We start from the raw sequence: 272,847 nt of genomic DNA, 5'->3' as shown, positions 1-272,847 counted from the left end.
GGCTAACCTCTTACATTCCAAATGATCAGCATAATATACTGTCTTGTGGGGATGTGGAAGCACAAAACCCATTAGCTGCAATAAGCATGCACCATGCTGAATGTGTAATCTGATGGTGTAGCATGGCATTTCAAAATATTTAAACACAAGAGGTGGTTGTTCCATGACAAAGTTGATGTCTAGTGTGAGATAGTGAGGGGACATTTGCATTGCTACCACCTGAATTATACAGAGGCTGAATGTTCTGGTAGTCAGAGCAAAGACGTTTGTGTTCTGCGTGCAGAGGTCCATAACCATGAACCTGAGTCCAGAATGCATTAAAACACAATGATATTTATGCTGCACAGGCAAGAGATATACAGCATCATCTGTTTGCCATACTGGCCCAGAGCACACTATGGTCTGGGGATGATGAGAGGGCTGCTACATAGGAAGCAGCCAACCCTCTCCCTCTGCTGTGGGCATAATTTCCTGGAGACGCAGAGATGTTCTGGGATGGCATCAAGACACCAGTATGATATCATGTGATGTGATGTTGCACTGCAGATCCTATAATGGTCAGATTTCAGCTCAGCAAACTGGAATGGGGCTTATTGGGACAGTTTCTGATTTTCTTCTGAATTCTTCACTCCATGCTTGCTGTCAGGAATGCCCAGCAATGTTCTCCGGTTATCAAAGCTGGCAGTAACCTCTCTTCAGATTCACACTTGGGCATGTGCTGTGAATTTCTCCGTGTGTTCACAGAGGATATACACATACAAACTGTTGCACTATAGAGCAACAACATTGTGCTTCTCTTGAGAGCTCCCTGTTGGAGAGGGTTCAGCTGACACAAACCATGCAAGGGCTGGCAGCCGAGTAGAAAATTTTCTTCATTTTCCATTTTGAGGTCAGGGCAGAGAGAGACCATTAACATATTTTAAGGTGACCTAATTCCTTTACATATGTTACATACGCAATAGCTCATAGCTCAGCATGTTCTTCATAGTACTTGTTGGCAGCCTGTTTTAGTGCAGTTGTCACAAATCTAGCATGTTTGTGCTAACAATCCTCAGGGAATTTTCAAAGGAAATGGGGTGAAATGGAAAGGAGGAGAAGTTGCACCCAAACGTTAAATAGATTTAAAAAAGCCAAAAAAAACAAACACATTTCTACTTCCCAATCAACTAGTATCAGGAGTCATATGAGCAACCAGGAACGGAGACATATCAATTTAAAAGAGAGACAGTGCCACTCTGATTTACCTTTTCAAAGAGTTGTGAAGGATTTGAGGGTATGTGAGTTTAATATGAGTCCCACAGCTAAAACTCTACAGAAAGCCTTGGTAATCCTTTATGAGTCGCATCTAGCTCCCCTTAAAGTAAATAGTTTTGCTATTGATCTTGCTGGGAGCCAGCCTGGCCTTTATGTTACTAAAGGGCATCTATTCTATAGAAGTCAGGTTCTTAGTTTGTACCGATCACCCTGGTATCAGAACACCTTCAAACTCCGTTCATACTTACCCGCCTGTCTCCTATTTTCAAATTTGTTTTCTTCACTAAACAAAATTTCTTCACTAAACAAACATGCTCTTTAGTATGTTTTAATGGAAAAACTGGTTCCTAATTAAATTTCATCTTTCCTCACTACTATGTAGCCATTTTATACAAACAATCCTGCTCCCGTTTAAATCAAAACTAAATTGCTAAGGATTGTTTTTTGCATTTTCCCTTGTTTCATTTCTTCTTTCTGTACAATAACAGCATGGCAGATTCATAGAATTTATGGCCAGAATGGAGCATTAGATCCTGTAGTGATATCCTGTATATCACAGGTCATTACATTTCACCCTTTGTATTGAGGCCAATAATTTGTGTTTGGCTAAGGCATATCTTCCAGAGAGGCATCCAGTCTTGATTTGAAGACAAGATGGAGAATTTGCCACTTGTTCCAGTGGTTAGTCACCCTCACTGCTTAAAAACTCTTATTTCTAATTTGAATTTGTCTGGCTTCAGCTTCCAGCCACTGGTTCCTGTTCTGCCTTTCTCTGCTAGATTAAAGAGCTCTGTAGTACCTGGTATTGTCTCTCCATGAAAGTACTTATACACTGTAATGACATGACCTCTCAGTCTTCTTTTTGATAACTAAACAGCTCGAGTTCTTTCAGTTTCTCAGTGTAAGGTATTTTCTCCAACCCTTGAATCACTTTTGTGGCTTTTTTTCTGCACCTTGTCCAATTTTTCAACATCCTTTTAAGAATGTGGACACCAGAACAGCAGGCAGTATTTCAGTATCAGCCTCAGCAATAACGTATACAGAGGTAAATTCCCCCTCCCTAACCCTACTTACCTGTTTTTATATGCAAAGATTGCATTAGCCCTTTTTGCTGCAGCATTATACTGGGAACTAATACTAAGTTGCTTTTTACAGGCCCCAAGTCCTTTTCAGAATCACTGCTTTCCAGGATATAGTCTTCCCTTCTGTAGGTCTGGCCTGTATTCCTTGTTCCTAGATGTATACCTTTGCATTTGACTGTATTAAACCATAATTTTGTTTGAATGGGCCCATCTTACCAAGCGATTCAGATAGCTCTGTATAACTGCCTTGTCCTCAACATTATTTACCATTATGACAATCTTTGCATCATCTACAAATTTAATCAGCAGTGATTTTATATTTTCTTCCAGATTATTGATGAAAACGTTGAATAGCATCAGATCAAGTACCAATCTCTGCAGAACACCGCTAGAAAAAAGCCCATTATATGATGATTTCCCATTGGCATCTACTTTTTGAGGTGTCAGTTAGCCAATTATTAACTGTGCTTTATTCATATTATACGTTAATTTTTTAATCAGCATGTCATTCGGTACTCAGTGAAATGGAGTTACCTTTATCAATCAAACTTGTACTGTCATCACAGAATGAACTCAGGTTTGTTTGACAAGATCTATTTTCCATAAAACAATGTTGACCAGGCATTACTTATACTTCTACCCTTTAATTCTTTATTAACTGACTCCTGTATCAGCTTTTCCATTATTTTGCCCAGGATTGATGCTAGGCTAACCAGCCTATAATTAGCCAGGTCCTTTCACTTGCCCTTTTTTGAATATTGGCACAACATTATCACTTTCCATGACTTCTGGAATTTCCCTGATATTCCAAGATTTATTAAAAATTAAAATCAGCGTGCCAGAGATCTCCTCAGCTAACTCTTTTGGGATCATGTCATCCACGCCTGCTCATTTAAAAATGTTTATCCATAGTTGATACTGTTTTACATCTCCCTTAATTTACTTTCCAGTCCATCAGAAACTATCTTCATGTCGTAGGAGTTCATTATCCTGCTTATTTCCAAATATAGAACAGAAATATTTATTCAGCACTTTTTCCTTTTCTGTATCATTAACAACTTTACCATCTCCATCTACCAGTGGGTCTGTACCATAGCTATGATCTCTTTTCTTCCTAATATATTTAAAAAAAACTCTTCTTAAAGAGCTCCTCATTTTTATTCAAATTCTTTATCTAAATTCCTTCCCCAATCAATTTCACTCATAATTTTCCTCAATTATGGGAAATTAGCCCTGCTGACGCATCAGGTACATATATTTTGGTTAGGACGGTCTGCCGTTTGCCCATATTGAATGTAATCAGGTCATGATCATTGGTCCGTAGGTAACCACCAACTTATAATCTAGTGCCTAATTCTTTATCCATCATACTGAAGTCCAAAATAGAGTTGGGTGTAATACTTTTTTTTTGTTAGAAAATCTACAATTTTTAGAAATTCTAATGATATTTTACTTCTGGCTGCATGAAACCTCCAGCATACATCTTCCAAATTGAAGTCCCCCACAACACCAGCATTTTTCATTCCACACATTACAGGCATGCTGAATCTCAGGTCCTCTTTCACATGTAGTCTTTTAGATTTAGATACCCACCTACTTAAATCTCCCTAAAAGAATTAGGATTAAAATAGACAAATACTAGCTGATGCTCAGGTGCCTTGGACTGGAACCAACATTATACCTTTCCTCAATGGACTCTCTCACCTGCTTATTTGATGCACAGATGTAGCTTGCCGATAGCCTGCTCTCTGATAGGCAATGTGGGCGACTTCCAGCTTTAAAGCAACCTTTTGTTTCCTCTTCTCTTCCTGTGAGATTTCTGTAGAGTTTATTCTCATTTCTACAGGTCTTTGTAGTCCTACAGTTCTCACAGAGAAACTACTGCTCTCTCATTATTGCTATGTTTGTTTCTTCTTTAAACACTGAGAAACAAAGAATTAAAGCTTGATGAATAAACCCATGCACAAAGTCAATTGGGGAAACGTGTGTCTGGCTATTCTTGAGTTATTCTAGTCCAGTGAGATAACACGGAGATCCGATTGCCAAAGCATGGAGCTAATTTTTGTGGTAGCCATCCCCAGTGAGTGCATTATTGACAGAGACAGCTGTATTTATGACTTGGAATTCTGACTACTGGCACTGAGGAGTGAAGGACTATCAGGAATGAGAATTTTCCTTATGAATCATCTAAGGAAACAGCTATACTAATAGCTTTGCCCTTATCCATTGTGACAAGCCTTAACATGCTCCATAACTTTCAGAAGCTATTTTCTGCCTGTTGTGCAAGTGGTGCAGTAATGGCACATTGCATCACACTACAAAACAGTGAAAAACCTGTTCAACCACAGGAAACATTTTCTTCTACTTTATGCAAAATAATGGCTGCTGCTTTGTGACCAGTAATATCTTTACTGCATAAGATGTCAGGAGGGAGGAAAATGAGGAGTTGCCTTATCTTTTGAGCCTGCTGCAGGAGACGCAGATGGAATCTAGGAGTGTGTCCCCACCTTTCTATCCCCCCTCGTAGAAGCTGAAAATTGAGCATGTGATATAAAGTCTTCAAATAGCAATGAGTCAACCTCCACTAGCTTTGCTTGTGTTCAAGATTAACCTTGCATATATCACTCAGCTTTTTTTTAAAACCATATAATGAACAGCACTTGGGTTTTATACAGTGTTTTTCATCCAGAGCTTCTGAAGACTTTTACAAAGGTCAATATACACTGCTAACCCCATATTTCAGGTAGGGTAATTAAGCAAGAGAGGTTAAGTGACTTACCTGCAATCACACAGCAATCACTTGTAAAGCTGAGACTTGGCTTGCTGACTCTTAGCCTTGTGCTCATTCAAAATACACAGTATAAACTGGGGTTAGTTTTAAGAAGTTCAGGTTATATTTTTCACATTATTATGGCTTTTTTTTTTTTTTTTTTTTTTTTTTTAAAAGAAGCAAACATCCCTTTTCACTGTTTTAAAAAATACTTTCTTTGGACTGTGTCAAATATTGACTCACTGCAGAACCCAGTTTTTCTGGGGACGAATTCCCAATGACCATACAAGTGCTATAAGGCCTTCTGTTTCCTTCTGCAAACAATTCACAACTCTGTAAAAATGGCAACGTTTAGGTATTTTTCCTGATCTCTTTCATACAAATCTATTACATTTTGGTTTCAACCCCAGAAACATTCTGCTGCAGTTTCAGCAGAAAAGGCAGATTTTTAAATAGTGTTTGAATCGTCTGTGCTCTGTAGGTTTAGTGGGGAAGGAAACATACTTACGGCTACCGTGTTCAATCATTGGAAAAAAAGTATAAGATTACAATGAAATGTATGAGATACGCATGAAAGGGTTAAAATGTAAAAGCAACTTCTGTATTTCCCAAGAAACAGTGACCTGCCCTGAGGGCAAGTTCTTCCAATGAGTGTTCCAAAATTGCAATGGCTCTATGCTAAGTATCTCTGGCTGACAGTGTCAGTAGCTGATATCTTGTTGGGAGACTAGTGTATGTGGAATATTTTAGGAAATAGTCTGAACTGGAATTACCTCTTCACGTTCAATAATGCCCAGATGATTTACTCTCTTTAAAAGAGGCAGTATTATTTGGCTACCTCAGCTGAGGACCCTGAAGTACTGTCACTCTAAGCCAAAGTAATTACCTGAACAATAGTCAAAATAAGAAGCAGAGCAAGGCTAGCCTAGGACTGTAAACTAGAACTTTGAGTTTATATAGCCTAATAAACACATATTTATACACAAAGTCTCAAAAATATTTCCAGTTGAAAGATGATGTACTATCCTAAGAGTGCAGGCATCCTTGTACTTCAAAGTGTTGGATTTGCAAAATTTTGCAACAACTGAATGAACAGATTAACAATGGAGATGACTGAAAGTACAATAAGAAAAACCGGGAGGAAGAAAAGGACATCTGCAGTTCCATTGATCTAGCACAATGCAAAGGTAACTGGTGCACTGACAGAGCAAATCTGCATTTATTTAGGAAAAGAACAAGGACTGAAAAATAGTATAGCCCAGGGACCAAGAAGGACTAGTCAAAAAAAGTGGTAACATCAGAATCTTTATATCAGAATTAAAAAGGGATTTTGGCCTATTGTGCTTGCTGCAGCAGCCCTAGCAGCAACAATGTCCTTCGAAGTATGAGTCTTACTTTCAGCAAACTGTAGTCCATACTGGTTAGGCCTTTCTGGGTGCAGGACGAACAGAAAGGTCACTGTACCAGATAGCCACCTGAAAAAATACACATGCAATCCAAGATACTCCGCTCCAAGAGCAATAGCCTCCTTCTACTTAGCTGTCACTAGGAGTAGCGCTTTTCTCTTCTGTGGCTCTGCCATTAAAGGCCAATGGTTTATACACACAGATACCAACACATTACTGAGATCCTACCCTCTTTTCTGACTTAAAATCCAGCCAAACGGTAATAAAACTAAACAAACAAACAAAAAAATCAGCGTAGATCTCATTCTGTTGGCTCCCTTGTTCAGCAAGATTCTTGTTTTCTCTTTTCCCAGTGACTTTTGACCAGTCTGCCCTCCTGGGACAAGTATTTTTGGTTGTTGTATGTAATATTATAAAGAATCTGGAAAAACACTCAGATATATCAGACTCCTGCCTTCCCAGCTGCTTAATTTTATATTTGACAGTCATTGAGTGTGCAGCTTTCTACACTTTCCAAAGTATTCAATAGGATCCAAAATTCAAGCCACCTCTTAATTCAGAGATAGTAAAGCTTTGGATTTTGTTACTTTTCTCAAAAATAGTCCCAGGCATTTCTCTGATGAAATATGTGACTTGAGGAGACTCAAGCATTTTCCTTGTTAGGTGGTGAGACTGCTCCCAGAAGACACACTAAGGAGTCACACAATGGCTGATGGGGGAAGTGGTGCCTTTAGAGATGCAGGTGGCAGAATTATGCAACAGATAAACCATATAAATGGTGTAAGTAACATCAAGTCTGTATATAAATGCCCTCCCCCCCCAAAATGATTTATATGCAAATACCTTGCTCATGGAATGATGCTGGAGTGGCAACCGTGCCGGCCCAGCCTGAAGTCCTCTGTTCATTCACAGAACAAATACAGCACAGGCAGCAACTATGCAAACACCCCAAAGCTGGCCTAATTCTTAACATTTGCGCAAAGTGGATGTCAAACACTAACATGGGAGTGGAGAATTCTGATTTGGTAGTATCACCTTTGAACATGTATAAATCCCCACAAGGCAGCCAGGATCAGGCCCACTGTGTTTTATCTGACATTCAGGGAGTATGGGAAGAAGGATTGTCTTGTGGTTAAGACACAGCACCTGCAACTCAAGAAGTCAGATTTTATTCCCAGCTCTGCCATAGACTTCCTGTGTGGCCTTGGGCAAATCTCCTAATCTTACTCTCTGCCTCGCTTTCTGTAAAACGGGGTGATAATACTTGTGTCACAAGGGTGTTTTAACACTAAATTAACTGGTGCTCGTAGTAGTGTCCCGCCTAATGTTGTGCAAAATTAAGCACTCGGGACTTTTTCAAGGGGAAAAGGCAGTATGCTGCATTTATTGACAAAAACTAAAGTAATAACTAACTTAAACCTACACACACACACACACACACACACACACACACACACACACACGCGCCCACACACCAGAAAGCGTTCTATAGTTATATATATAGCTACCAGTCCTGATTGTGGCTTGAGATCGTAGCTAGGGTTCGTTGCTGGAGTTCGTGGCTCGTGGCAGCTACCTGGCCAGGGAAGCTGGGCACGAGGAGAGCAGGGTCCTTGTCGGGCGCGCACCGACGCTCTTCTTTAGATGATGTGTAGAACGCTGTTTTTCCCCCAAAGCCTTGAAATCTCACCCAGTCTTTTATAGGTTTTTCAGTTCTGCTGTGTCACGTCGCTTCTCTGTGATCCTTGATTGCTGGTACAATAGCAGACGTGACTTTCAGCTTGTTCTTTGATGTCTTGATTAAGTTTGATTAAGTTTTTCTGGGGTGGATCCTTCTTTGCTTTTTGGGGCTATGTTCACACTCTTCAGCCTAGGATGGACTTCACACTTCATCAGGACAACTTCATCAGGACAAGCTGGCAGTTTGGGTCTGACTCACACACATACACCCTCCATTCATACCTTGTTCAGATAACTATCTTATTCATCTAAAGGTTTAGAAAGGGTTTGACACAAGATGGAGTACATAGGGTCAAAATGGGGTTTTTACACAAGATGGAGTACATAGGTCAAAATGGGGTTTTAGATTCACAATATGGAGTATGACTGAGAGAAGTTCAAATGTTACATGATATCAATAATAGCCATATAGAGGCTGACACAAATAAGGGTATGAATTAAAAGATATGAATTAATCTACAGGGTTACAATTACAATTAAAAGCTATGAATTAAGCTACAGGGTTACAATTATAATTTTATTCCTACACTAATACAGACATGAAAGGATTCAGGTGTAGCAAACACAAAAGGGACTATTTATTTACTCACGATGCTGGACACGCACAGACACTCATAGCATTCCTTGGTCCTCTAGCTAGCAGGCTGAGGAACATAGCCTGTGCTGCAATGCCACTACACAGTCTGTCTAAATCCTGGTCCAGATTAACCGATCAGAGAATGGACTGATTTACAGATTATAAAGCACCATTGTGATCACCTAGTCTGAACTTCTGTATAACAACGACTATAGGATGCCCCTGAATTAATTCCTGTTTGAAGTAGAGCAGACCTTTTAGAAAACATTTGATTTTAACATTTCCACTACAGTCTTTGGTAAATTGTTCTAATGGTTAATTATCCTAACTGTTAAAAATGTACATAGAAATAAGACACACATTTGGCTAGCTTCAATTTCCAATCATTGTTATACCTTTGTCTGCTAGATTGCAGAGTCCTTTTTATCTAAATTATGTGCCCCATGTAGGTACATACAGACTGTGACCAAGTCACCCCTTAACCTTCTCATTTGGTGTCAGGGTGGGACACAAGGGCGAGGAAGTGAAGGGTGTGGAGCATGAGCGTGTAGAGATGGTTCCTCGACACAGTTCGAAAGAGGACTGGCTGCAGGTCGTGCAGCTGGCTAGGTGCGTGGGGAGAGGGCAGCCGGGAGGCTCGCGGGGCTGGGGCCCGATGGAAAGCGCCGGAGGGCTGGGACTGAGGGTGGGGGCAGGGAGCGCCCTCTCGCAAGACCCACTCGAGATAGACCCGAGTAGCGGGGGGCAAGGCTGCCTTCATCTCCTGGAGTACGTGCTGGGGGTGTTCGAAGGGTGGAGAGCCCCTGTGCCAAGCCTGAGCCTGGTGATCCACCCAGTCCCCCTGGTTGTAGTCCAGGAGATCTCCGATCTTGGTGACTCCTGCCAGGACCAACCTGCATCGCACCAAGGGGGACTCCACCACCTGCACATGGAGTTGGGGGTTGTGTGTCAGGGGCTCTGTAAGGAGAGCCTCCCCCTCGGTGACCGCAAGGGGTCTGGAGGCTGAAACCAACCTCCAGGTCCGGAGGTGGTCCTGGTAGAAGACCAGCAGCTCATAAAGGTCTTGAGGAAGACCTCTCGGATGGAGATAAAATAGCTGCTGGTCGTATTGGAGCCCTTGGAGGCGGTGGAGGAAGGTGTGCTCCGAGTGGCTCCATGCTGGACTACCTGCACTATAAAGGAGTCTCTGCAGGGCCTGGAGGTGGAAAGTGTGGACCTGGCTGTGGATACAGCACAGGCCCTGCCCTCCCTCCTCCAGGGGAAGACTCAGGATCGCAACAGAGATCCAGTGCAGTCCTGGCCAAACGAACTCCAGAACTGTCTTCTGGACGTGGGCCAGGAAGCTTGGGGTTGGGACCAGGGTGTTGGGCTGGTGCCAGAGCATGGACAGGACTAGCTGGTTGAGCACCCAGTGCCCTCCCCTGAAGGAAGAGGCACCGGGGCAGTCCCATCCATCTCTGCAGCTGCGCAGACATCCTGCCCTCCAAATCTTGCCCGTTCTCTGCCGGGGAGGGATAGGTGGCAGAAAGGTAAATGCCCAGATAGAGCAGCGGACCTGCGCTCCACCGGATGGCTTGAAGTGTGGGTGGGATGGAGCTCGCCCGCCACCCGGCCCCTACCATCAGGCCAGAGCTCTTGACCCAGTTGACCTGGGTGGAGGAGGCTGCCGAGTAGATGGCCAGGCAAGCCTCCAGCCACGCTGGGTTGCCCGGGTCCTGGACCACGAGGAGCACTTCATCGGCGTATGCTGACAGGACCAGCCTCAGCTCTGGCTCACGGAGCACCAACCCTGTCAGCCTCCGGGGGAGGAGACAAAGGAAAGGCTCAATGGCCAGGGCGTACAGCTGGCCCGACAGCAGACAGCCTTGACGCACTCCACGCCTGAAGCTGAGCAGTTCGGTCAGGGTCCAGTTGAGCTTGACTAGGCACTCCGCAGAGGCGTACAGCACCCAGAGAAAACCCACAAAGCAGGGCCCGAAGCCGAACACCTGCAGGGTGCCCAGGAGATACCTGTGGTCCATCCTGTCGAATGCCTTCTCCTGGTCCAGGAGGCCAAATGACAGACCATCCCTACACCCAAGCTCCAGGAGGTCCCGGACCAGATAGAGATTATCGAAGATAGTGCGGCCCGGGACAGTGTAGGTCTGGTCGGGATGGGCCACATCCTGCAGCACAGACCCCAGCCTCAGCGAGATGGTCTTGGCCACGATTTTATAGTCCATACCGAGGGACAACAGTTCCGAAGGTTGCGGAGGTCCCCCTTCTTGAGCAGCAGGGAGAGCACAGCTCGCCTGCACGAGAGGGGGAGCACTCTGCTGCCCTTGGACTCAGCTCAGATGGTGGCGAGGTCCAGGCCAAGGACGTCCCAGAATGCACAGTAGAACTCCGTGGTCAGCCTGTCCATGTCCGGGGATTTGTTTGTGGGAACAAGGCGGAGGGCTTCCAAGAACTCAGCCAGAGTGAGAGGTGGTTCCAGCCGGTCCCAGTCGCCCACGCTGACTATGGGAAGTTCGTTCCAGAGCACCCTGGGGGTGGCAGCTTCCATCGGATCCAGGGAGAAGAGGCTAGCATAGAAGGCCTGGCCCCTTCCATGCATCTCCGCTGGATCCATTGGGGGGAGGGGGGGGTGCCATCCTCCACCAGAAGGCAGGTGACGTACTTCCGGGCCCCCCTCCTTTTCTCCAGGGTGTAGAAGAAGCGGGAGCTGCGATCCATCTCCCGAAGGAGACGGATGTGGGAATCGAACAAAGGCACCCCAAGCCCGAAGGTCTTCGAGGGCTGGAGCTCCTCCCAGCACACTCTGCAGAGGGATGGATCCTCAGGGCTGGCAGCTAGATGCCTCTCCAGCTCTAAGACTTCCCGCTCCAGCTGCTCTATCCCCACATCCCTCTACTGGCTGGCCCCCCAAGTGTAGTCACGGCAGAAGAGCCGGGTGCGCACCTTCCCCACGTCCCACCAGCACCGCGCCTAAGGAAAGGCGCGCCTCTGCTCCCGCTAGGCCAGCCAGAACTCCCAGAAGGACGCCACGAAGCCCACATCCTCTAGCAGGCTGTTGTTAAAGTGCCAGTGGGCCAGCCCTGGCCTCTCCGCAGTGAGAGAGGCTGTCACGGTCACTACGTGATGATCTGAGAATGGGGCTGGCCGTACCCCAGAGGAGTGGGCCCAAGAGAAAATATGATGGGAGAGGTAGATGCTGTCCAACTGGGAGTGGCTCAACTGGTCTTCCCCCACCTTCAAAGTGAAGGTGACGATGTCGTCCAGGTGGCGGTCGCGTCAGACGTCCACCAAGGAGTGATGGTCTACTATCTCCCGGAGGACGTCTGCGGTGGCCTGGCAGTGCTCGGTCCCCATGTGGTCTCGTTCCTTGAGGGTGGTATTAAAGTCCCCGCCCAGGACCAGGCATTCGCGAGGATCCAAGGTGCCAAGGAAGGCGGACAGCTGCTGGAAAACCTGCACCCGCTCTGGGCCCACATTCGGGGCATAGACGTTAACAAGATTCAACACCAGCCCCTCCATGCAGACTGGGAGGTGCAGCAGGCAGCCCGGCACAACCTTGGTGACTCCCCAGCACCTGGGGCTTCAGGTCAGGGGAGAACAGGGTGGCCACTCTGCCCACGCAGGCGGAGAGGTGACTAAGGAATGCCCCATCCGCCCACTCCAGCCGCCAGCTGGCCTCGGTGGCTGGATCCGTATGGGTCTCCTGCAGGAACACCACAGAGTACCCCCCTTCCGAAAGGAAGGAGAGCACCTGGCTCCTGTGGAGAGCCCCTGGTGTTTAAGGTTGCAAAGGTGACCGGCATTATGAGGAGGGCTGGGGGGGATTCTCGTGGGCAGGAGTGCTAACAGTACCCGTTGGGCTCCGCAGCAACCCATGGCTGGTCCCGAATGCCATCAGGGCATCACGGAAGCCACGAACCTGCTGGTAGGCCGCAGCATCCTGCCACCCGGTCCCTTTCCCCTCCTTCACTGTGGCCCTCACAGTACAGAGGACGCGGTGGAAGTGCCCCCGGTGCTGCAGGGTGAGCTGCACCAGGTTCCGGGCACCCCACTCATCGTGCAGCACCTCGGGGGGCAGGGGGGGGAGGTCGTCCTCCTGCTTGGCCCCTGCGGTGGGCCCACGGCCAGTTAGGACGGGCAATAGGGGTGGCGGTGGAGGGAAGGTAGCAGTCCCGAGCAGGGTGGGAGAAGTGAAGGCAAAGGCTGCTCCCTGGCAGCACGCAAGAGGAAAGGAGACGACTCCAGGGGTGGCAGAGGGACAGGTGGCAGGGGGAGGAGGGGAAGGGTCAGGGGTGGGGGTGGGACCCAGAGAGGGATTGGGAGCAGGGAGGGAGGTGGGAGCTGGGGCAGGGGAAGGGTCAGGATCGGGGGTGGGATCAGCAGCCCCAGCAACCGGGCCAGCGGGGTGCAGTGCCTCTTGATCGGGGCCAGGAGCTAGAGAGGCAGGCAAGGTGGGGGTGTCCACCATGGGGCCTGGCTTGAGAGTGGAGGAGGGACTCCAGGAGGGAGGGACTCCAGCAGGGAGATGGTGCAGCCCACATCTGCCACTGCAGCTTCCTCAGCCGGTGTCACCCGTTGGGCTCTGGTAGGGGGCGCGGCAGAAGGCCTGGCTCCAGCAGCCCCCTTCATGGTCTTGCAGGGGTTCTCTCCCCGCTCGGTGACAAGGGGGAGGGGGTGCCGGGCTCCGGCCTTGCACTTGCCACGCTTGCCCTGCATGAGCACCCAGCCCTCCGAGGCAGAGGGCTGGGCAGCAGGGCAGGACCAGGGGGCAAGAGCACAGTGGACGGGGTTTGGGAAAGCAGGGCCGGGGCAGCGGGGGAAAGAGAGGCCTCCCCTGGGGCGAGCCTCCAACCATGGCAGCCCTGGCTCCCTCTCCTCCGCTGGACTGTGCTGGGGCCCGCCCGCTCGCCCCAGCATCCTAGGGAAGGCACCCCCCAGGGTCTGAGCCAAGGTGACATCCCGCGACAGAGGAGGAGGGGTGGCCACAGGGACCGGACAGATAGAGTCACCACTGCTGGCCTGGCTGGCGCCCTCCTGGGTCTCAGGGGTCCCGGGCCTCCCTCCTTGCCGGGCCAGGGGGTAGTCGCTCCGGACGTGCCCCGTCGCCTGGCAGAGGTAGCACCAGGCCTCCCCTGTCGAGTAGTGGACCTGGTACTGGGCCCCTGGATAGGGCACCAGAAACGACCCCTTGAGTGCCTCTCAGTCACGGGCCGCTGGCGGCAGCTGAAGCTGCACCTGCCGGCAGAAGGAGAAGACGTGGCGGAGTCTTTATAGCCGAAAGGAAGCGGGCTGATGGTGGAGAGGGGCTTCCCCAGGGTGCAGAAGAGAGGCAGAAGGGTGGCATTGGGGAGGAAGGGCGGAACAGAGGTGAGGACCACCCGTACGCCCAGGTCCTCCAGGGGCTCCACAGGGACGTGGATGCCTTCCACTGCCAGGCCCATCTCCATCGCCCCCTGGGTGGCGGCCTCAGATACCAGGAAGAAGACCGCCTTCCCATACATCGTCGAGGCCGCCACCATGGCCGTGGGACCCACCACCCGCGCCATCGCCCGCACATAGGTTTCCACATGGGTCGAGGCAGGCACCAGGAAGCAACGGACCCCATGCTTCCTGATGAGGGTGGGAAAGGGGCCCCAGCCCTCACAGATGGTGCTGGAGATGGCAGTCGGGGCAGGTGATGAGGCAGCGCACGGGGGGGGGGGGGGCCCCGCAACCACCTGGTGCTGCCCCCAGAGCTGGTGGAAGGACAGCGGAGAAGGGTAGAGGGGGAGGGAGCCCCGCTGCGGGAGGCGTCACCTTTGGGACAAGGCCCTTGCCCTTATTTCCCCCCTCGGCTCCTCGTGCCAGCTAAGGGCGCGCCCCCCAGAGCAGGGGGGGCAGGAGCCATGGCAGCAGTAGAGTCCCTGGAGCCCCTGCTCAAGTCATCCACCGCCGGTGCCCCGGGTTTGATGCCTGGTGGCCCAGCAGCAGTAGAGAGGCCAGGCACCATGGGCAGGCACGGATTGTCGGGGTGAGAGGGAGGGGCGGGGGCATCCAGGGAGGGGGTCCCAGCCCCAGGCACACCTGCCATCCTGGGAGGGGGTAGGAGTAGGTTTGGTGTGTGTGTGTGTGTGGGGGGGGGGGGGTAGGAGATGGGGAAGGAAGGGGAAGGGGAGCGGAGAGGGAAGGGAGGAGGATGAGGGATGGGGTTGGGAGGGGGAGGAGGGGGCAACCGCTCCTCCCCGCTAGGCTGAGAGCAGGGGAGGAGGGCACCAGCACAGGAGAAGATGGGGAGGCCAAACCAGGTGCGGGTACTAGGGTGATGCACTCACCAGCCCCAGATGGAAACCCAGCTACACTGGGGGGGGAGATGGGGAGGAAGCAGTGTGCAGAGGGGGCAACAAAAACAGGTGGGGGGGTTGATTAAAGGAGGGCCATGAGCACTGCTGGGGCAGGAGCACGGTGGCCAGGGCAGTGGGGAAGCAGCGGCGGGCAGGGGAAGGGGGAGGCGTGGGGCTGAAGCAGGACTAGGAAGGCTCAGGGGCAAAACTGCTGAAGCAGGGCGGGGCAGGGAACAAACCAACACAGGGGCTGGGGCAGGGCAAACAAACTGACCAGAAGGAAGGCCAAAGCAAGGAGGACAGGGCAAATTAACAGACAAGCAGACAAACAAATCAAGTAACAAACCACGGGGAAGGGGGGCAGCAAAGGGGGGGTGGGAAGGGGCCAGTTGGCAGGAGCAGCTATGGGGAAGCAGGGGCAGAGAAGGGGAAAGGCAGAGGTGCTCCCAAGCAGGGGGGAAAGGAGAGGTCAGCAGCAGGGAAGGGGCACTCACAGCAGCTGGCAAGGAAAGGCCCTTCTGCAGGTGGTGGTGGTAGCAGCAGAGGTGGTGGAGGGGCTACTCACTCCCTCTCCCTCTCTCTTCTGGCCAGGGTGGAAGCAGGCAGGCAGACAGACAGGCAGGCAGGCAGGCCCCCCAAGCACCAGCAGGGCCCTGAACACTGGTAACAGTGGCAGGGTCCCCAGGAAGCACCTCCAGTAGCCCTCCAAAAGGGGAGACTAAGGCAGGTATGTGAGCTACTAAAGGCCCTTTTTCCTACAGGCAGAGGTGAGGTTACCGCAGGGCAATTAGAGACACCTGGATCCAATTAAGGGCTACACCAGGCCTACTTAAACCCTGCCTCCCCTGGGGGACAAAGGAGCTGCTAGAAGGTTTTGGCAGCTGAAGGAGAAAATGTCCTGGACTAGAAGATAGTGCATCTCTGCAGCCAGAGGGCTAGAGAAGGAAAGATCCTGGCCCCAGCCTGCAGGAAGGATGGACATATCTCTGACTCTCCAGGGCTTTACCACCACCTCTACAGCCCTGAGAAGAAGCCACAGCAAGTACCTCCCTGGCCTGGGGTCATATACACTGACTGGGCCGACCTGTCCCTCCCCTGGGGGGCTGAAAGACACTCCACAGGCCTGGAATAAGGCCTGCGCCAACCCCTCCACAAGAGAGGTGCTGAGGGGAAGAGACACAAGGCTTGTCCAGGTTGGGGCAGAGTTACCTCGGGCCCCACTGACAAAAGAACCTGCTGCCAATAGGTGAGACCAAGGGGGGGTTGTGATACCACATGTTGTTACATTGCTAGGATTCCTTTTGTTCCTTGTTGGTGGTCCATCTCCGGGGGAGGCCACAGCGGCTTCCTATACATGGGGAAATAGCTCACACTGGGCGAGTGAGCAGTCTAGTGCTCTACCCTCAGGCAGGGTGAGCGCACAGTCCATCGCTCCAGGCCCTCAGTCGGGGTGAGCGAGCAAGGGCAACGGCTCCAGGAGCGGTCACGAGAGAGAGACTCTCCTCGGGGTGGCTAGGAAAAGGGGGGAGTGGAGGACGACGCAGGCCCACCTGTCTCCACTGCATCCCAGCCTAGGGCCCTAGTAGCAGCTGCCACTGTCAGCGGGGCTCCCGCCGCAACACACCGACTATACCGCAGATTCAGCCACAGGTCATGGCTGCCCCGGGATACTTCCTCCCCGCTGGCCCCAGTACCTGCCTTGTCCGTGCTGCGAGGGTAGTTTGCTTGAGGTAGGCCCATCAGTCCCACCTCATCCACAGGTGGTAGGGCAGGGAGCTCCTCTTCAAGGGGCAGCTCCTCTAGGTTGTTGCACGCTGGGAGGGGCTCAGCTTCTGGCAGCTCCTCCAGATCCTGTCCGGCCTCAGGGGGTACCTGCCACTCGGGTTGCTCTGGGGTCTCGGCCCAGTCCCGGAGTCCCGGTGTCCGGGATCAGTCTTGAGGTCAGGGTACCTCAGCCCAGTCTTTCTGGCCGGGTTGCCCGGTCCAGCTCCGCGAAGGCCCTACCCAGTCTCCAGGGCTGGCTAGCAGCTCAGCTCCAGCCTAGGCCTCTGCTGGCAGGGCAGCATGTCTGTCTCCAGCAGCAGTCTCTCCCTGACTGAGCTCAGGGGCCGGGCTTTTATATTTCCCCTTCCTGTCGGGGCGCTGCCACTGATTGGGCTGACTGGGCAGTCCTATCACAGCCTGGGTCCTTTGTTGCTGGGCAGACTAAGTGGCTGGGCCTGGTGTTGCCCAGTCGAGGTGCTCGTGCCCTCCCTCGGGCTCTGTCTCCGGGGGAGGCCACAGCAGCTTCCTACATTCCTAATATATGGAAAAAAATCTCTTTACTGCCTGCATTTGATGATTATACTACATTTGTAAAGCACAATGAGAAGGTCTATGGAGGTGTTATATAAAGTATTTTACTGATGAATAAATTGCGGTACAAATATTAGATGACATGACAAAGGCCACACAATGAATCAGTAGCAGAAAGGGGAATATCCCATAAGTATTAACACCTACCTTCTATGTTTTAATTATTAGACAACACTCCCGTCTGTACATCTAATAATTTATAAATCTGTATTAAGAGGCCTGTATTTTGTCAGTTCCAAAACAGAGAATGGCACAGAGGATGAAATTAATTACTTTTATTGCACCAGATTAGTTTATAAAAGTGTTCTTAACAGTAGTGACCTTATATACAATTACACACACAAAACTACACTGGTTATTAAGGTTGCAAAGTCAAGCACTCAGAAGTTAAGAAATGCCAGAACTAAGGTTGCACATGGAATAGTCTAATGTGGGTTTGCCTCTACTGGAGTTGTTCCACTTTAATTAAACAACTGAATAATTAAATATTAATTGACCAGTGAAAGAGTTAAAATGACTCTACAAACTAGTGCCTAGGGTGTTCACCTAAGAAATAGCAGGTCCCTGTTCAAATCCCTTCAGCAGGAAGGCCGGGAGATGGCAGGGGAGTTGAATAGGGGGACTACCATGTCCTGGGTGAGTAACCTATCCTGTAGTATAAACATTATAAGGGAGGGCTTGCTCCCACCCTGTCTATTTTGTTTCGGGCCCTGCATGTAATTTAGGCATTTGACTTTCCCTGGTTCATGGATCACAAGCAGAGTTAGGCACCTCCCTGCAGCCCAGACTTGGGCACCTATTTCTGAGATGGGGTGGAGCTTAGCACACATCCCTGTGGTCAGCATGTCTCATTGGCTAACTTAAGTGGCTCCCCACCTAGCTTTCTGGTTTTGTGGTTCATAGCATGGGGTGCCTGGCTCTCACCATTCATGGATAGCGAGCCTAGGCACCTAACACAGACTTTGTGGCTCACAAGTTGTTCATGGGATTTTTCTAGGTGCTGTGATGCTCGGTGTTGTGACCCTTGTGGATTGGGGTCAGAGAAATTAATGTAAAAAACATCCACTAATTTTGGTTGCCTCGTTTGAAATACATAGGACCTGAATTTTCAGAATACCTAGCATGATGTAGCATGCTATATGTTCAAACCACACTTCCCATTAACTTCAACTGCAGTTGCAGGCGCTCAGCACTTCTTTAAATCAGACTCCAGGGTCTCATGCTGGGTATCCAGAAAGCAGGGAACACACAATTAGTGACCACCTGTGAAAAATTTGGTTTAAGTGATTTGTCTAGAATCACACAGGAACTCTGTGGCAGAGGCAGGATAGAATCCAGTTCTCCCAGGGCAGTATTAAACTGTTTTAACTAGGAGACCTCCTCCTTTCTCTTCCTGCAGTTCCCTGCATCAATCACTACACACCTTCCAACTTCTGCAACAAATGAGGCGGGGTCCCACAAACAGCCTCCTTCACTGCACATCCATACTTCATCCTCAGAGTTGGTCCATCCTGTGCACTGAATGAGGCAGGGGGCCTGTGTGAAAAACATGTGATCATGTAAATAAAGACTACTATAAGCAAATGCACAAGGGGACTAAATTAAGGTTGCACTGGCAACCTTTACTCTGGCATTTCCTAAAACATAACATAAGAATAGCCATACTAGGTCAGACCAATGGGCCATCCAACCCACTATCATGTCCTCTGACAGTGGCCAGTGCCAGATGTTCCAGAGGGAACGGACAGAACAGGGAAATTACTGAGTGATTTATCCCATCATGTATGCCCAGTCAGAAGTTTAGGGACACTCAGAACATGTGGTTGTATCCCTGATCACCTTGGCTAACAGCCATTGATGGACTTATCCTCTAGGAACTTATCTAATTCTTTTTTTAACCCAGTTCACAACATTCCCTGGTAATGAGGTCCACAGGCTGACTGCTTTGGATGAAATACTTCCTTATGTTTGTTTTAAACTTGCTGACTAATAATTTCATTGGGTGATCCCTGATTCTTGTGTTATATGAAGGGGGAAATAACACTTCCCTATTTACTTTTTCTCCACACCATTAATGATTTTATTGTTTGCAATCATATCGTCCCCCCTTGGTCATCTATTTTCTAAGCTCAACAATCTGTCTTTTTAGTCTCTCCTCATAAGGAAGCTGTTCCATATCCTTAATCATTTTTTGTTGTCCTTCTCTATACCTTTTCCAATTCTAATATCTTTTTGGAGCTGGGGCAACCAGGACCCATATTACAAGCGGTAGGCATACCATGGGTTTATATGGTGGTATTATGATATTTTCTGTCTCATCTATCCTTTTCCTAATGGTTCCTAACATTGTTGGGTTTTTTTGACTGCTGCTTACATACCACAGTTAGTAATTCTGCAATTTCATATTTGAGATCCTTCAGCACTTTTGGGTGAATACCATTTGGTCTTGGTGACTTATTACTGTTTATCAGTTTGTTCCAAAACTTCCTCCACTGACACAGCAGTTTGGGCCAGTTCTTCCTATCTGTCACCTAAAGAGAATGTCTCAGGTATGGGGATCTCCCTTACATCCTCTGCAGTTAATAATGATGCAAAGAATTCATTTATCTTCTCTCCAAGGATCTTGTCTTCCTTGAATGCTCCTTAAGCACCTCAGTTGTCTGGGGCCCCACATTGTTTGGCAGGCTTCCTGCTTCTTATGTACTTGAAACTTTTTGTTTTTGTGTATTTTGCATGTTCCTCTTCAGGTTCTTTTTTGACTTGCCTACCTACACTTTTACACTTGACTTGCCATAGTTTATTTTCCTTTCTATTTTCCTCAGTAGGATTTGAATTCCAATTTTTGCCTTTTTGTTTCTAACTACTTCTTTCTCTGCTGTTTAGCCATTGGGGGGGGGGGGGGGGGGTGTGTGTGTGTGTGTGTGTGTGTGTGTGTGTGTGTGTGTGTGTGTGTGTGTGTTAATTTAAACAGTACACATTTAGGTTGAGGCTCTATTATGGAATTTTAAAATATTTTCCATGCAGGCATTTCACTGTTCTGACTGTTCCTTTTAATTTCTTTTTAAATTAGATTCCCCCCCCCCTTTTTGAAGTTAAATGCCATTGTGATGGGTTTCCTTGGTATTCCCCCCCCCCCCCCCCCCCCCACCACCACCACCACCAAGGATGTTAAATTTAATTACATTAGGATTGCTGTTACTGACCAGGTCAGCTATATTCATCTCTTGAACCAGATCTTATGATCCACTTCAAACTAAATGAAGAATTGCTTCTTCTCTTGGGGGTTCCAGGACTAGCTGTGCCAACAAGCGGTCATTACTGGTGTCTACCTCTGTCCTATCCTCAGATAACATGTACTCAATCAATACGGGGTGTGGCAGAGTGCCTTTCCTGCCTCAACTGGTCCAGCACTTCCCACTAGCAGCAGGCCAGGGTATATCTTCATCCCTCAGAATTTCCCCCCCTAGAGGTGGGTGAGGGTAAAACTGTGTTTTTCAAACTGGCCATTCCCCTCTGGTCTCCTTTCCCGACTCTCAGCCTGCTAGGCCTTCGCCAATTCGCTGGGGCTTTGGCCGCTCTGGCGAATGGCCTGGTTATGGGGCCCAGTCCCCACCCTCTACTCTGGGCCCCAACTCAGGGATCCTACAAGTAGCAGCCTCGTGCTGCTGATTTCAAGAGTGCCACTAGCTTCCCTACCCACGGCCTCTTGGCTCACTGTCCACTCCCTGCTTGATTGGGGCCTCTTCAAGCCTCTTTGCCTGGGGAATGTCTCAGTCTCAGATTGCCTGGCACTGCCATGCCCAGAGGGGCTAACACACAATTCTGTCACCCCTCTGGCAGGGTCTTTTTCCTGAAGCCTCCATGTCTGAAGTCCCTCAGCTCCTGCTTGGGTGGGGTCTCTCCCCCAGTGTAGCACTCCTCCTTTTGTACCCTCCTGGTCCTTGCCAGCACCTGCTCTACTCCTGTCACCCACACCTGTATGGCTAAAGGAGAGGCTTTTAACAGGCTCCAGGCAGGTCCTTGATTGGCCCCAGGTCCCCTAATTAACAGGAAGTAATCCCTTTTCAGCTACCAAGGGAAAAGGGACCTGCTGATCCTGATGGACCTACCTTCCACTGCTCTCTTACAGGTGTGGAGGTGCTGGGACTACAGTGCCTTCCTGCCTCACATCCCTGTGTTTGCTACAGCTCTCCATCTGAGCCAGATGCCTCCCCATCCCTGCTTGCTATCTTGCTGGCTAGTGATCTCTCTGGATGCTGCTGCTGTTTTGGGGCCACTGCTGACCTGCCTTCTGGAGGGAAGTGAGTGACCCCTCTGCCATTGTTGGGATCTCTCCTGGCTGGCTGGCTGCTGCTGTTGTCTTTGAGGAGGACGAGGAGGCGAACTACTGTCGGGAGACGCACGCAGGACTGCTGCAGGACACTGTGGAGGAGATTTGTTGATGAACTGGGACTTTTTCCATCCCTGCTCCTGTGGTGTTAGTTACTGTTGTGGGGAGAGGGGGGAGCCGCATTGAGCCCTCCCCCTAGTCCATCTACTCCACCTCCCATCACCACCGTCGCCCCTGCCTGCACCACCCTGAACTACCATCTGCACCTACTCTTTGCCCCTCAACTTGGCCACTCGTTTCACTTTTCACCTGGAACTGTTGCAGCAGCAAACAGGGACTCTGCTACACAGGTGCACACACTTTCTCCTCTCCCTCAGACTTGCCATTCCTTCCCCTGCTGCTTTTGCTTGATGGGCTCTCCCCACCCTCTGCTTTGCCCCACTGGCCTCCCTGCAGCAGATTGCCTCCTTTCCCCTCACTGCCTGCCCTGCCCGCCCCTTGCTGCCCACCTTGTTTTTCACCCTGGTCCCATAGGCATTACTGTTGGCTTGCATGCCCCACCCCAACCCTTGGGAGTTTCTGTTAGGCCTTGTCTCGACTCGAAAAATAAGTCGACTTAGCATAGGTCAACTTGCCTCCACTGCAGTAATTATTATGGAGTCTGACACCCACTTTACCCTCCTTAGGTCAATGGGGTATGTCCTCATCAGGGGAGCCTCCACTGACCTAAGAGGGGCCCTGTGTGGAGCTGAGAGAAGGGGCTCTCAGCTCCCTGTCAGGAGCCCCAAAGGTTCCTGTGCTCCCAGTGGGCTCCCTGCCCCCGCTCCCTGTTCCCCCCACCTTTAAAGAGCAGTGGGTGCTGTCCTGGGTTCTCGGCTCGGTGTCCCCTTCAGGTTTCATACGTTTGACCTTCATTCATGCCTGTTCCTGTGTGTTGTCCCCTGTACTTAGTTGAGTCCTGGGCTCACTAGCTCCTCCTCTTAGGCTGGGGAGGAGCCTTCAGCTGCCCACCCACTTCCCAGAACCCAATAGGTCCACTCTCCTGCAGCCACCTGGCCTGACCCTGTCACAGGAGATATTTGAAATCCCCCATTATTATTGGGTTTTCTCTTTTTGTAGCTTCCCTAATTTCCTGAGCAATTCAGTCACCATCACAATCTGGTCAGATGGTGTGTACTATATTCCTACTGCTATCCTCTGTTCATTCAAGCATGGGATTTCTATATAGAGATTCTATGGTGCAATTTGATTCATTGAAGATTTTTACTATATTTGACTCTGCTTTCATACAGTGCCACTCCCTCATCAGCACAACTTACTGTGTCATTTCTATATATTTTGGGTCCTAGTATTACTTTGTCCCATTCATGGTCTTTGTTCCAGCAAATTTCTGTGATGCCTATTATCTCAATATCCTCATTTAATACCAGGCACTCACGTTCACCCCTTAGTATTTAGATTTCTTGCATTTGTTTATAATCACTTATAAAATGTGTCAATATTTAGTTATCTGCCTTCATGCGATGTAACTGAAGGGAACTCTTTCAGGTGACTGTTTCTCTCAGTTCTTACCTATACTTTATCAACTTCTATCCTCTTCTCTTTACTAGCACATCGAGTATTCCCTTTAATAAAATCCTCCCCAAAGGATGCATCTGTCCATACCATATGCGCCTCTGCATCTGTTAGCTTTCCTCCAGCCCTTAGTTTAAAAACTCCTCTTCAACTTTTTTAATTGAACAGAACCAGATTGCTGGCATGTATTGGTTTAGGTGGAGCCCATCTTTCCTGTATAGGCTCCTCCTTTCCCCAAAGGTCCCTCGTTCCTAATAAACCTATATGCTGCCTCTGAACAGGACCATCTCATCCATGCATTGAGACCTTGCAGTCCTGCCTGTCTGTCTGTCCCCAGGTGTGGAACTGGAAGCATTTCTGGAAGAATGCTACCATGGAGGTCCTGGCCTTTAAACTTTGGCCTCTCTGCTACTCTTTCCCGTCACTGGCACCTACATGTACCACAACCACTGGCTCCTCCCCAGCACTGCACATCTGTCTAGATGTCTCAAGAGATCTGCACCCTTTGCATCCAGCAAGCAATTGACCATGCAGTTCTTCTGGTCATCACAAACCCAACTACCTAACATTGGAATGCTTGAATTTGCATGCTTAAAAATGTTCTTTAATGTACCTTTTTTGTTTAATTTCCTAGTTTAAAAAAAACCAAATGAACAGGAAAAACCGAATTCCATGATGTGGCATCATAGTGACACCCACAAGGTTCATCGACAGCTTTAGAGCCACCACACTGACCCCTGCCAGTTGTTGGGCACCTACTAGCAATAGCAATAGCAGGTTGTCATCCTCTATGTGGACTGGCATTAGAGGGGATGAGACCTAAATTTACATTTTGCCAGTGAGTTTCACAGATGTTTATGGACAATTGAGGGATAGTGAGACTTAAGAGACTTGGGTTCTAGTCTAGGCTCTGGAGAAGTATATTCTAGTGGGCATAGGGTCTTCCACCAATTTCTCCCAAGCTTGACATCTTCTGCTTTGTCTGTTCCTTCAGGTCGCAGTCCTCTCTCTCTTCCCACCTCTGGCTCTTTGTCCCAGTCCCATTCTCATTCTCCACTCCACAGGCTTCTCATCCCAATCCCAGTCTCCTTGCTCAGCCAATCATAGTTTCTCTGCAGGCCCAGTCTCAGCAGATTCCTTGTCCCAATCTGCTCCTTATCTCTCTCCTGCTCTGGTTTTTCTCCCCTCTGCATTCAAATGAGACAGCTTCCCTTTCCATGCTGCCTCGGCATCAGCACAGGGGCTCGTTGACGTTATAGGAGTGGCAGGATCACGGCTTTCAGTTCTGGTGCATAATCTCATCTCCGCATGGAGCAGATAGCAGCAGCCATTACAGAAAAAATCATTTGGAATCTCCATAGCCTGGGCTGGAGCATACTCAGTCCCGCTGCGGGGATGGCACACAGACAAACTGGGCTGTACTGGACTTGTGAGAGGCTCAAGCATACTTAGTGAGGATGGAATTGTCAGAAATATTAGCTGCTAAGCAAGCGCATGTGTGAAGGCCCAAATGTTTCCAGTTTAGTAAAGTTATAAGCAACAGAAAACAGGGTCTTAAAATCAGAAGTGTTGGGTCGCCTCAGAGACAGTGTTACCAGCCCCCTATAATAATAATAATTAATTAATTAATACTTGGATGTTCTACAGCTCCTACTACCCAAGGAGATCAAAGCACTTTAAGGTACAGATATTAATAAGTCTCATCACATGCATCTCCATGGCAGTTTTAATTTCTTTTGTACTGTTATGTGATGCCTATAGTCTGGGATTTCCCTCCCCCATCTCATTTATTCCAGAGAGTGTAGTACAGCCAAACACAAAACCATTCACATTCAGCTCATTATGCCAGTGGTCACTGAAATACAGAACAGCTAAAAGAATGAAGACACATTCAGTCTCATGGTTTCATATAATAGCCTTAACTGTGAAAAGTGTAAATTATTTTCTCCATCAGGTCAGCTCACCAGTACGTAGTGAAATTTAGCAAGACCTGGAGGAAGTGTCGTGTGCAGAAGAGAGGAAAATTGGGGAGATAGAATGCCTGGGTTAAGCCACTAGTAATCTGTAATTATATTGAGTTAATATAATTTCATGGCATATTGCCAAGGAGATTCAGAGTTCTTTAGAACAAGACTGTATCACCTCCCCTTTGTCATAAGTTAGTCTGCAATTTAGGGCTGAAATGGAAATAGAAAGATTTCTTTAGTTCCATAAACAGATTTTATTTTGTTTTTCCAAGTATTAAAAAAGGACTTCAAGCAAATCTTCTGAGAACATTTAGATTAAGGACCAGATTCTGGTATCCTTACTCAGCAGTACCTACAGGTGACATTACAAGATGAGTAAGGATGGCAGAATCTGACCATAAGTGTTATAAGGGTACAGATTATGATTCTCTACTTTCACTGAGTAGTACTTCACTCTGTGATTATCCCTATTGATTTCAAGGATATGGTTATCAGAATCTGGTTCAAGATAATTTAGTGGCTGCAAGAACTTTGCATTCATAAATGCATAAACTGAATGCAAGCCTCAAATTAGAATGCCAAACCCCCGTGAGTGCAAAAGTTGAGTAGACTATGAATGAGATACATCCAAAAGTTCCTCCTATCTTGGCTCTTGGGTTACTGGATAGCTTTTGTTTACAGCCATATTGGACACTGTTAAAGCCACTAATTTGGGTACTGAACTAACATTTTTGTAGGCCTACCATTAGTTAGTTTTTCATGGAGAAAATAGGTGAAAGCCACTGACAGGACAATGATCATTAAAGCTTTACACTAAAATCTGTTTGTTATTGTGACTGACTTGAATTTCAATGGCAATAGCCCCTTTAAATTTCCACCAAGGTGATTTAGTTAAATAGGCTCAGTACAATGGCATCTAGCTTTCAAATAGCTCATCTGTAAGCAGGAGAAGACCAACGTGTTTTAACTGTGTAGATGCTGAAGGACTTGCAGGACTAATTGTGGTCTCTGCTTTTGTAGGAAAACTAGCAAGCTGAAAGAATTGTGTATGTATAGGTGTTAGTGCAACATGAGAGAGAACATTTTCTAGGTCTATGCAGAATGTTGTAGCCATGTCAGTCCCAGGGGGTTAGAGATACAAAGTGAGTGAGGTAATATCTCTTACTGGACCAACTTCTGTTGGTACGACAGACGAGCTTTAAGCTGACACAGCTCTTCTTTCAGTCCGTGAGACTTATGCAGAGCATCACACCTAAATACAAGATGGAACAGATTGTTTAGCATCCATTGTTAACACATTTCAAGCCTAAGGAACTATTCTAGGTGAAGTGGCCCATTAACAGTCATACGGAGAAAGGAAGGGGGAGGAGGGAGAAGCTGGGAGGAATTGTTAGTGGAGTATGGACAGTTGTAATAAATAAGACAAACCTAGTGTCTCCATTCAGTCCATGACTTTTTAGTATCTAGCAAAGTTACGAATTTAAGCTCCCCGGCTCTTCTTTTGAAAGTGTTGTGCAAGTTTTCTTCAAGAACTGGTGGAAGCAACAGAACACTCGGCTTCAGGAACAGCAGCTGCTCCTCCGGCAATTGGGTCAAAGCGCAGAGCCTGGGTCCTGCGACACAAGCCCACCACTTTGAAGGTGGTGCTCAGGCTGATGCAGGACTTCTGGGTTGCTGGAGGCCCCGGTTGTGGTGACAACCAGCATGGACTCCTACAGCATCAGGGCCCAACAAGGACTTGCTCATTCAGTGAAGTCTACACCAGAGAGGGCCGTGCCTGTCCATGACCGACCACGAAAGTGACAATCCCCATATACCTCGAGAGGAGGTCCCTGCAAGCCCTAGTGGACTCTGGGTGCAGACAAACCATGATACAAGGGCAACTGGTCTCAACAGGCAACCAACTCCTAGGGCAAGTTCGCCTCTGGTGTGTATATGGAGACATGAAAACTTACCCCGTGGTCCAGGTCTCCCTAATGATCAATGGTGTGATCTGGATGATAGTTGTGGGCATGATCCCAGACTTGCTATATCCTGTGATCCTCGGATTGGACTGGCCAGAATTCCTGCAGCTGCTAAGAAAGGTGGGCCTTAAGGACTCCTTGATATGGCTGGCCCTGGAAGGAGAGCCTCTCAATGGTTCCAAAGCAAAGCAGGGGGAACCAGGCTCAACTAACCTTTCAGCTCAGAGAGTGGTCCCAAACACCCAGTAGGAGGACAAACTAACTCGGGAATAGAGAGATGGATCTAGCCTAGACCCAGCCACTGACTTTGGCCATGACCAGAGGGAGGACCCCACGCTGAGCCGAGCATATGAACAACTGGCCTATGTGAATGATATGATGGCCGACCCCCAGCAGCCCACGCACTGGCCTCAGTTTGAGCTTAGGCAAGATAGGCTGTATCAGGTTGACCAGGATGCCCGAACCCGTGAACCCTGGTCCCAACTGGTGGTCACCCGGTGTCATTGCTGGGCCATGTTATGCCTTGCCCATGATGTTCCCGCTGCTGGCCAACTAGGGTATGAGAAGTCCCTGGCCCAGGTCCTAACCTGATTTTATTTTATTTTATTTTTATTTATTTATTTATTTTTGGCCAGGTATCTACCGCAATGTATGGGCCTATTCCTGCTTCCTGGCCCGACTGCTAGCTGGTGGTCATGGCTGAAATGACGAAGGCTCTGCTGGTTCCTTTCCCCATGGTCGGGACCCCTGGAAAGGAGCACCACGGGATTCTGTTACATATTGGTAGTTATGGATTACACCACACGTTTCCCTGAGGCAATCCCCCTAAAGAATGCCACTGCTTTTACCATCATGGAGGAGCTTTTAAAGAGCTTCACCTGATTGGGTCTAGCCGGAGAGCTCCTCCCCAATCAAAGGATCAGTTTCACATCCCGTCTCCTGTCTAAGGTGTGTAGGCTCTTAGGACTCAAGAAGCTCTGAACCTCCGTATACCACTCCTGATAGACAGGCTGCTGGAGCAATTTAATAGGACCCTAAAGGGGATGCGGAGGAAATTTTTCCCAGCAAAATTACGTCAGTGGGACCATTGCTCCCGCTTCTGCTACTTATCATCATAGAATCATAGAATATTAGAGTTGGAAGGGACCTCAGGAGGTCATCTAGTCCAACCCCCTGCTCAAAGCAGGACTAACCTCAGCTATATCATCCCAACCAGGGCTTTGTCAAGCCTCAGCTTAAAAACCTCTAAGGATGGAGATTCCACCACCTCCCTAGGTAACCCATTCCAGTGCTTCACCACCCTCCTAGTAAAAAACTTTTTCCTAATGTCCAACCAAGACCTCCCGCCCTGCAACTTGAGACCGTTGCTCCTTGTTATGTCATCTGCCACCACCGAGAACAGCCTAGCCCCCTCCTCCCTGGAACCCCCTTTCAGGTAGTTAAAGGCCGCTATCAAATCCCCCCTCACTCTTCTCTTTTGCAGACTAAACAAGCCCAGTTCCCTCAGCCTTTCCTCATCAGTCCTGTGCTCCAGCCCCCTAATCATTTTGGTTGCCCTCCGCTGCACTCCCTCCAACTTGTCCACATCCTTTTTGTAGTGGGGGGCCCAAAACTGGACACAATATTCTAAATGCGGCCTCACCAATGCCGAATAGAGGGGAATAATCACTTCCCATGACCTGCTGGCAATGCCCCTCCTAATGCAGCCCAATATGCCATTAGCCTTCTTGACAGCCAGGGCACACTGCTGACTCATATCCAGCTTTTTATCCACCGTTACCCCCAGATCCTTTTCTGCAGAGCTGCTGCCCAGCTCGTCGGTCCCCAGTCTATAGCTGTGCATGGGATTCTTCCTTCCTAAGTGGAGGACTCTGCACTTGTCCTTGTTGAACCTCATTAGATTTCTTTTGGCCCAATCCTCCAGTTTGTTTAGGTCACTCTGTATCCTATCCCTACCCTCCAGGGTATCTACCACACCCCCCAGCTTAGTGTCGTCCGCAAACTTGCTGAGGGTGCAATCTACCCCATCCTCCAGATCATTAATAAAGATGTTGAACAAAACCGGCCCCAGGACTGACCCCTGGGGAACTCCGCTTGTGACCGGTTGCCAGCTAGACATGGAGCCATTGATCACTACTCGTTGAGCCCTATGCTCTAGCCAGTTCTCTATCCATTTTATAGTCCATTCATCCAACCCATACTTCTTTAACTTGCTGATGAGAATACTGTGTGAGACAGTATCAAAAGCTTTGCTAAAGTCAAGGTATATCACATCCACCGCCTTCCCTACATCCACAGAGCCAGTCACCTCATCATAGAAAGCAATCAGGTTGGTCAGGCATGACTTTCCCTTGGTGAATCCGTGTTGACTGTTCCTGATCACCTTCCTCTCTTCCAAGTGCCTTAAAATGGATTCCTTAAGGACCTGCTCCATGATTTTTCCAGGGATTGAGGTGAGGCTGACCAGTCTGTAGTTCCCTGGATCCTCTTTCCTCCCTTTTTTGAAGCTGGGCACTATATTTGCTTTTTTCCAGTCCTCAGGGACCTCCCCCTGTTCCCACGAGCTTTCAAAGATAATAGCCAATGGCTCTGAAATCACCTCAGCCAACTCCCTCAGCACCCTTGGGTGCATTGCATCCGGCCCCATGGACTTGTGAATGTCCAATCCTTCTAAATAGTCTTGGACCCGTTCCTTCAGCACTGCGGGATGTTCGCCTCCTTCCCATTCTGTGCCACCCAGTGCAGCAGTCTGAGAGCTGATCTTGTCTGTGAAGACAGAGGCAAAAAAGGCATTGAGTACCTCAGCTTTCTCCACATCCTCCGTCACTAGGTCGCCCCCTCATTCTCTAAGGGGCCCACACTTTCTCTAATCTTCCTCTTGTTGGCAACATGCCTGTAGAAACCCTTCTTGTTCCCCTTCACGTCCCTTGCTAGCTGCAACTCCAATTGCGCTTTGGCCTTCCTGATTTCATTCCTGCACATTCGAGCAGTGTTTATATAATCCTCCCTAGTCATCTGACCAAGCTTCCGCTTCTTTTTTGTGTTTAAGTTTGCCAAGGACATCTTTGTTAAGCCAAGCTGGACGCCTACCATATTTGCTATTCTTTCTGCACATCGGGATGGTTTGCTCTTGTACCCTCAATAAGGTCTCTTTAAAAAACAGCCAGCTCTCTTGGGTTCCTTTCCTCCTCATATTAGCCTCCCAGGGAATCCTGCCCATCAGTTCCCTGAGGGAGTCAAAGTCCGCTTTTCTGAAGTCCATGGTCTGTATCCTGCTGCTCTCCTTCCTTCCTTTCGTCAGGATCCTGAACTCGACCATCTCATGGTCACTGCTGCCTAGGTTGCCACCCACTTGTACTTCCCCTACCAAATCTTCCCTGTTTGTGAGCAGCAGGTCAAGAAAAGCACGGCCCCAGTTGGTTGCTCCAGCACTTGCACCAGGAAATTGTCTGCAACACTCTCCAAAAACTTCCTGGATTGTTTGTGCTCTGCTATATTGCTCTTCCAGCAGATGTCAGGGTGATTGAAGTCTCCCATGAGAATCAGCCCTTTGAACTGGAAACTTTCCCTAGTTCAGTAAAGAAAGCCTCATCCACCTCATCCTCCTGGTCTGGTGGTCTGTAACAGACACCCACCAGGACATCACTCTTATTGTTCTTGCTTCTAAGCTTAACCCAGAGACACTCAACTGACTTATCTCCAGTTTCATACTGGAGCTCAGAGCAGTCATAGTGCTCTCTTACATACAGTGCAACTCCTCCCCCCTTTCACCCGCCTGTCCTTCCTGAACAGTTTATACCCATCCATGACATCAGGGATGTCCCGCAGGCCTCCACCAATTTTCACTCTTCAAACTGCTTTATGGGCGCCAACCTCGAGGGGTGCTGGACTTGCTGCAAGAGACATGGGAGCAGACATCGTCCCAAACTCAGGGGCTTCTGCAGTACATACTGCAGTTGCAGGAATGGCTGGCCCAGGTTGTGACCATCACAAAAGAGAACCTCCAGACTGCCGAAGCCACCCAGGCCCGAGTTTACAACTGGGCATGCGCATTTGGACCTTTGAGCCGGGGGAGCATGTCCTTGACCTGCTCCGCTCAGAAGAATTCAAATTTCTAGAATGGGTCTGTATGAGGTACTCTGCCAAGTGGGCCCAGTCACCCATGAGACTCGCCAGCCCAATCGCCAGCCCAACATCAACCTCCTAAAGCCATGGCATGTGAGGGACAGGCTCCTAATTACACCCTATCCCCCGGAGCCTAAGCTGGGACCACAGTTCCCTGGGGAGACTGAACCGGACAATCCAGTTCTTGGGGACAGTCTCACTGAAGCACAGAGGAAGCCGGCCAAGCACCTCCTCAAGGCATTCCCGATGACCTTTACATCTGTATCTGGACAAACCACCCTGGTCCAGCACACCATCCAGACCACACCCGGAGAGGTGGTGTGGGAGGTGACCTGCCCCCTCCTGCACTGCATGCAGGAGGTTGAGGAGAAGGAGGTTCGAGCCATGCTGGACCTTGGGGTTATAGAGCCCTCCACAAGTGACTGGCGCAGTCCCATTGTGCTGGTCCCCAAGCCAGACAGGACCCACAGGTGCTGCATAGATTTCTGGAGGGTCAACACGATCTCAAAGTTTGATGCGTACCCAATGTCCCAGGTAGACGAACTGCTGGACCATCTGTGGGACGCACCGATTCATCACGACACTCAATCTGACCAAGGGCTATTGGCAGATCTCTCTTGAGCTGGAATCAAAGGAAAAGACCACCTTTGCCACCCCCAGTGGACTCCATCAATTCACGAGGATGCCCTTCAGCCTCTCTGGGGCCCCCACAACGTTTCAGTGGTTGATGAACCAACTTCTACACACCCATGTCGAGTACACTGTGGCCTATCTAGACAACATGGTCACGTATATTTGCTGCTGGAAAAACCACCTGAACTGGGTGGCAGCAGTCCTCTGGACCCTCAGGGGAGCCAACTTAACTGTGAACCACAGGAAATGCTGAATCAGATGGCCACTTATCTGGGGTACAGCCTGGGTGAGGGATGGTACGACCCCGGTCAGGAAAGTGCAAACCATCCAGAAGTACCCAGCCCCAGCCACTAAGAAACAGAGAATTCCTAGAACTGGTTGGCTGCTATTAGCGTTTTATTCCAGACTTCACTACAATTGCAGCCCCGCAACCAGGTTGCTCACGAAGGACCAACTGCAACGGGTGCTCTGGTCCCCTGAATGTGAGAGGGCATTTCACACCCTAAAGGACCAGATATGCCATGAACCAGTTCTGTACTGTCCCAATTTCACCCACAGCTTCGTCGTGCAAATTGACACCTCAGCTGTGGGACTTGGTGTGGTCCTCCCACAGAACATCGATGGGGAGGAGCACCCGATTCTATACATCAGTTGGAAGCTGTTCTCCCAAGAGTGCAATTACAGCATTATTGAGAAGGAAGCCTTAGCCGTGAAATGAGCAGTGGAGGCCCTCTGCTGCTACCTCCTGGGAGCCCCTTTTGTGGTGGTCACAGACCACCCACCCCTGAAATGGCTGCAACAGATGCACAACACCAATGCCCGGCTGATGCGTTGGTATCTGGCTCTCCAACTGTTCACGTGCTCAGTCCAACACTGAGCCGGTAAGGAGAATGTGAATACTAATTTATCATGGCTGGGGGGGACCGAGCCAGCTAGCCCTGAGGAACAGGAGCTGTGTGTGGGTGGGTGGCGTGGGCACAGGGGAGGAGGAAGTAGCCCAGGAGTAGTTAATCTCAGTCTGGCTGCGCTCAAGCCTGAGCACCACTCAGCAAGTTTTGGCCCGCTGACCCAGTGGTGGGACTCCCACCACTGCTAGGGCTCTGGGCTGGGACACAATGGAGTTGGGTGGCCGTGCATTCCCCTTCCCCCCGGCCACCCACACCCTGGGGTTACCACCCCATGGCCTGTGAAGCCTCAATAGGTAGTTGCCGGCTCACTTTGCTTACCCTGCCTAGCTGAGGGCTATTCACCTTTTGCTTTGCCTGCCCCTCCCTGCTTGAAGGGCTCAGGCTATAGACTGCTGACTTAGCCTGCCTGAAGGCCAGGGATGTAGAGACTGCTTACCCACCCCCCGCACTGCTTGCGGGTTACAGATGGGGAACTAATTCCCCTGAATTAAGTGTATCCACACAAGTGCAGCAGTGAGGGGGTGTGGCATCCCTCCGAGACTGACAGGGAGGGACAGGCCCTTCCTCTACACTCACCCACCTAGTCTTTCTAATTTTCTAGACCAGTTTCTCAGGATTCCGGGACTACATCAGCCCTGTATTCTTGCAGAGGCATTAGAAGGAGAGTATTGTTCTGCCAACAGACCACTGTATTGATGGACTATTTGGTCTGTCTGAGCTTTAGTTCGCAATCACAGTACAGTGGCTCTTAAAGGCCATTGTCCTCTGTGCCATTCTTATATGTAACCATGATATACAGAGGTCCTGTAACGGATGAAGAAAAAATGGAGTTGACTAGAATGTCAATAGTATAATTATTATTTGTATTGTCGTTGCAGTGGTAAGCTCCATTCAGAGATTGGGGGCCCGATTTTGCTAGGCAACATACACACGAGAGGATGATCCCTGCCACAAATTGCTCATAGCCTAAGTAAACTGATTACACCATAGAGAATATTGGAAGTTTTAAGCCATGGTTGTGTAGGAAGTAAAGAAAAGCTTTTGTCTTTAAAGTTTAGCACGCTTAATATTTAAAGACCTGTAGTAACTATGCACTCTGTATTCATAGCAGACTGAAAGCAACATTTTGGTTTTGAAGTGCCAGCTATCACTACCATAGACTATAATTAACGATTGTTCCCTAAACTTCCCTACCATATACATTCAGCAAAGATTGCTACTGTTTTTTTTTCCAACTTAACTTAAAAATGACTATGCCCATTTCAATCAGTTTTCAGAAGGACAAAAATAAAAAAGCAACTAGAATGTTTTGTGCTTTTTTTTTAGGAACCATAAAACAGCTTTAATACAATGCACTACATTTTGCAGGACATTAGTCCATAGTGGACTGCTGGTTTTGGGTAATTAGAAAAAAGTAAATGATTGCAGGATATTAATATGAAAAATGTTGTATTTAGGAATAATTATTTAATTTCTGGGAAAATAGGAGCACTAATATTTTTCCAGATGATTGCTTTGTCTTCAAGGGATATGTTGTAGTTTCAAAGGTACTATGTGTTATAGTTTACAGAACTCAGTATCCTTTCACTCTTGCAATGATTTGCAATTTAGAAGAGCTGTAAGTGAACTATTTGATATCTGCATGTTCATGAACATCCTTCAGAGGGATGAAAATTCAATTTGATTTATACGATCAAAGATCGAATATTAAATTTATTCAGAAAGTCTCTTAGCAGCTTACCTGAACTACTACAGGATCAGGCCTGATATGAAAGAGACAATGGAGAAGAAAACACTTCCAAAGTGATAAACAGCCAAGTCAGTGCTGTTTCAGTTATGTCAACTAAGAAAAGTTGGCATGCCAAGTAAGTAAGACTGTCTAAGTGTTTCTTGAGGGCATAAAGTATGAGAAATCCCATAAAAAAGCTTAAAGTTGTATTTAGAAGGCACTATATAAATAAAACATATTGTGAATTAAGATGTGAGTTAGGTGCAGCTGTCTGATTGCATAATGTGGTTCCACTGTGACAATTAAGGTAAATTGGCTCCTATTCTGGAATTGTCACATGCTTTCTTTTTAACAGTAAAAACAATAATTAAAGGATAGTGGATACAAATATGCAATCATATTTAGATAGAATAATGGAATATATTTAATAGTGCTTGTTTTCATATATTTTAGAATTAGGAATATAAAATGTCTCTGACTTAATGTCTATGACATTTTTTGGTCATGAAACATTTGCTTATTCAGATGTCATATTCTGTAGCTACTTTAAATTAAAAGGTTCCAGTATGGTGTGTTGAATGGATACAGATTCAAAAATATTGAATACATTTCCATTATTATGATGTGAGTAATGCAGTTAATGTCAGTCTTAGACAGAAATAGCGATTGTAGGGATGGAATAATCAGCCTGATAGAATGTTCCCATTAAGTTGTAGTAAAGTAGGAAAATACCTTGTGTTTTCCATGACAGGTTTTTTAAAATGACACTTCTGAAGATTCTAATAGCAGAATAGGGGTCAGATGCTGCAAAGCCTAACTCATGTGAGTAGCCCTGATATGAATTATTTCCACATGTAGGGATCACTCCTCTGAGTAAGTATTAGCAAGACTGAGCCCTAAAATGTTAAATGTGATGACAGAAACATTATAACTAATAAGACAGATAAGTTGGGTTAACCATATTATGGCATTAAAGCAACATTTTTTTACATAGTTTTTCATACTAATACTGTTTGAAAGCAGAATTCTCTTACAGGAAAAAAGGCCTAATTCTGGCTCTCCATTTTCTACTTTTGCTTTTGAAATGGGAACATAAATAACTCTATTAAAAATGAGAGAGAGAATGAGCATGCTGATTCTGATTTCACCTTGATGGCTTTACACAGGTAGAATTCCATTTACTCAAATGTGGGTGTGTCCCATGGTGCTAGATGCAAGTAACTACAGCTGACAGCATCCACACCCACTGGAGCTTTGGGACAAGACATGAAGAGCAGGAGTCAGGCTGCCTGGAATACTCTATTGCCCTCTCCAAAAGTTCAAACACCATGAGTTGTTCCCTTTCCCCCCAACTATATTACTTGAAAACAGTGGCTCCCAAACTTTTCTCTGCCATGGCACACCTTGATACCTTTAATTATTTTGAGGCACACCACCACATAGTCTCCAAATGAACTCATGAATATTCATGAGCCAGTTCAGAACTCTTTAAGTAGTTTTTCAAAAAATTGCGTGGCACACCTGCTCAGGCCTGATGGCACACCAGTGGGCTGCAGCACACTGTTTGGGAAACACTGCTTTAAAAAATGTATTTTTTGGACTGTCTCCTGAGTTTAATTTCCCCTGCTCACCCAAATGGACATGTGACAATTATAGCATTACCAACTCTCTCAAATGCATAGACAGGAAGGCAAATTCAGCCTTTGTTGCAGAAGCCCTCCCTCCCAGGATCCTGTTGTGCTAGGCAATGTACGAACACAAAGTAACCAAGTCCCTGCCCTGAAGAGCTTTCGGTTGAGTGCAAAGTTCAGTGGTGAGTTTTTTTGACATGGGAACTGAAACTCACCAAACTCATCTCTTATAGGGCTTGTGACCGAGGGGGATGTGACTGTATCATATTATCAGCTCTCTCTTGTACAGTGTGTGGAAAGAGTAGCAGTGTGACTTTGCAAACATGACTAAGTAATGCATTCCAGACAACAGCCCGGCCTGGGAAAGATGCTCAACCCTTGACTGATGGAATATAATTGAGAAGCCATCACAACTGCAATTTGGTGCCTTTGACTTTGATTGATTGTATCTCAGATGCTAGCCCCTCCTGCTCCAACAGTGTTTTGGCTACAGGGGGCCCACTGGGGTGGGGGATGAGCATGACTGGGGGCGGGGGCTGGATTGTCGCAGTGGAGCATTTGGGAAGGAGACAGACTCTACTTAAGGAGGGGGTGTTTCTCTGTGCAGAGAGGCCAACTAGTGCTGCATGTAAGCAGGACTTGGAAGAGTGAGAGGGCAGCTTACACTCACCCAGCCTGACACACTGATGAACCTGACTCACCCTGTGGTGAAATCAGACATGGGGAATGTGCATCTGGGGACTTTTATTGTTGTCACAGATCTGTAACTCTCAAATGTTTTATGAGCAAAGAATGTACGCCTTGCTTTCCTACCCTGGTGTCTCAAAGGGGTTAAACTAGCAACCCAGAGTGCATGCAGCTAAGTGGAACTCTCAGGGACTTTATATAGGTGACTGGGGGCCTGGGACATCTCACCCAGGGTAGCTGAACTGCAACGTCCCACATCACAAGGAACAGCTTAGACACAGGGTCGTGAACCTGGGGACTCAAAGCTAGTAATCGTGACTAAATCCATGCATGCCCAATTGACATGGAAGTACATGGAATCCAGCAATTTGGTTCATTCTCCACAGTGGGGTACCAGACCTGTTTGGGGGCTGGAGCACATGACTTCTGAGGAAAGGCTGAGGGAACTAGGCATGTTTAGTCTGCAGAAGAGAAGAATGAGGGGGGATTTGACAGTGGCCTTTAACTACCTGGAAGGGGGTTCCAGGGAGGATGGAGCTAGGCTGTTCTCAATGGTGGTAGATGACAGAACTAGGAGCAATAGTCTCAAATTGCAGTGGAGGAGGTCTATGTTGGATATTAGGAAAATCTTTTTCAATAGGAGGGTGGTGAAGCACTGAATGGGTTACCTAGGGAGGTGGTGGAATCTCCATCTTTAGAGGTTTTTAAGCTACTGCTTGACAAAGCCCTGACTGGGATGATTTAGTTGGGGGTGGTCCTGCTTTGAGCAGGGGCTTGGACTAGATGACCTCCTGAGATCCCATCCAACTCTAATCTTCTATGATTCTATGTAACAGGGATCAAGCATCCACTAAATGGAAATAAGTGATCCCTGCTGAGCTGGACAGGACTCATACTGCTGACCTACAGCTGAAAGACATTACAGCTCATTAGCAATGCCTTAAGGCATCCAGACCCCCCAAGCGCTAATGTTACATGCACACTGAATATCTGGGGCCTGCAGCCAGGCCTGCTGTTCACACACAGTGATGGCAGCTTCCTGACAAGGTACCAGTTCAGTGCAGTAGTGAAAAAAACCTTGTGCTACTGCACCGTCTTGGGGCAGCCACAGCAGTGGTTGCAGAGTGTTCTGCTCCACAGCAGGTGCAGGCAATAGGGCACTGGAAATCAAGGAATTAAAGGACTTGGGTCCACCCTAAGGAAGAGATGGCAGTGAATGGCAAAACGTACCTAATCCAAAGCGCTTGCTTCTTTCAGAAGCTACCTAAAGCATGGCAATGTTTGGATTTGCAGGCACTCTGAAGTGCTTTGGGCCCACAACAGGCTAGCCAGGATGGCAGCTGGATCTCAGCTGGGCTTCTGGGCCAAAGCTGTTCTCATCCAGAAGCAGCATCCGGTGGAATCAACATATGCCATTTCTGCACTCGCTGATAGACAAGGCCTAGGAGCAGACCCAGCCCATTGGGACAAGGCTAGAAAAAAAGTAAATAAGGGGGTCACCAAGATATCCCTGGAGAAAGGCGGTTCACTGATACAGCACAGGGACATCCATTACAAGCAGCCAGAAGTTTTCGGGGATGATATATGTCTGTTACATGGAGGTGCTGACATACATTATGGCATGTGTAGGCATGGACTGGGCAGGTGGTGTGATACCAGGCAGCATGGTTGGGTGGGGAGCTACTAAGCTAGTCACTGGCATCCACGGTGGCTGGGTTCCAGTGTGGTTAAGAGAATAACATGAACAGTTCCCCAAGGTAAAAGATCTGGGATTTTGATGATGGGTCTTGGGCACATGATAGGATGAGACCTTGTATCCTTTGGGGGCCAAGATCAGACCTTGTGGCTGTAGTGGGGAGAGGTCCTCAACCTGCTGCACTCTCTATCCCCCTCACAGGGTAGGGTGCTAGAACTCAGTGAGAGAAAGAGCTGAGTGAAGCCTACCACATTATGGGTTATAGTGTAAGGATCCCTGTAAGCCTGACACCAGTTATGGTTTATATTATAAAGAGCCCTGTAACCTCCACCCTGGAACCAATCAAATGCCTGGTATAGGAGAGTATGGGTGATGGGCAAGTAGAACCCCTCCCTTGCACTGAACTTTACTAAAAGTTGTGGCCTGCTGCTTAATTCCATGCACGTGTCTGTCCTCATTTTGCAGCTGCGGTCACATGAATAAGGCTTGTTCGCTGGGAAGAGAAATCTCAACCACACTGTTTGCCACATGCTATTTTAGGAGGCACAGCTCCCATTAAAGCAAAATGCAACAGTAAAACCAATAGTAGTACCAATATTCTAATTCACAGCTAAAAATAAAGTTTTAAAATATAAAATTATGCAATTATTCCACAGTATTTACATGAACTTTTATACATGTGCATATTTTTTCACTCCCTCATGAATTATCATCAGAATTTGAACCCATAACCTTCAGTTCTACAGCACATAATTCTTCCTCCTCAGCTGCAGTAGTGATGGGGTTGGAATGGGGGGGGGGGGCAGTATGCTACTATCCTCTATGTGGACCAGACCATGTAGGGAGACAACTCACATCACCAATCTGTTACACAAGTATTTGTGAGATAGACAGCAATAGAATGGAGGACATTAGCATTCTTGGTTTCTCTTCCTAGTTCTGGGACTATATTGAAGTCCAGTGGTTACAAACAGTATAGCCAAATGTACCACCACTTCTTTTGGGCTCATCTGAAGGAACTCAACCAGAAACTCTAGATGTTAACATCTGAGCCTCTACCACGTGAGCTAAAGAACCACCCCTCTTTGCATGGAACTAGGAGCAGCATAAGCCTCTATACATAGTGCAGCTGCTAAGGGGTGATAGTGAGTCGCACTCTGCTAGTGTAGATTACAGAAAGACCTAGTTTGTCATGGTCCTTCCAAAAGACCATTAGACAAAGCGGAAGACACTTGGCTCTGTTATCTTAGAAGCATAGGTTTCATTCCCAGCTCTGCATGTAGTGACCTTGTAGAAGCTCTGTTATTGTTTACCTATTTGACAATGGTCAGTAGAAGTACTGGGACTCGAGATCTTGGGTCACAGGTTAGTGCACTTTCTGCTAGGTTACAGGGTATGGGAAGCATCTCTCTCCCTCCACAAAGATGACATCGAGCTGCAGCTTGTCCCATTGTGGTGAGACAGCGTGCAGCAGGGGGCACTCCCCATTAGTCAGGGTAAGTTGGCAACAGTGGCCGGGTCATCAGGCCAGGAGGCTCCTGCCCTACATGCTTTTTGTTGAGTCCCACTGCAAGGCTCCACTGCTCCTCTCTCCTCCAGGTAGGGGAGCCAGATGGTTGTGCCTGCCCTCAAGGAAGGCATCCAAGACATGATCTCTTGCAAAGGGGGGAGCTGCAGGGTTATCCTTCTCTCCCCTCCCCCCACTGAGGCCTGTTGGTTTTTCTTGCTCCACAGGGTGAGGTTTGAAAGAAGGGGTGGTGCTGGCAGTGAGGGGGCTTTGCTCTAGGCTGTGCTGCTCTCAGAACCAAACAGCACGGTACTGAGAACAGCTGCACAGACAGACGCAGCCAAGCACAAATCTGAGCCCCCTTTTCCAGCCAACCATGCAGCACTGATTCACAGATGTTAAGGCCCAAAGGGAGCATAAGCAGTATTTCCAAAGTCAAGAGCTCAGAAGGCATGTCTCAGATCCCAAAACGTGGTGAGATTTTTACAAAGATTATGATGTATTTTTCATCTGTATTGATCTTTGAATTCCCCCTGCCCAGCCCGTGTGTGTGTGAGAGATTTAGTGTTCGCACGCTCCCAAATTTATTGGGTAAGGCAATTTTGGCTCCTGCTGCAGGAGCTCTCACCCCACATCTGTCCATCCCCTGCCCTGTCATTAATTCTGCTCCCACCCAGCCCCCACCTCTATCCGTTCTTCCCACCATAAATTCAGTCCCCCTCAATTCAGCACCTGGATCAGTTTAGAGGTCTGCTTGGGCCTAATTTTTAAGACGAAACTAGACCCAAGACCACCCGACTCAATGCCAGTCTGACACTGATTCCAGGCAAGATAATGAAGCAACTGATACGGAACTCGTTCACTAAAGAATTAAAAGCAGGTAATATAATTAATTTTAATCAACAGGAGTTTATGGAAAACAGATCCTGTCAAACTAACTTCATTTTTTAAAATCAGATTACAGATTTGGTTGATTAAAAGTAATAGTGTTGATATAATACACTTGGACTTGGTACTGCACAACATTTTGATTAAAAGCATAGAACAATATTAACATGTCACACATTAAATGGATTAACAGCTGGATAACTGATAGGTCTCAAGGTGCAACAGTAAACAGGAAATCATCACTGGGTTTGTTTCTAGTGGGATCCCGCAGGGATTGGTTCTTGGACATATGCCATTTAACATTTTTATCAAAGACCTGGAAGAAAACAAAATCCTTACTATTCATGTTTGCAGATGACACAAAGATTGGGGGAATGGTAAATAGTGAGGAGGACAGGTCACTGATACAAAGCCATCTGGGTCACTTAGTAAGCTGGGCACAAGCAAACAATATACATTGCAATATGGTCAAATAAAGTCATACATCTGGAAACCAAGAATGCAGGACATATTTACAGGATGGGAAACTCTCTCCCGAGGACGACAAATTATTTGGAGGTTGAGGTGGGTAATCAGCTGAACCTGAGCTTCCAATGTGATGCTGTTGCCAAAAGGGCTAATGCGAACCTGGGATGAGTTTTGAATAGAAGCAGAGAGGTTATTTTACCTCTGTATTTAGCACTGATGCAATCACTGCTGAAATAGTGTGTCATCACTACTGGAATAGTGTGTCATAGTTCTGATGACCACAAAGATGTTGAAAAACTGAAGAGGGTTCAAAGATAAGCCATGACCATGATTAAAGGATAAGAAAAAATGCTTTATAGTGACAGAAAAGGAGCTCAATCTAGTTTAACAAAGGAAGGTTAAGGGCTGAGTTGATTAGTCGAGAAGTACCTCCAGGGGGAATGTATATTTGATAATGGACTCTTCAGTCTAGCAGCGAAAGGTATAACACAATCCAATGGCTGGAAATTGAAGCTAGACAAATTCAGACTGGAAATAAGGTGTACATTTTAAACCGTGAGATTAATTAACCATTGGAACAACATACCAAGGGTTGTGGGGGATTCTCCATCATTGACATTTTTCAAATCAAGATTGGATGTTTTTCTAACAGATATGCTGTAAGAATTATGCTGAGGAAGTTCCTTGGCTAGTACTATACAGGAGATCAGACTAGATTATCACAATGGTTCCTTCCGGCCTTGGAATCTATGAGCCTGAGAGGGTCAAGCTGTTTTCTGACCTGACTTGACCCTTCCCCTGGAACCTGAATCAGCACTGCAGCTGTCACCTCCTGCCAATGGGAGGCACTGTGACTCATCAGCACATTCACTGTACAGTGAGGCAGTGGTGGCCACCACACTAACTCCACAGGCAAGAGGTCATTAAAAGTGACCTGACAACCCTGACACTTGTAATTGGGTCCTGTTGGATTTGGGTCAGGTTGCAAGGCACTTGTAGTTGGGTCCTGTTGGATTTGGTTCAGGTTGCAAGATCAGTTCAATCTCCACCTTCATCAGTTCAGCCCACCCGCCCAGACTCACCTTTGCTCCTCCTGGAATTCCTCAGTGCCTCTCCCATGTGTAAGGGGTCTGTAGCACAGTCCCCTCTCTCCTTTCCCGGCTGGGGGGGGAGCAAGTCCAGGGCTCTTCATTCCTCTCTGCCCTTACCCAGCTGGATACTGCAGGGTGTTTGGGGAGAGGACTAGAGGGGACATCCTGTTCTCACTGCTTACAGGAGAAGAGAAGGGAAGAGAGCCACCTGGAGCTGCTGGGCTCTTTAGCTCTCTCCTCCTCCCTGTGAGAATGGCTTTGGGTTGCTGAGAGAAGGGGGCCAGGTAGACAACTCTGCCTGCACCAGATCTGATTGATTGTTCAACCTCAGGAGACAAGCAAGTGGGGCAGGCAGTCATCAGAGAGCTCAAATTCGCTAGGGCAGTGGTTCTCAACCAAGGGTATGCAAAGGTCTTCCAGGGGGTACATCAACTCATCTAGATATTTGCCTCGTTTTACAACAGGCTACATAAAAAGCACTAGCGAAGTCAGTACAAACTAAAATTTCATACGACTTGTTTATACTGCTCTATATACTATACATGGAAATATTTATATTCCAATCAATTTATTTTATAATTATATAGTAAAAATGAAAAGTAAGCAATTTTTCAGTAATTCAGTAATTGTGTGCTGTGACATTTTTGTATTTTTATGTCTGATTTTGTAAGCAAGCAGTTTTTAAGTGAGGGGAAATTTGGGGTACAGTAGTCTGAAAAAGCTGCGAACCACTGCGCTAGGGGGATGGAACTTCTCATATCATCACAAGACTAACTCCAGCCCTAGCCAAAATCCTGTCACTCATGAAAAAACACAAGAACTGGAAACACTGCAGATTAGATCATCAAGTCAGACCTGTGTTTCTGGGGCTATTACATTTCACCCAGTTACCCCCATATTTAGCCCAGTGACTTGTGTTTGCCTAAACCATGTCTTCCAGGAAGGCATCCAGTCTTGATTTAAAGACATGAAGAGATGCAGAATCCACCTCTTCCGTTGGTAGTTTGGTTCAGTAGTTAATCACCCTCACTGTTAGAAATTTCTGCCTTATTTCTAATTTTAATTTGTCTGGCCTCAGCTTCCAGCCATTGATTCCCATTGTGCCTTTCTTTGCTAGATTAAAGGGCCATTTAATGCTCGGTATTTTCTCTCCACAAAGAAACTTATCACTATAATCAAGTCACCTCTCAGTCTTTAACGTAGCTGAATAGTGACTTGGGCTTTTCTCATCCCTGATGCCAAGAACAATAGTGATGCAGGTTGCAAAACAGCTTTGCTAGCTGCTGCTACAAGAATCCAAAGCACATGGTTCAGTTATTTGACCTGTGTGCTAGGCCCAGGATTTGACATTTAGGCCATGTCTACATGGACAAAAAGGTGTGTTAGCTCAAGTGAAACTTTTTTTTTGGATTGCACACTCCCCTTTACAGCTTTGCAGCCACAATTTAACACCTTTCAGGTCATTTGAGCTGATCATGTTGTAGTCATGACCACTTCAAACAATCTATAAGGTGTTAGCTACAAAGTAGCCAGCTGATATGATCTAAAGATATAACCAGTCCAAACAATCTAAAAGGTGTTAAACTATGTCCACATGAATGTGAAGGGGGAAGCTGTCAATCAAGTTAAGCTAAATCAATTGAGCTAACGACTGAAAAAAACACATACCTTTTTGCTGTGTAATTAGAGCCTTAAAGAGCAGTTTAATTGCAAGTCAGGGCTGGTCTCCCTTGAAAAATTACATAGGTATAGCTATGTCTCTCAGGAGTGGGAAAAATCCTTGCCCCCTGAGAAACGCAGTTAAATCAACCTAATCCCACAGTGTAGACAATGTTAGGTCAATGGAAAAGATGGCTACTCACCTTGTAACTGTTCTTCAAGATGTGTTGCTCATGTCCATTCCATTCTAGGTGCATGTGTACCCCCGTGCATGGTTACCGGAATTTTCTTCTCTTTAGCAGTATCTGTAGGGCTGGCCCTGGTGCCCCCTGGAGTCCCATGCACATGCCGCGGTATATCAGGTGCTGCTGTTCCTACACCCTCTCAATTCCTTCTTGCCCTCGACTCCGACAGTGGGGACAAGGGGCAGGTCATGGAATGGACAGGAGTAACACATCTTGAAGAACAATAGTTACCAGGTGAGTAATCGTCTTTTCTTCTTCGAGTGCTTGCTCATGGCGATTCCATTCTAGGTGACTCACAAGCAGTATCTTGGATGTGGGTTCGGAGTTTACCGATGAACTGTTCGCAGCACCACTCTGCCGAAGCTGGCGTCATCCCATGCCTGCTGAACGATGGCGTAGTGGGACGCAAAGGTGTGCACCGATGATCATGTAGCAGCTTTGCATATGTCTTGAATGGGCTCTTGTGTTGGGAACGCCGCAGAAGAGGCCTGTGATCTGGTTGAATGGGCTGTGACGCTTCCTGGAAGAGGAACCTTCGCCTGCTCGTAGCAGAACCTAATGCAGGAGGTTATTCAAGAGGAGATCCGCTGAGTAGAGACAGGTAGGCCCTTCATTCTGTCAGCTACCACCACAAAAAGCTGCATGGACTTACGGAACAGCTTTGTCCTTTCAATGTAAAATGCCAGGGCTCTTCGCAAGTCCTGTGTGTGCCATCTCCACTCTTCCTCCAAAGCATGCGCCTTTGGAAAGAAGACTGGCAGGAAGATATCCTGATTGAAATGAAACTGGGACACCACGTTGGGCAAAAAGGCCGGATGGGGCCTCAGCTGGACCTTGTCATTATAAAAGACTGTGTAGGCAGCTCTGAGGTAAGTGCCCTAATTTCAGATACCCTCCTAGCTGAGGTAATGGCAACTAAAAAGGCCACCTTCCATGACAGCAACAAGAGGGGACAAGTTGCCAAGGGCTCAAATGGTGCCCTGTGAGCCCGGAGAGGACCAAATTCAGATCCCAGGGAGGTAACAGATCCCTAACCTGGGGTAGAGTCTCTCTATAACCTTCAGGCATGGGAGAAAACTGACCTCTCTTGAATCGGTATGTGGAAGGCTGAAATAGCTGCTAGATACACCTTCAATGAGGCAGTTGCAAGGCCCTGAAGCTTAAGGTGCAACAGGTAGTCCAAAACCATCTGGATTGATGCCTAATGGAGCACGACTCCCTGGGATGCAGCCCAGCATGTAAACCTCTTCCATTTGGCTAGATATGACGCCCTAGTTGAAGGTTTCCTGCTGCTCATTAGTATCGTCTGCATCTGAGATGAACAAGCCTGCTCCTCTGGGCTCAGTCTCTCAGCCTCCACACCATCAAATGCAGGAGTCATTCCTGGTCCTGGGAAAGGAGTTTGTGCCAATGCAACAACTCTGATGGGGACAACCGACAGCTCCAGTAGCGTTGTGAACCGATGTTGCTGGGGCCATGCGGGTGCTATAAGGATGACATTCGCCTTGTCCCTTTTGATTTTTAACAGGAATCAGCAGAATGGGTGGGAAGACGTACATCAGCTGCCCTGACCACGGAAGTAGAAAAGCCTCTGACAGTGCTCCTTCGTCGAGCCCATGAATGGAGCAAAATTGGCGGCACTTCTTGTTGAACTTGGAGGCAAAGAGGTCCACTTTGGGAAACTCCCTCTTCTGGAAGATCATGTTGGCTACCGATGGAGGGACAGACCATTTGTGGTGGTGTAAGAAGTACCTGCTGACATGGTCTGCTGCGGCGTTCTTGATACCTGGGAGGTGTGAAGCAACGAGGTGAATATTGTGCCCTATTGCTAGATTCCACATACACACTGCCTCTTGACACAGGTCTGGGGAGCGGGTTCCCCCCTGCCTATTGATATAATACATTGTGGCAGTGTTGTCCATCAGGACCTGGACTACCTTGCCTCTCAAGAAAGGAAGGAACATCCTGCATGCCAAATGAATCGCTCTGAGTTCCCTGGTATTTATGTGCAATTCGCGGTCCTCCTTCGACCAGGTTCCTTGGATACTGTGATGAAAGCGGATAAGTGTCCTTCACCCCAGTTCTGAACTGTCCAATATCAGGGTAACCGAGGGGACTAGATTTGCAAAGGAAATCCCTTCCATCACCGACAGGGGGGATGACCACCAACTCAAGGATGCTAGGACTCGGACAGGGCATGGTGACCACCCTATCCAAGAAGTGTCTGTTTGGGGCATATGCAGAGGCCAGCCATAGCTGGAGCGACCTGAGTCTCAGACGTGAATGATACACCATGCTGCCATATGACCCAGAAACTGCAGGTAGGTCCATGCCGTCATAAGGGGACATGTGCGTAGGTTCACAATAAGGTTTGACATGGCCTTGAACCGAGCCTGCAGTAGGAAAGCCCTGGCCCACGTAGAGTCGAGAATGGCCCCAATGAATTCTATTCTCTGTGTCATGCTGGGTAGATTGGGGGGGAGCATTTGTCATATTGGTTGACATCATTATGCCAAAATCATAATAATTAATGTGAGATATGCCATGTCAGGTACTGTTAGAAAGGTTATAATGTGCTAAGTCAGATGACAATACTTATGTTCATGTATTTGTAATGGAAGTTATGGACATATTTGATGTACCTGTGTTTCAAACTATGCCGTGTAAGACACACCTCAAATAGGATGGCTGCAGAACAATGGCCTGCTTAATGGCCCATTAAGACATTCCCAGGTGCAAGGGGCCCTGGGGGAGAAGCCAGCATCACCAATGAGTCACCCGAACCTGCCCATGTGACTCTGGATTCCATTTTAGTTCTGATAACATTCCACAAGGCCGTATTCCCAGGACAGAGGGTATATAAGATCAAACCAGAGAAACCATTTTGCCTTTGTTCCTGTCCAGTTACTGACATATACCTGCCTCTGGATCAATTCACTTGCAACTGAACCGAAGGACTAAGGCCCATCCAGGTGTTGCATGTATACGAGAGGAACTGTACAAGCCTGCAACTCCACATTTCTATTAGAAACCTGATGTATATGGACTTTAAATCATTTGTATGTATCTGATTTGCTTTGACCCTTTAACATTTCTCTTATGGTTTATTTCTTTCTTTTTACAATAAACCTTTAGTTTAGTTACTAAAAGATTGGTTGGCAGCGTGGTATTTTAGGTAAGATTCAAACTTATATTGAACTGGTATTGTGGCTGATCCCTTGGGGTCAGAGAGAACCTTTTTAGTAAAGAGCATAGAGTTTAAACAACTGGTCTCTTTACTGGACCTAGTGCTGATTTGGGAGCCTGGAGCTGAAATGCAGTAAAGGGGGCTGTGTGCATTTGTATACTGGCTTCTGTGGGGATTCAGAAGTGCAGTTTGTGGCTGGTTGGGAAATCTGGCTTTAATGCCACCCACCAGTGCTGAGAGAATCTGCTCTCTTTTTACAGCCTGCCCTGCCCTTGGCATTTTCAGGTGGCTGCCCTGGGCACGGACGGGTAACACTCTGCACTGGTGTTAACATGGACTTTTGTTCGTTTACCAGCAGGCCCAGGTGGTGACAGGTGGCCCGAACCAAGTCGAGACTGGATTGGATGTGAGTCTGAGACCTGCCCCAACCAGCCAGTCATTCAAATACAGGTAAACCTGTACCTCTCGACGCCTGAGATGCAAGGCCACAACTGCCATGCATTTTGTAAATACCCTTGGGGCGGAAGACAGGCCAAAAGGAAGGGCCCTAAACTGGTGGTGGGAACGACCCACCACAAAATGGAGGAAACGCTTGTGGCTGGGGAATATTGCAATATGAAAATATGCATCCTTCAGGGCGAGAGCAGCATAGCAGTCTCCTGGCTCCAGGGAGGGGATAATGGAGGCTGGGGAGACAGTGTGGAACTTCAGTCTTCTGATGTACTTGTTTAGCCCCCGCAGATCCAAAATGGGCCTTAAAGCCCCCTTTCGCCTTGGGAATGAGGAAGTAATGGGAATCGAAACCTCTCCCTCTCATGTCCAGTGGAACTTTCTCCATGGCTCTCACTGTGAGAGGGCTCTCCACCTCCTGCATGAGAAGTTGCTCATGAGAGGGGTCCCTGAAGAGGGACGGGGACTGGGGGTATGTGGAGGGAGGGAAGAAAATTGTAGGGTATAGCCCCCTGCAATGGTACCAAGGACTTAATGATCTGATGTTATATGGGCCCATGCTGGGAGGATGGGGGTGAGGTGGTTTAGGAATCTTGGGGAAGTAGGATCCTGGTGAGAGTCTGGAAGGATGCCCTCAGGCACACCATCAAAACGATTGGCGCTGCCCGCCAGAACACTGGGAAGGAGCTGGCTGCTTGGCCGAGGAGGAAGATGGGGCGGACGCCGCTGCCTAAAAGTTTTGTCTCTGTCCCTTCTTATGTAGGTCCTGAAGCACTGGGCCTGGTACTTAGGCTGCTGTTGCTGCTGCTGGGGGTGGAACTGCTTCCTCAAGGCCTAGGATATGTAAAGGCCCAATGAGCGCAAAGTGGCCCTGGAGTTCTTCAGCCCATGGAGCTTTGTGTCAGTCTGGTCTGAGAAGAGGGCACTTCCGTTGAACAGAAGGTCCTGGCTAGACTGTTGCACCTCCTGGGACAGGCCAGATGATTGGAGCCTCGAGCACCAGCGCCTAGAGATTGCAGAGGCCATAGATCTCGCAGCCGAGTCAGCCGCATCCGAGGCTGCCTACAAAGCGCCCCTGGCCACCATCCTGCCTTCCTCCAAAATGGTGGCAAAGTCCGGTGCCTGCTCCTGGGGCAGAGCCTCCCCAAAGCACTTGAAGGAGTCCCAGAGGTTATAGTTATACCTCCCTACCAGCGTTTGTTGTTTAGCAATTCGGAATTGCAAGCTTGCCACTGAATAAACTTTCCTCCCAAACAAATCCAGTTTTTTATTGCCTTTGCTTCTGGGAGTCGTGCCTGGTTGTCCCTTTCTGTCCTGTTCATTGGTGGCTGCCACCACCAGGGAACCAGGGGGAGGGTGTGTGAACATGTATTCGAACCCCTTTGCGGGAACGTAATACTTCTTCTCCACCCTTTTAGAAATTGATGGCAAGGAGGATGGTGTTTGCCACAGGGCTTTCACCACTTTGAGAACCCCTTCATGGACTGGCAGAGTGATCTGGGCCAGTGACACCAGCTGTCAGCACATCAAAGAGGTTGTCCGATGTCTCCTTAAGTTCCTCTGCTTTCAATCCAATTCAAGGCTACCCTTTTAAGAAGCTCTTGGTGGGCTTGGAAATCATCTAGAGGAGCCGTTGCCCCGTCGTAAACACCTTATCTGGAGAGGAGGAGGACAATTGCCCTGGCACAGGAGGTGGTGGCATCTCCCTTTGCTGCAGGAGGACCGTTGTAGATGTTTCTTCCAGAGGGTCCGATTCCACCTCCAAAGCGGAGCTGTGAATCTCTACTGGGGACACTGGGGCTGTGGATTGTTTCCCCAATGACCTGAAGGAATAAGGTCCTGGGACCACCGGGATTCCAGTATGGCCATTGAGCTGGCCATTGGCCAACCAGGAGTGGCCAGACAGGGATCTTGCTCCTGAACCCCAGGCTGATGGTGTTGACCAAGACAGCCAGCTGAGGTGCTGTCCTCCAAGGAGCAGTACTTGCTTCCCGACGACCAGTGATGGGTTGTGCCTGACCCCTTCCCCACAGGATGGTGCCGTGGAGAGTGGGAGCGGTGTCTGGCTTCTCGAGTCCCCTGGTGATCTGACAAACGCTGTTTTGGTGATGGGAAGTGCGATGTCGGCAACCAGTGGTATCGCTCCCTAGACCGGTGCCACACTGGAAAGGATCTTCGGTGGGAGGAGGAACAGGATTAATGCCACATCACAGGTGAGCGTCTCAATGCTGGGTATTGGTGATGGCACCGATCATCCCTGGGCATCCAGATGTTGGCAAACAGGTTCTGTGCCGTGAATGCACAGGCGAACTCGTTGGTGCCAGGGATCACAATTGGTGCCAACTCCCTCAGGGTGAGTACCTGCTTGACTCGGAGTGGGATCAGTGCCGTCTTGCCGAGTGTGAGGCCTTCGGTGCTGGCGACCAAGAGTTGTGCCGAGCTGACGCCACTGAATGCCTCTGGTATCGGTGCTCTGCCTCTGGTGATCTTCCCGGTGACAGGGAACACATCCTTGGGGATCGGTGCCTCGAGGGAGAAGACCTCTGCAGCGACCTGGCTTGTGGGGAGGTGCATTGGGGCTCCAGAGTGCGGTGCAGCCATTGGGGGGGTCCCATCGGGGGCTTCCCCTTCGATGCCGGTGCCTTCCCTTTTGCTTGCTCCATCTGGAGCATAGGCATTGGGGGCAAGGGCAGGGCCATCAAGTCCCTTGATGCTTGAAATGCCTCCGGCATTGATGGCAGCACAAGCTGCAGAAGCCCTCTTCCGCTCCCTGGAGTCGGAGGTGACTCTCTCAGAGGGCTCAGGGTCCATGGCAGCGAGCCCTGCTCCTGTTGAGACTGCTTAGCCTGCTGGACCTGTGGTGGTCCCACACTTGACCCTGTGTCCTTGGTCTTTGGTGTGGGGAGCAATCCCTCTCTGATCATTGTTTCTTCTGCTTCTTCTTCGACAGCGAAAAAGAAGACTAGTGCTGTGGTGGCTGCGGTACCGGAGGGGTACTCTGCACTGACGTGATGCTCAGCACCAACAGTGAGCAGGATGGCTCCGAGGCTGGTCTTAAGGCAGCCTCCATCAGTAAGGCCTTCAGATGGATTTCTCACTCCTTCTGAGTCAGTGGTCTGAACGCCTTACAGAGTCAGCACTTGTCCTTCCTGTGCGACACTCCCAGACACTTCAGGCAACTATCATGGGGGTCACAAAGCAGGAAGGGTTTGCCACAAGTCTTACAGGGCTTGAAACCTGGAGATCGGGGCATGCCCCACTGCCGGGCGGAGGTCCCTAAGGGGACTAAACCTTAACTCCTAAACTAACAAAACACACTAACTACTCAATTAGCGACTACTTAAGGGAACACTTAAACACTAGAATCTAAGAGGCTAGCAAGCAAAACCCAGTTCCAGTACCCATCAGGGGCAGAAAGAAGGAACTGAGGGGGCGTAGGGCTTGCGGTGTCTAATATACCATGCACGTGCCCAGGACTCCAGGGGGTGCCAGAGCCGGCCCTACAGATACTGTTAAAGGGAAAAAAATTCCAGTAACCATGCACGGAGGGGCGCACGCACCTAGTATGGAATCGACATGAGCAAGCACTCAAAGAAGAATTCTTCTGCAGACTTAGCTACTACCTGTCAGGGTGGTGGATTAACTACAGTGAGGGGAGAACCTTTCCCCTCACTGTAATGAGTATCTACACTGAAGTGCTAGCATGGCACAGCTGTGGCACTGCAGCTGTGCTGTTGTAGCATTTTAAGTGTAGACATAGCCTCAGTGTCATTGGAGTTTTGCACTGTTTTTCATTGCAGCACTTTCAGATGAGTTTATCTCCAGCATCAGAGCAATTTGTTTCAAATATCAAAGTATATTTTTTAATACTGAAAGAACAAATGCTCATCTGGATATTATTAAACATAAGAGACCAAATCATGTTAGCCTGACTCATGTACTTCCTATTGAAGTCAAGAGCTTCAAGGAGACAATGTGTAGTCAGTCAGTCACACAGAATTTGGCCTATAAAGAGATTCCAAAGAATGAGAGATGCATATAGCAGTCTAAGCATGTAAAATGTCAGCATGCTTCTCCTCAGCATCCTTCTACACACAGTCCTTTTTTACAGCCCGATTCTGCATTCGGCCAGTGTTCAAAGGATGTAGGATTAAGCCCCTAGCTACAAGTGCATGCTAGAATATTAGTTGTAACAAATTAACTAGAAGCTTCCCATTCATTCCTAGATAAAAGAAAATCAGAAGTTCACGAGGAGCCAAGCTTAGTTCATGTACATACATTTCAGAACTCATTTACCCCCTAAATTCCTAAATTAAACACACTATGTAAAACACATCATTATTATTTAAATGCCAAAAATTTGCTCAGCACTTTGCAGGACACAAAATGAGGACAGTCCCTGTCCTGGAAAGTGGATCATCTAAAAGATCCAAAATCAGGGTATGTGACTGCAGCACATATAGGCATACCTGAGCTTGCTTTAATCTAATTAGCTCGGGTACCTATGGCAGTGAAGCTTCTGGGATCACACTTCGATTGCAATGTAGACATAACCACCACACCTACCACACCTACCATCAAAAGTGTTCACAAGTGATGCACATTTCATGCTTAGTTCCAATATTCACTTTACTAATATTACATTTAAAGTCAGAAATCAAACAGCTGTTTCATAGAACAATTACAAATGTTTAACTTTATTTAAAAACTGCATCAAAGTATCACAGCATATTGCATCCTAAAGAGACATGCACAATATGCATACATTGGGAGATGATGAAGAAAAAAGCAGTTATTTCTGCATGAGGATCTTCCCTGCTCCTCTCCTGTTCTCCATATCAGAGCCCTTTCTAGTCCTGCTCTCTTTGAATCCTGAAGACCCTTCCTTCACCTATGCCCCAATAATAATACATAATAATAATACTTAGCTCTGTTATAGCACTTTTCTTCCATTGATCTCAAAAGTACTATATAAAGGAGGTAAGTATTATTATCCCAACTTTGCAGATGGGGAAACAGAGACAATGACTTCTTACCAAAGGTTGCAAAACAGGTCAATGGCAGCGCCCAACATAGAACATAGGTTTCCTTAGTTCCAGACTAGTTTATTTCCCATTGAGCCATACTGCCTTCAATTGAGCCTTACCTTTTCTGTTGATCTGGACTGGTGGTGATCCTCTGCATCATGGGGCAGGATGGCTGAGACATCTCATGGCTGCAGAGTTCGAGGGAGAAACAGGCACAGAAAACAGTCTGTGAACTTGCTGTGACTGACTCACCTGGATTACTTTTCCATTTACAGCCACAACAAAAGATCATAGGATAAAGCTCCCTTTTAGTAAACCTTTATTCCACTTTCACTTCTCTCTTTCCCTGTAATCTCTGACTAATACCTGTTTAGGAGAGAAAATATATTTTCAGATCTTACCCTTTTACTTTCACATTTTTCTGTCAGTCTGATTTTCCCTGTAATTGTTTTGCCATTCTTTTGTCTCAGGAGAAGACAATGTTGTTATAAAATGGCATTTTAAGATTGTCCTTTGACAGGTTCTGAGCCAAATACAAGGATGGCAGATTCATGTAGCATGGGTCTGTGTGCACACATCATTTTGTGCACTCACCAGCGCTCTATCTTGAGTTAATCATGGCACCCAATCTTGCAAACTGTTACTCACTGAGTAGACAATGGATTTTGGGTGAATACAGTTTAGTCACATCAAGATTGGCCTTTATTGCTGGACAGCTTTCTACTAACTATTCTGGTAGCTTTCATGAAATTCTGAAAATACTGTATGCAATTTTATTTTTACCTCCCCTTTAAAATAGATTCTTTTTCAGTCTTCTCTGTAATTTCCTTTGAAGTAATAGAAAGTTCTTCCAAAAAAGAAATTAATGATAAATAATGATTTATATTTACACAATGTTTCCCATCTTCGGATCTAAAAATATTTTACATACACATTCATAAAATTAAACTCTCAGCACCTCTGTGAAATAATTACCAATGCATATGATCTCCATCTTACCTATAAAAACTGAGGTCCAGAGAGTTTAACTGACTTGTCTATGGTCATGTAGGAACTTGGGGACATAGCCAGGAATATAATAGAGGTCTCCAGAGTTCCATTTTGTTGCAGTTGATTTCACTCCTCTAAGTACCATCAGGATAATGCATCAGAGTTTCTGTAACGCAGAGTTTCTCAGATGGACAATGATGGACATTCAAACAATAAGTCAGTAGCATCAGAGCCCATCTCTGAAATCTAACAGGTGCTAAAGCTGATATACTTGTTTTTAGCTCAAGAATTTTAACAAGGAGTTTGTAGTCTAATTAATATAAATTTCCTCACAGAATGTCATAGAATTTTGTGATTCCAAATTACTCAGAACCTGTTTTCTATCTGAGTACAGTTTTCCCTTGCTTCATTTGAGGTTCTGGAACTGAAAGCTATTGGCCTTTCACATGTAACTGGCATTTATATGACAACTGAATGTTTATCATGAAACATCAGTGTAACAGCAGATAACAGAGACTTCCTGATTTGCTCAAATCCTTTGTTACATTTTTACAGTGCAAATACAAGTATTCTTCCCCCCCCCACCCCCCCCCACCCCAAATGTCTCAGTGGGTGGGTTTATTAACTATAGACAAATTAGATAGAAATGTTTCCTAATTGTGGAGGTGTCAAAATGCCCATTTTGAAATGGTCTTTAAAAGGGCTATAAATGATCTTTAGTCACAGATTCAATTTTCTCTCCAAGAAATCGTAAGCCTCCTGCACAATTCCTGTTATAATCCAAATAAGTTAATTAAAAGCCAATTTATCTTTCTTCATCATTGTAACATCAATTTTAGGTTTTTCTCAAAGAGGTGTATACTGTTCAGTGAACAGTTTACTCCATTTAAATCTTGCAATATTTGGTATAACGTGATGAAATACAGCCAAAGTGCTAGCTAGCTTATAGCGAAACCTGCTACATAGGAACAATCCTTTATATGTATTAATGGTGAAGAGTCATACTATAATAGATTTAGAGTGTTTCAAAACTTAGATATTCGAACGTAAAACACATAATGCATGGTCTTCACATCTAAATCCTTTTTAAGGGTCATTAAGACAGCAGAACATTGTTTGTAAACCAGTGTATTTACAGTACATTTCTCTTTTACATAAAGTATACACAATGCAGATATGTTATATTTTCTAATGCAAATTTATCTGTAATATTTTTTAAAAACTTACATTAGTGGCTTTTCTGTAACAGAGATGTTAGAAAATCCAACAGTAATATACACTTGGACCTATTGCTAAATCAAGAAAACACTCACAGAACTATTTGCTTTAAAGTAAGTGTTAATGAGATGTATCATTTTAAAATATACAATGAAGATCCAAGAGCAACAAAAATCCAAGAAAACCTGTGGTTTGGTTCTGAAACCAGAACCTTCGCTGTTTCACTGACCTTTGTAGAACCCAGTGAACCACCAAAACAGCTCTCTCTGTACCTGTGTATCTTGTCCTTACTCATTTGTTACTTACACAGCTCAAGTTGAGCTTCTGTATCCAAGCAAAGATTGAAGTCTGCATGACATCTCATAAAAATAATTCAAAACATTATAATCAGGTGTTATTAGAATAACGACAGTAAGTCAGGCTTGTTGACGCATTTTATTGTGAGATGGGGAGCTTGGTAAAAAACTAGAAAATGACCATGATGTAACAAGGAACTTAAAAATGAAGATTCAGATGTGTAACTTACATACATGAATACAGGAACAAATTGGCACAAAAATGTTAAACATTGTTCCCAATACTTTTTATAAGATTATTCTAATTTGGCTTCCTAAGGAAATGAGAGTTTTATGGTTAGACTAGTTTCTTAATAAAACTGCAGAGCATCATGCTATTAGTCACACAGTGAATTTCAAAATGTAAGAGCGTTATATTAAAAACTGGGTAAAGGTAAAATGAATTGATTGCAACTGTAAAATTAATACATTCCCATTTTAATTCTTCTGTTCTACAGTCCAAGGCAAGTATAAATGTTAACATAACACTGTTAAATCAAATCTCAATGCAAGAGAACCAATTGCATCTCTACTTTAAATCTTATCAACTTTCCAAATTTTCATACTAAAATATATTATTGTATTAATACAAACTACAGTATTATACACTACACTGTGTAATAAATAAAGAAATATAAAAATAAGACACATAAATATAAAAGTTTTCTAAAACTAAAAAGGTACATATGTCAGTAAGAAGGGTATTAATACTGCCAGGTTTGAAGACATACAGTACAAAATGTTGCACAGATCTATAAACTAAAAGAAATAAAATAATACTGATAGGTAAAAATCAGCTAACATTGTTAATAAATGGGGTCCATAATAACTAACATTTGGAAACACTTATGAGCCAGATAACATGTCATGTATGTGTCTGAAATTAAAGTAAACCAATAAAGCAGATTAGAAAATTTCCCTTGTAATTATTGTAGAGAAATTCTGCAAATTAGGTATTAACCAAACATAATTCTAAAGAATTAAATAATGAAATGTACCAGTGTTCTTACTTCTTGGATGTTTGAGTGTTCCCCCACCCCATGATTTAGTTTAGAAGTTTGATACAAATTAACAAATGCTAGTTATTGTAGGCCACACATTAGATAAAGGCTGGTCAGAGCCTTTAAAATACTGATAAATGGCACTTACAGCACACAGATCTTGCATAAGGCCAAAGGAGATACAAAGCTTCATATCATATCCTTCATATTGTTACTACATACTCAAAACACAATTACAAACACTGATTTTTGACGACTTTGCTGTCCTTACCAGTATTAACACTGTTAGTCCCTGCAATCAGAACTCAACAACAATTTTTTCAACTACATTTTTAACCACATGAGTAAGAAACTTCAGTTCTTCTATCAGCTGCTTTCTTAAGGCTAACAATACACTTTAAATGATAAAATGCTCAACTACAACATCTAATGTTATAAATTGCTACCTTCTATGTTGAATTTACAAAGGTAGTCAAGCACTGTTTGGAACTGCATTATACTTTTCTGCAAAAGGGAATTCTGTAGTGCAGAAGTTCTCACATTTTTTAAACATAATAAAATACTGAAGCGGATTTAGCAAATGTTTTACCGATAAAAAAAAAAAATCATACAAATCTCTCCCAATTGTACAGCTTAAAATTAATCAGCGTAAGAATGAAAATTAATACTGATAAAACAAATGATGCCAGATGCTTGTCTAATAAATCAGATTTCCTACAACCTGTTAAATCTTTGTTTCCAGAGTCACTGTATTTTTCTAATCTGCTTCATGTTACAAACTTGTTGCTAACTTTGAAAACTGCATGAAAAATTACTAGGTTTGAGGTTCAGGCACACCTGGATTTCTTTTTTTTTTTTTTTTTCCTTTTCTTATTTTCTTATTTTACTATAATTTTTTTATTTTTTTTTACACAGTAGTGAACAGAAATCACAGTATGCAGACTACTGTGTTTCTATGTTAAGCGTGTATAATATAGAACAAACTTCATTACGAATTAGTTGTTTTCCTTATAGGAAAAAACCCCATATCAGTTAAGCTTTGTTTTTTTTTTTCTGACACCGGCTCATCATTCTGTATAGCTTCTTGTTCTGCTTTGCTCACTTGATCTACAGCTTCTTCATTCTTCATGTTACCTTCAATTTTCCTTTCTTCCTCCTCTACTTCTTGTAGTTTTCCACATTCTCTTTCTTCCTGAAGTTCTTCCATCTCTTTGTCTTCCTCTTCCTCTTTTTCACTGTCTTCCTCTTCTTCCCTCGTTAAACTTTCTCTCTCATCTGAGTCGATTTGCGACGGAGATGCCCTGGCACCAACATGCTCATTTAGGACTTCTTGTCCTGTCTCTTCTTGTTCTGTGCTATCACGCTCTTCTGCTTCTCTTTTGCAATAGGAGTAGCGATGATTCATGTGCTGAGAATAAGACCCAGAGTGTGAAAAACGCTTTCCACATTTGTCACATTGATAGGGCTTTTCTCCAGAATGCAATCGCATGTGTTCAATCAAATGGTGTTTGTGTTTAAATGCCTTTTTACAGATTCCACACTCATGAGGTCTTTTACCTAAAAATAATAAGCAAATATTTGCAACATTAGTTTCCACACTTTAATTGTTATTACTGTTTTTTTCTATCATCTATGGTCAGTGAAGACTATTTGTTGAAGAGCAGGAGTTTCATATTTGGAGTTTGATATAACTGTTGGTACCTTTATTTATGGTATTACTCTTAGGATCATTAAGATTGGGATTTTCAAAGGAGCCTAAGAATATAACATAAGAACACCCATACTGGGTTGGACCAATGGTCCATCTAACCCAGTATCCTGTCTTCAGACTGTGGCCAATGCAGGTACTTCAGAGGGAATGAACAGAATAGATAATCATTGAGTGACCCATCCCCTGTTGTTCACTCCCAGCTTCTGTCAAATAAGACTAGGGACGCTCAAGAGCATGGTATTGCATTCCTCATCATCCTGGCTAAAAGCTATTCTCCATGAATGTATCCTGGCTATTCTCCATGAACTTATTTAGTTCTTTTTTTAACCCTATTATAGTTTTTGCCTTCACAACATTCCCTGGTTCCACAGGTTGACTGTGTGTTGTATGAATAAGTACTTCCTTTTGTTTGTTTTAAACCTGCTGCCTATTAATTTTACCCAAATGTGGATTCAAGATGTGGGCATACCATGAATTTATATAGAGGCATTCTGATATTGTCTGTTTCATTATCTTTCCCTTTCCCAAGGGTTCCTAACATTCTGTTAGCTTTTTTGACTGCTGCTGCACATTGGAAAATGTAATCCTAACTATACATACAAAATGATGGGGTCTGAATTAGCTGTAACCACTCAAGAAAGAGATCTTGGACTCATTGTGGACAGTTCTCTGAAAACATCTGCTCAATGTGCATTACTTTGCATTTATCAACATTGAATTTCATCTCCCATTTTTTTGCTCAATCACCTAGTTTAGTGAGATCCCTTTGTAGCTCTTCGCAGTCTGCTTTGGACTTATCCCTTAGGAGTTAAGCACCCATTTCCCATTGAATTTCAGCCTACATGTCGACTTAATGGTGATCTAGGCTGAAAGTAGTATTTAACAAATCAAAATAATAATAGATTTAAATAAACCCATCCAAAGCTCTGAATGAATACAACATATATCACAAGGCGAGAGGTTTATGTACAATGTATTTTCTGCATTCAATGAATGCAGTCTTCCTTTTGTGATGAGACTATCAGGAGACTGTTATGCCCTGCCCATGGGAGGATGAGAATGGAGACAGGTCTGTAGTGACCAACTCTAGACCAGGTGTATAGCTAACTCAGTGGAACGAACCATAAAGATCCACATTATTAACTAAAACCTTAATGCAAAAAAGATTATAAAAGGCATTAGAAAATCGCAACACTTATCAACCCTATTTTTCCATTCTAAAGGACAGACTCAGCACCATCTTCCACTGAATGCTCAGGCCCCAATTTGGCAAAGCACTTCTGCATGTGCTTAACTTCAAGCATGTGCTTGAGATTCATTGATTTAAATGGATTTAAACGTGATGAACTCCTTTGTTGAACTGTATGAATTGAATTTCTTGCATTTCTACATAACTGAATAATTTGAGAACAAGGATAGCTGTCTGGAAAGCCATTTGACAAAGTTGCACAGAATGCAGGCAGGAGATAGACTGGCTCCTGGATGTGACTTTTAGTGAATGAACATTCCAGAATCTGATGGGATAAGAGAAGTAGGGTCCCAGTAAATGATGGTGAATTTCATAACTCACTTAAAATATTTGTTCTCACTAAAGAGCAGCTTTTGCTTTGCATTAAGAAGAGAGAAGAAACATCTTTACTCCCAAAAATAGATTGACACAAGTGTTTATTTTGTACCTACATATTCATTAGAAAAATCTCTCTCCTAACCCCTGCTCTGTCTTTCTGTTTGTTTATACCTCAGTCTTCTCTCTGCTCCACTTTTCAGATTTCTTCTCTTTGTCCCCTCTCTGTTATTTTTTAATGTCTCTTCTGAACGTTACATGAACTGTTGTGATAATTGGGCCTACAAGTTTACTCTAATTGTGAGCTCATCTGTGGAAAAAGTGAGTGAAAGCTCATAAAATGTCAGAATAACCTATAATAATATAACTTGATGAGGAAAGGTGAAAAGAAAAAAAAAAGACTGAATTAGTCTAAACAAAACAGCCTGCTGGTATAAAAAGGAGAGTATCAAGCAAACAAGAACAGTGTGAGATCAGAAATCAATGAACCAAATTTGGTGTGTCTAAAATTAGCCCTATTGGTGGACAAAATACTGAAAGGAGGAACCATTCCACCCTTCAATCCCTTTTGGGGTCCTTAAAATAAAGGAGACTTTGAGAGGAAGCGAAGGGAGATAACTGCTGACTTGAAGGAAGGGAAGAAAAGAGCTTCATCATCATAGCTGCCACCCACAATGTCCCCTGGGATCAACTGTAAAATCATTGTGTCTTGGTCATCCTGATCCCAGGAAATGTCCTGACCAGACCAAGCCATAAGAGGGATCCATCTCCATTCATTGGCTCTGGCTGAATCCCAAACATCACCTGGTATGTGAAACTTTGTCCCCCCTTTCCCGAGTATGTTCTTTTCCTTCCCCACCTTATTTTTTCTCCTTCTGCTTTTTCATTCTATCTAATAAAAATCTGTTTCAGCCAGACAAGAATGTATATTTCACAACACTGCTGTAAGCAAGCCTCTAACCAAAAAGAGACAGCTAAAGACAATGCCTTCTAAACAGCCCAATGCTGGTATGAGTTTGCTAGGTCCTCAGGATGGCTGATAAGAGCATGTGCTGCACCTGTGTTTTTCCAGCAACAAGGATGCAACTAAACGTCAACACCAGAGATAGAAGCTGAGTTTTCTATATCTTTTCTGTTCTTTTCTCTCCCCTCTTGTGTGTGCGCGTCCCATTTTGTCTTTTAGGAAATGGAATTGGATTTTAAACAACAAAAACAGCAACAACTGCTCCATCCATTCCAACTAACTTCTCCTTTTTCAAAAAGGACACCTATCAACATCTTTGATACCATCTAAGAGACTGTCAAGGTTTTTTTTGTTTTTGTTTTTTTTCCTTTTAAAGACTCTTTCCAGCTAAAGGGAAAGGAACAAGGGATGTTGTTAAAATAAGCCTTACTTAATCCTTTACATTTTAAATGATTTAACTGTTTTTCTTCTTTTCCTTAATTTACTAAAAGATTAAAAGGATTTTGAATGGTGTTTGCCACGGGACTAAGCAGGCTGAGGTCTCTGTACCCGAAACCTTCTTTAAAACAATTTAAAATTGGACAATTTCAGAGTCACGTTAACACCTTTGATTCTTTGGGCACATATATTCCATCTAACTTAATACAATAGAATCCAGTAATGTTAGTTTGATTTTAGAGTTCAAAACTCACAATTAAATAGAGTAGAAATTAGACAAAGTAAGTTTGTATAGGCGTAGCCCAGATATGAAAGATACAGATAAATGATAGCTTTCTGATCACAGTACAGAGAAGAGCAATGGCTTCAGAGTCTAGTACTGTCAAACAGGCACTTTTCCTGAGCTCTACACTTCATTAAAAAGTAAAATAAAAGAACTAGTGTGCTCTTAAAAAAAGGAGAAACTAATATGCTAAACTTTTAGTAAAGCAAAGCTGGGAAAAATACATATATTGTTGAGAAACACATTCTGAGAAATTGAATGGGAAAGACTGAAAAGAAAATTAACAGAATTAATTGAAAATACACCATTAAGAAATAAACCTAACACAGAGAGAAAAAAGTAATGCAAATAAGCAGAAAAATAATACAGTTAATAAAAAGAGAAAGGCATATGAAGACATATATCAAACAGGGCTTTAATACATAAGATAGAAAAAACTAAAGTAAAACAATGTAATAAATAACCAAAACATCCAGAACTGGAGTTGAAAGGAGGAATGCAGAGAAATTAAAAATAAAAAGCTTAAGCCTGTAGTACTATTCTTTTTGGGAAAGATTCAAAGCTTTTTGAAGACTCCCATTGATTTCCAAAGGATTTTAGATTAGACTTTTAAATTTTAAAACCCCTGGGGGCAGGGATGTTGTCTTTTAGTTGTTTGTAAAGTGTCCCACACATATAAGATGTTTTATGAGTAAATAATAAATAATAATAATGAAGGCAGCAGTATGAGCTGGAGGTTGGGAAATGAGTCCCTGACCACAAGTGCTGTTAGATGATCATAACCATGATCCAGATAGAGAGAAGTTTTTGCATTAGTCCCTAAAAAATATAACAGCATCCTGAAAAAGCAACAAAAATTGAATAAACGTAAAAAACATAGGTTTACTGAAAAAAGTGTGCACTGAGCCATGATGATGATAAAGGTTATTATTACATGTCCTTTTTGAAGAATGGAACCTAATCAGAATTAAAATAAGGAAACTATTGTAAAAACTATATTTACTACTACATACCTGTGTGTTCATACTTATGTCTCAGTAGTGAACTGCTCTTCTGGAATATTTTGTCACATAAATCACAAGCATACATCCCATTTTCTGTCTTTCTCATCTTCTTCTTGGGTGGTGTTGAATCAGAATCATTTTGATCTTCCACATTTGAGACTCCTTCTGAGCTAGTATCTTGCCTTTCATCCTAAGAAAATTACAGAAACATGTTAAACCTAGTACAAATTCCACGGACAAGTAAGCAAGATTATAAATCATATCCTGAAATTTCATTTGTAATTTCACTTAATTTCAATAAATTGACTAACAATGCTGTTTTATTTAATATTTACATAGACAAGAAAACACTCTTTGTGACACTAACATTTCTCATCTATCACAACCAGAAGGCCTCAAAAACCAGTACTTAATAGAGCCACAGTGTTTGAGTTTCAAGATTTGGTTTCACGCCAAGCTTCAGAGGCGCACTGACACACCAAGTAAGAGCCGGATAAGGGACGGAAACAAGATTATAGAATGAAAAGATACATAAAAGGACATTGGGAATGTAGAAGACTAAGGATGTTTCTAACAGTTTTTTACATCATGTACACCATTTGCACCTAGATGTTTCACCCATTTTATGAAAATTAAAATTATGCTAAGAATGTTCAATTCTGTAAAACTGACTACTTTCCTTCCCATCATTCTTCTATGAATGTAATCTAAAGTAACTAGCCAGGGAATGCTAAAATTCCATGAACAAAACTGTATCTCTAATACCACAATACTGTAATTCTAGCCCCAGATGATTCACCCTCAAAAAGCATAAGCGCATCTTCTAATGGTATCAGCAAGTCACAAAAAAACACAAAAGCTATTAGTTGTATTAGATTAGATCAGTTTTCAAATCCAAATAAAATATGTATTAGCTACCTCAATATGCATGAGTGTAATATACAACATATAAACGCACACACACACACACACTCCTGGTTGCAGTCCAGACCCAGGCCGACCAGTTTCCAACTGTACAGAGAAGAGTTTACATTAAGTTTCATCATCCACTTACAAGGATTCAACCAAGAAAAGTTCTTATCCCTTGCACGTATCATTTTTTCATTCTGCTCTGTTCCTACTTAAGTAATATGTGTATGACTATCAGTGGGATTGATTCTGATCATACACACACACACGGAGGCAGAAACAGAGTAGAGTACATCAGTGACATGTGCAAGGGACAAGCACCTGCCCCATTTTCAACAGAAGTTTCATTTTAATTTTGTTTAAAGTTCCATTATGGTACAGGAAGAGTTCAGTTACCCACCAGATCAAAATAGTACTAGGGAGAGCTGACAGAGAGGGCAGAAAGAGGAGAGGGGTGTCAAGACATCCCACAAAGCCTTTTCATTTTGTTGGCAATAGAGAGCCAGCAAGATATATGAGCGTAGGTCTTACATTCTTTTTTAACCAGGGGTATTGGAAATCTTTAGTAAATAATATATCTACTATTTGGATTTAAAAATTGGTCTTAAAAATCTGACACAACTATTAGTTTCTCTGTGTTGCCCTACTGTGTAAGGGAATAGGTACAAAATTTAACCTGACTATTACAGAATAGACTCTTCAAAAAATCACATTAAGGAACTGAAAGCCACTTTGCAAATGACTGAATATAGGAAGGAACTGAGATACATAACATGCATGTGTGTATATATACATACATGCTTATATGTAAATACCTCTTGTATCAATCTGGACCCACACTTACCAGCCTGGCTTCACAGGAAAAAGTTTACAATAATTTCCATCACCCACTTATTATGGTGCAACCAAAATAAACATCAGCAGCAATTTAAACACTATTTTAGCCAATCTTGGCTTTTTTTTTTTCTTTTAACATTAAAATGGTTCTTAGTTTGGTAAAAATAATGATCTGAATTATGCCACGCTCTACATATAGTATGTACAGGAATAGACACAGGCTTATGTACCTGATTTCCATTAGGTTGGGTCTGTTTTGGCGGTGTTTCTTGAACTGCAGGGCTAACTGTAGTTGAATATGTATAAGCCACCTGAGGAATCAGAATGGTTTGCTTATTGGCAGCTAGAGCTCTTAAGCATGGAACACTGTTCTGGTCAGCAATGGCAACAATTGTTGGTAACTGGGCAGTGACTGTAGGTATAGCAATATTTATGGGGTTGGCACTTGGTGGGATTACATTTACAACAGGATCAGAGTCTGTAACACTGCTGTCCTTTTGTGGTTCTTTTTTTGCACAAGTCAAGTTCAAAGGTTCTTCTTGGACAGAATAAACACTGTTCTGGTAAACACTAGTTATGGTAGATCTTTCCAATAATTCTCCATGTTGCTTTGGTAGTGAAAGGTCAAGAGGTTCTACTTGTGGCTCTTCTGGTACACCCTCTGTTGTGTACACATAACCCTGTGAATTTCTTGATGAAGAGAGGTTTAGTGGTGATGGGGATGGCGTGCTACTTCGTGAACCATTCAGGGTCGATCCCACTGATAAAGTCTGAGACTTAATTATCTTGAGGGAGTTTTGTGAATTACTTGTGCTGTTGTGGGGTTCAATTGGCTTTGTAGGTTCTGATTGATTATCATTATCTGTAGGATTACTTAGCTTGCCCTGTTCAGGAGAAGATGGTCCAGAAGACGTTACAGAAATTTGCCCAGCTTGCATTTTTTCAAACCACTTTTTTACCACATCCAGCGGTAGGTTTACTGAATCTGCAATTTTTGATAGCTCTTCTGCACTTGGTTGTGCATTTAATGCATAATATGCTTTTAGAAGAGATAAAAGGTTTTTCAAAGGTGGCTGACCAGGAGATAAGTTGTTCTCCCCTGTATCTGATGGAACAGGGGATTCAGACTTCTCAGCTTCTGCTTCATTGAGCTGAGGAAGCTGAGTGGGATTTTTTGGATCATAGTGCTTTAATTCTTGAAGTGCATTAAGATCTCCTGGACAGTCATCACAAAGAAGGCAAGTGCTATCGTTGGTCTCTCCTTCAAAGTTCTTATCTTTTTCGGACTTCACTGTAAGATCTTCTGGTAATTTTTCACTTTTGCAACTGTTTGTGGGGACAGAATTTTCTTTTTTCAGATTTTGTGGAACAACCTGAAGTTGACTAGGCTGCTCCAAACTGTAGTTGATGATAATTTTGGTTGTCCCATCTTGATCAACCAAAGGAAGACTGATAGCTGAAATGAGGGAATGACCAGCTTGTTGTATGGATGCAGTGTTGATTGTTTCTTGTTCTTTGGATGCAAGATTAGTATGATTGTTTTCCAATACTTGCCTTATTACATTACCATCTACTGCCACTTTAAGTACATTTTGAATGTCACTTAAATTGATGCTTATGGGAGATACCAGACCTACTGTTGGTAGAACAACAGCTTGCACCACACCCTGAGGAGAACTGGTTGCCTGTAATGGGCTACCACCACTAAAAACCCCATTTTGCAAAGAGGTTGAACAGTTGATTCCTGAAGCAACTACTATGGGCTTGAATTCGTAATCCACAGGTTCAGTTTTAATTTGGTTAATGGGAAGTTGTTCTTGTAAAGGCTTGTTTTCTATCTTTTGCCGTATCTGTGGTCTCGCTGGGCTACCTGGTGATGCGGAAAGGGAAGGAGAGGAGCACTGAGACGTCTTGAGCCCTGACCGTGCTCGACCATTTACAGGCATCAAACCAATACATTTCTTACTGCTTATGTGTGAGCTATATGAACCAGAATGGGAAAAACGCTTCTTGCAGTTTGGGCATTCATATGGCTTCTCTCCTAAACAAAGATAAATGAGAGTCTATTAGGTTACAGTGCATCTCTATCACACTACAATAATGGGAAAACAATACCTCCCCTCTCAAAAAGTCCCAGACATTACTGTGATAACAAACCCTTTAAACTCAATTAAACAATATAGACAATTATGCCATTTATGTGCCTGATCAGGCATTCCTTCCATAAATTTCAGTGCAAGTTATGTGTACACTAGAAATAAAAGATCAGGCCCATATGGCCATGGTAAATTCTGGCATTTACCAAACCTTGGTATAAGTGTCCAAACCAACATATAAATGGCTTTATACTATATTGTAGACTTCATTAAACTCCACCAAAACAAAAACTTTGTTTCCATAATAGCTAATATAAAGTACTTCAGAAAGGGAAAAAGCAGGAGACTAAAACAATGACCAAAAAAAGGGCGGGGGGCATAAACAAAATATATGGTGATGTAAGGTCGTATTTTTTTTATTGCAGTAAGCACACATACACTACCTACATATCTACTCATAATTGTAATCAGTCAAATAGATACACCAAAGTAAAGGGAAATAGGACACACACAGAAGACATGCATATATCTGATGTCAGAGATAAATAGCAGTTGTAGAGCTTCCTTACAAGCTAGTCAACATGATGGTAAAGCCCAGAGGTAGCACTAACTTCTTAACATAGCTCTGCTGCTGAGGAAGAGGAGAAGAGTTGGTAGTTCTGAGTCAGAGCACAATCTCTTCCAACAACAGGCAGAGTTGGCATTGAGAGTGAGGAGATGAGACAAAGATGTTGTTGGGAGATGAAACAAAAGTGAGGCACAGAACATGCAGTGGGAGGATTAAAAACAGAGCTTTCTTAAATGCTACTTCTTTGGTTGGATGGCCAGGGCAGTAGAAAAGGAAAATGTGAAACCTTCATTTCTACTTTTTTTCTGTCTGTCTCCAATGGGTAAAGAAGAGGGGGAGGGGAGAAATTGAGAATTTTTTTAAATGACCAAAATTAACTTTCAGAATTTCATACAAAATGAAACACCAACTGCTGAGATGACAATCTACAACAATCTCAAGTACTATACCCTTCTTCCCTTGGAGCAGTATTTTATTGCTATTACCCTTGTATGGGGGTATACACAGGCACAACATAGTGGGTAGCAGTCATATTTATTAATTTTTATTACTGTAAATTATTTGTTTCCAGTAGGGGCTACAACATGCTAGGTGTTCTAGAAACATTCAGAAATAGGATATAATTGAAAAAGGTAAAGAAGCAAAGAATAGAGGAAAGGTGTACAACAAAGAAAAAGGGAAAGAGGTACAACTTACAAGTAAAGTTGTCAAGGCAAAGGCTGTCCACTTTTTTAAATGAAAAATTATATACATACACATAACATGCACAAAACACCCCCAAATTCCTTCCTGCCACCTTTGCTTTTACACATACCAGAACGCAACTGCTACAGCTGAAGTTTTGCTTAACTGTCTTAGTTAAAAGCCACTTTTGCAAACCCTCCTGAGTTGCAGTGTGAGCTCTTTGGTCACTCTTTTGAGCACTGGGGCCAGAATTCACCATATTTCCAAGAATAACATAAACTTTGTATTTTATATTTTAAACTTATAGTTACAAAATTGTTTTCACACTAAAGTCATACAAAATACACATGATAATATTAATTACAGATAACAAAACATGGAATATTTACCACTGTGAATTCGTAGGTGCTCCTTTAAGTGATGTTTGTATTTGAAAGCTTTTCCACATTCAGTGCACTTGAATTTTCGATTACCACTGGACTGAGTTACATGTCTCTGTAAGAGAAAATCTGAAATTCATTCAGAGTACAAAAGGAGTTCAAATGTAATGAACAACCAGCATAAGGTAAACCTCATATATTTCAAGTTTCAGCACAGAAGATGTAATTCAAAACTGAATACAGTCAATCATCACTTCAAGGCATTGAGGGTCATATGTGTTACTTATAAAAAAAAGAAACAGATTAGTGGTCTGGTTAGAAAACTGAGCCATATAAATCATTGGTGTAAATCTGATACAGTTAAAAAAAAGACATTGCTCTCTATCTTAATTTCAGGTAAGGGGGATACTGTCAGATTCCATGCCTAAGAAATTTAGTATGATATTCCCTTTTCTGTTTGTAAAAATCATCCAACAGATATGGGATACAAGACAAAGAAACATTAAAGCATTTACAGACAGTTTAAAATTTAATCTGTTGACTTGATTTTTCCATTTACATGCTTCCAGCTTTTATTGTTGGCCTTAGATTTTTTATGAAATGGCACCACACGATTGCTGAAGAATAGATGGTTCAGTAACAACAAAGGCACTCTCAGTCAGTTTATTCTCAAAACAAATGCAAAAAAACTATAATAAAATATATAGTATCAAATGTATTCCTCAAACACCTAATATTTAAATTTGTTAACAATTTTGCTGAAGCCATTAAACTAACTTTTTGCTATGTCTTGTCTTGTGAGAACACTTATTGCTAAGTATTTTAATCATTTTAGCCTTATTGCTACATTACAATTATTTTAAAGTAGTAGAGGCCAGGAAAGATAAGTTTAAATAAATACACCTTTATCTATTTTAGTATAAATAGTTTATATGTATACATTTATATATCTAAACACTGACCAAGTATATTTTTTTTGCAAGTACAGTCAGAGCTGCTTAATTCTCCCTATAGAGGCAAGAGAGAAAGGAAATTTTACTGCTAGAGCAAATTAAGTTAGTTTATTATATAAAAACATATTTATTTAAAATTAACTTTGCTGCAAAGACGTCTATGAAAAATTAGACCCATGATGTTCTCCCACCATTTGGATGCAGCTGTATATTTTTGCTAACAACTGTATAAGATATGCTATTTGAGGCTCCAGAAGCCTATTTTATACTTTATTGTTTCTCTCTAGAAATACTGGAAAGTGTTCAAAGGAGAGCCTCAAAAACGATTCAGGGGCTGGAATTAAGATGCTCAACTTCCTCATCTTACTGAAAGGAAGTTTGAGAGGTGATTGAATTATTGTGTATAGTTACTTACAAATGGAAAAGGTTTTTGATAGTGGTGGGCTTTTCAGTCTTGCCAATTAAGGTACAACAAGATCCAATGGCTGAAAATTAATAAAGTTGGATAAATTCAACCTTGAGATAAGATGCAATTTCCTAGAAGTGAGGATGATTAAATATTGGAACAGTGCGCCTGGGGAGGTGTTGGATTGGTCATTGCTTGGAATCTTTAAAATAAGATTAGGTATTTTTCTGCAGCCTGTGCATGTAGTAGGAGGTTTGGAGATTAGGCTGGATGGCTGTGGTAGTCTCATCCGGCCTTGGAATCTGTGAATCTATGACTCCTCCTTTTCAATCCCCTCCTTCATGGGCATTGCACCCGGCAGGCTCATAGCATTTGTAGTTCTGTATCATGATAATGGCTATAACCTATTTTAATTTCATGTTTCAGGGATACAGCTGGTCACCTGCGGGATCAGGAAGGAATTTTTTCACCAATGCACATTTTTATCTTTTTTTTTTTGCCTTCCTTTGAAACATCAGAGGTTGGCCAAGGCTAGTGACAAGAAACTGGCTGGGATGAGCCAGTAGTCTCAGGAGGTATTAGATGCTTTGCTTGGGTGTTTTACTCACATGCTCAGAGTATAATTTACCACCAAATTTGGATTTGGGAAGCAGTTTCCCCCCAGGTCAGATTGGTAGGGACCTTGGAGGTTTTTTTGCCTGCTTCTGTAGCACAGGGTGTGGATTGCCTACTAAGAATATCTGGACATGTCTCACTAATCAGTTCCCTGCCTGTGAAGGCCTTTGGCGTTGGTGGTACTTCAGTCTCTCCTGTTTTCTGCCTGTGGCATACAACAATTTAGTCTTCTGAGGGTTGAAATGCTTTAGTTTAACTGAAGTGATTCAGCTCAAAATAAGGATATATGGGTGAAATGTAATGGCCTGTGATATGCAGGACCGCAGACTAAATAGTCTAAAGGTCCATTCTGGCCTTAAACTCTATGCAACCGGGGAAGTTATTTGACTCTTGCTTCAATTTACAATGATTCTAAGGTAAAATATAGTTGTCATGGATATGAGCTGGCTTGCAATAACCTGATGTGATGCCCAAGCAGTGTGACCTTGCGGTCACTTGTGGACTGAAGACAAGCCTGGAAGCCAGGAGCACCCAATTCCTAATTCCAACTCTATCTCTGGTTCACTTTGTAGTATTCGGTAAATCATTTAATTTTTCTATGCCTGTACATGTAACAATTGTTATTTAGCTGTCAGAGTGTTATGAAGATTAACTAGTTAGCACTTTTATAGTACATTATATATTCAAAGTGTTGTACACACGTTGAGTATCATTGTAGGCATTTTTAAAGCTTCTCATTTGATGGCCCATGCCTCCAAGATGTTCATCTCCGTGTTTGCTGCATCTATAAATTTGTATTTGGTAACCATTCGTCATTTAGGATTTTATTTCGGAGTACGGAAAGAAGTCCATAACTTAGAAGGCATACAGGATTATGTATTGTGGGAAAAAAAGATTGAACAAACAGCAAAATAAGGTTTAATTATGGAAATGCTGTTGTGATTCCAAAGTTAAGACTGAGTGGAGTTGTGCATTAAAAGCAGAGATTAAGCCACTTTGGTAAGCGTGAAGGATACAACCTCGCCTCTCAAAAATTACAGCACTTACTTTCTGAATATGCAATGAATTTTCTGAGCAAATAATTAACTCCAGAGTTAAAATGTAATTTTTAAAATGGATCCTTTAAAAATTTAGCAATTTATGTCAGATTAGATAATATGGGACAAAAATAAAAAGGAATAAAGCAGACTTTTCAAACTTCTCTTATAGTTAAAACTCACTGAAATCTGCATAAACTATATTTGAAGTCTTATTATAAAGAATTAATGGTAATGTTTCCATCATTCTTTCTGAATGAATGTTTCCTCTTCAACAGAGACTGATGAATAATGTTCTGCAGAATATTCTATTTTATGAAGAACTGCCTACTTTCAAAATGACTATCATCTCCCATTATTCTCAGTGGAAGTGAAGCTAAACTTCCCTCAGGGAACATGGTAGCCTGACTGTATGGAGACAGTATCTCTTCCCTTAGGGCAGCTTGACTTCACTCTCTTGGAAAAAATGGGAGGCAGTGGGCATTTTGAAAGGGGTGGTGGAGAACAACTTTTCCCCCCTGAGGGAACCTGAGGCCTCACTCCCATTAAGAACAGCAAAAAAAGAGCAGTTATTCTGAAAGAGGGCAGTTCTTTGGGGAATCCTCTGAAGAAGAAGAAATTGTTACTTACTGTAACTGTGGTTCTTCAAGATGTGATGCAGACATGTATTCCAAGTAATTCTGTGCTCACCCCATGTGCCAGAACCAGAGATTCTTGCCTAGCAGTACCTGTAGAGGCACAGCACTCATGCCTCGTGCCTGTAGCCCCTCCCCTGGGCCATCCTGTAAATATCCAATATGGACATGTCATTGAGGAAAGCCACTGACGTTGCCTGTGTTCTCATCAAATGTGCCTGTACCTGCTGAGGTACCTGCTGACACTATCTCATAAGCAATCTTGATGCAATAAGTTATCCATTTAGAGACAGTCTGGACAGAGACCGCTGGTCCCTTCATATGGTCAGTATACGATACAAACAGGTGAGGCAAAACACAAAACAGTTCCGTTCTGCTCAGGTAGAAGGCTAGACAGCATTTAATGCCTAGTGTATGGAGGTGTAGCTCCTCTAGAAGGAATGCGGCTTGGGGAAAAATACAGGCAAATACACCGCCTGATTCAAATGAAACTGAAAGACACCTTGGATACAAACTTTGGGTGTGGCTGAAGCGTCACCTTGTCCCTAGAGAACTGTGTTTAAGCAGGCCCAGTCATCAGGGCCTGCAACTCTCTCACCCTCCAGGCAAAGGTAATGGCTATCAAGAACGCAGTTTTCTGAGACAGGAGTGGCAGCGGACAAGAAGCCAGGGGCTCAAATGGAGGCCCCTTTAGAGTTGCTAAAACCTTGTTCAGGTCCCCTCTTGGACTGGAGGATGCAAATGGAAGAGTCCTTTCAAAAATCTCATCACCATGGCATAGGAGAAAACAGTTTTCCCTTGGATAGATGTAAGAAATGCCAACATCTCACTCTCAAATGCACTCTCAGAGAACTGAGTGCTAGGCACAAGTCCTGAAGGTGTAACAGGTAGTCAAGATGTTCTGGATGGAAGCCTCCACTGGATGGGTCCCACGGGGAAAACCTCTTCTACTTTGCTAAGTAGGCTGTTCTAATGGAAGGCTTCTCACTATTAAGTAGGACCAGTTGAACAATCTCCAAGTAATGTCCTTCTTGCTCGTTCAGCCATGCAGCAGCCATGCCGTGAGGTGCAGGGAGCTGGTTGCTAGATGCAGGGTTTGGCTGCGGTTCTGTATGAGGAAGTCAGGGAGGAGAGGAAGTGGCATGGCAGGTTGAACTGACAGAGTGAGGCGATCCAAGAACCAGTGCTGTCTTGGCCACGTTGGGGCAATCAGGATGAGTCTGGTTCTATCCGCCTTGAATTTGGTGATGACTTGTGGAAGGACTGGGATAGGAGGGAATGCATACAGTACAGCTGACTTCCAGCTGCAGTGGAAAGCATCAGAGAGGAAGTCAGAGCTGAGCCCCTCCAGAGAGCAGAATAGGAGACACTTCCTGTTTTCCCTTGTTGCAAACAGGTTGATTGTGGGAATGTCCCACACTGCGAACACCATCTGAAGGATGTCTTTAGAGTCCACTTATGGTTTGGAGAGAAAGCCTGCTGAGATGATCCGCAAGATGGTTTTGGACCCCTGGTAAGTGGACAGCTATCAGGGTGATGTCCTCTTTGATACAGAACTGCCACAGGTTAATTGCCTCCAGGCAGAGTGCTCTGGAGTGAGCCCCCCCTTGTTTCTTCACATAGTACATTGTGGTGGTATTGTTCAAGAATATATGAACCACTTAATGCTTATTTGGTCCTGGAAGGCACGTGTAGAATGTGATATGTAGAATGTATATTTTAGGTGTTGGGACATATGAAAAGATGTCTGCTTGTCTGGCAAAGAAAGAGAACAGCCAGATAAAAAGCTGAGCCAGCTATCTGATCAGGTAAAGAGCTGAGTTAGCAAACCAGTCTTACTGCTAGGCAGAAAAAGTGTTTCTACAATATATAATGGATAACATTGTAATGGTGTATTTAAGGCAAGCACCTGAATGTGTGGGCACACTTGCATTTAACTATATGCTATGCCCTCTTTTGTTGGATTGACCACTCCCTGAAGCAGCAAATAAACAACATACTTCTTCAGCTCAACAGTCTGTCTGTGAACCTGTACATTCTGGGTGGCAGGAAAGAACTAGTCAACAGCATGGCATGTATTGTGGATGGCCCAAAACTCCAATATGTTGATATAGAGTAAAGTCTCCTGTTCCAAACACAGATTTTGCACCCACAGCAAGTCTAGATGCGCTCCCCAACCCAGAAGGTAACCACTGACATGGTCAGTGAAGGCTGAACAAAGGGGATGCCTTGGCAGACACTGTATGGGAGCTCCAAGACTGACGGAAGAAGGCAAACCAACATGTCTAGAGAGTGTAAGGCAAGGCACTAAACCATCCTGAGCCAAACTGGAGAGGACAAAGGCAAAACCTGGCAAGATAGACCACCTGGGTACAAGCAGATATTTGTCCCAACAAGCTCAGGCACACATGGACTGTGTGAATGGTTGTGATTGCAAACTGAGGCAAAGCTGTCAAATGGCCTGGAAGCGGCGAGTCGGCAGAAATACTCTTGACTTTGCAGACTCTAACTGGGCCCCAATGAACTATATTTGCTGGGCAGGGGCAAGGTTGCCTTGAAGGTGTTTAGAATGGAGTTCCAAATGGTTGATTAAGCGTAGCATGATGTTGACATAGGTGAGCATGTCCTCTCTGGAGCTGCCCTTCATCAAGGTAGGGGAAGATATGGATTCCCTTCTTCCTGAGATATGCCATGACCACCACCATGCATTTGGTGAAGACCAGAGGAGCAGAAGAGAGGCTAAACAAGAAAACCGCATACTGAAAGTGGTGGTCTCCTACCATGAAGCGAAGATACATTCTGTGATTGGCAGAATGGCCAAATGAAAGTAGGCATCTTGAAGGTCCAGAGCAGCAAAACAGACATTCTAAGAAAAAGCAGGGAGGGTAGCTGATAGAGTGAGCATGTGGAACCTCATGTATTTGATTAACTTGTTGAGTCTACAGAGGTTGAAGATAGGCCTCATCTAGCCGTTGGATTTTGGTATCAGAAATATTGGGAGTAGAACCTTCGACTGCAGTGTTCTTGCAGAACCACCTCCAGCATTTCCAAGAGAGCTGACCTGTTCAAATAGTATCTTATAAAGGGTTCCTGAAGAGGAATTGGAAGGGTTGTGTGTGAAGAGGCATTATAGAGAGGTGTAGCCCCATCTGACAGTGTCTAGGACCAAGCTGTTGGATATTTTCAAGACCCTAGCATTGTAAAAGTGAGCCACCTTGTGTCCAAAGGAAGAGGGGGAAGCCAGGGGAGGAAGAACAACTGGAACAGTGCTCAGGACCAATGAGTCAAAATGGGTGTTTAACAGGCGCAAAAGGAGGTTGTGCAGAGTGGCTGGGTCCCGAGCTTGAGTGACGTCTCTGTGCAGGTGGCATATATACCCCCCCGAGACCTTAAATTAGCCCTTGAATCTTTGAAGGAATACAGAGTTTCTTCAGTCTTGTCTGAAAGCAAGGTTGAGCCATCGAATGACAAGTCTTTAATTGCTTGTTGGCATCCAGCTCAATCCTAGAGTTCTGGAATCAGGAAGCCTTTCTTATAGTAACTGCAAAGGCCACAGTCTGCCACATCAAGAGCAGATTGCAACCATGTTTTTGACACCAAGCTGCCCTCAGTAACAAACAAATGAATTCATCCGTGGAGGCCTTGGGCAAGTGTTCCTCAAACATGGCCATAATCGACCAGTTGAGGAAGTCATATTTGGCCAGCAGGGCTTGCTGGTTTGCAATTCTCATCTGAAGTGATGATGACGTGTATATCCTCCTGCCTAGAACATCTAGGTGCTTCAAGTCTCTGTCTTTGGGGGAGGACTTGAATATACTCTGCTGGGCCCTGTCATTCATTGCTGTGATGAGGGAGTTTGGGGCCAGATGGGAATAAAATCCCTCATATCCCTGTACCAGTACTGTCTCCAGTACTGTATCCATACCAACCCCTGGAAGGGGTGCTTCGTGATGAGGTGCCGAGACTTCAGCAGCATGCTCCAACTGGGGGCCATTGTGGGTGCCAGCCTTGCAAAGTCCTGGGCCAGCAGCAAGGATGGGACTGAAAGGCAGAATAGACCTGCCACAGTCTGGTCCGTTGACGCCACTGACCCTGTCGGTACCGGCATCATTCCTGCTGATACAGAACTCAATAGACGCCCGGAGGCTGGAATGGGAGTTGACAGTATGCAGTGTCTGCCCTCCCTCCTTTGTACCAAGGGAAGGTCAGAAGCACCCGTGCCATCCCGCGAGCCAGAGCTGGCCCTGTTCCGGTCCATGCTTTTCTTAAGGAAGGCAGAGGAGTTGCCCTGGGACCTGGAGCACTCCTGATCAGTCTTATGCAACCTCTTCTTTGGCACAGATTATGGAGAATGATTCCTGTGCCTCTTCATGAGGTAGCAGCACTTTCCAAGCTGGAGGGTGATCTGGAGCCCTAGGAAGGCTTTGGTACCAGATCAGGCCTCTTGGCCTGCTCAAGCAGATGCTACTTAAGGCAAAGGTACCACGCAACCTGAGTCCTCTTATTGAACCATTTACATACTGAACAGCACTCCTCAAGGTGGGTTTCGCCAAGGCATAGCAAGCACCATGTGTGGGGGTCGCTGTGAGGAACTGACACTCTACACGAAGGACAATGCTTGAATCCCAGAAAGTGCATCACTGGGGAGCACTAACACTATACTTTACACTATAATTTTTAACTAACACTACTGCTAACTAACTATGAACTACATATACAACAAAATTAGGCTAAGATATAAATTTGTGAGATTGTGAAGCAACAACCGCACAGATATCCGACTCCAGCTGACAGGCAGTGAGGAGGAACTGAGGGGGGTCCCGGAGGAGCTGCCTCATACAGCCTGGGAAGGGGCTACAGGCACAAGATGCGATCTCCGCCCCTCTGTGGGTGCTGCTAAGCAAGTCTCCAGCTTAGGCACGCAGAACCTACTTAAAATACAGGTCTGCATCTTCTTGAAGAATATTATTTTTAGCCTTTGCTGGTTTAAGACTGCAATTGATAGCAGGAGCGCTGCCTCCTCCCTTCCCCCACAAGCCAGATCCGGGACATGGTAAGAGCTGCCCAGGGAGCCCAGACTACTGGGGGAAGCCCCAGACACTGCACCTGCCTTGGGTGGGGACCTGTGGTGCTCGACTGCAGTCCCCAGCCCATGTCCCCACCTCTGGGGTGCACCACCCAAGACAGGTGGAGGATCTGGGGCTCCCCATAGTGACCTGGTGGCTCTTACCATATCCCAGATCTGGCTTGGCAAGGGGGCGTAGCCTTGGGGGGTTGGATCCTGTGGTGGTGGGGGGGCTAAGCCCCCCCCCACCGGGAAGAGGCTGGCGCTAGAAGCAGGGGCTACACTTTGCGGCAGGGGAGATGATCACATTAACAGCTCCCTCACTGTGAAGCACAGCGCCTACCTGAGGCTACTATACCCATGTTAAAAAATGGGTGGGCATGACCCCCTGGTTCCCGCACCCCTGACTGATAGTCTACGTTGGCATGCAACTATCAAAAGTATAGTTAAGGGCCTGCTGCTGGCCACTACCATGGCCCTTAGGGACCAAAACACCTTTAGAGCTTGGTGGGTTCCCTTATCTCATACTAGGACGTTGAAACTCAGTAGCGAGAATCCTGCAAGATGATATCTGTAGAAAATCAGAATTACAAGTAAATGATTTTCCCATGCACCCAGTCTAGATAAATTCTTTAAGAACTCTTCATGTGCCTTCCCTCTGTTGTGTCCATAGCACTATATAATTACAAAAAATGGCTATCGGTCATTCACAAATCATTAATACAGAGCAAAACTAAAATGTCCTTAAGAAAATGTCACAGTGAACCCCAACATATTTTTTCGTATTCCGGCATTTTTCCACCTTACCTAGTACTTGACATACAAAAACACAATGGCATAACTATATCATCTGTGTTCATTCCTTCTATTTACAGAATTATTACAAATATATTTTCCTGATATGTAAATAGCTAGAACAAAATTATCTAAATGATCAGTATAAAAGTTTAGGCCCTTACAGGAAAAAGAAAAAACTTTAAACTGATCAATTTTTTAGGCAGCAGCTAATTAAGAATCACAGTAAGGTAGTCCATATTTTCACAACAAATTATTCTCCCACTATACAAATTATATAACGTTATTTACAGACAGGAATTTATTTTTGAAAGATATGTCAGTTTCAGGTGCACTTGCACCTTTGATCAGAGATTTTTGGTAGCAGTGCCCATTTCAGCACATGCATATGCCCCATACATCCTTGTGCCATGTGCTTTGGTTATATGAGGCTGCGCGGGTAAGCCGCCTTCAGTTTCTTCACCAACACAAAGGTAGACTCCAAAGCAGAGAGGAAGGAGGGCAAGTTGCGGGGCACTCACAGAGAGACACACATCTCGAAGAACTCCAGTTACTGCACAAGGTAAGTAACTTCTCCTTCTTCTTTGAGTACTGTCCCTGTGACTGCTCCACTTCAGGTGACTCCCAAGCAGAATCCCTATTAAGGAGGTGGTTGGTTCAGAGCAGAGTCCAATACAGAAGAGAGAACTGCACTGGCTACAGCAGCATCTGATGTTGCTGCAGGTATAAAAGTGTAATTATTAGAAAAAATATGAACAGATGACCAAGGTGCTGCTCTACAGATATCTGCAAGTGGTATATCCTTAAGTGAGGTATATAAGTAGATAGTGCTCTTTTGGAATGTTCTATCACTCTCAAAGGGAGTTGAACACAAGTTCTGTCATAACAAATCTTAATATAACCAGAGATCCATTTTGATAATCTCTGTTTCAAAATTATGAAGCCCTTGTTTCTGTCAACAATGGATACAAATAGTCAAGTGGATCTTCTAACTGATTTGGTCCTATCTAGGTGGAAGGTTAATGCCCTCTTGACATCTAGGATAAGGAACATGGCTTTTTGAGTAGTCCAGTGTGGTTTTGGGGAAAAAACTTGGAGATGAATGGTTTGATTAATATGAAATTCTGAGGACATCTTAGGTAAAAATCTTGGATGTGCCTATAGTAACACTTTCTCTCTGGTGAATATTGTAACTAGGCAGTCTGCTGGTTAGGTCCTCAATTCTCCCACCCTTCGAGCAGAATTGATTGCAACTGAGAAGGCTGTCTTCATTGATAAATCTAATAAACAACATGTAGCTAGTGGCTAGTTGTTTCATAAGCCAATTAAGTACTAGGTACAAGTTCCAGCTCAGAGTGGGATATATCATTTGTCAGGAGAAATTTGACTTGCTGTACTTGGGTAAGCAAAGAGTGCAAAACCCCTTATGGCTGTGTCAAAGGCTGTTATTGCTGCTAATGGAATTGATAGAAAGACCCAACATTTTCAGTTCCAGTAGATAATCCAATACCCATGGGAAGAAGAGCGTGAGTTGCTAAAATCTGATGACTATTACACCAAAGAGAATATCATTTCTGGAGATAAGTATTTCTTGTAGATTCTTTTCTACCATTTAGTAAAATGTATGGTACCTCTGACAAACAGGATATCTCTATTCCCAAGAACCATTGAGGAACCATGCTTGGAGTCTCAGAATGCGCAAATTGGGTGAAGTGTTCAACTGGCATCCTGGGTCAGTAGATGAGGACAAATTGGAAGCCTCCATGAAGGGCGAGAGGTGAGTCTGATCAAATAGAGATACCAGACCTGTCTTGGCCACGTGCAAGCAATTTGACTCTAGCTCAATCTTGTTGAGAACCTTAAACAGTAATAATGTCGTGGATATGCATAGAGAAGTCCTTTCATCCATGAGATAAGGAATGCGTCTCCTATGGATCAATACCCTCTCCCTATCCAGATCAATATCTGATGCACCTTGCATTGGCTGCCGGGGCAAACAGAATGAACTTTGGGACCTCCCAGACTAAGAATATTTTGTGGAGGATCTAGAGTTCAGTTCTCATTTGTAATTTAGAAAGAAATATCTGTTGAGGTTGTCTGCCATGGTGTTCTGAATACTGGAGAGGTAAGAAGCTCAGATGACTATGTGGTTAGCTATACACCAATTCCAGAATTTTATCTCTTTGACTCAGAGAGGTGGGGAACTTGTGCCTCCCTTATGGTTGGTAGAATGCATGCCACATAGTCTGTCATTATTTTTACTGAATTTGATTTGACTTGCGGTAGAAAGTGTAGGCAAACATTTTTGATGGCTCTCAATTCCAAAAGATTGATGTGGAGCAGCTTCTGTTGTAGTGACCATTTTTCCTGTATCTTGTGAGGCCCCAGATGTGGCCTCTCCACCCCACAAAAGTGAAGTGTCTGATGTTATTACTAAGGTAAAGGGAAGTCTGCAACAGAACAGAACATCAGTTGAATGATTGTAGAAACCATGGGGGAACTGACAGTAACCTGCCTAGATTGTGTTTGCTTGGTTCGTAAACAGTTCAAAGGCATCCCTTATAGACCTCGGAGGTGTAGTTTGTCATGCTGCACTATAAAGATGTGAGCTGACGTGTGTCCCAGCAGTTGAAGAGAATCTCTTCGAGTACTTGAGGACTCTCCTGAATCTCTCGCTAGTGTGAGAAATCTGTTGGATAATAGGTATGCTCTGCCTGTCATTGCATCCAGGGAAGCTCCTATGAAATCTAGATGTTATAGTGGAGTCAAAACAGACCTTTTGAGGTTGATTTGAAGGCCCAGGCTGTGAAATGGGAAACATGTGACCTTTACTGATATCAACACTTCCTGATGCAATCTGCCCTGATCAACCAATTGGCTAGGCACAGAAAAACATTTATACCCAAAGAACATATGTGAGCAGCAACTACTGCCATAATCTTTTAAAATACCCTTTGTGCAGAAGAGAGCACTCTGTATTGATAGTACTCATTGATTATTAGAAAACGAAGAAACCTCTTCTGTGAAGAGTGACTAGGACATGAAAATATGTGTCTTGTAGGTTGGGAATCGTGAACCTACCTCCTATTTCTAATGAAGGAATTATTGGTGCAAGGGTCACCATCCTATATTTTTGTCTCTACATATTTCTTTAGAGAGCTGAGGTCTAAAATTGGCCTCCATCCTTTTTAGGAATCACCTCTTGCTCTACCAAGTGATTGAGAGAGATGTCCCTGAAGAGGGATGGGGATAGGGAATGCATCCTGAAAATGGACGGGCAGCATCCAAAAGGGAGAGGAGGGGAGAAAGATGTTGCAGCTGTAAGACCTTGTTGATTGGCTGGCTGACTAAGCCATCAACACTGTCACTTGAAGGACATAGAGGCTGTGAAGATGTAGTTGAAGGTTGTTTCTTTTTTTGAGTATCTTGGTCTCTTGGCCAGGGGTTCAGAGGATTTCTGATATACTAAATATGGGGCTGGGTGTGCTCTTTGTGCCATCTGAGACCTACTAAATCTCCTGAGGGGTAGCCATGTTAGTCTGTATACAGCAAAAACAACGAGAGTCCTGTAGCGCCTTAAAGACTAACAAATTTCTGCAGGCATAAACTTTCATGGGCTGCAACCCACTTCATCAGATGCATGAAGTGGAAACCACAGACGGGAGGTATATATATACATCCAAGGGTGAGAAACGTAACAATGGGGAGGGCAAGTGCTAACAAAGTCAGTTCAGTTAGGGTAGATGAGGCCTATTCATAACCGTGGATTAGAAGGTGAGAATGTGTGAACAGTGACAATTATTTCTTGTAATGAGATAACCATTCCAAGTCCCTATTCAGACCCAATCTGAAAGCTTATGCCCGCAGAAATTTGTTAGTCTTTAAGGTGCTACAGGACTCTCGTTGTTTTTACTAAATCTCCTGTTATTTACAGGAGTGTAAATCTCTAGGGATCGCAGTGTGGCTACTCAGTGCTTTAAAGTGTGGAGAGATGTATCTGTCAAGTTTGCAAAGAGCTTGTGACTGTGAAAGGGGAGGTCTTTGACAGTACTCTGATCCTCTCTTGGAAAGTCTGATAACTGTATCCAAGACACTCTTCTCATGTCCACTGCAGTGGAAACAGACCATGCTGCAATATCTGCCATATCCAAAGAGGCCTGGAGTGAAATCTTTGCCAGGAGCCTCTTGTATAATTGACTTAAACTGCTCAATGAAAGAACTAAATTTGTTAGAATTTAGATAGTTGTATTTGGCCATGAGTGTCTGATGGTTTGCTATCCTGAACTGAAGTGTGGCTGAAGTGTAGGATTTACAAACAAAAAGATCAAACCTCTTGTGATCCTTACTGTATGGGGTGGACTTTGAGTTATGTTGTCTGCCTTGTTCATTAATGGCCTCCACAGGAATCTGGAGCTGGATGAGAAAATATCTGGAACATAATTCTTTTTATCCACATTCTTGCAGGTAGGCAATGTGATAGCAGGGGTTTGACAAAGGGTCTTTGAGGGCTTCTTAAGAGTTTCCTTGACTGGAATGGCAATCTTCACAGATATTAAAGTGTGTAAAATATCTAGGAGTTTATGCTGGGACTCCTGAACTTCCTGTAAGGGAATCTGCAGTATGTCAACCATCTGCTTCATCAGATCCTAAAATTGCCTGAAGTCATCTGCCATAGAAGGTGGTGGAGACATGACAACTTCATCAGGAGATTAGGAGGATATATTAGTAAGAGGTGTCACCTCTTTATCAGCCTTACCTCTTTCTCCTCAAACATCTCTTCCTCTGGCATAGGTATTGGTAAAGAGGGTTGAAGAGAATAGGCTCTTCTCTGTTCTCTCTGGTGTTGCAAGCTATAGAATGCCCACGTATCCCAGCAAGGTCTCTAAGGGGGTCCAATAGCATAGGTAGAAGCAGTCATTTCTGTTCCTGCCATGTGGGTATCATTTGAGGTCTACCCTCCTATATCAGAATAGAAGGAGAGCAATGTGTCCTAGAATAGGTATGGGAAGTCTGCTGCCAAGTCTCCACTCTATGCTGGGCTGCCACCCAGACTCCTGGCTAGGGCTGCTGTTCCCAGTACAGAGCCCAGTTGCTCCCTCAGGCTCTCGGTTCCCCACTGGGAGCATGGCAGCTGCCCGGACTCCAGGAGTGAATCTCTCTGCTAAAGGCTCCCTGTGGGGAGCTGTGAGGAGCTGAGAGCCCTGGCTTTCAGACCCCCACACTGCCCCTCTTCAATCACTGGAAGCACTCCTGGTGAAGAGGTGCACCACCAACAGATGGAGTAATTTACTGTGGTGGCTGTAAGTCGACCTAAGCTAGATCAATTTAAGATTGTAGTGTAGACATGCCCAGAGACTGAGACATCCTCCTCTGGTCAGCCATAAATTCAGCCATAGAAGAAAAGTATCCAAAATGTGAAGTCTGTAATAAATGTGGGAAAAAGAATGCAAAAAGCCTTCTGAAATCTCTAGAGATTCCTGAATGCACCTGGTCCAAGGCTGGCACAGATCTGTTTCAAGTGAACGGAACAGTTTGCCTCTTGACAGATTACTGATGAGTTTTTGTTTTTTAGTTTTAAATGAGGTTTGCACAATACATCATATAGTAATGTAATAGTATAGTAAATTGCAGTTTGCTCACTGAGGGATTCCAGATGAGTTAACAACAGGTGAAGGCTCATAATTCATGAATGGCTCATTTGAACAATTCTCTGATTTGAAGCACACCACATCAAGCTCTACCTGTGCACTGGCAAATGGTTAGCAGAAAAGTCAAAATGAAAAAACAAAGAGCTCAATAAAAAAAGTTGGTGAATTCATGGCATTGAGACCCTGTTTTGTTGGAATATCACAAGTCTTCACACTGATTTATTACGATCACTATTCAGAGACTTTTAGAGAAAAGGCCAAAAACTTTAGTACCAACAACTAACAAGCTTCTTGAGCCAAAGATAAATTACTTTGAAGTAGTTACTAAATAGTTACCTAGAAAGCAGAATACAAGAAATAGTATGACAGGATTGCCAAACAGTTATTCCTACTGCAAGTGAAAGAGAATGTTAGATTTCTTGCAAAAAGAACGAGAGTCCTATAGCACTTTAAAGACTAACAAATTTAACTTCTGCAGGCATAAGCTTCTTACAAAGTGGGTTGCAGCCCATGAAAGCTTATGCCTGCAGAAATTAAATGTTAGTCTTTAAAGTGGTACAAGACTCTTGTTGTTTTTGCTGTATACAGACTAACACAGCTACCCCCTCTGGAACTTTAGATTTCTTGGTACAATTGGGAAGTTCCTGAAGACAGGAAAAAAGCTGAAGTTGTGCCAATATTTGAAAAGGGTAAACCAAAGGACCTGGGTAATCATAGGCCAGTTAGCTTGACAGTGATCCCAGGCAAAACTGTATAAAAATTTAAAAGATCGTAGCATAATTAATGCCATTCAACATGGCTTTATGAAAGATAGGTCAACAAATTTTATACTGGTTTTGATGATATTACAAGTTTAGTTAATAAAGATACTATTGACATAATATACTTAGATTTCTGTAAGGCATTTGACTTAGTACTGCATGACATTCTGATAAAGATTAACACTATACAAAAATCAATGTCAGCCATATTAAGTGGATTAAAAACATTTTAACAAATAGTTTTCAAAAAGCAATTGTTAATGGGGAATCTTATGGGAGTGTTTCTAGGGGAGTTCTTCAAGGATCTGCCCTTGACCCAATGCTATTTAATGTCTTTAGCAATGATCTGGAAGAAAACAAAATAATTGCTTGTAAAATTTGCAAATGATACAAAATTTGGTTGAGTGGTAAATAGTGATGGGGACAAGTCACTTATACAAACCAACCTGGATATCTTGGTATGGTGACCTCATTTTAATGTGTGTTTTAATTCAGCAAAATGCAAGGTCATACATCTAGGAACAAAGAACATAGGCCACACTTACAAGATGGGAATGTAATGACACTGAAAAGATCTTAGGGGTAATAGTAGATAACCAACTGAACATGCACTCCCAGCGCAATGCTGTGGCTACTTGGGAACATGATCCTTGGAGGCACAAGCAGGGGAATATCAAATAGGTGTACGGAGGTAATATTATCTCTATGTACAGCATCTGTGAGACCATTACTGGAATACTGTGTCCAGTTCTGGTGTCCACACTTCAAAAATTGGAAAGGATTCAGAAAAGAGCTTTAATTATGATCTGAGAACTGAAAAATATTATAGTGAGAGCCATATAGTGACAGATTTAAACTAAACATATTGAGCTTCTTATTGAAGAGAAGATTAAGAGGTGACTTGATCACAGTTCACATGTACTAACGTGGGGAAGAAATTTCTGATAGCAGACAGCTCTTTAATACAGCAGAAAAGGGTAAATTGAAATCCAGTGGTTATAAACTGAAACTAGACAAATTCAGACTAGAAATAAAGTGCAATGTTTTAACAACGATGATTAATCACTGGAACAATTTATCTAGAGACGTGATGAATTTTTGGTGACTTAGTCTTTAAATTAAGAATGGATATCTTTCTAAAAAATATACTCTTGCTCAAACAGAAGTTGTGGGCTTGATGCAGAAATGAATGGGTGAGGTTCTATGGTCTGTATTATGCAGAAGATCAGACTCAATGATCCTAATGGTCCCTTCTGGCTTTAAAAAAATAATTATGAATCAATGAAATTCAAATGGAAAGTTACTTACAACTTGCTAAAGTAACAGCTACACCAAGATCATACATCATAACCAATCCTGAGGGTCCATACAAGAGGAAAAGAGGAGCTGAGTACCTGCAAGTCCCATTTATCTCAGCAGGCACTGAGAGATCTCAGCACCTTTCAGGATCAGAATCAGCTTGTGAATCATAGAAAAACATGTTTAGAATAATTTTTGGCCCTTTTTGTTGATTCTTCTAGTATTGCATTGTTTTAATTACGTACAAACAATTATTTTAATTACTCAAATGCCCATAAGGAACCTACTTACAACTTATATTTCATAAAGACAATGATACTTTCTGCAGTAAGAAAGAAAAATGCATCTGAAGATTCAAAATTATAAAATTGACTTTGTGAAAGAAAAATGTGATTGGTTGACCACAAAATCTGAGATAACATCTGGCAAAGTCACATGGCTCAGGTATCAATAGCCAACTGGTACAAAAATCAAGAAAACACAATATCTATAAAGGCAATAAAACACTCCAAGAAATGCAATTATTGTACATAACTGCACTTTTTTAGCGGCTGAAGGCACCTCATTTGGGGCCTAATCCCACATTACCTAGAGAAAAGTATGAATTGAATAGCAAGTTTGCCCAAGCAAAGATCATAGGATCAGGACTTCAGCGTGTAGGTAATCTGGTATACCTACACTCTTAGCTCGGCATTATTGCTTATATAACAAATAAGTCTTCATAAGTGTTGTTACATATGATAATCAATATATAATTAATAAAACTATCACTTACTTGATCTCTTCCTGATTTATGTGATGTCATGTGGCGTTCAAGCTGTGTTCTATATGCAAACGTGTAACTGCATAATGAGCAACTAAAGTTATCCTCATTTTTTTCATGGCGATATTTAATGTGTTCCTTAAGAGAGGTAAAGCGTTTGTAACCTCTGTCACAATATGGGCAGGTAAGCAGTTGGGAAAATGCATCTGGTGTTCCTGTAAAGGACAGACAATATACCTTTATTTAGATAAAAATTAAAGATCTAGTACATTAATATGGATAAACATGTTGATGTATTTTCACATCTGTGAGTTCATGTGACTTCCATAATTTACATGGAGGAATAGACCTCAGAATAAGAATTGTTATTTCAGTCTTAGCATGCACTCACTCATTACCTGTGGTAGATGTGCACTGATGGAAACAGATTTGATTCTGATCTCACTTACATCAGACCAAGTTCACTTTGGTGTCATTCTACTGACTTTGATGGAGTTACTTTTGGTTTACACCAGCATTAAGTGAAATCAGAATGAATCTTTCTATGATTAGACAGGACTATGTGTGAGTAGACATGTTTATGGTTTTATATGTAAGTACATATATTCAAGAACTCTTACATAGATATCTATACATAACTATCTTATACAGAAAGTAACTTATATATAACATTGTAAACATCCTGGCTGGTAATCTTCTTACATATTTAACAATAAAAATAAGTACATTGTTTCAAAAGTCTCTTACTTTATTTTCAGATTAATAAAAACTTGCTTTTAAGAATGTAGGATTTGCCATACTGGATCAGACTATTGATCTATAAAGTGAGGTACCTGGCCTCTGGCATCTCCAATCCTTCATGCTTCAGAGGAAATGGAAGGCAATTCCTGCCATAATGAAATTATCCAACTGTGCAGAGCAATTGCAAAGGAGGGGGCAGAATTTCTATCTTAACCCCACTGATTATGATATTATGCCCTGAAGCATAAGGTGTAAATTCCCATGGATCGTTATTTTATCTTGCATAACTAAAATGTTATTCATACTCATAAAATTAGCCAGTACCTTTGAAAGTACTTCTAAATTATTTATCTTGATGACCTCCTGTGGCAGTTAATACCACAGGTTGATTATATGCTCCATAAAGAAGCATTTCCTTTTGTTTGTTTGGAATTTATTGCCTTTCAGTTTTATCGAGTGTTCCGTTGTTCTTGCATAGAGGGACAAGGAAAACAGGAGACTCAGATCAGTTTTCACGATATTCTTTATAGTGTTGTGTCTCTCAAGTAAGTTCCTTCTCAGTCTTTGCATTTTCAGGGGAGGTAAGGCTCATCTTTGCACATTAACTACGTAAAACCTACTGTTTCTGCTGCCCTACTGTGGATACTTGCAATCTCTGGTCTGCCTATCTATAGGTGGGATGAGCAAAACTGAACACGACAATAAGGGTGTGGTCATCAAATCATTATCTTTCTATAATGTCTATTTTCTGTGCCATTTATAATTCATTTTAAGTGATGGAGAGTGATGTGGAAACACATTCCACTCCAGTGTGAATACCACTCAATGTGTATTACAGTATCTTGCATTTGTTTAAGTTACTTGTAGGGTGGAATTTTTAAAAGGGTTTGCTGTGGCCTAACACTGTTTCCAATAAAGTCAAGGGCAAAATGGTAACAGAATTAAACCAAATGCTTTTTAAAATCCCACCCTTAATCTTCCATCATGCTGCCTAATTCCCCAGTTTCACTGCATACTTTTCAGGTATCTCACAAGGTGCTTAGTTTTGTGTCACTGACAAGTCTCTCTGCCTTGCTGTCCATTTTCTCCTCCCAGTTGTTGTTATATTGAACATCAGCATTCAGCATGATGATTTCCAGAATACTTCACTACCAATGACCAGGCTGAAGCCTTTAAATGATTTCACTCATAATTTAAATCATTTGATTTTTTTTAATCATTGATTTAAATCAGGTTGAGGCTTTGTAAAGCTAATTTGAGAGTTTGTGCTTTTGCAGCGTTAGATTATAATTTATGATGAATTACATTTTTTTTTCAAATACCACTATTGGTCAGGTATTTTATTTGAATTTTACAGAACTGCAATAGATAAAACACAAAATATTGAAAATTAAGGCTCTGATCCTGCAAAAACACTTAAGCAAGTGCATAATTTTACTCAGATGAATAGTCCCAGTTATTTCAATGAGCCCACTTGTGCTTAAAATTAAGCATGTGTATCAGTGTATTACTTGCCACTGCTGGAATAAGAGGCATCAGCAGTCGTGCAAGAAACTTTGGCTCTCTAAAGAGGCCTTTGCTATATTAGTGAAAAAGGCAGAAGCATGCAAGCAGGGAGATATCCAAGAATGTAAATGGCTGAGCAGCATTTTCCAGGCCATGGAAAAACATGATCATGAGATCTTTATCAACTCTCTGGCTTATGAAGCAGAGGATAGCATAAAGTACAACAATCTGCATCCTGCCTACAGAGTCAACACACTCCTGACTGAAAGCCATAAGAGCCTTCTAATATCCCCATCACAAAACCAAGCAACTCACTCTGCTCTTCGATGGATAAGTCCTGGACAGAAGGAAAACGTATTATGAAAGCATACTAAACCATGCACATGCTGACAATTGTTCAGAGCCACCAGACCTGGCAAACTACATGGCTGCAGACACTGGGATGAACGCAGATCCTTCATCATGTAAGGAAATGGATATGTTCTGAAATGGATATGCTGCCGGACCTGATGGTATTCCACACAAGCTGCCAATGGTACCTTGGAACCAGTAAGCACTGGTCAGTTCTTAAAAGTGTAGACATCAGGCAAAGTACCAGCAGAATGGAAAGATGGCATCATAGTATCCCTGTACAAGGGCAAAAGATCTTACATAAAGTGTGGCAGCTACAGGACAATCTCATTATTATTGGTCCCTGGAAAGGTCTTCGTTCATGTTCTGTTGGTAGGATGCATCCACTCCTTAATAGACATTGTCCTCCACAGAAATCTGGTTTCACTGTTGGGTAGTTGACCCTAGACACTGTCCTTACCTCTGGCTTCTGGCTGATGTGCACTGAAAATTTAACCACCCCTGCATGTCACATATATCGACATCAAAGCTGCTTCTGAATTGGTTGACAGGTCAGCATTTTTCATTGCACTGAAAGGAGTGGTCTTTCCAGATGTTCAGATAAATCTGGTGTGCAGTCTTCACACTGGTATTGGTGCAAAAGTGTGTAGTGATACATGGCTTTCTCCATGTTTCTGCGTGATCCTAAGTATGTGGGTGGGATGCATTCTCTCCCCAGCATTATTCTGTTATCAACTGGATATTAGAACTTGCTGCTTCACATGTCAATCGAGATTGGTCAAGAAATTTTCACTGACCAAGACTACATCAATGATGCTGCCCTGTTTGTGAGATAATTTCAGCCCTGCCCCCCAAGGTCTCCAAGATTCTGTCTCCACTATGGGGTTGAATGTCTCATCGCATGAACCTTAGAGCTGAGCCACCAGAACTCCCAGTGGTTGAGTATTGTGGTGAGCATTGATGAGTTAATTTACCTAGGCTGCAGGCAGAGTGCAAATGGTCGCAGCAAACTGGATATTCTTTGATGAAAATGTCTCACTGCCTTCCTGCATGAAGTCCTTGTCTCACTTATGGAAGCAAAAATGTCTGTGCTGAGACTCAGGGTATGTCTCTACTAAATACAATATAGTATAGACACTTACTACAGTGATGTAAGGATTTTTCCATCGCTGTAGAAAATCCTCCTCTCCAAGAGGTGGTGGCTAGGTTGACAGATTCTTCCATTGACCTAGTACAGTGTACACTGGGGCTTAGGTCAACTTAACAATGTCTCCCAATGTGTGAACTTTTCACACTCGGAGCGACGTAGCTAGGTTAACCAATGGCCTCCCTCCAGTATAGAGGAGGTTAACTCCCCCGGTGGGTGCAGCTAACCCCCACAGGAAGTGCAGGGGTGGGACAGGAAGTATAAGAGCAGGATCCTACAGCTCCATTGGGGCTGGACTAGGAAGGAGGCAGATGCCCCTCCCAAGGTGCTGAGTCCTCAGTGGATCCTACAACTGGCAGTGGGGAGAAAAGGCAAACCACTGGCCCAGGAGATGGAAGCCCCCAGGGAGAGGCTGGAGGGAGGGCCACCTGACCACGGGACTGAGAGCCAAGTCCCAATGGCGATGGAGCAGCGCCAGCAGGAGCTTGTAGGAAGTAGCCCAGCAAAACAAAACTTTGGTCTGGTTGTACTGTCAGGATGTGAGACAGCAACCATTGACACTGTGGCGGGACAGACCGTCACTTCTGGAACCCTGGGCTGGGACCTGGTGGAGCAGGGTGGGTCTGGGTCTCCCTATCTCCGGTCCTGTACATGGGGCTGGCTATGCATGAACCTTTAGGCCAGAAGGCCAGAATTACAGATTCTTTTTTATTTTCTCAGCCCTCACTTTAGAAGGCCTGAACCATAGGTCTCACCCAGAAAGAAGCCAGGGCCATAGACTGTGTAATTGCTTAAGCCCACATCTAGGGGGCCTGAGCCATAGACTATTGCTGTTCACCCCAGGCAGGAGGCTTGAACTACCGGCTGACTGGTTGTTTACTTAATTCTCCTCTGGAGGTTTGAACTGCTATTGTGTGATTGCGCAACTGCACACCAGACAACCGGACCAAATCTCCAATGGGCATACCAATTCCACCATGCCACCATAGGGGGTGCTCTAGCCCTGCAAGGTAGGACACTTACACTAACTTAGACCAGCCCAAAATTCAGGATCTTTCAAACCTCTGTGCTACCTGTATATATGGAACAGAAATCTGGAACCTCCTTTAGGCAGACTTGGAGCAGCTAGACACACTCCATATGCAATGTTAGTGCCAAATCCTAAGCATAAACTGGTTTGACTTTGTGTGAAATGTCAATCTTGCAGAGATCTGGCCATCCTTCAATTGCTCATGACACTGAAAAGCAGCATTGCATGCTTTCCAAGCATGAAGCCAGGATGGACAAATATACCCTAACACAGCATGCTCTCAATCTTTCCATTGATGTGCAAAGGGGTGTAAGCCCTGACCCTATCTGGCACTGCTCCAAGATATTCATGGATTTGCAGGATTGAGCCAGATCTAAGAATTTCACTACATGAGACACCCTTCAAGTGTAGTCACCCGGTCTGGTGCAACAGTTCTCAGTAAGCTATGCATGTTTGATGATGATAAGTGTTTGCAACATCAGGGGCTAATATTTTATTTTTTATTAAAAAACAAAAACTTCCTTCTGCATGGCATAAAATCTGTATCACTTCAAAACAAAATTGCTTAGGTCTTAACACAATTTATTTAAACTTGTATTAGATTAACAAAGTAACTGAACTTTTTTTTTTTTTAATACAGGCGGGCCATAATTTTCAAAAATAGAATCCTAAACCAATCCTAAACCAAAAAATAGGACCCTAAGCCTACTAAGCCAATACTTAGGTACCTAGGTGCTTTTGAAATTCCCAGCCTTAAGTGTTTTAGGAATACAAGTCCCATTTACTTCAAATGGCTGATGGAGGAGCATCATTTGGTGAAAGCACTTCAGTTTTCTTGATTTGTGGAGGTTCAATACATCAGAAGGTGATGTTGGTTGTAAATAGACCATGGGCTACTTGCTTATCAATGATTGTGTTTGTGTTGTTCTTGAAGTAAGATTTCAATAAGGCCCTGAAATTGTCTTTTCTGTTCAGATCAGTATTTTTCAGTACAGCTCAGCATTTTAAGTAAGAAACTTAATAGAAAAAAAATCTCTGTGTAAAATCTGTAATTTTTAAATTAGGAAACTAATTTTAAAAAATTAGTACAGAACATCCATTTTTGCAATTTAAGGTTATAAAATGGGAAGAAAGAACTAGCAACATGTAAATCAAAAAATTTGATTTCAACTATAAAAATGTATGTTTCAAATTTTAAAAATAAATTTATTTAATTTTTTGTAAATAATAATTTTTATCCAACTTACAATTTATCTCCACTTTGAAAAACAACCATTAATTGTTACTCTTTCTTACTGCTTAACCACTTCTTATTACAGAAGAGGATTTTGTAGGTAAGCCAGTGTTTCCTATTTTTTATTAGTCTTTTGTGAAGGAACTTGCCATAATTTATTTAGATCTTCAAGGAATTTTTATCTAGCACATTTTCTTTACCAGTTATTTTTATTATATTTTTCAAATAAGCAGATGGTTACAGAAACACAAGTTAGTTTTACAGAAATTGTGTTAGTTTGACTTAATCCATTTATATTTATTTTTTTATTATATCCTTATATATAATTATCAAATACAATTCTAGACTGATTTTACACTCTATTTATAGTAGATTAGCACTTATACTTCCATTTAAGCAATTCCCATTACAAATACTCTAAATCCAAATGTTTTAATTATCGCATTATCAATTGTTACTTTCACATAGGACAAGTAAGTGAAATAGAATGTGTAAGAGGGTATAAGTGAAATCTATCATCAAATAAATAGTCAGTGCTAAACCTAAGGCCATTTAAGCTTCAGAAACCTTAAAAGTAATTTTTGCTTGATTATAGCCTCATCACAAAACAATCAGTGGTTTGAACTTCCATTTATTTCAACAGCTGCACAGTCTACAATATATGCCTGCATCCTTATGTTTCTAAAATATAAGGAATTTCTAGCCAAACAGTCAGTTTAATTAATTTCATAAAGTCTACTGATTAGTGAAATATTATTTACCATTTTCATCCTGACCACTAGCTTCTGGTGTGCCTTGTCTCTGGTCCTCCTCAGGTGCTTCAGGATAAATAACAGCTGTATCTTCTTGTTGAAGGAATTCTTCAACATTAGGGTCATGATTTTGTTCATTTTCTGCCTCAGAATCACATTCATCTTCTTTTACTAAAATAAAAAAAATGTTTTATTAATGGAATCTCAACGTCATATGAAAACATTTTAAAAAATACATACATGACAAATAATATATTGCACTTCTATATCATCTTCCAACCAAGAATCTCAATACGCATCACAAATATTAATTAAGTCTTAGGTTAAGCCCTATGAGGTAAGACTTTTATCCCAGTTTTACAAATAGAGAAACTGTGGCATAGTGAAGTTAAAGAGACACCAACTTAAACAAAATCAAAATTTGTTTGTATAATGTGTATTTTACAGCACTATGTGTATAGTCTGTTTCACTGTTATCCTTGCAGGCTCAGTTATTTAGTCAGTCACTGTCCCGTCTGTGTTTGTCTTTCACACAGCAATTGGGGGAAGAAAAAGGAAAATGTGATTGTAAAACCATAAAATTAGCAGGTGGAGTTGGGGACAGTGTTTTTAACAAAATATTTTAAATCTGTTATTGGATACTGACTAGATTTCAAGTTGGCAGTGTCTCTAAGAGATTTTACTCAATATCACACAAAGTCTGTATCAAAACCAGGCATAGCATGTGGATCTCCTGCCGTCCTGTCCTTCACTTAATTCATAAGACTATTTTTCTCCTTCATGAAAGGAAACTCATACTCTTTTTTCAACATGTTTAACACACTAGTAAACTGAAACATGTAAGACATAATTAATTTCTAGTCACAGTCAAAGGAAATCACTCAAAGCCAGCCTATTGGGAACAACAATCAATTCCACCCCACCAGTTGGACCAAGGGTTTTCCAAAGTGTACAGACTGAAAAGGTATAGATTATCAAGACTTTCCTTCAAACCACTAATTATGGCATTGTGTTTTCATTTCCCTTTTTGGATTTCCTTCCTGAATGTTTCCTCCATCTTTAGATTAGTGGAAGATAATACAAAAATAAAATAAATTAGGACAATTAAAAAAAAAGTTCCAACTTTGCCCACGTTAGGCTCCTTTGTTCCACTCATCTTTTCCAAAATTTTGGGATAAAATGATAGATTCTTGATCATGATTCAGTGATCCTATTCTGAATGGCACCTACTATTCATGCAGCTTCTTTGGGTCCTGCAATTGCAAGGCTGAATTTGTTGCCATCAAGACATGATTTTGAATTATATCTAAAGTGTGTTCATTATGGTAAAACTAAAGGACATATTCATGCAGATTTTCACTGAAAAGAACACTTGCTGGCTGAAATGCAGTCAGTTTGAGAAGCTTGTTCAGCAGGGTTGGTTATGGGTATCAAACAGTTTGCTTCAGCTCTAATTAGTACCGTTCCAAATCACCTAAGTTTAAAATTGGCACAATCAATGATTAACTTCATTTGTTTTTCATTAAAACTGTATTTCACTATTAACAAAAACAGTTAAATATTTTACATAATCCATAGCATGACTAATATTTGCTAGCAAGTATTTGCTTGAATACATTATTCATGCAGTTTACACTTACTGCCATGAAATGCATTCCATGAAAGCTTTAACTGTAAATTACTATATACTTCATCCTCAATTATTAATGTGGAATATATTTTAATAAGAAGGTAAAGCTTTACCATTTGTCTCACAGTGTGAAGTCTTATACTGGTCTTTCTGTTTTATAATCCAAGTGCTAGATTCTATTTATGACATGGGACAATTTTCACCGACCCATGTACTGTAAAGTCATTTATAATGTAGCTCTTTGTTTTCTTTGGTACTGACCTTACTGTTAAAATATGTATACCGAGATTTAAAAAACGTGAACATATATTTCTGAATAATCCCACAATTTTGTATAGTGCTTATCACTGTAGTATCTAAGTACTGAGCAATAAGCATATATCTTAATTTATCTGATTATTTAAAAAAAATATTACATAGATTCTGTTAAATTATAAAGAGATTATTATCAGCATTACTGAAGAAATATATACTAAGTAAAAAGGAGCTGTGTATATTATAGCCTAGTATTGAAAATGAAGAGACACATTCTATTTTATCTATTCTGTAATGTTACTATAAACAGAAGAGTTAATAATGAGATATTAACTCTAGTTCAGTTTAGGACCTGTCTAGTGACTCATAGTAGCTCTCTGTACTACCATGCGAAAGACCAGTGATGGATTCCTCATCTTTTCCTTTCTCGTAAAGTCAGGCTAAGCTGCTACAGAGGCACTGCAATCAGCCCCTCGGGGAAAGGGACTGCTTTTGTGTCGTTTGTCAGCAAAACCTCAAGACTGAAGAGACCTAAAGGGAGCCCAGTCTAGTCTTCTTCATGAAGAACAGTGTTTGCAACTTACCCCCTCAAGTCCAGTATGAACTTGTCCAAGGTTACCAACTCACTTTATACAGGCTACTAAACCTCTTTCAATTAGTAACAACTTTTGGCCACTATTGATTTGAGTCAGTAGCTGGCAGTTAACGTGAAAACCTTCATATCCCATTATCTGTCTCTTGTGGAATCCAGTTGTCCAGTTCCCTTGTGTTCTGTGGTAGGCAGTGGCACTTCAGGAATAAGCTGTGTCATACGTGGAATGTCAATAAGGACAACAATGCAATTTAAAAAGAAAGGTGAGGGGGAATCCTAAAAGATTTCACAGGGATACTAAAATTATCCAAGTCCCAAGAACATTCTATGGATAAGGGACACAGACTGCAGAATTTAATCAAATACCTGTACATCCAGCTTCATCAGACTGAGCTTCAGGCCCCAGGATTTCTTTTGTTTCTTTTCCAGCTGAAATATTGCAAAAAAGGAATAATTAATGTTTTAAAATACTGCATCTTTCTTTGCACATTACAAAAGTTCCTTTAATTTCTTAAACAAAAATTTCCATATTTTTCTACTGTTTGGGAAAAATATATTTACATCTCATACACTTGAAAAAATATGGATTCCTCATGATTTCAGCTGTACAGAATCTCTCAAGTCACAAAGATTTTACAAGAAAAAGAAACTGTAATTTTAATAGAAGGCAAACATACAAACCAAAGTAATTATTTGAAGACAAGAAAAAAATAGGGTAAGGATTGCTGTTGCACTACAAAAATACCATATTTGGATATGTAAGTATCTTTCTGGCAAGTACAAAGTGTGCTGCTTAGAATGAAAGGCAAGTAGTTTGTTCTTAGTATCTGATTTACTAGATTATTGCTTTTGGAGGTTAATTAATTGTAAGATTAATACATTTGCTCTGCTATTTCTAACTAGCAGAACCAGCAGATCATCAGTAATTACTCCAAAATTATTTGCAACATGCTATCATGTCATATTGTACAATTACCTGCAGACATTCTTCAGAGCCCATTAAACTTAGTCAAATAAAAATCATTATGTGAGTTTTTGCTAGGTTTGACTATTAAATTGAAAAACAATGAAATATTGGCACTGAATTGAATCATATATTTTAGTTGTGTAAAACTGTTTTTAAGTGTTTTACTAATTGCTTTCCTGTGTATTGTAATCACCACACCACACTTATTAAAAAGTACTATTACTGACACTGTTGAGTATCTCTGGCCAGTTGGATGGATGCTCTTAAAAGATTATGTCATCTGGCAGATTACGGATTGAAGGATTCACATATCTTCTTTACAAAACATGACTGACTTCAAAAACCATGATCTGATATAATTTCTTTATGTGCTAATTTTAAATCAATTTTAAGACTGAGTCTAGGCTTGGCATTAGATATTGTGAAACTGTGCTATGGGTCATGGTGTTCTCCGCACCCTTTCAGAATGGTGACCCTCTATATTGGAAGGTCACTTTCACTACAAACCCCATATTTTCACCAAATATATTTTGACAGTGGCCATCATTTACTGTTTCTTTCTACGGTTTTCTCTCTAGAAACAGTGGCTCCAAAAGGGGGGGGGGGTGGAGTGTTAAGTGAAGTTTTTGCTGGTGAAGAAGCTAGAATAGCAGCCCTATACAAGAGTTCAAAATTGTTTAATTAATTACAAATCTAGCACAGCTCAGACACCTGAGGCTTTCCCCACACACTTCCACCAACATGCCTCAACTCTGTGATTATTAACAAAAAAGCCAATTAGTCCCAAAGGTAATGATGGTTTTAAAATATGGCAATATGTTCAGTATGAACTTGTCTAAGGTTACCAACTCACTTTATATAGGCTACTAAACATCTTTCAGTTAGTAACAACTTTTAGCCACTATTGATTTGAGCCAATAGCTGGCAGTTAACATGAAAACCCTGATATCCCATTATCTGTCTCTTGAGGCATCCAGTTGTCCAGTTCCCTTGTGTTCTGTGGTAGACAGTGGCACTTCAGGAATGAGCTGTGTCGTACGTGGAATGTCAATAAAAGCATGGTAACCTTGTACTTGCCATTGCAATCAATACATGCTCAGCTATGGAATTCCTATTTAGTACAAGTTTTGGTATGAAGTGCGGAGCGTGGATTTGACGTCAGAGTCTATCTAAGCCCATCACAATCTATAGAATTATCCAACCCAAAGATCACAATGAAATTGAAATAATGCCAAAAGGAAAAAACAGCCAAGTAGCTGCTCAAATATTTTTCAGCTGAAGTTTCATTCAAGATTATGCTGTTCTAATTCAGAACTAATCCAAAAATTTTAAAAGAATTTATAGAGTATCTACAATCAGTAGTTCTCTAAAAAGAGAAGAGTGGAATCTACCTTTTAATTCCAGTCACGTGCTTTTTGCATAATGCATAGTTATCCTGTGGAACTCACTGCCACATATATCAAAAGTCCAAGAACTTAGAGGTATTCAGAAAAGACAGCAGATCATTTACATTATATGGATGAGAAAATCCACAGTTACATTAACTAGAACAAAAAAATACAAGTGATATAAACCCTTGTGTTTCAGAGCACACACCAGCTGGTGGGGGTTAAATAGATTATTCCATGATTGTCCATTATGGGAATTCTAGCATGTTCCGCTTTGCTGCTCTGGCACAATGGGATTCTCAACAGTCGGAGTAAAGCTTGTCCATGCAAAGAGACAGAATTTTCTCTGTGATGCTCTGAGACTCTAGAATGAACTCCCCCAGAAAATAAAAACCATCAAAGCCCTCACCACATTCTCCTCCAAGGGCAAGGCACATTTCTTTGACTTTGCCTTTTCTAAATATACACATTGAAATATTTATGTTAATAAATTAAAAAAAGACACTACCAAAACAAGACACTACACTGCACATGCTTCTCCCTCCGGGGAGAAAATGAGAGAACAAACAAGACATGACAGATGCACTATTGGAAGGCACTCAGACACTACAGTGATAAGCATGGTATAAAAGCTATATAGAATAGAAAAGAAAAACATCTAATACTGCCCCCCTTTCAAATACAGGATACTAGACTAGATGAACTACTGATCTGATTTGGAATGACAATTCCTGTGTTCCGATTCTCTTACAGAAATGAACTAAAGTGTCATAATCACACAACAATTGCTAGAAACCATAATTTGCAGTGATTATTAAAAAAACAAGCACAATTCTATTTTTTAAATCAATACAGAATCCAATTTTTGCTTTACACATAAACTGAGGACTTGAAGGACAACTTTAAGGTCCATTCTAAATAGGTCTTTCCAAAAGGAAAAGGACTGCTAATTCTACCTACCCTAATAGTGGAGACAATAGCAATGAAGACTGACAGTAGTCTACAAAACTAATAGCTTAGAAAGTATGCCTGCACTTCCAGATATTTTCACAAACAAGATATAAAATTAAAGGAACATTGGAGTGCTTTAATCTAGCTCTAATTTTGACCATCATCTTGAAAAGTCTTAGTCATTGATAAAGTCCTGTTTTGCTGGTCTGACCCAATCCACCAATGGTAACTGTCATATATGCTTCAAGTCCAAAACCTTTACATGCTGTAAATCCAATAAAACCAAATACTTAGTTTATTTAAAATAGCCCACACTAAACAAAACCGAGCTTTCCCCTATATAAAGGGCTTTTCATTACAACAATGGGATCTGGCGGAGAGGTGGGAATATTAATGTAGTTGACTGACTATTTATAACAATGTAAATAGTCATATTTACAGCAAGCCCCTCTGGCTTCATAACAGGCAAAACTAATATTAGCAAAGGTGATCCTGAGTAATTGAAGATTTCAGTAGCAACAGGATTTAATTTCACAGAAGGTTAAAACAAATTCCCAAATCTACTAGCTTGTAAACTCTTCATAGTAGGGATCACCTACTTGTGGAGCACGTAGCAAATAGGGCTCTGATTCTGATTGGGCCTTTGGATGCTATCGTAAGACAATAAACAAACAGCAATAATTTCATAACCACCTACTGAGCTTTCATCTTTCTTTTTTCTTCATGTAGAAAGGTATTCTGTGTCCTGAAGATACACACATTTATCTCGGTCTCTGCATATAGCCCACAGTGTTAACGTTTACATAGCAGATATTTAATAAACAGAAAATGTATTCTATATTTTCTTAATTATATTATTAGCCTTGCAACACACTTTTGTAAACAAATATACAATCACTTTAATGACTCTGTGGTCATATATGTTCAGCAAGGGATGGCAACATGGGTGAACAGTTTACCTTGCATTCAGGAGCCAAGGACTATGCTGCAAACATAGCCGCTGGGGAGCAGAAAGGAGAAAGAAGATATCCTGTTGTAGGGAGAAGAAAGCGGGACATTCTCTTGTCAAATAGGAGTCAGAGTTCTGCTATCCATTAGTAGTCCGGACTTGGTGCTAAAAGCTCTTTAAATGCTGCTTGCGACTCTTTGACTGAAGGCTTTTTTGGGCATGTTGTGCTCAGCTCATCCTAGATGAAGACACTAGCAGATCAGTCAGATCCTTGGCACTATTCTACCTGCTCTGCACTGTTCCCAGTCAAGTGACAGGACAGGACATGGAACAGAATCATCACTAGAGGTGTTGATGAAAAATCTCTTGCTATCTATAGATAAAAGGATATTTATACTCTTGGATCTCTCTGCAGCATTCAATATGGCTGACCATAGATTACTACTATCCAGCCTAAGAGAAGTAGCAGAGACCCAGACAGAAGATCTAAAACGGTGTTAAATGTTGTTCAAGGGCTACATCCAGTGGGAGTGATGGGCATCTGTGCCTCTGCTGCCAGAGCCCTCATCTGTGGAGTACTATGCAGTTCCCTTCTCTTTCCTATCTCTTCAAAATTTACATACAGCTGCTTGAAGAAATGGAGAGATTTTATGGGCTCAAATGCCAATAATATGCAAACGACACAACTCTATCTATTGTTCACAACCTACACTATCACTACAGTCAAAGACAGTTATGTAACAAAGATCAGCACATGTATGAGGTAGACTTGGCTGAAGCTAAACTCTAGCAAGGAGGTTTTGCTTATAGACAGAGAGAAACACTTCAAAGCACTTTTTGCCACAGTGCTGTCTCTAGTGGTGCAGGATGTATTCCACACATCATCAAGGTAGTCTGTAGTGTAGTAATCTTTATAGACACCTTTCTGATTCTGGACTTGCAAGTGCGGTCAACAGTCAAGCTGATCCACCCTCTCTGACTGGCTATGACCTGTACTTTTGGGGAATAACCTGCCTTGAGTCATACCACATTTTCATTATCTCTGAGCTTGCTTACATCATGTAGTTTACATGGGGCTTGAAAGCATCAGGCCTGAAAAAAAGCTGCAACCGATGCAGAATGCTACAGCACACTTCCTCAGTAACCCAGGTTACTGAGAAAACACAACCCCTGTGCTTCTTTAACTTCCAAGCCTCTCTAGAAAACATCACTTGAAGTTTAAAGTCTCAGCTGTCATTTTTAAGGATATAATTGACATGGCTTGGTTACACAAGAGATCTTATCCTCCAGGAACTTGACCCATCCTCAAGAGCTCTGCTCCTCAGAAATGATGGCTTTGCATACCTCAGGAGTGAAGCTTATAAGTGCAGGAAAGAAGGCTTTTTTGAGGACTGGCCCAAGATTATAGAACACACTCTCACAGAAACTAAGAATAATCACAAAATTCATAATCTCCCCACTGAAAAGCAAGACTCTCACTTCAGCTTTGGTTTCCTGGATAGCTATCTACAGCATATTAGTTCTACTTCTACTTTAAAAAGACATAAATCAAACCAACTTTTCCCTTTTGGTGTGAGGAGGGTAGGATAGAGGGAGAATGGTGAGAAGATGTCATTTGACTGACGTTAATTAACATGCTTATTTTTCACTAGGAAGGCACTAACATGCAAGTGTAATGGCTGTAGTATGAGAATCTAAACTGAACAGAATACAGAAATAAAAAATAGCTTAATAAGCATTGTAGCCACAATATCTGAATGACATCCAGTTATTGAGTGTGCACGTTATGGGTGAAATTCACCACATAACAGATGGCCTGCATTTAAGCCCTACTTATAACTCTTAATGTGAAGTTTAAATGGTGCATGGGGTCTTGTGTGGGCACTCTTGAGCAGGATGAATTTCATCTTATGTGCTTTTAAGAACTTGAACATTTTGCTGATTTTCAGAATTATTCTCTTAATTCCAAAAGCTATTATACCTTGTTATGCAGTAATTATTTGTCAAATGCCATTTTATACCTAATTTATTTTGAATTATACAAAACACAAAAATGCATTTGAACTAATTTTTAAATGCATTTGGATTCCTCAAATGTCTGAACTATTTTTTTAAATGTAAAGAAAGATAAAAAGTATCTTGCTCTCATTCTAAGATGCTTATACAGAAATTCAGAAGGAATGGAATTTTTTAGTCAAGTTTTAAACGCCTGAAAAATCTGTAAGAGGAGCAAAATGTGCATTTTCTGAACTTCCTATAAATTGTACTTGGATATATATTGTGCATTAATTTAATAATATTATATTTTTTCATAGGAAAAACAAGGTTACTTACCAGTAACTGATGTTCTTCGAGATGTGTTGCTCATGTCCATTCCACTATCGGTGAGTGTACAACACCGTGCACGGTTCACGAAACGTCTTCCCCTTAGCAGACCCCGTAGGGCCGGCTCTGGTGCCCCCTGGAGTCCCGTGCGCATGCTGCGCTTTATGATGCACTGCCAGCCCTACGCCCCCTCAGTCCCTTCTTTCTGCCAACTCTGGCAACGGGGACAGGGGGTGGGTTGTGGAATGGACATGAGCAACAAATCTCAAAGAATATCAGTTACTAGTAAGTAACCTTGTTTTCTGCTTCGAGTGATTGCTCATGTCCATTCCACTATAGGTGACTAACAAGCAATACCTTGGAGGTGGGTAGGAGTTACCGGTGAGCTGCCCTCAGCACCGCTCTGCCGAATCCCGCGTCCTCTCTCACCTGCTGGATGATGGCGTAGTGGGACGTGAAGGTATGCACTGATGACCAGGTGGCGACTTTGCAGATATCTTACAAGGGCACTCTCTCCAGGAAGGCTGCAGACAAGGCTTGAGCTCTAGTTGAGTGTGCTGTGATGGTTCCCGGAAGCGGCACCCTCACCTGCTCATAGCAGAACTTGATGCATGATGTAATCCACGAGGAGATGCGCTGGGTGGAGACAGGTGAGCCTTTCATCCGGTCCGCCACTGCAACAAAGAGCTGCGTCAATTTCCGGAACGGCTTTGTATGCTTCATGTAGAAGGTCATGCTCATCTCACGTCCAGCAAATGCCATCTCCTCTCCTCCGCCGAACCATGTGGTTTGGGAAAAATATCTTGGTTACAATGGAATTGGGAAACCATCTTGGGCAGGAAGGCTGGGTGCGGCCTCAACTACACCTTATCCTTATAGAACACCGTATAAGGGGGCTCCGAGGTCAAGGCCCTAATTTCGGAGACCCTCCTAGCTGAGGTAATGGCCACCAGGAAGGTTACCTTCCATGAAAGCATGAGCAGAGGGCATGAAGCCATGGGTTCAAAGAGGAGCCCCGTGAGTCTCAAGAGGAACAGGTTGAGATCCCAGGGAGGCACCGGGTCACGGACCTGCGGATACAGCCTCTCCACCCCCTTGAGGAACCTGACCGACATGGGATGGGAGAACAGGGATCTCCCCTCTAGCGGCTGATGGAAGGCCGAAATGGCTGCCAAGTGAACCTTCAACGAGGCCAGAGCCAGACCCTGGAGCTTTAGCTGGAGCAGGTACTCCAGAATCGCCTGCAGAGGCGAGAGGCTGGGTGGAATGCCCCGGGACTGCACCCAAGAGATAAACTGTTTCCACTTAGCCCGATACACGACCTGTGTAGAAGGTTTCCTGCTGCCCAGGAGGACTTGTTGGACCTGCACCGAGCAGGCTCTGTTTCCCTCCATCAGCCACAGAGCCTCCAGGGCATGAGGTGCAGGGAGTCCAGGTCTGGGTGCAACAGGCGACCATGGTTCTGGGAAAGAAGGCTGTGCGGCCTCGGGAGCTCCATGGGCGGGACGATCGAAAAGTCCAGCAGCATGCTGAACCAGTGCTGTCTTGGCCAGGCCGGAGCGATGAGTATGACATCTGTCCTGGCCCTCTTTATTTTCAGCAGGACCTTGGGCAGAAGCGGAATGGGCGGGAATGCGTACATGAGGGTCCCCGTCCAGTCAATGAGGAACGCGTCGGAAATTGACCCAGCCTCGTGACCCCGGAGCGAGCAGAACCTCGTGCACTTAGCGTTCCAGGCCGATGCGAATAGGTCCAGTTGGGGAACACCCCACTTTTGAAAAATCGTAGTAACCACCTCCTGGTGCAGCAACCAGTCGTGGCGGGGTAGAAATGACTGCTGAGGCAATCCACCTCGTCGTTCCTCACTCCCGGGAGGTGAGAGGCAGTCAAGGGGAAGTCGTGCCTCATGGCAAAGTCCCACAGATGGATAGCTTCCTCGTAGAGAGCTGAGGAGTGCGCTCCTCCCTGCCAGTTTATATAAAACATAGCTGCGGTGTTGTCCGTCAGCACCTGCACCACTCTGCCAGGCATCAGAGGAACACCCTGCACACTAGGCGAATAGACCTCAGCTCCTTCACGTTGATGTGTTGCAGTGGGGTCAGTGTGGACTTCTGCTCGTTTATGAGTAGTCCCAGCCTGCTGCATGTGGAGCAAGTGAGGGTCACACTCTCCTGCATTTGGGACCTGGACCTGCCCCGGATCAGCCAATCGTCCAGGTAAGGGAAGATTTGCACACCCTTTCACCTTAGGTGGGCCACCACTATCGCCATGCATTTGGTGAACACCCTAGGAGCCGAAGATAGGCCAAAGGGCAGGGCTGTAAACTGGTAGTGGGAGCCAGCCACCATGAAGTGGAGGAAGCGCCTGTGGCTGGAGAGGATGGACACATGAAAGTATGCGTCTTTGAGGTCGAGGGCGGCATACCAGCCTCCTGGATCCAGGGAAGAGATTATGGAGGATAGGGAAACCATGCGAAACCTGAGTCGTTGATATATTTGTTTAGATGATGCAGGTCTAATATGGGTTTCAAACCCCCCTTTGCCTTGGGAATGAGGAAGTACCTTGAATAGAACCTCTTCCCCCTTCTGCCTTGAGGAACCATAACCACCGCTCTTATGTTGAGGAGGGTGTCCACCTCCTGCAAGGGGAGTTGCTTGTGAGAGGGGTCCCTGAAGAGGGACGGAGGGGGAAGGGGTTGTTGGGAGTGGTTGAGGTAAACTGTATGGTGCAGCCCTCAGAGACTATCCCAAGGACCCAACGGTCCAACGTAATCTTTGCCCATTTGGGATAGAAGGGCCTTAATCTGTTCAGGAAGGGGCGGGGCGGATCCAGGAGAGCAGTAGGGGTGCCACCCTCAGGAACACCATCAAAACTGCCTCCTATGATTGCCTGACCCCCTGGGGGGCCCCTGCTGGGGGACTGAAGATGAGCTGGGGGGCTGATTCTGTCTCCTAAACCGCCTATTTCTGTCCCTATTCCTGTAGGGTTGAAAGGGCCTAGGCGGAGGTCTTGGTTGCTGCTGCACCTGCAGCCATGACTGCCGCCTGGAAGCCTGGGGTGTGTACAGGCCCAGAGAGTGAAGCATGGCCCTGGAGTCCTTCAGACTATGCAGCTTTGCATCGGTCTGATCGGAGAAGAGGGCTGACTCATTGAAGGGGAGGTCTTGGACTGATTGCTGCACCTCCTGGGACAGGCCTGAGGATTGCAGCCACGAGCACCTCCTCATGGAAATGGCGGAGGCTATGGCCCTAGCCGCTGAGTCAGCAGCATCACTGGACATTTGGAGCGCTGCCTTAGCCTCCGTGATTCCTTCATCTAGGATGGTGGTGAAGTCTGCAGCCAGGTCCTGGGGCAGGGCCTCAGCAAACCACCTGAGGGAGTCCCACAATTTAAAATTATATCTCCCCAGGAAGGCCTGATGGTTGGCAATCCTGAACGCAGGGCTGCCGTGGAATAAATTTTTCTCCCAAACAAATCCAAATTTTTGTTGTCTTTGTTCTTGGGAGTGGAACCAGGCTGACCTTGCCTGTTCCGCTGGTTGGCTGCATCCACTACAGGATTCCCGGGGCCGGGTGAGTGAACAGATACTCGAACCCTTTGGCCGGGACATAATACTTTTTCTCAGCCACCTTCGACGTAGGGGCAACCGAGGAAGGGGTTTGCCACAGGGCCTTTACAATTTTGAGGACCCTATCATGGACTGGTAGGGCCACTCTCGCTGGGGAAGCTGCCTCCAGCACATTGAAGAGGGTATCATCAGCCTCCACTATCTCCTTAACCTGCAGCCCCAAGTTAGAGGCCACCCTCTTGAGTAGCTCCTGGTGCGCCCTGAAATCCTCCAGTGGCACCATGTGGTCCCGGGAGACTGCCTCATTCGGGGAGGAGGAAGAGGACTGCTGAGGCGCGTCCTGGGGGTGCTCCCCCTCCTGACGAACGGTTGCACCCGTAGAGGGTTCCTCCATGTGGTCCGACTCCTCGTCTGAGGAGCAGTGTCTATGGGCCTTCTCCTGTGCTGGAGGCACGGACTGCACCCCCGCTGACAGGGTGGATTGGGGTCCTGGTCCCATCTGGATGCCCCATGGGGACCAATAAGGCTATTGTTGCGGCCACTGTCCCTGAGGCCAAATCGGGGCTGACTGCGCCACCTGCTGTGACCCCTTGTGGGGGTGCCGACTGTCCCGACAACTGTCCCCCCCCCGTGGGACCCCGAGTCACTAGTCCGGTGGTGCCGTGACTGTCCTTGGTCCCGGGTGCCATGCCGGGGACCGTCCTCTTGACGCCTCCGACATGGAGGACGATGAGGACCTCCTCTGTTGCCGCGAGCAATGCCGATGGACAGAGGTGCACTCTGAAGAGCTCTCAGTACCGGAGTACCGTCTCAGTATTGAGGACTTGCAGTGCCGCTTGCCCCTGGGTGATTGAGACCGGTGCCGCTCCAAACTCCGCGGTGCCGAGCCTGACTCCGTTGACCGGGTTCTGCGTCAGGGACTGCGCAGTGCAGGGTTTTCATATGGTGCCCGGGTTCCGCACCGCCTCAGTGCAGGCAAACCCCTTGGTGCCGAGTCCTCCGACGGTGACCGGGTTCTGTGCCGCCTTGGTGCGGCCGAACTCCTCGAAGCCAGGGATCTGGATCAGGAGATGTCTGAGCGCCGCCTGGTGGACCTCGACTGGTGCCGCCTCTTGGCCTGTGCTGCCTCTGGTGCTTCCTGACGCCTCCTAACGCTGAGAGGGAGACTCTGCATCCTGAGTCAAAGCAGGCCGGCTCGATGACGCCGACCTGGAGTGACTGCTGTGGGAGCGTCTTTGCTCTACCCCCTGTGGCCGTCTGGAAGGAGATCTTCCTCCCCGTACCGGGGATCTCCACCGCCCTTCGGGGGGAGCCAACGCAGGCTTGCCCCGGGACACCGGCCCCTTCTCCCTCAGCAGAGAGGGGGGGGGGGGCGAAGTGGCGTAGGCAAGGCCAACAAGGCTCTTGCTGCCTGAAAAGCCTCCGGTGTTGAAGGCATTGGCAGGGGCTCTCTCCCACTTTCAGTAGTTGGGGGAGGCTCCCTGCTTGGAGATGCAGGCACTAGAGAAGACTCGACAGGCCATGGCCAGTGCATCTCCACACTCGACCCTGCCCATACTGATGGTGCAGGGGAGCGTCCGCGCTCCGCGTGCTGTCTCTTCTTCTTCGGCACCGGGGATGTTGCTCGGTGCTGAGTTGAGGCTGGTGCCAGCGGTGCACTCTGCACCGAGGTAACACTTGGTGCCGAGGTGGAGCGGGATGGCTCAGACACCGGGCGGAGTGCTGCCTCCATGAGCAGGGTTTTTAACCGGATCTCTCGGTCCTTCTGAGTCTGCGGTTTAAAAGCCCTGCAGATCTTACATTTATCTTTCCTGTGCTCTTCCCCCAGGCACTTAAGGCACCGATCGTGGGTGTCGCTGAGCAGGAAAGCCTTCCTGCAGGAGGCACACGGCTTAAATCCAGGTGACCGGGGCATGGCCCGGCCCGCTCTAAGTCCCTCAGGGACTTCTTATCTAACTACACTTAACACTACTTAACAACTACTTAAAACTAACTAAAGTACTTCGAATAACAAAGAGTTCAAACAAGGGGAATAGTACTTGCAGAGAGTAAGGCTAGTTCCAGCAACCGTCACTGGTGGAAAGAAGGAACTCAGGGGGCGTAGGGCTGGCAGTGCCTCATATATCGCGGCATACGCGTGGGACTCCAGGTGGCACTAGAGCTGGCCCTATGAGATCTGCTATGGTGAAAAAAGTTCCGGGAACCATGCATGGTGGTGTGCACTCACCTATAGTGGAATGGACATGAGCAATCACTTGAAGAAGTTTTAATTTATAATACTATATTTGTTTTAATATAATGTAGGTTTTAGTGTAAACTAAAAGGGGAAAAAAGAAGACCTTATAGAATCACAACACATACCGATGCTGGAACATTGCCATCAACTTGTATGGGATACATGTGGTTCACTCATTTAGACTTGTATGCATGTTTCAGTTAAACCTCTTAAAAAAATACACCTTATATTTGAGACACCTGTTCTGAAGGTCTTTTAGAAGTTCAGTTAGAATTGCGGGAAACGGAAGGAAACTGATCTGATAATGAAATGTAGTTTAAGTATGTTGCACCTACTTTTATGTTTTTCTGAACTGATCAATGAGATCAAAACCAAAAAGTATACTGAGTCCAGATATACAGGATTAGCCTGTACTGAAATTTGTGATGAAAAGACAACTTGCTACACATGCTGTAGCACAGGTATTCTAAAAACACACACAAAAGTGTTTCAAGGATGTTCTCAATGCTTCACAGTTACCCACCCTATTGCCTTTCCCCTTCAAGGCAAACAACACATAACAAGTGCCCTTTCCTTAGATCTATGCTGTACAACCAAGAGCACTAAAATACTTGTGACTTAACTTTCTTCCTACAAATATCAAAAATATAAATACAACCTTACAAACTTTACAACTCAGTTTTGTAAAACTACCCTATCCTCCTTTTTTTCTGAGTTTGCTATTGTGAAATACAGTAGAACTTCAGAGTTATGAACACAAGAGTTACAAAATGATCAGTTAGCACACAACTCATTTGGAACCGGAAGTACGCAATCAGACAGCAGCAGAAATTTTTTTTTAAAAAGCAAATACAGTATAGTACTGTGTTAAATCTAAACTACTAAAAAAATGAAGTGAAAGCAGCATATTTTTTCTATATAGTAATGTTTCAAAGCTGTATTAAGTCAATGTAAACTTTTTAAAGAGCAACCCATAACACTTTGTTCAGAATTACGAACATTTCAGAGTTACGAACAACCACCATTCCCAAGGTGTTTGTAACTCTGAGGTTACTCAAATCACATACTTCGACATAAATCAAGTTAACAAACCAAGAAAACTGACTTCTCTTCACTATAAGAAGAATATTTTAGAGTATGTATATTTTTCAATATTGAATGTTAAAAACTTTGTTTTAGAAAACACACAATATATGAATTGTTTAAATCTACTAGCTGCCCAAACAGCTATGAAAGTCTATGTTAGTAAAAATTACTGAAGTAAACAAAATCACTTGCTGCATATTTAATGTATTTATAATAGGGACAAAAATCACAATATAGTAAGTTTAATACTTGAGCCCAATCCAAAGTCATGGTTTTATACACATTTATATATATGGAGCTATTTACAGCTAAAGCTTAAAAACTAAACCACCTGTCTCTCCTACTCATGCTTGCACACATATCAGGTTTATAGTGCAATTTGGTTCAGCTGCTCAATTTTATCAGACAGATTTGAAAGGTTGCATGGTATATTTTCAATAAGAACAGTAAAAGTAGGTGAAATTACACTGTTAGAGCGCTGAGAAAGCACAGCATGTATGGAATTCTGAGGCGTTGTATGGTGTCAATATGGAATGAAGGAATTCCCCATATGTATCCCAGTGTGGCTCCAATGTAAGCATGTAGTGTGATATTATGCAATTTAGTAACGTGTCCCATAGAAATTCAATTTATTTCTAGGATACCTCAATTTTATAGCTTCCAAATCTATAATGTTTTATGCATGTTAGCTCTTCTCCCAATGCTGTGAAAATACAAATTCAGCAGCAGGAGTAAGACATCCAGTGCTACAACTAGTCATCTAAAAAGCAACTAAAAATAGGTGGAAGAAGTGTTCACTCTCTTACTATCACAAGATGAAAACTATGTGGGGTCCTTTGCATTTCCAATGGAGAAAATCCTAATGACCTCCTGCTGGCTGAATGTAATTCCTTATGAAGCCTGTCAACAATTGTTGAAAACAGACAGAAAGGCACAGGATAGTAGGTTTTCCACCAAGGTTTTAGGAAAGGTGGTGGTAAGCATCAGAATGTAATTTCTAAGAGAGTACCGGGGGGCTTAGGCAAAAGATAGCAAGGGGGGATTCTAAGAACGTAGGTCTCCTCTTATGTTCCACAATTATTTCAATTAATTAGCAGAGATTAAAAACCACTTTATTATATAACTATCTGTTGGATTCCCAAAATAAACAGTGTGGTTGCTCAGTTCTACAATGGTGTTTCAGATAATTTTCTGGGGGAAAATTATGTGGGTTGAGCAATATTAGGACCACCACAATTATTTAACTCTTCCTCCCTGATGTTTCTCCATCCCCAGTAGTTGAGTCTGTCTTTTCTCATTCCTTATTGCCTCCACACTCCTAACATCCTACATTGCTTTTCTAAACTTTTTGTTTTCTTTTTCCTCATTTGGCATTTATTTTTTCTGACTCTGTCTTTTGTAAGGTAAACAATAGCACCAGTAGTTGCCTAGCAATAGTTCTTTATCTCTGAGTGCTATTTTGGCTAGTGCTGCTTGTTAGTTGACTGCTGCCCAAGATGCAGCTGGATAGACTCTGACTGGCAAGCGGGGCAAGGACACACCTGCCTGCAAAAGGACTCAGGAGATACCAATGGGAGACACTCCCTTCCTCACCCATCATTGAGTATACTGCCTCAACAGACTTCCAGGTTCTGACAATGTAAATGAACTAACTTGTGAGGTCTCCATCCTATCTCCAGTACGCCTTTATCCATTTGGTTTTCAAGCAATCATTGAAGTAACATTGCTTTCCACCTGAATTTTGAGTGATAACTAACTACATCTGTAGGGATAGATTCACAAAAGGGCTTAGGTGCCTAACTGCCATTTAGGCACCGAAATCCCATAATCAGCCCCACTGACATTCCCAAAGTCCTAACCCAATGGACCCCAAACCCTGTAGGTGCGTACACTTGCTTCGTGCCTTAAATATTTGCAGTAGAAATTCCCCGGGCATCTATGTTTCTGCCTCTGAGAGTATGCTCTGCAATCCCATGCCAGGCATCTGAATGACTTCACCCCTGAGTGATTCATGAAAAGGAGAAACAGAAGGAATGGGTATTCTTCCTCCTAACTCGTCTGCAGTGCCCAATCCAGTAAGCATGGAATACTTTCAACATCAGATTAGAAAGAGAGAGCGCAAGCATAAAAATGACTATTTAGCCTGACAGTTAGAGCAATTACTTGGCAGATAGGAGGGTCCTAGAGCCCCTCTGCTCCAATGACATTTTTTTAAAAATTATATATCCAACAGGAGAAACACAGGGAGCCCCACAACAGAATATCCTATAGCATTGTTGCTAGCACACTCACCTGACAGGTGACAGTTCGCTGTGAAAATCCCTTCTCCAACTCAGGTGAAGAGGGGACTTGAATTGAGCATCTCCTACAAGCCAGGTGAATACCCTAGTCAGTGACCTAAAAGGTTTTAGGAAGCTCCTCCTTTCCCCTGATCTTCCACTCCAGCTTCTTGCTAAAACAGATACCTAACACCAAGAGAGGTTTTGCAGCTGAGAATCCCAAGCAGAGGGAGGCATCTCCCTGCAGCCTGGACTTAGTCATCTATCTATGAGAAAGAGGCAGGGCTTAGGATCTCCCACTGGCTAGTTTAGGCAAAGAGCCACCTAGCATACTGTTTTTTGTGAATCCTATTCTAAGACTCCCCATTCATAGGGAGCCTAAGTACCAAACTCAGATTTTGTGAATTCCAGTGATTTTCTCAGCATCACCATTCCTATATTTCTTTTGTAGTTAGTCCATACTGTACAAATACACCTTAGTTATGAAGTATATTCAAAAAAAATCTATTGAGTGACTGTTTCTAAGTATAATTTTTCTAATTAAAGCATTATCACTCAAAGGAAACATACCTTCATCTTCCCAACAACTGTTTGTACTTCCCTCTTTTTCAGTGTTTTCTGGTAATACTGTATGGTCTGTTGGCAAGTCATCTTCTGGCACACTAGCATCACAATCTGCTGCATCTGTTACACTTTCTTCTTCCACAATATGCAATTTGTCTTCATCATCTGAATCTGAATTTGTTTCTACCACATTATTGTAATTGGTAACTGCATGGAGACAAAAAAGCAAAACATAAATCAACAAAACTCTCTACACTATAGTATACCCAACATGTTTAGTGAGATATTTAATGTGGGTGATCTGCAGTTATTGTACATTTTTCCTTTAGAGGATAGTATATATGAGTGCTGCAAGCCTAGACCATACTAGACAAGATCCCAACAGAATTAAGGTTTTAAAATAAACAAACAAATAAAACAAACAAACAAACAAACAAGCCTAGTGGCAGCTTTACAAAGGAAACGTTACATAACAACTTCCTCCATCACTCGCTATTTGGAAACAGTAAGCGTTGAAGTTTGTTCAAACAGGAGGACATATTATAATAGTCTTGTGGAGAAAATGCTGTACAGTGCTATGTATTTCCATCACATGGTAGTAGATATCACTAAAATAGTCCTAAAAATGCTGAAGAGATGGTATAATTTGGAATTGTTATAACTGTTCTATTCAAAAACATTATTTCTTTCTCTTACAGCCTGTAGAAACAAATGTTACTTATACTGAAATTTTAATATTTTTAAAGTATAAACTATTTACACTTATATTTTTGGTGTAAGGTTCTCTGCTACATACTCATGCTGTATATCAATACTCACTGGCAGATTTTCATGTATTATTATGAAGTAATCTGACATACTGAGATGGGGCATCTACTCCACACTGGCACTTAAGGGGTTAAAAACTGCCCCAGTGAGGCTGCATGGAAGGCAGCCAATAGGAGAGAGGCTGGTAGGAACAGCCAATCAAAGGTCAGCAGGCCCATATAAAGGGAGCTGCAGAGCAACGCACACATGGTCTGGAGCCTGAGGAGGGAAGGCTGTGCCTCCTACAGATTGAGAAACCTGTAGCATCTAAGGCAGAGCTATGGCTGGCAGGTACTGGGGGAGCCAGAGGAGCTCCTAGGAGGCTGTTGAAAGTGGATAGTGGCAGGCCCTGAGAGCGGTTGAAGAAGGTGCTAGGACTCGGGGGGAAGTAGCCTAGGGTGATAGAAGCAGGAAAAGGAACAAGGGGCTCAGCAGAAGCCTGTGATTCACACATCTCTGGGCTGTGACCTGGAGTAGCAGGCAGACCTGGGTCCCTCACCTATTTGCCACTGGGAAGTGGCAAGATAAATTGCTGCAGCTGCCACTGTGGAATTGGTGAATGAGATACTGCAGTAACCAGTATGGAAAGTGGTTAGACTTTTGAGGAGCTAAACCCCCCCGGGAAAGGGGGGAATGTGGATTATGGCTTGGCCAAAGAGCTGAATCATAAAGAAGACACTGCAGGTCCTAACAGGTGTGGGAAGGGCCACGGACAAACTCGGAGGAAGAGTGATGGGGTGTAGACTGGGGACGTGGGTGTTGGCTTGAAGCTAATCCCCAGACAACCAGCAGGAGGTACCAGTCTGGCGGTGAGTGGTGCGAATGCATCACACATACCTTGAATATGAGAGGGGATTTTAAAAAAGGCAAATATTTATTGATGAATGAGCCTGCAGACTGTTATAGTAGATGTGGTGTGATAGCTCTATGTGGTGTGATAGCTATACTCCTCCAGAGTTAAAAGAATCATATCTATGGTGCATGTAATCTCACTTTAGGACACTTGTACACCTGGGCTATTTGTATTGTTAACACTCCAGAAGATAGATTATTTTATTTGAAACTGTCTCTTAAAATAGAAAAATGGGAAGCTAGATTCCTGGTCTTCTGAATTCAGCTTTTTTACAAAGTAAATATTGTAGCCATTTAAAAAAGTGTTTTGGCAAGGAAAATGAGTTTTGCCATGAATCAATCAACAAACCCCTAACTCATTTCCTTCCATTTCAGAAGAAAAATGTTCCATGTAAAATATGCACCAGCATGACAAAACAAGCTTTTTGAATTTAAAATTATCGCCACATTTCATATTTGCACAATGCTATTGTCATAAAATATAATATGTACACCAGTCCTTCATGGTTTCAGGTTTTCTGCGACAACACACAAGCACCGTTTCTGGTGTATGGAGAATGTGATAATATCATAGTAACCATAGAACAGAAAGCTCTTAACAATTACATTTTATGTATATTAAGTTTTGAAAGATAGTACTAATAAAAAAAATTACATTGACAATAGAGACCAAATCAGAATTATTTTTAATTGTATCTTCCTCACATTTCTCTATCCTGACTCCAGGGAGTCAAAAGGATAATGGCAGTAGGAAGGAATTACATCAGATACTCCTGTAATTTCACACACTCAGTGAAGCCAAGTTGGATTCTTTTACAGTAATGATATTAGTTAGCACATTTACACAAAAATGGCACATAACTCTTTAAAGGAGTCTCACCTGCAATCTTTTAATTAGCATTAATTTAACTACTAAAATATACAGAAAAATATCCCATTCATTCTAATAGTTAATAGATGACTTTTCAATTATTCTGAGCTGAAATTTTGTAATTCAGCTTTATCTAAAAATTGGATTGTCCAAATCCTTGTATTTGGCCCATTTGATCTGTTGAACCTGAATTACTTTCATCTTCAGTGATTAGTGAATCTAATTATGCAAAGTAGAGTTGCTATAAGTGTTGAGAAGCACTGGGGTGAAGGACAGCATAAAGCCAAGGTGCAAATGCCTTCCCTGATCCGAACAGCAGTAATTTATGAATTTACATGCCTGAAAACATTTTTTAATTTACATCTACATACATAAACAGACATCAAGTACAAGAAGGAGACAGAACAATTACTTTAGGCTGACTGTCTCCTTCTTAGTCATTTGTTCTAGCCGTGTTTTAGTCTTCTCTATAAATACATAATCAATACTGAGGAAAACAGATACAAACATCTTACAAATTAAGACCCTGATCCTTCAATGAGGCCGTCATCTGCTTGGAGACCAATTTGAATTTAATGGTGCTCTACACAGGTGCAAAGGTATGCTCAAATGGAGCCCCACTGAATTTAATCAAGCTCCTCATAAGTGTATAGGGTCAGTCCTCATGGAGGTCACTGTGGGATCAGAGCTAAAAATGCAATCATGATACATATGAACATTCGTCCCCCTCTTCCTCCCTCCCTCTGCCCCCGGCAAAAAAAAAAAGTCAGGTTGCTGGTGGGTTCTGGTTTTTTGCTTTGCTTAGTTATGTAATTAGAATATTTGAAAATCAGGGTTAAAATGGTGTTCAAATATGGAAAATGAAAAACAATCTTATGTAATAGAAGCCAGTTGGAGACATGTGCATGTAAGTTTGTCTAATTGTACAATAAAAAATGGTAAAAGAAAACTATCTTGATTACCAATAATTTTTATATTTTAAATAACTCGTAATTCGAGTTACTTTGAGAGTTTGTTTTCAATACAATCATGGTGGGTTTCAGCATAAACTTAAAATCTTCTTATCCCAACATCTGTGGAATGTTATAGTCAAAGATCCAGTCTCAGTCTGAACTAACAACTGTTTCAGATTTTCATTCTGCAACTCTCAAATGAGCCAACACACTAAAATCTGTACAAAACTTTGCTCCAATATTCTAGTCTTCCTCTTGTACTTCCCATTCTTGTAATCTTTGGAGGATTGTGGGACACTAGGCAAAATACTCTGTTTGGAAAGTGCCTAGCATATTTTGGGTGATACCACAACTAAATAACAAATATCTAACAAAAAGAACATTATTGTGACAAAGTCAAGCCCTCAGATTAGGAAATGTTAGTATAAAGATTGCCCATGGAATCTTAATTTGGCCTCCTTGCCCACATGCATTTATATAATCTTTAATTACATGATCAAATACAATTTTTTTCCACAGGAGCTCTCTCATCCAGTGGACAAGATGGATGGTGTTGAGGGAACAAATCAGGTTTGTGCAGTGAATCAAGGTGTTTGTAGCATCCCTTCCTCATGTGCTCAAGATGGGAGGATACCACTGCATTGATAGCTATTCAATATTTCTTTTTATCCTCCTCATTCAACATCTCCATGCCTTATTCAAAGCAGATTATCCAAAACCCTGTCCTGAATACAGAATTATTTCTCCTCATGCAGTGCTCAACGCCACAGCATCTAAGTGCTTCACAACCATTAATGAATTTGACTTCACAACACTCCAATGAAGTGAAGTGGTATTATTATCCTCTTTTTACAGAGGGGGAAAACTAAGTGCAGGATGAGTAAAACCAAAACTGTCAAAAGTATCCACTAATTTTGAATGCCCAATCTGGGATACCTAGGGCCTTATTTTCAGAGTACTTAGCATTGTATATGTTCAAAGCACAATTTTCACTGACTCTAGTTGCAGTTGTGCTCAGCACATCTTCAGATCTGTCCCCAGCTGTCTCAAGTTGGGCACCCAGACAATAAGCAATATACAGTGATTAAAGGTGAGAAGTCTGATTTAAGTGACAGATAGGCAGAATATAATCTAGTTCTTAAGGGTGACATTCAACTGCCTTAAGCATGGGAGCATCCTCTCTTCCTGCAGTCCCTTGGCTCATTCATTTCACATTTTCTCAGTTCTCCAACAAATGAGGCAGGTGCCCTACTGCCAACAACCTCATTCACCTCCAACTCTGATTCATTCCATCCTGTGGGAAAACACAGTATGTGATCATGTAATTAAAGATCTTATTCTGCATACTCATGAGGGGGGTCAAATTAAGACAGCCTGGCTAAACTTAATACTGGTGTTTCCTAATTTTTGAACACTGGACTTTGAACTCTTAACATTCTATAACATACATTTAAAAAAAAAATTCCCTAGATTTTTTTTAGAAAATCAAACTGATAAAAACAAATTCCATCATATGGAACCAAACTGTGACCACCTTGTCATGAGCAGAGTTGGAACCTTTTGATGTTCAGCACAGAAATCTACCACTTGAGTTGATGGAATAACCGGTGGTAGTAACAGACAACATTAGAGGGGAAGAGAGACATTTAGCCTGTGGGTTTCATGGCTATTTACAGACAACAGAAGAATGTTAGGAAGTCAGGAATCCTACACACTATTCCAGGTTCTGGAAGGGAGCTTTTATTAATATTTAACCCGGTCTGCTGGCATATCTCCCCCAGCTGGTCTCCTTCAGTTCCTGTCTTCCCTGCTTCTGTGCTCCTGCCCCCCACTCCACTGCTCCTGTCCCACCCACCCTAACTTGTCCCTGTCAGGGTCCCTCTCTGTCCCTGTCCTCACTCCCAATCTCTCCCATATTACACTTTCTCATGCCTGTGCCCTAGCCTGATCTTGTCCCCACGCTGCTCGTGACCCCTCTACATTCAAATAGCAGTGTTTCTTCCTCTTCTTCTTTCATATTGCCCTGGCACAAGTAGACACCTCTTTAAGAGCAGAGGAGAGTTTTCCTGCTCTCAGTTCTGATGCCTAGCACCACAATGGCCACTTGTAGCCAGAAGCAGTTACAGATAAAGTCATGAACAGACCCAGAGCTGGAGCATGCTCAATACAGAGGGAATGTTCAGAGAATTTTGCTGCCAGCCTCTAAGAACCTCTATTGAATGTACGCAAATGGCAATTTTCAGAGGCTTTAATTTGGTCAAATTTTGGTTGATGGGGATAGCAAAAGGCACATCTCTGACACCAGAGCAACCCCTCTGCAAAATTTCAAGTTCTTGCTTCAAAGCATGGAAGTGCTAGCACTTTTCAATAAAATGGTTGTAAGGAGTTTTTAACATTAGCAAACATGTATTCTTCCCTAACTTCATTCTTAGAAGTGTGCAAACCATTTTTGCTTAAATTAAAAATAAATAAAATTCAGCCACAAGCCTAGAAAATTTTAGCCCAAATGGTTAAAATTTGGAAAAGTTTGTAAGTAGGAGGCAACCTTAACTATAGGTGGTGCTACCAGCTCCACTCTACTAGTAATAAAAGAAAACCCTGTGTAGGAAAGGACAGACAATTATCTTCTTTAAATTCCCTACAGCACTGAAGGCTTGAGGAAGGACAGAAAATGCCTTGGTCATCTCCCTCTTGCCCTCCACAACTCAAAAATAGATTTGAGAAGTGACACTACAGTATTGGGGCTTAGTTGGGAGGAAAGTGGAGACATTTGTTTCACCCTAATCTCTGACTTCATGTGCTTTACTCAGGGTCTGTGACTCCACTTCAGAGCCTTTGAGTTGGAACAGCTCCATCTGCCTGGTATAGAGATTGGGCACATCTTGAGGATTCTTCTCCAAGAGAAATGAGGAAGAGGGACATGCAACTGACAGGACCATTCCACAGTCACTACATTGCCCACCTTTTATGTCACTGACACTCTAGCTGCAGAAGCTGCTTCTGGTTGACAGTGAGGTAGGGTCAGACTGGGGTTTGAAGAGAGGGGACTACTGATAGGAGCAGCTTTAGTGGGAGCCAAAAGTCTAGCACCTAGTTTGGGGGTAGTACCAAATGCAACGAAGTGGGAAACAAGCAGCATGCAGCTCAGATCTCAGACTGGGGTTTCCTGGAAGAAACAGACAAGCTAATATACAAGAAAAAATAATTTAGCAAAAAGGCCAATCACATTCTTTGTAGCAATTGCTGACAGACAGCCAACTCTACAAGAACATAAGGATGGTCATACTGGATCAGACCAATGGTCCATCTAGCCTAGTATCCTGTCTTCTGCCAGTGGCCAATGCCAGGTGCTTCAGAGGGAATGAACAGACCAGTTAATCATAAAGTGATCCATCCCCTGTCACCCATTTCCAGCTTCTAGCAAATAGAGGCTAGGGACAAGCATCCTGGATCCTTCACTGATGCTGTAAAGTAATGCCAGGCTCTATAACCTTATTTGTTTTTAATTCTTTCATGCTTTTTTGTAATAGATATTAATTACTATTTCATAGTGCCCACAAATGTGCTACAATGCACTTCACAGAAAAGACAAGTCCAGCCCTGAAACACACACACAGGCCCTGATCCTGCAGCACTTATGCATATCTTAACCTATTAATGGGAGTAATTCTACTGAAAGTGGATCTACGCATGTGAGTAAAATTAGTCACGTGATACATGTTGGCAGGATTAGGGTCTTAATGACGAACTTGTCAGATAAGTGAAGATGTTACATAAACTAGGAAGGGGCAAGGCAAAAAAGGGCACAGGTTACAGAGATAGGATTACATAGTAACTTGGTTTAGGCGCACACACCTGGAAAATATATAACCTTTTATTCCTTTTTCAATTAATCTAATAATTTCATCAATCATTTCAGCTCTGCTTTCAAACATCCTGTTAGAAAAACAAATGACCAGTTTCAGCTTAATATTAAACTGTAAATAAAATATGGAATATAAATGTTTATAAACTAAAACAAATCAATTATTTAATGGTGTTACCATTTACCTTCCCAAATAAAGATAAAATAATTTTACAATACCATGAGGAATATATCTTCTGAATTTTAATTGCAATTTTCTCCTGCTCAGTTTAAAAATTGAATCTTGCTATAGCACACCATTTCTTATACAATAAATAAATATTTTTAGTTGAAGCTTTCATTGCTTTAGAGCCAATACTTACTAAACAGATTCCCAGAAAATATATGGTTTATTGCAGTCTTCTCTTTCTGGATCTATATATAGCCTTAAATGCAGAAAATATGTAACAAGGTGCATAATTCTAATTTAAAAAGTAATATATACAATTAGAATATTGATTAAGGTGCTGAAACAGGAAAATATATTGTAAGGCAGTTTGTATACAGTGTGGAAAGAGAGCAAATAAGTTTAATTACATTATTTTGAAATGCGTTTAAAAGGAAAAACAACTTTAAGAGTGTAGCTTGAAGCCAGGAAATTCAAAGTGAAAGCTCCACACTGTGGTGAAAGAAGACTGTAGAGCTGGCTATGTCTACACTACATGAAATGGAGGGAGATTTCCCAAAACACTACCAATGGTAGCAACAGTAAGCAGGAAAACTATTCTGAGATTGGCTGCTGGTGAGTTAACCACAGCATATCTAGATCTGCTCTCAAAAGAGACAGACAACATGGTCATTAAAATGTGAGGAAAGCTCTATACTTGTGCTCCCATTGTTGATATCACTGCAACAGTGGGAGGTGTCCCAAAAAGTCAACTGCACACAAAGCCAATAAGCAAGAGAAGAAAGTACTCAGTTGAGTGTTTATTGGAACAAGTTGGGAACTGAAAATGAGGCAGACAACTGTGCTGAAAAACAGCAGGATAGGTTGGCCCTACTGGAGTTGAGCGTACGTGCTCACTTACTCACGGTCAGTTTTCTGTCTTTGTGAACTAAAGACAAACTCTAAAATTTTTGAAGAATTGCATGCATTTTAGACAGCACAACATAGGAGTTGTGTGGCTCAGTGCTGTAACACTGAAAAGGTAGAGGATTATGTTAAGTGTACTACTTAATTTCCTTAAAAGAAATAAGATTGCTACTTAGCTTGTCTGAGATCTAGAAATGAGATCTATTTCTTAAAGGTCTCTGAAGTTCCAGTAGTTCATTTTGTAAATCCGTATGGAGACACTGCCACAAGAGAAGTGGAATCAAAAAGCAACAGCCTGTGTGGCATATCAAATTCATTCTTCTTGGCTTATGGATGACAGGGCTGTCAGTCTATAATCGCTCCTTAAGAGCCCCTATTATCAACTGGATCCATTTGGCTGTTACACAGTATCTATGTGCTAAGAAGTCCCAGGCAATTTTGTTTCTACAAAAAAAATCGCACAGGTACAATAGCTATATTTTAGACCTCAATATTTCTGACTTTATTTTGTAGTAGACTACTAAGTTTCATTGTCCCATGACCACAAACAAGTAATGGCTTTTTGGTCCACACTCATCATCTCTATAGATAGCAACTAAAGATACTGGTCCAATTAAGATAGATCCTTGGGCTTCTATTCCCTTCTTCATTTCAGCCTTACTTGTAAATTATCAGAAACTTCATTCTGTCCTTATAAAGTAAATGCTGTTAGTTTAGGGGAGGATAAACTGTATTTCTCACACAAAAGAAGAGATTCAATTCCTACTTTAAATAAAATATTCACCTCAAACTCATCTATGATGTCACAATTGGAACCTGCAGAATAGATCTTAAAAGCTACCATGTGGCTTAATTGTGGCTGGAAAGTCACTATTTAGGTGATTTCAAGTTTCTATTTTCTAAAGGCCAGACTGTGGCCAGCTCAGGTTTGGGTGTACAACTATGGGCATGAGGAGCCTTCTCATTTTGCACCCTTTCTGTCACTAACCACAGTTTCAGCGTTTGCATTCTTTTGAGCCCAGAGGCTTCACAGGACTATTGTCCCCCAAATGCTAGGCACTCCCGAAGAGGCATGGAGAGCACATCCATGGTCTGGCAAACTTCACCCTGGCTAGCAGAGATGGCTGGACATAGAAAGGAGTGCAGCTGTACTTCCCAGGTATGCCAAGAGTATTGTGCAGCCCTAATTTACAATGGTTGAAGGATTCCTGATCTTACTGAAGTCTATTTTATCATTGACTTCAGTGGGGCCAGAATGTCACTCAATGCCTTCAGAAGGTTTTCCTGAGACAATACGGCTCTGTGTCACATTACTCCCTTCTCTGGATTTTGCTTTAATTGCACAATCTGGCCTTCAATCCTTAAAGCAATTAGATCATGGTATTGACTAGATTTTTGTTAAATGTATTTTTTAAAAAGCATCTAAATATTGTTAAATTCCTTTTTATTTTTCTCTCATATATAACAAACCAATTGGTGGATGCTTAGTTTTTGGGTTTTTTTGTTTCCCCCTCCCCACCTCTTTCTAACTGGTAAAAAAAAGCACTCAATTTGCTCCCAGGCAGAGATCCTACACGTCAAATTTCAACCCAAAGGACATTTTTATAGATAAATTATACACCACTAAAAGGCAAAGTTATAAAAAAAAAGTAACCTTGTGGATTTTTTGGGGAGGGATACAGATATTGTAAGCATATGCTATAATACAAATTTACAATGAAACATATGTATTTCACATGTATCTTTAGTTCCTTTTGACGCTCTAATGATGATTCAGCTGATGTTCATTCATTAATTTATGTCACACTGCTCAGAAATTTCACTGATTTATCTAAGTGTATTGACGCAAATATAATTAAGGTTATGCACTTGATGAAAATAAGACTGTTGTCCAATAACTTTTATACAGTATTGCTCCACTTCAAGTAATTTCAAATCAGCTTTATCTTACAGCATTTATTTCTTGGATACTTGATGAATGTCTGGAAAAAAAAATCATTTAATTTCAATGTTCCCAACCAACTCTATAGAGGACTGTCCTACAATATATACTGCTCTGTCTGTAGAGCCATATTGTCACAGTATCACAAGTCCAACATGTACAGAACTCAAAGGCCGCAAGTTGCAATAAACTAACACTAATATAATTCCTCACATTAAATACCTATATGCTATACTTATTTAACTGAACTATGTCTCCATGCTGCTATGAAGAAGGTGGAAAAACCAACTAGACCACAGCCAATTTGGCAATGGTGAGAAAAATTCCTTCCTGATCCTTAAACCATAAATCAGTCAGAACTGGTTCTTATACTCTTGTAGACTTGGATAGATTTGTACCTTCTGATTCCTCATGAATGCACAGACTACTACCATATACTTGGTGAATACATGAGCAGCTCTTTTCTGGAGGATCATCACCTTGTTGTGGTGGAGAAGCTTGCGTGTTCCAATGACCGTGAGAGCGATACCATCTGGAACTCATGCTCCTGGTAGGGTCACCTATGGCAGTAAGGTTGGGGGGTTCCAGACAAAGAACGATCCAAGAAGTCCTCAACGAAGGAGCAGGCAGAGGAAGGTTGATGACCTTCCGCCTGCACCTCAGCCAAAACCAACATGCCACAGTCATCAGCGCATATGCCCCAACTCTGGATTCTGATGATGGAGTCAAGGAAAGGCTCTACTCAGATCTCGACAACGCCCTTGCCTCCATCCCCAGGGATGACAAGGTCATTCTCCTGGGTGATTTCAACAGCCGGGTTGGACATGACCACAAAATCTGGAGCGGAACTATCGGCAAGAATGGCGTGGGGAAGGCCAACGGCATCCTGCTCCTGACAATCAGAATCTTCCGCCAGAAAGACCGGCTCAGGACCACGTGCAGGCATCCAAGCTCAGAGCACAGGCACCTCCTGGACTACATCGTTGTCCGAGGCAGAAACCTGAGGGACGTGCTCATCACAAGGGCCATGAAGGGATCTGAAGACTGCTTGATGGACTACCGACTTGTGCACTCAGTGATGATCGCTTGCTGGTTCGCAAAGTGGAGTTGGAGCCCCTCAGTAGGATACACCTTTCTACCAAAAAGCATTGTCAGTGTACATTATGTATTAATGCCTTTCTACCAAAAAGTTCAACCACTACAAGTGATCCTGGTGGAGGCTGAGTGCAAAGGTACTCACGGTTCTTGGAGGGCCTGAAGTACTTTCTCTCCACTCTCTTTGCTCTGGGAGGTAAAGATGCTGGAGTTTGCCATAGTGACTTCGTGGTGTCATGTATGGTCTTTAATAATGGCAAAGCGACACTGGAGGGACCCACTGGGGCTAAAATGTCAACCATAGGTCTTGTGACAGATGGTGCCTAGAGCTCCCACAGAAGGGAGGGGGGTTGGTACAACTCCCATCCCGTGCAGGCCCAGATGAGTCATGCTTGGCCTCTAGCTGCCTATAACGCAACTGTTCGAGAGCTTCCTGGGTGTGGTGGAGCCCAACAACCCACCCGGGCTGAGCAGGAGGTGGTCTGGAAGCCCCTCTGGGCATGGCTGGGCTCAATAAACAGCAATGTTGAATGGTAAAGCAGTCCTGAAGCCCCTCTGGGTGTGTCAGGGCTGTGTCCCTTCTGGCAAGCTCTGGGCGTGATTCTTTTTTCTCTACTGTTCTGTCCTGCACTAAGGCCTCTGCTGGGCTTTTAAGCCCCACCTCCTCCTAGGGCATGAGCAGTGTGCATGACGGGGAGGGGACTTTCTGGCCCATGAGAAAGCTAATGGCTCCCCCCTCTGGTGTGAGGGCTGGTACGTCCCGACACAGGTCTGCACTCTCTGAGATCTCCTCTATTTGGAGTCCCATGTTCTGTGCCACACTGCACAACAGCTTCTGGTGAGTCCTGCTATCGTCCACAGTAGTTGCAACCTCTGCTCCTAGCATTGCTTTGTCCGGGGATGAAGAAGCAGCAGCTGTGATAGGCAGCGTGCCCTGTTCTTGCCCTTTGGTACCCAAGGGGTCCCATAGTACTGGTTCCTCATCCTCGGTGCCAGGGTCAAGGTCCTGCTCAGTGCCAGACTTGGGCTCGGGTTTGGTGCCACACAGCATGTTCCCAATTGCATGAGTTGGTAGAGTTCTGCTCTAGGAAACAAGTGATAACAATCATCTGGAGTGTGACCCCTGCATCTGGTGGAATGCCCACAAGGTCCAGAATGGCCATTGGGCTGGCATCTGCCATTGGGGAGGCCAAGGTATGAGAAGGGGTTGTGCTGCCTCAACCATCTGGTGCCGTTCGCCCAAACAATGCCGACTCCTCCTTGTGCTGTACAACTCCACCTCAGAGTCAGAAGTGTACTGTTCACTTCTAGGTGACCAGAGCAGTGCGGTGCCAGACGGTGCTGGGGAGCGGTGCTGCAGGGAGGGTGACAATTTCATCATGGATGGCTTGCCTCTGAATGGCACCAGGAGCTTTTTTTTAACCCGGTGGTCTTAGGTCCTGATCTCAGTCCTGCCTAGAAGGGGATGTTAGTGCCGTGTCCTCTATTAGCTCTCTCACAGCCTCAAACATCTCCTAACTAACTATACTAATCTATGAGGAACTCTCACTACGAATACTAAATCTGAACTATTTACAGGTACGTATGAACAAGTCCACAGGGAAAAGCTTGCTGAGCAAGAGAAGAGCGATGTTCCAGTGACTGTCAAGGGAGGTAAGAAGGAACTGAAGAGGCGCGGGGTCGACAGGATCCTATATATGGCACCATGAGGGCATGACTCCAGGGGGCACCAGAGCCAATCCTACCTATACCGATAGGGGAAAAACCTTCCAGCGACTGTGCATGTGCCACACACACACCTACTTGGAATTGACACAAGCAAGCACTCGAAGAACTGTACAATCTAGCAAGCAACATATAACAAGTTCCAATGGCTGAAGCTGAAACCAGACAAATTCAAACTAGAAATAAGGCATTCGTTTTTAACAGTGCGCTTAATTAACCATTGGAACAATCTACTAAAGGTTGTGGTGGATTGTCCATAACTGGACATTTTTAAAACAAGACTGGACTTTTTTCCTAAAAGATATGCTCTAGTTCAAACAGGAATTAATTCAGGGAAGTCCTATGGCTGATGTTAGTCCTGTGCCTGCAGGAGGTTAGACTAGATCAGTGGTTCCCAACCCATGGCCTGGGGGCCAAAAGTGGCCTAAGGGGTCTTTCAAGGTTGCCCACTGCTCCCTTCACTGGCTGCAGAAGGGAGCTGCTGCCTAAGGACCTAGGCAGAGCATGTTGCCGCAGGGCTACAAGACCGGTGCAGACTCCTTGCTGCAGCCAAGAGAATGAGAGATTGGTACTCCCTTCCCCCTGGCTGTAGCGGGGAGCACACCAAAGTACTCCACCTGGCTCCCTATGCACTGTGGGACCTTCTGGAGCCAGAGGGAGGGGAGCACTGATCTCCTGTCCCCCTGACTGCAGAAGGGAACCACGCCTAGGGACCCTGGTGGAGAACATAGGACTACAGGATGTGTGTGGTTTCCCTGCTGCAGCCCAGAGGACAGGAGATCAGCGAGGACTCCTTCTGTCTGGCTGCAGTGGGAGGGGGCTGCTGACGGAGACTAGAGGCCCTTCACAGTTGTAAAAATTATAACTGTGGCCCTCAAGCCAAAAAGGTTGGGACCACTGGGCTAGATAATCACAATGATCCCTCCTCATTTTATAATCTATGAATCAGTTTAGGCACAAGGGGTTACAGATTTCATAAGGGTGCAAGGATTCATAACACTTTATCTAGTGAGGTATAAATAACATTGATTTGAGGACATAAACATCATAAAAATACTTCTCTCAGCCCAAGAGGAAATAGCTTTTTTTATAGAACAACAAACTACAATTAACATGAGATAGTTACTTTTTAAACACCTGATGTGAGTTTTTAAGAAGTCCTTCCAGTGACATTGGCTGGATTGGGGGGGGGGCCCTTAAGGTATATTCAGGAGCTCTGATTACTCCCTTCTACACCTCACGTTGGAGGTGTTATGCTGGCTGGATTGGGGAGGGGGTCATTTATTATATTTTTTAACATCAATATGTCAAAATCACAGCAATTCATGTGAGATATGCCATGTCAGGTACTGTTAGAAGGCTGTAATGTGCTAAGTAAGATGATGATGTTTATGTTCATGTGTTATATATGTAATGGAAGTTATGGATATGTTTGATATATCTGTATTTCAAATAGTGCTGTGTCTGGGCGATAGCCCAGACAGGATGGTTGCAGCACTAGCCTGCTTAATGTCCCATTAAGGAAATTCACAGGTACAATGGGCCCAGGGGGAGAAGCTAGGGATATACCTGATGAGTCACCAAGACTTACTCATGTGACTCTGGATTCCATCTTGTTCCAGTAAAATTCCACAAGCAGCATGGCAAAGACCAAAGGACATAAAAGGCAGCTGTACGACATCCATTTTGTCTTTAGTCTCTCTTCAGTCTTCACCTACCTCTGGATCAACTCATCTATAACTGAACTGAACTGAACTTGTGAAACAAAGGACTGAGACCCATCCAGGTACTGGATGTATACCAGAGGGACTATACAAGCCTGCAAATGCCACAATTCTTCTAGAAACCTGATATATATGGACTTTCAAACCATTTGTATGTATCTGATTGCTTTAATCCTTTAACATTTCTCTTATAGTTTGTTTCATTCCTTTTATAATAAACCTTTAGTTTTAGTTACTAAAGGATTGGCTGGTAGCGTGGTATTTTGGGTAAGATCTAAACTTATATTGATCTGGTACTGTGGCTGACCCTTTGGGATCAGGAGAAACCTTTTTGGTAAAGAGCATAGAATTTTAAATAACTGATCTCTTTACTGGACCTAGTGGCTGATTGGGAGCCAGAGACTGAAATGAAGTAAAGGGGGCTGTCTGTGTTTTTATTTTGGCTTCTTGATAATCAGTGTGGGGAATCAGAAGCACAGTTTGTGGCTGGTTGGGAAGTCTGACTTCAGTGTCACCCACCAGTGTTGGGAGAATCTGCTCTCCTTTTACAGCCTGCCCTGACCTTGGCATTTCCAGGTGGCTACCCTAGGGACGGACGGGTCACACTTCCCTCCAGCAATCTCTACTGTACCTCACTTTTTGAGGTTCTATCAATTTGCCTCACATCTGTGTTCCAGCCAATCCCAGAATGATAATTTTTGCTGTCATATTTTAGATTTTCTTCACTTGCAGTAGTAACCAATGGCCACATGCTAATATACATCTAAATCTGACTTCCCAGAGTTATTTTGCTGCTTTTTGTTAAAAATACAGGTTCAGCTATATAGACAGCATCCCCATATTTGCAGTGAAAAACAGTAAAAGCCAGTATGATATAGCTGAAACAAGAAGCAAGAGAGTTCTGCATTGTCTTTATGATTGTCTTCAGTTAACATCAGGTTACTATAATGTACGCTGAATTAATGCTAATTAATAATCAAATACTATAGCCTTTATTAAATATAAATATTCTTTACTTTATATGCTATACAACTCCAGCATACACTGGAGTGTTCAATAATACATGCACTCATTTTTATTTAAGGTTGACCCTTTATTCTTTAGAGTCTGTAAAAGGTTCCCAACAAATACATTAAAAAAAATAGTGCCGGGGGGGGGGGGGGGGGGGGAGGAGAGAAGGGGTGAGGGAGACTAGGTCATGAGCATGAAAAGGATACAAAATATCAGAGAATAAAATATAATTGGAAGATTTTAACTGTGGTGAATGGAATTTATTTTACACCAGATATGTCACAATGCTTGATGATGATGGTGATGAAATGTGTTCAATTAAATCCAATACTTTTGAATTCTCATTGTCTACACAGGAATAAAGTTACATACTTTAAGACTTTAATTTAGGGGAGCTTATCTGTTCCATTTGACACTGAAATTCAGATGTAAGATAAAAGAGAATAAGGCAGAATCTGAGAAAAAAATCAACTTAGGTGCAACTTAACTAAAAAGAACCTGTTTTTAGAAACTACATTTATTCATATAAATGAGCTGACCTGCATTTCAGACAGCCTTAAATTTAATTCTGTTAGTCTTTTTAAATGAAAATGAAGTACAGCAGGTAAGTAACAGATGTGTCTGATTTCAGATTAATAATGACATGGGTAGGAGAAGAAATTCTGTTAATCTCTTTCAAAAAAGAGATTTTCTACTTGTCAGAAGGCTGCATATAGGAAGAACTAGTTGAATGCTAGTGGGGCAGCATGGTAGTGTTAGGCCAATTAAAAAAAATCTCTATTGGGTGGGGAAAGCAAATCATCTTATTTTGGTACCCCAGAGCTTACTAAGAAGAAATAAGTCTGTGAGTGTGTTACCTGTTCTATGGAACCTTCCTCCATGGTTAGGATCCCCTCTAAGGTAAGGGTACCCAAAATAATGAAGGTCCTCATGGCTAGTGAAATCCCTGGTAGTGTGCCCCCAGAGGACCCATGATTCTAGGAGGAAGGGGGCACTGGGTACTTGAGCAGGATTGGAGCAGTAGTCTGTTTGGATGGCTGGTCCTGACCTTCTGTTGAGAAAGGGGATCAATGTGATTCAAATGAGGGTCCTAAGGCCTGTTCTACACAAAATCAAATGCTATTGCATCCCAAGAAAATGTTGTGGGGAAATCTCCATGAACAACTTCTTAGAGATATGCCTCCATATTAGCCTCCTTCACTGTGTTTTCCTGTGGGAGGGTGCAATCCAGTCTAAAATCGAGAAATATTCCACCCAGATTGCAATGACTTGGATCAAGTCACGAAGAGAAAGAGCATTCTGAAGAGAATAGGCTGTTTTCAAATACTTCATGAGTTATTTTCAGTGCTTCACATACCAGTAGAAATCTCAAGAGTTGCTAAGATAAGGCAGAGAGATTGAAGACAAAAAAATATAATGTATATAATGTGTGTGTGTGTATATATATAATGTATATAATGCTATACATGTTACATTATACATATAATGCTATACATATTTAAGTAGTACATACAGTATTTCAGTTAACTTCATTAAAACTTAAATATATAACATTTAAATAAGTATACTAGCAATACAGTTCCAGGGGATAGCTGTGTTAGTCTGTATACAGCAAAAACGAGAGTCCTGTAGCACCTTAAAGACTAACTCATTTCTGCGGGCATAAGCTTTCGTTGGCTGCAACCCACTTCGTCTGCATCTGATGAAGTGAGTTGTAGCCCACGAAAGCTTATGCTCGCAGAAATGAGTTAGTCTTTAAGGTGCTACAGGACTCTCCTTGTTTTTACTAGCAATACAGGTTATAACAGAATTTATTAATTAAAACAGTTACCTGCATACTATATATTGGGTCAGTCTGTGTGATACACTTACTCCTCACAAAAGGAAAAGGAAATAAACAGAAGCAGAGCAATGCTAATAAAGGCAAAATGGTTAAACTAGTTTTTCCCCACTGATAAACCTTATTAATGGGACGCTATTTCAGATACAGAATAATTGTGAGTTGTAAATGGGGAAAAGGTGAGAGGAAAATAATTTGCACCAGAAGTATGAGTAAAGTAGTTAACTTAAAATACTGTTACACCAATTTGTAACCCTAAAGACACTTCTAAAATATGGGACATGCCTGGGAAGTAAAAATATATCTTTTAACTTTGAGGAAAAAAAAGGATTTAACATTTTTTCCTATTTTCTCCAAAACAAGGGGTCCATCTTCGTAGTTGCAAACCCATTTAAAACAGGACCAAATAGTAGGGGATAGCAAAATGCCAGGAAGTAGAGGATGGCAGCTCCAAAGAAAGTGATCAACACAGTGAGAGATAAATCTGTCATTTGCTGTTCCCTTCCTCTAGGGGGGAATTCCAGACCTTGGAGAGGTCAGGAGGCTGCTAGAAGAAGAAAGAGTTCTAGAGAGCATCCCGATAGCTGGAGCCTACTATTGGTTTAGTGGGAAAGAGAGAGAGGGAATGGAAGCTGCTGAGCAGAGAAGCCACTGAGCAGGAGTCATTGAACAAGGGACTCAGTAGGAACAGAAAAGCCTAAAAGCCAGAAAAGAATATGGAGAGAGGGAGCTGAGTAACGTCAGAACTGGAAAGAGCTCAGCAGGGTAGCCTGAGAGAAAGGACTGGCTGCTGGGGGAGGGCAGAAAAGAGTTGGACCAGTCTTAACTATGCTATGGATGAAGGGAGTAACATGGAACATCTGACAGTCACTTTAACTCTACTGCACAGCAGTTATTACTTGGGATCTTCCAATCCTTCCCCCAGTCATATTACAATTTTTTCTGTAGTATGAAATTTTGGCTGGTAAAAAGCCTGTTGAAATACAGTTATGGATATGCTGGTGATTATTGGTTACAGACAAAAACTTCATACCACTCCTGGTATTCAATCCAAACTGACAACTTTCCTTGGATAGTTGAGAAATTTGAGTTGTCAGATCTTGATAAGTAAGGACTGAAAAATAATCCCAGGAAGTGTCATTATTTAATTATAGACTACGTCAGAAAAATCAAACATAAGGGTCGCCATGTAAATAATACATTATATATTTATTAGTAAATAAACTTCTTTTAAAATACACAACTTTTTAAAGTAAAAATAAATTACAGTTTAGTTATTTTTTCAGGGAAAGAGCAAACAATAAGAATAACCTTATGAGGTAATGCATAGCACTTATTATTACAGGTTAAATATTTCATGACTGAGGAAAACCCTATGGTGTAAAAGCAAAGATCAACTTTGTTTTACCAGCTAAATTTAGACCAATTAGGTAACCACTGAACTGTAACAGGAAGCAACTAGTTTTGGCCACTGCAGGCAACCACTGTACTCCAAAAACCAGCAGCCATAAAAGGTACTGTAAGAATACATCATCTGGAACACTCGTGAGGCCTGTTGATTAACAAACTCTAGGCCACACAAGCATACAGTAAAAAAAGTTAATGAAACCCTTCCAAGCCTCTGCAGTATTGCATAGTATAGAGAAACACATGTGAGCATTCTTCACCTTGGCTCTAGTCCAGAACTCCTTCACTGACTTATTAAGTTGTAATATTAACATGCATATATTTAAATACCACTTTAAAACTGTAAATGGAGCAGAGATTCCTTTAAAAGAAAATATTACAATTTAAAACTATCTGTAACTATGGAGTATTAAATAAAAAAAAAGTATTGAAACTATAGTAAAAGCAGAGATGACTTTCAATGAGAAGTGACATTTGAGCTCAAACGTTTTCTCTCAGGCTGTTTACCATTCCAAACACTTTAGGAACACTCACCCACTAGCTAGTCAATCAAATTGTAATGTGTCTGCTAAGCATCATCAACAGTGCAGCGAGAGGACATTAGTGGCATTTATTCAGAAATAGCACGGATAGGTAAATGAGGTCAAAAGTACAATGAGAAGACCAGGAAAAAAAATGAAGGGAACCCTGAAGAAACAAAATACAAGGACCAAGAGTATGTGTCAAGAATCTTTCTGAGGGTGCTCAGTTCTAACACAGGGAATAGTAATCTATTTTTAAAATGGCACATACACTCCAAGTAAGTTGAAAAACTAAGTTCTGAAGTGTTTCATAAGACATCTAGAAAGGTTTAAAAAGTTCTGTAGATTGTAGAAGACCGTAACTTCTCTGGGTTCCCCTTCCTCATACCCCGTTATATTTAGTTCTTTTCATCCAGGAAGATTCCAAAGCATTTTAACTGACTACTTAAGGCTCTATCACTCAACACTACAATTTAACTCTCTAGAGTGGAATGTGGCACTCATTTTGGGCCAGGTAAACAATATCAGAGTGTTGAGGATGTGGAATGAAGAACATCAATAAAACTACTGAGAGACTGTAACTGCCATATTTTAAATATGACCAGGAAACAGGAGGTTAGCATCAGTGTTCTTCTAAAAAATATAATTTATCTTTTAAGAGCACAAGTATATGGGTTCAATTTTGTACTGTATCTCATCTAAAAGGTAGCACCTACAGCAGCCCATTGCTCAGAACACTTTCAGGATCATTGGGTCAGTAATGATTTTTGCAGTATCTGTGACTTTCCATCCAAGTACTAACTAGCCAGGCTAAATCCTGTGTGACAAATGAGATTACAGATGAAAGAGGCAGTATGATGGTTACTTATTTTATTACCTTAAAAAGACTATATAAAGACAATCTTTCAAAAAAGAAACTAGCAAGAATTATAAATCTTTTTCCATAAGTCACTCGTGTCATTAAAAATAATAGTTTAGTGGTAATGTTACTAAATTACTCATTAGTAACATACAGATATTAAAATATGGAACCAGATAAGTTTGTGAACAATACATCATCACCCTCCACTTCTGAGATAATAGTTCAAAAATGCATTAAGATATTTTAAATAAGCTCAATCACCAGGAGCAAAAACACCTTAGTGAAGAAAAGTGCATCCTATTTATCAATTTTCTGTTGGCAGAGAGTCACAAGATACATACAGCATATGCTCTAGAAGTTCTCCAGTGCCTCTCAAATCAATCTCCATCCAGAATCACTTCTGTTGTCTTCCACAACAGAAGTTGGTCCAAGAAAAGATACCACCTCACACCTTGTCCCTTTCAATTGCCTTAACATTTTATGCTGCTGCCCATCACTATAGTATCTAGAGACGTACAGAGAACTATTGACATTCCCACTAAAGAAAGACACAAGACTGAGCAGGGAGCTTTAATTACTGCCTACCTTTAGCAGGCTACACTAGGTCAAAGAAGTTATTAATAGCAGGAGAGCAGAGGGAAATTGAAGAAGTTATCTGTGCTTTACAACTGTGTGGATAAATAGCTGACAGCAGTACAAACTTATTAATGCTTCTGACCATGCTTATGAGCATTGTAGCAAAAATACTGAATTGCGTAAAGATAAAATAAATCACAGCCTTCTTTGTCCAAACAGTTTTTGAATCTTATTTTTGAACAACAGTTAGAAAGAGAATTGAACCTTGCTATTTTGGGGTTGAGTTATTAAAGAGAAATTAAAAATCCCTATGTTTTGGAATAAAAATATCAGAAGCACTCAAAAGCATTACTTTTGTTAAAAAGATTTTTGACTATTTGACCAACCACATCTGAAGGATTTCCATGTGGGAAGAACAATGCTTTGAAAAACATTCTGCAAGCCAACCGATTTATTGGCTCTTATCTTAATACATGGTACAATGATTATTAGGTATATAATGTGTAATATGTTAATCTTAGGCAGATGTAAAAATAAGAAGAACCCACCAATATATTGGTAATCACTTAAAAAGAGAAAGCCAAAAACATACCCATCCTATGCACTTGTCAAAATGCAGATTCCATCTTAGAAAAATGAGGTACAACTGAGCAGCATACATGTTCTAACTCTGGTTTAGTAAACAAGAAGCTGTCAACTTCCAATAACCTATTATTCACACCTCTTTAATCACTGCCACTGAGTCGATTATAAATAGCCTCATACATCTTTAAATAAGGTCATTCTGAAATGAAACAACGAAAAGGGTAGTAAAAATTCCAGTACATAAGCAATTCATATTCTAAAGCATAACAGAACTGTGCATTTCTCAAATGTTCAATTAAAAGAAAGCCAACAAAACCTTATTAACTGGTGCAAATAATATCAAGTATGTACTCTATGTCAGATCAATAAAACAGCCAAACTATGCTACAGTTTGCAGACACAGCCTTTAAAGAATTCATACTATTAGAACTCACTCACAAAATCTAGCTCCAAAGACAATTTTACAAATATGAAATAATGCAAAATCAATTAAATGTATAAGCAGTACCTGAGTAAGTCCATCTTGTATAAAGATACTCAGAAAAAATGCTCCTCTACATTTACTCACAAACATCAGACAATTAATTTATGTAAACTCCTGCTTCATATAAAACCCTCTTTTCTACTACAGTACTATTATTGCACTGGGTTTTTAACCACTCTAGAAATTGAGAAAGACAGAAAAGAGAGAATGAATACAAACAGGAATGTATAAAAACCTCCTCTTTCCTAAAGTTGAAAAATAGTTGATCAAAAGGATGTGCCAAGGTAAGTAAAAATAGACAATATGTAGTAAAAACCACAATCAAACAACAAAAACAAAAAAATTAGGAAGAGAATAGAAGAGCAGGAATAAGCATACCTGTGTTAGATTTTTCTAATAGACAAAATTAAATCCACATGTAAAGTTGCTATAATTTAACTAAGGCCTGGTCTACACTGACCGGGAAATTCGGCAGCAGTCGATGGGAGATACAAAAGCTACATAGAGTAGCTTGCGTATCTCCTGTCGACTTCCTAACTTGTACTTACCGTGGCGTCTTCACTTCGCTGCGCCGAAGGAAAATGAGCTCCCGTCGGTGCAGCGTTACTCTTTTTCCAGAGGTGGATTTATTAAATCGACTTCTGGATTGATTGAGCGGGTCTTCACTTCCACTAAGTCGATCCCAAAGAATTGATCTGACAGCGGTGAAACCAAGTATGTGCATTTTGTATTGGGTCCCGGCAATATACTATTTTTGAATATCAAGGGGTATGAATCAGGAAAAATGACTTGACTAAAAAAACTCTATTATCACTTCCAGCATCTGACCCTAAGAACAGGCAGCATAAGCCTCTTAGAAGTCTATCAACTGCCACAGTGGGAAGTGTGATCTCTCAGATCATTGGCTTTCAGATCATTAAGAGCTTTAATTATCTGCACTTTCAACTGCACCCAGAAGTAAACAAAAATCAGTGTCCAGATTTGTTCACAAATGTTTTGTGTACATTCCATCTTACTCCACTCAAGAGGACAGCCATTGTATTCTGCAGCTGCAGCCAAATTTCAAGAGTAGCCCAAAATAGAGTGCACTAAAGTAGTTTACCAAAGGAAGAGATAACATTGTGGACAACCATGGCACAACTTTACTAGCTACTATAGTTCCCTGATGACCCAGAAGCAGTAATGGGATCTATTGGGATCCCAAGACTGCAAGCCATTTTAGCGAAAGGTAGGCATATGTCCTTAACATGTGGTGCTGACTACCAAAATATTTCCCCTTATCAACAAGCGTCATAGGAACACCAATTATTTGTCTAGTCCAGGACTTTCTGATAATGGCCAGTACCAGCCACTTTAGGAGGAAGAAACTCTGTATTAAGCAGTTATGGGATAACTTCTCTCACAGAAAGTTTTTTCCTAGCCCTCAGTAATTACAGATTATCTGATATCCCAAAGCTTGAAGATTTATATCCCTTTCAAAGCACTTTAAAAAAATATTTACTATTACATCTCTGGATATTCTTATCCACATAAATGTCCATTTTTTAAATTCTGCTAGCTACTGGTCTCACTATCACCTTATACCATTGAGATTGTGCCCTTGTTCCTGTATTATGTGAAAGGATGAACAGACGTTCCCACTATCTTTTCTATACTGTTCATTATTTTGTATACTTTCATTATGTCACTTCTTATTCATCTCTCTTTATATGACAGATTTTCCATCCCCCTAATCATTTTTGTTGCCAGTCTCTAAACTCCCTCTATTTCTGCTATAGGTTTTTTGAGATGGGCTGATCAGAACAGAATGTTTTTCCAGGTGAAAATGTACACCTGATTTATATAATGGCTATTTTCCATATTATTCTCTATTCTATTCCTTATCCATTCTAACACTGAGTTGTTTTTTCTAAAATGTGCTGCATCACACTGAATGGAGTTCTTCTTTGAATGGCACAATGAAGCCGAAGTTCTTTTTCCTGAGTTGATATAGTTAATTTTTGAACCCAGTAAGTTGTAGTATTTTAAATTATTCCCTCGATTGTGCAGCTCTTCTGTGTTCTTCATGTTGTCTCAACTAATATGCTTTCAACCAGATCATAACCTTGGTGAGACATACAACTATGTCACATTTTCATCAAACCCAAGTTATAAAGCTATGTATCTCTGGCGTATTGATAGCAGTACAGGCAAACTTCCCAAGCATACTGAAGAGGAAAGGTGATAAGAGGCGTGGGGAGGCTTAAAAATTGCTGGCCAACCAGTGGGCAAATGCAGGATGCAGCATGGGTCTCCTCCCTTTGGAGGCAAGCCAGCCTGCCGCCTTTGCGCCGGCAGCTCCTTAGAAGTGGTGGGGCCACTGGAACCTAGACCGTGGCCCCGCCCTGAGGCTCTGCCCCCATTCCACCTCTTCCCCCCACCTGTCCCCAGCATGGCACTCAGGCTCTGCCCACATGCAGGTGCATCTCCGGACTGTCCACGGTGCTACGCTTTGCCAGACGGGGAGCCCAGGGCAGGACCCCGGTGGGGCAGTGCCAGTGCAGCTGCCAGCACTGCCCGGGGCCCATGCCCAACTGACCCAGGGAGACAGCGCTTCCCTGGCTCAGTTGGAGTCGGGCACCCCTCAGCAGTGAGAACCAAATGAGCCATGCAGGCTACCATGGGAAACGGTGGCAGCCACAGAGCTCCTGCCTCCGAAGCGCCAGCTCCAGCTACGGTGGCCAGGTGCTCAGTTTTCAACCGGAAAGTCTGGTTAAAAAGGTACCTGACAGCGTGCAGTCAGATCTACTGACCGGACACCAAATGTCCAGTTACTGCAGGCAGAGGAAGCGTCAGCTCATCATCTGTGCCAGGCACTACTCAGCCAGGGCCGCCTCTTACCCGTGTCGGGCAAGCTGCAGCTTCTAGCCCTGGCTCCGCAGATGAATCCCTCCCAACTTAGGCAGGGTGGGGGAGGAGAAGAGAAGAAGCACATAAGCGACAAGGGGAGGAGTGAAGTGGGGCAAATGGGAGCAGGACCTTGGGGAAGGTCCCATCACTCCTGCTGGTGTGTCCAGTTTTTAAATATTATAAAGTTAAAAACCCTATCTCCAGCTTAACTTGAGCTCCCAGGGCAGCCAGCCCTTCGAGCCATCCTGCCTCCCCTGGCTGCAGCACGGGTCTCTCCCCTTCCCCTTCCATGGGCTCAAAAGGTGCAAGTGGGGGAAAGGATGAAAATGAGCTCTGAGGTGAGTAGTGGGGCAGCAATGAGCATGGGGAGGGAACAGTAAGGAGAGATGGGGAGGTGGGAGGAGCCCCACAGCAAAGCGTAGGCTGGGGCAGACCTTGTGGGGGAAGAAGTGGGGGGAGGGACCTCAGGAGAAGAGGCATCATGGGGAAGGGGCCTCACAGGGGGTGGGGCCATGGTCTGGGTGCTGGTAGCCTCCCCCATTTCTAGGGAGCTTCTGGTTCTCCATAGCTTCCCCAAAGGAAAGACTCACATGCTGCCTATGGTGAACAGTTACACCAATCAAGCTGGGAGTACCCCAGAAGGAACTCAACAGCACCTTGTGGTTATCTGGTATCAAAAGTTGTTAATAGGTTCAATAAAATGAGCACCAGCACCTTGGAAAGGTGATATCAATCTGTGACTAGGTGCTCAGATTTTCTGATGTTGGGTGACATAGAAGTAGATAGTTACAATTAGATAATTATTGGTGTCTCAATTACATATCCAGGTCTAAGCAGAGTGACAGAAGTCAAATAAATATATGGAATCAGATGTGGCTGGGACTGATTCATCATCACTTTTTTAAATGATCTCCTTCACAAGGAGACAGGATAATTGGCAAGGTTATCATCATTCAAAGATGTTTTTCTAAGTGAGAGACTAAAGTATGTCTGGCAGTTTTCCTTTCCAGAAGGAGGCATTAATAATTCTCATCAATAATGTGCTCTGGTGTCTCTAATAGCTTTAGTAAGCAAAGAAGGGTATTAACACATTTCATGGTAGTTACGTACAACTTTCCAAAAAACCCTAAAACTTAAAAGGAAGGAAACTGGCTGAAATGTCCCTCTCCTTCCACCCCCCTCCCACAAGTACAGATTGTGTTTATACCCTCTTTTCCTGGTATGACATCCTCATAAAAGTAATTAAATTGGTCCTAATCTGACTACGTTTCATCATCACTCAAAAAGCTTTAATAAATATTGGAGTACTTTTGGACAGAAGTCATCCTGCTTCTTGCTGAGTTCACCAATGCTCCCTACTACTTCATGTTATCCAAAAGCAAAAGCACAGGTGTAATTTATGGATGGCTAGAAGACCTGTCCCCACTAGGTTTCAGCCTTGATAGAGGTGATGGTACTATCTCTGTACCCCACAGCTACCACCCTATATGATGACTCAGAGCCTTGGAAAGTGTCAGATAGGGAGATTGAAGGGGAAAGAAGATATAGAGGGAGACATTTTGGAGTGGAGGTAGCGAGAACTCCATTTTGAGATAGAAAGATATTTGAGGAAGGGGAACAAATGGAGGGAGGCACAAGCAAATTCTTGTTTGAGGATGGGGTAAACTGAGGATAGCAGTAAGAAAAAAGAGGAGATCCTTGTCAGGTAGATAATGGGAAAGTCAGGGGAAAAAAAGAATTCTAGGCAATAGTGATCTTTGGTGGGACAAAGAAAAGCAGAAGGAACTGAAATTATATGAGGAAACTAAGTGAAGGGGCAAGGAAACTTTGGGGAATAGGAAAGGAGAGGGAGGGTAGATGATCTATAGAGGTCAGGGAAAAGTCAGATGTCAGTGGAAAGTGGCTTGGGGACCATTGGTATTCAAGAGAAATGGAGGCTATGAGGAGAAGATGCAAGATGATGTAGGTAGAAGGGAGAGAGCAATAGGGGGCCTAGAGTTGATGCCAGCATAGAAAAAGAAGGCAGAAGATACCAGGGATGGAAGATTTGGGTGTCTGGAGGAAAGGAGGAAAAGATGGACACCAGGGAGAGGAATGACGACATTAGAAAGGGCAGGAAGGAAAAGGGGATAGCAGGGAGAAGGGACAGGGCATACTGGAAGTCAGGGAGAAATGAGGAGGAGATGCTAGAGGAAATGGGTCACAGAGAAGTAGTTACTCAGCTTGTGCAGTAATGATGGTTCTCCGAGATGCGTGTCCCTATGGGTGCTCTACTGTAGATGTGTGCGCACGCCCATGCTGCTGATCGGAGAATTTCAATAGCAGTCCCTTCTGTTCCATCCCATGCACGTGCAGCTCCCTGCCTGCCACGAGGCTAGTGTGCAGGCATTCCCTCCTCAGTTCCTTCTCTGCTGCAAGTTAACCAGTGGAACTCCTAACTAGAGGGGAGGAGGGTGGGTCTTGGAGCACCCATGGGGGACACACCTTAAAGAACTATCATTACTACACAAAGTGAGTAACTACTTCTTCAAGTAGTGTCCCTATAGGTGCTCCACTGCAGATGACTCCTAAGCGGTACCCACCACTGGAGGCTGGCACTTCAGAGTCGAGTTTGATAGAGATGACAATACTGTGGCACCGAGTGTGTAGCCGAATCCCCAAAATGGCATCGTGTTCTGCAAAAGGTATGCACAAATGCCCAGGTAGCTGCTCTGCAGATCTCAGATATGGGGATACCCTTGGAGAAGGTGATGGACAAGGAGACTAACCTCCTAGAATGAGTGTGCATTGAAGATGGGTGAGCTACCTTACGCAATTGATAATAGAGCTTAATACTGCTGAAGACCCACTTAGAGAGTCTCTGAGGTAAAAAGGCAAAGTGAATTCAGCTGTCTGCAACGGATAGGGAAAGTCTCAGGGATTTTCTGATAGCTCTTGTCCTGTTGAAATAGAAGGCCAAGGCTCTCCTTGCATCAAGCATGTGAAAGATGGCTTCCCTGTTATCCTCATGAGGTTTGGGCTAAAAGACTGGAAGCAGAATAAGCTGATTCATGTGAAATGCAGATGTCACCTTGGGCATGAACTTTGGATGTGGCCTAAGTGTGACCTTGTCCAGGAAGTATGCAGTAAAAAGGGGGATGTGCCATCAAAGTCGCTATTTCCTGTATCCTTCCGGCAGAGGTGATGGCAATGAGGAACACCATCTTCATGGAAAGGTAAATTAGTGAACAAGTAGCCAGGGGTTCAAATGGCAGTCTAATCAATTCTTTTAGCACTTATTTGAGATCCCATTAAGGAGTGGGGAGCCTGGGTTGTGGGAAGAGGTTTGTTATGCCCTTAAGAAAGCTCTTCGTAGTTTGGTGGAAGAAGATTGAATATCCTTCTACCTGCTAGTGGAAGGTTGCAATTGCTGCCAGATGAACCTTCAGCAAACTAATAGGGAGTCAACTTCTTTAAAGCCAACAGGTAGTCTAAGACAACCGACAGGGTGGCTGCAATAGGGGTGACACACCTGGACTGACACCAGATCCAGAACCTCTTCCATTTCTGAAGGTAGGTACAATGAGTAGTTCCCTTTCTACTGTGTAATAGCACCTCCTGTACCTGCTCAAAGCAAGATGTGTCTATGTGTTGGAACCATGAAGGAGCCCTTTTTTGAATCACAGAATCCACAAATTGGGATGGCCAGTGCGTCACTCGTTCTGCAACAGGAAGTAAGGAGTGATTGGGAGAATCATCGGTGGACATAATGCCAGCTGTAACAGGTAAAGGAACCACATCTGTCTGGGCCATATGGGTGCAATCAGTATGATGTTTGCTTTCTCTCTTCTTATTTTTAACAGCACTTTCAATAATAGAGGGAATGGGGGAAAGGTGTAAAGAAAGCACTTGTCCCAAGGAAGGAGGAGAGTTCCATGGAGTTCCATCCGATCCCCGCTTTGGAGCAGTACTGTGGATATTTTTTGTTTTGGTAAGGAGCGAACAGGTCTATTACCAGTGTCCCCCATTGTCGGAATATGTTGTATGGGAATTTGTGGCCGAGACTGTCGGCCACCATGTTGTTTATTCCCGGTAGGTAGTCCACTGATATTAGGACGTTGTGGGAGATGCACTGCTCCATAGTTTTAGTGCCTCTACACTACTCATTCAGCATAGGGAATGAGACCTGGCACCTCTCTGTCGGTTTATGTAATACATACAGGCTATGTTGTCTTTCATGACCCTTGTGTGTGTGTCTCTGATCAGTGGGAGGAAGTGAGCACATGCATTTCTGACCGCTCTGAGCTCAAGCAGGTTGATGTGAAGGCACATTGTCTCTATCAATGAAGAGAGCCTGAGAAATCTGTGATGTGGGAGGAGTGTCTTTGCCAGAATGGAGTTGAGGTCGGCTCTTATGAATTCTAGTCTTTGTATCGGTAGTGAGGTTGATTTTTGTTTGTTGAGCTGTAGACTCAGATTCAGAAACAGGTCCTGTGCAACCTGAGTGACCCGTTGGGCCTCCATGTAGGAACATATCCTGAGAAGGCAGTCATTCAGGTAAGGATAAATCACTATACCTTAAGTGCAAGAGGACTGCTACTACCACGAGACCTTGGAGAACACTCTGGGGGCCAATGAGAGGCCGAAAGGGAGTATTCTGTATTGATAGTGATCCTGGCCCAGTGTGAATCTGAGGTAATGCCTGTAACTTGGTATGATAGAAATGTGGAAGTATGCATCTTAAAGGTCAAGGGCTGTGAGAACCAATCTCCTTCTAATGTTGGAATGATCGTTGATAGGGTGACCATATTGGATTTTTGCACTTTGACATATCTGTTGAGCACTCTGAGGTGCAATATAGGTCTCCAACCTCCCTTTTCTTTCATATCAGAAAGTAATGAGAGTAGAAGCCTCTATCTCGGAGATGTATTGGCACAAGCTCTAAAGCTTCTATACTGAGGAGATGGTTTACCTCGACATAGTAGACTCTCATGAGAAGGGTCCCTGAAGAGGGACGGGGAAGGGTGTTTGAGAGGGGGAAGGGAGGATAAGTGGATCACTTGTCCATTCTAGGCTATTGCCAACACCCACTTGTTGGAGGTTATCCATTCCCAGGTGCTGCAGAGCTGGGTGGGGTGGTCTCTGAAAAGAGGAGTGGGGTTTCCCAGTGAAAGGTAGCAAGGAGAGTGTTCTACCAGTACCCTGACCAACCTGACAAAACTGCCGCTTTGAGGTTGAGGGCCCAGACAAAGTCAGTTGTGGTCCCACTTGTTTTTGCTTGGGGAACTTTGATTTCTTTCTCTGTGGCTCGTAGGATCTATGTGATGAGTTTTCAGACGTGTACTGTGATGACCGGGGCTTAAACTGAGGCTGGCTGTATTTTCTCTTATAGGCCGGCGTGTATATTCCCAGGGGCCAAAGAATCACCCGGGAATCATTTAATGTGTGAAGGGACGTGTCCATCTTTTTGGTGAACATCTCCATTCCCTCAAATGGCAGGTCCTCTACTGTGGGGTGGACCTCTTTAGGGAAGCTGGACAAATTATTTTTCTCCACTAGCTGGCCCTCATTGATTATGGGCATTTATTGGTCTTTGTGAGAGTCCAGGAGCAGATCAATAAAGGAACCGTTTCACATAGTTCTGGTAGTCATATCTGGCTAACAAGGCCTGGTAATTTGCTATCTGGAACTAAAGGATAGCTGAAGAATATGTTTTTCTGCTAAACAGGTCCAAACGTTTCCTGTCTTGGTTATTCGCGGTAGATTTAAACTGGTATCGTGGCCCTTCGAATTAACTGCATCCATGATAGAATTTGGAGGGGGTGGGAAAATAAAAATTCCATGCCCTTCATCGTCACATAATACTTTTTGTCCGCCCGCTTGCATTTCGGCAGGACGAACACAGGGGTCTGCCATATGACTCTGACAGGGTCCAGGAGCGCCTCATTATCTGGGAGGGCAACTCTGGCAGAGGTGAAAGAGTGTAGAATGTCCACCAGTTTGTGGTGAGGCTCAGTTGCTTTGTGCAGCTGCATGTGCAGGGCTTCCGCTACTCTCTGAGCTATATCCTGGAATTATTAAAAAACATCTGCCATTGATGGCGGAGAGGGCATCACTGCCTCATCCGGTGAGGACGATGAAAGACAGGCTTGAAGAGTGACTTCCTTTTCTGTCTCAGCTTCAATTTCTTCCCCCAGTTTCTCAGGGGGTTCAAAACCTTTTGATGCCGCAGCTGAAGAAGGATGCCTCCTTGCCTGCTGGTATGCCACACTAGGGGCCTAAGAAGCTTGTTGCCTCTGGGTCTGCGAGGGGTCCCAGTACAGCTCTTGAAGATAGGGGGCTGGCGGCTGATACCATGGTTGCCCAAACCATGGCGGTTGAGGGTCAGGTGGGCAGTACACCTGTTGTCCATAATGAGATTGGGACCTCTATGGTGGGTAAGGGTGGTGGGAACCCAAGTCCTCTGATTCACTATCTGACACTGATGAGGATGGAGATGCCATTGAGTCCAATGTTCTGGGTGAACTCGGTATCAGAACCTTCCACTTTCCAAGGATGATGGTGCCGACTCTGAATATCTCCCTATGCCGTGGCGATGTTCTGGCACCGGAGAGCAGTACGGAGAGCCCAAGTGATGGGCGTGGAGGGACTGGCTCTTGTCCTTAGGTTTCCTATAAGGACTAGGAGAGTGGGGTTGAGGTGCCGGGGAGACGTGCCATGAGCCCGGTGACCTGCATTGCTGCGAGGCCTCGTAGCAGTGCTCTGCTGCCCAGTTCCAATCTTCCGGCGACCGGCGACCATTCTGACAGTCTTGACCTGGAAAGCAAGTTAACTCCGGAGACCGCCTATTCACTGGTGAATGGTGCCTAGTGGACGGGGACTGCCGAGCAGATCTGTTAGCCAGCTTGTCCTTCAATAGACTCCCCGCTGATGCCGGTGTCACATCTCGGTGCGTTCCTCAGCCGTTCCTCAGCATCGGTGGCATGAGCGTCAGTGGCATGGGCATTGCCAAGAGGTCCTTCATAGCCTCTGGGGTTGATGGCACCATCAGGTGGCAAGACCCTCTACCACTACCCGGGGTCGGTGTGGGGCCCAGTGCCAGGGCTGAAGCTTGCAGCAGTGAGGGGCCTCTCGGAGGTGGAGAGGGTTGGTGGCCAAACATGGATCTCACCTGGTCTCCCTTAATCTTATCTGCTGGTGAGTGACCCCGCTCAGCACGTATCTTCTTGGACCTCTTTTTTGGTACCAGGATGGTGATTGGTACTGAGAGGACGAAGAGGGGCACTGTGCGCAGAGGTCACCGTGCTTTGTGCCGAGTCCGACCTGCCAGGCTCTGACATCGATCTAAGTGCCGACTCCATCAGGATGGCCTTAAGATGGATATCCCGGTCTTTCTTAGTAAGTGAGCGAAAACTTTTGCAGATTTTGCACCTCTCACAGATGTGAGCTTCCCCCAGGCACTTTAGGCAACTTTGACGAGGGTCGCTCCTCAGCACAGGCTTCTTACACAAAGCACAGGCTTTAAATCCTGGGGAATGGGGCATGCCTCGAACCTGGGATTCTCACAACTATAAAACTATAACTAACTACTGAAAAACTATTAACTATGTACACTAGAACAATAGGAAAAACCACTAGCTTCAGCGAGAACTTGCAAAGGCAAGAGACGTTCCAGCATTGTCATTGGCGGCAAGAAGGAACTGAGAGGGAGGGGGAGTCAGCAGTGCATATATGCGGGTACATGGGCATGCCGCTGCAGAGGGCGCTAGAGCTGGCTTGTATTGGTACCATTAAGGGAAAAAGTTTTCTGGCACCGGTGCATGTGGCATGCAAACACACCTAAATTGGGAATGGACGTGAGCAAGCACTCAAGAAGAAGCAAGTATTTTAGGAAGCGTACAAGTAGAATTCCCAGTATAAAATTTTTATTCCTAAGGTAATTGTGAATTTGGGCTAAAAGGCTATTGATGTCAAGAGCTGATATGAATTTCCCTGATCATGTAGAGATTCTAAAACAAGTTAAGTGATTAGTCCGCAAAAGTGCTAAGAAGGATGCAATAATCCAAGGACGAAAATCTGGGTGGCTAAAATACAATCAAACAGACACACACACCCCTTTTAAATTTGAGACTAACGATTGTACAATGGAACTGTACAAAGGGAAGGACAAGCATGTGTAATGCCTTAAGTATTTCAGGTTATGGAAAATCTGGCTAAATTCCATCCCACAGACCAAATATTTTTATTCTAATCAATTTACTAAACCAGTCACAACTGGAATTTTGAAAAACAAAAACAAACCAACCTTATTGTACTGTCCATCTACATTTACAAAAATATCACTTTTCAAATTGAGCAATCCTTGTTAGCCTCTGATGAGTTTTAAACCTTTAAATGAGTGAATACATAAGAAAAACTAGAGTTGAAGAGAAGGGTCAGGCAGGGGGCTCTATCTGTCTTTCTTAGATTTCCAATTATGTAAAAACAAAATTGAATAAAAACTACTTGGAAAAATTATTCTGGAGTGTGCAACAGTGTAAATGAGAATTTATATTTAGGATGAAAAGGACTACAACCACCCATGATCATGATTTGACTTTAAGAGATTATTTTCTTTTAAAAAGAAAAATGTTAAAGGAATAGGATTAGTATTAAGGGTTTTTTTTTTATTTGTGCTCAGTAGAGTATAAATAGAGGAAGGGGTAAGCATGAGGATGGTAAGAAGGAAAAATGGAGGGAAGAAGGTTGAGAGGGGAAAAACGACGGACAGAAGACGCATGGTGGTTAGGATAGGGGCATGAGTTAGGTATGATACCAAACAATGTGGAAACTGAAGAAAGGAAGCAAAGAAGGAAGAAAACCAATTAGTATGTAAATAACAGCTGAGTTCTTGTTTTAAAATGTAGGGCTTGATGACATCAGAAAATGGCTGGGAAATGGGCAGGTATTTTGTCCCAGCTTTCTATGCTGTGACTAGCGAAAGAAGAGAGGAAGCTCCAAGGGATATCATTATTAGGGTATCCAGGGCTCCTCCGCTATTGCCCCATGAGGAGGTAGGTGAAGGAAGCCACTAGGGAGAGGAGAAAGCACAAACTATGCACCAGCTGAAAATAGTCAGTGTTCAGGGCATTCTTAAGCATTTAGCTAAAAGGTTTACTTTTTAATCACAACACAATGTAATTTAGATGGAATACCATATTTATAATTTCAAAAGATAAAAAAGCATCCATTTATCCAGTAATTGTGTGTATATCTATAAGTTAGGTGAACAATTTACGATATAATATATTAAAATTTCAGCTTTTTCATAGCTATCAGGAAATCATTTTCTCAAGTGTGTTCTTCAAAATTGTTTTGGCAAAGAATTAGGTTGTGAGCCATTTGTTAAAAGTACTATTTGAGCTATGTTGTTTTATTTTAATTTGGCATGTAACATGGTTTCTGTTCCCTGGTTGGTTGACCATAACTCTTCAACTGATATTTCCATTCAAACTTGCATTTACTTATTCAGCTTTGGCTTCCTGTGAATATTTTTCAATATCTGCTTAAAAAGTCCTGTATTTCCATAAGAATCTTTACTAGAAAGCTAACTAATAGACTATTCTCAGAAAGCAAATGAAGAAGTCAAACTATTTGTTGCTTACACCTGTGCAAAACAGGTACAAGAAGTATTAATAATTCTAATTAAATAATGTTTTGCATCCACTTTGTACACCATTTTAACAGAAAGGAACGTATTCATGACATATCACACACAAGTCCCACAGTATTTAAAGCTCCAAGACTAATGTGTTACTCCATGTCCATCTAACGTAAATAAAGGGGGGGGAGCGGTTATTGAACTACAGCAACTGAATTTGTTTTAGTGTGTAATTTAAAAACAAAGCTGACTTTTTAGTTCTGATCACATCATTACTAAATAAAACTAAACAATCCTTTGTAAATGCACTTGTTCCAAGTCTCATTATCCTCATTCTGAGGGTTTTGTGTAATATGATATAAGCACACAGTGTTACACTTCAAAATAAATTTTCTTAGTGAAAAATATAACTGAGGAAGATAGAGACTTGGAGGCTTTAATTGCCATACACTCTGAGCCCAGTGGTGACCAATGAAGTCAGACTCAAGCCTTTTATATTTATTAGTACTTAATATAACCAAGCTATAGTCACCAACTATTACATTCACTATCATTTAGGATCTCTTCCTTGCTGAGGGCTATCTATATTACACAGTCTGTTTCTCTGGTCCAAAATCCATGATCAAAAAGGTGTTCCCTGAGTTTCCTTCTATCCCCTTCCCCACACCCTTCTTTCAGGCTCTTTTATATAAAAAGTCTTGCACACTTATCTTTAAGAATGTTATTAATTAAATGCTCTCTGAAGGGAGGTCAGAATTTTCCTTGTATTTAGAAATCATGGATTTTTTTTTTTGCATTACATTGTATTTGAATATCCAGCTACTCAAGACATTTTTCTGACTTTAAAGTTCCTTTAGCAAGCTTCTTGATATCATGAAATGTTTGGTAAAACAGTCATCAGATAGAATCTTCCTACACACATTCCCTTTGATTCCAAATATTGAATCTTCCCTGCAAGGTAGGTAATGTTGTCGCTTTTATTTTCGAGCCCAACAAGTAAGTATGCTGCATTGTTTTATGGATCAGCTGAAAAAGTTAAACTTGAAAATAGCTAATAGAGTGGCAAAATGGTACTGGCTGATTGACATGGCTTTAAAAAAGTCTTGGTTCTCACAGATCTTGTGTTATGGAGTGATGAATTGCCATACCAGATAAGCATACAACAGCCATTTAGTGTAAAGCTGAATTTTCAGACCTCTCTAAAATCAGTTTGACTTACAAATTAAATTTGACAATGGTGTCATAAGAAAACCAGATAATACAGAGTTAAGGTGCCACTTCTCACTTAACGGAACCAAACAGCCTTAACTCTGCCCCCATTAGGGTGGTATAGTAACTGTATACATCACAGTTATGTTCGCTTACAAAAAGTAGCCATTTCTCTAGGCCCACAATTACAAACCAGCATTGCTATTTATAGAGTTCCATGGAACCTCACCACTCTCTGTCTTACCTTTGATAAAAGGAGTACTTTGAGTGGTTGGCAGATATTACAATAGACAGATATGTTTGAGGAGTAAAGTGTGATCTGTGAGAAGCTACTTACGACAAAGATCAAAAGGAGACATAGTTAAGACCGTGGGGTTCTATTGGGTTGCAAGAATCTCTTTAAACTTTAGAAAGCCAGAAAATGCTGAGTTGTGTTTTGTTTGCTTGCAAGCTTCCACTTAATAACCAGCTAATGTGGCTCTAATTTTACCTACAGGGACCACTTTTGGAGGTCAGAAGTACAGTCCATGGTTTCTCTGCTGAGGCTGCCAACATGAGTGCCAGATTTATATACATGTCCACTGGAAATTGGACTAAGACAACCAACAGATTTTATATATGCTAGAGAGTCATTATGTGACAACTTTTAATTGCTACTAGAAACTGATGAACAAAAGGTGGGATTTAATTTCTCCTTTTGAGCCTAGTTCTCGATCTAAAGTACTGAACTGTACTGATCTAAAGTATAGAACAGTTAATGTGTGTTTTACCAAGTCTTTAATTCTGTATGACAGGACAGCTGAATGTGGCCTAATATATACACAAATTCTATCTAGTGAAACGATGTGCTTCTGGAAGGATTTATAGTTTACTCTACCAGACAAAAGAATTAGAATGATGAAAGAATTAGAATTAGATTAGTGACAGAATGGATTAATGTGGTTCTTGCCAATAACCTGAAGAGATGAGCAAGTTGTCAGAAAGTATATATGGAGAGTTCCATTTGGCTTTCTAAAGTCAATTTGAATTAGGTACAAATCAGTAGGTTTGTATGATAGATTTGTATAATGGGATGATCACCCATAAGAGAACTTCATTTTCTTCTCCATAATTTTGGATTTATTTATATGTCTAGGTGCCATATTTCCCACAAATTTTTCTCCTTCAAAACATAAAATTGAGATACTTTAAAAATGATGAGCTATTTAATTTTTGCACCATTTTTAATAACACATGTTTAAAAATGTACTGTTGTGATACGTGGAATGTCAGAATTCATTCTGTTGCACAGTGTTCCCAGAAGTAAAATTTGTACTACTTTAGACTCCACAAAATGCAGGTGTTAGAAGTAGATTGTCTCTATTTGTTCCTATAAAAATGATCTTAGAACCATTATAAGTTTATATACTAAAATACACAAATGGTCTATAAAAAGCTCATCACTAAGGTAGCAGAATATCAATGAATTATTGCTGTTTAATATATGGTTTACTGGACAAATTGGAACATCCAAGAAAGTATTTTTGGATTTTAGTTTTGTGATCACACAAGATACACAATACTCCCATCACAAATGTACAGTATACTTCTATGGATGGCAAACATTACAGCATTAAGGATGTATACCAAGAACAATACATATTACATAAGGAAGAACACTTTTTAGAAGCAAAACGTATTTTATGCCTTTATTTATATTTAAATATTTTTGCCTTAATCAAATTTTCTCTCTCAGGCTCAGACAATATATCCGGATTCAGGAGAATAATTTTTTAGCCAGACAGTAAGCTGCTACTGAAAGTAAAGTCAGAGTCCATAATTGAAATACAGATTCACCCAGTGTTTTGAGAACATAACAAGGTCCCATGTAAATAATTTATGGAAGTGGGAACAACAGAATCTCAAAAAGGAATTTAAGAAACTTTATGCGCTAAGACCAAAAAGCCCCCTCTCTTTAAAAAAAGAAACATTTTAGCAAAAACAAAAATTTAGCAAATAACACAAAAGTGTTATGAGCAGGTGGGGAATTTTTTTTTTAAGTTTAATTAAAATAAACATCACAGGAAATAAATTAATTCAGCTAAAAATGTTTCTTAGCACCAAATAAAATACAAATAATTTGAGAATCAAAATGATAAATACAGTGGGGTTTAACAGACAAGAGATCAATATTCAGAAAGAGATGTTAATCTTTCACTGCCAGTTGGATTCTTTGAATGATTTGTGTGAGTTTACTTATAGGAATTATTGGTGAGAGCACACAGTGGTTATCCTTTCAATACTATCAATTTGTATAATAGAATGAAGCTTTATCTTAAAAGTCTTATAGTACAAGACAACATTAAATAGAGCTTCAGCAGGAGAACCTAGAATTAAGACCTTAAAAAGTAAAAAAGGTGGAAGGAAAAAACTGATTTTCACATTTTAAAATGCATTTAAAATTTAAGAATGCAACTGGATTTCAATCCTTAAAATGAGTTTTCTTGCTTTTCTAACTTAGAAATGCTGAGACCCTTACAATTATCAAACATTTATTTCTAGAACAAAAAGGGCAGACAGTGGACATGATCAGTAGCTGGAAATTTGTGCCTTCCATGCATTGTTAAAATCAGGTGCTTCCAATCAGGTAATGCATCCCAATCTCATACCTATACCAGTCTATCCAACTTCAGTAGCCAGTAGATATTACATTACAGTCATAAAACCATGACAAGTTCATGAGTGATATGTTTTATGTTGTAGTCTGGTTACATCACAAAATCTATTGCAAGAGTAGGGTAAATCATTTAAGGGTATAAATTACATAAATTTAGAAATAAATTTTGAGAACTTCTTAAAACTGATTAACAATACAAAATATCCCAAACAGCAGCTAGAACCAACCAGAAGAAGCATTTAAATTTGGCTTAGTGAGAAAAAAAGATCTAAGTTTGGAAGTCAAGGTTCTAGTTCACTGCAACTATTAAGAGTAGGACAGCAATTTTTAATCAGTAAAAGGAAAAACATCACACTAATTTCAACTGATAAAAAGTACAGTCCTTACAGTGATGGTTAAAAGTAACAAGTGTATACCCAGTGTCAGACAAGACATTTCAATGCACACAAAAATTGTCTGCAAAAAGTAGCAGCTAAACTGAGGGGTAAAGTTTTATCATATGCATGACTAAAAATCCATGGATTCAGTATTTTCGCAAGAACATCTTGTGTTGCAAACAAGGCAGAGGAGAATGAATCTCACAAATATAACAGAGGAAACATTTGTGCCTTTACACTTCAGCTGTGTTTGTTGATAAATGGAAATAATGTACCTCAGCCATCTGAATAATATATATAAATAGAGTAGTAGGCAACTAGGTCACCAAGTTTTGTATTGTAACAAAAGATAACATTTTTGTAAGTATACTATTCACAAAACTTTTCACCAAGCAGACCAGCAGAATCAGTAAACGATTTATATTTGTACCATTATATGTTTTTATGTTGTTTCATATTTACATGCAACAAATTCTTTAAAAGTGGAAAGCACTGTCAGTTGACAGAAGTGCATCTATTAGTTAAGAACATTTAGTTTTTACAGAAATTCCTTTCTTACATACACTTATGTTCTAAAGTTCAACTGTAAAATATAGCATAGCTATTTTAGCAGCCACCAACACATCTAAGAAAACATTTATATTATATTTTGAAACAACTCTGCTGATTCGTTATTCTACAGTCTTTCTTAGCACTATGGATATTTGCATAAAATCAAGAATCTTTGGTAAGGATTAATCTGCTTCAGTTGCTTATTCCTGGGTCCAAGAGTATGTCTACACAGCCATTAAAGGTGTGACTGAAGCGTGAGTAAATACCTTGGGTCACAGGAGGGATTCTATAGGCCTTACTGCAACCCTAACTGCTATTGACGTTCAAGAGCTAGCTAGATCAAAGCTAGTTCAGGTATGTCTAAAAGTACTGCAGTCACACCTCAGGCTGCAATGCAGACATAACTTTTTAGTGTACGCCTGACCTTAGGGTAAATCAACCCAATTACATCACTGGGAGTGTGAAAATCCATACACCCCCGCCTCCCAAGTAACGTACTTAAGCTGACCTTCAGTGTAAAGTTTTAAACAGCTCTAGGTGGACAGTGGAACTCTCCAGTTGACCTAGCTATTGCCTGTTGGGGAGGTGGATTAACTACAGTGATGAGACCTCCTTTCCTCAATGTAGTGTGTAACTGCAGTGGAGCACTATGCTGTGCAACTGTGCTACTATGGCAGTTTAAGTGTACACACAGCCTAAGTCAATGCCAGGATGATGATCTTACAATGTAACATGGAAGCAAAAACACAGATCATGGGCTGCATATACTGAAATACCAAGTCAAAGAACTATCTCAGTGATAGTCCATCTCTATATGACACTAGCATGACCACACTTGAATAATACATGCGATTCTGGGTGTCTCACTACCAGAAAGCTAGTGACATAGTAGGGAGAAGAGCAATAAACTAGTTTGGAGGCTAAATGCATTGATTTATATGGAAAGACTAAGAGATGAAAGAGCTTAGCTAAGGGAAATGCAGGGATGGATCCACCATCTAGAATTTTCTTAAGTGTTAACCGTTAGAGATGTCCTTGAGTATGCTACAAGAGATTAAGATTAATGGGCTAAAATTTAAAACAGCCAAAATTTAGCTGAATGTTAGGCCCTATCCTGTATACAGCCATCCATTCTGGTCATGAGATATACCAAGATGAGGACCAGTCTCCTCAATTTAAGTGGTAGAAAACCCTCTTGTTTTGGAAGTTTTAAAACTCAGTTGGATAAAGCACTAGAAAATGTACCATCAAGATTACTCCTGCATTGTCAATGTGATGAACTGGCTGAAAAAACAAATCTTTTCCATTTCTAATGTCTGTTTTTTATCCAAAGATGTCTAGTTAAAAAGTTGTGAAACTTAAACTAGATGATCATATACTTCATTGCTTCTATAGGCAAAGCTCATTGCACGCACCAGGTGCTCCCTGTATCCATCCATCCCCCTCCCCCCGAAGCTCTCTGTGTACCATCTTCCTATTCACTTCTATTGTAGGGACTCCCTGCACCCCACAATTCCTCCTCCATGCCAGTGCTCTTTGTCTCCCACATTCTTCCTTCCCTCACATTCACTCCTCCCCCATTCACTCCTAAGGTCCCTTCCCACTCTAATCTTCTATGATTCTCCCCTCCATGCCAAGGAGTCTCTGTGGACCACCCCCTCCATTTCAGGGGAAAAACTGAGAACATAAAAGGACGGGCGAACAGCTCTTCCCGACCATGGAGCCCACCTTGGGAAGCAGTGTGCTAGGAGAGAGGAAGGAATAAAGCTCTTCTCTCTGGCTCTCCCTGCGGGCTAAGCATCCATCCCACAGCTGTTAGGCCACTCTCAGCAGAGAAACAGAAATGTTATCAAGTGGGATGAAGGACCAGGTGAAACGAGGCCAACAAAACTCTAAATACATGGGTCCATATCAATTAAATAAATGGAGAGTTGTATGTAAACACATTGGGATATAAGGTGCCATCAGTTAAGTGAAGTTTTAGTGGATATGAAATATCACTAAATGTTATACTATGTTTTCAGAACCCTTATGTACATGTAAATCTCATTTTGTCCAAATATTAGAAAAAGCACTATTGGTACTATATTTTTCTGATTTGTAGTTTTAAAGCCTTCAGAGTTCTACATATTGGTATACATTCCAATAGTATCAAAAGCTAGCATTCTATTATGCCAGATACTAAATTAAATACAGCCTAGTAAGCAGTAATATAGCACTGCTAGAAATATTAGGGGGCAGATCATGAATTATACTTCAGCAGGGAGTAGAAGAGTTAGTGGTTTCAATGGTTAGCATCAGTTTAGCATTTTAGAAAGAAAGAAAACAGTACTGTGTTAAAGGCTTTTCTGATACATGAACATTTCAGATTCTGAAACTGCTGCTTTTAGTTTGAGACTGTATCGAACTCCAATTTCCTGAAGCAATGTCACAAGTAGTAGTAACTGTATGAGGGGAAAAAAGTACAATACCATGGATAGAAAATGAAAAGGGAATGTCAAGAACAGAAATTTTTTTAAACAACAAAAAGGGAGGAAGAGAGACCTTACCTATTTGTTTAAAAAATAAAAATAAAAAAGTCACCCTCCATCTGGTCTCTTCTCACTTGTTCTCCTCATCCCGCCCCTCCCCGTTTTAACTTTAAAAATGTCAACCATCTTTTGCTTCTGGTCCCTCTAGTAAAGTACTGGTTTCAATAAGAGAAGATGGGCTGTGCAAACTTTGCACTTAAAGAAATGTGACAGGAATTTTAGGATGACAGCAGGACTTGGACTTTCATGGGACTAGATGAACACTGAAAAGCAAATATGCACTTTTCATTTTTCAGATTACACTTTTTGGACAATGTAAACTATGTAAATCATACCAACATTCTAAAAGAAACTATGCAAAGAAACTGTAGTGAGAACAATGAGTAAAAACTACAACTCAGTATAAATTACACACCAAACATGACATTAAAAGAAATTAAGGATGCAAAGTCAAGCAGTCAAAAGCTAGGAAGTGCCAGAATTAAGATTGCCTGTGAAACCTTAATTTGGGCCCCTTGTATGTATGCATTATGGTATAATCTTTAATTATGTGATCACATACTATTTTTTTCCTCATTATTCCTGCATCATTCAGTGCATAGGATGAATATTATACTTGCTGAACAGGTAGCTAATCAATATTTATTTATTTTTTATCTCCATCATTCAATGTGTGGCCCCAAGCCTTACATGATGCACACCATTCAACCCATACACTGAAAACAGTATTAATTTAATCCTGGGCTTTGTCTATGGTGCTCATCACTATAATATCTATGTGCTTCAGATATATTAATCAATCTTTACAACATACCATGACAATAGGAGGAATTATCTCCATTTTACAGATAGGGAACTGAGGCACTAGGAGATGAAGGTCGAAACTGTTAAGATGTGTCTACTAATTTGTATGCTTCACTTCATATATTGAGGGCCTAGTTTTTAAGAGTACTTAGCCTTTTATAGCACTTTATAAATTCAAACTACAAATCCAACTGAGTTTAGTTACAGTTGTGAATGTTAAGCACTTCTAGAAACCTGGCCCGAAGTGTCAGTACACAACCCTGATTCATTGTCAGTACACAAACCTGATTCATTCCCAAACGCCCTCCATCTTGTGCGCTGAATGAAATAAGCTCAAGGAGACACACCTGTGCAAGCTCTGTGCTAAAAATAGAGTGTAGGTCAGCAGGGAGAGGGGCTACCCACCTTAAGTACATCATGGATGGGTATGTACTTGGGAGAGTTAGTCGTTCCTGCCACCTGCACTGTCACAGCTACATTCTATTTTTAGCATGGTCGCTCAATGAGAGCTAGTGCAGTATGTCTCTTCCAACTGGAAATTACTCCCTCAGTTTGAAATGCAGACATACCCTATATGAACCAGCCACCAGAGGGGGGGAATAAGACACTTTGCTAAAGGTATTTAGATCTATTTTCTTGACAGTAGAAAAATGGTGGGACTGAGGAACGCTGCTTTCAATTACCGGTACTGTAAAGGAGTATTCTTTAGGGATTACAGACTCATGATCCCTCTCTCCCCCTGTTCTGCTATCCCATCCCTTATTCCCCTCAACCTTTCTTCACTTCTTCCCTCCGACTCCTCACCCCTCTGCACTGGAGTCAGGCTGCTTCCTCTTTCCCCTCAATGCTGCCTGGGCATCAGAAGGGGAAGCACAGAGCACAGTGAAGTGTCTCTCCAAGCTCTCAGTTCTGGTGCCTGGTGACCCAGTGGCCCCAGCATCCAGTAGCAAAAGTTGAAAGGACAGCATTCCTCAGTGCTGACAGAATCTTCAGATAATTTTGCTTCTAAAACCTCACAAACCTTTGCTGAGTATGTGCAAATGGTGATTTTCAGTTTCTTAGAAATTGACAAATGAATCTCTCTTACCCTGCGGGAATCTCTCCAGCAAATTGCTCCAAAGCATGGAGAAGCTAGATTTTCTCAGAATTGTTTCAAGAATTTGTTTTTAAACATGAGCATAAATATTCTCCATCCCCACCCCAACCTTATTTTCAGCAAAATGGTTCAGCAGTTTGAAGTTCAAAAAACAACTTGAGACAGACACCCAGCATGAAAAATTTTAAGTCCAAACAGTTAAACTTCAGCAAAAGTTATAAGCATCTGAAAAGAGGGTTTTATCAAGGAAAGTGCTGTTAGGCAACCTTAGCTATATGTGACACTACCAGCACCTTTTTCTAAATACTTCATACTAGCCATACTAGTCAAATGTTGGTTCTAGTCAATAAATAAGCGTATTTGCTTTTAAAAACAATCCAGCTAGCAATCACTTAGTTTGAATTGTGAAGTTAAAAGGAAAAGCCAGTTTAAACAGATGTTTTAAAACTGAAAGCAAAGAACAGATGAGGGCAGTATAGATTTTTGTAGATTAATACTTGGGAACGTAAGGAAATTTTTAACGTTATTTTTAGAAGCTGCTTTCTGGTGTTTTCCAGATTTGTAATGCTTAACTCACACAGTGTCACTTGCAGTGCAAAGCTGCAACTATGACAACTTTCAGAATATGAAGCTATGCCAAAAACAAGCCCAAAAGAATCATTCTTACTCTCTGTGCCCAAATAGTCTAGCAAAAGCTCATCTGATCAAGGTTTTAGATCATTTTTTAGGTGAGATATAAGAAGCTCAAAATACTGAAAGCCAATGAATGAGTTTCAATAAGTTAATCATTAGTGTAAAAAAAAATTGGAAGAGGAGATAAGCTAATTATTGTAAATCACCATTATCAAAGTTTTTAAGCAACAAAACATCACTAGCCAAAATATCCTGTGTAAAATGGTCTTTAGACAAAAACAGAAACATGTTCCACTTTAGTAAAAATATGTATAGCTAGTTCAAAAATATCACTAACCAACTAATAACTTCTTCTCATATGCAAACATCAGAGCTCAGTGTCCAGGTTCCGTAACTAAAGGAGAACCTTTGTACCAAGGGAGGCTAGACATAAACTGCCATTTAGATGTAGAGTTGGGCATGAGATGCTCACTGCAACGCTGCCCCATAGCCTCAACATGAAGGAGAGACCAGGTCAATCTGGTACACAGTTGCAGCAATTCTTAATGAGCCAGAGAGTACTCTGTGAAGCCTAGTCCAGGATCTATGATCAAGTGAACAGAGGCACATGCAGCGATGGATTCTTGAATTTACTTAGTGTGTTAGACTCTTGCCCATCGACGCTTCCATTCACTAACAATGATGATCAGTCATGTACGATAAAGAGCAAGTAGCACTTTTCTATAGGAGTGCTTGAGCTGCCATAGCAAAGGGATGTCCAGAGATTAGATGTGGTGTCAACTCTGGTCCACAGGATCATAGAATCATAGAAATGTAGGACTGGAATAGACCTTGATAGGTCATCTGAGGCAGGACTAAGTATTATCTAGACCATCCGTGACAAGTGTTCTTAAAAATCTCCAATGACAGAGATTCCACAACCTCCCTAGGTAATTTGTTCTAATGCTTAACTACCCTTACAATTAGGATTTTTAACCCTAATGTCTAACCTAAATCTCCCTTGCTACAATTTAAGCACATTGCTTCTTGTCCTGTCCTCAGCAGATAAGGAGCACAATTTATCACCATCCTCTTTAAAATAACATTTTACATACTTGAAGACTTATGTCCCTGTTCAGTCTTATCTCCAGACTAAACAAACCCAGTTTTTATACCACATAGGACATGTTTTCTAGAACTTTAATAATTTTTCTTGCTCTCCTCTGAGCTACCTCCAGTTTGTTCATATCCTTCCTGAACTGTGGTGCACAGAATTGGACACAGTACTCCAAACTGAGGCCTTACTAGTGCTTACTGGAATGGAACAGTTACTTCTCGTGTCTTGCTTACAAAACACTCCTCCTAATTCCTTCTCTGAATACAACCAGATCTTCAAATTGGTACTGTGTTGCTTCCACTCAAATTTAGCCTCATCTTTCCCAAAATGTTGCCTTCAGACATGAACACAGTACTCCAGCTGAGACCTCGCCAGTGCTAAGTGGAGCAGGACAATTACTTTTGTGTCTTACATATGACACTCCTGTTAATACATTCAAGAATGATATTAGCCTTTTTTGCAACTGCATCACATTTTTGACTCATATTCAATTTGGGATCCACTATAAACTCTAGAACCTTAACACCAGCACTACCAACTACCCAGTTGTTCCCCATTCTGCAGTTTTACAATTTGATTTTTTCTTCCCAACTGTAATATTTTGCACTGGTCTTTACTGAATTTCATCTTGTTGATTTCAGACCAACTCTCTAATTTGTCAAGGTTGTTTTGAATTCTAATCCTGTTCTCCAAAGTACTGGCAACCCCTCTCAGCTTGGTGTTATCAGCAAATTTTATAAGCATAGTCTCCACTACATTATCCAAATAATGAGTGAAAATATTGAATAGAACTGGAATCAGGACTGCCTCCTTCAGGACCCCATTGGATAGACACTCCAGTTTAACAGCAAATCACCAACAACTACTCTTTGAATACAGTCTTTCAACCAGTTGTGCACTCACCTTACAGTAATTTCATCTAGACCACATTTCCCTAGTTTGCTTATCAGAATGTCATGTGGAAATGTGTCAAAAGCCTTATTAAAAAAAACAAACCAACAGGATTTATCACATCTATAGCTCCGCCCCCTCCCCACCCCCCCATTTACTATGCCAGTAATCCTGTCAAAGAAGGAAATGAGGTTGGTTTGGAATGACTTGTTCTTGACAAATCCATGCTTGCTATTCTTTATGAAGCTATTATTCTCTAGGTGATTACAAATTGTTTAATAACTTGTTCCAGTATCTGAGTGGTCTATATTTCCATGAGTTGTCTTTATTCCTCTTTTTAAAGATGGATACTACATTTGCGCTTCTCCAGTCTTCTGGGGCCTCACCCTTTCTCCATAAGTTCTCAGAGATAATTGCTAACGGTTCTATTATTGCTTCAGCTACTTCCTGAAGTACCCTAATATGAATTTCATCAGGCTCTGATAACTTGAATACATCTAACTTATTTAAATATTCTTTAACTGTTCTTTCCCTTTGTTGTTAATATTAAAATTGTGTTGAGTATCTGGTCACATTATCATTATCAAGACTGAAGCAAAAGAAGAATAAACACCTCGTTCTTCTTGATTGTCTGTTATTAGCTCCCCTTCCGTTAAGTAGAGGACCTACCCTTCCTTCATCCTTCTCTTGCTTCTAATGTATATGAAGAACCTCTTCTTATTGTCTCTTGCTAAGTGTAACTCATTTTGTGCCTTAACTTTCCGATTTTGTCCCTATATGCTTGTGCTATTCTTTCATACTCCTTAGCAATTTGCCCATGTTTCCTCTTTTAGCAGAATTCCTTTTTGATTTGGAGACCATTAAATAGCTCCTCATGGAACCATATTGGCCTCTTACTATTCTTCCTTTTCTTTGCACTGGCATAATTTGTAATTATGCCTTAATATCTCCTTGAGAAACTGCCAGCTCTCCTGAACTCATTTATCCCTTAGATCAGTGTTTCTCAACCTGTGACCCGCTTGTGGCCCAATTAGCACTCAGCTGCTAACATTTTTTTTTAAAGATTGCTGAGTGGATTGCCTTCACTGCTGAGTCCCAGCAGGGGCAGGGCTGAGGGGGAGACAGTGCCATATACCCTGCTGGAGCACTCTCTGCCCTGCCTGGAGGTGAGATGAGCATGCTCTGGGCTGCAGCACAGACTGGACTGCCTGCAGCAGAAAGTACCTGCCTGCCCATCCCTAGAGCTCACAGTCAGAGCAGTAGGCTGATCTGAAAGTCCCATCTCACAGGGGGAGAGCTGGTGCAAGGTGAAAATGTTCTGTGGCTTCCCAACTAGGGTTCCCCATGGCTTGGTGGCTGGGATCAACCCTGCTGCTCATGGGTGTAATTAGGGGGAGGAGTGCATTGTTCCCCCCATTTCTACAAGCACTGAGCTGCCCTGCAGACTTGTTCTGTTCAGCCAGCCAGGGGGTCTCTGTCCTTCCCACGCAGCGCCTGCTCTGACACTTTTCTGGCTCTCTCGGCCCCTCTCCCCAGCAGCCAGGTCCCACTCAGGGAGTGGGACAGACACACTTTTGAAAGTTGCCATGCCCCGCCCTAAGAAAGAACGGAAGCATGTCCAGCGAAATAGCAAACAAGCTGCCTGATTTTTTTTATCACAACAAAGATGGCGGATTTTGCATTTCCAGTTCCAGTGTCCTGCAAAAAAATGGTAGATTATGCATTTCTGGTTCCAGTCACACAGCGCCGAAAGTTGAAATTACAGAAGCAATTGGGCCCAAAACATGGCGAAACGACCTGCGTGTGGGACCGCAGCAAGCCTCCTGGGAACAGGACCAAAAAAGCGATCTGCACCATTCAGCTGATACCAAGTGCCTGGGTTGCATAAAGAGGCCCAAATCGCCTTATAATGGGCTGACCGGGGAACAGTTTTCTGTGGGCTGAGAGTGGCTGCTCCTCACTGCCTCCACTGCTGGATGTTGCCTCCTAGGTCCTCGTGCTTGCCCATTTCTTGTACGATGGCGAGTGCCCGCAGGGATGGGGGGGAGAAGAGGCAGTGTGGAAGGGGGATGTTGCAGGGGACAGTGGGGGGAGAGGGGGATGTGGCAGGAGGCAGTGGGGAGGGGACGGGATGGGGAAGAGAAGGGGAGAGGGGACTGGGGTGGGGGTAGAAGCGGGAGCCAGGTATGCAGCATCCCCTTGCCAGCAGCAGCAGCTCCAGCATGACTTGGTCCCTTGCCTCAGTCTAGCTCCAGGTGATAGGCTCACAGAGGTGCTGTGTGCCACATGCCATGTACAGTCCCCTGCACTACAGTACAACAGCCTGGAGGAGGACACATTGCTGACACTGCAGCTGTTTTGTGGCAAGGCTTAAAGTGGGGCAGAGTGGCAAGGGGTCACTATCCCAGCAAAAAAAGAGAGAAAAATGGAGTTGGATCACTGAGGTGTACACTTTAATCACTGCCCTACCAAATGCATGAACATTTATTTCAGCTGGGATATCATAGCCGCCGCCGCCCCCCGCCCCGTGCTTTTTTCAGGCCACTTTAAGCACTGAACTCAGGGATTCACAATTATCTTGCAGTGATCAACAGCCCACCATAATCCTAACTATGCTACAGGAACACGTTGACTCCCACCCCAACGTATTAACAGTTAACGTTTTGACTTATTTGGTTAATTTAAAATGTTCTTGGTAGACATTTGCTAGTGTTGAAATGAAAGGTACTATACTGATTTGAATCGCATTGCTGTCAGATAACAAGTACTAAACCTCTTTTTTGTAGATGTACTGGTAGTATATATATTGGGTGGATGTGGCCCACATAACACAGAGAGCTGCATATGCAGCCCACAATGGTTGAGAACCACTGCCTTAGATTTTCTTCTCATGGAACCTTACATACCAGTTATCTAAGATTTTAACAATCTGCCTTTTGATGTCTGTTGTCCTTATTCAGCTGTGCTCATTCCTTTCTTTCCTTAGAATGGAGAAATCATCATTTCATGATTACTTTCACCCAAAATGTCTTCCATCTTCAAATTCACAACCAATTACTGCATATTGGTCAGAATCAAGTCTAAAATGGCTGTCCCGCCATTACTTCCTCCATTTTCTGAAACAAAAAGCTATTCCCAACACATTCCAGGAGCTTACTGGAAATTTTGCCACATATTACTTCTCCAACAGCCACCTGGGTAGTTAAAGCCCCCAATTTTTAATCAGCTCTTGTGTTTTGTATGTTTCTGTTAGTTGTTCTAGAAATGCCTCATTCAGCTCCTCTTCCTGATGTGGTAGCCCATAATAGAGATCTGCATATCACCCCTATTTTTTCCCCTTTTATCTTTACCCACAGACTTTCAACGTGTTTGCCTCTCACCTTCTTCTGGACCTCAGAACTAGTGTATATATTCTTGATGTATAATGCAACACCTCTTCCCTTTATTTTTTTCATGTTCTTCCAGAACAAGCTATACCCGTATATACCAATAGTCCAGTCTTGAAATTTATCCCGCCAAGCCTCTGTGATGCCACTTAAATTATGACTTAAGTTACATGCTAATACTTTCTATTTATTCTCCAAGTTCCATAAGCATTTCACAAACAGCAATTTCTGATTCGTCGGAGGTTCTAAATCAAAACAGATGTGTAAAAAAAAGTGCATTATTTCCATGTATTAAGCAAAACAACATTTCTGAAATGATGTTACAGTTCAGTGGCATAAATATTAGTTGGTACTTCCTAAAAAGAAAAAGCTGGCATTTTAGAGAAATTTCAGAATTCTCTAACAGCCTTACTAGTGCTTTTTTGCTGCTGCAAACAGTATTTTTATTTTAAGGCAAAATTTGACAATACAGGAAAAACAAAAGGTGAAGAGATACAGACATATATAGATGCAACTTTTTCTACACCAAGGAGGGGCAGATTGGAAGAAAAATCAAAAGCTTTAAGTGGTACATTCTCCACTTCCCTGAACTCCACAGAAAGCACTCCATGGAGTCAGGATCCATACACCAGATAGGGAGTCTGTGGCCCTGTGATCACTGGAGTCAGACTTGAGGCACACATCATCCATTAGTAGATCCACAGAAAAAAGATGATGTCAGAAAAAGCTTTACTCTACACTGAGTCTTTTCACAGGAGCCCCCCCTTCTTTAAGAGGTGTCCCTGGGGCAGCTTAGGCCAAGATGAGGCTGTGGTCGTTCGGCTCCAATGCAACTGTACTGGGGGCAGGGGCCAGAGAAGGGGAAAAAAATGGATTGTTGAGGACAGAGCCAGCACAGAGTCACAAAACTTCCATACAGAGTCTCCTGTCATTCAGAGGATCCCAAGGATTTGGAGGCCAGTTTTTCTGGCTATTGGGGCGTTGGGGAGCGGAGGGGGAGGGAGGGGGACGGGACGACAGCACACTCCCTACCTGCCCAATAGAACTGTGTAATAACTCTACATAGAATAGAATTATAGGCAGGGCTGGTAGCATCACCTATTAAGATTGCCTGATATTTCCCATTATAAGAACTCCTTTTCAGTTGCTCATTGCTTTGCCAAAGTTTAGGCATTTAGGCTGAAATGTTTCATATCAGGGTCTGCCTGAGGCTGCATTGTTTTGGAAAATTTAAAATCAAATGGTTTAGCAGTTCCTGAGAACAGATGATTTGGGTAAAATAAGGTATTTTTACCTGTTAAAAAATTCTGGCAAACTTTTCTTTGCACAATTCTAAATCTAAGGCCCCCAAGCTTTGGAGCAGGGACTTGAAATTTGGCAGGGAGCAGAGTTCACGTACCTCCCAATACTTCAAGTGGCTAACGCATGACACAGGGCTACTCAGGTCTGGCCCATTCCCCCCGCCCCGAAACCTAGGACTGTTGAAATGCCTGAATCTGTATTAGAGATGTTTTTTTTCACTATCCCTGTGAAAATCTAAATTTAGCTAAGTTATAAGCCTCTGAAAAATCAGAGTTCACATATACTCTGTAAAGATTTCTAAATATTGAACAGCTAAAATCTCCAAGATGCTCAGTGAGGACTGAATCTGTGAGCTTCTAACACAGCTCCTAGTTCTGACCAAACTGAGAATGCCTCATCCCCACAGAGTGACTGAGCATGTTCCCTCCAGCCCAGGGCTACAGGCACAAGGCTGGACTTTTACCTGTAATGGCTACTCCCAATTACTTCAAGACTTTGTGGGGCCAGGCACTGGAACGAGAGAAGGGCACCTCTCTCTCCTGTGGTCACCATGACCTTCCTGATGCCACTCAGGCACCATAAAGGAGGAAGTTGTCTGATCTGAATGGGGACACAAAGCCTGAGCACAGGCAAGGGAAAAGAGAAGACAGACAAGGAGTCTGTGGGATTGGAACTGGCGGGGGAAGAGAGTGGGACCGGCGAGGCAAGACGATATGGACTGATTGACCAAGGTTAGGGCAACGGGGAGGACTCTGAGTTTGGACCAGGAACTGCTGAGAGGAAGGGAGAGAGTTGGATTGGCTGGACAAGGAGACAGATCTGAGAAGGAGCTGGGATGCAGGGGGGGCAGCTGGGACTAGCTGAGCAAAGAGACTGGGAAAAAAAGCCAGGGATGAGGTAGGAAGACAAATGGGAGGTGGAGAAGCCAAGAGGGGGAACCGGGATTGACTAGGCAAGGAGATTGGGACTGGGATGAAAAACCTGAGGAATGGAGAATGGCAAGATTCAGGGTTGGGGAAGAGAAAAGACTGGGACAGAAGGGAAAGGGTCAGAAGCAGTGAAGCTTAGGGGAAAACAAGAGTCTGTGTCCACTACAGCACAGTTCCCACCAGAGCGTGGAATGGAATCCAAAATTCCTGAGTCTCACTATTCCTCAGCCATCAGTAAACATCTGTGAAAACCACTGGCAAAATGTATGTCTCATTCCCCCTTTAGTGCTGGTGTTCATAGAGGATAAACCGCCTACTACTGTTAGCAGATATTCCATTAGCTTATGTGGCAGAGGTCTGTGTGATCTAAGGTTTCCAACCCTGCTGATGTACCATGTAGGCGTCAGTTTAATGCCACATAAGAGAATTTCTGGGTTTTTTTCAGTTTTTTTTAAGAGACCATTAAGTTTGCAAAGTCACACACAAATTAGAAAGTGCCAAAATTAAGTTTGCCTGTGCATCCTTAATTCAGCCCCTTTGTCCGTATGCACTACAATAGCATCTTGAATTATATACCACATACTTTCTCCCCCTCCCCCCAGGACCCCTGCTTCATTCAGTGCACAGGATGGACCATCTCTGGGAATAAATCTGAGGTGTGCACTGAAGGAGGCTGTTGTCTGTAGACCACCTGCCTCATTTGTTACAGAACTTGGAAGACGCATAGTGAGTGAGGTAGGGGACTACAGGAAGAGAATGTAGAGTCTTATGATTAAGGCAGTTGAATGCTGCCCTGAAGAACTGGATTCTATCCATGCCTCAGCCACAGAGTTTCTATCTGATAAAGTTGCTTAAACTAAATTTTTCACAGGTGGTCAGTAACTGTGTGTTCCTCATTTTTTGGCTGCCCAACTTGATACCCTGGATACACTGCAGATATGCAGTGCACTAACAGCTGCATCTGAAGTCAAGTGGAGCTGTCCTTTGAATACACAAAGTGCTATATAATGTTAAATACTCTGAAAAAAAAATCAGCTCTTGGGTGTCTCATATTGAGCACACAAAATTAGAGGAAGTTTTTTTACATTATTAATCTGTGTGCCTCGTTTTCCCATTTTTTAAAAGGAGATAATACCACCCCTGCACCTAACAGGAGGATTGTGAAGATTAATGTTTGTGAATACTATATTGTTGAACACCACAGAAAGGCCCATAAGAACATTAATAATTCTGTATTCAGTGCATGGTTTGAATAGTATGCAGTAAATAAGGCTAGGGCCATGTATTGAACAATGAGGATAAAATACATTATTGAATAGCTGCTCATTATTACTGTGCACCATCCATCAAGTGTGCTAAATGAGGCAGGGATTCTGTGGAATAAAAGAGAGTACATGATCTTGTAATTGTACACTATCATAATCCATACACACAAGGGGGGGAATATTAAAGTTGCATGGACAACCTTAATTCTGACATTTCCTAATTTCTGAGTGCTTGATTTTGCAATAATAATGTTCATTCTTTTAATGTGTGGTTGTTTTGTGTATGTTTATACAGGACAATGAGAGAAAATACACAAAGGAGTATCCTTGCAAAGTTTTCCTCCCACTAAGTGTCCCCCCTCCAATGAGTTTTATCAAAGGAGATGGTGATCCAGTCCTGGAATAAGAGCTTCAACTACTACAGTGTGTTGCAATAGGTGTCTTTCAAAACAAATTATGATCACTTGGCAAGATTTAGATGCCAGCAAACTACTGATCTTAATTACTGCAAAGTCCATAGCCCATTTTAAGCATATTAAATTTTAGTATCAGAGAATCTTCTAATGTAAATTAACAGGAAAGGAAAGCCACAAACTTTAAGAATACCTCTCTTACCAGAGATGCAAATGTTCCATGTGTATTGTAATAGATGAGAAAATTGGGTGGAGAGACTGGAAAGAAACCAATTCTAACCACCTGGTACTAGGTCATCTCTTTACTACCTCTAAAATATGAATAAGGAACAGGTGACAGTGACTCACAAACCACACTTTATATGCATGCTAGAGGCATGACTAATTTTGAATCTCCCTGCAAAAAATAAAATAAAATAAAAAATAACCCTTTGTTCAAAATATGATTCAAAGTATATCAATCATTTTGGAATAAATTGTCAATTTAAATTTGTTTTTACTTGATAAGGTATTCTCTAGTAGCATAGTCTTAACATTTTAAAATAATGCATTTAGTAGTCAGTCTTATAGGTCTGTATTAGTTTTTGTTTGTTTGTTTGGGTTTTTTTTTTTTTTTAGTCAATTAATGTTGCATGTAGAGGAAAATGAGTTGAACTTTATTTTAAATGCAAATCTTAATTTAGGGATAGTCCTGCCATCCCATTAATTTAACTGAAAAAAGTGTCTTGTAGATATGTTTGAATTTTATTACTGCACAGTAGATTAAGGTCGCTTTTTATTATATATATATATAATATATATATATATATATATATATATATATAATCAGTTTCTTCTTGAGCAATTTGCATAATACTCCTTGTGCTTAGGTGGCTGTTTGAGAGGCTTCTTCAAACCCTCTGAGGTCTACAAAGAGAGAAAATATTTTTTTTAAAAGCAAAAAGGAATGGGAAACTTAAGGGAAAGGAACAGTATGTGTCTTATTGGCCTTGAAAGAGAAATAATTATTTGTAGAAGTCAGCTGAGCTGAAATTGCAGTACTCTCTAGTTCAGACAAAACTGTTAAAAATCTATTGCTCATGATTTTTAATTCTGTGTGTAGGCTAAAGGGGAACATCGATTTGACGTTGGATTAATATGTTCTTTTGGCTTTTTTGTGGGTGAAGCTATTTTGTTGTGGCAGCAAACAATATTTAATGCAGCCATATTTCATGTTTTCCTTCTTTCTGCCACCGGTTATATGGACTCAGCTCTTTGTACAGTTGCTTCTGTAAATTCTTTCCTCTCTGCATTGTACTTTTAGGCCGTGGTCATTTTAGATCATAGTATGGTGGGTGAGGACTTTATAGGAGGGATGAGATTCTTTCAATATTTGTCCATATGTAGTTTGGTCATTATGATAATTGGTTATATACTAACAAATAAAATCCATTCATCCTGCATTTAGTATAATTTTTATTGATTTTCATGGTGTTTTACTGCATCTAACTCCTTGAGATGGAGAATATCACAAGAGTTAAGAATTATTTGCCCGAAAGAGAGGAGCTTTCCGCTTCAAATTAGTACTTCGATTTATGTTTTGAGAAACATTTGTATTTAAAGAAAAGATGACAAAACGTTTTATTCCAGTTCCCGTTCCCTTTACGTGCTCTAGTTCTTATGCTTATGGAAATATTTACTAATAACAAATGTCTGAAAACTTCTGTACAGCTTTCTGGTAATAGCTCAGTAGGCTAGATGACAAGTTCTTAACTTATAGTTCTGTTCTGAAAATTGACTTCGTAAAGGTGATCTCATATTTGACCATCAGTGATTTCTATATTGCTCAACTTGCAAGTAAAAAGATGGTTTATCAGCAAACTCAACCTGGGTCTGAGTCAAACTGTGTTCTGGTGCCACCTTCATTTTCTTTTCCTATTTCTACATCTGTACCTTACGATATGCTGGTCCCTTAAGTATGGACTGCCCTTCCAAAACCTGTAAGCCACTTTCTCACTCCTTATTCAAGCCTGAGCCAAAAATTTATTTGATCTATGAGCCAGCTAGAGACTCTAGTCAATAAGGGCAGAAACAGGCAAAGCTGGGACTGCTGTGTAGGGGCCCACCCCCAGCACCATCGTCTGGCCCCAGAACAGTGCAGGTGAAACCCCACATAAATACTCTAGGGGCTCTAGCATTAAGGGGGTGTCTTCCCTTCCCCTCTTCATGGTGGCTTGGGAGAAAAATGAAGAAAGATGCAAGACAGATTCCAGCCTGAAGAGGCAGAAGTGGGCAAAGCCGGGACCTTTGTTCCTTTGGAGAATTTTCTACAGTTTGGACTGAACTTTCTCTGGCCTCTGCTGATTAGCTATTTACTCCAACTCTCCCACTCCTTCACTGTCTCTTCACCTCAGCTTCACTTTACACCTGCCCCTCTTACCCTCTTCTCCCTTGCCCTGGATCCCCACCTCCCTTTCCCTCCCATTTAGCTTATCTTCCACCAAAAAGCATAGAACCAATATGACATTTTCTGCCATCATACTGTTCACTCCGCTGGATATTCTACCCCTTCCATCCACCCGGTGTCAGCCTTGTTAGACTGTGAGGTCTTTGGGACAGGAGATATCTGCTACTGTTTGCACAACACCTGGCACCAGGAGGCCTCAACTCTTGGTTGACACTTAGGCACTACTGTGCTAGTTCTATTATCAATAATCATGCTTATCATATTTTGTATTTTCTTGCTATAACAGTAGTCCCTCTTTTCTTGTCCCTTTTCATACTCCCTGGGTGTGCCATGTCCAGCCTTAGATTATAAACACTTGGATGCAAAGACAAAGTCTTAACCTCCTTTTGTGAAGTACCTAACCAGTTTCTGGGTGTTCAACTATAGGTTTTGCAGACCAAGTACCCTAATTACCAGGGCAACTCATTTCTACTCAAATTATGTCCTCAGTTACATGAGTACAACTATGTTGCTTTCTGTTTGAATGAACATATGTAATTGAGGAATAATTTGGAGCCAATGCAGCTAGAAAGGAACCCAGGAAGTAAAAGTTCGTTAACTGAGACTGATTCAGGAAAGCTTCCCTATTTTGGACTATACATGCGCTTAAGTCACACTGCTGTCAAATTACACACATGCTGAATCAGGGTCTGAGGACGTCAGAAAAGAATCTAGTTCTCCCTTTCAAAGCCATATTGATTCTGCAAGGTTGAGGGCAGTTCTTTATTTGCCAACAAAATGTCAATTCTCTGCCTATTTTGCTAGTACTAATGCCACTTTCTTAAAAAGACAGACTATTGCAGCACTATATACCAGAACTGCATAGTAAGTACTGCTGTGCTCATACAGATGTTTGAAAATATCAGTTGAATGTTATCACTAAGAGGCTCATTATTTTCATTAAAGGAATATGAAAGGTGGTTATTATATACACATTAAGATTAGATACTACCCTATCTTATTTGGACAAGTAACTTAAATGGAACACTTACTTTGACACTAATCTGTCAAAGAACTGTCATTCCACCTAGCAAGTAGTACCCATGTGGACAATTATGTAGCTGCTGCTCTGAGAAATCTAGACTTTTGAATGCTAGACAGGCCATAGATGTGTCCAAGGCCACATGCGATAGATCTGCTGTGCATTTGTAAGCATATCAGAAAACCATTTCCATATTAATACCAACTACTCAGCTTAATTTTGCACACCTGACCAATCTTCTTCTACCACTGACATTATGGCCCAGTTCACATTCACACTATGAAACAGGTGAGCTTTTTAGTGTCTTTACATATCTCAGTGCACACTAATCATGAATCATCAGTGGTAACACTTTAAAAGACACTGCTTTAGACCCCAACTCAATAAAAAACATTTAACTTTATGCATGTAAATAATCCCATTTACTTCAACGAACACCACCCATGGTTAACTTTAAGCACATGATTAAGTGCTCTGCTAAAATCAGGGCCTCAGAGTACAAGCTAGTGTGTCTCTTTGCAAATATTTTTGAGGATGGGTTAAAAAGGGCATTTTACAATTACTGCTCCCAGAATGACATTTAATTGCTGTAAGTGTAGACATAGCCTAAAACACACAGCCGTGTGTAGTGTACAGACACTAGATATGTAGCTACACGTGTAAAAGGCAGCGTATACAGAGAAAGGCAAGCTTCATCCACACTTGTCACCGCAGTGTGTAGCTACATATCACAGATAAAGACTTCAACAGCTGGGAGGCAATGGGACACTACGCAGCTAAGAACAGCAGTGTAGATATGAAGAAAGCCCACAGAGGGTATATACCCTGGGCATTCATTTATGTAGGGTATTCTACTTGCCTAAGCAGTCTACACTGCTCTTTATACCCACGCTTGCTGGGTGTGCAGTGTCCGTACTCTACTTGTTGCCATAAAGTATAGACATACTATTAATAATGCATTTCTATTGTAGCAATGTTTTCTTTGTTTTCAGTTGTACCCCAGTAAAAATATAGCTTTTCAAAGAAGAAGATAGTGTATGGGGAGCTTTTGGCAAATAACTGTAAAGACAAAAACTAGTTTTCAGAAGAGAAAAATTATTCATGCTCCTGTAGATATACCTGCCCTCCAGCTTTTCAGCCCTGATCTACTCTACTGCATGAAATTTACTTGGAGCAGCAGACCTGACTGTGCCCTTTGCCCACCGTGCCAGAAGGTGTATTGTGTCAATGTGATCACCAGTGTTAAAATGTGCCATACTAGTTTTGGCAGCATTGAATAAAGCCTTCATTGACTTCTGAATGTAAGACCACATTAAACAGTAGTAGGGGGCCCTTCTTGGGATCTTTCCAGACAAATACAGCTTTTGGTGAGGAAAGCTAACTAGGCTCTCTGCAGCAAGTCACAGGAGTTTGCATGGTCAATTCCAAGGTAATCCCTTGTTCCTCAAGGATATTCCTGAGCAATAGCAGTGTGATAAAGGTGTGGCCTTCTGCTCCTGTCCTTTTTGCTCCCATACAGACTGCTCAGAGACCATTTTTTTAGTAGATACCACTGTGCAGTTTATGTATAGTGCTTCACCTCACCACCTTTTACATACTCATGCATACGATTTAGTCATTCAGCTTTACTACACCTTCTCCCATGGAGTGGAGGTGGGATAAAGTCTTTTCACACAGGGCACTCCCTTTATCAGCCCAGCTAGCTTCTTCCTTCTCTCTCTCTCTCCCCTGCTTCTCCTTTTGAGCACTTCCTTCCTGTGCTCTTTTTAAAATACTTGCCTGTTAATGTGATAATCAGCTCATTAACTTCCTAACCCCAGCCTGGCCTAATAATCAGGCATACCCTTTGAGCAATTATGCCTTCTCCAGGGAACCTAAGTGGTGCTAATAGTGGCTATGTCTTCACCTACGGCGGCAAATTCGTCACCATCAGATCGACTTCTCTGGATCGACTGAGCAGTCAGTGAAGATCCGCTCTGTTGATCCAGAAATCGACGTATTAAGACCACCTTCTCAAGTGGCGTAGCACTGCGTTGACAGGAACATGGTTCCCATCGGCACAGTGCAGTGAAGACGGCGCGCAGAACAGGAGAAGTTGACAGGATTTACACAAGTTTTTTGCGTAGCTTGCGTAACTCCGGTCGACTGCCGACGAATCTCAGAGGTAAGTGAAGACAAGCCCAGAGACCAGAGTGCTCTCTCAAGCTCCAGGTCTTAGTGTTCTGTCACAACCAGCAACAAATACTGCTGCACAGTCAGTCAAGCAGCAGAAAAGTTTTGATGGAAGTCTTCCAGACATAAGAGGGGAAACCTGACCCTGCCAGAGGTATATGTCACTAAAGTGTCACCGGAGCCTTAAGTTGGTTGCGTGCTAGAGGCAGCATTGGGATCACTAAAGAGTCTCCAAAAGTGGTATACATCAATGGAAAAGGAGAATCATCATGCTTTTTTCTCCCTATACTCCTTTTGAAGTCCCTAAAAATAGGGGAATGAGCAGATCTGTATGCCTAACTCTCCTTTGCAATGTTGATGGGGGGGGGGGGGGTGGTGAGGGGTGTGTCTTTGCTACAGTAGATGTTTGCCTTGGTGCAGCCCTCTATGTTGACCCAAGATCTACCTCCCCAAGGCTAGGGTTGCAGGTGCGTCTCTTTACAGAAGATCTTGGCAGACAAAGATGGACCTCAAAATTCTGAGCAGAGTGCTAAAATGTTCCAGCTGAAGGCTCATAGTACCCTAGTGTATCTGTGGTCTTAACTGTCTGCTCTTCCTCATCCAAGGAGTGAAGGCGTAGCACATATGATTTTCCTAATATATCTCCCCGTAAAGGATTTTTTTTTAAAAAGAAGAGATGAAGAAAGTAAATTCTTGTCATAAGTAATTGCAATAATAAAACAGGAAATCACAGTATGCTTATCAGCACTGCTTACTGAGGAATGAAATGGCAATCAAAAGACATGCAGGCTCTGTTCTAGTCAACAAAGTGAGGTTTGTAGAAGTAGAATAAGGAGTCAGGTAAAAAAACGTATGATGCAGCTTGTGTGGGAATGATACCACAGTACTGATACTGATTTTCTTTTATTATTCCATATTACTGCCCAAAGTTCTCTAGGTCTTTTATCTTGTAGACTGAAATGACTAATATTTTATTGTCTTTAAAGCCTGGAAGTTAGAGCTGTCAGTTATAATTTAGAATAACTGTTAAACTTTTTAAATTGACATTTTTGAAGGCAACTAACATTTTGACCCAAAAGTGTTTATGTTCTGTATTACATCCCTACAAATTCGGAAGGAGGTAAATATTATTTACAAAAATTAACATCGGTTTTCAGGGGGCAGAAATTGAGCTGTAATTTTAACTAGCTTTGAAATTTAAATTTGTGCCAAAAGTAACATTTAAAGCCAAAATGCAATTTGAGTTGATATTCAAAACTTGATTTTTATACTGCACTCTTTCAGAGCAAGCAAGAGTTTTTAAATGAACTCTATAAATGTATAAATCCAGAAAAATGGATTATTTGCACTAAGCACCAGATCCTTCAAGTTGGAGTCGATAGCACTCAACTTATATTAGGGCCAAATCCTGAATTAGCAAGCAGAAAATATCTACCACATTGAAAACAGAGTAATATGAATACAAGATAGCCAAGAAAGACAGATTACTAATGAAGAACCATCTGGATTAAGAGAAACCGTTAACGTACTATGGTATTTACTATATAAGTAATAACAGATAACATTCTCTTAATAAAGTATTTATATTTCAGGTTGCTTTGATTCTTTATGTTCCACTACTTTTCCTCCTATCATTTAATATACATTTCTTTTCTATAACATGAATATAAAGTGAATATTGGTCAAGAAAATTCAATTTGGGTGCCTAAAGTTAAGCAACTAAATAGGCAAAAAAGCAAAATGATTTTCCTAATTGCTAAACACTGATAATTCCTATTGATCTCAGTGGGAATTATAGCTGCTCCATGCCCATGAAAATCAGGTCACTAATTTATGTTCTTAAATATGGCTGTGGATGCCTAATATTACACTCAATTTTGAAAATGGAGATGAAAGGATAATAAAATGGTTTTGTTCATATTACTAGCTGTTTGCTCTGAAAATCTGCTGCCACTGTTTTACCTTCCACTTTTCCCTCTTTCCCGCCACACAGAATGAAGGAAGAATTCCTTCATTTTAGATCTAATAAAAATTTAAAAGTAATTTACTAATATTCATTCAGCTGTATATTTAGAGATTAACAATGAAATTCTTGCAGGAGAGAACAGAAATAGTGCGAAAGGCTTAACAACTGGCTCTTGTGGCATTTCAGTGTTCACTTTGCAGAGAAGGCAGAAAGGAAAAGGTCTTCTGCGATTGCTGATCAGTGGATCTTTCAATCGTGAAATGTGTTTGCATTGGCGAACACCAAGTCTGTAACTAAGGGAAAAAGTGGATATGGGAGCACTAGGTAGCTACCTACCACAATTCTGCCACAGAAGCCACCTTTCCTTTCCTCTCCTCCTACCCTTTCTGCCCAAGTAACTGAAACAACCCACATCTTACGTTTTGAGTATGACATTTAATAGTCTTCTGCTAAGTACAGCTGAATCCATCTATTTGTAGCAAATCATGAAGTTAGGAAAGCCTATGAGATCTTGATTCATGCCCTCAAAACAGACAGAATTCCATTTGTTCTACCTAAAGCTTGAATTCTGGATAGAGTACTTCAAAGGTTCTGCAGAGATAATGCAACAATTTATTTTTTTCAACTTTAGGCTTACAGCAAAAGCTAGGTGAAAAGAAAATACCCTGATTCTTCTTCTTGCATGTGGTGTAGAGTTCCGTTCGAGCATTCATTCAGCAATTGTATGTGGCAGTGCCATTCCAGTGCTTTGTCAGTCAGGAGGTTGAGGGAAACTCATCCTCCTTCAAGGCGGTGGATGGGGCATTCCTCCACAAGATGATCTGCTATTTGTATTTCTTCATACTCGCAGGCTGTAGTAGATTCCAGCTGTGTATGCAGGAGCTGAAGCGCCCAACACCAGTCCTTAGGCGGTTTAAGCGGGTCCACTCCTTCCATGGCACGCTGCAGCCTATGGGTGAGGTGGAGATCGGAGGCAGTTGTTGCTGTCTGCCAGTGTTGTTCCTTCCTCCACCGGCTCATGACCCATTCGCTCCGGCTTTGGCCATTATCTGCCTTTATGAAGGCTTGAGCCACTCTTATGAAAGGCCTGCAGCTCCTGACGCATTGAGCTGGCAGAGACTGGAAGATCCTTTCATAAAGGAGGTGGAGTAGGCTGTTAGCAGCTTTGAATGTTGCCTGCCTGGTTTCAGCCAGCCGTATCAGGTGGTGGGGTGGAACATCAGACAGAATGGGCAATTCGTCAGATGGTTTGGGGTGTAGGCATCTATTGATAATGCGAAGGGCAGCATTGAGATGCGTGTCCAGCTTAGGCGTATGTGTACTCCTGCCCCAAGCAGACACGCAGTATTCTGTTGGAGTGTACATAGGTGCCAACACAGCAGAGCGCAATGTTGTGAAATCCGCACCCAAGTCATAACTGCACAGCATCTGCAGCAGATTGATCCAAGCTGCCACTTTTGCTACCACTCCAATAATATGATGGCGGAAAGAAAGGGTTCTGTCCAGCTTTGGCAGGGATGATTCGTTGAGTCAGATGATGAGTTCTTTGTTTGCCTCCCTGTTGTTCAGGTGAAAGGCTGAGCAGGTTGTTTGTTTTAATATTAAGGAGAAGCCACCACTGATAATAGGCATGCATTGCTTGGATGTCCCTTTCTAATATCTGTTGTGTGTCCTCAAAGGACTTGCTGGAGTAGAGAATGGCCATGTTGTCGGCCTTTGCAAGTTTCAGGCCTGAGGTGTGTGGAAGGTCAGCAGTATAGAGGTTGAAGAGCACAGGGGCCAAGACTGACCCTTTTGGGACACCATTTTTGAGAAGCCTTCTCCGGCTGGATTGTCCATTGATTGTAACACGAAAGCAACAGTTGGTGATGATTTCTTGTATTACACATGTCATATGACGGTCTTGGAGACAATTATATAGCTTGAGGAGAAGGCCACTGAGTCAGACAGTGTTGTAGACTGAGAAGAAGTCGATGAACATGGCACCACACTTTTGGCTGGACTCAAAAGCTGCTTCAATGTAGTCTGTGGCTGCAAGGACCTGATCTTCTGTATTCCTGTTCTTCCTAAAACCGGCCTGCTCTTTAGGTAAGGCCAGCTCAATCTGTGGCTCAATCCTGTTAATATTAAGCGTTCCATAAGTTTAAATGGAACTGACAGGAGGGAAATGGGACAGTAGCTCTTTGGATCATTGTTTGGTTTGTGTGGTTTCAGAATGGCAACAATGTTGACTCTTTTCCACAGGCAGACACACATTGTGGTCCACCCTGGAAACGTCTTATTGACTACTAATGAGTTGTAAATTCTGTTTTGAGATTATTATTCAAGATTCCTATTGAGCATTGATCAGCACTGACCTTCTGCCTTGTTATGAAGTTTAAAATCTCAACCATCCCTGGGATCCCACAGCTGAATGTTGAGGGTTTCACCACTGCCAAGAGGGATGTGTTACTATACATTGCCAATGCTAACAATGTGCTTGTTTTATTGCTGCAAGAGAGGCACCTGTGCGATAAGACTAGAGCTAGCGTCCCAGGCTTCAACATTCCTGCCTTCACAGATAATCCCCATCACGGAAATGCTTCTTATGTGAGGTCTACTGTACATGACTGCATACCCTGATTAATGTGAAGTCAGTGGAAGTTGCAGGTTCTCAGGATCGTCATTTTTTTGGGTGGACAGTGGCAGCCCAGGGCAGAAGGTCAGATATTTTCTATACAAGTGCCTAAATTTGGATGTAGGAGTCCAATGGTAGGCATTCAGGTTTGAACATTTTAGCCCAAGTGTGTGGTTTTTATCTTAAAAAACTTGCTCTAAGTGGAAACCAAGACAGTTACAAGCCCCAAATATTTCATTGTTCCTAGTGCTCCAACATATTTTTGAGTATGTTAATCTCATTAGGATTCTTATCCTGAAATGAAGTTAAATTTGCCATCAAACCAGAATACAAGCTTTAAAAAAATCTGATATTTACTGTTCCCACCCCGCAAATGGCAGTTAAAGATTTTTTTTTTGGGGGGGGGAGGGGGGGGAGGGGGGGAGGAAGAGGTGGAGGGAGAAGGGACAGAGATTACACTATTAATGAATAACCAATTCAAAGTATTAAAAATGCTGCTGTTTTTTTAACTCATACAAGAAGATTTTGTACATAATATTAATGAATAATAAACATGTTATATCTGAGATCTGCAGAGCAGCTACCTGGGCATCTGTGCATACCTTTTCAGAACACTACATCATCCTGGGGGATTTGTCTGTGGATGCCAAATTTGGTGCTACAGTACTATCATCTGTATCAGAATCAGTACTCTGGTCTGACTGGGTTTATGGACCCAATGAAGAAATTTCAAATACAGTAGCTTTAGTTAGATTTGCCTTCTTTACCAGCTTTTCTATACAATATTATAATAAATATTTTATTCATTAAAAATATTTTATTCATTAAGGGAGTAGCTCATCTTTTTGGGATCACCTGCCTTCGAACTAGAAGGTTGCGATGAGAGTTCTTGCTGGGACTCGAGGAGTTGAAGGACCAACTCCATGAGCAGGAGTTTGAGCCTTAACTCTGTCTTTCCTGGACCCGGGTTTTAGTTGCTGGCACCAACAACACCTTTGTGGATTGGGCTTTTCTCTAAGGCATCAAATACACTGCGAGTGCCCATCAGTCACTGAGATGGGTTCCTTGCATCTGAGGTACTTTTTGAAGTTTGAAGAGCCAGGCTGTCCAGGTGGGGTCCTCTTCCACCAGGGTTGGCAGGAAACAAACCCTTTCTTTCTTTTCTTTTTGGCAAGGCCAACAAAAAACAAATGAGGTAACAAAGGAAAAAAGTTTCAAGGGAAGCTAAAATTAACAAAACTAAAGGGAGTTAACAAATCCATGAATGGATAGCTCTGAGCTCCATCATTAGCCAGGATGGTTGAGAAGGAGCTAAGGAGGGAATGCTCATGCACAGTTTGGCTAGCTTCGTGGCAGGCGGGGAGCAGCGCATGTGCAAGCAGGATGGACTGCTACCGAAGTTCTCCAATCAGCAGCATGGGATGCAGACATCTACAGGGGAGCACTCATAGGGACCCTATTTGAAGAATAATTTTCAGTTTCTTGCCTTAAGCTTTATGACTAAAACAGAATATTTTTATTCCAAAAAGTCACACACTAAAAATTAAATATCTCAAATAAATATATGACTTTTATTCTGATTTCAAACATTAATGTACTCCAGGAACTAGAAAATGAGGATAAACTCCTAATGAGAAAAAATAGACAAGAATTACAAAGCAAATTAACATCGACTATGTTAGCCTCTGACCCTTCAGTGTGAAAAGGGTGTATGGCTATGTAAACTCTTTTATATGCATTATGTAGCTTGCTTTCCCATAACCCAATATGACTATTGATGAAGGTAAAAGGACATGTTATCTTGAGGTTAAGTTAATTATGAGACAAAATGCTGAAGTCAGGATTTTGCCTTAATAGCCTAACGTGTGCCTTTTTCAAAGATATGGGGAACATGGTTATAAAGAGAACTTCTTTGTTCTGTACAAAGACTGATGCACTTTCCTGTGTTTTGAATTAAGAAACTACTTGTTTCCATAGTTCAGCCCTTGTAATCCATCAGTACTCTTGTCTGATTGGGTCTGTGGACCCAATGAAGAAATTTCAAATGGAATAGCTTTAGTTAGGTCTGCCATCTTTACCAGCTTTTCTATACAATATTATAAATGTGCGTGTTTTAAAATGTTTCTATCCCTTTATTTGTGAAGTCTGGCTTCCTTAGTGTCACAAATGTCAACCATACAGGCCTCTGCAAGAGAAATTTTATTTTAAAACCACATTTAATTTGAAAGGCTTTGAGAAAGAAATGTGTTGAAGATTTTAAAGAAAGAAAAAAAAAAAAGATTGTTCCCCAGACAATGAGGGAGAATTGTGAGGGATTCCATGGAAGAGGGCATGAACAGGACAGAGCAAAGATGCAAGTTTAGAAGAAGAGGAACATGGAAGGACTGAAAGCAAAGAGATAGGATTAGCAGAAAATTAACACAGATGTAGAGGTAAAGTTGCACAGAGCCTTGAAAAGAATGATGAGATGCTCAAATATGTATACCATACTATAGAGCAAGTCCTCCAAGAGATGTCACACTTCCTGTATACTTATTATGCAATTTTTGGTTTCCCTGATGACCATTCCTGTTGGGGAGCAGAAACAAATAAACCCAGGACTGGACAGTTGCAGGCTGCAGCTATACAAAGCAGTGAGACAATTGTTACCTCATTTCTGTACATAGTTCTTGTTAACAATAAAGGGTTTATCTTTATACCAGTCTGTTTATCAGTAAGATAATACAAGGTAAGAGAGGTGGAAGACCCAATGAAAGACGTAACTTTGAAATGGCTGCTACAGAGCCTGTGCAGCTGCAAGTAATTCCCCCACCAGCCCTGAGAATAAGGGGGAAAGCTGAAGATGCCCGGAAAATGTTCAAACAGCAATTTGAACAGTATATGAAGCTACAGGAGCAAATAAACTGGAGGATGAGCCAAATATTGCTCTGCTCTTAACAGTGGCAGGCACAGAAGCCCTAGATGTATACAATGCATTCGATGCAGACAGTGGTGGGGAAAGAGAGGAGAGCTTTCCAGAAATAATGAAAATGTTTTAGAATCATTGTCTCCCTAAGAAAAAAAATGTTATTTATAAGAGAATGATGTTCAGGATGAGAACACAGAATGAAGGGGAAGCAATAGGAGTTTGTCACAGACAGACAAAAAAAATCAAAAAAATCACTTCTGTGAATATGCAACATTAAAAGACTCACTGGAAACCAGATTGTCTAAGACTAACAATAAAAAAGCCTGAACAGTTACAAAGATGGATCTGACACTAAAAGGGCCATATGTATATGCCAAATAGTAGAACAAACAGAAACGCAACTAAAAAGCCAAGAGAAAGGCACAGAGTATACAACGGAGTACCACAGCTAAACCACAAATGGAAAGTTCACAGAAATTAAATTGGCCAGGGACAGAAAAATGGAGAGCAGGAAACAACGCCAGTCATGTGGCAACCAGCATAGTACAGGAAATGCCCAGCATTTGGGCAGATATGAAGAAACTAACAAGCACAACCATTTTCCTGAAATATGCAGAGAAAGCAGGAAACTATGTATTAAGGGCAAACCTGCATTCCTTGAGTGAAAAGGAAGAGCTGTTCTTAAGTGCAGTAATAGAGGAGGCAGAAAACACAAAAAAGAATGGCTAATTGAAGTGTCCACAAATGGCACTTATGTGACAAAGAAGATAGTTTATTATTTACTTGTGCCCCAGTGTCTAAGAGAGAGCTGTAAGGATCCATATGAAAGTAAATGAGTCTAATGTTTCCGAAAGAGTAAAAGGGAGGAACAATACCAGTTTGGGGAGAGTGTACATGGACACTTAAGTAAAAAGAGAAAATGATAAAACAAGAATTCATGGTGGTACACAGAGACAAGTAACCAGTCTTGGACCTATGCACGTATGAGTAAGTCTCAGTAAGAGAATGTATGCCACAGAGAGACAAAGTCAACACAGAACCATGTATGACAGTATAATCCCATCCTATGAAGATGTAATCACTGGAAATGGGTGCCTCTCGGTAACATATAAAAGATACATTTAAGAGAAGATGCAGAACCCGGTGTGTGGTACATGCTACAAAAGTTCCATGAACCCTAAGAAAGAAGCTAAAAGAGCTGTGGAACATGTCTACAGATGGTATTCAAACAATAGAACAATCAACAGATTGGGCTCACTCGGTGACTGTACAGATCAAAGAAGAGGAACTACAGCTGTGTTTGGAACCTAAGGAGCTGAACATAAGAAAAAACACTTCCACTTGCCACAAGAGGTGAGATGGCAGGAGCCAAACTCTTCAGCAAATTAGATACATTGACTGGATTTTGGCAGATCCCCTTGGATACAAAGCTCTAAGATCTGTACTTTCACACACCAGTCGGCAGATACTTCTTCCTAAGACTGCCTTTTGAATACATCCAGCTCCAGAAGTATTTTACCATACAGTGAGCCAGATGCTAGAAGGTCTGGAAGGTGTGATTACAGTAATTTGGGGCAACACTGCCACTGAACATCATGAACAATTGAGGAGAGGACTGGAAATTGCAAAAGCTAACAACCTTAAACTGAATAAGGCCAAGTGTCAATTTCAAACTATGGAAATAACATACTTGGGAGAGAGAGATTGACTGACCTCTCAGTGATTCCCAATGAATCAAAGATTTAAGCAATAGTGAACTTGAGGCATCCTGAAGATAAAAAGGGGAATTCGAAGGCTGCAAAGCATGTTGAAATATGTCGGTAAGTTCATATTTAACTATACAGTTCGTACAAGTCACCTAAGATGACGACATTTCCACAAGGTCACCGACTGGGCCTGGATGCCAGAGCATAAAAGACTTCAATCATTTAAAGCACATTCTGACATCAGCTCCAATGCTGCAATTTTTTGAGCCATTGAAAAACATCAAGCTCTCCACAGATGCCTCAAAAGGAGAGTTGGGAGCAGTATTATTACAGTGTCATGGAATTGTTTGGTTGTAAGACTGACACACATTTAGGACTATGATAGCTGCAGAAATGATGTACACATAAATTGAAAGAAAAATACTAGATCTGGTGTATGGATGTACAAGACTGCACTACTTTCACTATGGTTGTAGCTTCAAGTCAGAAACTGATCATAAACCACTGACTGCAATACACAATAAGGGATTTGGAGAAGTACCTCTGGGGATACAATGACTACTTTTGAAAATACAGAAGTATGATGTGACCCAGGAGTTTCACAAAATCAAAGAAATGTAGGGCTAGAAGGACCTCAAGAAGTCATCAAGTCCAGCCACCTGTGCTGAGGCAGGATCAAGTAAAGCAAGACTATCCCTGATAGGTGTTTGCCCAACCTGTTCTTAAAAACCTCCAATGATAGGGATTCTACAACCTCCCATGGAAGACTATTCCACTACTTAACTACCCTTAGAGTTAGGAAAAACTTTCTGATGTTTAACCCAAATCTATCTTGCTGCAGATTAAGCCAGTTACTTCTTGCCTTCCCTTCAGTGGACATGGAGAACAATTGGTCACAGTTCTCTTTATAAACAGATCTTAACATATTTGAAGACTTACCAGCTCCTCCATCAGTGTTCTTTTCTCAAGACTAAACATGATCAGTTTTGTTAAACCTTTCCTCATAGGTCAGGTTTTATAAGCTTATTTTTTGTTGCTCTCCTCTGGACTCTCTCCAATTTGCCCATATCTTTCCTAAAGTGTGGCACCCAGAACTGGACACAAACACTCCAATGGAAGCTTTGCCAGTGCCAAGCAGAGCAGGACAATTACCTCCTGTTTCTAATATAAGACATTGCTGTTAATACACCCCAGAATGATAGTACCCTTTTTAACAACTGCATCACATTGTTCATTCATTCAATTTGTGATCCACTACAATCCCCAAGATCCTTTCCAGCTGCCTACCCAGTTATTCTCCATTTTGTAGTTGTGCGTTTGATTTTTCTTTTCTACGTGTAGTACTTTGCACTTATCTTTATTGAATTCATCTTGTTTATTTCAGACCAATTCTCTAATTTGTCATGGTTGTTTTGAATTCAATCTGGATGCTGCTAAGTAATGGCAGACACACACAAGAATATATGCTCCATCTGTCAATACATAGCTTGATGATCTGAAACAAGCAACAAATATGTGGACACTTTTTTTTTTTTTAATCATGTCACATGCTGTCTCTCTGGGCATATGAAATAAACTGGAGACAGAAACAGCTAAAGATGAAATGCTGCAAGTTGTGATACAAGTGAGAAATAAAGGAAGAAAAAAACCCTGAAAACTTTCCATCGCCTTATTCCCACTATAAAAGTGAACTTTCAGTGCTCTCAAGAGTGCTCTTAAAAGAGGCACACATCATGGTTCTCACAGTGATGAGAAGGAAAATACTGGAATGAATAAATGAAGAGCCCCTGGGAATGACCAAATAAAAAAAAGAAGAGCTAGAGAAGTTGTATTCTGCCCACAGAGGAATAGGGACATCAAAGAAATAGTGGGCAGGTGTGCAACATATCAGAAGTACAGAGATTCCCAACAGCAAGAACCAGTGATACCACACAAAAAACTTACTTCCAACTTTGTACTTTAGAATTGCCATGTTCAACCTGGGAAGACATGGATCACCTACCCATAATGGACTACTTTACCAATTTCCCAGAAGTAATCAGACTTGGAGATACATCAGCAACAACATTTGTTAGGCACATTACATCTGTATTTGCGCATCATGGAATTCCAAGAACAGTAATAGCTGACAGACCATAGTTCAAGAATAGGAAATTCCTGGACTTCGCTAAAATATATGACTTTCATCATGAGATATCTAATCCCAGATATCCTCAAAACAATGGATTAGCTGAACGTGGAGTAGGTATAATGAAAATTTGCTCAAAAAAAAAAAAAAAAAAAAACAGATGCAAGAGAAGATACATATTTAGTGCTACTCAACTATAAAGCTACACTGCTTCAATGTGCAAAATCATCTGCTGATCTCCTCTATAACATCATAACGTAATATAACAAATACTTGATTACCGGATGTGGGACAAAAACAAAATGATGACTAAGAAGTCTATGATAGTGAGGAAGAGAGTATACTTTCTCAGTCAGACAAAATATTACAATAAAGGAACAAGGCCTCTTCCACAATTAAAAAAAAAAACAGAGAATTTGGCAAGATTGGCTCAAACAGAGGGTCTAGTCAAAGTGCCTATGGCAACATGCTCACACCTACATCTATCAATGAAAACTGCCTTTCTTGCTCCCACCATTTTGGCTCGATGGGTGGAAGAAATTTCAACCCTTATGCCATACCTGCCGTATACTGTATTTTATAAGAACACAGTGACTCGTCCACATCCAAAATTTCTATCGAAAGTCATAACATCTTTTCATTTAAACCAACTCATACACCTCCCTTCCTTTTTTCCAAACCACACACTAGTCAACAGAATGCAGCTCTTCACACTCTAGACATGAGATGCACATCATCATTCTACTTGGATAGAACTAGGCCATTCCAAAAATTGCCATGATTGTTCATATCAACTACTGAAAGATCTAGGGGTGAGGTTATATTGAAAGTACACCTATCTAAATGGATTTCACAGTGCATATGCCTTGCATATGAACTCCATAATAAGCAACCTCCTACCTCAGTAAGGACACATTCCACACGAGCACTGTCAACTTCCATTGCATTTCTCAGAACTTTCCAATCATACCCATGTGTAAGGCTGCCACATGGGCATCCTCAGATACATTCACCTAACACCATGCCACCATGTAGGATTCCTCTGCAGACACCATCCTTGGACGTGCAGTCCTAGCCTCAACCATACAAGCTGTTCCGAAGCCCCAACCTTCCAGCTAGGAGCACAGCTTTGTAGTCCCCTACAATGGAGCACCCATGGGGACATCACTCGAAGAAGAGAGCGTTACTCACTTTGTGTAGTAACTGAGGTTCTTCGAGGATGCTCCACTATCCGCCTTCCTCCCCTCCGCTTCAGAGTGTAACATATATGGGCTCTGCGGCAGAGAAGGAACAGAGGATGGTTGGACCACACAGCGCAGTATATACATCCCGCACACTGTGTGGAGGGGAGGGGAGGGGAGGCGAGGCGGTGAGTATGTGTGGTCCGATAGGCACTGCTATTGAGGATCTCCCATTCCAGATGCAAAGACGCTGCCTCACCTACAGCAGAGCACACATGGGGACATCACTCAAAGAAGAACAGTATTTTACTTCAGACACTTCCAAATCCAACTGATTCCACCCATCTGGAAGTCAGGTAATTAAAACAGGTCCTATGTCGCAAAAGGTGAGCCCTGACCTCAAGTGAAGAAGATAATGGCAAAGTAATATAGACATTAGCTTTCCCCAAAAGCAACCCAAGATCTATGGTATAACTTGATTTGCATGTTGAACCACAAACCATGTGGGATCATCTCATGGTCATTAGAGACTATGAGAGGACTCAGAAGAGTCATTTGCATGGAGATTTAAGTCACCCAGGGCAACAACAATCCTCATGTCTATCCAATGTCACATCAGAGGAGGTAACTGAAGTGCAACCTGTATACCAACTCTATCCCCATTCCCATCATCCAAACAACACATTTAAAGAATCATATAATGCCAAGCTGTGTAACTACATTACAAACTGAAAGGCACTGTTGTGGGTTCTCCCCTTATTACTATGTAGTGGGGCTAAACTCTTGACTGAGCAATTGGTCTCAACCTGCAGCCCATTCAGCACACATCTGCGTCCCATGTGACATCCTAAGGGCCATACAAGCAGTACATATATTGTGTTGATGCGGCCCACGTAACACTGCACATAGTGCCCACAATGGCAAATAGGCTGAGAACCACTGGTCTAAGGCATGGGAAAGATCAAAGTATAAACTTCATAATGTTGGATACCCAAACAAACATTCTGTATATCTGTCAAGTGTCAGAACAACTCATCAGTTTCACGTTGATGGTGACTGAGCCACTTTATGCATAATACTTTTAAGTTTTGGTCATTTCACAGAATCTGTTTTGGGTCAATCTTTATGAAAATCATTAAAAACTGAATTAAAACCACCCCGTATTATATGACATTTTTCCAAGCTTACAAGAGTGTTACTTCGACAAAAAAAAAAGAAAAATAGTTGAATAAAGCCTTTCAAATTTGCTTAGAAATTATAGATTGTATTATTTACTGTAAGTGTTCTTGTGGATTAAAAAGGGACCTGAAGAGATCCACCATTTATATCATTAAAGCACACCGTCATATACAAGAGAAATCATGAAAGATAAGTAGTGGCATCAAAGCATGTTAACATAGGATTGAACAGCAGAGCTGGACTTGCTCAGATTTTTGTCTTTTGATAGAATGAACTCTTAACCCCATTACACATAAACCTTACATTATTTTAATATAATTATTTTGACCCGGACATGATAAAGTGCTGAAAAATATACTGTTGAGAACAATTCTGTACTGGCAGATGGGAAGGGTCTCAATTACATAAAAGGTCTTTTCCACCTTCATTTACTATGATTCAATAGTTAACACCCTTTTAAAAAAGCAGTAAGAGAATTTAAGTTTAAAATGTAATAGCAAATAACGGTTTTATTAAATTGTTTTAACTTTGTATTTGTATTTGCTTTAGTGTAAATTTCTGCTTCCACAGCAGCCATACACAGAAGGACAAAAAGGATTAACTCGTCTTCCTTATAGGAGCTCCACTCCATCTCCTTATTTGGAAAGACAAAAACAAACAGGTTGAGTGCAGATCAGCAAGAGTTGGAAAGATGCACTAACAGCTTAACACAGCATTTTTTCAAAGAAGATTGGCATAGCTTACTGTTGCTCTGCCTAGCTGGTTGATAAAATAATGGGAATTAATCTCATTGAGTTGGATAAAAAAAAAAAGGTATGCCGTAGAAAAGCTGTTCTCCGTTTGACTTTTTATATCTTAAAAAAATTAACAATTTATTCTCATACTGAACATGTATTGTGCAATAGAAATGAAATCAAATATTCCTGAACATTACCAACAGCATTTAATGAAGGAAGTTATTCAAAGTAAGTTGCAGCTATTCAGTGTAAACTTTTGCTTCATTATCACAGCCTAGAATTTGAATGTATTTTTTTCAGCGTTTACTGATTTTAGATGCTATACCCCAGACAAAAACGTGGTCTTCCTGTTGCCTCATCCCTGTCCCCATTAAAAATGGCTCTCATCCATGTTTTCAGGTGTTTGCTTACAGGAATCAGTCAAATAAGATTTCTTTTAAAACTTGCTCAACATGCATGGCACTTTGATCGTCCTACAGGGCTTTAAGTTCAATGCATGTTCACAGAGCATATATTTTTCAGTCTCTCCACACCATCCCCCCCACACACACACAGAAAATTCCATTCCACAGGAGTGTACAAGTGAGTTCGCTACTGCACCGTTCAGGACAATGGACAGACTTGAAGAGGCCTCAGAGCAAGCCTCCCTCAGCAGCTAACAGTGTCTATGGGGTAGGCAGATAGTCCTTGCTGATGTGGTAGTCTCCTCACCCTCCCCTCAGCTTCCTTTCTCGGGGAGAAGACCCTCATTAAATAGAATATTTATCTGTTCCTCCTTTCAAACTGCTCTCCTGCTTGTCCAGGAACCTCTACTCCACACAGAGTCTTTCCCTTCCTCCTTGTGCAGCTGCTCTAAACGCCAAGGAGAAAGGAAGCAGATGTATGAACTGTACAGCAGTGAAGTGGGTGTTAAACTCCCATTTGGGAAATATTCCTCCTACATCTGCAAGAGTATGGGAAAGATTATTGCCTCTCCCGCACACCATAAAATGAAGTCAGGGCCACAGCATAAAAGTTAAAATGACTAATTCAGAAGAAGCAAGTGATGTGATTTAACACTTATACCTGGGTGGGATAGGAGAAAGTAGTCTAGGGAAGCACAAGCGAGCTTAATTTGCACCATTTCTTAATTTGGCCCAATGATTTTAAACACTATGTAGATTTATACCAGCAATGCTAACACAGACTGAGGAGGGAAGAGATTGACATGAAGATTCATATACAGTACATGAACTTACATTAGAGTTTTGATTAGCTTGTTGAACCATTTAAATGCAGGCTGGTTCACAAGCTATGGCAATAAACATTGCTGGAGCTAATCAGTGGACGGACAGAGAAACTGGAAATCACTATGTTAAGGGTTTCAACCTTTTTTGTTGGAAACCCCTTGTAATAAATTGGTGGGTGGGCTCTCTGCACTCATCATGCTCTAGTGCAATTCTGACCACTCTCTTCTTCCACCTCTCTTCCCTCTCACCCCAAATCTTGTTTTCCTGTGCCTTCTGCTTTCATTTTTAATCATTCTTTGCACTTCCCCTTCCTGGTTGCTCTCCTGCCTAAGGCCAAATTCACCTGAAAGCTATGTGCTACTCACGGTGGGGATATCCAATAGAGACACCGTGGGGCTTGGAAACTCCTTTTACAAACTGAGCTATATGTTGGAAGAGTAGAAACACAAAGCTTCAGTTGATGAGACATTGCTTCAACTCTACAGTCCTGTATCCATGGAGCTGCTCTGGTGACCAACAATGTTAGAATGCTACAGGAGCTGGGAGAGAAGGTGGTTTTAAGAAGCTACAACCACTTTAGCCAAAGCACCACATTTGTAGTGGGGTGTCAGAGCATCCAAAGTATTAAAAGCCCTGGTTGAAAAACCATCACACTATACCTTGTTTTAACTTCAGATTAAACAGATACCCTTCAGATTAAACAGATGTGCCTTGCCATCCATCTCCTGTAGACCACCTGTTATTATGCCTCACTGAATTTAAAGTGGCCCCTTTTTTAAAAAATCTGTGAAATGTAGTCAGTTTATAGCTGATATGTACATCCCGCTGGTACAGTGCTACCTAGACTTGCTTTTCCAGAACTATTAGTATCTCCATCTATCTATGGCTTTGTTTCTCTTTTTTCAGCTTGTGTCTATCCTTTGTACTGTACTTTCACATTTCTGTCTGCAACAGCAAGTGTCATTTTGTGGGACAGAGTTCATGCACCATGTCACAGAAGACACACACCGCTCTCTCTCATGGAGACTCATTTTATTTTTTGTATATTAACTTGAATTTAAAATAAGTTATTCAAAATCAATGTATAAAACTTTTGGATAAGGAAAAAGTTTATAGAAGTATTTAGGTATGGTAAGCCAGGTAAGTGTCTGAATGAAGAACATGTGGTACATTTCACCACATTTCATTCCTTGTACTAATCACATGCACAACTATGTTACAAAATTAGAGACTGTTTATTTTGCTTACTAGAACTACCGATACTGATTGCCACTGAAAAAGCATCTTTGAGATGAGTGGTAACAATCATGGAAAGTGTCAACTCTTAAATTAAGAGCAAACTGTACAATTTGTTCACTAAATTGTGAGTGGATCATTTTCTACCCTGTTCACTTGCCTGTGAACCAGTTGCCTTTGCTATATCAACACTGCTGTGAGCTAACAATTTATGAAGGGTTGTAACAGATTCTCCATCACAGACAACTTTAAAATCAATATTGGATGTTTTTCTGAAAGATACGTTTTGGGAAATATTGGGGTGACATTCTATGGCCTGTCAGGAAGTCAGATAAGATGATCACAACCGTCTCTTCTGACCTTGGAATTTATAAATCTAAATTATGGAGGGGGATGGGTAGGTATTTCCAAAGCACAGATGGACAAGTAGACGCTAAACTCCCATTTGTGTCTTTGAAATCTCCCCACCCCCATGAGTGTATTAAGCTAATGGTAAAATCAACAGCTGGAGCAGGTTTGTAGGTATTCCATATACATCAAGGTAATAATTATTAGAGTACATAAGCATATCACAAGGTGGGGATGTCTTATACAATTGTACAACAAAGCCACAGTACCATAATTGATTAACACATAAATAGGGCCCGACCAAATTCATGGCTGTGAAAAATGTGTCACTAACCAGGAAATCTAGTCTCCCCTGTGAAATCTGGCTATTGCAGGGTAGTCTTGGTATCACCAGCCTTACTTCTGCACTGCCTTCAGAGCTGGATGACTGGAGAGCAGCGGCTGCTGGCCAGGCACCCAGTTCTGAAGGCAGCGCCACTACCAGTAGCAGCTCAGAAGCAAGGATAGCATAGCGGGGTTATCACTTTTTTGGGGGTGAAAACTGGCATTATGCATGGGCAACATGGGCAAGTACCCATGGTCGGGAGGGGGCACCCTGATCACACTCTCACTCTCATACACTCACATAGCCGAGGCCCCTTTAACACCCAAGCCAGGGAGGGAAAGGGCTGGACTGGGGGCACCCCAGCCAGAGACTCTTATCTTGCATCTGAATCTAGCTGCTAGTCCCAGCCAGGCTGAGGAGGGATGGGATGTCCTCTTCCCCTGCACAGGTCACTCCCAGGGCCAGGTCACACCCACCTCCAGGAATCTCCCCAGCAGTCGCCACTCTCCACACTGCCCAGCTCTGAAGGAAGCGCCACCTCCAGCAGCACCACAGACATAAGGGTGGCAATACCACAATTCCCTTACAATAGCCTTGTAACCCCCCCAGCCCCGCAATCAACCTGCTTTTGGGTTGGGACCTCCAATTACAATACCATGAAATTTCAGATTTAAATATCTGAAACCGAAATTTAAGATTTTTAAAATCCTCTGACCATGAAATTCACCAAAATGGACTGTGAATTTGATAGGGCCCTTCCGATAAAACTTAAAAATGTAAAGCTATAACAACTTTAAACTTAACAGGCCAAGCAATGCTTACAACCTGCCTCCACAATTATACCATTCAGCCTTTATCACTACACATTCTTAAAGAAGTTTTTAGTACTTGTGAAAGCTGCCAGATGGATAGCACAAGTGTCTAAAGTTTCTATCATTACCCTATAATCTGTGTTATGGGTTAGGTTTTCATTGTTTGTTATTGTGCACTGAGAGATGTGTTTGAGTTTAAACATCTAACTAGATGAGACCAAAGAGATAGATGTTTGTTTGGTGTTATCTCAATCCAGAGTGTCTCTAAACCTAAATACTAAGGTCAGGTCTACACTTAAAATTTTTTGCCAGTATAGTGGTGCTGGTTAGGTGTATACTTTTTATTTATTTACAACTGGCAAAAGTCCTAGCATAGCCACAATTATATACTCTGTGTGGGTGTGTGGGTATGGAGCTTTTCCCAATATGATGTATTCATTTGAGAACCTGGTGTAAACTATACTGGCAATAGGTGCTTCTGCATTAGGCTAGCATAGATATACCAGCAATTGTTTTCTAGTGTATACTAGGACTAAGAGTGGTTTGCTATTCAGCAGGGAATACTCAGGAGTCGCAGAGCTTTACATCCCCCAAATAAATGCTGTACAAATATTAATTAAGAGAAAATAGCTCTGATTCTATTTCTAGTCAAACTATGGTCATATTTTGTTTTCATTTCTGTCTTGAAGCATAGTTGTGAGAGTTAATGGCTACTTGTTGATCTAACAGCAAGGCAAAAGCAAGCTATCAGTTTGGAAGTGACTGGTAATAGTTTATAGAGCCATAGTAGCTGGATTTAATACCAATAAGAATTATTTTCTCACTCAAGTGCTGTATTTTTCTTTTCATTTTCCAAAAACCACATCTGGAATCGCCTGTGTGAACTTCATTTTTCCAGAAAAGGTGAGGTAACATGAACAATAAGAGTAATCTTGATCATTTTCAAAGTTATACAAGAACCACCATAATTTTATGAATACCAGAAATACAAACCATTTATCCCCAATGGGAAAAGGTTTAAAAAATAAATAAATCACATGATCAAAGTGATGTCAATGAAGGACAAATTGACATCCGTTTACATTCTGATGCCTTCAATGCATTGAAAATCACTTTGCAGTAGTCTGAATGACAAGAAAGGGAAGCAGTGTACCATACTGCAACTTATATCCATACAGACTGTAATTTTGCGATGTTCAGTTTTATTAACTCTTCAATGCCCAACAGTTTGAAAACAGGAGTTCTACTGTATAATGATTTTAAATTAATTATTTAAATTGCTCAATAGCAATTCTCACCAGAGAGAGAAGTTATCTGCAGACCTATTGCTATATAGTGCCAAGCACCCTCAACTCTCATTTAAATAAATATGAGCTGAGGGGGATTTTCCCCTAAATGTTATGATAGGGTGGTTTCACACTGAGGCAAGGTTTGTCCCATACGGCTGGCACTTATTCGCTAAGCTCTGGGGAAGACTGACTGATGCCTATCATGAGTGTTTGAGTGTTACCTCAATACAGGCAGCACTATAAAAATGAGTCATGGGACATTACTAGGGAAATAAACAGGGAAATCTCTGCATTGAGAAATAGTAGTCCTGAACTGAGAAGCTGTTAGAGCTCAACAGTATACCAGGTTTTGTGGGAAGTTACTGTATACATTTCACTGCTGGAGATTTTAAGTTTTAATTATGCTTTAATTTCTCCTGGGCAAGAATTACGGGAGTGTGGATTGATAAACTGAAAATCAACAAAACAAAACATCGTTCACCACATTCCCTCACCTCAAGCAGGAATCTGTATTGCTGGCTATCATGACTTTCTCATGACTCTTGCAAAATTAGGTAGCTTTAAAAAAAAGCAGGTTTTATTTGTTTTTTTAAACAGAACTTTCTGATTTCTGCCCTCAATCTTCTGAAGTTTTCATCCTTCCCCAAAATGGATACCGTTTGCTACTCCTCTCATGGGAATAAAGCAACAAGTTGTCCACAGCAAAATGGTTGCCATGTACTATTAGCCTTTGCAGATGAAAGTGAGGCTGCCCCCAGGTAGGTGACTATTGTTTCCAATGGAGTTGAAGCCAGGCTACTTTCAGGGAAAATAGTGGCACTTTAGTCACTATCTGAGGACCAGGCAAAGGCCAAGTACAGAGATTTCCCCTGGTAATACATGCCAGTACTGTTAGCTGTATAATTTCTATCACTATTAATATTATGGGATATAAGCCAGAAAATTGTTTTATAATATTTTATTGCTACCTCTACCCCAAATGTTAACTTCCAGATTATATAAATATTATACAATAAAAAAACCAAACTAATTTTAAGCTAACATGAAAAGGTATGCATATATACACACACACAGGAAGCGTCTGGCCTTTCTAGGCAGCAAGTTTCTAGGGTTTTTTTGCTTGCTTGTTTGTTTTTTTTAAAAAGACAGACCCAAAACCATGAACCATCTTAAAAGTTAATTATTTGCATCTTTCCCTAGCAAATTAAAAAAAATCTTAAAAAAAAATAAAAAAAGATTGAAGCGCAAGTATTAAAATCCAAATTTTTAACCCTTAAAACAAGAAGCCAATTGATTTGACCTCCAAAGTGAAAACCCTTGTGAAAAGTTTAATCCACTGATTTTATTTACACAATAGGCTGTACACCAAGTTTGGAAACAAATGTAATCACTAAAACGATATACAAAATTCTGCTATTAGTTTTTACTGGTTCCTAGATTTCTTGTGCCTGGAATCCTTTGAAATCTTTAAACCAAGCCACTATTTCTCTGGACACTGTAGAAGTCAAAAGGCAAAACTAAGCTGTGTCTTATCTCTAGCCTTAGGACACCATCCATCTTGCTGACAGTTACTACTTTAAGGACAAAAATGGTCCCATCACAGGATTTCAATACAGCCTGCCACCACTGAGTCCATTCTAAGGCTATGTCTATGTTAGAGAGCTTGCAGCTGTGCTGCTGTGAAAAAACAAAACAAACAAACAACCCTCTTCTGTAGCCCTTTTATGCTGATAGCAGCGATTTCTCTCATCAACATAATTGATCTGCCGGAGAATCACTCCCACCAACATAAGCGCCAGTGTGGACAGAGCTGTGTCGGCAAAACTTATGTTGCTTGACAGGTGGAATATTCACACCTTCAAGCGATGTAAGTTTTGTTAACATAAGTGGTAATGTAGACATAGCCTTAGAGCTGACTTTCAATCTAGGAAACAGCCTTGGGCATCTTAAGTTTTTATACAGACCCAAAAATGCTTCACATCTGGAAGACATATTTACTGCTCCTCCAAGTTTTTGTATGTTCTCAGACAGAAAACACAATCAGTCTTCTAGAAATACTGACACAGATTTACATCTTAAATATAGTGCCACATAGCCTCAATCTATTAAGCAAATGCACATGCAGGTAAGTAGTCTTACTACATCCAGGAGGGACTCTAGGCTAAATCTAACATTTTCCTTTCTCTTTTGAGAATAGAGTTGGGGGTGGGGGGGAAGAGATCACTCAAATTAGGACAAAAATAGACAGATTAAGAAAGTCTATTCTTCTTTCAATGTGAGTTAAGAGGGACGAGACTGATGTAAAATGAGATGGTGATCATCCTCTGTCGGATTACAGGAGTCATATAGGCTAGCTATGGCTTTTGAGGAGGTTTGTTTTCTATGCCCTGGATGCTCTATAGGGCTTTGGTTAAAAATGAAACCAGCCCTCCCTGTATGTAGGGTGGATAAAGAGGAAATGTGTCCTCTTATGCCCAGAAACATTTACCTCTTGTCTGTTGAAAGGTTTAAGAGGAGACCTTTGTGATACCATTTCTCAGGAGAGTCAATATGGAGTCTATCACAAGCAGAACAGAAGGATCCCACTATTGAGGAAGTCACAAAGAGTACAAATACCCCATATACTTAATTTTCCTGTCATGATTTGTTTTGCTATATGAGGAAATTGAGCACAAGGGAAAAATACAGTCTTTGTGAAAGAGGCAAGCATAGCTGAAGTAATGCCAAAAAGACTGACATGCTTTTTGCTACATCTACCTGCTAACCAGTGCAGGAGTGATAACCCAGCTGTCTGCACCGTCAATATCTAGTGCAGAAATTGCTGCAAAAAACACAGAAAAATTTCAAAGTATTATAGTAATCCCGGGCACATAGCATGCAAAGAGCATCCTCTGGGAAGTGAGCATAATAGAAGACATCAGCAGTGTATTCTATCAGCTACAAGATCATAATTGTTACTGACAAACTAAGAGTTAAGACTCTCCTGAAATTAAATTCCTTTATTTTGTCCCAATTTTCCAGAAGGAGACTCTTGTATTTAGAAAAGTAATATGGGTACTTAAGAGAGTCACATTAATATCTCAAAGTCCAGTTAGTAATGGCAGTGTTCATTCTATACAGGAAAGAATTTTTAATGAGAATCTACCATGACAACACTATCTTTCATCTTAACAAGTATGTATGTGCAGTCATATTTTATAAAAATCAAAACCAAAACACAGGATGTGCCCTATTTATGGCTAGAGTTTACAGCTAAAACATGAGGGGGTGGGGGGAAAATCACCATCACATTTTTATTGAACCACAGTAAATTATGTAAGATTTTCATTAAGTTTTATGATCCGAGATCTATATAAACTAAGGAGTGTACTGAGTCTGAACTTCAACGTATTGTAATTCACCCACTAGGTTTCTACTGCATAAAATGGAAAAAATATGGGAGCCCTCCAGTGGCCAAATATGTCTAGATTTTTAAAGATATCTGTCCACTACTTCAGTCTTGCACTGACACTCTGTATTAGACTTTTAAAAAGTCACAATTCTATTGAGACCGTACTTTTGTTAAAGTTCCTCTTCAATTCTCATCAGTGATATTACATTTACTCTTAAAAGTTACCTTTGAGCTCTTATACAAGAAAAAATATACTGAAGGGTTAATATGACTATTACGACCATAAGTGAAGTTTGAGTCTTCAAAAACAAGATACAGTACATCTTATTTGCCTCTCATAACGAAGGGTAAAAACAAAAAATTCCTAAACATGTCACATTCAGTATTGTAGCTATGTTTGTCCCAGGATATCAAGATGGGTGAGGTAATATCTGTTATTGGATCAACTTCTGTTGGTGAGAGAGAGACAAGCTTTCGAGCTACACTGAGCTCTTCAGTTCTGGAAAGGCACAGGTATGTCGCAGCTAAATACAAGGTTGAATAGATCCAGTATGTACTAACTACTTATGCTAAACTAAGAAACCAGTCAAAGTGAAGTGGCCTGTTAACACTCCTGTAGTAATAAGACAAAAAGGGGGCTTAGTGGGTTACAGATGTTGTAATAAGCCGTAAACTCAGTGTCTTTATTAAGTCCATAGTTTTTAGTGTCTAGCAAAGTTACAAATTTTAAGCTCCCAGGCTTGTCTTTTGAAAAACTGCACACTACTAGTTGTCACCTACGATCCCATATTGGAACTTATACAGGGTATCATACAACTACAACCCATACACGATGGGGATCCCATCCTGAAAGAAATCTTTCCTGAGCCCCCTCTTCTGGCCTTCAAACAACCCCCTAAACTCTCCAAGTTCATCATCAAAAGCAAGCTCCTCTCGTATCAGGACACACCAACTCAAAGCCACACCAGACCCCGCCAGAATGACAGATGTAAAATCTGCAGACCTCTCTCTACTGTTATGATCTATACCCCACGACATACTTTTCGAGATCCATGGGTCCTATACATGCCTGTGTGATGGAGTGTACCAGCCCCGCACTAGTCTGGCAGAGGTTAATTCCACCCTGTGGGCAAAAGAGGCCACGCCCCCTCAGCTCTGCTGGATATGCTCCAATTGGAGCCTCAGTACAAAAGGAAGCAGCCCAGCTCAGTCAGGACTGACCACCAAGGAGGGAGGGCGCACCTTCCTGGCTCCTGTCCAGGAGCTGCCAAAGCTCAGACAGCTGCCCACGGCAGCCTAAGGGGGAACAGTCGCTGGGAGCCTAGAAAGTTACTGATCCCAGACTCCATGGGGAGCTACAGACTGACACCAGAGAACCAGATAAGAAGTGACCAAGGGGAATTAGACTTTGATCCAGGTGTGGAACTGGAAACCTAGGCAGCGTGTTTCAGCTAGACCTCCCACTGCCTATTTGCAAACCCATTCACTGCTACATGGACTCTGGATTGGGACCCAGTGGAGCAGGATGGGCCCGGGTCCCCCTACCCTGGCCACCACCCACCCCTGGGTGGCAGCGTACTTCCTCTCCAGCCACCAGACCACACTGCCCTGCATGGGAGGGTCACCTTATGGACTCCAGGCATTAGGCCACACAGCCCTGTAAGAGAGGACTGATCTGTTTATTCCGGCCACCAGGTCAGACTGCCCTGAGGCATAGGGTGGACACCCGCACCCCAAAGGGTGGCGGGTTGTACTAGACCCCTGACATCCTGTCACAACATTTTGTATTCCTCCTCCTCAAGCTCACTAAATGCCCCAACAACAATTATGTGGGTGAAACCAGACAGACAATCAGTATGCTCTTGAATGTACTCACACAGGAAAATGATAAAAGACAAAAAACACCATGTCACCTAAGAGTGACCACTTTTCACAAAGCAATCACTATCTGACCTATTAGTCCGCATCCTAAAAGGAAACCTGACCACCACATTCAAAAGATGAGCCTGGGAGCTTAAATTCATAAATTTGCTAGACATTAAAAATCATGGTTTTAATAAAGACACTGCATTTATGGTTTATCACAACACATATAGCTCACTAACCTCCCCCCCCCCCTTTTGTCTTACAACTATAGAGATGTTAATGGGCCACTTCACCTTGACTGGTCCCTTAGAATATGCGGTAACTAATTATGCTAAACTATCTGTTCGACCTTGTACTTAACTGGGACACTCTGAGTGCTTTCCCAGACCTGAAGAGCAGCTCTGTGTAGCTCAAAAGCTTGTCTCTCTCACCAACAGAAGTTGGTTCAATAAGAGATATCACCTCATCCACCTTGTCTCACTAAACAGGTCACATGTACAAAAAAAAAAGTCATTTATAGAGAATGCAATACCTCACATATGAGGAGCTTTCTGATAGTACCAAGATATGTGTTTTAGAAGTATGTGTAATAGTAGTAGTCACACCTTTGTATGGCTAATTTTTTTTAAACTGAGGTAAGTTTTGGATAAAATTAATTTATAATAAGTTCATGAGAACATAAGAAAAGCCATGCAGGGTCAGACCAATGGTCCATCTAGCCCAGTATTGTTTCTTTTGACAGTGGCCAATGCGAGGTGCTTCAGAGGGAATGAACAGAACAGGTAATCATCAAATGAGTCAAAACCTGTGACCTTCATATCACTTTTATTCAATTTCATCTAGGGAAGTGTCTTGGCTCATGCATACCAAGAGAAGTGGAACATGTTCTGTGACTAAGTTATTTTAGCTGTACTGTTTCCAAAAATATATTCCCAATTACTTAGAAAATCAGTGTCAAAATTGGAAGCATGATATAGTTTTTCTTCTTCACCCAATTGCCTGTTTTCCCCACCCCCACAAGTTCCTTAACCATTATTCTTAGCTCTTGCAATTTGAGTCTAAATTTCTTTGCTCAGTCACCAGTTACTGTAAATCAGATTTCTTTCAGGTAGTGGCCACCACAATTACACACTCCAAGCTAGTATGGCAAATCTGGCTCTCCCTAGCATACACTAGCAACTAGTGCTGACCCTTCAGCACCCAGTGCTGAATCTCCAGTACTCATTTTAGAAAGTCTAGGAAAATCCTATTTCTTTAAGAGAAAAGTCTTATTTTAAAAATATTTATTAAGGTCACACAATTAAACAGGAAAAGGATTTGTTAAGATCAAGGTACAGATACCCTACAAAAATTTTTTTTAAGACATTCAGCAGTCATAGTATTATGTACTCAATACCCCCAAACAAAGGAAACAGTGCTATTTTTTAAAAAGAAATTGAAAATGGTTTTTAATATTTTTTCCTAAATTTACAGTGTGATTTGGTAAATGCTATCAGTACAATGAATAAGAACAGATCAGAAATACCTTGGTACAAAATCAAGCCAGAAACTTAACCACATCCATTATCATTTCAAGTTCCGTAAATGGCTTAATCTGCTTTGCTGCAGATTCAATTTGCCTACATACCATCTGCCATGGTAATCTTCCCTGGGGTAAAGAACAGCAAGTCTGTACTTTAAAAGGTCCTAAATGGCAATGTGACCTAACAAAGGATCTGATTCAGTCAGTTATTGCTCATCTGCTCCTGGGTCTCTCCATTTGATCCCCTCACACACACCCCTTTTGTCTTAAAGTAAAGTAGAGATAGTACTTCCATACAGCTGCTAATTCATACAATACATACATATACATATACACACTCTTTTTCAGGCTTATTACTTTATTTTTAGTCACCTGTAAGGGACTCTTCCAACACTTCAAATGCTGTAGCTTCTCTTGCTATCTGTATTTTTAAATAGACACCCAGAAAGGAGAGTGGGAAGTCCAGAAACATGAATATGCAACTTGCTCAAAGTATTGTACAGCCACATGGCTCTGCAGCAAGCAAAGGTGACTAAGCAAGCTATACTTTTAATAGGAGGACTCATGCCTAAACAGTATCCTGAAGGGTTTACAAGGCATCCAGTGAAAAAGGTTGAATTTCACAGAATTTGTGCTTCTTGCAGTCCTAGAGTTTTGGGTAAGAATGAACTGACACTTTCATTTTTGACACAGAGGCCTCATGCTTTGTTGCTTCAGAATCAGTCTGAGGGGAAAATACAAAAACAAAAACAAAAAAACACAACACACTTCTTCCAGGGAGTAGAGTGGTGTAAAAAATCTTGTATTGTGATTGGCCGCGAGATGAGAGTGAATTTACTCAGTTTACACGGACGACAACAGAATACACAAGAATGAATCTCAGACAGTAAAACATTGAGTGCTGGTTTCATATTGCTGGTTAAAATAACCAATCTATTCTAAAAACTCCAAGCCTAATACAAATTGGTTTAGTTCTCACTGCACTGTTTTGTTCAAAGTCAAAAATCACAAATTGTTTCCAGTAAAGCATAACATGTTAATTAGTTTTAAACAAGTCATAAAAGTCAGAGTTCACACATAAAGCAATCAAACCATTCACTAAAACCCTATTCAACAGCCAACGAAGCTTAACAAACTACTACTTCCAGAGGTCTAGCAAAGACAAGTATCAAACATTCTTGAAGTGAAGTTAGCCATTGACCTTTGTTATCAAAACTGATCCAAATAAGGAGTTTAAGTCCAAATTGAATTTCTACCTTAAACTTGAACATCTAGGTCCCTGAAACAATTTGTAAGTCTGGGTTTCTCCATGTCATCCAATGCATAAACTACATTTTAAAGGTAACATTGAAATAATTTTATATTTACAGTATCTCTATATATGTCTATGTATGTTACATTTATTAAGACATCTCAAATATATAAATAAAATACACACACACACACACACATATATATATAGGGGATGGATTTTATAATATATATATAAAGCAATCAGTAATGATCATTTAAGATACTTTGCTTCCCTCCCCCAAACTTATGATTAATAGTTTGAAGTGAAATAAAGGAAGCTTGGGCTACTCACGTAAGATTTTCTTTTAATGCAGGAGGCACCATAGTTTCAGAAATTTTGACCATAAAAATCTAGCTGTTGCCATATGCTCAAAGCTTTAACGAGTGTTACTAAAATTTTATAGAAAATTGTATATACTTACTGCTCATGATTCTTCTCCCATATTAATATTTGATTCTGTGCATATAATAAATGCCACATTACCCAAAGCTAAATTTCAAAATCTTATCAGCTTATATAAAAATATTACTTGTTTTGAAATCAACATTTAAAAAGGTGCCCAGTATACCTGGTATCTTATCTTGTGGGACAGACAGTAATATTGACTCGTCTTATCTCAGTCTTGTCCCCTCTGCACTCTTCTTACTACACCCAATCTTTTCAACAAGCTAAATTTACAGCTCCTGCACCTCCCCCACCAACACCTAAAAATATTTTTCTGATACCTGAATGCCAGCTGAATTCACATCTAAATTCCAGTAAACCCCCAACCAGCCCATCTTTGCCCACACTACTAAACAAAATACTGCTTGTTATGGGGATTGAGGAGTTATTAGAAGCTAGGGTCTTCAGAGAGCAGTAATGTTTTTAGTCTGGAGAAGGGAAGTGGCACTAATTGTGAAGTATGACACAACCTGCTGGGAAGGTGACTCCCTATGCAACACCTCAGAAAAGAGAAGCAGACTGCTTTGCTCCCTGACCCACACAATGGCAGGTGCCAAGCAGGGCTGCCATAGAAAAGCTGAAGCTTCTTGGCAACTTTTAAATTTTATTTTAATTAAATATGTAACATTCATATAACCTTTAACAGCAATGGCTTCCTTTAACTCCGTATTGCTATATTTTCAAGCGTCATGCCTTAAAAGGTGGGTCTGTTACTTTCAAATCACCACAGAGCCATGAGGACTTACAGTGAACATCCGTAAGTCTGTATCAATCTGCTCAGGTAGCTGGGCCAAAAATACAAAATGGCAGTAGTCAGATAAAGTCAACCATATTAGTATGGTATTGAAGAAATCAAATTAAGTGTCAGAAAATGGTGACATGAAGATCTCCCTTGCTCCAACTAAAAACCAAACAATAACCCTACTCTTTCATAAGCCTTATAACTCAGTTTATTTTTACCCCAAGAGAAAAGTGAACATATTTTATTCTATGTTTTAAACATGTATAAGGCTATTTAATTGTACTTCTACAATGTACTGTTCCCTCTAAAAGAGGATTTATAAAGTATATGTAATTTCACAGAAAAATTGTTTTTCTTAAAATAATTTTAAAATCCTAGCCTGGGTTCATTTTTCCCCTCTGAATCAAAACATTGCTTTAATTCAGGTCGCATCTTTAGTTGCTAGGCAGTTTTCCAGAAGCCTGAGGCTTCAAAACTAGAATACTTTTATTACTCAGATCCAAAAACTACCTTATGTTAGCTACATAAACCAGCTGCTCTTTTCTTTTCATATATAAAAAACTTTAAGCAGCATGTGGCCTTGACTATGCACGTAAGTCATAGCAGGTTTAGTCTAAAAGGGTTACAGTCCATTTGTCAAGCTATATCACATTTCCTCTACGCCCTTCCTCTCATGAGCAACTGAATGCTGCAAACAGCTAACTAGGGCTAGATACAAGAGTTCAGCAGTAACCGAATCAAGATTTTTTTTAAATGTATATTTAGTAAAATATGTTTACATGCACATATTTAATCACAACAGTACTAAATTAAGGATGTGGTAAACAAAAGTAAAAAATTATTAGCAACAGGCTCAAGTTAGTCTAATTTCAAATGATCTTGTCATCCTGGGAAAACAAAACCCCAGCTCCCCAAAGAAAGAACTTGATAAAGTTCTAAACTATCTGCCAAGGTAATAAATTACCATTAGCACCTAGTTGTCTCTCTCCCCTTTTGTTAGCAAAAGCACATCATGCCATCTTCTGAGTCCAGGACTGTGAGCAAGCAAGTTATGCAATTCCACAGGAATCCTGCTTCACTTCTTGTAAGGCAAGGTCTAGACTTGGAAGGCTTTGCCAGTATAGCTACATTATAATGTCTCCTAAGGTGAAAGCAGCTTGGCCAGTATATCTGCAGCTAGACTCCAGGCTTTTGCCGGCACTGCTATTCTGTCACAAAACACACAGCTCTGCCAGCAAAAATTTTCTAGCAGAAACTTGGCCTGAACTTCAATAGCTTACCTGTTCTCAGGAACTGAGTAGACCATCAGAGTGAAAAGGATGATGAGACATACATATATTCCACAAGACAGCTGGCAGGTTGGTGTGGTTCTATTTACATCAACTGTTCATTTAAGAGAGAAATGCACCCTATTTCTCTCTCAGAAATGTTGCTGACTCCCACACTTGGTCATAATGAAAAATGTTAAATGGAATTATTGTGCCAGATATCGGTGGGGGAGGAGGGGAAGAGAGACGCAGCACATTTAAAGTTTCATTTTTTCAAATAACACTTTTAAAATGAATTACAGAAAGTGTATTTATTTGCAGGCATCAACAGTGAGTGCCCTGCCAATGAGCCTCCCTCTGTTCAACAGAGACCACCTCTTGCCATGAGCATATCTGACCAAGCCAATACACTCTTTAGTGTCTCTGCTAAGAATAACAAATAGGATGGCAATTGTGAATCAGACAGCTTTACTGAAATCATCATCTTGTTTCACACAGGCCAATGAACAGGTGTCTGACAGCTACTTTTGGTCACTATAATCCTTCCCAAATTTGTGTCTGACATAGAGGTGAAAGACTCCATATATTAAACTCCTGAGCCACTACATCCTTTTTGTTTATAACAGATATATTAAGAAAGTTCCATAGAAGTTTCTATACCTGAAATTATCTGATCTTATCACAGTAATTTTAGAGCCGAACAGAGGTTTAGGACAGAATATTTCAATATATTACAATTCTACCATGGCATGATGAGTTTCATGTGAGTTCAGGTAGGTTAATTACTGAATTAGATCATAATATAACCATGGCTACACCTTGGCTAAATTCCAATTCCACTACTGAATTCAACCCTTAAATAATACAGATGTTGTTCAGCTCATTTAAGAAATTTACACATACAAACAAGTACAGTGGTAGTCCAAATACAGTGTTAGCCTAAAGCCTGAAGAGTGCAATTTAATGTAGTACTCAGTTTTAAGTTTCAGATTTGTGAAGCTACCTTTTTCAGCCACCAAAAAATCTTGTAATACCAAGACTACCAAATGAGTTACCCAACTCTGGTAAAATTAGATTTAAAATTCACAAGCTATTCCATCCACCCAGAATACCTTTTCATTTCAATGGATCTCTTATAAAATTTTAGACAGGAAACTGTTTCATAAGACTTTAAATAGAAAATATATTTACATTATTTTACACACACAAAATGTCTGTTCAACAAACTTTCATTTGAATTTACACATCTTTTCAAAATCTTTCAAAAAGTATTTTAAAAGTTACTTTATACAACACTATTAAAATAGTTGAACTAGACAATGAGGTGATGTTTGCTCTTTGCTAAAAATGGTTTTTAGTAGGTTTATATTTCATAATTCACTGCATTTTCAAATAAAGTAAAATAGTACGTGTTGATTTTATCTCCAACAATCCAGGATCAACCCAATGAACTCTGGTACTTCTACTACTGTGAATGCCTTTGTAGATATAGGTGCCTGACTATGTTTTTACTCTGGTTCATCTTTAATTTAACTTAGTTTAAAATAAGCTTTATGTAGTCATAATGGAGTTTCTGCGAAGATGTTAATCTAAGACAAGAGGCACATTGAGGAAAGACCAACAGGTTTATCAAAAAGACTCTAGGTCAGTGATATGAATACCCCTGGTGTACGCAGAGGTCTTCCAAGGGATACATCAACTCATCCAGATATTTGCCTAGTTTTACAACAGGCTACATAAAAAGCAGTAGCGAAGTCAGAACTAAAATTTCATTCAGACAAGGACTTGTTTATGTTGTTCTATATACTATGTCAGCAGTTCTCAAACTGTGGGTCACGACTCCAAAATGGGTCATAAGTTCATTTTAATGGGGTCACCAGGGCCAGCATTAGTCTCGCGGAGGCCCAGGGTAGAAAACCGAAGCCCGACCTCAGCCACACAGGGCTGAAGCATAAGCCCGAGTTTTTTAAGTGAGGAGAAACTTGGGGTATAAAAGACAAATAAGTTTCCTGAAAAGAGTACAGAACTACCAGTGTATATATGAGGAATCTGTAGTGATTGCAGCATGCAACAGCTGTCTCCAGTCTGCCATGAATTCATTCCCTTCTGAGTCCTACCGCCATCACCTTCAGAGGGTCAAACTGCTGCCAAAACATCATGCACCATACTTGTACATCCTGCACTTGTATCCTACTACAACAGCAGTTCTGCTATAAGCAAGAACACTTCATCCACCAATGCTGGATCTGTGACTTGGCATCAGCTGGAGCAGACAAATGTGGAGCATGCAGAGCTGGTAGTGCTGATAGAGCTAAATGTGTTGGTGGGCCAAGAACATTATCACAGGGTCCCACAAAAGACAGACAAATTCTTCTACAATATACTGTGAACCAATTCTTAAAGTATCTCAAGTTAGTGAGGCATTAAGAACCTGGGGATATGCCCTCAAAAATCCTAATGTCCAACACACATAACTTCAAAGTCAGCATGGCTGTGTGGCTCTGCAGCATGGATGCTCGAAGGCGTGCTAGGTAAGCATGTATCTGCATGCATGAGCTAGGACGGGGTACACTCTGTAGCACAGACAAAAATCTCAGACACAAGACACAAAATTATGTACCAAACCCTGACTCAAAATTTGAAATCAAAACACTTCAGGTAGATTTCTGCTTTCTATAGCCACAGATTCACATGTCTGGACCAACAGCATCTGACTTTGCAGTGAGATTAGGAAAAGTTTAACTGGTACTACCATTCCAGGACATAACGGTTTAAAATAAATTGCTTATCTAATCATAATGAAGTTTCTGGATAATGAAGTCTAAGCATTGCATGTACAAAAGTTTTTAAAAAGTAATCAAATTAGTATCTAGTAAAAGTCTAGCAAGATGACTGCTCACCTCACAAATATCTTGTACTAATGCTTTACTTTTTGCTTTTAATTTCTCTGCCACAAAATATTTATGAGTGACTCGCTTCTAAATTCTACAGTTTTTGGCATAACATTTGGATTTCATATGTTTCATATATTATAAACAAATCAGTTACTTCAGTAGATTAGAACATCATAGGCACTAAAAACAACAGTTAGCAAATCCTAAATTAAGACATTTAAAGAGGAAAAAACAACAAGGAGGAACCATGGAAATCCCATCAGTTAATTCAAAGAAACAGCAGGGGACCCACAAGGAGAAATGTGTCCCTGCTGTAGTTCTGATATTATGACCACCCCAGGTGTTCTGAGGTTTAGTTCCTAAACCTTTTATGAGTATTCAGCTACAGGTGTCTTAAAACCCCATATATACTTTCATGATTTTAATATAGACTTTAGGAAAAAGGTTGTGGACATCTCAATCATCATTCAATATGATTTCGGATGTCAAATTCTATGGAATAACTCAATCTTATAATAAGCTTAGAATAACCCAAAATTTAACACACACACACACCCCCCCATGACAAGCCAGTTGTGAGATAAACAGGAAAATATTCATATGAAACAACTAAAAAAGTGAACAGCCCTCTATTTTAAACTCATGTTTCCCAAATACCCTGTCAAACTAACCTCAAAGTGAACAAAGATGGTCTCAGTGAGAACACATAGCACTTAGGCAAAAAGAAACCAATTTACCTGAAATTGCAGGGCAGGAGACAGAAGGGCAGGTCAAATTGTGATTTAAAACAAATCTAGTCACATTCTTAAGTATGGAAACAAGACAGTTTTATTACTGTAAAAGAGGTTGAAAGCATATGGGGAAGTTTTTTATTTTGAATCTTTGAACCAATTTTGAAGACCCAATTCTAATCCATAAGCCATCTTTCAATTACAAAATTACTCTAGCCCTTGAAGTTTTCCCACAGAAAACTATATCTCAGTACAAGATGATCTAATAGGATTGTTCAGAATACATTGTGAACTCTCCTGAGCAGGGAATCGTCTTCATATGTCTGTAAAGCATCAGAACATCTGTAACAATATATAAACAGACAAAACGTGGTGTGAGAAAGGGGTGCAACACAAGAACTTACCCTTTCATATTTTCTCTTTTCTGTTTTTAACATTTACTACTGCGTTCTCTTCGGGTCTTTACACATTTGTCTTTTCATACAAGTTGAGTGCCCTTCAGTTGTAGCTTTTTCATCAAACTGTATAGTTACTACAAACATAATAAGTAACCTAGAACTCATTCCCATTAAACCTTAGTTGTATGGCAACAGATATCAGACACAAAACAATTTCATAGTGTATTAAGTTTAACCTTTTTCACTGCTACAATTATCTGACAAGATATATATCCCTCTAGAAGTGCCCGGTATCACTATTTGGTACATTGGGAAACTGCCACATAAGGTGGGATGTGAAAAGGTAGAGCAGGTGTTGCTCCTGCTAGAAGCTAGTTCTGTGATTTTCTAAGGCAAATGGTTCCTTTCCAGCTAAGGGAAGTGCAAGTAGCTATCTGAAGAAAGGACTTGGGACTGCTCAGCCCAGACATCAAATGAGAAACCCTACGAGCATTCAAGCCTGGGGAAAAGTCTTGAGTGGGGGGTGGGGGGGAAAAAGCCTTAAGATAAAGCTAAGATGTTTTGATGCGATGTTTTTGACTCTACAGTCTGCAGGAAAAACACCTTGATCACATACAAGCAGTTAAAATATCATCTCAGACATGTGGGAAGACAGACAAGATGCAAGGGATGTGGTTTAATTCAGTCATAGCTTTTATTAACTCATCTATGAACTATTCAGCAATAACTCACACAGCACATAATCATTGCCATCTGGTGAAGAGCTGCCATCAGCCCCCATCCCCTCCACAGCTGGTTCCCAGACCACTGCTGGGACCTCATGCCCTCATATTGTATGAGGTTAATGAGCTGGGGAAAAAGGACCGTCTCCTCACTATAACAGCCATTAAGAGCCCCAGCTCCATTTCGCAGCTTCTTTACGGAAAGCCTTCCCCTAAGTCCACTTCCAATTCTGGTTTATCAAGGAATCTGACCTCCTATACATGAGTACCTGCACGGGAACACCTACCACCTTCTGCCCTACCCCACCAGGTACCTCCACCATATCTGGCAGCCAGGGAAAAAAGAATCCTTCCTAGTCCCTTTTCTTCAGTAGAACCCCAATCCTGCATTGTGGGCAGGCCCATGGTCATGTTTAAAAGTGGCAGGCTCCTCGGCTGCTTTTTTACAGCTGGTAATCTGAGCAGCAGAATGGTATCAGGCAGGAGGGAAGGGTTTATGTACCCTCCTCTCCCCTGGGTCCACAGGGACCAATGAGTTACCTGAGCTCCACTGGCCCACTCATCCTTTCAGATGAAGTCTCTCTGCGCACACACCCCTCGCTAGACATCCAGCCATCTTTCAAACCCAGAAGGAGGGGAAGAAGGGGAGAAGAGACCATTAGAAGTAGCATTTCCCTCCCCTCTCCCAGCCGCAACAGACCAGACAAAGACTCACCCACCCACACTTTTAAGGTTGTGGGGGTTGCATTATGCTAAATGAATTAATTTAGAGGAAGAAAAAAAGGGCAGTGAGTAAGCCCATGCTAACAATTAGCACAGCTTTTAATATTAAATTATAATCAATTTAAATTTCAGTTACATTTAAGTGGGGGATTATTTTCCCTCTTCTTAAAGAAATTCAGAGGTTGGTAGTTAGAAATATTTTTACCATTTTTCCTACCTTTTCCCCATCCCCAAGTCCTGACACTGTGTGTAGTGCTCCAAGGGGGAAAACACCACTCCATTGAATTACTTGAGTATTGTTGCATATTTGAGACTACAGTCCTCCCTCACACACCAGTTCTGTGCAAACAGAGTAGGTGTTTATGCAAGTCCCACAGCAGTGATGTTAATACACAGCCACACTAACATTCTCAGCACAACAATTAGAACTTAAGGATGAGCTAGCAGTGTCTGCAGAGCAACAAAGTCACTACATTTCAAACAAATTTGTCATCTTATACCCAAAGAATCTGAACACCCAACCTACTGTTGTGACATTACCCCCTAAGTATAGTAATTTGTGTGGTTTCTTAAATTTTATAGTAACCATTTCCAGTTTTGGACCATTGAAAGTCTAGAACAGAACTCTGCTTCACTGTGCTTCTTCTTCACAGTCCTCTTCACTGTGAATGGCTACTTCACTTCAGAAGAAGGTGTTGAAAATTTTAAATTGCACTCTCCATGCTCTACTAAATGTATTTTATTGGCTGAAATGTTGACCGAAGTGGCAAAAACAAAATTTAGTAAATTGGGATTATTATATATATATATATATATATATATATATATATATATATATATATAAATCTTGAAGCACGAGCTGAAGTAGTCATTAAAAATAAGTTTATATATCTGGCTTCTGGAACCTTGAGGTTGAGCCAGGTAATACCTGCTCAATGGTACTATAGATTCTGTCCCACAACAAGATACAAGCAGACCCAAATCTTTTCAAATTAAGTATAGTTCTTTGTGGCTCAATTCATCCAAGAACCATCATAGCATTTTTGATATTTTGGAGCTCAACAATAATGGATCAGCATGGCTCTACAAAAAGCCCCTATATAATGAAGTGCATTAAATTGTGTGACCAGAAGGGAATGGATTGTAAGCTCATCAGGGCAGAGTCTGTATTTTTGTTTTGTGTTTATACAGTACCTAGCACAATAGGGTCCTGGATCTATGACTGGGGTGCACAGGTGTACTACAGTATAAATTAAAAAAAAATACTACCAGGTAGACAGATGGAAAAAACATTTTTTCCTCCCAACCTTCTGATCTATGTCTAAAGTCTGTCTACATCTGAAGTTTTTTTCCCCTACAGATCCTCAGCCACCTTGCTAAGCATGAGCTTAATTCCTTCTTAGAAGCTGTCCCTTAGATGGGCTTTAGCCAATTCAAAAACTGAAGCAGCTCCAAATGAATCTGAGCACACTGACCTCTCACAAGGAGTTGCACTGGCGTGCCCCTCTATCTTGCACTGATTGTCCTCTGTCACACACAGACAGTAGTAATAGCTCAGAGGCATCTGGAGGAAAGTGATCCCAAGTCTGCTGGAGTCTAGACATCACAGAATGAGGGACTAGTGCTTGACAATGTCAAAAATTGTTTGCAAGTATGAGATTCTGGCATTATAGACATCTACAATATTGCTAGTGGTGGTGCTACTACCTGCCAAAGCTAAGGAGAAGCCAATCAATTCCAAACTGGTGTGCTCAGGGTGACATTTAACCTCCATGTCAAAATTCAAAGAAAAGCTAAACCACAGATCAAAACACTAGTAAGTCTGCACCAGACTATAAGCACAGAAAGCATACATAGTGCTCACAATTTCTGATAAGATATAAATAAATGATGACAAATATACCCTCAATATTTGAATTCGAATCATAGTACCGTTTCAATTTATGTGGGTTAATCACAAGCTTTTTTTAATAACTTACTCTACCAATAAAACTTAACTGCCCCCCCCCACAAAAAAATTCACCCCCCATTACAAAAAAAATTATTTTAAACATGAAATCTTAAAACTGCACTATTCAGTACAATATTCTAAATGAAAGGTAGGCCATACTGAATTTCACGTTTCTGTATTTTTTGTGTAACAGTACATGCTATGTATGCTAAACAGTTTTCCACATTTGGTTATAGCAGAACTTCTGTTCACTACCCTACTTCACCAAAGATGACTTGTGCCATTGCTAAAGTCAAATACTTTAGAACAGGACCAAATATGTAGAGTTTATATTGTCCATTAAGTAAATATAGCCACAAACATGGCAGACAAGCAACTCCCAGGAATTTAAGGTGAATGAAATTTTTGCTAGATTAGAAATGTAGATAAGGATGGTTCAGAGGCATATGATCAGGCACCTACACATTTCTGCTATCTGTGTCAGAGCCCTATATATTAAATGGAAAAAGCAACTAATTCCTGTGTATAATAAATAAAATAAAAAGCATTCAGAAATTACAAAAATACAACAAAAAATTTAGCAGTTATGCCTACATTTAAAACTTTTTTTTTTTTTTAAATAAAGTATACCAGACAGGTATATGATATGGCAGGTTTTCAGACCCAGTAAGGTTCAGTTTTAGAGATGGTAGAAAAAAAATTGAACAGTTTTCCATTGGAAAATGATGCTTTGTGGAACATGTCTATTTTGAAACAAATCAAAACAGAGTATCTAATTTTTATAGCTCTCTCATTTGACTTGATGTGAAAAAAAATTCATTTCAGTGTAGCATACGCAGAGACTTGTCAGTCTTGCATGGTCTTTCATTCCATGAGTGCACATTGGTTCTGTTTACCCACATATCATAGTATGAGTAGCAGCTCTGTTAGTGGCCCAGTTCAGTCAATGTGATTGACAGTGAACCTGCATCTTTGTCAAATGGATAGGTCTCAACATGTAAATGGGAAATCATCCAGCAGGTGCATTTCCAGTGGTGTCCTGCAGGGACTGGTTCTGGGCCCTATGCTATTTAACATTTTTATTAAAGAACTGGAAGGAAAAAAGTAATTATTAATCAAGTTTTCAGAGGACACAAAAACTGGAAGAGTGGTAAAGAGGACAGGTCATGGATACAGACTGAGCCAGATTGCTTCAAAATCTGGGCACAAGCAAACAACGTGCATTTCAATACAGCCAAATAATGCAGTCATACATCAAGGAACAAAGAATGCAGACCATAGTTACAGGATGGAGGACTCTATCTAGGGAAACGATGACTGAAAGAGACTTGGATGTCAGGGTGGATAATCAGCAGAATACGAGTTCCCACTGTGACCAAAAGGGCTAATGTAATCCTTGGTTATATATACACAGAAGGAATAGCCAGGTTATATATACAGTAGGAATAGCTAGGTTATATTAGCTCTATTTGGCACTGGTGGGACCAGAACTAGACTCACTATTGTCTAGTAGCAGTGTCAATTTGAGAAGGATGATAAACTGGAGAGGATGCAGAGAACCATGAAAATGATTAAAGAATTGAAAAACATGCCTTATAGTGAGCAAGCTCCTTAAATCTATTTAGTTGATCAGAGAGAAGGTGAAGGGGTGATTTGATCACAGTCTAAGCACCCTTATGAGAAACAAACTTGATAATGGAGGGTTCTTCAGTTTAGCAGACAAAGGTACAAGATCTGGCAGGTAGAGGTTAACAGACAAATTTACACTAGAAATAAAGGTGCAAATTTTAAGTGAGAGCTATTAGCCATTAGAACAACTTACCAGGAGCTGTCGTGGAGTCTCCGTCATTGGAAAATTTTAAAATCGAGATGGGATGGTTTTTTCCCCAAAAGATATACTTCAGTTCAGATAGGAATTATTTCAGGGAAGTTCTATAGCCTGTATTAAGCAGGTCAGTCAAGATCATAGTGGTGCCTTCTGGTCTTATCCATGAAGCGATAAAGATAGAACTAGATTGTCAAGAGGAGGAATCAGCAGAATCCTCTGCCTGAGGCAGGCAGGATACCCAGAGAGAAGTATTTCCTTGGGGCAAAACCAGTCAGACAGGGGGCAGGAGGTGGTGATAATAGTGAGAATGAAGAGAAGATGGTCAGCACAGCTCTTATCACCCGGCACCACGAGAGAATCTCTCTCTACTAAAGGCCTACTCCCAGCAAGCTAATATCTAGAGACGGTCAACTACAACTCCCTCTAAAAAACTTTGCTCTACTACTGCAGTTTTTAAAAGGATGTGGTCACAGTTCACAAGTGGTGGAAGAAAAAGGCCACTGCCCCCATTTCTACTGGATACCGTTTTGGTAGAAACACTGGAAGGAAGAGGGTGCAGTGCTTCCACAACGCACATCTCAACCGTAGATGTCACCAGCTACAATTCCCCAGTCCCTTCTGCAAAGTGTATTAAACAAACATTTCAAAGTTGATCCTGGAGACAACAACAGTGCCATTTGCCAGCTATGCAGACATAGGGTCAGTCTGGGCCATAACCCCAAAAGGCTAAGGAACACTAGGCATACTGACACATGGAACACAATCACAGAGCACACACAGAGCAGCAGGCTAACTCAGAAGGAAAACAAACAAGAACCGGGATCTACTATGGAGCTGAGATTAATACCACCAATTCTTTCCAGGATATCGTCAGCTAAATCCACTAGCAATATTCAACAGACCACACAACGGCATGTCCAAAAGGGGGGAAAAAAGGTTAAACAACCGCGCTAAGGCCAATTCGTTCACTACCCCGTGTGCAAGGATGCTGGCCAGGATCATGCTTCCTGATAGAGAGTAAGTGCTTCATAGGCCTTATGGGTACAGCTGCTCCCAGGTGGCAGATACCTAGCTGCTCCTGTTTTGTGGAAAAGGCGATGTGATGGCCAGATGTGTGATGATGTAAGAACTGCAGTACAGTGGAAGGGTACACCCGACAATTGACATGTGGACCAGAGGTCAGACAATGACCACATATCTGTTAAGATCTACCACATGAGCACGAGCAGCAGCTCTGTCATCTGAAGACATGCACGTTGTTAGCATATCACACTGTCCATGTGTGGGTTTGAAAAACATCACACTTTGAATGTTTCACAAATTACATGTTGTCACAGCAAAGTGAATAAGGCCCCTTGCCGTCTCTGCTGGGAATGCAGAAATAGACAGTTGTTAAAGTATCACAAATAGTGTGTAATGGTGTCCTCCAGCATGTCCCTTGCCTTGCCAGCTACCTCAAATTGGTTGCAAGAGAATTTCTGAAGAGGTGCAGTCACTGCTGTCAATGCCCAGGAAGATCTGCAGCCATGTCTGCTCATCCTGTGCAGCAAGCTGCACACTTAAGTCAACTAACTACAGGACTCCCTCCCTGCTCTATGCCACCAAAGGAGGCAATTAATAGGTGGAACTCCACCTTTTACAGGCTGGAATATCTGTATGTGCAGACAGGAGCAGTGCAAGCACTCTACATCCATAGCTCTGCACAAGCACAGACATATCAGGCTCCACTTGTCATCCTCCCAATGGCTGGTCATGGACATCTACAGCCCTTTGAGACCACAAAGCTGGTCATCAGGGATGATACTGGAACCAGCCAACCATGCCTGCAGGAGAGAAAACTGACATGCCTAAAGGGTCTCTTCCATAAAGAGTGACAGTATTGGAGGAACCCTGGGGGAGGGGGGGGGGGTCGTGCTATCTGCTCTTCCAGGAAGTTAAGGGTTGTCTTTAAAAATGTTTGCATCTTCTAAGCTTAGCACAAAAATCTCCCTGTTCCTTATCAATAGAAATTTATTCAGGAAGTGTTTGGGATGAAGTCACTAAGCACTAAAGGAAAGACCTAGGTTGACAGCAACAGAATAGTAAACAATTTACTCTGAGGATTTACTCCTTAATATTTGTCCTATCAGGCACATTTAATGACCGGGGATTATAAGAGTTTCTCTGAGAAAAAGGCATGAGAAATTTGGAACCTGGTATGTTTGAACTATTTTGTGAATAGAGTCATTTATTTCATAGATTTTAAGGCCAGATGGGATCATTACAATTATTTAGTCTGACCTGTGTAACACAGGCCATAAAATTACACCCAGTAATATTGGCATCAAGCCCATAACTTCTGTTTGAGCAAGAGCACATCTTTTTTTCTAAACATTGAGTCTTGATTTAAAGACTTTTAGGCAATGTCTACACTACAAACCTTAGAGCAGCACAGCTGTACTGCTATATCCTGTCAAGCCACTCTATGATAATGGGAGAGCTCTCCCGCTGGCATAATTAAACCACCCCAACAAGTGGCAGTAGCTTTGTTGGTGCGAGAGTGTCTCCTGGCGACAGTGAACTGTCCACATTGCCATTTTTGTCAGTGAAACTTAGGTCAGTCAGGACCCCTAACCGACAAAAGTTTTATCAACAAAAGTACTAATGTAGACAAAGCCCTAGTGATGGGGAATCCACCATAGCTCTATGTAAATTGTTCCAATGACTAGTCACCTTCATTTAAAAATCTATACCTAATTTCTAATCTAAAATTGTCTAAATTCAGCTTTCAGCCATTGAAAATTGTTATACTGTTGTATGCTAGACTGAAGAACCCTCTACTCTCAGAAATCTTCTCTCCCATGGGTACTTTATGGATTGATCAAGACACCCCTTAACTTTGTCTTGCATAAACTACATAGGTAGAGCTTCTTTACTTTCACTGCAAGATAAAAGTTTTCCATATCACAAACCATAGTAGTAGCTCTTTTCTGAGCCCTTCAAATTCTTTTTGAAGTATTGAGACCAGAACTGGACATAGCATTAAACTAGCCAACTCACCCTGTTTATAGCAGTAGGAACCAACTCCCTACTTCTACTGAATAATCCCGTTGATATGAGTAAGCATCACATTAGCCCTCTTAGCCACTGCATCGGACTCGGAGCTCATGTTCAGTTTATCATCAGTTTACCATGATCACCACCCCGACCCGCTCCCCCCCCTCCCCCCAAACTCTTTCAGAATCATTTCATTCCAAAAACACTATCCTTTTTCCATGTGCAATCTACATTAATACTTTGACTGGAGAAATATTCAGAGCTTTTTTTGTGCATTGCCAGTTTAACTTCCAAGTAGATACATACTAGAAGTTAACACTGTCACTCTAATACTTTTTTTTCACATTTTTAGGAAGACACCTATTTCTCCATTAAATGAAGAATTCTAGAAGATTTAGCCAGAAGAGAGATGGTTCTTTGGAATAGGAATTCATCAGCATACTCTATTCTACAGACTCTTGAATATTTTTAAACTAATATTAGTTTGATGTTTATAGGCTTTTGTACTACTTAAAACTTAAGTTACTGGATGCAAGATTCTTTATCATCAGTAAATTTTCATTTATTTTGGAAGGGACATTACTGCATTTCCAATTATACTGGACTAGTAAAATATATCAATCAATAGAATACCTTTCTAATGGATAGGTGTAAAGTGCTAAAATATTTTAATATATACAGTATATATATTTTTGATAGAGGTGGAATCAGGAAAGAATGCATAAGTCATTTTTATTCAACAGTCTAAAGCTTCATATTATACATATAATTAAATTTTAATATTAATGACCAATTTCCACACTCTAAACTATATCTGCAACAAATTGACTGTGTGGAAATCTGTGACACTTAAATTGAAGAAGTGAATAAAGGAGCAGCAATTGTAGTTCAGAACTCAAGTGTACTGACAGAGCTTTATGAGGTGGGGGGAGGGGGCAGATTCAAGCCATTTACATCCTGATAATGGTCTCATTTACCAGAAGAGTCTTCAAGTCACTAAAAAGCCAACTGGTGTCTGAAGGGAAAGGTAAAGTAAATTGTACAGTTTAATCCAATCTCTTGTAAAAATCTCAGATTCTAGTCTTCTTACAGGTCACTTAATTTTGTATTTTAGTGGCCCAATATCAATTGAGCTAAGTGGTGTAAATTCAACTCCTGCTCTAACACAGGGCTATTCAGTTCCATTACTCATTTAAAGACCAAAAAAAAAAAAAAATCACAAAATTAATGCTGTATGAAAGAGATCTTTTTATATTGTCAGACTTTTAGAATGCCGACATTCTTATTGAAGATTTTGCATTGAAACTTTATATAAATTGATAAATACAGACCCTCATAATGAAATGCATGCATTTAAGCATAGCTTTTTAGTTTTCTTGCTTAATAACCAATTCAGAACAGATTTCTCTGACCACCAAGTAGTCTGTTAACACTGGGGTTGCAGACATGTTCAAACTTTTGCACATCCAGACAAAGTTGTTCTCTGGCTATAAAGGGGCCATTAATAGAGAATGTGAATATAATAGGGAGAAAGGAATGGAGAGTAAGAAAAGCTGCTTCTGTGCCTTGTGAATTATTCAATTAAGCAATGAATTCACTTTTCCTTGATCTAAAACATCCATCAAGTTACTCTAAATACTGAACTCAAAAGCTATTAAATTTAAAAATGTACAGCTATTAAACAAAAACCCTAGTTCTTCATTTTGATACACCACACTTCAAAGTAGCTTTTCATATTAAAAAGATTAAGTTATACTTGTTGTTACCAAAATACTTATTCAGAGTTACAGGTTTAGTAGGAGACTGTTTTAGTCCATAAATGTGTACGTTAAAAATAACCCAACAGCTTTTGATGATCCAGAAACTCTTCCCAACTGGCTTCCTTCATCTTAGTACCCCAAATGAAACTGATGGGTTGTTTGTCCTTTCACCCCTAATTTACATATATTTTAGATGGACCAGTACCATGCTTAGAGGCAGGTGTAAGAAGCCTTAGTAGACATTATGGAATAATCTGCTCCGAGACAAAACTTTGTCCCAAGCACATCAGTCACCAAAGGAGTGTGTGAAAGATAAATGGGTTGACAGATAAATGAGGAGATCTGACTGTCCTTTACTTGTACAGAGAGACCAGGTGGATAGTAATATTAAGGGTCTATCCAAAAGAGAAAAGGGTTTCTTAGGAATCCAACCAGCAGACAGTTTTACCTGAAAACTGAAGGCTTAACACGTTGTAGGGGGGGAGGGGGGGGAACCCCAGAAATACAAGTGGTGCAGGCCCAAAGAAGAGTCACAGGTATAGGCAGTTCAGTACCAGGGAGGCTAGCAGAGCAACAGACAGCAGGGGAATTGGCCTGAGAGAACACCAAGAGGAAAGCCATGAGGCTCACTATGAGGGATGCTGCCAGGACAAGAACATAAGAACAGCCACACTGGATCAGGCCAATGGTACATCTAGCCCAGTATCCTATCTTCCAACAGTGACCAATGCCAGGTGCTTCAGAGGGAACGAATAGAACAGGTAATCATCAAGTGATCCATCCCGTCGGTCATTCCCAGCTTCTGGCAAACAGCAATCCATACCCATCCTGGCTAATAGTTCATGGAGAACCAGTCCATCAATAATGGCTTATCTAGTTCTTTTTTTGACCCCATTATAATCTTGGCCTTTACAACATCCTCTGGAAAAGAGTTCCACAGGTTGCCTGTGTTGTTCCTTTTGTTAGTTTTAAACCTGCTGCCTATTAATTTCATTTGGTGACCCCTAGTTCTTGTGTTATGAGGAATAAACACTTCCTTGCTTACTTTTTCCACACTAGTCATGATTTTATAGACCTCTATCATATCCTCCCTTAGTCATCTCTTTTCTAAGATGAGAAGTCCTAGTCTTATTAATCTCTCCTCATATGGAAGCTTTTCCATACCCTTAATCAGTTTTGTTGCCCTTTTCTGTACATTTTCTAATTCCAATATATCTTTTTTGAGATGGGGCAACCAGATCTGCATGTAGTCTTCAAGGTAGGGGCATACCATGGATTTATAAAGAGGCAATATAATATTTTGTGTCTTATTATCTAACCCTTTCCTAATGATTCCCCATATTGTTAGCTTTTTGACTGCCACTGCACACTGAACAGATGTTTTCAGAGAATATCCACGACACCAAGATTTCTTTGAGTGGTAACAGCTAATTTATATCCCATTATTTTACTTGTATAGTTGGGATTATATTTTCCAATGTCCATTACTTTGCATTTATCAACATTGAATTTAATCTGCCATTTTGTTGTCCAGTCATCAAGTTTTGTGAGATCCCTTTGGCAAATGGCCTGAAAGTGTTCCAAAATTCGGCAAGAAGTCCCAGCACATCTCCAAGGACCACAACTGGGTAACACAACAGCAGATTAATTTCAGTGTAGGTAAGTGCAAGGTAACGTATATTGGAAAGAGCAATATGAACTACTCAGACACTAATGGGTTTTAAGTTATTCTGAGTGGTTTTAGTTAAGATCCTAAGCAGCTTAATGAAACTATTGCTCAGTACACAGCAGTGTTCAATATAACTGAAAATGGAGACCAAGATATTAGACTACATTAAGAAAAGAACAGAATATTGAAAATATTAAAATGCAATTGTGTGGCACGTATATAAAATTAGTACACCTTAAGTACTGTGTTCAGTTTTGGTCTCCCAGTGGGCAAAGTTACATTTATACCTGCCTAATGTACTGTGGTCTAGGAACTTATAAGAAGCTATATGCACAACTTTAATTGACATGTCTAAGACTTTGTACCTATGGTAACTGCACTTTCCTATTAAAAATATGAGGACTTATTGGCAGACTGCCAGGTACTAGAACCTAAGTACTAATGCTGTAGGTGTTTCCAGCATTTATTTCTATCTCACGGTACACCTGGCACACTACCAAATACTTGGAAGGATTTGGTGTACCATTGCACTTAGTGACTCCACAGAATTTGGGGGGGGGGGGGGAGGAGGAGGAGAGGAAGGGATGAAAGGGGTAAAGAGAAAGGGATCATTTACAGTAGCTAGCATTGAGTCAGTGCTCAGAAAGCATACTGGAGAACTAGTCAAACCAGTACATTTGGATGCATAAAGTACAGACTGCAGTCCTGTTGCTTGCTCATTATGAAATCTGGGAGTTACATATACCTAACAAAAAAGATTAGGACAACATCTGGAGAGAAGTTTTGCCCACTTCTTCCAGGCAGGAAACCTGTGCAATTAGGGCTAACATTAGTCATGGACATTCACAGTGTAAAAAGGCAGATATGTCTTGAGTAGGGGAACCAATAGTCTGTGGTAGGAAAAGTTTATTATACTGTACCTAAGTGAATATTATAAATCATGGAAGGTCAAGTAGGTTACAGTTATCTCAGCAAGCTCTTTTCTCAATTAGATGACCAAACATCAGATGCAACAGTTACAGGACACAACTACTTGATAATAATCCTTGAACAGAGGATAAGCTGGTAGGTCCCATGAGATATAACTCTCTGATTTTCTTTTCCAAAGACTGCCATTATTAGGGTTTTTTTTTTTTGGTTTTTTTTTAAATCAGATACTTTAGGGGCACTGGAATGGCCCTGTACTAAATCAATAACCTTAGAAGCTTTGAAGAGAAAAGACAGGCATCCTACAACTCTGATTCCATGCAGACATAAGGGCAGATAGAGAATCAGTCAGTCAGTCATAGTGGCTATTAAAGTTAGTCCCTTTAACCGGACTGAAATATTTCAAGTCCAATACGTGTTTTATCATAGAAAAATAAGTCAGCAATTGCCTCAACTTCGGCTGTCTTTTTGAAGGGGGGGAGGGGGAACTAGGGAGAGGACGTAACAGCAGAAGAGTTTCAATAGCAGGAGGAAAGAGCACCAAAACAAAAATAATTAACTAAAATTGGCTGTGTTGTCCCTTAGTGATGAAAAGAGAAGTAACCAGTCAGTCACAAATTGGTGTACTGAGGGTGCAAAGATGCAATTAAAAAAATATATAGTTCTGAATAGTTTGTGTTATGGGAGTGCTCTTTAATTTTGTGCAGAACAGGGTGACTCAATGTAAAAATTAGAGGCAGTATAGGAAAATCTGTTAACATAGAAAACTAAGTGAATTCCTACACCATTTTTCATGCAGCTTTTACTTTGAAAGTAAGCAGTTTCTAGGTATGCATGATTTACATGGATGAGGCTCTGCTCTGAAAGAGGTTCTTAAAGAAGTAGCAACATGTCAATGGATTTCTAGATCACTACTGCTCAAGAAAAATATTCCTCATTTGTAAACTGTTGGCTCTGTAGTTCATCTTGTTCAGTTCAGTTCACAGTTCATTAGCATTAATAAAGAATCTGCAATTCTTCTAGGTGCTGAACATATAGAAAGCTCATGATCAAAAGTACTTAGTTATAAGTAGACAAAGGAAGCACTAGCCCCATTGTACAGATAAACCCCTGGCACTTCAATTCCTTAAGTTACTTACCAAATGCCACAAAAACCTGTAGCAGAACCAAGATCTTGAATTTAACCCAGATCAACTGAATCTTAGTTCAATGCTTTAACAGTAACATCATTCTTCCAGTCTTGTGTGGAAATTCTGTACTTACCTTTCACTAGCAGGTACTAGCAGCAAATTTTGATGCTTGTTAACATTTTTGCAGAGTAGCAGCTTTTATTAGTTTATTTTAATTGCCTTGTGATTATATTATGGAGGTGCTGGTCATGACTATAGCTAACAGAGTTCCATTTTGACTTAAACCAAGGATTCATCTTTTGCTTTATATAAAGCATTAAACATGTCTCCTCCACAAACTTCCAGCACTTAGTCCAAGTACAGAAGAAATTTTCTGAGAACTGAAAGTAAGTTTATTAATTAGTCTGAGTTAGCATTAAAAATTGGATTCTTTAAGTTCATTTGGGAAAAGACGACAAAGGCTAAATTTCTCAATGAAATAGATACATCAAACTTTCTAGAAAGTTACAATTAATTGAAACACTGTGCACAGGCTATATATTAAGTTGGGTTGTAAGTAAGCTAAATTATTAACAATTGTATCTAATTATAGTGATAAGTCTCCAAACAGGATCAAATCAACAGCTCAAGTAACCCTTAAGTCGGGCCATTGTAACAGAACTAACAGAACCAATCAGCACCCTTCTACAGCTACTTTTCATACAACAATTCTATTGGCTGTAATGAATTAGCAGTATAAAGGAGAGTGGACACAGGCATCAAGAGTGGTGCTGACAGATTACTGGTCTCCTTTTTAAAGGTGCTGTGGCTACATGATAGCTTAGGCATCAGTGACTGAAAGGTTCCCATAGCATTGCTGCTTTGGCTCCACTGTACTTTGAGGCAGCACTGCCAAACCAGGAGAACTGAGACAAGAGTACAGGGAAACACCTTAAAAATACAGAGATATTGCGACTAAATTCTCCCTGGTCCCCCAATTCACTTGTGCCAGTCTCATTAACCCTCTTTCAACAAGTCAACTGCAAATTAAGGGCCAAATTTACTAGCATGTTTCAGCTGTTTTGCTTTGGTAATGCAAAGCAGCTGTAAACCCTGCTCCACTGGTCAGTGCACTCTGGTGGTTTTGTTCAACCAATGAATCTGCTTTAAAATTTCATCTTAAAAAAGAAAATCTGTGTTACTACATGTCATTAGAAATCTTTCTTGGCAGCACTCTCTTTGGGTTTTAGTGTGTGTATGAATGAAATTTTAAATATTCAAGACAAAGGAAATTCCACCCACTCCCAAAAAAAAGACTGTGATATGATGAAGTTAAAATTGAGTATGTTTCAGTAACTTAATGGCAAAAACACATCACATGGATGTTATAATCATCCTAAAACATGCATTACAAACCAAGGAAACTCAAAGTAAAGGTAACACAAATTCAAACATGTTAAGTAAAAAATGCAATTACTATACTCAAGCCACCTTAGCTCTGCCCTATGGACACCAAGCTGGGGAGAATTATGAAAAAATCTAATGTGATTTTAAAAGTCAGTAGAAATTCATTTGGTGCTACAAATATTAAACTGCTTTAATCATAATTGTATTGCTATTATGTAGCATCACATTTTCAATGATGACTGAACCCATGGAAGCTTTCTGCTTACTAGATTGGTTACTGTACATTTAAGTTGTATTCATCACCTCCTTTATTCAGTAAATTGTGAGCAAATTTTCTTGTTAAAGGGAAAGTAAAAAAGGAGATATTTTCTCTGTCCAATATGGATGTTTGGAGAGAGCGTTCCCACCTCTTCCTTCACCCAAGACCACTCAACAGAATGAGTAGTTTGAAAGGCAACAATACTGCTCAGATATTAAGATCTTCTAAGCTACTCAGGTTTTGGCCTTATTAATACATAGTTTAAAAAAAAAAACAACTGCTGCAAAAAAAGGTGTTTGCCACTCAATGAATTGCTTTCTTCCCTCTGAATAAATATTAAGCAAGTACTCAGGCATAGTGTTATGGGGCACTTTGCTGCTGGAAGTGGCGTCTTTCAGAGGAAATATGAAATGGTGGCCTTCATCATATGTGGGTTAAAAATAAATAAAAGCACATTTTGCAGTAGTAGTACTAGCTCGCCCTATCCTTGATTAAGTGATTTTTACACACAAGTTCTCAGTTTTAGGATGATGGTGCTCTTCCCTTTCCGAATGATTGTACTGTTGTCCTGCAGGCATGTAAGAGTTGCCATATTCCACTCTTAGAGATGGTGCCATTTTAGTGTTGTGTAAAGGGTTCTCTAGCTATATTTCAGGTAAACCTCTATTATCCATATTTCAAGTTTATCCAATTCCAAAAGCTCTGTGTTTATTTTTGTATGAATCAAACTAATTACACAAATACTCCCCAATAAATGTGGATAATTAGAAATTGACTATATTTATAAAGTTAAAATGATTTCCAGAGAGGTGCCATAAACAGCTCAGGTTACACTTATCATTGGAAGAATCCACTACTTTCTATGGTAGTTACTCTGCAAATGGCAGAAGGTCTACAGGTGCCCTTTATATTTATCCAGCAGGCTGGATGTAGATTTAAACACTGGGTTAAAGGGCCTAAATTATAAAAATACAGTAGTTCAGAGACAAGCCCAGGCTATGTTCCACACTCCTTTTATACGTGGTAGCAGTAGACAGTTGCCTGGCATGAATTGCTTCAGAAAGCAGTAGCCTCTACAGATTAAATATTACAAAGATTTTTGGGGCCTGATGTACTTCTGTAAAAACAAAGTAAAATATTAGCAACACTCATTTGTAACAGGAGACGTGAACAACATGAAAGACAAGGGATTATCACATTTGATTGCTCATTAATTTTAACAGTTTTTTTTTTTTTAATGGTGCAGTATAAAAGTTTTTATTCACGCTTGGTAATAAAATGGAGTGCTAGCTTTCCGAACGTACAAAAAGTTGTGAGGAAAATTAAAATTATGACATATCAAGTTTCTGCATTCTACTGTGAAGCTAGTACTTGTTTTTATAGTTACAGGATTCCCAACTGTTCATAGCATGTAACTGCCTGGGCATAAATTTTATTATTTCCAAAAGATTACATAAAAGAATGTTAATGTTGCAAAGTCAACTACTCAAAATTTAGGAAATACCAGAATAAAGGTTATCCATGCAACCTTAAAAAGGCCTGATTGTAAGTGTGCATAATTATATGATCTTCATTACATGATCTCACACTGGTTTTCCAAAGGATTGCTGCCTCATTCAGTAGACAGGATCATCTGTCCTCACTGAGTAAGCAACTATTCAATATTTTGTTTTATACTTATTATTCAATACGTGGCCTCATCCCTTATTTACTGCACACTAGTCAAACCCTGCGCTGAATACAGAATTATTAGTTTCCCCATGGGATTTTCTGCGGTACTCATCACTATAATATCCAAGTACTTCACAAAGTGAATTTATCTTCAAACCCCAGTGAGGTGAAGGGGTGGTATTATCCCTGTTTTACAGATGGAGAACTGAGGCAAAGAGATGAATGTCAAAAACTAATTTTGAGTGCCCAATCTGAGACATTCAGGCCTGATTTTTCAGAGTACATAGCATTATAGAATACTTATGTTCAAAGCACAGTTCCCATTAACTTCAGTTACATCTGTGAGTGCTCAACACTTGTGTAAATCAGAACCCAAAATCTCAAGACACACAGAAAATGAGGAAGACAATTAGCAATAACTTGAGAAGAAACAAGGTTACTTACCAGTAACTGATGTTCTTCGAGATGTGTTGCTCATGTCCATTCCACTATAAGTGTGTGCACGCCTCTATGCATCGTTACCCAGAACTTTTTCCCCTTAGCGGATCCCATAGGGCCTGCTCTGGTGGCCCGTGCACAGGCCGCGGTATATAAGGTGCTGCCAGCCCTACGCCTCTTCAGTCCCTTCTTTCTGCCAACTCCGGCAGCGGGGACGGGTTGTGGAATGGACATGAGCAACACATCTCAAAGAACATCAGTTACTGGTAAGTAACCTTGTTTTCTTCTTCGAGTGCTTGCTCATGTCCATTCCACTATAGTTGACTACCAAGCAATACCTTTGGAGGTGGGTCGGAGTTACTGGTGAGCTGCCCTCAGCACCGCTCTGCCAAATCCCATGTCTTCTCTCGCTGCTGGACGATGGCGTAGTGGGTTGTGAAGGTATTCACGAACAACCAGGTGGCGGCTTTGCAGATGTCCTGCAGTGGCACTCTCTCCAGGAAGGCTGCAGACAAGGCTTGAGCTCTGGTTGAGTGCGCTGTGATGGTTCCCAGAAGCGGCACCCTCGCCTGCTCGTAGCAGCACTTGATGCATGATGTAAATCCACGAGGAGATGCGCTGGGTGGAGACTGGTGAGCCTTTCAATCCACAATGAAGAGCTGCATCGATTTCCAGAACGGCTTTGTACGCTCGATGTAGAAGGCCAGGGCTCGTCTCACATCCAGCAAGTGCCATCTCCTCCTCCGAACTGTGCGGTTTGGGAAAAAATACGGGGAGAAAAATATCTTGATTACAATGAAATTGGGGAAACCACCTTGGGTAGAAAGGCTGGATGCGGCCTCAACTGTACCTTGTCCTTATAGAATACTGTATAAAGGGGGCTCCGAGGTCAAGGCCCTAATTTCGGAGACCCTCCTAGCTGAGGTAATGGCCACCAGGAAGATTACCTTCCATGAAAGGATGAGCAGAGGGCATGAAGCCATGGATTCAAAGGGGGGCCCCCGTGAGTCTCGAGAGGACCAGGTTGAGATCCCAAGGAGGCACCGGATCACGGACCTGCGCATAAAGCCTCTCCACCCCCTTGAGGAACCTGACCAACACGGAATGGGAGAACAGCGATTTCCCTTCTAGCGGCTGATGGAAGACTGAAATGGCGCCAGGTGAACCTTCAACGAGGCCAGTGCCAGACCCTGGAGCTTTAGCTGGAGCAGGTACTCCAGGATCGCTTGTATAGGCAAGAGGCTGGATGGAATACCCTGGGACTCCACCCAACAGGTAAACCGCCTCCATTTAGCCCGATACATGACCTGTGAGGAAGGCTTCCTGTTGCCAAGCAGGACTTGTTGGACCTGCACCGAGCAGGCTCTCTCTTACTCTGTCAGCTACAGAGCCTCCAGGCTGTGAGGTGCAGGGAGTCCAGGTCCAGGTCCAACAGGCAACCGCAGTCCTGGGATAGGAGGTCGTGGCGCCTTGGGAGCTCTAGGGGTGGGGCAATCGAAAGGTCCAGCAGCATGCTGAACCACTGCTGTCTCGGCCCGGCTGGAGTGATGAGTATAACATTTGCCCTGTCCCTCTTTATTTTCAGCAGGACCTTGGGCAGGAGTGGAATGGGCGGAAACACATACATGAGGGTCCCCGTCCAGTCGATGAGGAATTGGAAATCAACCTGGTGTCGCAACCCCGGAGCGAGCAGAACCTCGTGCACTTAGCGTTCCAGGCCGACACGAATAGGTCCAGTTGGGGAACACCCCACTTTTGGAAGATTGTGGTCACCACCTCCGGGTGCAGTGACCAGTCGTGGCGGAGTAGAAATGACCTGCTGAGGCGATCCACCTCCTCATTCCTCACTCCCAGGAGGTGAGAGGCAGTCAGGTGGAAGTCGTGCCTCACAGCAAAGTCTCAAAGATGGATTGCTTCCTCGCAGAGGGCTGAGGAGCGCGTTCCTCCCTGCCTGTTTATGTAAAATATAGCTGCGGTGTTGTCCGTCAGCACCTGCACCACTCTGCCTGTCAGGAATCAGAGGAACACCTAGCGCACTAGGTGAATGGACGTTGATCTGCAGGTGCCTCTCCTCCCCCCACCAGAGTCCGAGTGCCTAGATTGGCACTAATGTGGGCTCCCCATCCTACGTCTGAGGCATCGGAAATTAGGGTGACCAACAGGACCAGTTCCCTAAAACAGAATGTCCTTCTTCACTGCCTTGGGAGTCTGCCATCGGTTTAGTGAGGCTAAGATGGGTGGGGGAAACTGTGACCTGTGAACTGTGGGTGTCTGCTCAGAACATATACTGAGGCCAACCATGCCTGAAGCAGTCTGAGCCTCAGGCAAGCTAGTCTCACTACATACTTGCAGGCCGCCATGTAGCCTAACAGCTGTAGAGAGTGCCTGGCTGTTGTCGTGGGGGCACTGGTGCAGCTGGGAGATGATAGAGACCATCACCTCGAAACGTGGCTGAGGCAGGAAGGCTCTGGGAGTGGGAAGCATTCAGGGTAGCCCCAATGAATTCTATTCGTTGCACTGGGGTTAGTGTGGACTTCTGTTCGTTTATGAGCAGTCCCAGCCTGCTGCACATGGAGCAAGTAAGGGTCATGCTTCCCTGCACTTAGGACCTGGATCTGCCCCTGATCAGCCGATCGTCCAGGTAAGGAAAAATTTGCACACCCTTTCGTCTCAGGTGGGCAGCCACTACTGCCATGCACTTGGTAAACACCCTTGGAGCCGAAGACAGGCCAAATAGCAGGGCTGTAAACTGGTAGTGGGAGCCAGCCACCATGAAACGGAGAAAATGCCTGTGGCTGGGGAGGATGGACACATGAAAGTATGCGTCCTCGAGATCAAGGGCGGCATACCAGTCTCCTGGATCCAGGGAAGGAATTATAGAGGCTAGGGAGACCATGCGAAACCTGAGTCGTTTGACATATTTGTTTAGATGACGCAGGTCTAATATGGGTCTCAGAGCCCCCTTCGCCTTGGGAATGAGGAAGTACCTTGAATAGAACCGCTTCCCCCTTCTGCCTTGAGGGACCATTTCCACCACTCCCAGACTAAGAAGAGAGTGTCCACCTCCTATAAGAGGAGTTGCTCGTGAGAGGAGTCCCTGAAGAGGGACAGATGGGGAGAGTTGCTGGGGGGGGTAGATGTAAACTGTAGGGCGTAGCCCCCTGAGACTATCCCAAGGACCTGAAGGTCCAAAGTATTTTTGCCCATTCAGGATAGAAGGGCCTTAACCTGCTTAGGGAGGCGCGGGGCGGATCCAGGAGAGCAGTCGGAGCGCCACCCTCGGGTGCACCATCAAAATTGCCTCCTCTGGGCCCCTGCCTCCTGGGGGCCCCTGCCAGGGAGCTGAGGAAGGAATCAGCCCCCTAGCTCATCTTTTAAATCCTCTATTCCTATCCCTATTCCTATAGGGTTGAAAAGGCCTGGGTGGAGGCCTTGGTTCCTGCTGCGCCTGGCGCAGTGACTGACACCTAGAAAACTGGGGCGTGTAAAGGCCCAGGGAGCAAAGCATGACCCTGGAGTCCTTCAGACCATGCAACTTCGCATCGGTCTGTTCCGAGAATAGGGCCAACTCAAAGGGGAGGTCCTGAATAGACTGCTGCACCTCCTGGGACAGACCCGAGGATTGCAGCCACGAGCACCTTCTCATACAGATGGTGAAGGCTATGGCCCTGCCTGCTGAGTCTGCAGTGTCACAGGATGTCACAGTAGCTGCCCTAGCTACTGTTGTTTCTTCCTCCATGATAGCGCTAAAGTCTGCAGCCTGGTCCTGGGACAGGGCCTCAGCAAACTGACTGAGGGAGTCCCACAGCTTGAAAATATATCTGCCAAGGAGGGCCTAATGGATGGCAATCCTGAATTGCAGGCTTGCTGTGGAATAAACCTCTCCCCCAAACAAGTCGTCTTATTGTTCTTGTTCGTGGCCCCTGGCTGACCTTGCCTGTCTCGCTGGTTAGCTGCATCTATTACCAGGGTTCCCTAGGCGGGGTGAGTGAACAAATACCCAAACCCCACGGCCAGGACATAATATATTTTCCTCAGCCACCTTTGACGTAGGGGCGACCGAGGAAGGGGTTTGACACAGGGTTTTTACAATCTTAAGGACCCTTTTCGTGGACTGGGAGGGCTACTCTCGCTGAGGCAGCCGCCACTAGCACATTAAAGAGGCTACCTCAAGCCCCAAGTTGGAGGCCACCCTCTTGAGCAGCTCCTGGTGTGCCCTGAAATCCTCCAGTGGCACCAAGTGGTCCCAGGAGACTGCCTCGTCAGGTGAGAAGGAAAACGACTGCCGAGGTGCGTCCTGGCGAAGGGTTGCACCCGCAGAGGGTACCTCCATGGGGTCCAACTCTTCGTCTGAGGAGTGGTGTCTATGGGCCTTCTCCTGTGCCAGAGACATGGACTGTGCCCCTGATGACATAATGGATTGGGGCCCTGGCCCCACCTGGATACCCCATAGGGCCCAATAAGGCCATTGTTGTGGCCATTGTTCCTGGGGCCAACCCAGAACTGACTGCGCCACCGGCTGGGATGTCATGTGGAGGTGTCGGCTCACCCACTGACTGTCCCCCCCTGGGAGACCCCGAGTCATCCTCATAGTTAGAGGCCCTGGACCAGCGGTGCCGTGTACATCCTCGGTCCCGGGCACCCTTCCGTGCCAAGGACCGCCCTCTTGACGCCTCCGACCTGGACGACGAGGAGGACTGCCTCCATTGTCGTGAGCAGTGCCGACGAATGGAGGTACCTCCGAAGAGCTAGAGGTACCAGAACGTCATCTTGGTACCGATGATTTCCACTGCCACTTGCCTTTCGGCCCTGCAGACACCTTCAGTGACCGAGGTTGGAGCCGCTCCAAACTCCTCGGTGCCGAGCCGGACTCTGGTGACCTGGTTCCACGTTGTGGACTGCGTGGTGGCAGGTTTTCTCTGGCGACCGGGTTCCATGCCATCTCAGTGCGAGCAAACTTCTCGGTGCCGGGAATCTGGAACGGGAGCTGCCTCTTGGCATGCGCTGCCTCCAGTGCCGGGAATTGATGTTAGCGCCAAGAGGGAGACTCCCACATCCTATGTTGGTGCAGGTCGGCTCGACAACACCGACCTGGAGTGACTATTAGGGAAGCGGTTCTGCTCTACCCTCGGAGACCGTCCGGCGGGAGATCTTCCTCCTCGTACCGGGGAATTTCCACCACCATTCAGGGGGACCCAATGTGGGTTTTCCCTGTGACACCAGCCCCTTCTCCCTCGGTGGTGGTGGGGGGGGGGGGTGAAGAGGGCATAGGCAAGACCAACAAAACTCTTGCCGCCTGAAAAGTCTCTGGAGTCGACAGCATCGGCAGGGGCACTCTCCCACTCCCAGGAGTTGGGGGAGGCTCCCTGACCGGAGATGCAGGCACCGGAAAAGACTTGATGGGCCGGGTCCGGTGCATCTTCATACTCGACCCTGCCTATACTGACGGCGCAGGGGAGTGTCCGTGCTCCGCTTCTTCCTCTTGGGTGCTGGCGATGTTGCACAGTGCCGAGTTGAGGGCGGTGTGCTCTATACCAAGGTCACACTCGATACCAAGGTGGGGCGGATCAGCTCGGATGCCAGGCAGAGTGCTGCCTCCATCAACAGGGCTTTCAACCGGATTTCTTGGTCCTTTTGAGTCCTCAGTTTGAAAGCCCTGCAGATCTTACACTTCGCTTTTCTGTGGGCTTCCCTCAAGCACTTAAGGCAGCGGTCGTGGGGGTCGCTGAGTGGGAAGGCCTTCCCACAGGAGGCACACGCCTTGACTAAAAACTAACTTAGAATATCAAACAAGTGAAATAGTACTTGCTGAGAGCAAGGCTAGTTCCAGCAACTGTCACGTGCAGAAAGAAGGAACTGAGGGGGCGTAGGGCCGCCAGCACCTCATATACCGTGGCATGTTCACAGGGCTCCAGGGGGCGCCGGAGCTGGCGGTACGGGATCTGCTAAGGGGAAAAAGTTCTGGGTAACCAGGCACGGAGACATGCACACACCTATAGTGGAATGGACATGAGCAAGCACTCGAAGAAGAAGTTTGGTTTACAAGATTTATATAGCATCATATAGCAATCCTATGGCTGAGGCAGGGATACAATCCAATTCTCCAGGAGAGCATTCCAACTGTTTTAGCCATGAGGCCATCCTCTGTTCCTCCAGCCTCATTTCATTTATTACCACCTTCCAACCCCTGCAACAAATGAGGCAGCACTGAGAGTACAGAAAATAATCTCCCTGCTCTAAATTCTAGTGGCTTAGCACCACAACAGTCCACAGCAGCCAGAAGCAGCAATTGCAGGAAGTGTCCTACTCAAACCCTGCAACCCTGGGGGGGAGAATGCCCAGATCAGTGGGTCCCAACCTTTTTGAGTGAAAGCCCCACTAGATAAGATAACACTAGATAAGACACACGCCCCTTCACCACCCATAAACACACATAACCCTTATAAACACTAAATTAAATTACTCTTACCTGAGTAAAAAGCTAAGACTTCCCTGGTGCAGCCCCCACTGCACGCCCTGTGTGGACCCATCTCTTCTCATGCTTCATGGACTGAGGATAATGAATGTGGGCCTGGCAGGTTGGCCAGGGCTGCTCCAGGCCCCCACCAGTGTGGTGCTGCTTCACTCCAGCCAGGCACCTGGTTGGTGCTGGGCTGAGAGGGAGGGTGGCTGCTCCTCCACTCCAGCCAGTGCAGAGCTCAAGGCTCCTGCGCCTGGCGTGGGGTGCTGAGGGGGGGCGCTAAATGACCTCAATATTACTGAAGCCTCATGGATCCCCTGGAATCTTTGGTGTCTCCCCACGGGGGTCCCACCCCCCCCCCCCAGGTTGGGAACCATTGATCTAGAGAATTTAGCTGTCAAAATCTAACAAGTATCTACTGAGCATATGCAAATTGATTTTTCACAGGCTTATAACTTGGCCAAAATTTTGATTTTTGTCATGGGAACAGCAAAAGGCACACCCCAGGCATATCCATGACACAAAGGGAAAACACACACACACACACACACACCCACCCCAAATTTCAAATTCCCACTGCAAAGTTTCTCAAGGAAATGGTTGTAAGAGGTTTTGGGGGAGATTTTTTAATTAAAAACCCATGGGCAAAACAATGTATTTTCTTCAATTTCATTCTTAGAAACAGCTGAACTATTTTTCTGAAGCTTTCAAAAATAAAAATAAAAAATCTGCAAACTCCTGAGGTATTTCAGGCCAAATAGTTTTAAAAGCTATAAACAACTGAAAATAGGATCTTACAATGGGAAGTATCAGGCAACCTTAACTGTAGGAAGAGCTATCAATTCCACCTATAGTTTACATGTGATGCATAATAGACCTACTATTTTTTATTTACCTAACAGTAATTCCCACTGGATGGGGCAGCTGTCAACTGAAAAAAAAAAAAAGTGTTGCTTTTAAATAAGGAAGAAGAGTGGAAATCCATTATAATTTTATAGATATTGGATACTCCTTTCCAGCTGAAGCTGAATTTAACACTGAGGAATCAAAAATGTGTACCATCAAACGTATGTAAATATATTCTACTGTTGAGGAATTTAAAGAGTTAGTGGAGTTTTTTTTTTAATTTTTAGATGCCTCAAATTTAGATGGCTTTGTTTAAATACTTGAAACTTTTGCTAATGGAAAATATCCAAAACAATCATAGTCCATTTTTAAGTAAAGAGTTATTAGACTAATAATACTATTTACACCATGGAGGCTGGAGAAAATATCAATCAACAATAACTGGCTTATTGGTTCATCAGTTAAAAAACAGTTATGTTTTTCTCAAGTGCTTTACTGCCTAACTGGCTCAGCTAGAAGCAATTTAGCTTCACTACCACAAAACCTTGAAGAAAATAGGATCAATGCAGCCCTAGCTCTCAACACCGCTAAATTCTGCAGGATCCCTTACCTCATAGCACCACAGGGCAGGGCAGGGCAACCAGGTAGCCAAAGGAACTCTGAGCCAAGGATAGCTCCTGACTCTATCAAGCTCTGTAAAATTTTGTGGTAAAAGAAGCTAACTACGTTCTGGCAGAGTCCGTTAATGGTTTAAATTTTAAATGTACAAAACATTAAACCAATTTTGAAGAATTGCCAAGGAAATTTATCAACATGGATAAGAACTTAGTAGCCTACCCTTACCATAAACACCAAAATGAAGAACTCAGATTTTCCACTTACATAACCACAGACAAGACCACACACACACACACACACACACACACACACACACACACACACACACACCACACACCAACCATCACTAATTACTTAACCTCTACTGCACCAATTTACAAATACCCTGATTGTTCACTCACTTCCATTCATCCTCCACTTACACTCAGTCCTCTTCCCCTACCTCAGTGTCTCAATCGGATTGGACTGAGCTTCATCCAAGCCCTAGATAAGACAGAGGTGATGTCAGTTGGTTGAGGGAAGCAACTGGACAATAGGTACACCAGAGACTTTCCTATGGCCTTTCATGTAAAATCATTAGCACTCACATTATGGTGATGGGCAGCAGCATATAACTCTAAGATATATAGGACAAGAACAACTGCCCTCTTAAATGAGCCTGTGTATCTGCCATTTGTTGGCAAGATTAGGGGTCTAGTTGGACTGTCTGCTGTTATCAGAAGATCAGCAGGCAGCAATGCCCAGATCAGCCTTTTCTTTTCGTCAATGTATGATCTGGAGCAGACTGATTGACATCCATGTCTTTGTCACTTCAAGACTGTAGTACTGCAATGCTCTCTATATGGAACTACAACATACAGCTCATGTACATTCACAGGATAATCCTGTATCCCACAAGCATTTAAATTGAACCTATTAGCAGTTCTGATGTAAGGTCTGAAAATTCAGAAGGCAGCAGGTTCCAATAGGAAAAATTGCAAGAGGTTTTATGGAGCCAAGGCCTGCCTCAGAGACAGGCAGGGGTTCCCTTAATCAGCTTCCTCTGGGAAAAGTCCCTAAAGCCTAGTAGTATTAATCCTTTCCCAGAATTACCCTCTTAGACAAGAAAAACAGCTATTGGTACAGATGGACAGAAGATAAACTAGAGGCTAAGAACAGGATTCAGTGGGGGAAAGAGTGTAAGAGTTCTTGAAGGAAATTGCTAGCCAGGAATGAGCCTAGCTCTCTTTTCCCCACTACACTCTTCCATACTCCAATGCCAAAGAAGACCGCAGTAAAATAAAAAAAACAAACAAACAAAAACCAACCAACCAGTAACTGTAGGTGCAGAGAAAGAAGAGTTATATTTTTAATTCCCATAATAGCTGTATTATATTTTGGAATGAAGCACATTGCCTAAGTATACCTAGAAGCTTTAAGAATATTTTAAAAATTTTATTCTCTGATGTGCTAATGTAGACAAGAAACAAAAGTTACCCCTTTGTTTTTTAAAGTGGTTAAATATCTAGATAAAAATTACACATACTTCAATATTGTATGAGTTTGTTAAGACTATCATCAGATTTAATTAGGACAGCAAATATGAGGTTTAGATCTCAGTTAATAAAAGCTAGTTTGTCTTCCACAATTGGTTAAAACATTTAATCAATTCTTTACATTTAAATGTGTTTCCCTCTTCCCAAAATTAAAGCAAGATTTTTAACTTCAAGTGAAATTAATTTCCTATTTCAGGAGTCCCTGGAAAGGCATCTTTTCTGAAGAGTAACTTTTAAAAGAGGGCTAGTTACTAACATGTTCCACCTCTTAGGTCTCTTGATGTTTGATTTCTGATTTCGTTATCAAAGTGTCAAATTAAGAAATGCTCAGTCTAAAAGTGTTTTATATAAAAGCAGTTGTTTGGAGCCACGTCTCAAAAGATATTCAATGTTGAAAACCCACAAGTTGGAGAGAAATTTCCCACAAGCCTTGTGTGTGAGGAGGCAGTCTTTCACACAAGACACTGAATAGCGCTTTTCTTCTGAAAAGAAGTGTACGAGGTACAGCGAACAAACTGTAAAGGTAACTAGGCCCTTTGTCATATAGTTCCTCCACCCACTCATACTTTACCACACAATGGCTCGTTTACAGATTCAGACCACTCAAGCTCAATATAGAAACTGATATGCTTTATTGCAAAGTGAATCTACTACAGGAGTAAAATCTCCAAATACTATTACAAGAAACATGTAATAATTGAGTAGAAAAAGGAGCTCTATTATTTTTTCCCTCAATGACAAAACCGTTCATATTTGAAATTGTATTAAAGTTAGTGACTACTTAGTTTTACTCAAACCTGCAATAGAAAATGTAATGAAGATTACACAGTGAAAGTGTATATTAAGTTGCTTGAGTCTTTATAAAAAAAATCACATAAGATACCCAACTTTAACTATTATTTTACTGAATTAGAAATACTCATCTCCCCGCTCCAAGGCCGAGAAGAAAGCATTGTTTAGTATAAACTTCTGCATCCGTTGCCCAAGACTAAATATACACATTTGTTTACTTCACATAATTAGTCAATTGATGCTACTATTACATAACAGTGGTGTGTAGAACAAATGGCAATCATGCATATCAACCTACAACCTATCTAGTCAGCCATACATTAGTGTGTAAATCACAGGAGACCAACTACGTTGTTGAGAAAAGTCTAGAAGAAAGACTGATAGCCTCCCTACACTCTGCTTGCACTTTCACCTCAGGAAGAATAGTTACCCCATCCCCCACAAGCCACTATAACAGAATAAAGATAAATGTGGGGATTATGCCAAGTTGACCCCATGCTTTGTTCTCCCCCTCCAGGCACATTCAGTGAAAAGGTCTAAACACACATCTGATTTGACAAGCATTCAGGTTCACAAAGAACATGGTGAAAGTGAAATCATACGTGGGGCATTCATGGGTTCCTATGTCAAAGGTCATTTAGCAGTATTTCAGCTGCTGCTTTTTTGGATTTTAGAAAGGGGCTGGCTTAGCCCTATCTACAGTAATGGAGACACTGACATGGGAGCTTGAGCTCGCTAAAATACTTTATGGAATGTTTGCGAAGTTTAATTCAAAGAATGTCATTTAGATGAAGCATCAAAACTAGATTTCTTTTTTTAGCAAGGGGCAATTTTGTCTCATAAGTACAAATAAAAATCCCAAATAGGAGTCCTGTTAAAAGTGAAACAAAAAAAAATCCCAATTTTTATTAATGTAGTTCAATTATAGAGCTACTAACATGTAGAAGGGTTAAAAAGAAGCCCCTGAATAGGTAATTCAATTGCCCCTTTGCCCCTAAAAATACAGAAAGCATTTTCTGCATAAATGAAAGTTTAAATCACTTGGATCAAGAATAAAATTCAGATTTAATCATCCTGGTTTATCTGACAGATCTTTATTACTTTGATAGAAATGCAGAGTTACAAAAACACAATTTCTAACAAGAGCCAATTAAAAAAAACCAACCCACTCCAAATGTCTATTTTTACAGAACTGTTCAACACATTTTGAAGAAGCCAGTATTTCAAGTTGCCCCTGAAAACTATCAGGCTGGATGGCTACAAAGTTAAAAAGAGGAGGGGAGATAGCAACTGATAATGGGGGAGAAAAAAAATCAGTAATGCAGGAAAACAAATGTATTCTTATTAATACCTTTGTGAAACACACACTCCCAGCTACCAAAGACACGTGGGTGAGTCCAGTTGTCGCTTCAGCAAGTTGTACGATTGTTCCCTGAAACCATAATCATTAGCTGAGCAAAGAACTTCCAGTTTCGATTTGCTTTTATTCCAGATAAAAAGTGACTTCATTAGACTATTTTTAATAACGTTTCAAGCATAGGTTTTGGAAGCCAGATGTACAGACATAAAGGCCTTGTTTAAATCTATAGTTTCTACAGCATGTCGCTACAATAGGCTAGGTTCTGTACTGCACTTACTGAAAGATGCAGCACAGAAGAAACAGCCCAAGAGTAGAGAAAGAAAGCCAGCGTTACACAACCAGAATTTTGTACTGCTCCCAGGGCTAAAGTGGCCTCATCATAAGTTAAAGCAGCCCTGTGCTGCTCTAACTCATGACAGCCTTACTCAAACTGTTCTGCAGCCCAGAATCCTCACACCCTCTATATTCTGCTGGATAAGGGGCCAGAATCTGACCCACTAGTTTCAATTTTCTCCAGAAGGATTACTTCCCTTAATAGTTTAATGATTCAGTATCTGCATTAAAAGTCACAGATTGAAACTGAATTATGATCAGGCTAAGAAGTGTTGCTCCAATTCATCCACTATTATTCCCAAAGATAAAGCAAGCAGTTCACTTGCCCATTCTAGTTAAAAAGTCAGTTTTTTTCCATTTTCTTTTGTATATGGAAAGCAGTCACTTTAGAATATGAAGAGAGACATACTACAGGCAAATTGGGGCAGGAGGACAGGAGAGGAGGTAAAAGTAGTAATACCAATCTCTCTCTATACACAAACCATCTTAAAACTAAAACAAGATACCATTCACGGTGACACTAATAGTTGACCCCTTTCACCAGCACAAGTACTTAAGCAACAATATACAAAATTTACTGTACAGCAATCTTAAAGAATACACCAGAATTAGAGGAGATTACTGTTGACGTTTAGTATTCATGCAGCTCGGATAATTTAAGATAGGGTCATAGGCTTCTTTGGTGCAGTCAAGATCTCAGAAAGATAGCCTGCCATGAGAGATTAGCTTGGAAACAATGCTGTCTGCTAGATCCAGACAACATCTAGGTGGTGTATAATGCTCTCTGCATAGTCTCATTTCTACAGAGTGCTGAAAAAATTGGGATCCACCACATGGCCAAAATCTCGAATCACTCATTCAGGAATAAATGTTATAGGTTGAGGCTCAGCTGGTCTCAAAACCCTATACTAGTAGATCAAAGACAATGGTCTAATGTTAGACCAAAGGATAAAAGTAGTAGCTCACTAACTTACAACTGATCAAAGGGGTTACAAAAGCTGTAGAGTGGGCTGGACTATGAGTAAGGTTTTGGAAAGGAAGAAAAACACTTTTTGGATTTTGCACCTTCTCCCATTCACCTCCAAATTTAATATTTTACGCTGATCCAAATGTGATGCAGAAAATTTAGATTCAGTTACACCCATTCCTCTGATGCACACCCCTCAAAGTTTTTATAATTTTTTACTCCCTACTGTTGCCAGCAGTTCCTTACAATTTCCATACCAGTTCTGTGAATCTATGCAACTTGCTGATTTGTTTCAGTACTTCTGCTAACATGGTTGACTATTAACTTCATGAGTTTTATGATAAAGCAAACTGGAACCTTTAATTTTACTTCATAAACAATTAAACTTGAGATCAGCAAACCTGAGTCAATGTCATTGATAGCACATATTATGAATGACACTGCCATCAGTACAGCATACTCCAAAATAACAGAGTTATACAATAGTTCTCACAGGTATATTTTTAGCCTAAAAATCTTGAGTAGGCAGCTGTTATACCACAGCAAGGTTTGACCAATTAAGTCTCGAGAGCAGAAGTTCTCAACCTATTTACCACTGTGGGCCACATGCAGCTCTCTGTATGTTATATGGGCCACATCCACACAATATATACACACACACTACCTGTATGGCCCTGAGTATGTCCCATGTGGCCCAGTGAGCACACAGCTGTGGCCTAAGCAACCCACAGGCCGTGGTTGAGAACTACACAGACTGTGGCAGGAAGCTGCTCAGCCCAGGACAACAGACCTGGGCTTGTGGGCTCATGCTAGCACTCTAAGAACAGCTGGGTAGACAGCGCTTTGAAGCCCACCCCCCTACATAGGCTTTAGAGAGCTGGGCTGGAAGGCTCACTGCCATGGGCTGTGTCTATGTACTAGAGCAACTAGGGCAGCAAGGAGTCAGACGTCAGGAGTTTTCCATAACTAGAGTTAAACAGTGCTTCTGTTAAAAAAAAAAAACCCCAGAAAATAAATGATTGTTTTCAGAAACAATTAAACATTCCTATGGTCTCCAAGTATTAAATAATGTAGCCTGTATCTGGAGGGAAAATTAAATGACAGACCCATACTTCAAGGAGTAAACGGAAGAGATTTTCATCTTCAGAGGAAAACAAATTATGTTATTCGCTATGTTTAGCTAGACCCATAAAAAAGTCATTTTCTTTTCAAGAAAGCAACAAGGTCCCAGACATTAAGAGGATTTTTACCTCTACACTAGAAGAAATGCAGTGTTACCCTACTCATCAACAAAATCTGGAATGGCAGAGGAGGGATTTCTGTTTGTCCCCTCCATCTAGGCTTCTTAAGACTCTCTTACAACTGGCTGGGTATAGGGGAACCTACAGGAGGTTTAGGTACAGGTTAACAACCATTAAATGTTTGGCATGCTTTATGAGGAGCCCTTGATTCTGCCAAGCTTTGTCCTAGTCACAGGAATGTATTCAACTGGAAGCTAACTATGAGCCTACAGGTTGAGCTGGGATACAGGGATATAGGCAATAGCAGTATTGGTTCAGCCTAGAACCTAAAGATCCTTCCTCTACCAGGATCCCAAACCCAGGAGCATCAGGCTGCAGGAGAGAGATGGCTGCCTGGATCAGGAACTCCCATATCTGCCTGGAAATATATATAGGAAAAAAATAGGAGAGTGACAAAATAAGAGACTATGGAAAGAAGGGAAATGATCAGTTTTCCAAGCAGTGAATGGGGAAGCAGAGCAATAGAGAGATTTGGTGTGAGAGAAAGAGGTACACTGAGAATAAATGCAGACAAAGAAAGGGAAACCAGACATACCTTCACTGGTATGTTAAGAGTTTACTTTATTCCTCCTTTTATAGGATAACATCTTTTAACACAGGTTACCTTTAGAGTCAATAAAAGACATTAAACCTTCCTGTCCTCCCTACCTTTAAAGTAGAGAGATTTTTTGGCTCATGCTCACAAACCCCCCCTGCAGAGGGGCAGACAACCTCACTCATAAGTATCTGAAAGAAAGTGACAATGCTTTAGTATCTAAGCTGATGGAAAGAATTGATGGAAATGTGGTATCTAGTCTGATTTTTGAAGAGGCTCCTGACACTTTGGACTGTGATTCTTGGCCCCCCCCCCTTTTTTTTTTTTTAATTTCAAAGCAAATAAACCCACATTATTTTGTGTTGTGACATTCATCCCCTCTGCTGACAGCTGATTTGTCAATGCAGCAATAACTGACATGTTTGAAATGTACCAACTTAAGAAAATGTAGCCACAGCCAACACAGATTCTGCTTCCTACATGGCTAAGTTTGCATAGGAGATTAAACTCAATCAAAAACCAGAACTGCTATGTATTACCTGTCCTGCTCATCTGATTAATGTTGCACAATCAGCAGCTACTGCTATAGAAGAACTACAAAATGTGAAATCTTGCATCATTGGATTTGGGGCTGTTTTCAAGCATGCAAATAAATTGAAGGCTTTGTTTTATACAGTGCAAGTCAAATGCAGAGCAAACTGCTAATTATCTATCCCTGTTGTGCCACATAGGTGGATGAGCTTGTATTTTGCTGCCTGTCATGTAAATAATATGTGGACTGTGCTAATGCATCTCCTAGATCATCCTCTGTTTGTTGGTCCTAAAGCAAAAATCTGAAGAGATTGGTAAATAATCAAAATGACTGCCAGATTCTGTGCACCAAGGTAATGTTCATTGCTGAAAATTTGGAATCATTGTGTAACACAGAAAACACTGGACTTTTCTGTGACTATTGCCAACATATTTGCCAGTACAGACATTTAATGGATCCTGAAAACCAAAGTCTCAGTTAAACTGACCAAAAAAGCTGCAGGAGAAACATATGGCGAGAAAACCCAGCTGTTTATGGAAATTCTTCCCACCCTGGAACACGAGAAAACCAAAAAAGCATTCAAAATCAACATAGCACTCAGAAAGAAATGGGAGATGACTGTGGCCCATAATAATCTGAATCCTGAAGAGTCTAATGCTGATGATTCTTTTTAGAATATCATCCAGGTGTTGCACCCTTTCCTCAAGGTGAATTTTAGCAAACTGCAACTGTTAAACCAGAGTGTTTAAACCATTTGCCACTAAAGATGAAATTTAAAATCTGAAAGGGAAATTGATTACTTACATGAACTTGGCTAACCCTGACACTGTGAAACTGGATGTGCTGGCTTTTTGGAACAGTCATCTAGATACACTTCCCAACTTCAGCAAAGTGAATGAGTGAAATGCTGAGCTTAGAGTGTACCACTTGGATCTATAGATGCAGAGCACATATTTTCAAAGCTGGACTATCTTCAAGACAGCAAGAGGCTCAACATGAGTGAGGACTTTGAAGAAAATCATGCATGCCTATGTAAATAAGGATTTCTGGAAAAACTACTAGCTCAGAGAGATTAAAAATATATCTTTGTATATTAAAAAAGTTTCAATTATACTGTAGTAAAATGTGTACATTACAAAAAAAATTTGTTTCCTCCCCCCCATTTTTAAATTTTAAACCCAATTTTATCCGGTTGTTTTGAAAGGTATCATTGCCAGTTGATTTGGAGTTAGGAGATTAGACAACTGAGGAAGAACTGATCATCACATTATACACCACAGTATCTGAAGCAGTTTCAGAGTGACCTATCATTTTTATTTATTTATTTAGGTAGTGAGGAGACAGGAGTCTATCCTAAGGAGCAGGGCCTGAAAGCACCACTGTTAACCTCCTTTACATGAGGATTATTCACTACATAATTCTACTAATAAATTTTTGCAATAGATTTAACATCTGCAGTAATTGTGCCTCAGACACCACCTACCTTGGTAGTTATTCCACTATTATCTATCTTTTTGGTTTAAAGCAAGAGTTCTTTCTAACCTAAATATTAGCTTTTTTAACTTCAGGCAATCGATCTTTCCATTTGTGTGTTATTCTCTCTCTCTCTCTCTCTCTTTTTTTTTTTTTTTTTTTTTTAAAATAGCCTTCCTGAGATGTGGGGACCACAGCACGACATTCTAGCAAAAAAGTCATACACCAGGTCTATGTAAAGCAGCATTACCACCTCCCTAGTTTTACATGTGATCTTTATAATTGCACATCCAAGAATAGCTCTAGAATTTCTTCCCGTCATATTCAATTCCCCTTTGCTGAAGATCAATTGGGTGGGTGGGGGGCAGTGTCCTAAGGCAGCCAAGTATGTGCATTTGAGACTTAGTCTACTGGGACATTCACTTCTCAGAGTGCCAATTCAGTTTCAGAAACAGGAAGATCTTTTAGTAACGAATACTAGTTGGCCACATCCATAAATATTAAACCTGGCATTCATATAAATCTACTATAACTCCAATACAGAGTTCATTAGCTGGGCTCACATTTTACAGAGTCTTACTGGCAACCTCCCTTCCCATTGATGACTGCATGAACCATTCTTTTCCCATTAGAGAATGTAAACCACATCAATTGCCTACAGAGCCGTCCCTAGGGTATGGCAAATCAAGGCAACCGCCCAGGCCCCGCACTTTGGGGGGCCTCATGTTTGGACATCACACTTGTCAGTCTTTCTTGTCAATTTCACAGTTCCAATTGACAAGAAAGCCAAGGGAACTGGGCGGCTGCTGCCCACTGACAGCGGGACTGCGCACCAGGATCAGGCGGGAGGCGGGCGGCTGCAGCCCAACAGCCATCCATTATCCTTTCCTACCCTAGGCAATTGCCTAATTTGCCTATGGCTAATGCCAGGCATGGAGACGAAGACAAATAGAGAAAGTATCGTGATCAGTGAGGTTTGGGTTTGTTTTTTTTTTAATTATTTGAACTTCATTATAATTATACATAAGATTACAAGTACAATATAATATAACTACATTGTAATTATACAGCTGGGCACTATCAATATTTAGCCTGCAGGCTGCAGCTGCCCTTGACATTCATTGTAACCAGATTTCACCTGTATAAAAATGTTAAGGGGAGCCCATATAGTGTGATTTGACCCAGGCCCCACACCTCCATAGGGATGGCCCTGATTGCCAATGCGGAAAGAAGTTATTTTTAAATGTTCCAATAACTGACAGCCTCCATGGGTGGCTTTGATTCCATTCTCCTCCTACCCACACCCCTCTCCACATTCTCCACTAGAAGTCACTGCTCTACAAAAGGCATCTAGGTTAGTTCCTTCCTTGTTTCTAGTTTCTTTTACAGACAGCTAGGCTTTTCAATGCCCTAAAGAGCCAGGATGTGTGTAGAAACAAGTTCAAGGAAAGAAGTAAAGGTAGCACAAGTCACCTGGCAACTTGTATCACACATGGATCAACAGTAGGTCCCATGTCCTAAATTCATTCTTTAAAATTGAGAAAATTTGAATTTTGATGGAGGAAGGGGGTATTTAAAATAGGGATCTAGGATGGAAGGAAAAAGTGATGTAGAGGTACTTAAAACAGACAATGAAATCTGGAAGGAACATAGAGTCATATGTACATGAAATGATGCATCCAGAATGACAGTAATTATGGTTAGTCGAAGAGAAAAGCAGCCAAGGAATAAGGAGATCTTAAGTTATACCTGTCAAAGAGATAAATAAGAACATGAATACCACTAGAGTAAGGATTACAAATACCTAAGTTATACAATAACAAGAACTTGGTGCTTAAATGACAATGAACTAGAGTTCATGTATTAAACACTGTCCTTTCCTATGTGAAAATTTGAAAAAGCTTTGACATGTCTGATACAGTTTGAGGGCTAAAAACAAAAAACACCAAGACAAGACTTTTTTTCAGGTGAATGAAACACTGGAAACAAATTCTGCAAACCTCAAGAGTCCTTCCATAATAGAACACCAAACTGCTTCATGTTAACTTGCAAGTTCAACTGAGTTTGTATTTGTTTCAAAGACACTGCCCTCGCTTCATGAGTGGAGGCAAGGTCCAGGAAAGCTCCCTAATTTACAGCAGACCACAGGAGCAGAGCACCTGCTGGCTGTGCACTGTGCTGGAAATCTGTCACAAAGCAAATAAAATCTCCCTCCCCAAGGCTCTAGTGGAGGGGAGAGATTAGGAGGCAACAGCAGGTGCTGGCTGCTTAGGAGGAACATATGCATCAGAAAATGCTTAAATCTTTGAAATCCCAACCAGCTGTGAAAGGGTATCAGGTTGGGTTGTTTAGGCCTTGAGACATTACCCCTTGAATATTTCTGCATACCCCTCCACTCCTTTGTTCCACCCAACCAGTAAAGTTATTTGTTCCACATCCTCTTTCCATGCCCAGCCCCCGGTCTCAATCCACCATGTTTCTGGCCTCACTTCCTTCAAATAGCTTTGATACACACCTTCCGAAAGACCTATAAAACCCGAACATCTCTGGCTGTAGGATTAGGTAAACCACTCTGCAATCAAAACACTAAATTAAAATGGAACAAGATTCTTATTTAAGCATGCTATCACGCTACTTTTTGTCACATTCTTCCTGCTATCCCTCTTGTTTGTTTACTGTCCCTTTAGAATGTACTATCTTTGGAGCAGAGACCTAGCATTTAGTCTGTAAAGCACCTAGCACACTTGGCAAAGTGGAGAAGTCATGGCTGCTTAGTGCCTTTCTACCAGTTTATTTATTTATTTATTTTTAAATTATGGATTAAGAGTAGCTAGTGGATTTAATTTAGACTTTCAAAGTATTTGATAGTTCTGAAGAGATGCTATTAAGGTAAAAATTTGGTAACAATTAACAAAAAAATTAATTTGGTAATAGTTGAGATAAATCTATTGTCAGACTAAACTGGGTAAGAGAAATACAATTAAAAAAATGGCTAGTTCTCACTGTGGAAAGAGGCTGAAGATGGAGTGCATCAAGACTGCTTTATATTTTAGAGAGTTAAGGTGGGTGAGGTACTATCTTTTATTGGACAAACTTCTGCTGGTGAAAGAGACAAGCTTTCAATCTACACAGCTCTTCTTCAGATTAAGATAAGTGAGGTTGTAAAGTTTACCAATACAAAATTTTAAGTTACTTAATGTTAGGAAGGAAGCAAAGACACAAGGAATGAAGCAGATGCAAGCTGCTGTGTCAAAAGCTGCTTTTAATGCCAGGCTTGTCATTTATCTTTGAAAACAGCTTCTTGTATGCCTAAAGGCAGTAGAGCCATTTGTTGAAGTTGTTGGCATTTGCTGCCAACAGTTAACATGGCAAGAGAAACAAGGGGGGAGTCTTCAATATTTGTTTGTTCTTGTGCCTTCTGGACTATCCAATACCTGCCTAATGGAAGCTTGCCTAGTTTGTTTCCTGCAACCCTACCTAACGTTATGGAGGCTGGTAGGAGACATGGCAGCTCTTTAAGCCTGTTCAGTCTAGACTATTAAAAGTCTAAGTGGAATGCCTGATACCAGTGAAGATTATCCCTTAGTTTACTGTAATTATCAAGAGAACAGAAGTCCTTATAACACAAGCAGTGTCTGCAGAATGCTGAATATGAGTCTCTGGGTTACTGCAGAGAAATCCCTATAAGTTTGAGAAACAAAGTTCTAAATTTGATAGGTTACAGATGAAGGCTGAAATATAAGGGGCAATGTCCAGTTAGGGAAAATTAAAAAAAAAAAAAACAAACAAAAAAAAACATTACAATATGAACTTTATATTTCCTGAACTTCCTGGGAGTGATTTTAAAAACATTCACAAAAAGTCATAAGTTCCATGATTTAGAGGGAAATCTTTCCTAGCTCCCATAAAGGCCTGTTTGCAAGAAAAATGTAAGCCATTTATGTCTGTATATAATAGTGAGGAGTGGGGAAGGCCACTAGGTACAGGATGGAAAGTTTCTCTTTCCTTAAACAAGGCTCAAGAAACACTTGTCAAATAAAGATTATTATTCCACAGGGAGAATTTAAAAAAAAAAAAAAAAACAGTTGGTGGTTTGATACCCCTAGGAATTGGAAGAGATTCTGTATATGGACGTTATCAGTCTTGGTTTGTTTAGTATTGTTACCATTACAAACCAGTAAGTGTAGTTTTGCATGTTATAACATGCAGAGTTTAAGCCAATCTCTTATTTGATAAAGTAAGAGGTATAGGATATTACCAGAAATCTTTATCTGTATGCACTGTGTATAAAGATTAAGTAATTACAAACAACAAATCTACAGTTGAAATTCAGAGTATAAACATACGTGTTGAAATCAAAAGTTTGAGCTTCTAATTCACTAATGGTGTCTAAATTAGTTGTAACCTCTCAAAGACTTAAATATAGCTGTGGATGACTCACTGAATATCTGCACAAAGCAAGAATTTAAATTTGGCATGAGAATTGTGTTTTCTAGTCCCTTTTCACCGCTCAAAAATTCTGAATTTTCCCTACATGATAATCTCACAGAAGATCACACCTCACTTCTGCTACAAGCTACAGTGTTGCCTCAACAGCAGAATGAAATTGATCGACTTCTCTGATGGGAGAGAAAGTTAATAGACAGACATCAAGAGAGATTGACTGTATTCTCCTCTCCTATCCACACCCTTTTGCTGCAGGAATCAATTGCATCTTGGGGATTTGCTTTTGCTACTTGCAACACTTCCTCATACCGACAGCAGAGTTAACCTAGCAAGAAGGAACATCAGTTTCATTCTGTTGCAACTCCTGATGCTACTGCTAGGTAGTACCAAGAGCAGAGGCACAGGCAAAATTCTATATGGGAAGAGAAGAGCAGGAGGCTGGATCAAATAAAATTTTTGCCAGTCTTTGGATAAAGTCAAGTCCAGCCCTTAGTCTGACTGATGGTCACTGTGACATGTAGCCTTGGAGAATGAACAAAATGAAGATAAAGAAATCTCAGAAGACAGCCCTGAAAGGGGGAAGGCAGGGGAACTCAGAGATTGAAGTGTGGAAAGAGAAGCTTCAAGGTGTGCAGACACAAATTAAATGTGTACCTGGAAATAGGGAAAGCGGAGTCTTCCACTCTCCCAAACATTTTCAGATGGAGAGTTCCATGATGTTGGTTTTGGCTGTGGGTTTAGGAAGAATACTTTCTTTGAACTACTAATCCAGTTTGCCACCTTCAGCTTAGCAAAGAGAATAAACTCAAACCTCCACAAGCAAATTTTCTCCTCTTTTCTGGGTCTCTTCTCTAATTCATCCCTTCAGATGGAATGCATTTCCCCCCCCCCCCTGTTCAAGCCCCTACCATATTTGTTGGTGGATATGATGGAATCTAATTTTTCTTACACTCTCCAACGTTCCCCTATGTTGGCAGACCTCTATACAAAATGGGGTGGGCATAGCTGCCACCATTGTCAATCAACACTACTCTGTCAGATGCAATTTAGGGAAGGAGAGTTTCCTAGAGTGACAGGAAACATTCACAACCCAGGGTCTGAATGTACTAATTTTGCAGTGCTGGACCAAGCAAAAGAGGGACTGGTGTTATTTCACTTGACCATTGGTGAAACTACTATCCCACTCCCTTGTTTGTCAGCAACTGCTCCTCTAGATTTTCTTTTAACCCCTCACCAGAATAGTGCCTGTAAATATGTCCTCCACAGGAGCAGCAGAATGAAAGATCAAGATTACACCAGTTTCACTATACTATTGCCAGCACCACAGGTCGAGTGCTAGAAGCAGGAGCAGAGACATGTTAAGAATAATAAAAAAAAAAAAAAAAAAGGATATTCCAGAAAACCCAGGATACTTGCACCAATTTTAGAACACCCTGAAACAGAGACAAGAGGTCAACTGACTGGACAGAAGCATGAAATGCTGACTTAGGAGATAAGGATGAACAGTTCCAGAAGAATGAACTTAGTTGTTTAAGTTTAAGGTGGAGACTGGTAAGGAGAAGTTGAAAAATATCGCCATCTACCTCTCATGTAAAAGCCTTTATCTGATTCCTTTTGTATCAACATCTCCTTTATTCTTGTCCCCACATTTTGAAAGTGTGTGTTGAAGCCTGGTGTAGGAAAGAGTCTTCCCCCATCAAGAAAATGAAATTAAACTCCTAGCAAAAAGCAAAGAAGTTATTGGGACAGAAGAATGTCAAAAAAAATATGGCATCAAAAACACAATGCCATGTTCTCCTCTTAAATACTGATTTCAGTTTTGGTCACCTCTCAGAAGAGGACATAGCAGCAAGCTAAGAGGTTTTTTAAATTTGATTTGATTTTATTTTTAAAGTGATTGTCCCAGGAAATTTGAGACTCAAACCTGGCTGTTGGATACAATCATGTGGGTGAAATATCCGTATATACTAAAATATCTTAAAGAAAGAAATTGGTTTTGCATGTCCCTTCCTCCAGGTTATGTTGTTTATTCAGTTTGACTCATACTTAAAGATCCTGGGGTCACTAACAGACTATTATGCCAGCATGAAGCTAGAAATCCTAACTGTCCTCTCCCCTCTTTCCCTTGTACCTTACCAAATGGCAGTTGTGCTGCAGAACACACTTTGAGGAAGAGCACATCCATAATTAGCCACGTGCCTCCTTTCTGTAGTGCAGTCTGCAGCAAATGGATGACTGAAAACAGTTGAGGGCAGTGGAGAAAGAGGCGAGGAAGTCATTTGTCTCTATTTGGTGGAGTTCACAAGGAAACTAAGGCAGGATGCCATTTTTCATGTTGCAGCCTCAGACTGACTCTACTGGTTAACCAATAAAAGGGGGAAGGCAGGGAGAGAAGAGTGCTCAGAATCAAAACTTCCATGGCAGCTGGAATGACATCTGGAAAGGGGGAAAAAAAAAAAAAAAAGACTGAAGAAAGTTGCTCTCACCATTACACTAACTTCTCTGAAAAGAAGGAGAGCAGGCACATTAGGAAAAAACCCAAATAGGAATTAAGTAAAATGTGATAGAAACAACATCAGGGAAGAGAAATCAAGTTTAAAAAAGCAGGAGGAGGAGCCATCATAGCCAAAACAAAATATGACAAAGAAAAGCCATTGAGAACTCCTAAAATCCTGGTTACTATCACACATTCAGCATTGAATGTCTGAAGCATTTGAACTGCTGCTTAACCAGTCTTAAATATAAAAATTTGAGCTTGACTACTTTTGTTTTCCTCCTTCACCCTCCAAAAGATCTGGGAGAGCAAGTTCTTATGGAAAACAAAAGTTCTTAGGAGAAAATGGATTCAGAAGGCAATAGTGCTGGTACTGAAATATCTAGACAAGGATTCAGGGGCACAGACACGATTACCAGAAAAGAGGGACTCTGTAAGCCATCTTTGTTTTCAAATACTTGGGAAGTGCTAGATACTCTGATGATGGTGATCCATGTAAATACCTAAATAAGTTGCGGGTACCCACCTGAATCTACGTGCAGGTCGCTGGTTTGTTCACCAAGTAGGAAGTTTCATTTTTCTGGCCTTTCAAATCAGACTTATTTTAGCCAACACAGCAAAAATAAAAAATGTCCAGAGACCAGTAATTAATATATACACAGAAGACATTTCTATAAGAGAGGCAATTTTAAAAAGACTAGAATTATTTCATTTGAAGTGGAGAGAAAGACTGAGAATATGAAAGTATAACAATATAGAACAATGAGTGGTTTCAATATAATCATGGACTTCCGTTTCTCTTTCCTATAAATTTAAAAAACAAGGACACTTAAAATTAAAAAGCTAAAGAAAACCTGATTAAAGACTAATGAGAAACTCCTATGCATTTTATAATTAAACTGTAGAATTGACTAAATTAGGATATTGGAGGCAGTAGCTAAGTGAGATTAAAAAAAGATTGGCCATTTATATGAAGAACATGTAAGGAGAAAAGTTAAAAGGGTTAGCAATCCTAGTGTTTCAAAGCATAAACTGATGATTTAAAAAAAAAAAAAAAAAAAAAAAAGTATTTTCTATCATGATCTCTCATTGCACAACCACACGGGGCAATGTTGGAAAAGATGGGAGTACACTTTCCTCTGAAAGATTACCAGGAGAGAGCACCACAGAGGCAGGTTGGAATGTGATGGTTGGAATGCTCCTATTTCCCCAGTTCCCACAAGGTAAAAGAAAAAAATATTTCTCAACACCTGCCAATGTTTTCCTACAACTATTAACCCCCCTCCCAATCAATTTACAATGCCTTTCAATAAACGAATGCTAAGACAATCTCCCTGTCACCAGAGATTAGTTTATGCTGCCCTTCTGACTTCACCTACAAGACTATAGACTCCTCAGTTAGGATGCCAGCCTTCTGCCCAAACACATGATCCAGGGTTCAGGGTTATGGCAGCAGCAGCCACCACCTCACCAAAGCACCATACCCCTGAGAGTGGCCTTCTCTGCTGCCCTGCCCCTAACAGCAATTCCCTTTCTCTTCCTTCCCACCAAGCAGTGATGGTACTGGAGATATCCCTGCAATTTAGGAAGACATCACTGCAGAGATTCATGCTGTCTCTATTCACACTCGGAAGGCTATGCAGGCAGCCATGAGGGCTAGAAATTTTAAAAATAAACAAATTCAGCAGATGTTTATTGTTCTCACCCTGAACAGGTGAATTTTCCAAGCCCTACTCACATCTACATATCTAAAAAAGGCAAAAAAACATGCTGCTATTTTTCCCCTGGCAGTTGCTTTCTGAGACTAACAAACCCAGCCATCCAATAGCACTCTCTCTTAGCCACGGTCCTATCCTGACCAAAGGCATGTCAAGTCGTCTCCTCCCCCCTGATGTATCTCACATATTAACTGCCTAAGTAAAGACTTGCACTAGCTACCGGGCACCTGAGGAGAAGATTTAGACTGTTAACACTGGTTAGCATTCTTTACAGTTCAGTTCTTTCATTCATTTTATTTGATTGGCATCCCTGCCTACACTCTGTTTTGCAATAGATTTGTTGTTTGTTATGCGGTGCAAATCAAAATATATAACTTTTGCTCCTCATTCCTTCCACATCAACTTTAAAAATGTAGAAAGAGTCATTCATGCAAAAGACTGTTCTAAATTTTCTCTCTAGTTATTTTCAGTTGTTTTTGTTTTAAGTACCACTGCATGACATGTACAGTACCTGCACCTTGATATGTGTGAACAGGACTTAAAGTCAATACATACAAATATTAAGCAAGTCAATGGACATTTGTAGAATTTTTATTCCAGATCCATCCCTTTTCTTTAAAGCACTCCTTCCACCAAAGAGGAAAGATGCTCTTGAGGGCAAAACATGGATTGAGACATAAGTGATCTGGGTTCAGTAACTGACACATTCCCGCTTGCGTGAGCTTGGTCAAATCACTTAGGCCATGTTTTTCTAGAAAGCTGACTTCCCATATAGATACCAATATGAAGTAGCTACATTTTCAAAACAGCTCAGCACAGGTGCAGAGTTATTAAAGTCTGGCTATATGCTGCAAAACAGTAACTGCTGGGTGCTGGGCACCTTTAAAAAAATCTGTTCCCTATTTACATGCCTAAAAAGGAACTTTTTAAAATTTGGTCCTATTCGTGGGTACTGAACACTTGAAAATGTATCTTTAGGCACCTTGCTCAAGGTCACAAAGGAATCTGTGGCAAAGCCAGAAATTGAACCCAATTCTCCAGAGTATCATCTCTTTGGGGCAGGCGCTGTGTGTCTTACATGTTTGCCTACCAGGACCTCTAGGCATTACAAAGAAACAAATTAACAACATTAATAGCACTCATTGCACTTCTACGGTCACAGGAAGGTGTGCCTCATACTAAGTGATTTGCATAGTCAGCTCTCATTTGTTTCAGTCTTTGCAAAAATACAGTTAAGTAATTAAAAAAACAAATTTTTATTAGCAGAGTGGCAGCAATTAACAATTTGAGCATTTGGAGGTTTGTTTTTGTTTACTTTTTTTAAACCAGGAGGTTAAATATTCTCTATCTTAGTAGTTTTTCCTCTTATAAGTATTATCTGCTTGAACAACTATTCACAATATCTTGCTCAGGGATTTAAAAAAAAAAAAAGTCACCTAACTGCAGTCACTGTAATGCTAGTCACATGCATATGAGCGAGTTAAAAAATATAACACAATGAAAGAGAACAACATCCCTAGGTATAAAATGTAAACAATGGTTTTACAACCACCACTATCACTTGCTGGGAGTATCCCATGTTTCTACAATCATTTCCACATGTGCAGAGGCACAATACCTGAAAAATGTAAAATGAGGAGAAAAATAATATAAAGTACACAAATTTTAACAGGATACTTTTAAAAATAGATAAAAGCACTAATGCCACCTGTGTCAGGAAGAGCTGTGTGTAGCTTGAAAGCTTGTCTCTTTCACCAACAGAAGATGGTCTAATAACAGATATTACCTCACCCGCCTTGTCCTTCTAACCTCCATCATAAGACAGAATATAAATTCTGCTAATAACAATGAATAAAACTCAGGCTCTCTTCTTTTTCCTGTAAAATTAAGGAGACAGCCTCATCTAGATACCAGGCTGATAACCACTAAAGACATAAAACCCAAATTCAGGAGTCAACAGAAGCTGGGACACTCATACAGGGCCTGATTCAAAGCCCAGTGAGATGTATGGAAAAAACTCCAGTCATGCTCTCAATGGGGAGGAATATTTGATATGATAAAAGGTAACTCAAAACAGATGACTTACATCAATTAAAGACAAATACCTCCTCCCCAAAAAATCTAAACTCCTGATATAAGAAAGCTGATGTTAGGCTGAGGAAGTTAATTTAAGCTTCTATAACATAAAATCAGACTTGCTTTCTATTCCTCTAAATAGAAGTTCTATCTGCTTGCATCTTGCCCATTGACTGTATCACTAGTTCACTTCCAGAAGTGTAAAAAAAAGTGAAAATATTTCTGCAATTAGAAGTAAATAAGTGGCTGATTAATGTCAAACAGGCTTCACAGCCATTTTGATACTAGACACAAGCAATCCAGAAGAAAGTTAAAAAGGAGAAAACTAGATTAGATTTTATAATGCAGTATTTGTCTACCTAAGGTCAAAAGTTGCATTTAGTTTACATGAGATACAGGATTTCTTTGGATTCAAACAGTTAACGCAGCTGGCTGTGCAGACCTGTTCACTGTGCCTAGAATTTTAACTTGGGCTACATTCCTCAATTCCCAAATTGCAAGTTTAAATTAATGCTGGAGTGAAAACATGATACCTAGTGAGAAAAAAAGATAGAAAAAAGAAAGGCACGATAAAGAATGCAGTGTCCCAAGTGTCACTAACACCTGACATCCTGCCAGTTGTTAACATCTTGAAGTTAACGGACGTGCCATACTTTTGGCTTATTCAGCAGCAGTGTTATTTTTAAAATGTATTTTAGCATATAGAAGATATATAAAATAATTACACCATAAAAAATGTAAATGAAGAAAAGTCAATTGTAAAATGGTTAGAGAGTCACTATCAACTTTTTTTTAAAAGAAAAAAAGCTTTCCTGAAAATGTTTGTCTATTATTGTTAGAAGTAATATTAGGTATTGCTATAACTGAAAGGGTCAATTTTTCTTTAACCTGTTTTTAATTTTGTAAACATGACCACACTGTGTAGCTTGTCAGTTTCATGCATTCCTCTGCATGGAGAAAGACTTATATTTTAAAAAGGGGACAAATATTTTACCACCACAAAAAACTGGTAGAGGTACTCAATGTAAGGTGTAGTGATCGCAAAGTGTCTGTAGCTGTGTCTAAACTCATTTTTCAAAAATTACTATATTTTGAGTTCTGTCCTTTTAGCCTTCCTCCAGAAGTTTATTTAAACACTGTGAAAGAAATAAGTAATAGTTGTTGCTTTCTGACTTTTAAATTGAAAGGACATTTACCTTCAATCATTATTAATTATTACCATAACACCCACATCTGTACTGTATTTAATCAGAATTAAGCAACATGCATACTAAATATGCTAATAAAGTGTCTAATTGAAGAGGCCTGGCCTAAAGCTACAGGGACAAAACAGTATCCGTAGGCCCTGAGCATTCAAGTTGATCCACACTGTTGGATCCCTCTGCCTACACAAGATCCACTGACTTCTAGTTGGCTCTCTGCACAGCTGTAAGGGTATGTCCATGCAGATCTGACAGAAGAATCAGGGCCTTCTTCCTGCCTTCCATCCCCACCCAATCACTCCCCCCACAAAATGCTGAACATACAATTGCTTGACAGTATTGTAGTGCATATTGCTACAGTTGATAGTCTGGTAATTTAATTTTAATAATACAGAAACACTACACAGACATTTCTTTTTTTGGATCTTTTCATGTGTGTTATGCTGGTGTTTAACCAATGATGTGGAATGGCTTTATTGAGGAATGAAGTGAAAGTGCCAAATATTGCTACTGCTGGAAACCTTCAACTTGCAACAATCAGATCTTTTGCTAGCATCCTGTATTGGCTGATTCAAAAGGCAGCAAAGGAATTAGCTCTAGAGATAAAAAGATGTGCAGCTGTCTTGCCATCCAGAGTTAATGTACCAGAATGGCAGCCATAAGTTTGGACTCCCAACAAGGGAAGAAAAAGAGGTATAGATTTTTTTTTTTTTTTAAATAAAAAAGTACACAACTGATAGCATCAAAAAAAGTCATGGCAGATCAATTAGGGCTTGTATGTGGCTCTGCTACATGAGCAACAGCTTTAAAGTTTATAGTACACAGTTTGGTGTTCTAGCCATACACTGTTGACATCCAGTAAATTGCCCTGCAAAGGGAAGAGATATAGAGGGAGAAAGGAACAGAGTAAAAAAAATTAATTTACTGCATATGACTAGTGGTACAGTGGCTAAAGGATCTTTGATTAAAAAAATATCTCCATCTATAGGACCAGAGTACATTTAGAGGCTTGCCACAAAAATAATTTCAATTACTTATTTGTGCTAAATGTTTAAGGGTTAACATTTTTCTGTCATTTTCTTCAATAAACATTTGCAAATTAGACACAAACCCACTGCAGAGAAATCTCTATTATCCAGCATCTATTATCTAGCCTATCCTCATGCTTCAATACACAATGGCTTAAGAAGTTATTTTTAATTTGTAAAATAAAAAAAGATTATATACAACTTAATTAGTTAATAAAGAATCAAAGGGCTCTGATAACAAAAAAGGTGCAATGATGAGGGCCAAAAGTGACAAAGATGAAAGATACCTGAATGGTCTTATACACCTTTTGTTTTCTGCCAGCAATGCATGCTGCAGACAAAACGTTTTGTGCTAAACACCTCAAATCTGTTTTTCTAATATTAAGCACAAAGGAAAAACACTGACAGCGATCGTGGTAAATAAATCCCTCCCTGGAGAATGAAAGCAGCAGACAGGAGGGGGCTGACATGCATGCAGGAGAAAACTAAAACACCATCTTTTTTTCTACCTGCACAAGTTGCCATTTGCTGCAGCGATCGAGAACCTCTTTTTCCCGTTGATTCCAAAGCTAGGTTTTCAGAAAAAAAATCTCTCTCAAGTCATCTGTTGATATGCTTTAAGAGTATAATATTCATATCACGGGATCTTTAAGAGAAAATCCATTTTCTTTCCTGCTCAGGTAAACATGTTTACTGCTCCCTGCACAGACACTGGGTGGTTCAGACTCACATGTCACACACATGTCGTCAGCAACAAGAAAAGCCCCTTTCTCTGATCATCATTTTAAATAAGGTGGAAGAGAAAAGCACTTTCTAAACTTACCTTTAATAAAGCCACATCATCAACTAAATATAAGTACTGGCGGAAAACAGGAAATTAAAAACTGTAATCTTAAATACGCCAATACTTGGTATAATAAAAAACATCACGATACAGTAAAAATAAGAGCCACGAGTTCAGAACGATCAGATCAACTTGTTAGTCCCTTAAAAGGCCAATGTTTACATATGCATTTATACACCTAAACAATCCGAAGCAGTGATCAGAAGCATCAATTCTGACAAAAATATATTAAAAAACTGTTCACACGGTAAGAATCACAGCTGAAAGCTTTCCTAACCGTGACCCTACACAGGAAATGCCACATAAAACCTAAAATTGCCAAGGACGGTTACAAAACCTCCCGTTTAACATCCTATTAAATGAGTTACTACATAACTGTTTCCTTATTCTCTGAAGATAAACATGGAGTAGGAGTTATGAGCGTTTATCCTCCCCCCTTTATTCTCAAAACGCGTTTTGAAGTAACACACGTACCAAAAAACAGCTCTTAAGTCTGAAATGTAAATGTAATTCCTTATATAGACTGCAGCAGTTGTTCAGACACACAGCAGAGGGGCCCCTGGCCAAACCGTTACCACCCATTATTATACAAACAGGTACCTCCAAAGCCAAAGGAAGGGAAGAAACTTCACCGAATCGCACTCCCTCCCCAGCCACAGACAGAAAGAAACCCTCCCTTCCCCGCCACTCCTATGAAACCGAATCGTCCCGACAATCCTGCAGAGATCGGGACTTTCTTAGGGAGGAGAAACAACACAGTCAGCGGCCAGAAACAGAAATAAACTTGTGCTGCAGGCACTAAAGGCGGCTCCGAAAGTAGCAAACGGGCTATTTTGGGGGGGAGGGAAGGAGGCTCCCCTTTCACTGCGGTCCCCAGGGCGCGCGCGTGTGTGTATGGGGGGGGGGAGCGATCTGCCCGCAAATCAGCACAAATCGATACACACTGCAGCAAGCAACCGTGCCTCCCCCCTGGCCGCTGCCAGCCCCACCGCCCCCAGAGCTAGCAGCCCCTTCCTTCCGTCACCCCGCCGCACTCCGCGGGCGGGTCGGTCTCCGTCACCCCCAGGTAACTCCTCACACCAACCCGCCCCCTCCCCGGAGCGAGCGGGGCCGGCCCGGGAAAGTACCGCGGGGGAGAGCCGGAGCCGCCCCCGCGGTAGCTAGGGGGGGCGCCCCGCTCCGGGCCGGGCCGGGGCGCGCACGCTGCCAGCCCTCAGCGGAGGCGCCCGCCCCGGGTCTCTCTCGCACCAAGGTAACAAGTTTGGGAGTTGGGCTGCCGGGCCGCCGGAGCCTGCCCGCTGCCCCCCCAGAGGGGCTCGGAGCCCCGCGAGGGGGGACCGGTTGCCCACAGCCCCGGGGGGCGGCAGGGGAAGGTGCTGCCGCTGCTGGGCGTCGGGGGAGGCAGCGTGTAACGGTCCCGGACAGGCGGCTGAGCGAGGAGGCACCACTAGGCGGAGGAGGGAGGCAGGGAGCGAGCGCGGAGGGAGGGAGCGAGGGAGGCACCAGGTAGCGGATATAACGGTGCAGAGGGAGCCGGGCTCCCAGCAAGGAGCAGCCGGGAAATTACTTTCTACTTCTCCCGTCCCCCCTGTACTCCAGGCGGCCCGGCCCGGCCCCGGAGCCGGCCCGGCGCGGAGCGGGCCGCTGCCCTGCGGGCTCACTGACCGTTATTGCGCCTCGGGTTCGCCTGCTTCCTGCGCTTACACCTGGGGCCATCCGCCATGATCCTCTCGCTTGTGTCTAAATGCTCCAGTCACCTCCTCCCCCTCCCTCCCCTCCCACCCGTCCCCCCCCTCCGGACCTGGTTTACGACACTGGGTGGTTTTACTTTTACATCACCTTCCTACACCTAGTTCTCGGCCGGAACCTTGTTGCCAGGGGAGACGGGCGCTTTACGGCAGCACGTTTGAACGGGGAAGAGGGAAAAGTTCCTGTCTCAGGTGCCGGCCGTCGGAGTAGGGGAGAGCGCGGGGTGCGCGGGCTCTGGGGCCGACCCGGGGACCGGGAGCGAACGAGGGGCAGGGGATCCCCGTGGGCGCGGGGTGTGCGGGAGGGGGAACCCCCATCGCGGGGCGGGGCGGGGGATCCCCGTGGGCGCGGGGTGTGCGGGAGGAGGATCCCTCTCGGGGGGCGGGGCAGGGGATCCCAGTGCACACAGGGTGTGCTGGATGGGGAGAGGGTATGCCCTTGGGTCCCGGGTGTGCAGGAGCGGGATCCCCACCGAGGGAGGCCGGGATTCCTGTGAGTATGAGGTGTGCGGGAGGGGGATCCCCCAGGCACTGTGCTGAGCGGTGTCGGGGGATTTTCCTGGGCTCGGTGTGTGACGAGTATGCTCGCGTGGGCAAGGAAGCTAACGTGTACAGCAAAATTCTCAAATCAAAATCAAAATCCCCTTCTAGTGATCTCCAGAACAGAGAGACTTGGTTTAAAAGTTATGTTCAGGGAAGGAGTCTTCGCTTCCCCCTAAATGGGCCTGTCTCCTTCCCCAAAGACACTAGGGGCAGGTCTTGCCTCCTCTCTTCCGCATGAGTCTCTCTCTCACCATCACCCTCAAAATTTGCTGGAGAGCTTTGGCAAGTCTGGATTTGTTTGGCGTACAAGACTACGAGATGATCTGATTTACTAAATAAAGCACTTGGTGTTAGGAAAAAAGTTAACTGAGGCCAAAAAAATTGTTAAGTTTGACTTCCCAAGTGCAAAATGGCAGAGAAGATCCACTTGCATTCATAACAGCTTCAAATATGTTACACATTTGTCATTTCCTCCCCCACTTATATATCATGACCTCACTTACCTCTTACCATCATCTCCATTACCATATGGATATGAAATAACAGATTGATTTGTCATGTACTTCAAAGTGTAAGTATTAATATAGGATAATTTACATAAATAATGTTGATATTGCATGCAGGGCTCTAATCAAGAAAAAAAACTGGAAGAAAAACAATGCTGGCTCCACAATGTAAAGAATTTGTCAAGTAACTTTTTAACAAATCATATTTTCTAGTTTTCCAACAAGGAGTAGGGGTGGAGAGGTTATACACACCAAAAAGATGCTGTTATTTTTAAAATTAAAACCCCACATATTTCTTTATTTAATAAACACCTTAAATTATTAAAACTGAAAATTAGACATTTAATTGATCTTTCACCATTTATGCTACTTGTTTACTTTTTACATTTCACTCAGTTTAGAGAACAAAAATAAGTTAGTCAGTTTCCTTCTTACTTCTAGTTATTCTTACTTCCTGTTTCTGATGCACTCCAACAATTCTATAATGTTTAGGTTGCCAACACTTTTGGGAGTAGTTAAATCTGAGCAAAACACAGTAAATGTCAGGGTAAACATTTCTACTTGTATTAGATATTAAAAATTCATTGAAAAACTACTAAATCTAGGGCCTAAAGTACCTTATCACATCCCTTTAGGTAGTCTGTGTATTCATGTATGTATATGATCTCATTTTATGGGAACAATGGGGGTTTTTAAATGAAGTTACTTTTTCTTAATTAAAAATTGATAGAGAAAGCCGACATGAGATTACATAGATTTCTCAAATATTTTCTCATAACTGATTTATGTAAGCTAATTTTTGTGGCTGTGTATTTGTTCTGTACATTGTGTTAAAGGGCAGTCCACAGTCTCAAAAATATATGCAAGTCATGAATTTATGTGTTCACATACCTAAGTATGCTACAGCACTCATTTATCGGTGTGTCAGCATTGTTTGAGTGCACCTACTTTTGAAAATGTGGGTAAATTTAAGCTCAGCATTTAGGAGCAGATCCTTAGCTGGTGTAAATTGTCATAGCTCCACTGACTTCAGTGGAACTATCACAGTTTATACCAGTTGAGGATCTGCTCATTAGCCTTTTTTTTTTTTTTAAAAGAAGGATTACAAATCATAAAGAAATTTTTTATGAATTAAAAGTTTCTGAAACCCAAATACAAGGGTATCTTAGAATTACAAACTGAAATGGACTATGAAATAAAAGTGAAACTGGTCAATAAAATATTATTGTTAAAAGTGAGTAAATTACAAAGAGTAAAACAGTATAAACGGTTAATAATAAGGCAGGGTTTTAATTTTGTCTAAGGCCCCAATCCTGCAAACTGCTCCGCATGCAAGCAGACATCCGGCCATGTGGAGCACCTTTCAGGTCAGGGCTTAAGGTATTAGTAAGACAGGTAATAAATGTAAATGCTTGTAATTCTACAGATGATTTTTGTCCTGAGTGTCGCTTATGGAGTACAGTGATGCTTTAGAATGCAGTTGCAGAAGATGGAAAAAAATTCTCGTTAGTTTAGTTCACCATTTGTACCCTGTGTATTCAAAGGTTTTATAACAGTTGTCTCTTGCACACATGGTACCAAAATCCAAACTTCTCGTTTGTACGTGTCCTTCAACTAGCTTGTTTTGATTCTGTTTTGTAACTTTTCACTTTTGGGAGTAAAGAATCATGTTGTCTCTTAGTTTGAACGAAGCTGCAATTCCTATCAAGGTGCTTTCCTCTGGCTGCTGAGAGAGAGAAGGGGAAGATCATTTCCTTCCCTAAAGCCTCTTGACTATTGTGGGAAGGTCTCCTTACCTCTCCTTCATCCTACTGGAGGGATATCTCTTGCTATTCTTCATCTCCCTCAGCCTCACCTCTGAGGTTTTGTTCAGTTTTGTCTGATACTTCTCTCTTGTGAATAGTTGCAGTGTCTGTTCACACACCTGTCTCTCAGAGATTTCCAAACAACAGCAGAAAGAAAACAGATGACAATTCCTGTCATTTTCTCTGCAGACCAGCAGTTTGTCAAGAGCAGAAGTGAAACTAACAGAAGTGTTCTTAATTTCATACTGCTGCTGCTTAGAGATAATACTAGGGACACTGGAGTGATCTATTTATAGACCCATGAAGACATCACTGTATTAGCTTATATTTGGAAGGTTAACTTTGCAACCAAAAGGACTAGCAACTAAAAAATGAGAGGCTATATTTTGCATAAATTGATGAATTAGCCCTCAATCACCACTCACCATTGAAAGCCTCCGAGTCACCATTAACAGGTAGATGAGTGGATTTTTTTTAACCTTGCTATACTTAGCCACCAAGCAACTGGGGATCTCTCAGCCTCATGTGAAGAGTTCCATATACTCACTATACTGTTTTTAAAAATTTGTCACAATAAAATGTAGCCATCCTCAAATACGATGTTTTGACCTAATTAATCTCTTCTGATCCCTGATGCAGGCCAATTAGTTAAATGTTATTACTGCATTTATAGGGTGCCAATCACTGTAGTATCTAGGCACATCTTACAAAGTTTAATTTGTGTCAATTTATATTTTAAATTAGAATTAAGAAACACTAAACTCCTTACTGTCTGTATATTTTAATCTGACTTTTCAGGTAGGAACCTAGGAATTAATAGTTTAGTCATTTGTAAAGGTCTGGGCAAAGAGATGTTTCTTGTGGCTCATTTTAAAGATAGTCTGGTTTGTAAGCTTATTTCTTTATAGAAGAATTCCAGAAATGTGGCCAGCTACCAAAAATACCCAGTTTTCAGCACCATATGAATATTACACACCTTTAGTTCCAGTTAAATATTAATTTAATTTGTTCAATATGAACATAATGTGCTTAAAAGTTTTAGGATTGAAATTCTTTGGTTGAAAGAAGATAAACTGTTAAGAAAATAATTACAAAGTCATATTAGTGCAAATACACTGTAAACCAGGTAAAATGGGAATATTTTGTGCTCATGGTTACCATATAGATTTTTTGTTAATATAAGTATTTATGATTGTGTTGTATAGTTTAGGATCTTTTCTTCTTACAGTTCAACAAAAATAAAAATTTAAACGTTTTGGTTTTTATCTACTTTTTATCATCTCAAATTAAACTTTTTTTTCTCTCTTTGAGTATTTTACCATGAAATTCTCTCTGTGTTTCAGCTCTGTTGCTGAACATAAATTGTGGTCCAGTTATCATCCTAACTAACCTGAAAAAGTACCACGCACAAGTTATATAAAAATTCTACAAATCTCACTAGTGAGTGAGAAGAGACTTCTCAGAAAGTCTTAAGAATAGTGAAAACTAATGTTAACTGCTATGAAGCATCATTTATGTAAATTACACCTGCTATAGGCTGGTCAAACTTGTGTATATTTCTTTGGAAATTTTCTTTGTAAACATATGAGGAATCATACACATGCAGATTACTTTCCTGCCATTTTTTTGTCTTGCTTACTTTTCACTCCCTTTCTATTTCCAGTGCTGTCACAGATGGGTCTCTTGTTAGAAGACAGTTAACCCATGATGATGCTATATGACAATTTTGTGATTTATGTAGGAGGGTACCATTGTGCTACTTCGTTGTATAAATTTAATGAGTAGGACAAACAGGGCCTAATTCTCCACTCTTACACTAATTTTAGTCTAGGGATCTTCTTTGCCTGAGTGGTAGCATGTTTGGAAAAGCCATAAGGATTTACTAATACCCTCCATAAAAAACTGCTATTTGGGGAAAGAAAGAATATAATCTAGGAAGTCCTACTACCATTCCAAATACATTCTGTTTGAGAAGCATGACCATCACTCTTACATTCTTCTTTTTTTCAGAAATGTGACTCATTAATTCTGGGCTCATGTATTTGATTATGAATAGCTCTTTCTTACAATATCCTAGAGCTTCCACTTTGATAGCCACTAATCTATAACTTGTGATTTACAGTAGCAAAGTAATGTACCAAAAAAAGAATTATTTTCAGCTTTAAGTCACCATATCTGAACTTGTGGCTGCTCAGATTACAATTACAGGGCAAATGGATTAACCAGTTGTATGAGTAGCACATTTTTCATTCGTTCTATGTTTATGATGACTTGCATAAATGTCCTTTCCAGCATATTATTTAATTAAACACTAATGTGTTGTGAATATTTTTCCATATGGTTCGTGTTTGTTTCCTCCTGTAACTTGCATTCTGTTTCTGCTCTGTTATCCACCCTCTTCCTTGCTGTCTCAAAATATTGTGCTCTTGCTAGTTTGGCTCTCAGTTGGAGTTATTCTGTTTGTTGTGATATCTGTACAGCTGGTGCACTCAGATCTTTAAATACAAACTTAAAATTCTTTTCTTGATTATTTCACTACATAGCTGTTTCATTTTATTTTTTCATTTCTGAAACACATTTTCCTTTTAGAAGTCATTAATTTGTTCTTTTGTTTGTCATTTGTTTTTTTTTTTTTTATTGCAAAGTGCTTTATATGTTTGCGAAATTTTTTCATTAATATGTATAAAAGAAAACTATCATTTTTGAGCTGTGATAGATTTGGAGCTTGTAGTGTGTCTTCTGAATATACAGTATTACCATAAAGAGAACCAGAAAAGGAATATAACCTCCACAAAAAGTAAATAAAAGTCTGAATTGTTTGGTTTTGGGTTTGTTTTTTTTAATAGGAATCACAACAAATAATCAATCTTTATTTTTTTAAAAAAAGGACTAAGAACAGTGTAATGGTTATGAGCTAAATTTATGAGACATGAGCTGAAATGTTAAATATTAAACATAGTGGGGCCTGATTCTCAGTTGTGTAAAGAAGCTTTAGCCTCTCACTGGCAGTGCCAAGGTATCTTAAGATGGGTGTAAATGAATGATGTGAAGGATCACTACTCTACCTGAAAAGCAGACTTCATGGGTCAGATTCTCTGATGTGGTGTGGCTGTTTTACACCACACCATCAGTATACTCTGGCTATGAAATTTGCTTGATGGATCAGGGCGGGTCACTTCAGTGTAAGGTGATTCTCTGCTGATGTAGGGACATGTGTACCACACACATTCCCTGCTACCGACATAGAAGGGACAAGGGGTCATGACTCCTCTGCATCACACCAATCACCTGAATTTTTCCCTTATTCAGCCTGGCAGGCCCTCAGGCTGCTCTAACATAGTATAGAGGGACCAGTTCTGCACAGAGCTGCAGAATCAGGAGAGTGTAAAAGTGAGCTTAAAGCCTCTATGCAGATCAGCTTTCCCCAGGGTGGATATGTCTGCAGTACAGTCTTAACTCAGAGTTAGCTAACACTTACACATGCTATTTAGGGTACTCAACAAACGGTTGTTCCAGGAGAACACGCTCAGACCCAGGCTAAATCACAAATGTTTGTGTCCTTGAACAAATGTGGAGTGCCCACATGACCATGTAAAAAAGTTGTTAGATAACTTGAGATAATTCAATTAGAGTTAAGAACTTCAGTGTAGACAAACCTTCTGTGGGTGAAAGATATTAATCTAGGGCCAAATTTGCTAGTATTTACTAAGGCAAAACTACTGAAGTCAATCAGAGTTATGCCTGAATAAGGATTGAATGACACTTCAGAACTTGGTCCCCAGATGGTAAAAATCAAAGCCATCAGGAGTGTGAATATGAATAATTGGTTTATGATAACTGAATCATATTTATTCCTGTTTACAATATAAATTAAATGTTCATAACCAGTTATTGACATAAAGACTAGGTCTGCACCCAGATGCTTGCAGCATCTGCTCCCTTGCTACCTCTGTTGCCTTCAGGAGACTCATATCACATAGGTTCATCTAGGGGAGATGGTGAAATTTTCATTACAAGTGCTCATACCTCAAACAGTAGAGCATATGATTTCCCTAAAATGCCAGTGGTTTGGTTGGCAGAGATCGGTGTTTATCTCAGAATCTGCAAGCCCAGGGCGACTACCTCAGTAGCGTTAAGGGAAGGGGGGGTATCCTGTGTTCTCTCCTGACTGCAACACCCTCCCACCACCACCACACCCCTGAGCCACCTCAAACAAAGACCTCACTTTGCGAGGCTTAATGCTGGTCTCAAGACACCGTCCATGATGCTAAGGGGAGGGGGCATTGTCCACCTGTGCTCCTGATGTGGGTTTCCCACAAAATGCAGCACAAGGCCCATTGCCCATGCCACCGGGTCATACTCGACATGGCTAGAACAGCAAACCAGTTCACTGAATAGCTAGGGACACTGATTATGTTGTAGCTTGCAGTTGAGTGTAATAAGGGGAGTGATTTTTAAATAGCAACTTTGTACTAGACCCAGGATATGCACTGACAATGGTTTCCTTGTGCTTTACATGACTTACAATGGAAAGCTTGGCCTACAGCACATCCTCCAAACAGTCAGAGAGGCTTTCACAGATGAAAAAATGAAAAAAGAGGTGTGATGACCTGTTCAACGAGATAATGAACACCTCTAGGACAGCTGACATGGAGGATTTCATTGTCTGAAAAACGACATGGAGATGGAGAGTGTCCCAAGAGCATGAGCGTGCGACTCAGGGTGAGATGCTGCGGATTATGAAGGACCAGTCAGACATGTTGAGGCATCTGGTTGAGCTTCAAGAAAAGCAGGTTGACACTAGACTTCCTCTGTAGCCCCTGCAGAACAGCCTGCAAACATCGCCCTATTCCCAATTCCCGTCCCCCAAACATTCCAGGAGATGGGGGTGGGAAAAGGGAGAAAGGTGCAATATCCCTTCTACTCAACGGGAGGGTACTAAGAACAAAAGGTGGCCATTCAAAGATCTTTGATTGGCAAGACCTTTCACAGACAAGCTGACTTGGTTTCTCCCCTCCCAATTTTATCACACCGTTTGCCCAAGATGAAATTATTTTCCTGGTCTTTCAGTTTCTTTATGTTTGTGCAATAAAAGTCAACATTTTGAGAATTAAATACTCCAATTTTTTCCAAGCTTGGAGACTTGGGTGAGGAGAGAAGAGGAGATACAGGGAAACTGATGCAATGGAGGAGATGGTATGGGAAGGCAGATAAGCAGTGCACATTACTGAAACGGGTTTTCAAAGCCTCCCGGGGACGCAGAGCTCCCTGCTGGGCTCTTATTATTGCCTCAGTATCTGACTGCTCAAAATTAGCTGCCAACCTATCAGCCTTCATGCCCCACTGCTGCAGAAACTTCTCTCTCTTTGCCTCACAGATATTATGGAGCACAGAGCAGGCCGTGATAACAATAGGGATACTGCTTTCATTCCGGTCTAACCTAGTAAGCAAACTGTGCCAGTGACCCTTTAAACATCCAAAGGCACATTCCACCACCATTCAGTACTTGCTCAGCCTATTGTTGAACTGCTCCTTACGGCTGTCCAGATGGCCGGCGTACAGCTTCATGAGCCATGGGAGAAAGTTAGGCTAAGTAGGCTGGGTCTCCCAGGATCACTATTGGCATTTCAACATCACCAATGGTTATTTTGCAATCTGGAAAGAAAGTCCCTAATGCAGCTTTCCAAAAAGACCTGTATTCCTAAAGATGTGCATGTCACATACCTGCTTGTCATCCCATATGTGCATAAGAATGCAATCCCACCAGTTAGTGCTTGTTTCCTGGGACCAGAAAAGGCACTCTGCCATGTTTTGCTGCTGCACAATTGCCAGCAGCAACCAGGAATTGTTTTGTTCTATGACTTGCAGCAGGGTTTTTTAAAGAACATTTCAATGTTCCGCACGGCGGCTCCTGTCTTGGCTCTGGAAATACTGCAGGATAAGGTGCAGAGTTTGTAATGTTCACAACAAGAGTGCACAGATGAGCGGGGTCCATGCTTCTCAAGCAATGGTGTATGCGCAGCTAAGCTAGGCTTTCAAAAAAAGACACAAAAAAGTATGGGTCATTTGCGGTTGATATCGGGAGGGAGGGAGGAAACTGCATCATGGGAGGTTGAAGCCATGTTCCCATTCCACCCTGCAACAATGTTTTGGTCCCATGAGGCATTGCAAGCCCTTCCCAAAACCTCCTGCAGCTAGTTGGACTGTGGGATAGCTGCCCACAGCGCACTGCTCTCTGCATCAATGCAAGCGCTGCTAGTGAGGTTGCACTCCACTGACACAATGAGTGTGGTGTGGATACACCCGATTGACTTAATTACTGTGGCGGCTGGGGTGTCAACTTAAATTAAATTGATTCAACGTTGTGGTGTAGACATGCCCTAAGTTCCTTCCAGTTGCAGCAGTAGACAATCAGAAACTTCTTTAGGCTGATCCAGACCGGATTCAAACTTTTCAAAGACTCAGTGCCTTAATCAGATTGCTTACTTAGTTAGCATTAGTGTAAGACATTTAGCTAGTTAGTTTTTTATAAAAGTATCTTTTATTAGTTCTCACATCTTGGAGCAGGTTTATGGATCCTATAGTAGATCCATAGGGGAAGCAGCCAGGATTTAAGAGCCACGCCTCTTGTCCTTCTGTATTGTCTGCTTCAGATGCTCCTACAAGCTCTCTGGTTTGCTTGAGGGAAGGGGACAGTCCTTCATGGTGTGTAATCTGCAACACTTTTACCCCAAGAGCTCCCAAGGAGCATCAGAACTGGCTCCCAGCCTTACTGCTGCAGGAGGCATTAGCAATCAAACCCTCTGGTTCCATAGCCACTGGTTCCATGAATACTGAGGGGCTCATATCAGGCTCTTACCCCTCAGGGAATAAAAAAGCCTAAGATCCCACTGAAGGTATCATCCTCTGTTCCTCCAAATCTTTGTGCAAGTTAAGGATCCTAAGCCACTGGATCCTATTTCTAGACACAGCAGAACCTCACAGGGGTCAACCTCTGTTAGTATAGACAATCCTTGTGGGAGCACTTCTTCAGACCTGATATCTCTAGTTCGTGATAAGAATATGGCATGAGATTCAGGTCCTGTTAGTAAGTCTAAGCGGTGTTCCAGGTCCATCTCTGATCCCTCAGGCTAAGTTCCATAAACACTCTTGAAACTATGCCAAAGGTTAAGGCCATGGCACAGGACAAATCCCTTAAGAAGGATCATACCCCTAATGTAGTGACCATATTGGTTCTGGATGTTGGTTTCAACCTCTTAGTTCCATCAGCATCTAGTATAATGGTAGTTGCCCAGGTACATCATTCAGCTCTGCAATTAGAATCATATCTGAAGGTTTCACAGATCCCAGCATCCCTGAAATGGAGTGATAAGGAGAATAAAATAAAAGCCACAATGCCACTTCCTTCTACTTCTCTAGTGGGAGGAAAAGACAAAAGATCATGGAGCAGATTAAAATTTCTCTAGACCTTTCAATCCCTCCCCCTTGGACGCCAATGGGCTTACCCAGGGGGTTTGTCTGCCCCTTTTTAGTTTTAAGAATGCCAAGGCCACTAGTTTCCCCCTTACTCACTGCCTCAGAACCGAATCCACAATCTGATATTTCAGTGCATTGTGACAGACAGGTTAATCACCTTGGTTTCCATTACCTAAAAAGAAAATGTACCAGGGCAAACCCTATTCAGCTGTTCCATACAGTTCATATAGATACATATTGTACCCATGTAGCACTAGGTACTATTATAGGGAACCTGATGCAGTACATTGGCAGGATTAGAGCGGTTCCCCCCATGGGAATGTTGAACAAATTTGTCCTTACAGGGACACATCTCAGAGAGATCATGGGAACCCCAATACATCTGATTTGGTGCTCCTGTATCTGTTGCACCACTGGAGTTTAGAGCACTCCCTAATGGCAGCCCCAGACACACTCTCAGAGGAAGAACCAGTGGGACCATTGAAAAGCAGGACATGGCTTTGGATCCTGATGACTAGACATCTCCTGATAACAATGTAGGAGTTGCCTCAGCATCTTCCCCAAAAGAAGTTGCCATTTAGTTTCATGAACTGATCAGAATGGCTTCAATGTTAAAGATATTTGTTTCAATAGAAAAGACTTCTCACCCAGTCTTCAATATAGTGGAGTCCCCTTCTAATAGCAAGATAACCCTCCCAGTATTAGAAGGGCTCTTTCAATCTGCCAAATCTGTTTAAACAAACACTGTCTATACCCAGCCATGTCAAAGAAGCTCCAAAGCACTAGTAATAGTGGAGGCATTAGAGCTTTATTTTTCTTTTTAACATGGCAGAAGAACGGATTTTTCACTAGACTTTTTCCCAGAAATGGCTGAGCCATTTTTGCTAAAATTTTCCAAAACATTTCAATGTGAGACAGACATACAGCATGGAAAATTTCAGCTCAAATGGTTATAGCTTGGCAAAGTTGTAAGTAACTGAAGACACAGTCTTATAGTGGGAAGTGGCAATGTAGTATACCTATATTTAGAGAGAGAGAGATACACACCATGTCTTCTGATAATCCCAGATCCCTGACAAAGTAACTTATGCTCCCACTAACCTTTTTACAATGTGGGCCAGATTCCCAACTCTGGCTGAGGGCTGCAAGCCACCTTTATATTCCCCTGATCTATGAGCAGTGTGGGGCCAACAAGGCCCCACTGAAAGTTAGATCTGCTTGAGGGCTATTCTAATTTACATCTGGCTGCCAATGGCTTCATTTTAGCAGTCAGAAATTGCTGAAGTTTAGGGACACTGCTGGCCATAACCTTTTCCTATGGACATGTCTGTCCCCCCACATTGGGACCCAGGAAAGGAGTAGTATAGGAGCCACTATGGCACCTTGATCTCACTCAGGGATTCCCCTAGGCAGGAGCAATTGGCCATTAGCTAGCTAAGTCAGCTTTACAGTTGCTTAGCAGTGCAAAGCAGCCTGATCAGACTGGAGGATCTGGATCATTATCTTCAAAGCACATGTCAGTATCCTCACAGAACAGTCCTGAACTAGGGAGTCTGCTTGTTCCTGAAGAGGGAAAGGTAGATTTTAATTCAGTGTTCAATGGCTTGGCTTTTTTTTTTTTTTTTTCATTTTGAATATTCTTATTATATACCCTCCAGAGTGTTGTGGAGCTGTTGTTCTAGGTGAGTAAGTACACAGTTCAAGAGTAGGAGAACTGAAAAGTGTTCTGGCTCTATGGACTTTTCACCAGAATTCTGATAATAATCAGAACCTTTACAGTACAGTATTTTGATAAAAAAATGGGGGGGGGAACCCAAAACTAATGGTACCGTAATATTAAGGTTGTGAGATCAACCAGTGAAAATTCTCAAGAAAATCTCTAAGCATGAATGTTTTGAATCTATCTAGTTTTAAGCCTAACACAGCATCATCTTTACCATCTGCTATAAATTGGCTCTGACTCTACATTTTTACATTTTGCTTTTGTCTATCCACTTTCAGATTTCACCAGCCTCAAGTGGAAGATTCCAACATTGCTCCAGCAATGGCCACAATGCACATTCTGTGTGTTTGATGGTTAATAATAAAAAGCAATATATTGAGGTTATATTTAAACCAGGGCTGGAGGAATTGAAAGTTTGTGTATAAAATAGCATTGCCACAGAAACCTTAACTCTTGGAGTCTCCTGACTTGAATGCTATATCTCTCAAACTTAATAATGCACTAATACAATATTTAACTTTTAATTTTTGATGACTTTTTTTTAGGAAAATGACTCTGGAGGTAAAGGTCTTTCATACTTCACAATCTCTTCTAGCTTTCTGTATGGGATGAGGGAAGTGCCACAGGGCCCTGTGTGATCACGAAACCAGTGGCTAGACACAGGTGACATCGACAAGCTGTAGCTGCTGTTCCAGAAAATAAGTGAAGTAGAGGCTCTGGGAAGGTTTGGGGCAGCACTTCAGCCTCACATCCTGACCCTAGATTCAGTGGATAGATTCTGTCTCCCCAGCCTCCTCACACTTCATCTGTACAAAGCCTGAATAGTCAGGTTTTCTATTGATGAAGTGAATTTCAAATGCCAAACTTTAACAATTTGGTTCAAAATTTTTCATGCCAGGGGACTAGCTGAGGCTGAATTACCGTATTTCCCCATGTATAAGATGCTCCCATGTATAAGACGCACCTTAATTTTGGGGCCCGAAATTTGAAAAAAAATGTATTACATAAAGTTATTGAACTCAAGTTTTATTCATCATAAATGCAAGTAAAAAAATCTACAACCACTGTATAAGACGCACCCAGTTTTTAGACCCCAAATTTTTCGAAAAAGGGTGCATCTTATACATGGGGAAATACGATATTTGGAAAAATTAAGCAAAAATGTTTCAACCATTTCCATAAGCAAGGTCAGGGGAAAATGCATTATTTCATCCACATTACAAAATTTTCAGCTGTTTTGTTGAGAAGCTTTGGAGCAGGGATTTAAATTTGGCATAGGAGTCATCCTCATGTCTGGGATGTACCTGCTGCTGTTTCCATGAAAGACCAAACAAGATTTGGCAAAATTGGCCAAGTTAGAATGCTTTGAAAAAAATCTCAGATCACACATGGGCAATAAAAACTTGTTAGAGTTTGGCAGCTAAAATCTTTGGCGATTCCATCTGCAGTGAGCACGCTCCAGCCCAGAATTGCAGGGGAAGAATACGATTCTTCCTGCAATCATTGCACATAGCTGCTGGGACACACTGTGGCTTCTGGTACCAGAACTGGGAGCAAGGAGACTGTCTCTCTTGTGTGCTTAAAGTTTCCCTTTCTGATGCCTAGCCAATGTATAGAAGAAAGCTGCCTGACTTGAATACACAGGGTACAAGAGTAGGACTGGGGGCAGGTTCTGGAGGAAGTAGATTGGGACAAGGATCATGGTGGTGGGGAAAAACTAAGATCAGATGAGAAGCCAGGAGTGGATGGGTGAATTGGACTGACTTGGAGAGAGACTGCTGGTGTGGGGAGACTAGGACTGCCTGGGCAGAAATACTGGGACCTGGTGGGGGGGGGGGTAGAGTAGAATTCAGAAGAGGACCCCGGAGAAGACAAGTACGGGCTAGCCAAAGAGACTAGAGCAAAATTGGACTTTTCCTGAAATTGCAGCTTTGGGTTGCAGTGGGCTATGCCAAGGCTGAGACCAGGGCCAGGACAAGTCACCAGGTAGATGCTCTCCTGTGTTGTCAACACTCCCCCTGCTGGGTCCAGGCAGTGTGGAGGAGGAATTTGCCTGATTTGAATGCAGAGGGCCAAGAGATAGACCTGGGGGGCAGGGGACACAGAGATCAGATTGGGAGAAGAAGCTTGGGGGACTGGAGGTAGATGTGGGGTACAGGGAAATGGATTTGGGAGTTGGGGAGGACTGGGAATGGCTGGGCAAGGGGACTAGTAGTTGGGGAAGGAAATGGGAGATGGTGGACTGAGAACCAGAGGGGTGCGGTGACTAAGATCAGATAAGCAGCTGAAGAAGAAACTGGCACTGGAAGCCAGAGGGATGGAAGGAAAGAAGATCTTTGAAGGGACGTCAGAGTAAGGAGGGAGAACTGGGACTGGCTGGGCAAAGTGACTGAGACAATGAGATGGGGAGAGAGAGGATGGCAAATGCTGAGACTGGATGAAGTGCCCAGACACAGAGATTGGTATTGGGAGTCAGTGGAGAGAGATTATTGTTGGAGGGGAAAGGGGAGAGAGATAGAGAGACCAAATGAGGAGCTAGGCTGGGGGGGAACTGGGACTGGCTGGGCAAGGAAACTGGGATTGGGATGAGGAGCCTGAGTAAGGGAGACCAGGTGTAGCCAACTCACCCATGGGTGGTCAGGCCTAATGGCAGAAGCGAGAGTTCAGCCTACTAGTTAGAGCTTGGCTCACAGTGGGCAGAGCCACTGGGTCCCCAGGAAATGAGACAAGGGTCTGTTCTGAAGGGACAGAAGCCAAATCCCAGAGCCAAAGGGTACACTAGAGTTTAAGCCAAAGATGGAGCCAGGCGAGGCACAAGTCAAAACCAGAACTGGAAGGTCAACCAAAGTCATAAACCAGACGTAGAGCCAGGGATGAAAGCCAGAAGTCTGAAACCAGAGGGGAGCAGGGACTGGAACAAGGGCAAGTGCCGCTGCAGATGTGATACATGCTGAGCAGCCGCTGCTCTGCTGTGGGAGCCAAGCTTATAAGCAGGACTGCTAAACCAGCAGCCAATCAGGGTCTGTGGCTACTCTCAGTTCCAGGGCAGAGTGACTGGGCTCACTGGTTGCCTAGGAGCAAAGTTAGTCAGAGACCAGGTCAGCAGCTGGTCCTAGATAGTCTAGTCCCTGACAGCACCCCCCGTCCTTTTGGGGTCAGTTTCCAGAAGACCTAGAGATAAGTTTCATGGGGTAGGCCCAGTGGAAGGTGTGCAGGAGATCTGGGACTGGACATGTTCCATGAGTTCCCATGAATGCTCCTCTGGGCTCTACCTCCCCCAGCTAATCAGATATTGGAGTCTTCCCCAGACTCAGAGGGAGTCCAGAATCTGCTGGACCACATATTCCTCCCGGCCTTATGTATTTAATTGGCAGAGGGGAGGAGTAGTGCATTCTGGGAAGGGATTCTCGATGAAAGGTTTCAGGAGGGAGACATGGAACTTGGAGTGGATCTTGAGAGATTCTGGCAGCTGCAACTGAAAGACTATTGGGTTAAGTTGTTCTGTGATTGCAAATGGCACCAAGTACTTGTGGTCCAGTTTCATGGATGAAAGGACATATCACAGGTTTTGGACAGACAGCCAAACCTTATCCCCTAGCTTGAGGTAGGTTTTTGGCTGACGGTATTTGTTTGCGCTTGTACGCTGTCTAATCCGCTTCTAACCAATGCCTAAGTTCTTGATGCACTTGGTAGATGTGTGCAGCAAGGTCAGCAACAGTGGGTGTGGTAAATTGAGGGGGATTTTGGGATGATACCGAGAGCAGAACCCATAATTTGTGAAGAAAGGGGTCTGATGAGTCATGTTGTGTATGGAACTGTTGCAGGCAAATTTTGTGTGGGAAATGAGTGCCAGTCAGTTGTCCTGGCGGTAACTGAGGAAGCAATGTAGATACTGCTCTAGGATCTGATTGAATTTCTCTGTCTGTCCATTGGTACAGGGTGGTAAGTGGTCATGGTGCTAGGTTCAATGCCCAGGAGGCACAGAAATTCCTGCCAAAAATGTGAAATGAACTGGCACCTCCAGTCAGCTACTACGCTTGTGGGTAACCCATGAGGGCATCTGTGATTTTCGAAGAGACAAGTTGTTTCCTGGGCAGTGGGTACGCTATGACATGATATGAAATGCACCATCTTCATCAGGAGATTCGGGTATACCCTTGGGAGGGTGGTAGCTCCATGAGGAAGTCCATTGACATGATGACCCAAGGCCGAGGAGTGGGAAAGGGCTGACAGAGATCAAGTGGTTTTGCACAGGGGCGGTTGGTCCATGCATAGAGGTCACGGAAACAGACGTAGGTTGCTATTGAAGCACAGAGGGCTGGCCACCAGAAACTCCTCAATATTAGGTCCTGGGTCTTGTAATCGATTGAAGTGACCCTCCAGAGGAGCATTATGGCAGATTCTCCGGACTTGCAGCCTAGGTCAGCCATCAGGTACATAGTTGTGCCCCTTCTGATACAAAAATCCTTCATGGAAGGTGAAGGTCAAGGCAATCTGGTTGTTGGCATTGTCTAGAGATTGGTGGTTCTGAACTTTAAAGGGATCATTGGGCAGCAGGGAACATATGGAGGTTATGGACAGTGGTACCTGAGATTAAATTTGACAGTTGGAAGATCGTGGATGAAGTCTCTTACTCAGGTTTACAATACTCCCTCTTTCAGGATAACGCATCTGCCTTCCCATTCCTTGTCACCAGGAAGTCAAATCATGTGAAGAAGAGGGATCAGCAGGCCTGTTGCTGATTTAGGTGCTGAGCCATCTTTAGGAATTCCAGGTTTTTGTGGTCAGTGAGGACTTGGGTTGGGAACCTGGCGACCTCCATGAGATGCCACTGTTCCTTGAAGGCTGCTTTGATGGCTAGTAGCTCTTTAATAAGGATGTCATAGTTTTGCTCCGTTGGGATGGGCTTGCATGAGTAAAAAGTGCCAGAATGAAACTGACTATGAGAGGCTGTCATTTGGGAGAAGACTGCTCCCAACGTGAAGTTCGAGGCATCTACTTCTTCCATAAATGGCCAGCCTGGACCAGTCTAAATGAAAATAGGAGCTGCAAAGAATTTCTGCTTTAGATGCTAAAAACTACTTGTTTCTCTGGGGACCAAGAAATCAGGCTCACCTCTGTAGGAGGCCTGTGACTGGGGCAACCATCCCTGAGAAACCCCTGATGAACCATCTATAGAAACTGGCAAAGCCCAAGAAGTGTTGCACACTTTGGGTGTTCCTGGGTGCTGCCCAATCAGTGATGGCTATCAATTTGTGTAGGTCCATGGCCAGCCCTTCATGGTAGATGATGTAGCTGAGAAACTCTACTGTGTCCTGGATAAACTGGCATTTCTCTGGCTTTGCATATAGAGGGTGTTGGCTAAGCCTTTCTGAGACACTCAATATGTGTTGGTTGTGCTGTGATTGGTTGTTAGAGAAAAATAAGGATGTCATCAAGATAGATAATGAACTGATCCAGCATGTCCCAGAAAATGTCATTGATAAAGTGCTGGAAGGTTGTGGGAGCATTAGATAGA

The 272,847-nt window shown here is 42.1% G+C and overlaps 1 protein-coding gene and 1 long non-coding RNA gene across 3 annotated transcripts; one reads left to right on the top strand and one right to left on the bottom strand.

The window, feature by feature from the left end:
* Window positions 1–16,032: 16,032 nt before the first annotated feature.
* Window positions 16,033–22,709, top strand: LOC137149281 (uncharacterized). The gene is made up of 2 exons (XR_010918715.1): window positions 16,033–16,392; window positions 21,631–22,709. It is a non-coding gene; the product is annotated as an uncharacterized lncRNA (long non-coding RNA).
* A 33,188-nt stretch (window positions 22,710–55,897) lies between these two features.
* Window positions 55,898–255,380, bottom strand: ZEB1 (zinc finger E-box binding homeobox 1). Of its 2 annotated transcripts, none has more exons than XM_067542592.1 (9): window positions 255,194–255,380; window positions 111,785–111,985; window positions 95,832–95,894; window positions 92,998–93,159; window positions 86,240–86,442; window positions 68,260–68,365; window positions 64,753–66,563; window positions 62,786–62,966; window positions 55,898–58,369 (listed from the first exon to the last, which is right to left on the bottom strand). In XM_067542592.1, the coding sequence occupies exons 1-9, from the start codon at window positions 255,249–255,251 to the stop codon at window positions 57,801–57,803; spliced, it is 3,354 nt and encodes a 1,117-aa protein (XP_067398693.1). In that variant the 5' UTR covers window positions 255,252–255,380; the 3' UTR covers window positions 55,898–57,800. The 2 variants fall into 2 exon arrangements, with proteins under 2 accessions (XP_067398693.1, XP_067398694.1); XM_067542593.1 differs by lacking the exon at window positions 255,194–255,380 and adding an exon at window positions 253,194–253,787.
* Between the last annotated feature and the right edge of the window lie 17,467 nt (window positions 255,381–272,847).

This window comes from Emydura macquarii, unplaced genomic scaffold, assembly GCF_026122565.2.
Source record: "Emydura macquarii macquarii isolate MOO-44397 ecotype Brisbane River unplaced genomic scaffold, CSIRO-AGI_Emac_v2 contig_719, whole genome shotgun sequence".
Lineage (NCBI taxonomy): Eukaryota > Metazoa > Chordata > Testudines > Chelidae > Emydura > Emydura macquarii.
Note: the sequence above shows the minus strand (reverse complement) of the source record. Positions and strands in the feature narration are given on the sequence as shown.

Bases quoted from the DNA above. Each gene is read 5' to 3' on its own strand.
- ZEB1 (XM_067542592.1), bottom strand. From the start codon at position 255,251: ATGGCGGATGGCCCCAGGTGTAAGCGCAGGAAGCAGGCGAACCCGAGG. The intron at 111,986-255,193 runs GTCAGTGAGCCC...GTCTCCATGCAG, and splicing joins GAACCCGAGGCGCAATAACG to TTACCAATTACAATAATGTG. The intron at 62,967-64,752 runs GTACATAAGCCT...TAATTTTCTTAG, and splicing joins CCCAACCTAATGGAAATCAG to GATGAAAGGCAAGATACTAG.